Source organism: Idiotropiscis lumnitzeri, chromosome 6, assembly GCF_059441095.1.
Source record: "Idiotropiscis lumnitzeri isolate Australia: NSW breed Sydney's pygmy pipehorse chromosome 6, RoL_Ilum_1.0, whole genome shotgun sequence".
NCBI lineage: Eukaryota > Metazoa > Chordata > Actinopteri > Syngnathiformes > Syngnathidae > Idiotropiscis > Idiotropiscis lumnitzeri.
The window spans coordinates 18,235,283-18,492,798 of NC_142396.1; the positions used below are offsets into that span (position 1 = coordinate 18,235,283).

A 257,516-nucleotide genomic window follows, 5' to 3' on the forward strand; every position below is an offset into this window, starting at 1 on the left:
TTAATGTCTGTGAAGCCTCACGCACATTGATAAAGCCCTGGCAGGCACTAAGATGTGCACACACGTGCGCGAGCACGCACACATACGGATGCACCGCAGCAGGAATACACGCTGCAAGAGATACACGCGGACCGGGGGAACGGGATGGTGATGAGATAATGTAGGTTAGAAATGCGCCCCTAGCGGCCAGAATTGAGTTAAAAAGCAGCGGGCGAGCGGCGGCGCGCCACTGTGAGTCTGAAGCTTGAGTTTGGCAAGAGCCGCAGAAAAGTTAGCAGCGGGCTTGAGACGTGCAGCATCCGCGCTGAGCATCATGGCCAACAAAGCACAGCCTCCTCACCTGCACCTGGCCGAAGTCACAGCGTCCCAGTTCCTCGACATCTGGAAACATTTTGATGCCGATGGTGAGGCTGTTTTTGTCCAAGTTTTGTTATTTTGTATTTGGTGTCATTGTAGGGCTGTTAACGACGGTGAAGCAGTCAAACGCGTGAAAAATGTAAATACATTAAACCGTTATGCAGCGAAACAAGGGAAAAGTCTACATATATAACTTAAAAGAGTACAGGCTTCAAAACGAGACAGCGTTAAATGTGTTTAGTGAATCATAATTGGTCACAGCGCGTGTTCATTGCATTATTTTCTTCATTTAAAAAAATTACATTCATTCAAATCATCAATGTTGATAAGAATGACGAACGTGAAAGGGGATTATTACATAATGATCCACATGCCCGACACTCAGCGCGCAATTACTGCACACAGTCTCACGAAAACACAAAATAGCTTAGGTTAGATTTTCGTGATATGTAAATTGCAAATAATCAGTTGAGATCAAAGCAAATTATGTTGATTAGATTGTTTTTCGTTTCTATTCATATGCATCATTGTCGATGTTTTGTCATTAAGTGCAGTGTCACGTGACAACTTTATTCAGTGAAAAAAAACAGCCTCCCTACTAAAGGTTTTATTGATCCAGATTCTGTTTAGCATGGAATTATCAATGTCGTAATTTATCCATAGTACTTCAGACCGCCGAGCGTGCATGATCAAATGAGCACCGTGTGTGTACGCGTGGCGTGTGCGTGTGCGTGCGTGTGTATGTATATATATATATATATATATATATGTATATATATATATATATATATATATATATGTATATATATATATGTATATATATATATATATATATATATATATATATATATATATATATATTGATCACGTGTATGTATCTCTTATAAGCAAATATGAACAAAAAACACACATCCAGACAATGTTGATTCTTAAATTTAATGCAATCATAAACATACAAAAAAAAAAATCAATTTTATGAGCCAACAGGGTGATTGATTATCTAATGAATATCTGTACAAACACTTCAATTTTAAAGTTTAGCTTATTTTTTAACCAGTTAATGTCCTTGCAAACTCTAGCATACACCTGGACATTATTTTGCCTAAACCCATTGCACCTGCTTTACACACACACTCCCCTGCGTATTAATCCAAGGTTGTCTGTTTTGACGACGCCTGCTCATGTGCTGGAAGTTATTCCACAGAGAAATGAGGTGCTGAGCTGTACAGCCTACTTTGAACTTATGGATATCAGCATCACCGCTGTTTTGGTTTTGGAGTCCTTTCCTTTTTTTTTTATTTTTTTTTACATATTGTACTTTGCAACAAGCTACTTTGGTAGTCAAATATGTCCAGTCCATCAACACATTTGGCTGCAGTGTGTGAGTTCTTCCCTCATTACTGGGAGTGTCTTCTTGCTCAGCAGAAAGACAGGAGAGCTAATTTGTTTGCTCAGATTGAGCAAACATCACAGAGTTTGTAGCTAAAAATACACAGGAGGCGATGCATCCAGAGATGATGAAACCACGTATATTCCCATGTTGGCGCAGGATCAAATCTCTTCTGGATTGCGCCTGCGTCTTGCAGCTCCTCTGTGCTGTGTCCTTCTCATCTTTTTCTGCCGTCTTGGTCAGGTCTCTTTAATTCATTCTGTTCAAAGCTTAAAAAAAGACATCTGCACATCCTCCTGCTAATTATAGAGCATTTGCTGTCAACATTTTTTTTTGCTAAGAGGGCTGTGAAATCTTGAATATCAATCAAAATCACCTACACCGAGAACAAACATTTGAATTTGCTGGATTGAAAGTTGCCAAATGCTCTTTACATAGCCTTTCAATATGCATTTATTTGGCACTGCTCACCGTTCGTGGAGTTTCAGAATAAGAAAGTCAAGGAAAAGAAAAGCATGTTAACATGCATCTCTTGGGATGTATGACGCAGTACCCCAACGAGTGTATGTGCTTAAAGTGGGTTTTCAAACCTTTTACCTTGCTGGCTGGTGCAGACTTTAAAGGTTTTGAGTTGGGCTGTGCAAAAATCAAGTGCCTCATTCATGTGACAGGGTTTGACATTCTTCAAATCCACAGTGCTGTAAACCATCATGAATTTGATATAAATGAAACATGTGATAGATTGTAGAACATTATCTTAAAAAATTTCGGATGACTCCATTAAAAAAAATATATAAATAAAAATTGGGACCAACTGACATAATGTTAATAATCTTTTACCGTCTATGACTGCCTGCAGTCTGGAGGCTATTGGCGTCACAAAACTATGAAGGATTGTGTCTATATCTTGAAGACAATGAAATTGATTTTTTTCAGTGTCCAGGTCAGTGGCCTGATGATAAAAGTGAAGGCAGCAAAAGAAAACAGAAAACCTGAAAATTCATCTGAGTATAGTTTGCACCAGCTGACAGTCTAATAATTAACGTGCAACCTATTGTACAGTGCAGCTTCGATGAAATTGTTTAATGTAAGTCTTGGGAATGAAATGTCAATATGCAGACTTAAAGAAAAAACATGCAACTACTCCTGTGTATGTTCGGAACATTGGTCTTTTCTTTCTTTCAATTGAAGACCCCGTTTATGCATTCATAAAATCATCTTTTTTTATTGACTTCCACTTCCCTTGAATTTAATCACAATATACTTGCGCTAATTGTCTCCGAGGTCATTTCTCCCCGGAGAGCTAAATGTCAGCAAGACCTACAGGAGGGAGGCTTCTTAGCAGGGAAGCTGTCCTACTTATGGAAGCAGCAGGAGCAAGCATTTATGAGTTGTGATAACATCACTAAGAAGCACATACATGTCCCCCACCAGCCCCTCACACACACTCACAAACTCGTGCGCACGTACGCTCACGCACACACTATGCCTGTGCATAGAACAAAGCCGCTAAATGTCAGAAGAATGGAGGAGGAGAAAATGAGAGCATGAGATAAGTTTAAGGAAGAGGAAAGGAAGAAGATGGCATAATAATCTTTGTTAATGTTAAATGAGGCAGGTCTGCCTTCCGGGGGTTTATAAAAGCAGTTTGTCAAATCGTTGGAGCCATCTGTCCTGACGTTCGACGGGTTTGGTAAAATATGTTGGCTCACATTCACATACCTTGATGAGAGGAGCACCATTATTTGCCTTCTAAATGGTTGTTTTGCTGGGAGCAGCACACTCAGAATAAAATTAAGACGGAATGTATTGGTGGCTTATGCCCAAATTCAGATGTGATAGACAATAGCTTCCCCATAGCCCAAAAGATTATGTGATAGAAAATGGATTGATGGATGGACAAACTACAGCCATCATGATGAATAACATCTAAGGCACTAATCCACTGAAAAGTAAAGCAAATTATTAAGTACTCCTGAGCTCGCATAAACATTGAAATGCTTTTACCTCACAAACTTAATAAATATTTCACAGGCTTTTCATGTTCCCCTTTGCCCTTTTCACCACACCACTCACTAAAAACCTCATCGATACCCCTGGAATAAGAGAACCCAACAATGCGAGACTACACTAGAAGCTGATTTTCCATAAATAGCTTGCTAGTGTGTGCATCCATCACTTTGCATTACGTTATTTAATAGGTTAATCTATTGAGGCAGAAGGGAAAGAAGAGTGTGACTGGGAAAAGACTCACGTTTGAATCGATAGCAAGATGCACAAATGAGACTTAATGGACACTCTGGATATATCCGTGCAGAAGATGTATCTTCAAGAACGGAAATCTGTTTTTGTGAAAAACATAGTTTGGATTTGAAATCAGAATGAGTATTTAGACGATTGCTTTACAAGAGATTGTGGTCACTGCTGATGGTAGCCCGGAATCTCTGTGTCGTCGTCAATATGGAGCTCACCTTTTATGCTCAAGTCACCAAAGTGATGCCGCCGTGCTTTGTACGCCTCATACTATTAACTAAAATTAGCACCCACAGCTTGCCTCGATTTCAGTTTGGTATTTAATGTAGACGGTAAACTTGTTTTGCAACCTACACTGTGCATTAGACAAGACAAAGGTGTAAACGGGTGAGGTTCTGTTGGTCACCGCCTGTCCCCCTGGGCCCCAGCACAATGCTATTAGCTTGGCTTTTCAATTATATAAATTTGTTCGGGAGAAATCAAGAGAATGATAACAACTTTAAAACAGCCCAATGTCAAAATATTGTGGATCAATCGGCCGGAAAATGTATGTGGACAGCTCTACTGAGGCACACTTTAAGCTCTGAAAATATCACAAAAACGATTATCCTCTCCAGGGACTTACCGCAATTTCACGTCCATAAGATGCAACATATTAAAAGGTGCAGGCTACGTTACGAGTGACATTTGTGTATTTAACACATGCATACGCGCATCATATGATTGGGCGCAGGCATGGTCAAACATCCCTTAGCATGCATGCACGCTAGAACATACACTAGCATACATGCTGAAAACTCTAAATTGTCCATAGGTGTGAATGAGAGTGTGATTGGTTGTTTGTCTTTGTGGTGCCCTGTGATTGGCTGGTGACCAGTTCTGGGTGTATCCTCACCTCTGCCCAAAGACAGTTGAGACAGGCTCCAGCATGGCCGTGTCCCTCGTGAGAATAAGCGGTTCTGAAAATGGATGGATGGATGTTTATAACAGCTCATAAATCATGAGAGTGATGTAAGATATAAGAGTGATGATAATACTTAAATGTATGTTGTGTTACTGAGTTACGACCTTCAGGTTGGTCAGACTGCTGGGATTAGATGTTTGGAACAACAGTAAATACCTGACAGTGACAGGTATTTTGGGTTACCGTTTGAAAATCCGTAAAAAGTGCTTTGGGTCATTTTTGACCACACAAATGGAATAGTGTGATGCCAATACAAAAATTGCAATAAATTTGAAACTATAACATATACAAGTAGCCTCAAGTCAAAGACACCCTATTTGAGGAATACATGGAAGACTAAACGATTAAAATTTAAAATTACCCAAAGAAAAATGTGATCTGACTTATGAATATAAGTGAAAAAAAAGACAGAAATAATAATAATAATTATGCTAATAATTATCCTTCCAGCAAATTATTATTATTATTATTATTATTATTATTATTATTATTATTATTATTATTATTATTATTATTATTATTATTATTATTATTATTATTATTATTATTATTATTATTGTACAGTTATACAGTATTTACGAGTATCACATTTGTCAAAAAATGTTGGTCTGCTTACAATGGCTTTGAGTAGCAAATAGTAAATGATAGGTTTGTGTGAAACTGCCTAAAGTCGAAAGTCTCCACGTTGTTTGAATTTCACTCAATTTTTTTGTCCTCTTTCTCTAAAAGGCAATGGTTTTATCGAGGGGAAGGAGTTGGAGAATTTCTTTCGAGAGCTGGAATCCGCCCGGAGGGGGGCTGGCGTGGTGAGTTAATTAAGCACTCATGTAACACATTCTATACATTCACGTACATTTTATTTTTGACTAACGATGTATGTTATGTTTGTAGGACCCTTCAAACCCAACATTCAGAGAAAAGATGAAGGAGTTCATGCAGAAGTTTGACAAGAACAAAGATGGAAGAATTGAGATGTCAGAGGTAAGACTGGGTGCATGCTTATTATTCTGCATAGAACTTTGCACTGAAAAATTAAAATGGCATGTGCAGAGGACTCATCATGTTTTAAAAATGTTCAAGAAGAGAATGTTCAGACCATGGGTTCCCTACTTTTTTAACAATACAATACAGGACAAGACAATATAATAAAAAAACAACAGTGAAATACTTTCCTGTTTTGAAAGTTTTAGCCAGTATGCAAACCTGGGAAAACCAAAATCGGAATGGGCACACGAAAGGAGGTTAACGAAATTGTGGCAATCTTCACAATCAGAGTTTAAAAACACAAATTGGGGTGTTGAAATACAAGCGGAACGTGCACAACTGGGAAAAGAAGATGTCACAGGCGAGAGAGACATGAAGGAAAAGAGCTTACTGAAAGGGTTTGGGGTGGTTGAGGGAAGTAGCTGGCAAACCAGAGCTTGTGATGGCCTGGGCAACCCATCGAGGAGGAATGACTCAATGGTTGCCCGGTGAAAAGATGAACCAGCTGTGCCCTGAGCTGGTTAAAAATGGGTGGATTTTGCTGCTTATCGCATAATCCACAAAAGCAATATTTATCAGAATACCATATTTCGTGAAGGCGCATGGAACATTATTATTATTTGTATATTTCAATAATTTTTGGGGGTCAGGGACTTCCCATTTAAGAATGCGCAAACATTTATGTAAAATGTATCCTTTTGCAACGTTATAGTCAAAAAGGTTCACAGCTGCTATTGCTTAAGATGGTCGACTCCGCTGTCTTTTGTTCTCATGTCTTCCGTTTCTTTGTCATTCTTTCTCTGTAGCTGGCCCAGATTCTTCCCACTGAAGAAAACTTCTTGCTCTGCTTCAGACAATTTGTCAGTTCCAGTGCTGAATTCATGGCGGTAAGCATTTTTGTGGTTTAATTAATATTTATTTCATTAGTATTATCTTCTTATTCCTATTTAAGTATGTATGACAACCCGAAATATCAAAGTATCAAATCTATTTTGAAGAAATTTCATAGCAGCTAGTCAAACAAATGAATGGTAATTGAGTAAAATGTTAATCAAGCAAAAATGTATCTCTCAATGGGAGTCACTATTTGTGAGGATCTTTGCTCAGAGATCAAGAGACTTTGCCTGCAAACAGTCCTCCGACAAATCAATCATAATTCTAAATAATAAGCCCAAAGGGATAAGCGTTAACAGAGAAAAATTTACTTTATGCACCCATCAAATTGTAAAGCTCCTATTCCGGCGCTTCCGTCCTTTCATTTCACCCATCTCCCTCGTCCAAAAATAAAAAAAGAAGGCTCCATGAACAACGAGAGGTTAACAGCAGAGGTTTCATCATACATAAACATGATTGAAAGCTTATTAGATGGCTAATTTGCTATTCCCATCCACTTATTGTTAATTCTGACCTAGAAAACACACCTGATTGAAAGACATAGCTATAATTAGCCATAAAAACAGATTATCCGGGTCACCAATGTAGAGAGGGCTGTTTATTCTAAATTAAAATTTAAGATGCTTATTTTGGTTCTCAATTGCTTGTTCAAACAGCCACGCGCATTGCTTCCGTTACTTCGGTACTCTCTCTCTCTCAGCTGAACTCTCAGCTACAAGGACAATTCATGCAACAGTATTACAAGTTTCCGTTCTGCTCCGAGTGCAAATATTTGAATTTTTTACATGCGGTATTTGACTTGGTTAGAAACAAAATCCCACTTCCTTCCTTGCTTCGGCCGTCCTTTTGAAAAAAAAAAATTCTCGTCCTCTGTCCCCAAACTGGTCGTCTGTCTGTGATAGTGTACTTACTGTCAGGTTGCAGAGGTTGTAGGGTAAAACATGTAAAGAAGTAAATGCAAATTTTGGTGGCTGGACCATGTGACTGCTAAATCTCTATCAGAAAAACTCTATGCAAAACAGTCGTGTCCTGAAATCACCAATCATTCTTTAACAGTCTCTCAGTGCAAGAACAACATACTTTAATACTCTATATTTCTGGAAATATGTATTTGTAGCAAGAAATCTATTTAATAATCTCAAGTTTGGAAAAAAAACCTTTGATGTTATGTGCGGTGTGAATAATGAACGATTGTGGAAGTAGCTGTCCTCAGAGCATCCAAAGCTACATGGAATATGAACAACCTACCAAATCCCTCCTGAAGATAAGAATAAGGCAGATTTTGTCTAAGATTTGCAGCAACAAAAGAATATAGCCAATTAAGAACCAATTGCGTGCAGGGGAAAATGTGTCATTCCTCAGTGTCATTCGGAGGAAATAATGAAATGAAAGAAGGAGAGCAATGAAAGGAGAATGTCCGGAGGATACAAAAGATGGGCGACTGAAAACAGTCATAGAGGGAACTTAATGAAATGTCAGTGGGAAGCTGAGAGCCAGAGTTTGAGAACATAAAACAAGAAAGGAGGATTAATCGGTCGTTGTTGAAGGGTGTGTCGAGAAGGAAGTGAGCAAAGAGATTTTAAAGGGTTACAATGAGAAAGCAGGACCTTCTATTTTCAGGGTCATGTATAATGGATAACACCACTGCGAGCTCCTCTCTGCGGAGCCAGAGAAAGGGGGAGGACCATCCATCTTTGACAAGGACTCCTTCTTTGGACATGGACAGCTACTAGATTAAAACGTTCATTTAAATGACTGTCTTTGTCTTGCTTGTATCATTTTGTCCCTTGCTTCCTTTGTCGGTGTATTAAGGTGAATGGGAATTTTTCTTTTTCCTGTTGGAACAATGTCGCTTCACAGCATGTACTGTAACACTCTCCACTGGGGTTTAAACAGCCCTACTGTGGTCGATTAAAATGGGCGTAACTTTGATTTTATGCAAGCGCAAGTCTAGTCCAGTGTGTTTGGGGCCAAGTTGCGCGCGTCTGGGCGTTTCCACACACCGACTCGCCTCATCCAAGACTCATCTGACAGTTTGGTAACAGAAAGTAGTCTGCACTTGCCTATTTTGTAGCGCAGGTGGTCTAATGGGATCGATAACAGATGTCAGCCTGGTAAGCCGGTGGTTCGGACTTTTAGCTCAGCAGCTGGAGTTCGATCCCCAAATTGATCTTCTGTTTCTGTCAGGCACAGCATACTCTGGTGTGCGCCACGACCACCCTGAATTTGATGGAAATGAGGGAAGGATACTCGGATTGGCCAGGGAAAAGTAATTCCGTCCCCCAGTGGCACACCAACGCCCCATTTTCCGGCACGAGAATAGGGCCCAACGAGTTCAAACTTGGAAGTAAATAAAAACACCATGTATTTTTTCCCCATTTTTTTCAGGCATGGCGGCGATACGATACAGACCGCAGTGGCTACATTGAAGCCAACGAACTGAAGGTTTGAATCAGATTTAAAAAAATTACCAAACAACAGCACTTTTAATGGCGGAAAGGGCATTATACACAGATGGAACCAGAACAAAAACACATTTTATTAATTTACTAATTTTGTTTTTTGCCCTTATCATCTGAGCACAGAATTCAGACTAAATTGTTATAACAAGTGCCTCTTTTTCACTATATACATATTGCTGGTGTATGTATCATTGTACCTCCAAAATGATCACTTTTCACAAGACCCCAAAAATGACATGTTTGTTCAATCATTACCACTGCATCGTCAGCGAGCGCAAGGCATCAACGCTCTAAATCGGTCAGTAATTTGTAAAACATACTCACAGGGGCTGCTGAGCAATTGTATTGATTTGTGGAAAAAAATGTTAAAATCAGCAAATTGTGACAAAGGAGGATTAGTTTATCATTCAATTATATTTTCTTTTCCTATCAGTTTTTGTGAACCATTTTTTTCTTTGCTTTTCGTTTGCTTCTCTCACTGGTCTAAAAAAATTAACTCGTGTGTTTTGATCTGTGTTCATTTGGAATGGTTTCTGTTGTGTTAACGTCTATCTGTTAACTGGTGCACACCATTAAAAAGAGAGAAAAACACGTTATAGAAACAATCTCCTACTTGTATTTGTGTTAGTAAACTCATTATTAACCAGTTAGAATGACATTTGATGATATATATATATATATATATATATATATATATACTGTGTGTGTGTCTCTGTTGTGATTTTATTTATTTTTTTGCGTGTATATGCGTGTGACGTCGTAAGGACGTTCTCTACGCCACTTGGCCGTCACCTACGACCACAGCCTGGCCTGAAATAATGATGAGTGACGGATGATGAGTAAAGGAGTGACATGCCCACCACTGCATTTTACAAATACACACACACAAAAATTAGTCCAAAATGTTTTCTTTTTCGGCCTGAAAGAATTTTGTCACACAAAAAACCTGGCAGAAACAGGATCTGTTGATGAAGCATGTGCGTGCCGACAATGGTGGTGCATTACATGGGCAAATGAGCCCAGAGCCAAATTTTCCCCATCGTGCTCCGAGACATTGGCCCAGGAGAAGAAGGCTGGCTGGTTGCCGAAGACTGCTTCTCCGACGGCCATGAAAGCGTGTGCATCACCTGGAAAGAATCACAGAGCACTTTCTTAGGAGTTAAATTGCCATTGCATGGCATGATTCCCAATCCGGACTTTTTGTTAAATCCAATCTTCTTACGTACTCATTTACATTACGAAAACAAAGACGACTTCTAATGTGAACAGAATGCGTCCATGAAGTTACATGCATGCACCCAAAACAGGCGCAGTGTGTCTGGACGTAAAGATAGTCTCGTGTGTACGGGCTCATCTCTTTTCTCGGATTTTCCAAGTCCTCGCTTCTCTCTTGTCATTATTTTATGGTGTAGAACCGTCAAAACATTTTTATTTCCTTCATGTGACCAAATGGTCACAATGAGTTCACTTAGAAAAACATTACAAAACATAGTTGAAAATAAGGATTGTATCGATCCGATAGCTATAGCTGGTATTGCTACTCTCTCATCCCTGTAATTGTGGTTACAGAAAAATTAACTGCCATTTGGTCAACAGGCAACAGGCACCGCCTATGATAGGGTACTTACATTTTTTTTGTGATTATTTTTTTATTTTTCTGAAATTTCTGAAAGCGCCAACAGCCACTGCATGGCCACCTGTTAGTTAGGCCCTCGCCCTTGCCACAAAACTCCAGACTGTAAAAAACAATGTGTAGGCTAAAAAAAAAAAATGACATTTTAAGCATACAAGATTTCCTGTCAGCCACTGTTGAAGTCATCCTACAACAAGACATATCTAGCTAACCAGAAATAAATTACAACCAACCGTTGGTCACTTTTTTCTTATCGATTTCACATTTGGCGAACACCTAATTTTTTACAGTGTTTTCCAAGACTCGTGCCGTGAATGTGTGTTCAAATTCCAATGGCATTCGACACTTTAACCACCTGATTTTGTTCCCAGCGCTCCCCAGTCTTATTATTGTAGCTACAAAACTTATAACTGCAGTGTTTAAGTGAGTAGAAGATAGCATCAGTTATATGTCTGGCTTGTATGAGTCGCCGGCTTTGCTGAGTTACAAATTTGATAACAATTCTGACCTAGAGGTCGAAAAAACTTAAAGGCATCAGTAGCTGTCACACAACACGCTATATGCAGGCTTCATGGTCACTTACAATTGGGTCCAGATTAATTTAATCATTTTCAGGTTGATGGTTTTGAGATTTGGCCTTTATAAACTACCTCCCCGAACAGCAATTCAAGAATGAGAGCCATTATATGCAGAGCACCTCAATTTTAGTTGATCAACTCGGACCAAGTGCCACAATAGTAAATTCAATGAACGTTATTGAATTTTACAAATGAAAAATTAATCCCAAAAAAATACATGATGTAACATGATATTTCCTTATTTTGAGATTACAGCCTTGAGGTAAATCTACTTTGATAAAGAAGAACATTATGTTTGCATGAAGCCTAGATTTTTCTTTCTTTTACGGGTGAAGTCTCCAGATTAAAAGCAATCAGTGTTGTTTGTCCCATCCAACTCGTAGAAAGCATTTCCCTAAATTTTGTTAGGCAAAGTACCCTATTGAGGGAGCAAACACGGTCACCTCATGGTTACGCAAGATGGGTTTGTTGTTATGAGATCACATTTCCGAGGTGCAAATGAGGTGTAGGTCCTTCAATGCTTTTTAAAAAATCTAAATATGAGCTTGCAGGAATCAGATGTGAAAATGTGGCGGAGGTTAGGGAGCTTTAGTAATCGTATTTAAAAAAAACAAAAACTTTTGCAGTAATTGAATAGTAAATAGTAAAAATAATAATAAAAAAACTTTTATACAGAGGTCCATGTCCAATGTACTCTATTTTTTTTCCTTTGCACATTTAAACAGTTTTCTTCTCTATTATTTACTTATTTTATGTTTGCTTTTCCATATCCGTCATCATTATCATAAACCATCACATAAAAAAATCATAAAAAAACATTTAAAATGCTCTTTCCAGTCAACTGCTGCCAGTTGCAGTTTTATACTTGTCTGTAACGATTCAAGACTTAATCAAGTGGTTAGCTTGCCCTCATGGTTTCAAATATACTTTTGTGATTATAAAGGAAACAATGCAGTATAAATATTATCAACTTTATGTCAAGACTCTTCTCATGAAAAGGCTCCTTGTACACTGATTCTGCAATTATGTAATGTTTGCTTTTGTATGTGCGCTCAGGGCTTTCTGTCGGACCTCTTGAAGAAGGCGAACAGACACTACGACGAGCAGAAGCTCAACGAGTACACACAGACAATTGTAAGGCTCTTTCCCATGTGCGAATGCTCGTAGACCATTTATTATTATTTGTATTCATTTAAGGACCACAATTAAGACAAAGAACACAAACATAAAAAGTCCATTCTGACGAAAGGTGATGTTTGGAGTAAATTTTACTCTGGGGACTTCGATTTTGCGCCTGAGTGGTCTGGTCAGCTCGTGACCTGCAGGTTGTGTGTTTACAAGCCAGATGTGCTAACATCTGCCACTTCTTGGAGGCCTCAGAGGTGACCTGACCTGATTTGGTGAAGCAGGTTGCTGATCACACATGGCTTCACTTCAGTACATCACTTTCGTGCAAAACTTCTCTCAGCATCTGCATAAGAATAACCGTCAACTATAATGTCGGGAATTAGTGTGGCATTTAAAAAGTAGCTCGCCTTTTAAGAACTATGGAAGATACTCTTTGTCGATATGGACATTAATTTATAAAGTAGGCTGATGTGAAAAATCCCAACTCACCTTGAAGAAACTATTAGGTCGATCGTTTATTGGCCCTCTGCAAAGTTGTGGATGCCATTTGAAAAGTTCGGCTAAACGGCGATCTATTTTGCTATTGCTCACTATTCTATCATAGAGACTGCATTAGCCTATGAATAAGCTGCCTTTTTCATCCGCCTCCGCCTCTTCCTATCTCTGCTTGGCTTTGTAGCTCAGGATGTTTGATCTGAATGGAGATGGAAAACTGGGCCTTTCAGAGATGGCGAGGTAATGTGCAATTTCACTTCCCTCGGCCAATGTTTCGGTTGAAAGCCATTGTCAGAATCTTGATATGAATGTAAACTATTTTGTCCATTGATTAAATTTACCATTGTCCTAGACTTCTACCTGTTCAGGAGAATTTCTTGCTCAAATTCCAGGTGGGCTACAGCACATAACAATGTAAATTATTGATGACTTAGAATATTAATTTTGACTCAAGTAAAAAGAGAATTATCTTTTATTTTTAAAGGGTGTCAAGCTGACGAGTGAGCAGTTCAATGCAATCTTCACATACTACGACAAGGTAGGTTGTGAAACTAAATTTTTTAAATTGCATTGCATTCTGGAGCAGGCGATTTAAGAAGTGTCTGGAGAGAAAATTATACACAAAATAATGAATAATGCTCCGTACAGCTATACCGTAGTGGAAACCGGTAATGGCATACTTCAGCTAGGAGAAATGGCCTCGAAGATTAAAAGTATATATTTATATTGTAATTAATATTTATGTATTAATTCAACTTTAATTTTCATATATGTGCATATATATACATATATACATATATATATATATATACATACAAATGTATATATATATATATATTTTTATTTTATTTTATTTTATTTTTTTTCTGAAATTTCCACTGGTCAACATGCTACAGTCAGTATAAAATATAAAAGTATACTAAAAATTTCCACTTAGTCTCCCTCTACTGTCTGGTTTATGAAATATCGACGAATTGAGAGGATGCTGTTTGGCCCTTGCTTGTCAGTGGAAGTTGGCCTACGCACGCTGGCACAGCATTATACCACATCTGTACTTCAGTGCAATTAAGCAAAGCAATACAATAATGGGGTCACCTATACATCTGCCTTCTTCATGTACAAAATAGGTTCCAAGGTCACTTTTGACAAAAAGGGGTGACTGTTAAATGAACTCATTCACTGCCATTGACGGGTATAGAAGCCAAAATGGCAGTGAATGAGTTAAAAATGAGCCCAGTGCAAAAAGAAAAAAATCTGTCCATATGACTCAAAAGATCAACTTAATGTCCACTTAATCAAACTTGACCAATCTGAAGCCGTTATCCAACATGGCTTGTCAGACTCAAGATGGAGTGTGAATCGATGACCGCGTGTGCGTGTTTGAGGGACGAATGGTGTGAATTAGTGTCATCGGCCTGCTTCAGGAGCATCGACTGCTGCTACCAGTGGTTCTGTAACAGAGCACGGTGTGTCTGGTCAGTTCAACCCTAACAAGGCTCGCAGCGAGAGCCCCAAATTTAGTCGCATGTGCGTGATGGCATGCGATGATGGCCGAGTGCTTCACACGTTGCTCTCTGCTTAACCAGATGTCGCCTCAAAGCCAAGTAGAAAGTTCTCTTTATTCCAAGCTCGGGTACTTTTTCAGTCCAGAAAGTCCAATAAGTATCTTTGTGATGAAAGCAAGGCAGATTCATTTGATTATCTGCTATCTTAAAACTCGGACACACTTTGTTTCGTGCCAATTTTGAAAAAAAAAAAAAAAATTATTTTCGCAGCAAAATAAAATATGTCTAAGCATTTTAGTTATCTCTGTGATATTAGTAGTTTTTTCTTCGTTAAATATTTATTCAGAAGTGGGCCTTTTGTCACTGACAGAATAATAGTGAATCCTTCACTGACGAATGACCATTTTGCTGACGAATGACGGCAAAATCTGACTACTAATGGACAGAGAACTGACAGAAGTGGGCTTTTGTCCGTCTCTGGAATCGCCATTAGCCGGTTCAGGCGTAACAAACTTCTCCGTCGGCTACTGAGGCACTCCCATTTCCCTGACAACTGTCGTAAACACACGCCGCCTGTCTTGCGTGTTTGTTTGCGGGGGTGAATATACACCGAGGTTGCTTTGAGCAGATTCTATTGACTGCATGTGGTAATCCATCGCCAGAAACGCTCAGCGCTCCAGACGTCATGTGACTGATTCCCGTAAGCATTTGTTTACGCTTTCAAGCGCCAGGAGTGCTTTTTACAACTTTCGTGACAGCAGTTGGGCAGAACTACAATGGTGAGACCTTGTTATCATACAAAGGCTGAGAATGGTCCAAGTTTAGGTTAAGGGACTGGAGAGCAATAATTGTCAATTTGAAATAATGACACATTTTTGAATAAGGGGAAGGATTTTTTTTTTTAATCTGATTCATTGATTACGGTTCTACTGTTTTCCAGATTCCCGATAACTGGCTCTCAATTCCAGCTGTGCTCATTAGGACAAATAAAAGGCTTGTTTACAACTCCCAACTGGCTGCAAGACATTGTTGTTTTGTTTCACGTTTTTATTGAAAAATTGAACAGCAGGTCAACAATTTCTACATAGCTTGTAGCAATCACACCATTGTATATCATGGATATATTTAGCAGAGATAGGAGCAGGAGAAGCAGGAGAAGCAGGAGCATGGGATTACAGTGTGACAGACTGACAATTACACCAAACCCCCTTAGGATGCTCAAAATTGTTGGACCACGATTTCCCTTGCCCAGACGCGCGTCACTGGGGCCCCCCTCTGGAGCCATGCCTGGAGAAGGGGCTCGTCGGCGAGCGCCTGGTGGCCGGGCCTGCACCCATGGGGCTCGGCCGGGCACAGCCCGAAAAGGCAACGTGGGTCCCCCTTCCCATCATGGGCTCACCACTTGTGGGAGGGGCCAAAGGGGTGGGGTGCAATGTGAGTCAGGGAGCGGCAAGAGGCAGGGACCTTGGCGCTCTGATCCCCGGCTACAGAAACTAGCTCTTGGGACATGGAATGTCACCTCTCTGGCGGGGAAGGAGCCTAAGCTGGTGTGCGAGCAGAGAAATTCCGACTAGATATAGTCGGGCTCACCTCCACACACAGCTTAGGCTCTGGTACCAGTCCTCTTGAGAGGGGTTGGACACTCTTCCACTCTGGAGTTGCCCAAGGTGAGAGACGCCGAGCAGGTGTGGGCATACTTATTGCCCCCCGGCTTGGCGCCTGTACACTAGGGTTCACCCCAGTGGACGAGAGGGTAGCCTCCCTCCGCTTTAAGGTGTTGGGACAGGTGCTGACTATTGTTTGTTCTTATGCACCAAACAGCAGTTCAGAGTACCCACCCTTTTTGGAGTCTTTGGAGGGTGTGCTGGAGAGCGTTCCCCCTGGAGACTCCCTCGTTCTGCTGGGGGACTTCAATGCTCACGTGGGTAATGACAGTGAGACCTGGAAGGGCGTGATTGGGAGGAATGCCCCCCCCAATCTGAACCCGAGCGGTGTTCTGTTCCTAGACTTCTGTGCTCGTCATGGATTGTCGATAGCGAACACCATGTTCAAACATAAGGGTGTTCATATGTGCACTTGGCACCAGGACATCATTGGCCGCAGTTCGACAATCCACTCTGTAGTCGTGTCATCGGATTTGCGGCTGCATGTTTTGGACACTCGGGTGAAGAGAGGGGCTGAGCTGTCATCTGATCACCACCTGGTGGTGAGTTGGCGCCGATGGTGGGGGAAGATGTCGGTCCGACCCAGCAGACCCAAACGTATTGTGAGGGTCCGCTGGGAACGCTTGGCAGAATCCCCTGTCAGAAAGAGTTTCAACTCCCACCTCGGGCAGAACTTTGCCCACGTACCGGGGGAGGCGGGGGACATTGAGTCTGAGTGGACCATGTTTCGTGCCTCCATTGTTGAGGCATCCGATCGAAGCTGTGGACGTAAGGTGGTCGGTGCCTGTCGTGGCGGCAACCCCCAAACCCGCTGGTGGACACCGGCGGTAAGGGATGCTGTCAGGCTGAAGAAGGAGTCCTATCGGGCCTTTCTGGCCTGTGGGACTTCGGAGGCAGCTGACAGGTACCGACTGGCCAAGCGGAATACGCCTTCGGCAAGCAAAAACTCTGGCGTGGGAGGAGTTCGGTGAGGACATGGAAGACGACTTCCAGACGGCTTCGAAGAAATTCTGGTCCACCATCCGTCGTCTCAGGAGAGGGAAGCAGTGCACCACCAACACTATTTATAGTGGAGATGGGGTGCTGCTGACCTCGACTCGGGACGTTGTGAGTCGGTGGGGAGAATACTTCGAAGACCTCCTCAATTCTACCGACACGCCTTCCTTTGAGGAAGAAGAGCCTGAAGACTCCGTGGTGGACTCACCTATCTCGGGGGCTGAAGTAACCGAGGTGGTTAACAAGCTCCTCGGTGGCAAGGCGATGAGATCCGCCCGGAGTTCCTTAGGGCTCTGGATGTTGTGGGGCTGTCATGGTTGACACGCCTCTACAACATTGCGTGGACATCGGGGACAGTGCCTCAGGATTGGCAGACTGGGGTGGTGGTGCCCCTTTTTAAGAAGGGGGGCCGGAGGGTGTGCTCCAATTATAGAGGAATCACACTCCTCAGCCTCCCTAGTAAGGTCTACTCAGGGGTACTGGAGAGGAGGGTCCGTCGGGAGGTTGAATCTCAGATCCAGGAGGAGCAGTGCGGTTTTCGTCCTGACTGTGGAACAGTGGACCAGCTCTACACTCTCTACAGGGTCCTTGAGGGTGCATGGGAGTTCGCCCAACCAGTCTACAGTTTTGTTTCGCCTTGAAATAATGACGGATGGGTGGCCCGGCCACTGTTGGATGACGGACCGGCAACATTTGCTGACACGCCCACCTCTAAATTTATTAATGACAATATCTTTCAATTTATTATGAGCATGATGCTGTTACGCATTCAGTGGTGTAGGAAATAATGAATTTACTCAAGGAACAGATTTTTTTAATAGACTTAGTATGTATTTGAAAATGTAATGGAAAGCAAGGATTGTGTTTCTGCTGCCTTGTTTCAGGATGGGAACGGCTACATTGATGAGCAGGAGTTGGACGCCCTGCTACGAGACCTTTGCCTGACAAACAAGTCGGTGAGACAACAACTTATCTGCTTTTGTAGTTTTTCATTTTACAGCATTATTTCCTAAGGATTTTTTACACCATATACTCAATTCAAATAGTCATATTTTGACAGGGGAATTATTGTTATCTTTCTCTGTATTAAAATCTTGTTTCTTCATGTGTAAGTCACTTCTATCGAAGGTATCCATGACGGGCTTTGTGGGTAAGGGGTTCATAATCGCACAACGGTTGGGCAATGTTCTGAAGGTGTCCCTCACATTTCTTACGTTCTGTCAAGTCTAGCGACGGAGGCAATAAGGATGCCGGGTAGTTTTAGAACATTCAGTTTGTGGCCACAGCTCAACTGAAGCTGCCTGCCAACTTTGGATTTATTCACTGTATTGCTGCTCAATAAAGGTTTGATAAAATTAGCTTTCTGTCGACAACAAATTCCCTAATTCATCACTTGGATCAAAATATGCAAAAACATCTGTCGTTTACGTACAGACTGGACTGTGAGCGGGCAGTCTTATGAAATACAAGCCTACACGCTCTCTATTGATCACTGTTTCACACACATATCAAAGGCTGCATTTCATCGACAGCGCACCTGTGCTGCAGTGCAAATTCTGGCGTACCCTTATTTGCATATCAGCGTAAGGCTTGCTGCACTTGATTGGCAATTTAGCAGGCCCGTTTCTGCCAAACTGGTCTTTCTGGTGCAGCGAGGGTCTGTCCTCGCAGATGTGCCCAGCGGGTCAACAATCTGGTGGTCGAAAGAAAAAAATCGTGGCACAGGTAGATAAATTCTAAGCTCGCTGACATGTGTAGTTAATGTCAGATCTATTTTAGTCATCAATAAATGAACTGTGGGTATGAAACTCTCTGAATTATTGTAGATTTTCTAAATCGTCCTACTGGGTCGGAAGGAGCAACAAAGATTGGGGTGAGGGGCTGTCTCCAAGTGCCCATTTCTATGCACAGACGTCGAGACTTTGGTCAATGATTAGCGCGCTGCATTTAAAGAGAATGAGAGGAGCTGCTTTGATTGGCCATGATTGATATTGACTATGACCACTCCCACAGCGGTGCATCCCTCTCTCTTGTTGGCACACTGTGCTTGTCCGTGAAATTGCCAATGACGTACGCCAGATTTACACGGGTCACAAAACTAGAGCCCAAAGTGTTATGAGCAGGAATTCCACAGCACGCACTGGAAGGCAAATTAAGCAAGGCTTAGGTTCCAGGCGATGAATGTGGGCACTTTTCTACATGTGATGGATCCTCCATGACCACATCGCTGTGTCACACCTTGAAACGGGCCTGCCGTGGCCACTTGGTACATCGTGGAAACACAACATAGCTTTTCTAGGCAGTGTTTTAAGTAACATTTAAAAAGCGAATTTCTATCATGCTAAAACCCATTTTTATGACTTGATTTATTGGACAGTATATTACATTTGCACGCACAGACCTTCACATTTTAGGAACCTTAATCTTACATAACAATTTATTATTTTGCAAAAACCACTGATAAACATCCATTTACAATTTACGTCTTCCACGAAATACAGAGGGTAAATGGGGAGAAATCTCCTGGAAAAAACGTTTGTGCAGATTTGGAATAATATGCCGGAAAAAGATTGTAGCTTAATATTACAATTTTGAGTAAGTCGATTTTTGTGAAATACATCATATCATGGATTTTTTTTATACTGAACACGAGAAATGCCTTATGAAAAATGAACAAGCATGAGCATGCATTTTGCGCATATTCAGTATTTTGTCCATTTTTAAAATGGTCATACATTTTTTGTCACACAGCTAGTCACTAAGGTGTGCCCCAAGAATAACACTGATGAAAAATTGTTCTCCAGGATTTAAATTGTTGATATATTTTTTTATTATCTGACAGCTCACTGAGTTTGGCAAACAACCAGAGCAAAACACAATGCATAAAGGGTACACTGGGCATTGAGTCAACAAAACAGAGCATATATTGCTAAGGGCTCACACTCTAAGGTTCTATGACCTTGTGTAAACTCGCAATCAACACCCACCGCTGGAATCAATCCACCACCTGAATGATGTATTTTTTTTTTGGGCCTTTTGGCACGCTGATGGTTGACTTTATGCAACCTACGCTGTCTACCGCCTAATGAAAATATCCCTTACTACTCAGAACCTTATAAACTATTCATAGCAGGAACACACAATTGAAACTTGGCCCCAAGTTGGATTGTTTCCAACACTGCTTTTAATAAAGGTATGTCATATAGCGAGCGCGTTTTATATATTGTGATATATTGCAACAACTGGACACAATATGCTATTTTGTCATACAGTAAAGTAAAAACACAAGAATAGGTACAAAACATCAAATTGATTAGATGTGAACTTACCCTTAGTTTTGTGCATCTTTATTACAGGCGGCATTGTCATGTCATCATCTTTCGTGGACATCCCATGAGTTTAGATAAAAAATCCTCGCCTCATTTCTGCGTAATATTTGGTCGTTGCAATCTATTAGTTCACTCTTAGATGGCACTTAACTCTACATGCTGTACTTTTAATGTTATATATTTTTGAATGCAAGTTATGCTTGTTTGCTCATGACCATCCATCCTTGCATTAGCCAATCTGCTTCTCCTCACAAGGGTTGCAGGGGTGCTGGAGTCTATCCCAGCTATCTTCGAGCAGTTGGCGGGGACACCCTGAGCTGGTTGCCAGCCAATCGCAGGGCACATAAAAATGAATAACCACTCGCTCTCACAAACACACCAAGGGACAATTTAGAGTTTTCACTCCACCTACCATGCATGTCTTGGGAATGTGGGAGGAAACCGTAGCAAACTCCACACAGGAAGACTGGAAGTGAAATCAAACCCTGCACATATGAACTGTGAGGCGGACGAGCTAACCAGTCGCCCACTGTGCCGCCCTGCTCATGACTAATCATTTCATATTCAAACCACATTATTTTCTTTTTTTTTTCTTATCCCTTCCTTCCTTGGGGCATGTTAAAAATCATTCAACAAAGGCAAAAGTCCTTAAGAATATAATTTTGGGGGGTATTCTGTAAACAGTACACAAGCATATGAAGTAATTAAGTATTTTAAGATGACATATTGCTCCATCTTCTCATCAGATTGGTGATCGGTGATCAGTTTATTTAAACTCGCTGATTGGTGACTGGCTCCAAAAATCCTGAGTTTCTTCATCATCCATATCATACACACTTGTTTTTAAGTTTGTGTAGCAATCAATAGTTTATTATACATTTGCTGTAAGAGGAAACTAGAGATGATTCTAAAAGTAAATATTAAGAAATGGGTGAAATGCACCACTTTGCGCTCATTTCGTCCATACAATAATGAAGTCTTTGTTATGATCAGTCATACGTAACCTAGCAGACCCCCTCTTGTCCTCCAGGAGGCAGACTTGAAGAACCTGACAAGCTACAAGCAGAGCATCATGAGCCTGTCTGATGGAGGGAAGCTCTACCGCGGAGAGCTTGAAATCGTCCTCTGCAGGGAGCCAATTCAATGATTCCTAATCCTTTCTTATTGTATGATTCCTGTATGTCTGCTCTGCCTGAGCTGCTCTCCCAATTAAACACTCCCTTCCTGCTGCCTGGCAACAAAACACCAGGTGCATGTGCCGGACCTCCCATATTCTCCTAAAGCTACTTCCAAATAAATGACAAGCACACCATTGGCACAACATGGCTCTTCAATTGTTAAGTCCTTTTCCGCAACCTGACCTCTCAACCCTCAAGTGATCTTTTCTGAAACCTCTAGCTAGTCCTAATATTCCATTTGAAGTTGTTTGATGCCATGATATGATTTGAATTGCAATGTTTGTTTTTGTCCGATACTGTTGATTGAAAATCTCAATAAAATGTCTCAACATTAATCCATATTTATGTTTGTCAAGACAGACACTTGGTTGTTTTACAGTCAGTGTTTGTCTATGCCCTCGTTTCTTTGTCCTATTTATGACTTCTGCAGTGCCAGGGATTCAACCTTCTTTGTTCAAAATTGCATTGCACAAAAATAAATGCACAAAACAAGCACACATAACACAGTGGAGCTGTAGTTGCCTTTCCCTGGAGCAGTTGGGCAATTTAGGTGCCTGGGCAACCATATGGGGGTGTTTTACAGACATGGGCATTCCGTCCCATGGAATGGACGGAATGCCCATTTTGGGGGGCCAGACGCTGAGAGAAAGGGAGGAAGCCTACTGGTGAAAACTAAGGACGGGAGCACTTTAAGTACAAGGGTGGACTGGGATGGATGCCGATAGTTTATGGGTGCCGAGATCGCGGACGGAGGACAGGGTGGCAATATAGGGTAATGGGTCCATCTCTGGACTGTTTCACTCCTCTGCAAAATGCACACATATACTTTCAGTTAGAAATATATTTGAAATGGATGATTTGTCAAAATAAATACAATGGATTGGATGCCGTGAAATACAGACAGAGGGTAGAATTAACACAAACTAAATGAAGCATGAGATTATTTTTCATTGAAGCTTTCATATAACCACAAGCAATATTAGCAAAGATTTGCTTCAAATTTGAGGGGGTCCTCGGCTGAGATGTTACTTGAGGTGGCAGGATGTTGGATCAAATTTCTAGTAAATCTTATGTAATTGAGTTGACATGCTTTTAAAGCCTAAATTATACAGCAGGCATACAGGCTCTCGTCTCACAGTGGAGCAGAGGCAAATCCACATCAATTAATCAGAAACATTGAAATCTTTATGTGACATACAGATGCACAAGAAAAATGTCCATCGCTGGAAATGTGATGACAATTTAGCATCTGGTATGAATTATGTATTTTAATCAGTGACAATCCATTTTAACCAGATAAACCAAAATACCAAATTACATCTGTGAAATTATATTAAAAACTTAAGTGTAACTCAATAAAAGTAAAAACAACATTCTCTCATTTATGTTAATTGGTTAACCTGCATGGCACAACATCCGCGGCCAAATGCAGTGGTGCAGTTACATTACACTCCCTGAAATTTAAAGAGATCTCATTATCATAATCAGAAAGGAGAAGGGAAGCATGCTTTGTCATTTTTGCTGCAGCCAATATTTACACACAAACTGCAACTCTAATCATTGCGTTGTTTATTCACTGATGGTAAGCACCCTGTTTTTTTTGTTCTAGATTATTGTAATAGACGCATTAAGTACATGAATGAAAATGCATGCACCGATTTTGAGTACTTCTTAAATTATAACACAAAAGCACATGCAAGTCTAACCTGCGTGAAGTTGGCCCCCCATTTCTTGCAAAAATAGGGGGAAATAATTTGTAAACTCATCCATCGTCTGATGGATTTATACATCACTAATTGTGTAATGATCTGTATTTTGTTGTTTTTTTAATTTAGTACTTAGTTTCATATTTTTCCTTGTTTAGTGTGTGCCTTGTGCTCGGATTGTGTTCACCTGTGCTTGTCGTATCACTCCCTTGTGTGAATCAATCAGCTCCCTCCAACCGTTTGTGTCTTGTCCACGTGCTTATATGAGGCGCCTCATCGGTGCTCCTCATTGTCTCGTTACTTTGTTTGTATTTAGTTCCCTGATTGGTCCATTGTCGCTGTCAGTGACAGATGTTCATGTTCTCGTCTCCCTCGTAGTGATGGGCAAATGAAGCTTTTATGAAGCGCTGAACCATTTGAAGCAATCTGTTCAAAATGGTTTGAAGCTTCAAAGCTTCACTGATAACGACATCTGGTGGCGAAAAAACAGAACTGCAGTCATATACTATAGAGGCTTTTATGCAATAAAACATTAGTATCTATACACACACGGAAACAATAATTGGATACCTAGTTCTTTATAATAAAAAATCTGTTTTTGTGTATTGTGTGCAGGTCATACAGTCTTTCTACGTCCAGCGTTTCTTAGTTTTGTTAATGGTCCATTCAAGTAGTCAAGTTTTGCTTTCCGCATGTTAGAGGACCCAAATCCAGGGAAGCCAGGCAGGGAGTGTTTTTCTTAACAAAATTGCTTAATTACCAAAAGAAAACTAAAAGGCAAACAAAGAGCTAGGAAAATAAAAAATATTGAAGTTTAAAACAAGGATTAAAGTGACAAACGAATACTAGGACGCGGTATGTACAAGTGGCACAAGAAAATCATCAAATCCCGACGGCAGAAATGGGCAACTGAGATAGACACCGAAGAGCTTCCTCAGAATGGTGAATCAACTTGACAAGTTTATTCCAAACCTTTCTGAAAAGGAAAAAGCATTGAGAAGCTTGCTTTTACAAAAAAAAAAAAAACACATGTGGCACTGGGGACCTGACAGACAGAAAGCCTTTTACAATCTCAAACAGGGTGCAACAATTGTGTGAGGGTTCGCCGTACGGCGAGCAGGAGGTGGACCCAAAATGCGAGGAGACAGGGAGAAGGGTAACTTTAAGGGAATTTATTGGATCAATTCAACGAGGGCAAACAAAGGAGCGTGGGCAAACAAACGTGGCTAAACTGGACAAACTAACGAGGAACAAGGACCGTGACAAATACAGAGGGGCGAGAGCGGGCGCATGAGCGCGAGCGAGCGCGAGCGCGAGCGAGAGAGAGAGAGAGAGCGCGAGCGCGAGCGAGAGCGAGAGCGAGAGCGAGACGCGAGCGAGACGAGAGCAGGGAGCGGCCGTGACAGTCCGCGAGGGAAAGCAGGAGCACAACGGGATAGCACCACGGGATAATGACCCGACACTGGGTTGATGGCATGGGAAGCTGAAATAGTCCGGTAATCAGGGGAGCAGATGGGGATCAGGCGTGTGATTGTTAATGGGGAGCAGGTGCGTGGCTGGTGAGGGCGAGGTGCTGAGGGGAAACGCCCCGGCTCAGCTGATCAAAACAAAAACACAACAGCATGCACACAAAACAATAACAAAAATCTGTCATGCCCGACGCGGATCATGACAGTACCCCCCCCTCAAGGGACGGATTCCAGACGTCCCAAAGAAAACAATCAAAACGAAAACCAAGTCCAATAATGAGGGTGGGTGGAAGGGGGTCGGTAGGTGGGACCACCACCCCGATACGAGGCCGGTCTGGCGGATGTCCGGGGGGCCAGACCAGCGAGTCCTTTCGTGGTCCCTCGGGCGGCCGTCCGGGTGGCCAGCCCTGCAAGTACCGCCGTGGCCATTCCGGCGGACGTGCAGGTGGCCAGACCAATAAATCCAATCGTGACCCTTCAGGCGGACGTCCGGGGGGGCCCGAACGCCAGATGGAGTTTGCTGCCGAGGCCGAAACGAGGAGCGGCAGCGGGACCCCGGGAGCAGCAGAGGCAGGAGCTTGGAGCGGCGACGAGTCGTCAGACCCCGCCGGAACAGGGACGAGAAGCGGCGGCGGGTCGTCGAGCCCCGCCGAGGCAGGAACGTGGGGCGGCGGCTGGTCGTCGAGCCCCGCCGAGGCAGGAACGTGGGGCGGCGGCTGGTCGTCGGACACCGCCGAGACGGGAACTTGGAGCGGCGGCGGATCGTCGAGCCCCGCCGAAACGGGAACTTGGAGCGTCGGCTGGTCGTCTGGCGCCGCCGAAGCAGAGACGAGAAGCGGCGGCGGTTCATCGGACGCCGCCGAGAACATGACTTGGAGCGGCGGATGTTTGTCGAGAGCCGGCGGGACAGGAACTTGGAGCGGCGACGGTTCATCGGACGCCGCCGAGAACGTGACTTGGAGCGGCGACGGTTCATCGGACGCCGCCGAGAACGTGACTTGGAGCGGCGACGGTTCATCGGACGCCGCCGAGAACGTGACTTGGAGCGACGGCTGATCGTTGGACGCCGCCTAGAACGTGACTTGGAGCGACGGCGGATCGTCGAGTCCCGCCGAAACAGGAGTTTGGGGCGACGGCGGATCGTCGAGCACCGCCGAGGCAGCGACGGGAAGCGACGGTGTGTCCTCGGGCGCCGCCGGGACAGGGAATTGGGATGGCGGCGGGCCGTCTGGCGCCGCCGAGGCAGGTATTTGGAGCGGCGGCGGGCCGGGCGCAGCGGGGACAGGGACTGGTGGCGGACGCAGGACGTGCTCCGCCGGGACAGGGACTTGTGGCGGACGCAGGGCGTGCTCCGCCGGAACAGGGACTTGTGGCGGACGCAGGGCGTGCTCCGCCGGAACAGGGACTTGTGGCGGACGCAGGGCGTGCTCCGCCGGAACAGGGACTTGTGACGGACGCAGGGCGTGCACCGCCGGACCAGGGACTGGTGGCGGACGCAGGGCGTGCTCCGCCGGACCAGGGACTGGTGGCGGACGCAGGGCGTGCTCCGCCGGACCAGGGACTGGTGGCGGACGCAGGGCGTGCTCCGCCGGACCAGGGACTTGTGGCGGAGGCAGGGCGTGCTCCGCCGGAACAGGGACTTGTGGCGCTGGCGAGGCGCCGGAACGGGGTTCAGCAGCCCGCGAGGAGCCGGAACGGTGCTCAGCAGCTCTCGGGGGCCGGAACGGGCCTCAGCAGCTCGGAGGGAACCGGAACAGGGCTCAGCAGCCCGCGAGGAGCCGGAACGGGGCTCAGCAGCTCTCTGGGGGCCGGAACGGGCCTCAGCAGCTCGGGGGGAACCGGAACGGGGCTCATCAGCTGGCGGGGAGCCGGAACGGGGCTCATCAGCTGGCGGGGAGCCGGAACGGGTCTCAGCAGCTGGCGGGGAGCCGGAACGGGTCTCAGCAGCTGGCGGGGAGCCGGAACGGGTCTCAGCAGCTGGCGGGGAGCCGGAACGGGTCTCAGCAGCTGGCGGGGAGCCGGAACGGGTCTCAGCAGCTGGCGGGGAGCCGGGACGGGGCTCAGCAACTGGCGGGGAGCCGGAACGGGGCTCAGCAACTGGCGGGGAGCCGGAACGGGGCTCAGCAACTGGCGGGGAGCCGGGACGGGCCTCAGCAGCTGGCGGGGAACCGGGACGGAGCTCAGCAGCTGTCGAGGAGCCGGGACGGGGCTCAGCAGCTGGGGAGGAGCCGAGACGGGGCTCAGCAACTGGCGGGGAGCCGGGACGGGGCTCAGCAACTGGCGGGGAGCCGGAACGGGGCTCAGCAACTGGCGGGGAGCCGGGACGGGGCTCAGCAACTGGCGGGGAGCCGGGACGGGCCTCAGCAGCTGGCGGGGAACCGGGACGGAGCTCAGCAGCTGTCGAGGAGCCGAGACGGGGCTCAGCAGCTGGGGAGGAGCCGAGACGGGGCTCAGCAGCTGGCGGGGAGCCGGGACGGGGCTCAGCAGCTGGCGGGGAGCCGGGACGGGGCTCAGCAACTGGCGGGGAGCCGGGACGGGGCTCAGCAACTGGCGGGGAGCCGGGACGGGGCTCAGCAACTGGCGGGGAGCCGGGACGGGGCTCAGCAACTGGCGGGGAGCCGGGACGGGACTCAGCAGCTGGCGGGGAGGCGACGTGGGTTGGTGCAGCTGACGTGGAGGCGACGTGGGTTGCTGCAGCTGACGTGGAGGCGACGTGGGTGGCTGCAACTGACGTGGAGGCGACAGCGGGCCGGGCGCAGCAGTCGGGCCGGGCACAGCCGAGACGGGAGACCTGACCCCTTTGATCCTGCTTTCTGTCGGCCGGCTGGGCCTGCAGCGAGGAAACCTGCCTCACGCTCTCCACCAGCTTGACCTCCAGCTCCGCGATCTGAGCTGCCAGCTCCTTGATAGCCTCCCGGGGTGGTGGCTCGGCGGCGCCCTTCTCCGCTATCTAGGCCAACTGTGCTCCCAGCTCAGCGCGGCGGGAGTCCAGAAGGTAGGCGATATTTGCGAAATCGTCCTCACAATCTGGGTCGATGATCCGATGGGGTGGAATGACGGGTAGACCATCGAGGAAGTAATCTAGTAATCGTGGCTAAACTGGACAAACTAACGAGGAACAAGGACCGTGACAAATACAGAGGGGCGAGAGCGGGCGCATGAGCGCGAGCGAGACGAGAGCAGGGAGCAGGGAGCGGCCGTGACAGTCCGCGAGGGAAAGCAGGAGCACAACGGGATAGCACCACGGGATAATGACCCGACACTGGGTTGATGGCATGGGAAGCTGAAATAGTCCGGTAATCAGGGGAGCAGATGGGGATCAGGCGTGTGATTGTTAATGGGGAGCAGGTGCATGGCTGGTGAGGGCGAGGTGCTGAGGGGAAACGCCCCTGCTCAGCTGATCAAAACAAAAACACAACAGCATGCACACAAAACAATAACAAAAACCTGTCATGCCCGACGCGGATCATGACAAATTGTCTGCATCATATACACAACCGTCATATTATTGTAAGTACCGCACCGGTATTATTTTATTTAATTTTTTTCTCCTCTAGATGGCACTCTCTGCTCAACAGGTAGAAGCACAAGGTTTCATGAGTTAAGTAAAATACAAAAAAAACAACTAAGTACAGGATGGTCGCTTCTCAGGAGGCACAGCTGGTCGTCCAGTAACCGAATGGACCAGAGTTCGAATCCCGCTCTGTCCGAGTCACGTGACGATGTGGCTACATACATACTGTACTGTTGTTTCCCCACAGCAGAGTGTGAATGTGCAAGTACAGAAGTGATGTATCCATGGTGAGCGCTTTAAGTGTGTTACAGAAAATTTTATCTCATTATTATTGCTTTCAGATTTCATTTTTAAACTGGTGTGTTCCGTAGGAATATCATAACGCAGTTATCCCATGTTAATGTACAATACTTAACAATATAGTACTGTACCGTTAAAATAAATTACAGTAGTTGCCTTGTAAAATAAGTTATTTACTGGCGTCTCTGCTGCCAGTAATGTACTGCTAATAATGAAAAGCTTCATTTAAAAAGTGCATTTTCGTTTATGTTGTCTTTGATTAATATTTTCATTTGTTTGATGTAAGGGAAACGGGTAAAAATAAAAAAAGAAATCAGCCAAATACTTTCACAGCACTGCACGTACAAAGGAGTTTAAAAATGGCTTTTGGACTGTTTGGACATGTTATCTAAATTCTGGTTTGATGGGAAAGTAACTATCAGAGAAAGAAAGGTCTGGCAATCAAGTTATGTTTAGCTTCCGAAATTGTCAACAAGATCTCAACTAACTCGTTTGCCCAGAAGTGTGTGCAGGAATTTGTCGTGTCATTTGTTTGTGTTGTATGCGTTTGAAGAGCTTGAAGCAAGGGAGTGTGCCTTGTTTCAAAGAATGAGGAACAAGTGTTAAGAAGTTCTCTGCTGCTTCTTTGAGGGGAAAAAAAAGCTTAATTTGTCAAAACTACAGTTACAATGTAGTTACAGCCGAACACGATGCAGGAGCTACATCCCTAAAATCATCTTGATTTCTGTTGAATAAAGTAAGTCTTTATTTTTTTGGGGGTTTTTTTTGTAATTTATTTAGCTATGTGTTGCTATGTTATGAAAATTGTATAACTAAGGTAAACTATCTGGATTTGAACTTGCTATTTAGTTCAGAGTGTTTTCTTACTGTACTGTCCTTTTCGTGAGCTATTACAAAATAAGAAAATTAAGAACGAAGATTAACATTTTCTTTGACCAGCAGCCTAAATACCTTGTGTGGTGCTGTGATTTTTGTTGTGTCTTTTTGAGTCTAGCTGGTAATACAGAAGATATTTTTAAAAATTCAGCGGGTCTTTAAACTTGAGGAGGCATACATTTGTATGTATTTTTTTTTGTCCTTTGAATAATTTGGTTTGCTCCTTATGAAAAGTAAGCAAAGATGTCAGCCTCAATCGGTATCCGTACCGATTTGGTAAATGAATGTCACATTTCTTACTATAAGGAAGAAGATTCTTTAAGCCAATGAGCAAAGAAAGCTGTTGTCCAGACACCAACTAGATCTTCAGGAGCAAATTAGTGAGTTCACGGAGACAGTTTTGCTGGAAGTAGTATCTGAAATGTGGCAAGGAATTGCTGTTGGAAGGAAGGCAGCTCAAGACCTTGGATAGCTGCATCTCAACTAAGTTCTAATAATAATGTGCCAACTGACAGTATGTCGAGGATCACACCTAAGGCTGTCAAAGTTGCTCAACAGTATGACGAAGTGATGTCACTCAAGCTCAAGGGATGGACACCAAACGACAAAGATAAACAGACAATGAGTAAACGGACACGGAGGCTATTCTTTGAATGGAACACGGTGGACATTGATGATGACCTACTGGACAGAAAAACAGAACACAACAGCTTGTTTGACGTGTACAGCTCAGACCAGTAGTGTGAAAGAGTTTGCACAATGACATGGGTCACATAGGTTGTGAAAAATGATACATCTCGCCCGGGTGCACTTCTATTGCCCTTTTATGCAACAATCCGTTGTTATGATGTTGTGTAACAAAAAAAAGAAAAATGACCGCACATCAAACAAAAACACCCAAAGGTTCCCCAGAGAGCGCCAATGAGATGAAATCTACAGTGAAACAATCAATTCTCACGTTGAGTTAGTCTCAATTGACTACTTACACCTTGGGCCAAGTCAGGTACACGTACATCCTCGTTCTTATTTCACCTGTTTTGCACAGGAATGCCCGACAAAGAATAACTTTGAAAACAGCTGATTTTATTTCTCGTTTTAAGGGCTTAGCTTTAAAGGAGGAAGTATGCGCACAAGAAAAGACAAAACAAAAACGGAAAGGAGTACAGTACAGAGTCAGAAAATAATAATGGATAAAACACTACACACACGACAACCGCCGTCGCAAAATTCCAAGACTTATACCTCTTCAGCATTCGGCCTCAAACCTTCCAGACCAAGACACCAAAAAAACAGTACCTGCTATGTCAGTGTAAAATCCTCAAAGGTAGCAAATGTTTCGTGCAACTGCTGCCCACCAGTATGGCAGGAACTGGTCAACATTCAGAAGGATGCTGAGGAGCAAATTGACGCACCAGCTTTGCTGCAAGTGGAGGAGATGGATGGAGGCAATGGAGAACAGGACGAACTGAGAAGGTCACAGAAGAGGGCAAGGCCAGAAGTGAGACTTACTTAAGATACACTGGGACAACCATTGTTGAAGACGTAGACCTCTCCTCATCCCTAACCCTGTGCCGCCAGTCCATAGTTATGTGCCATTGCCATACCCCACTCAACTCCAACTTGAACTGGTGCACTTGAATGCATCAAGTCAGCCTAGAATGTGAAATTCTAAAATGTATTCAATGTGGGCGCGAGTAACTGCGCAAAACTTGTGCTCTGCCTATTTTTGCTCACAACTTCTACATGTGTGCTGACTTAACATAAACATATACATTGCCTCCACATGGGCTGCTATCCAGGGTAGCAATGCAGAACTGTAATTCATGAATTTTCTATGTAAGCAATGGTTATTGTCTGCATTCATCTTTGCCTCAAAGTGTGTATTTTTTAGTTATATTTGTTCAAATTTAGTTTTTTTTTTTTTGCTGATATCTCCCTAGCAATACCCCCACTCTCTTAATTATGCTGAATTTTGAGCTAAGCTACCTCAAAAATATAGAAAGAAATTTTACACATCACTTTTTTTATATGCCTTACAAAAAAGTATGCTCAAAAATCCATTTACCCGCCATTCTTTAAAAAAAATGGTGAGAACCAATAATCATTTTTATTATCGGTCAAAAGGATGGATTTGTGTTCAGAAGCCCAAATGGCCATAGAATCCACTTGCTTAAAAAGGAAAAAAAAATCAGATTTACTCATCCCTAACAGTTGTTCGATAGTTTGATGACTGCCAGATAGCATGTTCCCTGCTTGGTTGTGTGGATTTTCTGTGGCTACTCGGTCTTTCTCCGACATTTCAATAACATGCAAGTGGCTCGCTGAAGACCCACATGACTTTTAGGTGTGAATGTAAGCGTTCAGTGTTTGTCTTTTTCAAATAGGTTGGTGCTCAGTCAAGGGCGAACCTTGATAGTTCCTGCATGTCTAAAAACAAAAGAGACGTTTTTGTTTTTTTCCCCTAGAACAGAGAACATTCTCTATCGACTTGACAATTTGCATTTAGGGTAACAACTCTAGTGCGCTCAGTTAACATTAAAATTGGTCTCAAGTGTACTTTTCTGCTTCGTGTCAGATGCGGTTAACTGTTGTAAAACATTTGCTCTTTGTCTCATAATCTTGTGTTTGACTGTTTTGTAGCCCACATGGAGATAGAAAATGACGCTCCTTCCATTGAGCTATTTTACCTCTGGGAGGTTTCTGCCATCTGCTGCAGCATTGAGGTTCCCCTTCTCTGATGCAGTTAAATACAGCATCCTGAGCTTGTCAGTTGCTCTTCTTCTGGTGGCACTCGGTATCTTGGCCTGGCAGGCCATTAGATGCTACAAACGCCCATCAGCCACTCCCCCACACCTTCACGCAGGTGAGCACAAGGATTAGATTGATACCAAACATTAAATTATATTTTTTTAAAAAAAGAAGAAAAAAAACATTTGTCAAATAAAAACATTTTTTTTCACCCTAGTGAGTGGTGATTTGCTGTACACCGATGATGTTTCGAAAATAACAGAACAGCACAAAGGAATTCCGACTATCAAGGTGAGAAATCATGACAATGACAAAGGACTGTTTCATTTGATGTGAACATATTGGAATACTTGACGATGCTTAACATATGGATTACATCACCCGTCATAAAAACGAAAGGTGACCTTCCGGCTTTCTGTAGTGCTTTGATGCAGACCTTTTCAACCACATCTCAACATTTACAAAGAGGGAAGAAAGAGTTGCTTCAAATTGAAACTACCTTTTTCGAGTGCAACTTGAGATGCCTCAATAGGCCTTGTTGAGAAGTCACAAATTCACAACACAACATGCAACTAGGCCTATTTCTTATAATATTCTGAAATAAATATTACATCTTCGTCAAGAAAATACTAGGCCTTTCTATATTTGGGTTTGCTTAAGTTTTTTTTTTTTGGGGGGGGGGCACAAAACGTTTTTTATTGGTTATATTTATGGATAACAATAAAAATTATATTCCGGCACTAAAGCTAAAAGTTTGTTAGTAGAAGGCGATACTGCCTCCTTGTTCTGAACCGAAACTGAAGAGAAAGGTGAGGTAGAAATGAGCAGAGAAAGCCAGACTTGTCAAGGCAGTATTCTCCAACTTGTCAGTTAGTGTTGCAGAACATAAATAGACAAACAGACGCAGTGAATACTGTATGTAAATTGTCACACACACATTTTAGGAAATAGGAGGATAAAATATTTTCCTGGTTGTTAAATTTGACACTTTATGAATCAGTAGGCACCCCAGAAAGACAACAATAATTAAAAAAAAAGATAATTGAAATGTCAGTTTTTCCATTATCACCACTTTAAAGAGCTACTACTTTCTGGTGAATTGAGGCAAGGCAAGTTTATTCGTGTAGCACATTTCAAGTACAAGACGATTAAAAGTGATTATGTGGGATGGAGAGCATGCAAAACATTTGTATTACTCTATACGGAAAGATAGGAAATATGAATAATAAAAACAAAAGTCAAGGTTTGTTATGGGGATCGAGCCTGACCTTAAAATTATGCGACTGACATTCTACCGATTAAGCTATACAGGTGCAGGTATTTGAAGCAAGTGTTGAAGCAGTTTGTCTATTGATTTGGAATCCAAAGTTTGAAGAAAGTATTCACTTCAGTGTCAAACTGCTGTCACCAAGGATTTTCTCCTTTCGTGTGCGTTTGCCACTTGTTTTAGTAAAATTGTTAAGCCTTTAAGTTACAAGGCTGATAACAGTAATTACAAAGTATGTTTACCTGAAAAAAAAAAGGAACAGCTGAATGGAAGCTGCTAAAAAAAAAAAAAGAAAAAAAACCACACACACACACACACTGATGATGGTTTTTGCACGAGCTTGGAACTTAGGTGATTGCATTCTATGAGTCCACCCCTAGATGGCACTAGGTTCCACACACTGTCCCTTTCAAATCACATGAACACATTTCTTTTCTTTTTATTCGAGACAGGAATTGTCCATTTAATTTTGTCACGGCATGCCATTAGCTGGCGATCACTACAGCGTGTAACTCGCTTATCACCCCAAGGAAGGTGGGTTAGGCTCAAGTGACCTGGGTTCTAAATTAATGTGGCTACTGACTCTCTAAACTTACCACCCTAAGCAAGCTAGATTTCAGCACTTTTTGGAGCGGTCATCCCACATTATCCCACCGTGGGTGCCAAAAAAGACAGAGGGGATTCCACTAGACACACATCTAAAAATTGATGCTGAAAACATGTTTTAACCAGCCAGAATGCATTTTCAGAGAATAGCTCAAACTGACTTTAGTAACGTGATCACATGAAAATGGTGTCATGAGTAATGGTGGAACCAGGCACATTGTCAAATATCTAGTAATTAATTGCCTCATGCATCAGTGGCCCAACTGTTTGGTAAGTTTTTATCAGCCATCAAAATGAATTTGAACCCACATTTTTTGGGTTGCCAGGTGTTAACTTTGAACCCTGTAGGTCACCCACAACTCCACTGAGGATAAGCATTCTATAAGTACATGGATGGAATGAGTTTGTATTTTGTAATTAGGTGTGTGTGTGCGTGTGTGTGTGTGTTTGTCTCGGAGTAGCCAGAAGGAAAGATTCATTGAACGGCACAAATATTCTTTGAACGGGAATATACATGAGAATTCTGTATTAGTTTCAACAAATGTGCATACTTTGCAGGTTGAGGATGTTGACACGGACATCTTGGAATCCACAGAGGAAGTTGGAGAGGTTTGTTTCAACCTTTCTTACTTTGTCTTAATATCTCATCTCACTAGAGCACTTTAAAGTACACCTGTTGGGTTCATAGGCAGTCCTGTAAGACAAAGGTATTTGACGCTATGATGGTTCTATGTCCTGCCCTGCAAACATTAAAAAAGATCTGGGTTTAACGTATTGAAATATTGCTTTTATAACATGTTATAACAGTACAACAAGTAACATTTTCATTTATTTGATCACTGCATTTATTCAAATAATAATTATCATGAAAGGCAGCACTGGACTTCTTTAACTGTCTCACCATTCATCACATACAGAAGATTCAAGGATGGCTGCACTATTCTGTGTACTATGACGAGCAGCAGCGCCATCTTGTGGTTACTATTTTGGAGTTAGAGGGCCTTCAGCAGCAAAGACAAACCAGCGGCCTCCAGCTGTTTGTTCAACTCAAGCTTCTATGGACCGGATCAGAGATGGAGGGGCCTTACATTGATGACATGGTCGGTACTATGCATGACATTATTCATGAAATTATTATTATTATTAGTAGTAGTAGTAGTAGTAGTAGTAGTAGTAGTAGTAGTAATTGTTGCAATGGTTGCATAATTGTTTTTCTTCAATATGAAATATAAATTGGCACCTACCACCAAATCATGTGTGTTTCGTTTAAGAAATAGACATACAATTACATTAAATAATTCAATTTTTTGAATTACATGCCATGTATGTTGTATAATTTCAGTTAAGTTCAAAGTTATCCATTTTTATTTGTGATAGAGAAAATTTTCATTTGCTGATGTGAAATCATGTGGCGGGATTGGCATGGATGACTGTACCAAGTTTTACCTACCATATTTCCCAAGTTATAAAGCGCATCTGTATAAAAGCCGCCACAACTATTTTTGGAAACGGGGGAAAAAACACATACAAGCCGCACCATGTTATAAGCCGCAGTTTTCTATGTTGAAATCTTTTTTACTGGATCCACAGAACGATTTTGTACTGTGAATGCACATAAAGGTACATAAACAGATTGTTAAAACCGTGCCTTTTAACACGGCAACAACTTTGCAAATTAAAACAGAACAGACCCAAGAGAAATAAAAAATGTGATTTATTTTGCATATTTTCTGAACTATAGGCCGCCCTTACCGGTGAAAGAAAAATCATCAGAAAAGCCGCACCGTTGTATTGGTTCAATATCTTGGAAAAAAGTAGCAGCTCATAGTCAGGAAAATACGGTATTTAATATGGTGATAATATTTTTAAAATGTACACAAATTTTATTGGTTTATATATGCATTTTGAAAATGATTAGTATCCTTAATCTGGAACAAATTTGCTATTTGAAGATTTTTTGTCATTATTATGAAAGATACTGGCAACTATTAATATTTTATGGATTGGGTATGAATAATTTTGAATGCAACTTTTTTGATTGACACCTGTTAACTCAACCTCTTACAGTCTTGTACCATTTTCCTGTGTCATTTTTGTTTAAACTACATTTTCCATGTCCATGTAGTCAACAGTACCCAACTATTACTGATCCTGTTAGGTTGAAGGGACGCCACTTGCCCTACGCACAGTGTTGCAGGACTGGCAGACTCGCATTGTAAAAGGCACCAGTAACCCTTTGTTTGGAGATCAGTTCACCAGGATTCTACATGATGAAAAGGAGCTGGATCACATCGAACTCAGAATGGAGGTTCAGTACAAATACATTTCACATTGATGAAAGGATGTACCATTTCAGCTTCATGAGTACAATCGTATCGCAATACTCTGAGTGTGAGACATACATTTTAAGAAAGATTATGGCCTGTTTAACAGTTTATAGTCAGTGTAAGAACAATAATTTTAGAATCCAAAACTTGCTAGGTATGATTATGCTTATTCATGCTATAACATGTCTGACAAGTAGTGAATATGACCCACATTTAATTGTTTGTGCCAGGTCAGAGACTTTGATAAATTCTCCAGACACACAGCGTTGGGAGAAGTTCGAGCGCCTCTAAGACATCTCAATATCTCCTACCCTCTGGAGCTAAAAGGAAAGCTCAACACTCCCCAGAAGGTAAAAATAAGCCCCGCTTGAACAGACAGATCAAGGCGCAACTGTCATATACTACTTAAATTGAAACGACTGTGGAATTTGTTTTGGTATTTTTATTTATTTATATTATTTTTTTTACAAATATAACCTTCCATTGTTATCCTGTCATTGTGAATAAAATGAAAACACTATTCAGGGCACATACAGTATATATGCAATATGCAATAATTGTCCAAATTGTGCACTATTGTATTATGTAGAGCAGGCGTGGACAAACTACAGCTTGGGGGCCACATGCACATTAAATGTTTTAATCCGGCCTGCCAAACTAGAAAAAAAAAAAAATGAATAAACCTTGTAAATGTTTTATTTTCTAAATACTGTAGTGTGTCAAAGATTGATATTTTGTTGTAATGCTTGTTCATTTTAATTTCAAATTAAATTTATTTTTTTCCCCGATGAGGTGAGATTACCAAAAAAACCCAAATATTACCTTCCATTGTTGTCATTCTGAATAAAATGAAAACACTATTCAGGGTACATGCAGAATATATATTATATTTATATTTAAATAATGAAGTAAGTAGACTGAAATGAGGTGTCAAGCCAGTTGAAGAAAGTCCTTCAACACACACACACACCCCCACGCAAACCCCCTCACACACAGTGTGGTAATTGGTTATGGAACACATGTCATTGAGATCAATACCAATATATAACTATTTATAAATATAAATTTATTTATTCTCAATTACAGGATCTTATAGGAGAAGTTCTTCTGTCTCTGAAATTTCTTCCAACTTCTCAGAGGATTGAGGTGGGAGTGCTTAAGGTTCGTACAGACCGTAAGGAACTACATTTTGATGCAGGTAAGAAACAAATACGGACACGATTGTGGTGATCAGCTTTGACAAGAGAGCATAGACTAAAACAAAATGTTGACTTTCTAATGCACATTCTTTTTACAGTCCTCTATGTCAGGATAAGTGTACAGTGCAACCGGTGCAAGTTGAAGCAGCAGAAAACCTCCTCAGTTGTGCGTGGCACAGTGACTGTCTTCAATGAAGTCCTTGTTTTCTCCTTGCCAGAATATCCTGTGCAACAATTTAAAATTTTGGTCTCCGTCTTTGAGACTCACTCAAGTAAGAAATCATCCAAGCAAATGATTGGACAGTTAACTGTAAAAAAAGAAAATAATTCAGAAAATGACCACTTGGGTCTTATGCTCCGCTCAGTCCGTCAGCCCATAGCCAAGTGGCATGCTCTACTTATCTGAGTTATGCATCAAAAACATCTTCGACACCTCCTTGGATGCCTGTTTTGCTTTTTAAATTCACAAACCACTTTGAACACAATTATTGTAACTGACATCCAGTAAAGTCTTACACTCAACTTATTTTTGGAGAGATTACCGCACTGGATTTTAAAACGACCACGTTTTCCTGACACTTCTGATGTTTGCACCATGACTAAGCTGTTCTCCTGTATTAACTCTTTGCTGCCCCCTAGTGGCTCAACATATTGCTGTTATTGGTTTCATCAATAAATGATTTGACTAATCGACCTTTAAACAGTACACAATGTATTTAAATCACCTCAATGTGCACTTTTTGAGATAGATATTTTGAATGTTGTAGTTATAATTGTAACTCTTCCCAAAATATCCTTAACAGCTGTGTTATATGCTGAAAAACACTGTTAAAATTAATTCGATTTCAGACTTTACAAATGATTTTGAGTAAAACACCTTATTGACCATTTCAAGAATTTGGCAAATTTGCTTGTAATCTCTACAAACAGACTATGTCCTATTGTGGCAGAACAATGAATAGTGTTCCTTAAACAGACGGCTCTCTTGAATAAAATTACTTGTGTCGTCAATCATTGTTTGTTCCCTCTTATTTTGACATTCTGGTTCCGGTTTTGTTCTTTGACTTTGTTTGTTTGGGTGTGGTCGATTGTGCTGAGTGGAGGGTTACACCAGTCCCATCCCACTCCCGCAGAAAAAAATCCTATTTTGGAGGTCAGCTACATTAATAATAATAATAATAATAAAAAGGTTTCACCCCAATCCCTTGATTAAAATTAAAGTTGACTCCTGAAAAAAAAGTCCTCGCAAAGCTGTTCATCACTCTTAGCATTTATGCTCAAGTTCAGACTTCCACTCCTCACCAGAACATCTTGTTACACTCTTGGTACTGGTAATATCCTTTTTTCCTTGTTTTTTTTTTTTCCTTGAAATAAAACGCTAAAGACACTCCCAGTAGGTACTGTAGTGAAAATAAACTGTCAGGCACACACGCACACAAAAAAAACAAAACACTAAGCATATTTCATTTATTGTGGTATATTTCACATCATATTATATGAGTTGAAACAAACCACTGAAGAATCTCTTCATTCAGCTGTATCCTTCCCCTGTAAGAAAATATAATCCTCAAAGTTAGAAATGAATTTGATATTGCGTGAGACAATAGGCGTATACAGTACTCTACTTGTCTAGTATAGACATGAGTCATGAGAATCTTTCAGTATTCACCTTGCCAGAGTCCCGGCTTTTGGCTCTTAGTTTGTTGACCTGTGACTCAGCAATGTCAGCACGCTCCTCAGCCTCTTCCAGCTCATGCTGGACCTTCCTGCACTTGGACAGGTGAGAATTGGCCTGCTCCTCCTAGAAGTTGGAAATACATTCAAATGTACAGGCCAAATTAATTAACAGTGTGCAATATTTTTTTTAATTTATTTTGCAGGTTATTATTTTCTTATACACTCTTACCGCTTCCTCAGCCTGCCTCTTGTAGGCCTTCACCTTGAGCTGCAATTTATCAACCAGATCCTGCAATCTGATGACATTTTTCTTGTCCTCTTCAGTCTGTGAAAAGAAAATCCGGTTTGAGTTGGGGCTGGGCGATAAACCGAAAATTTACCGTTACCGAAATTTATTACAATGACCGAAATCATTTTGCCCATGTCGGTAAATTCGGTTTTTAAAAAAAAAAGAGAAGCCTTTTCTGTCTGCGGCAATGTTCATGCCCCTTTAAGACGGCTACAGCGCGTGTAGTCACGTGACTCATCCCATCTGATCAAGAAAGAAAAAAGACACGTCGTAGCTGGCGATTCAAATCCAGAAGCTTTTTCACCACCCACAACACAACCATGCTATGCTGAAAGTTCAAAGTGAGAAGCAAGGGTCGACAAGTGACAACAGCCCATTAACGGAGGCGACGCCATACGAGAGAACGTCTCAGAGGTGGACGCGATAGCCTAGCACATAGCTAAAGATTTAGCTCCTCTAGTTACAGTGGCGCGCACAGGATTCAAACGCTTCATGAAAGCCGCATTTCCCGATATGGACAACATCGGGACGGGAGCTTAGACATGTTAAGCATTTTGCATCTACATCCGACTTGTGGTCGGGTCGCAACATGGATCCCTGATTGAGCATGACTGTGCATTACATAGATGACAAGTGGCGACTGCGCACCAGAGTACCCGAGACGGCACATTTTCCCGATGATGCACACTTGTTTATTTGGCTTGCATTGACATTTTCTTTCATTTTATTTAGCATTTTTTTATTTGCCATTATTTACATCATGAGAGCATCTTGGCGCAATCTATTTGCAGAAAAAGATTTTGCAAGAGTTACCCTTTTTCTTTGTGACATTGTTCAAGTCATGCAAAGCAAGCTATTTGGAATGTTTATACAAATGATTTTTGTACTTTTATTTTTCATTGAAAGTAATGTGTACCAGTTGGTCAATAATAAAAACAGTCAATATGCATTTCCTGCATTTATTTTGATTTTAGTCCACGGGGGGAATTTATCGTGCATTTATCGTTATCGAGGCAAAATTGCTAAATTTCTCGCGATATTGATTTGAGGTCATATTGCCCAGCCCTAGTTTGAGTACATCTAATTTGAGGTACATTTCTTTGACATATGCATGCTAAACTTTATTTACCTGGTAAGTGAGCTCCTTCACCCTCCTTTCATATTTTCGGACTCCTTTAACAGCATCGGCTCCACGTCTCTGCTCTGTCTCAATCTCTGTCTCAAGCTCACGCACCTGGGGATTTTTTTTTCAAATGTAACAGCCGTGCTTTTTATTTGCTTTTCGTCTTTTGACTTAATTGTCATACCCTAGACTCAAGTTTCTGAAGCTGCTTCTTGCCACCCTTCATGGCCAGGTTCTCAGCCTCATCCAGGCGATGTTGCAAGTCTTTGACAGCAACCTCCAGGTTCTTCTTCATCCTCTCCAGATGTGCGCTGGTGTCCTGTTCCTTCTTCAGCTCCTCAGCCATCATTGCAGCCTAGAAAAAAAAATGTTTTTTGTTTGTTTTTTTTTAATAGAAAACTCTTGAGAATCAATTAAGAAAAACACAAAGTTATGAAGAGAAAACACACGTCAGTAATGGCCTTCTTGGCTTTGTCCTCTGCATTCCTGGCTTCCTGAACTGTGTCATCGACTTCACTCTGGATCTGGACAAGGTCAGACTCAAGCTTCTTCTTTGTGTTAAGAAGGCTCGTGTTCTGAGAAAGAAAGATAATTGTCAGAAAAGACATATAAAATGTTCTTGCTTTGAGTCATAAAGAATATAATTTACCTGAGAGTGCAGGAGGCCAACACGTTCGCTGGCATCTACCAGCTCCTGCTCAGCAACCTTACGGCCTCTCTCTGTTTGTTCTAGAGCAGCCCTGAGTTCCTCGATTTCAGCCACCATGAGGCCATTCCTGCGGTCCACCATAGCAGCTTGTTCCTTCAGGTCATCCTGTGCTCTGACAGCATCATCCAGGTGCAGTTGTGCATCCTATTGAAAAATCAATGTGAATAAATGGCAACACAAAGGAACGCTGATGGCAGCGCAGGTTGGTGCTCATCACATTGCAATACCTTCAGCTGTGTTTGGACAATTCTCAGTTGCTTCTGAGATTCAGCAGCCTGTCGATTGGCGTGGCTCAGCTGAATCTCCATCTCGTTCAAGTCTCCCTCCATCTTCTTTTTGATTCTCAGGGCGTCATTCCTGCTCCTGACCTCGGAATCCAAAGTGCTCTGCATGGATTCGATCACCCTCTGACTATTCCTCTTAATCTGCTCCATCTCTTCATCTTTTTCTGCCAGTTTCCTGTCAACTTCTCCCTTGATCTGGTTGAGCTCCAACTGGACACGCAGGATCTTTGACTCTTCATGTTCCAGAGTTCCCTACATAATTGAGAATAAAATATAAAATCGTTGCACTCAGATTTTAAACATTGACTTGCATCGTCTGCATGAAGTTCCATCACCTCAGCCTCTTCAAGTGCTGTCTGGATTTCAGACTTCTCTGTCTCCACCTGTTTCTTGGACTTCTCAAGCTCATGGATACTCTTTCCTGTCTCTCCAATCTGTTCAGTCAGATCAGAGATCTCCTCTACAAAGAGACAAAGAGTGTCTCAAATTAAGAAAAGGCATTCTGTCCTCCACTAAATTTTTGCATGGAGAATGTCCGTGAACTGTGAAAAACTCACGCTGCAGATTCTTGTTTTCACGCTTCATGGTCTCCAGTTGATCCAGAGCTTCCTCATAAGAGTTCTTCATCTTGAAAAGCTCAGTGCCTAGAGAGCGAGCCTCCTTCTGAGCTCCCTCAAGCTCTGCCTGACCCTCCTCAAACTTTTGCTTCCATTCCGCCAACACCTAGTTGAACAATTTATATACAAAGTGGTCAATGCATATTTATTCGTCTTTTTGTATATCATGGGAGCACTTAGTATCAGTTGTACTTTGTCAAAGTTCCTCTGCTTTTTGTCAAGGTTGGCAGCAAGCCCATTGGCCCTCTCCACATCAATCATGAGGTCTTCCACTTCACTCTGGAGTCTCTGTTTGGTCTTTTCCAGAGAAGCACACTTGGAATTCACAGCCTCAATCTGTTCCTCTGCCTCCTGGAGGCGCTGTGCCAGCTTTTTCCTGTGTTGAAAAGTTTCTCGATGAAAAATTTTCAATCCAAAAATGGATTTTACACCATTTACCTCATCTTGCAACATGTAATTACATAGTGATCGGGTTACTGCAGGTTATCAAGAATGATATGAATAAATCATCAATGTCTAATGAAAATAAAAAGCCATCTGAAATTTCAAATCATACTCACTTGGCTTCCTCAAGCTCCTCAGTGCGCTGGATGGCATCAGTTTCATACTTAGTTCTCCACTGAGCCACCTCAGAGTTGGCCTTGGACATTCCACGCTGCAGCTCAGCCTTGGCCTCCTGCTCCTCCTCAAACTGCTCCCTCAGGAGATCACAGTCATGGCGGGCTGATTGCAGTCCATGGGCAAGAGCGTTCTTGGCCTGGTAAACCAAATATATTCCATGAGCACATTTCTTTCTTGTCACAAAATTGCTGTTGAGCCTAAAATTTCCTACCTTGACCTCCTCTTCAATGTGTCTCTTCAGTTCCTCAATCTGCTGGGTAAAGGCCTGTTTACCTCTGGTCAGCTGTGAGACAAGCGCTTCCTTTTCCTCAATTTGACGGCCAAATTCACCTTGTTTGAACATCACCGTGTAGCGTTAGTGTATGCTAATTTTTCACTTTTAAAAAACCAATGGAGTTTGGATGTTCATGCGTACCATTTTCTGTCAGAAGACGGGCTTTCTGTGCACCCAGGTCATTGAGCTGACGGAGATTCTCATCGTTCTTGGTCTTCAGTTCACTAAGTTGGTCCTCAAGAGTACGGCACATCTTTTCAAGATTTCCCTAGTAGTTTGAAAATATTATTAGTAATATTAAGCCACGTTTAAAATCAGATTCATTGATTTAATGCATATTGCCTATGGACTTAAGTGTAATGTATTCACCTTTGCTTTAGCAACAGCTTCCATGTTGCTGGAGAGATCATCAATCTCCATTTTGTATTCACTCTTTTCCTTCTCAAGCTTCTGCTTGACACGCTGGAGGTTGTCAATCTGCTCACCCAATTCAGCAACACTGTCAGCCTGCTTCTTGCGCAGAGCGGCAGCAGTGGCCTCATGCTGCAAGGTGGACTCCTCAAGATCACGCCGCAGCTTCTGGAACTCAGCCTCACGCTTTTTGTTCATCTCAATCTGAGCAGCAGTGGCACCACCCGCCTCTTCCAGCCTCTCACTGATCTCCTCAAGTTCCCTGGAGAGATCAGCTCTTTGCTTCTCAACCTTGGCGCGAGCAGCACGCTCAGCCTCAATTTCCTCCTCCAGTTCCTCAATACGCGCCTAGAAGGACATGTTACTGTTTCGCTTTCAAATTCACTCTGCATTTTTAAAATTGAGCATGTAACATGGGGGCTATCTTACCTGAAGTTCTTTGATCTTCTTTTGGAGCTGGGCACCCATTGACTGTTCGTCCTCAATCTTGCTAAGAAGCTGACTAATTTCAAAGTCCTTCCTGTGAAGATTTATTCATACTTAGTCATGTCTTGCTTTGAAAGTGATGGCTAATATTCCCTAAACATGCTTAGAAGAAAGCTTTTACTTCTTAAGTTTCTCATCAGACTGCTGTTTGTCGTTCTCAAGGTCCATGATGGATTCCTGAGCTAGTTTCAGGTCACCCTCAAGCTTTCTCTTGGCCCTCTCCAGGTCCATACGCAGTTTCTTCTCTTGTTCCAGAGAACCCTCAAGCTGCAGAGGAAAATTATTTAGTCATTATGACATCTTGTTTTTCTAGTGTAAATGACTTTTCATTACTTACGTCGTCCACTTGCTGCTCAAGCTTGGTCTTGGCCTTGGTCAGGGTGTTGACCTTATCTTCCTCAGCCTGCAGGTCATCAAGAGTCTGTTGATGAGCCTCCTGAAGGGCTTTCTTCTCCTTGGTTAACTTTGCAATGCTCTCATCTTGAGAAGCCATCTCCTCAGTCAGGTTCTTCACCTACAATTGAAACAAAGAATATTAGAGTTATTATTATTAATATTAAATCGGTGTACAAAATATTCAATTTTATTTTAATTACAGGAAGTGGAATTTAATTCAATGCAATTCAGAGAAATTGAACCTCATCAAGGCCTTGCAATAATATTTTTATGAAAGAGAGAGAGAGCGAGAGAGAGAGAGAGAGCACGCACCTTGTTTTCAGTGGCATGTTTCTCCTTCTCCACTTTGGCCAAGGTAAGCTCCAGGTCATCAATATCCTTCTTGAGCTCCGAACATTCATCCTCTAGTTTTCTCTTCTTTGCAGTAAGCTCAGCATTGATTTCCTCTTCATCCTCCAACCTCTCCGTTGTCTCCTTGAGTTTGGCTTCCAATTGGATCTTACTCTTGATCAGACCCTCACATCTCTCCTCAGCATCAGACAGATTCTCTGATTCCTGTTTCACATTGACCACACACATTTAGTCATACAATACATTGGTTCCAAACCAAATCTTTCTGGAGTTGGTCACTCACAGATGCAACTTGCAGCTGCAGATCATTCTTCTCCTGAAGAAGGGACACCATCTTCTCCTCAAGTTCCTTCTTCTTGCCAAGAGCAGCAGCCAAATCGGAGGTCATCTTTTCATAGTTTTCCTTCATCTGGGCCAGCTCTTTCTCCGTTTCAGCACTCTTCAGCAGAGGCTTGATCTTGTAGTACACCTTCATCCATGGCCAATGTTTGACGTTCATGAATGACCGCACATTATACTGGATGGTAAAGATGGCTTCCCTGTGTATGGACATTTTCAGTTATGCACAGTGCTTCTTTTTTTCGGGCAAATCCTCAGTGTTTTTACAATTGGTAACATGCCTCCTCTCCATCATCTTCACAAACTCCTTCCTCATGAGGTAACCACGGCAGAGGGCCTGAGTCATGGTAACGAGCGCTGCCAGCTTCTCATCTCTCATTTCCTCAAGGGTACCCAGAAGACCTGCTTTAAAGAACACCTAACCGGATTGAAAAAAAAAAGAAATGTCACAATCTTCTTAATAAAATAAAACACACAAGTGAATGGCTAAAAATCTTGAAAAACAAATTTGATACTTTCTGATATCAAACAATTTTTAGGCAAGTGTTGTTTACCTTGGTGTGACCAAATCTGTATTGGTCATGGTCAATATCAATTGACCCGAGCAGCTTCTCAGCAGCTTTCTTGTTGTCAATGAATTGGCCTTCAGGGATGACGCTGGCATTCAGCACCTTGTACCTTTTTATTGTGAAAGTCATTTGAGCCTTCACTAGGATTGATTTATATTGCTGATACAAAAATTTATATATTACTAATGATACCTCTGCTTGAAGTCACCATAGAGGATTCTGCTGGGGAAACCTTTCCTGCAAATTCTGATACCCTCAAGCACACCATTGCACCTAAGCTGGTGAATGACCAGGAAATTCGCCATCAGCCCTAAAAGTGGAACATTGCATGGTGGTTATTTGAACCGTGCCGTACCACAACTAGAGAGAGATTACATATTAATTTCTAATGTCATACATATTAACTTTGTATGACATTCTACTAAGATTTTCGCAGCATTTTTACATTACCTGGAGTCTTTGTCTCATTAGGAATCAGGCAACGCACAAAGTGAGGATGAGTGCTCCTCAAGTTGGTCATCAGTTTGCCCAAGTTCTCCTGTGAGTATCAAATAATGAATGTTAATATCATGTAATGTTGATACAATGCAACATGTGCAATGCAAAGTCACATTCATTTTTTGTAAAATAGAGCTTACCCTAAACTGTGAAGATACAGTCTGCATAGAACCACCCTTCTTCTTGCCTCCCTTTTTGCCAGCTTCTGCTCATCATTTTGGAAGGAGATGAGGCGTTAGAATCACATTTAATATTCATGTCATTTACTAGGTCTTTGGCATCGGGCCAAAAATGTCCCATTTCTTCCACAAATCTTTACTATTGGACAGTCCACACGTGTTTGTTGCTTTTACAAAATTTTAACCAATCTAAAATGTTGAAAATGGCTTGTACTCTTTGTACATAATTATATGATTGAACAGACATGTGGTTTTGGGGGGGGTCTTGAAACGTGCTGATTTTGGAGGTTCATGGATTTTTCCCGACGCCAGCGACATTTAACGTGTGTTTTATCAGCATACCCTCAGCAGCAGCCGGTGGATAAAGGAAAGACAGGAGTTTGACTGAAGACTTCTGGTAGAGCTGAACAACAGACTCATTCAATGGGTCCTTGTTCTTGTCCAGCCAGCCACTGATGTTGTAATCCACAGTCCCAGCATAATGCACCAGGGAGAAGTGGGCCTCAGCCTTGCCCTTTGTAGGCTTTGGCTTTTCAAATGCTTTGCATTTGCCAAGATGCTGATCATAAAGCTTGTTCTTGAATGATGTATCTGTGGCCTTGGGGAACATGCACTCCTCTTCAAGGATGGAGAAGATACCCATTGGCTTGAATAAATCGAAGAAGAAGCTTATTTGAGGTGATTCATTTTCATGTCGATAACCAAATCGGCGTCTGTGAATCAAATGCATACCTTTTCAATCAGCTCGATGCAGGCAGCCAAATCCATGCCAAAGTCAATGAACTCCCAGATGATGCCCTCCTTCTTGTACTCTTCTTGTTCCAGGACGAACATGTGGTGGTTGAAGAACTGTTGCAACTTCTCATTGGTGAAGTTGATGCACAGCTGCTCCATGCTGTTGTACTGTGTGCAAATCATTTATGACACCAGTCATTTACGACTTACTACAAGGACCATTGTCCTATAAATGTGTTTGTCTTCACTTGAATGAAGCTTACATCAAAGATTTCAAAGCCGGCAATATCCAGTACACCAATGAAAAACTGCCTTGACTGTTTAGTATCCAACATCTGGTTGATACGGATGACCATCCACAAGAACATCCTCTCATAGATGGACTTGGCCAGGGCTGGCACTGAGTTCAGCACCTTAAAAAAATACATAAATCCAGAGAGTCAGTACTATATTTAGAGCTGTCACGTGTTTTTTTTTAAACATTGTTATGATTTTTTTTTTTATTTTGATCAATGTTACCTGAGGTACAGTCTGTCCCTTGGTGACAAACTCATTTCCGACTTTTACTCTGGGATAGCAGAGAGCCTTCAGCATGTCAGCGGAGTTCAGACCCAACAAGTAGGCGACCTTGTCAGCATCTGAAATGTTTTGTAGAGTACAGTTTCCTATGTCATTTGTTCAGCAGAACAAATCGGATCAGCACCAACACCCCACACCTGAACATTTTCTGAATGACAGATTTGGACCATTTCCACATACCCTCATTGCCATCGGGCTCTGCCTGCTCCTCACGCTGCTTCTGCTTGAACTTCATGTTACCATGGTGAAGGACAGCACCTGTCATTTTGTAGATGCTCATCTTCTCCTCATTAGTGAAGCCCAGAATATCAATGGCATTCTGCGTGCAAAAAAAAAAAAAAGTTGTTCATGCAAAAGGTAAGATTCAAAACAGAAACGTAGTTGTAGGAGGCTGTCAGATGTTGCGTTTAGTCACTCACATCGGTGGCATCAAGCTCTTCTTTGTCATCAATGCTGGCCACAGTGATTTGCCCCTGACTGCACATAGGGAAGTCATAAGGGTTGGTTGTGATCAGTGACATTTCTGTGGGGGAAAAAAAAGAACTGTTGTCATTGAATGTTCAAGTATGTGTCCGTTGTGTTTTTGAAATGACGACATCAATCCATACCAATCAGCTCTGGTTTATGGTTGGTCATCATCTGGTAGAAGATGTGGTAGCCTCTCTCATCGGGAAGCTGGAATGTCACTCTGGATTTCTCCAGCAGATCTGAAATAATTTTATGGAATCAGTCTCTCACACTCGTGCTGCAGCCTAAGCATTTTCATAGTGCACTTACATGTCTCAATATCAGCACTGGCCAGTTTGCCGGTTGTGCCAAAATGAATTCGGATGAATTTACCCTGTTGCAAACGTACCAGTTTTGATTCGATTCATTCATTGCTGAAATGTACAAATAACTATGTTGTAGCAATTGCACTATACTTACAAAACGAGAAGAGTTGTCATTCCTCACAGTTTTGGCATTACCGTAGGCTTCCAGAAGAGGATTGGCGGCAATAATTTGATCCTCAAGTGACCCCTGTTGTCAAATGTAGAATTAAGATTAGCAAATAAATTCAATGTAACTTCTCAAAACAAATGCTATTCTTTTCTTAGTGAACATACCTGATACTTTCCCTGTTCCTTTTTCTTATCGCCACCAACTGAGATTGTGGCAAAGTACTGAATGACACGCTTGGTGTTCACAGTCTTTCCAGCACCAGATTCTCCACTGGGGAATAGAGACAAACTAGTGAAATTTTGTTTACAAGTGTTTCCTAGTTTACAAATGAAAATATAACTCACGTGATCAAGACAGACTGGTTCTCTCTGTCTGTTCAAACAGAAGTAAGAAATCAGTGATGTAGTATTTCTACAGCTGACTGCTCAAATAGTTCAGCTTCTTATTGCTACATACCAGTAAGCATGAATTGATATGCGTTGTCAGAGACGGAGAAGATGTGGGGTGGAGCCTCCATACGCTTCTTGCCTCGATAAGCAGACACAACTTCGGTATCGTACACTGGGAGCCACTTGTAGGGGTTCACAGTGGCGCAGAACAGCCCAGAGTAGGTCTGCGAGAGATGCAAAGAATAAATGCGTTAATTGTTGGTCTTAAAGGATTGCTCTTAGCCATGTCTACAATTGTGACACTCATTGAGCAAATTGTCTTACGTAGATCATCCATGCTGCATAACGCTCTTTGAGGTTATACAGCACAGAGGCTTCATTGAGATGGGTCATCATGGCCATGTCTTCAATTTTGTCGAACTTGGGAGGGTTCATTGGAGAGACGTCATCTTCTTTAACTGTCTTCTCCTAAAAGAAGACATGAGACGCTGTGAGAACTGAGAACTGATTTTTAGCACATGGGTTTAACATAAGAAGAGAAGATTCCAACCTCCTCAGTGTCCAAGACTTTGACGGTGACTTTGCCATTCTCTTTCTTGAGGATTGTTGCCTTCAAGTAGAGCTCCTTAGGGTCGACCACATAGCAGGCTGACTTGGCATCAAATGGTTTGCTCTGAGCCTCAATTCTCTCCTTCTCTGGTTTACGGAGGTATACGGAAGCTTTGCCATAAATGGCCATTTCTGCGTCGGTACTCATGGTGGTGGTTTATGTCTGTATGTGAATTACAATTTCAGTATGATTAATTTGTATCAAATACATATACTGTTGTTAATATTTTTTGACACAATTTTAAAACAAATAATTTCTTCTGGGGCGGCACGGTGGTCGACTGGTTAGCACGATGGCACAGTGCAGAGGTCGTGGGTTCGATTCTGGCTGCAGCTTTCCTGTGTGGAGTTTGCATGTTCACCCCGCGTCTGTGTTGGTTTTCTCTATGTACTCCGGTTTCCTCCCACATTGCAAAAACATGCATGGCAGGTTGATTGAATGCTCTAAATTGTCCCTCGGTATGAGTGTGAGCTCGGATCGGTGTTCGTCTATGAGTGCCCTGCGATTGGCTGGCAACCAGTTCAGGGTGTCCCCCGCCTCCTGCCTGAAAATAGCTGGGATAGGCTGCAGCATCCACCGCGACGGTACAGATGATGGATGGATGGATAATTTCTTCTCGTAAGTCATTGTATTGGTTGTTCTTGTTCTCCATGGATTCACATTCACCAATATATTGATACTAGATCTGCACACCGTGCAATCTATATTACTCTGAGTAGTTCCATTCCATACCACTGACCCCCATGAGGGTTGCGGGTGCTGGAGCCTATCCCAGGTAACTTCAGGCGAGAGGAACGGTACCGCCTGGACTGGTTGTTCATTGCAGAGCACATTTGAACAACCATCGACAAACAACCATTCACACTCACATTTTGGCAAATTTAGAGTCTTCAATGAACCTAACTTGTGTTTTTGCAATGTGGGTGAAGCAAACACACTTGCAAAAAAATCCACACAAGCAAGGGGAGTACATGTATCGCCACACAAAATACGGATATGAACCCACGACCTCTGAGGTGTAAGACATACATTATGTGTTAACCACGTGGCCACTGTGCTGCCACTCTGAATAAGTAACTTAATATTTGTAAGATAATCCATGCAAAGTAATTGAACAGTGTTCATACCGTGTCTCCTTTAAATAGTTGATTGTTTCAATCCTGTTGAAATCAAATGACATTTTTATTACTGTTCGTTCAGAATCTATCCTGAACTATATGTATTAAAAATTTATTATGTATGTTTCAAACAAGATATATGTTTAATTGTGCCCCAGCAGAAAGCAGTTTTACGAGTACTTACCTCACACTGGGGTCTTCAGGCTCCTCGACCACATACTGACTCAGCCCCCATGGTCTCCTTTTATACCAAGGGCTGTTTGCTTTTATGGCAAGAGTTAAATAGGGAACACCAACCAAATGTGTTGTGGCGAACTTTGAAAGCCAACATTGATGGAAACAGATTTTTTCTCACCAGTTCCAATTTATATGTTGTTCAGCAATCATCTTCTTTTTTGTCATTGTTATTCATTAACATAAAATGGAGAGTATTTCTTTGTCCTTGTTCTAATTTGATATAAACTTGAAGGCACAACAAACACAATTCAACGTGTCTTTGGCGCGCAATCTTTATTTTCGTCAAGACAGCTGTGGCTGCTTGTGGTTTATGACTGTGGTATGATTCCAACAATCTGGCTTTGCCACGTTCAAGTTTATTTTCTAAATTAATGCAAACGGGAACTCTTCAAATGAGAGCAAAACAAATCAAGATTTCATTTTTTTGTGGCAGTATTTACCAATTATATTCATTTTAACATTTCACTCTGTTCACTAACATTTTGCATGACCTAAAATTGCTGAAATGTCCAATTTTCAATAATCACTTGCTGGAGAAGTTGATGTATGGATGAAATTGCTATGCACTCGTCCCAAAATCATAAGATAATTAAAAAAAAATGAATACAAAAATAAAATAAATAAACGATTAAATTAAAGCGGTTCAATCATTCTGTCAAACATACACACAGCTCCATTACATTTCTAAAGATAGTTTTAAGCCACAATATGATGGCAATTTCCACGATTTCCTCACCATGACCTATAGTCTATGTTTAATACATTTTTTACTGAATATCTTTATGTAAACACTTTTTGCGGCTCCTGAATAAAATACATCTCAATATTTTGCCCTTTACATTTATTGGTAAAATAAGGCATGAACTTCAAAACATCTCTACAATAAAACAAATCTCGTTAAAAGACATAAATTATTTTGTATTCCAATAGTGTTGCAATGCACAATGTGTGAGCATTAAGAGTTCAACTAATCATGCAGGGTCCCTACACTTAAACATTTGTCGTCCTTTGTGTGACCATGCCTTGCTTCCAACGCAGTTGTTAAATTTGGGTCAGCTGCCAAATATGGCGTGGAGCACAGCTGATGCTTACATGACTTGAAACATCTGTCATAGCACCTACATCTTGTGTATCACATTTCCATCAAGGAAAACAAATTGGGGAAAGCCCCTGTTTAAAATGTAATTTAATGCTTAATTTCAGGTAGACTAGTGCCGTTGCCATGTATCAAACTCTATCTCTAACTCTTGGCAAGGAACTATGAATAACTTTTTTAAGGAATGAAAGGAAGAAGCATGAAAAGTTGCGTTTTATTTTACTATGTATATTTTTATTGTAATTTATTTTTTACTTTAAATGTATTACTAAACAAATGGAATTGCTATTATTTGAAACGACCGTATGTGTAACGGATATGTCTCTGGTATTCACACATATCATGCTATTAACACTTAAATCTGCAGACATAGCTGCATGTCCATTTTTGGCTTCACATATAACACAGCTTGTCGCAGTTGTTGAGCAAAGGCCTTTTGAAATGTCACACACGACTGAGATGATTTTGGATGGTGAAAAACACTAAATGTTTTTACATCATATCATCACTCACAAAGTCACTTTTCAGGGGCTTGTTTAGATTTTGTATCAGAAAAGGGAAATGTATCAATTTAGGATCAGAAGAAATCATTAACATTTGGAATTTTGTTGAGTGGATCAGAAAATGGAATGAGAGGATGAAGTTTGTGTTAACCTGAGTCACTATGAGGTAGATGACACAATGCTGATTACGCTTATCAGCTTGTTTAACATTTTGCTGTATTTTTCAGTAATCCATCTTCTATTTTGTGTCGACCGTCAACATTCCTGCTTGTTGCACTTGATGGCAGACTGAAAATAACAGACTGAAAATGACCCACTTGTCCTTGCAATTGTCAGAGTGTGGCTTGTTGTCTCCTGTTTTTAATAATAATAATAATAAAAATAATGATAATAATAATAAAAATAATTTAAAAAATGGAATACAAATAATAATAATAATAATAACAATAATAATAATTCATATTTATATTGCACCTTTGTGTAAAATTAAAAATAAAAACACGTGAACAAGTTGGTTGAGCCTTGCATCGATGTTCATGGAAGCACTTCAACTGAAGCCATAAAGGAGCCATTGCTGAAGGTGAATGGCAACTGCAGCAGAATGTATGGGAGAAAGTTTTCCAGGATCCAACCCAGCGTGGTAAACGACGAAAGCAGCGGCAGCTGGTCCCACCCAGTGCCGATCTTACCGCAGGTGAAAATCAAGGCAGTTTCTCCCTTTGGCCACGGTACGGTGATGCATCCCGGTTAAAGTAAGCCTTTTTTAACCCATTCAAATATTATTTAAGAAAGCCTTCCCGCATAAACATTTCCATTCAAACACAAAACTACTAAACAGTAAACCAGCAATAAAAACAAGACTTCGTTTTGAATTTGTTTTCTGAACAATCGACTCCCTTAAAGACATTAATATGATACTCTGGCTGTCCTGCATGTCATTCATAACCCCCAAATTAATAGACTGTCTTCCTCACCTGTGTGAACACAATGACGTATAGAGCAGTAAAGTTTGTCCTCAATGTGTCCGTCCCCTCAGCATCATGGTGGGTGCGCTACCCATCACTACAGTCTCTTGTCCAATGATGCTGAAGGTGTTTGACTGCTAGCAGCAGCAGTCGAAGTACAGGCCTTAATCCAAAAGAAAATCTGTGGAAAGATCTGAAAACTGCTGTTCACAAATGCTCTCCATCTAATCTACCTGACCTGGAGTTGTTTTGCAGGGAAGAATGGGGAAAAAGGTCATTCTCTAGATGTGCAAAATTTGAAGACTCTCGACTGTAATTGCAGCAAAAAGTGCGCCATTAATATGTTTTTTTCCGTTGGTTTGGCTCATTTCTTGAAACAGAAATGACATATGCTGAATATTTTAGTCTCATATTTTACTTGGTTTCCTGAGACCAAATATAGTTGTTACAGTGAAATTTACTCCACAAAATTGACTGTGCAGTTTTTTTTCTTAGCAGAGCGCATGTTGACTGAAATAGAAAATAGACTGCAATCATTAGGGTTCGTTTTTAGTATTTTTAACTATTGAAATTGTATTTAGCGAATCAAATCGACAAGTTACAATTGTTATTATAAGACAACCTCGGGTAGACCAAACATATTTTGTCAAGTACATGTTTACAAGTTTGACCTCTGCGTTTGACCCATCCCAGCGAAAACACACTGAAGGAGGGGCTGCTTAAGCGCCTGGGGAGCAGTTGGAGGTATCGATGTCTTGCTCAAGGACACCGCAGGCGTGTGTCCAGGGATGGTCTTCAATAGGCTCCCCATGGTGGAAAATGACAATCTGAACCACTTGGCCACATTCGGGAGGGGCTACCATGCTTACAAATAGAGTGAAAGAAAAAACTTAGAGTATACGTGATGTGTCAACTGTCAAGGACAACGTGGGAATCCATCGCACTCGCACTCCTAAAAGGCTTTACGAGCACGACAGAAAAACTTACATTAGGTCTATTGAAGACTTGTCTACTGGTGACACATGTTCAATCTGTGTGTATCATATAAGACTTATTTCGCCTAATGTGACGGTCTTTTTACCGGACTCCTTCAAAAGAGCATCAAACAACTGGAGCTCATTCAGAACGCCGCATTCCTAAAGACGATACATTGGATCCCAATCAGCTGTAGATCTTTTTTTTACATTAAATAAATCACTGAATGGTTTGGGTCCGAATTACATTAAAGAAATGCTGATTGAATATAAAACAAGTAGGGCCAATTAGTGCAGCCCAAAATACTAAATAAACATCGTAACGCTGCATTGAACTATATTATGCTGCACACAAATGGAATAAGCAAACAACGGAGGTGAAGTCAGACAAATGTGTAAATGCTTTTAAATCTAGATTAAAAACTTTGCGGCCCTGCCCCCCATATGTTTGACGTAGGTCTTTTCAAATAATTTTTTCCTTTAGTTATTTTCAAAACTCATTTCTTAACTTCACTTTTACATTTTTTTTTAAGTTTTCTGTTAATGTGTTTAAATGTTGATGTTCCTTTAGTAAATTTTGTAAGCTACTATTGTTTACCTAAATGTTGTGCTTGTAAATGCTTGTAGGTAGCCTTGTGTATGAAAGGTGTTATATAAATAAAGTGGCCTTGCCACGCCATTTAATAAAGTTATTTTGAAGTAAATATATTTTCTGCAATGTAAATTTGAAATATCCGAATTAAAATTTTAATAACAGACCCGCTTTTTATTGATCAAGCAAAAAAAAAAAATTGAGAGATTAATCGATTATTAGAATAATTGTTTATTGTAATCCTGAATGTCACAACAAGGAAAAACTAGAGGGAATGACATCAATTTAACAATTTAAATAATTATTACTGGTGGCACTGGTTTATAAGTTTTCAACTGTATATGTCAGTTTCAAATCGAAGAACCCACACAACATTATTGAAACGGGCATCTAAGAATGGAATTTTCTCCTTCACAGCAAAAAAGTGTTTAAGAGCTGTTGGAACCTTTGACCATGTAAAGTCACGATCCTCCAGGAATAAACTTGCAACATAAGGAGGATGACCCGTCCAGTAAGTTGAGCACACTGTGAGACATGTTTGATTGCCTTCCCTAATAGGAAGCCAGGAATGCTGTGATGTGGGTACAAAGCAGTGGTCCAATCAGAGAAGAAGCGTCAGAGCAGAGTACAAGCCAGCTCGGGCTTAGAGTTAGATCACGTTTTAATAAACCTTCAAAATCCAGGGCCTTTTTCCACTTTGCTTCAAATGGCCTTTCTTGTAAGATTCATTCATTCATTTGCTTGAAGTTTGAACCTGGAACTCAAACATGGACAAAACACAGCCACAGAGGCGGTGGAATGGGTGAAATATATGAACGCTCTATTAAAATTCATCATTATTCATTAAATTGACACAATTACTCACAAGAAAGCTATTTTTTTTTTAAATAATGGATAACTTTAAAAAAGTAGCAGCAAACACTGGACTGGTTGCTTCTCACCTAAATTGATGACCTTAAAGACAGTGAGTCAAGTTTACAGTGAACTCATATTTAGGAACCATTCGTATTTGCCTTCTGGCTTCTGTTTGCGACAACAAGATTTCCACATTGGTACATGCACCGTCACAAGCGCAACATGCTGCGAAATGTAGCATCAGGGTAATTGGGGATATACTATTTTAATGCTAAGAAGCTTGATGTGCTTTTAAGGTCGCTGTAGTTAAAGGCGTCGAGGTGTGAGGAATGTATGGCTGTTATCATAGTTGGAGAATTTAACACATCCACATTGGTACTCCTGTTTCCATGTCATTCATGTGACCATTTGTTGTGTCTGATCTTATTTACGGATATATATATATATATATATATATATATATATGAGCAATGTGCAGATCTTTTTTTTTTTCAGATCTTTGCCCGACAGAAATGTTCCTTATAATACTACAAATGATTAGAAAGTTCTGACTCACATTATCGGAAGAATTTTTTTTTTTTATTGAAGAAAAGGTCTCCAGTAATTATTTAATTGAACACAAGGACATCAAGGAATCAAATGATAGGATATACGATATGAGAAGATGACATTTTCAGTGAGTTGTCGCGTTAATTATTACTCGAAATAGTGTCGGACAGCTGTTCAATTTGGCAACTCTATTCTGTACTTGCTAAGATTGTTAATTACTTCAGGAATTCACTTGCCCACACATGGTGCATAACTGCTACTAGCCAGTGAAGAATACATTGTGTAGGAGTTTACATGCTTTAATTAACATACTGTATGAGTGTTGAGGGCTTAAATTATTTCCATGACAAACGGTAGCTCAAGTTCTAAGGACAGAAGCAATTTCAAGGTACAAAGATTGTACTCTATTTCGATATAATATTTTGTAAACGTGAAAAGCCGGAAAACTTCTTGTGTGTACATTTCTAACTATAAGCAGAAGCTAACTTTTTAGTTCTGATGATAGTTCAAATTTCAACTTTTTAGTTCTCTATCGCTGGTGTCCCCGTACATAAAAGATCATATGATTCAGGAGAGGCCACCATTGGACAACATTACAGAGAGTGATGAAAGCAAAATTATGACAGGAGATCAACACGCGATATTAGGTGAGAATGGAAAAGCATACATCTTTCTCATACTTTTTTTTGTTTTAGTTGTCACAAGCACTATTTATGTATTTGCCATGTTTGAATGAAAAGAGACGCATTATTATAGTTGACCATCTTTTTTTCCAAACACAGCAAATGTTTATTCCTAAAGCATATGAATAGGTTGGTTTCCTTAAAATACACGTCTTGCAAGATACTGTTTTAGTCCTTGAACACCAATTGTCAGGAAAAAAAACACATTTGGGATCAAATGAAGAATGTACGGAGCCCCTCTGGTGCCACAGTATGAGAAAAAAATATTTTTTGCTAATCTGTACCCACAGTTTACTAAACTGTACCCACAGTTTACTAAACTGTACCCACAGTTTAGTAAACTGTACCCACAGTTTAGTAAACTGTACCCACAGTTTAGTAAACTGTACCCACAGTTTACTAATCTGTACCCACAGTTTACTAAACTGTACCCACAGTTTACTAAACTGTACCCACAGTTTAGCTAATCTGTACCCACAGTTTAGCTAATCTGTACCCACAGTTTACTAAACTGTACCCACAGTTTACTAAACTGTACCCACAGTTTAGCTAATCTGTACCCACAGTTTAGCTAATGAGCTAGCGTTCACGCCCATGCCATGACGTCAAACGTTTGTGGGTGTTGCTTGATAGAGCAGTACCCACGCGGTCGTATATCTCTCAAGGTAAATTCTATTAGATGTTATATTGATAGTACGAGAGTATAGTGTGTTCTGCATCGCTTAAAGACTTGTAATTCCGTGATTTATGTTCACGCCCATGCCATTCCGTCAAATGTAAGTAAGGTGTACATCGCTCTAGTTCGTGACTGTTGCTTGATAGAGCAGTATTAGCAGCGAAGGGCTACATTTAGCCTCCGTGTTTTCTATTCGTGCGTCACGTTTTAAACATTTTTCGCGCATTATTTCGCTCGCCACAAGTCACCCAATCATGACAACCGTCACCCTAGCCACGGTTTGATTTTATTGTCGTCTTTTTGGCGTATCAGCAGGCATCAGTGGTTTTAGTCGAGCCCTCGTCGGAGAAGTGTACAAACACTCACGAATCACCACAAGAGGAGACAAGTACGTCTCTGACATTCACTGTAAGTACATTGTCTAAAGTTACTTTTATTTCACGACAACAATTTGTTGTGTTTACTGCCGTGCTTGTCGTAAATTGCTTCATAACTCGCTTCTGGGCTATGTTGGGTTGCTAAATATGGCTGTATAATGAAACTGTGAAACGATGGAAACAATCATGCATTCTTATCTATTCATTTTGTCAGGATGACATGACATTTTTGTAAACGTGCAGAATCATATTTTCAAAGTACAATACTGTAGTTTTACTTTGCATCTTGTCTCTTTAATTGCCTTGAGACGATGTGTAATGCAGCAGTAGTGCCATTTTACTCCTCTGTTTCAGAAGATGGACTCGAATTTTCTAAAATTTCTCCAAGACCAGCGAAAGTTAGATGATAAAGTCATTGCCACCTTTATCGATGAGAAGGTATGTACAACAGGCAATAACATGTCATTTAACCAATGTGGGTGTTTAAGGAAAACTGCTTCGGGCATATTATATGTTGTGAGACATGGTTGATCATAAAAAGAAAATTGTAATGATTCAAATTTTTCTATTCTTAATATCAATCTCAATAATCAAGTTTAATCCACCCAAATGGATTTGCATTTCTTTGGGGCAGGTTGTAATTCTAGTAGAAGCATTTAAGTGTAAATGAAGTACACACACATTGACAAAAGTGTTGTCTGTTCATGGAAAGAGGGAAACAACATATATAACAATCATAATACATAAAAATAAAAAGGAAAAATCACCATTCATAATCGGACATTGATTTTTTTAATTGTGGTTCATTGGAATTGTTAAAAAAAAATCAAAAATTTTGAAACAGGCCTTGACAAAAATTATGGTAGAAAACACATTTTGTTGCAGAACCTTTTGAGGAAATCACGACAATCAGATTATTTATGTAATGAAATTTCAATGAGATGTGGGCAGCTCTCATTTTGTCCCTGTCTCCATATGCAAACCACGGCAGTTGTTTTACGTTTGAAGGGTCCTGTCAAATATATATATATATATATATATATATATATATATATATATATATATATATATATATATATACAGTTCGAAATGGAGTAGGAAGAATTATAAACTGTGTTCCTACCCCTTTACACCATTTCTAATTCATATTTATGAATGATGTTTAGCGTAGTGAGTACACTATTGGAGGTTCAGCCAATCATTTTTCTACGTTGCTGTTCAAAATGCGTCTTACTTTCCATGTTTTAAAATGATTGCTGGTCATGTACTTTGTGTATTTTTAAAACTTGTTTCATTACCAATGTTCTATTTTTCCTCAGATTGATTGCTATGCTGTCAATGCGATGACAGACCAGCAGCTCACAGAATATGTTCCCAAAGCTGGAGACCGAATTGCAATACGCCAATACTGCAGAAGAGAAGTAGCTGCGCTTGAAGGAACCAACACAACAATATCCAAAGCAACTGAGTCTTTGATTTCAAAAATTCAACAAAGGCGGGGTTTTGACAATGGCCGCACAGATGAGCGGGTGAAAAAAATGTCTGGCAACACTAATGCTATGAAAGAACACCGCAACTACCAAATGGGCCTATTTGAAGAGACTCAGGACCGAATTGTGCAAGTTAGAGAGAGAAGAGGAGGAGGCACAAGACATTTAAAGGCCCTGAAGAATGCAACAATGTCAGAATTAATGGAAACAGGCAAAGCACTCTTTTTTCCAAATGGAAAATCAAAACTAGGGAGGGAAAGCGATTTTGAATTTCTAATACGGGACTTCACTGAAGAGATCATTTCACCACAAACAACATTAAATGAGCAGTATGAAAAGAGAAAGGTGAAAACATTACGGCTTTATTTGTCATGCAAAAGAGTTGGTGCTGATGCCCCTGCAAAAGTGCTTGATGAGCCACATGACACCGCTTCTGTGCATTTTACTGCATTGGAGGAAACAGCCAAGGTGCCTCCATTGGACAGTGAAATGGTGGGAGCAGTAGGTGGACTGTTAGAAAATGTTATTGCTGATGAAGAAATAGTCTTCAGACATTCATTTGCTGATTATGCCACTTATGATGTCGATGACACCCTCGACGACACCATCCCCATGGAGCTGTTGGTTGAAAATCCATCCCCAGGGCAAGAATCTCATCCACTTAAAGCAAGAAAACTTAAACTGCACAGGGGAAATGTTTTCCATGAATTAAATGCAGCCTTTCAAAACGGCACTGTAACTACTGATGAGCTGCTGGTGGAGATCGAGATGTTCCAACCCAATGGAGCAATGGAAAAGGGAGAAGATAATGGTGGTGTGTTACGTGATGCCTTAAGTGAATACTGGGAAACATTCTTCAGTAAATGCACTCATGGAAGCACAATGAAGATACCAATGACACGACTCGACATGAAAGACGAATGGGTTAACATTGCCAAAGTTATGGTCCTTGGATACAACATTGTGCAATATTTTCCCATAGCATTAGCCAAGCCCTTTATTTTGTATTGTCTCGGCGTTGACCTGATGGAGAATGACCTGCTTTCGGCATTTTTAGACACAATTCCCTCTGAAGAAAAACAAGTGGCTGAACAAGCGATGATTGATTTTTTGTCTATCGCTGGATCTGAGGAGTGGATGGATTTCCTCGAAACTCACGAGGTTAAAGTTATTGGCAATAAGGGGAACGTGAAGAAGACTTTAATTGAGGTGGCGCATAAGGAACTGGTTCAAGATCCCGCCTATATTGCTGAGTGCTGGTCCAGTATATTGAAGGAACTGAAATTACCACTGGGAGGCCTGGATGAAGTATATGGTAGCCTTACCCCAACACCAAGAAGAGTAATCGCCATGTTACAGCATGAGGGCCTCGACATGAGAGAAATGCAGAGTTTTGAATTTCTGAAAAAATTCATCAGGAGTTGCAACGAACATCGGCTCAAGAAATGTCTTCGATTTTGCACTGGTAATCTTTCACATCTTTACGATTAATCCTAATTCTGTCATTTGTTTTCACTTGTCAAATTTGATATATATATATATATGTATATGTATACATATGTATATATACATGTGTGTATATATATGGATATATATATGTATATGTGTGTGTGTGTATATATGCCAAAAGAAATGTGCCCTCAGCTGACTTTGAAACACGGGGGGCAAAATTTTTGATTTGTGGGCCACAATGGGTTCTCTTGACAGAGGGGCCGGACCAGCAACACTTGGATGGAGTGTTTTGGTAACCTCACTTTATCTGAGAAAGAAAATACATATCGTATATGGAGAAAATATATGCTCTAATTTTAAATGAAAATGAATGAAAACATTGCAACAAAATACCTGTCTTAGGGTGTGTCTCCTAGTGGGGACACTTATCAGAATTACGGGGAAAATAAAACATGAACAAGGTTTATTTATTTAATTTTTTCAACTTCGGCGGACCTGATGTAAACGTTTAATAAATACACAGCTATTGAAGGCAATGATTAGAGAGCCTTCATTTGAGGTGATAGACACGAGTGTTCTAGTATAGAGTTGGTGGTGGTATGTGGTTCTAAACTAATATTTTATTTTTGTTTTCCAAAGGTGCAGATCTTTTAGTGGCTGAGAAGATCCATGTGCGATTCTTTGAGGCTGAGAACCTATTTACACGAAGACCAATGTCCCATACATGTGGCTGTGTTCTGGAGGTGGCCAACAACTATGGGTCGTACCCTGAGTTGTCTGAGGAATTTGGGAATGTACTTGATGCCAACATGTGGGTGATGGACATAATTTAGTGTCTGTTCTGCAAAATCTATTCCCATATACTCTTAGAGGGTTTGGCGGCTGTTTTGTCTGGAATTTGTTCATAATGGTATTTTATAATGTAGTTGCATGGTCTGATTCATGGGGGCCAGATTTACTGTTTTATGCCGGTATTTCATACTCTTGGACTGCAAGTCGAGTTGTTTATATTTACTGACTATTGAGTGAGTCATTGTTTGCATAGTTGATTCTTTGCAAAATTAGGAAGCAATTTTGTTGTGGTAAGACACAATTTTGTTGACTATGGTTGTTATGCAACAGCTTTAAGACGTGTGTTTTTTTTTTTGGTTTTTATAAAATTGCTCCACTGCTTGTATTGCAAGCAGATAGTTGTGTCGCTGGGGTCGACTACAATGTCTTGTTTTACACAAATTTTATAAAAATTAAATGTGCAACTGCTCCTATCTGAATTTTTTTCTCAGTTAAGACAGTGACATTCACTCAGCTCTCAGACAGACTGTATGTAGGAGACATTATTTGCTGAATTGAGTACCCAAATCTCAAGTCTACAGTTATCAAGTTGTCACCTTGTTGCTGTCTGATTTGACGGTGTGCATTTGTGTGAATTTGACCACTTCGCTTCACATAAATAGTTTCCACAAATACATTTAAGGATTGAATAGCAGTTTCAACTCAAGATACTTTGGCTACCTGAAAATGTAGAAGACAATCAATTTTACTTTTAGAATTTATTTGAATCACACACATGTATTTTAGCGAGCTTGAATGTGGCTTTTTAAATACCAATCAAAGATCTTTACATGTTGGCTCAATGCATGTCAATATGCGGAGGAGTTTGCAGCAATTTATTTATTTTACAAAACCATAAATCAGCAACAGTTAATTTGGGTAGAACCATCAAGCAAATTACAAAATATATGTACAGTATATATCAAATGAATTTCAACAATTCTCTGTACATTTCCCATGTATGTACAAGAATGGGTGCACACACAGTCACAATAAATGTACAAAAAAAAATTCTAAGTAAAATTACACATGTTGTAAAACACTTGATAAAATCCATAATGAGCAGAATGCTTCAAACTTAAAACAATTTGTCATTTAGTTATGGGAGGGCTCCATATAAACAGCAGTTGAGGTGTGGCGAGGGGGCACACACACCATTAGGGGGTAAGACAGGGCACATTGATTAATGGTGTGATACGTTATGGATTGTAAAAGGACTTTGAAGCCTTTTACACCTGGACTGCATCCATTAAAGACCTAAGAGTGTTATTAGCTCCTCTCTCAAGTTGACGTAGTTGTCCGTGGCGATATATCCATCCACTGGGACTTGGAGGTTGTTCTGTGACATTATGTGTGTACACAGAGTGAACACATCAGCATCACAAGCAACATCATTGCGGTGGATGCAGTCACCTTCACACCTCAAAAAATCCTCCTCAGTCACTTGGCACAAAAAGTCCTCTGTGCCATACAGCTCCGGGACCAAGAACATGACATCAGGCCGACCATGAGGGACACGCTCATTCTTGGATGGACGAATCAGATGGCTGTTCCACACCTCCTTGACTGCATCCAACTCATCCTGCAGGTGATACAAAAACAATTTACATAAATGTTTTAAGAAACATGTTAACTGAAAATATAAACTTTTTCGAAGACTAATCTCAGCTCATTGTGCAAACACAGATGCATTCACGTGGAAGTCACCAAAATATGAAAGTGGCATGGTGAAAGTGAAGGAAAATACTGGCATTAAGTAGTTCAAATATTATCTGATCATCCATCCATTCACTGAGGTCAAATTTATCTGTAGCGTACTTCTGTGTCTGTGTCTATATGGAGGTAGAATTAAAACAAAGTATGGTAACCATAACTGAAAAAATGCATGTTACAGTAAGGTTTGGTATGTTTGCAGTTACCACTGACCATTGGGTCCTCAACTTTTTACCAAGGTAGGCAAATCGAATGCACTGCAGTGTGAAAGCAAGGTGGACATAAATCATCTACAATGTCACGGAAAATGTCTGGATTTATTTTTTTTTGTATGGTTCTGAAAACTTTAAAAGCAAAGTTGTATTCATGAGAAGAAAATATAAAAATGCATTTATAACTTGACCATGATATGGCAAAAATTATTCAATAAAGTGCTTGTGAAGTGTTACTACTTGCCTGTATTAAACCAAGAAAGCAAAATAACATGAGGTTCTTGTCCAAGAAGTCACCATCAAAATGTCCTTCATCTTTAAGTCTGTGGAAGAGGTCCAGCCAGAATTCCACACACTCTCGACGGAGAAAGCCCCACCAACTCTCTATTCTTTGATTTGATGTGCTTCTTCCAACAACAAAGCTTTTGCCACCAGCATGCACATCAGTGTGGGTCCGACGAAGTAATTGCTGCATATCACGGATGGAACTGTTTTCTGTCCCCATGTCTGTTCTCACGATGCGCGCACATCCACCTAATTCATTAATAGTTTCAAGAAAGTAGCCACTGATGACTTTTGGATTACTGCTTGTGTGGTAAGCATTCAGCCACAGAATTCGCCTTGAAAATCCATCGATGGCTCCATTGATGCAAATGCCAAATGGCTTTAATTTGTCGTATGAGTCGACATGCCATACAAAATTTGGACCCTTGGCAAAGTATGCTCGCCTGTGCAGTCTTCTTCTCCTTCTAAATGTCGTGCCCTCCGGGTCCATTGCGGAAAGGAGCAGCCGTACATCTTCCTTTCGTACATGCAGTCCTCTGTCTTTACATTTGGTGTACATCCACCGGTAGCCATGCAACGCTCCAGAGCCCTGTAGCTCCTCTCTGATGAATTCCACAACTGTCTCTGGGTGGTCATAATGGATTCGGCGGAACAATCCATGCTTCTTAAGAATTCGTTTGAGGGACCTCAAACTCAGAACAATCCTGTGTTTGGAGCCCAGCACACATAGTATGTGTTTGTAGCTCAGGCCCAAATGAAAATAGAACTCAATGATCTGAAGTTGGTCCATGATCTCATGCGTGCATTCTGTAGGTGGAGCAAAATAGAATTATGTTTTGATTTCTGATTACATCGTGGAATAGATAGAATATGTGATCAAATTATTAATTAAAATATTAATTACATTTAAATATGTTTACATACGTTAAAAACAATAGTTGTAATATCATATTAACATAAACCTCATGGCGTGGCAGCTATTAAAGCAATACTTTTAGCTAGGAAAAACACGGGAGAAAACGGCAGTAACCACAAACTATTATCATTACACAAAAATAACCGCAGAAAAGGTACTTACAGTGTTTGAAACCCCAAAGACGTAATTGTATCCTCTTGTAATGCGACCGAGTGAGTGTCTCCTTCTCCAGCGAGGACTGGATGATTGCTTGCGCCGGGCGATTGCTTAAAAACGCAGCGAATGTTCAAAACATGACGCACGAAAAATGAAAAGAAACGCGCTGGCTAATTGTAGCCGTTCGCTGCTAAAACTGCTATATGAACTAGGAACTAGAGCAATATTACCATCATATAATATGAGGGAACGAAAGTGAAAGTAAATCACACCATGCCGATTCGACAGAACACTACACTACACTCTAATACTATCAATAAAAAAACAAATTGAATTTACCTCGACGTGTATACGACGGACCGTGAGCTCATTTGCTGAATTGTGGGTACTGCTCTATCAAGCAACACCCACAAACGTTTGACGTCATGGCATGGGCGTGAACGCTAGCTCATTAGCTAAACTGTGGGTACAGATTAGCTAAACTGTGGGTACAGTTTAGTAAACTGTGGGTACAGATTAGCTAAACTGTGGGTACAGTTTAGTAAACTGTGGGTACAGATTAGTAAACTGTGGGTACAGATTAGTAAACTGTGGGTACAGTTTAGTAAACTGTGGGTACAGATTAGCAAAAAATATTTTTTTCTCATACTGTGGCACCAGAGGGGCTCCGTAAGAATGTGTTCTTTTAACTGCCGAATATTGATGTATGACGAACGCTCACATCTCCGATCCAAAATGCGGTAATTTGTGAGGTTCCATCAGCAACATTCTACCACTCATTCAATCTGTCCAGGCACTGAAAAACAAGAAAATGCACTGCAAAACACACAATATCTATTTTCAGAATCAAAGTTTCATCTGCCCAAAGCTCTCTTTGTACAAAAACATTCGGGACTGGTTATTTTTTTGGGGCTATTTTGGCAACAACCCAAAATTGAATTTGTTTTTCTTTTTTCGAATGCTATTTTCTTTTCCCGAAAGGCCCTATGAAGCCTTAAAACACGGTGAACAACTTCAACACAACCTCAAGCCCATGCCCATCACTTGCGTGACTCTCGGGCTGTGAGGCTTCTCACTTTTCCACATGGATGTGTGACAGCCTGACACGACAGCACCAGTCAGTTTGTTTGATACTACCAAAAAAAATAAAAAAAAATAACCAAGTGATTGTGATTGTGAATATGGCATACCAAGAAATTAATTTGAGTGATGACATTTTCAGTCCGCTTTGATCAGATAGTTATCGTTGCACAAATAGCTTCATTAGACGAGTTTTCTAATTCTATCGGCTAAGATTAGCTGCTTGTTGTTGGATAGCTACAGACGTAAAGCGCTTACACTAATTCACACATTCACACAAATGAGAGCTGTTGCTAAAATGTGTCAAGTGAAGCGAGAGAAATCCACTAAATGGGACATAGAATACGTGCAATATTTCTGTATGTGTTACTGCTCCGGTTATTGTTTAAGTGCTCTCTAAATTTCAGTTAAGTTTAGTAGTAATGATCTCAAAGCAAACTCTGGAATTACAATTAAACAAGGGAGCACATAGAATTTTGGTCGATTTTTGGTCTTTGAGAAAACGTCAATAAAAGTCAATAGAAAATGTGTAGAATGAAGCTAAATATATTTCAGCAAAAATAATTTTATTATTGAACACAAAACGCCAACACAACCAAAATTCAAATGCAAAAAAAATCATGGCCACAACCCGCCAGCATAAAATTTATCTCACACAGTAGAATTAGTGATGTAGTTTTTTTTTTTTTTAAACAAAACAAACTTCAACACTCTAGTGAAACAGCAAATTGTAAAAAATATGATATATTTAGTATTATTTTAATTATATATATTTTGCCAGCACTTGATGTTGAAATAATAGAAGGACACATTTTCCAGTCATTTTCACAGGTGTTCCAAAAATTAACAGTAGTGTTTGTGCAAAAATTATCGCAAGGATGTCATTCTTATAACGCATTATATTAAAAATGTCACACTGCTTTTTTTGTTGTTGTTGTTGTTGTTCCAAACAGTATTCTGATTTGACAATATCTCCCTTCTCGAGTGCAAGAAGAGTAAAGCAGTAAGATATAATTGACCTAGCAACTATGCTCATAGTTCAGTTTACTGGATTTCCTGGGATTATAAACAGGCACGATAATAGTTTGTCAAATGATGGTATATCTTGTGTGCTTTGAAGTTTATCTCACTGGATGTGAACTGAGTGCAACATATGAGCTGTTTATTTACAAGGAGGATTAAAATTCAATGCCAGTGATAGTGGTTGTTAAAGTAGTGTGGAGCGGAGCTGCTCATGAAGAGTGTCTATTCACTCACACCTTGCTTTTCCCTTTAAGGAAAAGGATGGAAAATATATATAATATGTATAATTATGTATTGAAACAAGTAAAGTTTTGTTTTGGTTACATTCGTTCATGGTAAACAACTGTCTGTATTTTAGCCCCATTTACATGAAAATTGATTTTAAAATCACTTACTTTGCTTATACTGGTGACCAAGTGGAAGTTTAGTGAAATTTTAAGAGACACAGTGGATGGGTGATTCTCTGCATTACAGTTCTGATGGTGGGGCTTTTGAATGTGGGTTCTGGCTTTCCTGTGTTTTTTTTGGTGGTTTTTTTGCACACGTGTACGGCCTTTCTCCAGGTACTCCTGCTTTGTTCTGCACAAGAGTATCACTAGGTCGTATGGACAGAGGGTGCAAGCCCCGAGAAGACGCTGAGGATGTAAGTGAAAATAGCACGCAAGCACAAATAACTAAACAAATGGGAACCTGTATTTCAACGTGTTACACAGATTTGACAAATATACAATACTGTGTAAAAATGTTAGACCACAATTACATGCATCGTGTTAATTCAAGCAGTGTTTAATAAAGTACACAAACTATAGTACGGATGACAGTGCTTCCACATTCAAAAAACTTGCTTCTCATGACTTGAAAATGTCCTTGTGAGTGAATGTGAGTGTGAATGGTTGTTTCTCTTTTTGTGCTCCTGTGATTGGGTGGTGACCAGTCCAGGGTGTACCCTGCCTGGGTATAGTCTCCACTTCAACAACAATTCTCAGCAGGATGAAAATGGATTATTTACGAATAATAAAGTAACATGGATCAACTCTAACAAAGTGTCACTTGACCTTATTGCACATTTACGTCACTCTTGTGCATAAAGACGTGCTCATGCAAGTTATACATCATTTGCACATTTAACATGCCACTCTACTGTATTGTTTCTGTACTGCAGTTATTTTGACAAACACATTTTTTTTGCAAATCTTGGACAAGATTTCTCAGATTAAAAACTTGCCATCTATATAAAATATTGACTGATATGATGAAGAAGCGATTGTTCTTTATGTTGTACAATATTTACTGTTTATATCATAAAGCAATAGTAGCTCTTTCTCATTATAGTGGAGAAGAAATCTGCCTGATTCGTATTATAGCTGACTGAAATTTCAAAATGCTCTGTGAGCATTGTAATGTTGGAAATGAGGTAAATACTGTAGATAACCCTAAATTCCTTCTTCAACAGTAGCCTGCAATGTGCAGGACTGAAACCAGCTAATCCATTTTAAACAGATGTCGACATTTATTACGACAGTAACATTGGAAGGCTTTTTTATGAGGCCATGGGTTTGTTCAGCCAGACCCGCCGTTTGCCATACCAACATGTCACCAGCCCCTCACTGCGGATGAGACTTGATCCAAGATTTCCTCCTCCTGTTGTTGATATGTATCATCCTCACAACCTTGCATAGTGCTAAGATGTAAACGATCTTTTGGGAATGAAATGCTGAGGTCAGAACAGAGGTAATTAATATCTTTTTTTTTCCTCAACACATTTAGTCGTCCTGTTGACATGCCATAAATGCCTCACTGATGTCATTTGGTACTTTTCAAATGTTAATCATCTCCTGTCTCTGCCTGTCATTTGCAAAGCCTCCAGAAATGCAACCCTAATTCGAGAATGTATTCATTGTGTGCATTGTATGTGTCTTTCAGGCTTAATTAGTGTTGTTATTATGCTGAACAAGGCTGATAGAAAAGTTCATTCGAATTGAAATAGGCAAACAGAAGGATTTATGAGTTTAGGCTGCAGTACTCCAGATTCACCACTAGGATGTGCTATTACTACACACTTTGCAGTATTACTGTGCAATACAGTAGGCTTTGCTGTAACAGCAAGTATTTACTGTATAAGCCTTATTGGCAAAGACAGAAACCATCCACATGTGGAAATTAGATACTTCCTTCATGAATAGTTCACTCATAAAATAAAAAAATAAAAAAATTTAAAAAAGACGCTGAACGCAAAAGCACCCATGAACAATATGTTGCCTGCAACACTGTATGTTTTGGAGAGAATATTTTCTTTAAAAAGGTTATATTTGGTCCCAGTCTTAACTGAGAAAAAAATTAGACATTGAAGACAGTAAAGTATTCAGAGTCATTTTTGACTCTGTTCGAGAGAATTTGTAGGTGGGCGATGCATCAAAGTTTAGTGATCATTTCGAGGACTCTGAAATGTATCCAGCCAAAGTGAAAATAAATGTGTTGTAAATTTTCGCCACACCGAAAAGCGTATGCATATTACTGCCAATTTAAATAATAAAAAAAAAAAATCAACCCAGTACCCCGTAAAATTGGGAGAGTATTTTTTACAGGGTCACAAATTCTTTCCTCTAATTGAGTTGTATTTAAACATTTTGAGTACAATTGCCTCCCCCAGCCACTTGAGCCGGAGTAAAATGTCAGAATGGATCAAAATCTCTAGACTGGGACCGTAGTATGTTTGTAAAATGTGCTTTACAAAATTTACTGGGTGTGGAATTTAATTAATCTCCTTAGAGAAAATGTACACATTACTGGCGTCTCCAAAACAACCACTTTTGGAAAAACAAAAACAATGTTGAATCCTAGACATTTCACTGTCAAACAGAGCAAGTAATTTCAACACTCTACATTGGTCAACAATTTGTAAAAAAAAATTACCAATAGAAGCATCCATTTGTGAAAAAAATACCAACGGCGGCATCATGCTTGTTCCAAGTATTGCGTGTTAATTGAATCCCGTTGAAATATCATTTGTCTCATAAACCTCATAAAGTATGTCACTGCTCACATTTAGCTTTGTTCAACATTTGCGCTAAGATTCTCTTACTGAGATCCTCCCCCAGAAGTGCAACAAAAAATACCAAAATGCATCATGAGCCGTATTTTATTGCGGAGATTGTTCATATGACCTCTAAGGTTGGTGGCATGCAAATGGGAGGGGCCAAGGGGCTGATTACCTGAGGGCGGCATCCATTAAGTACCCCGCAAAACCTTCATCTAATGATCATTTTACATTCGTATTGATTATCATTTAAAATTAACAGTGCTCAAAAGCACTTGCGACGTCCGTCCACCAAAATGTTACCGAAACAAGGTTTCTATGGGGCCTTGACTGAGAGGTGTGCTAGAAAATATTATTTGCAATATGCAGCATTGAAATGGATGGCCCAAGGCTAGCATTTTTCACAAATCACATGCCAGCGTTTCTGAGTGAGAATGAGGCTCCCCACGCTGGCCAATAGCATGTTATTTGTTACATGTAATCTGCAAGTTTGACGCCCTCGGCTGCTGCACAAGTTTATGAGTGAGGGTCAAGACTTTCATTTTTGTCTCGCTCATTTTTCTCAGCCTGTACTATCAGGTGGAACATGTATTACTTTAAATTAGTTGAATAAAAATGTTTATTTCTGAGCCTGGGCTTGCGTTTCTTTTGTTCTGTTACATTAAACACCGTTGTTGGGACGTCTTTAATGCTGTATCTCAATGTCATAGGAAGTGCGTGTATATTTTCATTCAAAAAGAAACAAATTAATGTGAGCGACAAAATGAAAGGACTTGCCTTTACAGAAAATAATAATAATAATAATAATAATAATAATAATAATATTCCCTTTATTAGTCCCACAATGGGGAAATTCGAGATTCGAACCCAGGCCTCCTGGGGAGACTGGGTCCTGAACGTGGCGCCTTAGACCACTCGGCCATCCTGGCAGCCAATGAAATGAAGCGAGACAGGCAGGAGAACAGCTGCCCAGGGCAATACACGGTTAAGGACTAAAAGAAAACAGGGAACTAAATACAAGCAAATTTACGAGACAACAAGGAGCACCTGGACAAGACAAAAAGGGTTGGAAGGACCTGATTGATGAACACTGGGCCTTGGGTAGACAAACACAGGTGGACACAATGAACATGACGAGACACACCAAACACAAGGAAAAAACATGAAACTAAATACTAAACCAAAAACCCCAACACAGTTCATGACAAGTTCTACCTTAGAACCGTGTTGTGCAGTGGTCTATAAAGAAATTGCTTTTGAAAATTGTGGACGTTGAATGTGTAACCTCCTGAACTGGTTGCCAGTCAATCGCAGGGCACACATAACTGACGAACAACCATCTGCGCTTAAACTCTTACCTAGAGTGTGCAATCAACATACCTTGTATGTCTTTGGAATGTGGCCGGAAACAGGAGTACCCAAAGAAAACCCACACAGGCACAGGGAGAACATGCAAACTCCACACAGGAAGGTGGAAGCACGTCCGCCTCACAGTGCCGGGCTCGATTCCAGCTCCGGCCTTCCTGTGTGGAGTTTGCATGTTCTCTGCCTGCGTGGGTTTCATCTGGGTACTCTGGTTTCCTCCCACCTTCCAAAAAACATGCATGGAAGGTTGATTGAACATTCTAAATTGACCCTAGGTGTGAGTGAGAGTGGTTGTTCGTCTTTGTGTGCCCTGCAATTGACTTGCAACCAGTCCAGGTTGTACCCCGCCGACTGCCCATTGTCAACACGCCCACGACCCATGTCCTGGAGAAACAGCTCACAAAATGGATGGATGGCTCTTGCGTGTTGTTTTATGTGTGTGTGAGTGTGAGTGTGTGTGTTCATTCATATATCGTTTTCATAATTTGGGGTTACCAGAAGCAACATTTTTTTTTTAGTCCCTTTGGGCTTGGTTGTCTAGATTCGCATTGCAGTCTCGTCTTTCTTTTCATTTGTTTGATTGTTTATCTTTTTTTTTTTATTTTCGTTTTGAAATTGCAATGTTATTGTAAAACTTTTTTTTTGCTCCGTGAAAATATCCATAAACAAAAAGGAAATACTCTATTGGTGTTTATAGCCACTTTTAAAAAAGACGGGGGAAAAAGGAAAAACTTTTATTTTGACGGGTTTATTTGATTAACTTCCTGTAACACTCTGTGTAATTTCGATTAACTTGGTGCAGCTTGCAGCCACTGGTGGAAAAGAGCGTGCTTTTCCTCCAAGGATGAATTAACGTTGCAACTGCGCTTGTCAGAGTCCCGAGGATAAACATGCGAATTGGGACTCGTGTTTCAAAAATAGCTTAATTGAAGTTAAAAACGACCGTTATTTCCGTGCGCGGCAACTAAGAAATTGTCACTGTGAAAGCGCGGAGAAGTTGGACGTCATTTTTTTTATTTTTTAAACCGAGGTAAGATTTCTGGAGGTGTCGTGGTTCTCGTGCGCTGGATAAAGGAATCTAGAGAGATGTTGGATGTGAGAAAATCAGCATTTTCCTGAACAATGTTTAAATGTAAGAAAGCATGCTTATTGAGTGCATATGCACGTGGGTCGACACACTCTAAAATTCCACATTTAAGTTGAGGAATTGTTGACGCCCAATTGAACATGGTATGAATTCGAGTTTATGGAGCAATATTTATGTTGAATTGCTGATCGCCATACCCAATCCGTCCTCTTTGGCATGTTGCCGCTGCTCTTGCTCTGTCAATGAGGGCAGGTGACTTGGGTGGGAATGTGTGACTGGAGGTGCAGCTCCTCCGCAAAAAGAAGACAGCATTTGCCATCTGCATAGTACGTTGCTATATTTTATTGGACCAGAGTATTTAAATTTGAGTTCTTCTTGCATCCACAGTTAATAAGAGCATATCAATGCATGGCATCCAATTTAAATGAGAGGACATAAAAACGACGTTTTTTCAATCTTGGATGTTCATTGCTTCTATTTTCAAGTATCTTAAATGGCCAATAAAAGCCAGAATGAACTCTATATTAAATGTTATGTGTCCCTTTCAATATATTTTTTTGTCTGTATCCTGCTGTTTAAATGACAATGTTTAATATTCCCTATCATGTATTGTGTAGCAGTTAAAAACCCTCACTCTCATTCAACACAGGGGTGCAGCAGGTGTTTTCTGAAAGGTGGATTTCTCTGTGTTTCTGCTTAGTGCATCACCACGACCAGTGTGACACTACATGAGAAGAATCAAGTTGGTTATGACACATTGTGTATCTTAGCAACAAACAGCATCCTTTTGGCATGCCGTTCTGTGAACAAATCCGCCCTTATGGACACGAGCTGTCAGGTTGTCTAAAAGCCGCATCAACTAATGGGTGGAAAATGAGTTTGAAATAAAGCGACATTTTCTTATTGTTTCTTATCTTGGTTTTTCCATTTTGGAGGCTTTGGCTTGGCAATGGTGTGTTTCACAGCAGATTATGCATGGGGGTTCAGAATGTAAACAATATTGTGTTAGTTTCTAGAGGGCAACAGTGACCTCTGCCAGGGTCATGTGGCATGGCCACATCTGGTTTGTCCTTTTTCTCAGAAGGCATTTTTCCATAAACAATTTAGTCTGGGTGGACAGATGTCATAATATATTAGGGTTTTAGTGATTAGTTGTTGCTTGTATATGGAAGGTAACCTCATTGATAATCCTCTGGATTTCAGTTGAGGTATTTTGATGTGTCTAGTGATTTGGTGATGTGTCACACACATTGCCTGTATAAGGTTAGTCACAATTCAGAGATATCGCACTCACTTTCAACCAAGTCCTCATGAGTGTTATTGCCGCATCAAGAGGGTAGGCTGTTTTTATAAGACTCCCTCGCCAATGAAAACCTTTTATTGTATTTCACGTTTTTTTTTCGGAAGGACCATTGCTTCATGTTGTTGGAATAAATTATTATATTTTGTATCAGACAACTTCTTCGTGGCTCTCTATGACAAACTTATATTATTTATGAATTGTTAATTGGCCTTTCAACATGCAACAATGTGTAACAAGGGAAAGAGACATGCTTCCGCAAAGAACAAGGTTTCATCAAATCAATACATTTACATTTTTCATTGAAATCTACATAATTCATAATTGAAGAAATGTCAAATGTAATTTTAGTCAACCAGTGTTTTATATCTGTATTTTTCGTTTTAGGAACAAGACATTTCGCTCCTTGTCAATGCAGTTGATTCCTGGTTCAACTGTACAAAGTGACAGCGATTGACTTTCAAATTTTCGTTGCACAATATAAATGTATGATTATGGACACATTGCATATTGTTTCTGTCCTTTGATATAAGGCATCGTCTGACTGACTGAATGAATAACAGACCAAGGAAATATTCAATATTCAAGTGAACAAAATGTTTTTTATCAACCAAATATTCTAATCAAGTGTTGTTTATTTATTTATTTCTTTATTGGTTGACACTTTTCATTGAAGATAAAGTAATTGTTTTCTTTTAAGAGGAAGCATTTTACTAAAATTAATTAAATTAAATTGTCCATAATATGCATCAACTTTTCTTTTAATTATGTTTATGGTTATTTGCATAAATATTATTCAACATTACGTTTCACACTCTTAGTTCAAAATCAATTAATAATTGATTTTTATACACATCACTATTGACTATGGCCTCACCCACACGCAAATGACTTTCTGACTGAATGGTTTGCAAGTGTTTGCAAAGGTCACTTATGTTGATTTTTTTTTTTTTTTCATCAGGGTTTGTTCAAGGTCAGATAGACGTTTTCTAGACATTGACAAACAATTTTAATCGTCACAAACATTTTCTTCTTTGCAAGAAATTTTGAACATGTCAGAAACATTTTTTACCTTTGCAAACACTTTTGGATTATATTTTTGGACAGGATGTACCTTATATGTGCAGCCACACAACATCTAATCAATAGATTTAATCCACTAATAGTATAAAGCAGTGTCGCCCAATGTATCATTCGCGATCGACCAGTGGCCTGTGAAGGGGATGTCGGTCAATCACTGCCAACCCTCCCAGTTTTATGCTATTGATATTGCTGCCTGTCAACAGCAGTGAACGACAGACTCCCTCCTATCATCTGTTGTTAAAGTTGTCACTTGATTGACATGCAGGACAGCCAGTCATACAGCTGCCTCACCACGCATGCGGATACAAGAGTGCTAACTTTCAAAACTAGGATTTTTCATTTTGTTTCCCTGGCGATGGAAGGAGGAGCACCTGAACACCAGGTGTCCTTTGATTGCGCGTATTGTGGCTGCCGGTTGTTGTGGTGGTGGTGGTGTGTTTGGCAATGACTGGTGCGCCCGGAGAGAATGTGGAGCACTATTTTGGGACCTTTGATAAAAATATTAAGTCCAAGTAATATAACGACATTTTCTGGTGTGCGCAAGGCCCGAACTTCATCCCATGGTTGATTACATTCAGCGCAAGCCGTCAGTAAAATAAGTTAAGAAATGGACACTTGTATTGTGCAATATCGGTTCACGCAGTTAATTGTATCTATAAAAATTCAAAGTATATTTCTAAATATTGATAATTAATTAGTAAATAAAATATGCATGCATGAGCGGGCAGATATGCAACCACAAAACAAGCTTGTGAGCATTTATCGCCGAGCATGACCATCATTTAAGGGACAGTGTGTAGAATTCACTGCCATCTTGTGGTCAACTGATAGAATGCAACGACCTGCGTTCAAGGCGCGGGCATTTGAAGCATGCCATAATGTATGTTGAATTGATTGAACAAATTGGTTTTCATAATATTGAAATTAACAGGTTTTTTTTTCCCAAGGAATGAACGTTGAAAAACCAATTCAACACACTGTCCCTTTAAAATTGTGCAGCCTCTTGTCAATCTTTGCAAAACCTTTCTGAAGACAAAATGACTGATGAAACTATATATTCATTTATATAATAATTAATGAATAATTAATAAATTAGTTATCCATTCATGAGTGTCCACTTGGTGCTGACAGTAATCCCACAAATTCTCCTCTACCCTACCGCCAACAACAGATTTCAGGCAAAGAGATTTTACTTACTATAAGCCATGAGTAAATCCCTACCTCATGCATAAGATCAGACTCCTCCCCCGCAAGACTCACTCTCCATACCCTAACCAGATTTTGGAGTGTAAAAGTTTTCCACCAAGGCTCCAACTGCCAGCCAGCCCAAATTGCTTTAAATTTCCAATTGCCAGTTTAATTCAGTGGGTCTTAAAGTATGAGAGGTGGAAATTGGATAGTGGAATACATTTTTAATCTGTGCTGATATGGTTGGAAAACTCTGTGGGCTTTCTCTGAAACACAGGCGATGATGGCAAAGGTAAAAGAGAAGTGCTGTTCTCAGAACACATGGTCCATAAGTGTGAGCCCAAAACTGAACTTCTGCAAAAGCAGTAAAAAAATAAAAAGATATATGCTTTATTTTAAACCTTCCTGCAATGTGCAGTTCAATCAGCTTGAATCTAATTTTTGCATGTTGTTAGGTTGTTACATGGACACCAAATATTGAACACTCAATACCAACTAAATTTTAAATTAATTATTTTTTACACTTGAACAACTTAGCTGCCTTCATTTGAAAAAGTGTTACAAATGACCAATTATACATCGCAATTTACATCTGAATAGACGAAAACAACGGCTTCAAGTGTGGTCGCTGTTTTTGAGGATCATAATGGACACCATAAACTGATCACACTGCACTTTGCAAAATATGTCATACATGCAACTTTCAAAATCATGCTGACACATGCTCAAGAATACACAGAAAATAGTGTGTGCAACTAGCTTAAAAAGATTCATTCATGTATTTCATTATATAGTCTCTTCCAATATAACTAAACAACACGCTCGACACATAAACTACTCTAGACACAATTACTACTGTCACAAATAACATCAAATATGTTAACATCATATTTTAAAGCAAAACAATTGAAATTCCAGTTTTATGTTCTAAAGTCATTCCAGCAGATATTGCGCTTTTGATTTTATTTATTTAATACACCTGGCGGACTGCAAATGAAACAATGAGACAGTATGGAACTTAAACATTATTGTGTTGCCACTTTACTGGTAACAGCTGTTCTTTAAACTTCTGTGTTTTAACGGTATGAAGGGTACTTATTGAGTCAAGTCAAATTTATTTATGTCGCCCTTTATCGCAAGGGTTTACAAGCCTATAGTTGACAAATATCGCAACATCACGAACCACAAGTAGTCACGGCAGCTATTTTTCATTGCACCAAAAAATAATTCACACACAAACAACAGCACAAATCTGAGTTAGGTTGTTTATTTCAGATCTGCATTATGTGTAATATTGGAAACGGTCAAATCCGGTGACTGTTTTAAAAATGTTTCCTCTCAAAATATGTCATAATCTGTGGACTAGGAATAGACGATCTTTTCTTAGAATTCCCCAGAACTACTATCTTGATGGGTTCGGGTTAACATACTTACTTATTTGAGCAGACAAGCTAATCTACTAAGCCATGGATCCAGCTTCAAGCTCTAGTGGACCACACCACGGTCCCAAGAAAAATGCCGTCCCTTGATTTGATTATGAATGATTTACTTCTTTCTTCTTCTTCCGCTAATCTTCAGGGTGAAGATTTGCAAAGTCAGACCATGGCCTACACCTTGGGCTCAGCCATTGAGGGCCAAACACGTGGTGTTGGACCCCAGCACTGTGTCACACGGGTGGAGCTTTCAGTTACCGCTGCCAGTCTTCTGGACCGCGATGTCGCCTCCAAGTCTGACCCATTCTGTGTTCTCTTCCATGAAGTGGATGGGAATTGGGTAGAGGTAAGAAGGGTGCTGACAGAAAGAGGGGGAAAGAATTTTAGTATTGCCCAAGATTTTCTGAGCTAATCTCATGGTACACCAAACAAAAATACTGCAATTTACTCACAAAAGCTTGAAATCTGAGCCTGTTTATTTGAACAAAAAGCTGATACGTGTGGTTCTCAGTAAGTGTGGTCCTGGAGTCCAAAAAATAAACTTGTTCAAAAGCATATCAAAACTATATATGCTTTCAATCAAGCATATATATTCTTTCAGAGTGCTCTGAATAAATCAAGTTCACCCAGCACTTTGTTCGCAAAAGACTGTCATCTACCCATTGTGGCATATTGGAGCGCTTGGTACCTGAGCACCCAAAAAAAAAAAAAAGCCCAAATCAATCAATTTACTAATTTATCCTCCAAAAGAGCCTCCGAAATGTAGTGACAAAGCGCTGCCTTATATGGAGTATGAAGAGTGAATGGGCCGTGTGCGGTTGGCTCCTGCGCCCCAGCCACCTGGCGTCGAAATTATCAAATATGTTTGATACTCTGTGTCGATAGCCCCCACACACAAGGTCCAGCTGGCGATATACAGAGCGTGGATGGGTGCGATGTAGGCTTAACAAACCTCATCTAGTTTTTTTCTGCCGACGTATCATATTATGGTCAGCATGGGACTTGATTAAACAGTACTGAGTTGCATTAACATTTTGCCAGCTGATTGGTAACGTATTTTAAGTCGGTGCATTTTCTGGGTATAACAAGCTCTTAATTAGATGGGTTCGTTGTCATGCACAAAGAGGAAATGTCTGTGACTGCAATTTTCACTCCTCCAAAGACATTCACAAAAACGACAGCACAATTCTCAGCCAAGTTGTATATTTTATCTCTGCAATATTGTAAACAGTAAAATCCAGTGATTGATTGTAAAGGGAAGAAAATAATGACTCTTGAAGGGAGTTAGCGTTTGACCATCCGGTCGGACCGGACTTTCTAAGAACCACTGTATACTCGCATGTAATTGTTCTACCTTTCACTGGACTTTATTGATAAATGAAGATTAAAAATAATAGATTGTAATTTTCTGACAAATTAAGAGAAATTTCCAGCAACACCCTTGATGATCTCTCACGACATAGTAGGGTGCTGGGTTTTGTTTTTGTATGATTGTTTTAAAAGTTCTACTTTAAATGACAACATAAAGTGAATACAGCGCTCCCATTTTTATAAACATTGCATTATATCTTTTCATGGGACAACAACGAAGAAACTATGCTTTGCTGCAATACAGAGGAGTCCATGTTGAGCCTGTATAAGAGGTGGAATTCATTGTCTCCTCAAAATAATGCCATTAATTTCTAAACGAATGGCAACAAAAGCGTGAGCACCCCGAAGTGAAAATTTCAAAATTGTGTGAATATTTTTTTCCAGCACTGCCTGGTTGCTACTGGAATCCTCTTCCACTTCTCTTTTAAGACATCACTAAGATGGTGGTTGTTAGATACCTTGTGCTTCTCAAACCTTGGTTTGACAATGCCCCACAGATGTTTGATAGGGTTTAAGTCTTGGGACATTCTGGGGTTGTCCATCACCTCAGCTTCTTCAGCTAGGCAGTGGTTTATCGTGGCGGTATGGACAATTAAAGGGGGATCTTGTAGTTTTCAAACTGCTTGCAAGATTTGGACAAAGCCTGACTTCACTCCCCCCCTCTCGTATATGAACATGCATGAGTCTTGCGCAGTAAATAAGTCAACCTTTGCTATTGCTGCTACATTAATATCGTTACTTATTCATGAAAGTCTTGCAAAACAACAAATGTTACAGTTTTGCATGTTGTACAAACAATTATAAGTTTAAAAGTGGTGATTCGCTTACCTGTTAAGCAGGAATGTTGCTAATTCCACGTCACTCCTCCTGGCTGCTGGGTGACGGGCGACGTGCATGGCAAATGATTGACACCACCCCCTTGGTATCGTCTTATGTCTCCACAGTCTACTCTTCGGTCTGTTAGGCTATTCTTGTCCAGGCATATTGTGTTTTAGTGAAACCATTATTGAAATATTTAACTACAGGCATAAAATCAGGAAAAACATTTTCCCAAGATCATTTTAATAATCGTTAATAATTCACATAGTTTTAATATGCATGAAAATGTGTTATTTTGGAAATGCCATTGACGGATGTAGAAGTCAAAAAGTACATTCGTTTTACCTTGGCTGGCAGTGAATGAGTTAAGTCTTCAATTAACCTTACATGTTGTAGGAATGCAAGAGGAAGATCCATCCAAGTACAGGGCACATGAAAAGCATGCTAATTTGCTCGCTTAATCGGTTCAACAACATACTTTAAGAACCTCGAGGAAACAAGATCAAAAGAATTTAACACAGACTGACAAGGGGCATGGACCGAGGGGTCAAATGTGATGTTTGAAACGAGAATAAGTCAGTCTTTAGTGAGCTGCAAATTTCTGAAAAATTGTCTGAGTGAGCTGTTCTGCACTTCCACCTCACTAATTACGTGACAGTGTGGCTAATTAACATAAGCCTTCCTTAAACTCTTGGGGTTGACTTTTTCCTAAATAACAAAATAAGTATTTGGCCCATAATCACACCATAGGAAATACGTGCTTTTGGTGCTCACTTTCAAGTGGATAAAGAAACTGAATCAAATATTCGACTATTGGGAGAGAGGGCAAAGCTCCAAAATAGGTTCAGTTATTACGCCGAGTACAAGTAAACTGGGACAAGGAAGGAAATTTTGATTAAATCGAGAACAATGCAGTAAAACGACTAACATCTATTCACAGATTTCTATAGCTCTTATACTCGTAAGGGCCAAGGTAAAGTACACTCCCAAAAAAAGTTGTGTTGAATAAAAATGAAATAAATTGGATCTAGAAACATTTTATGCGTAGTTCATTTAAAAATAAATCTGGATCAAGGTGATTTTATTAAGTGTGACCACTTAAAGTAAAATTGAACAAAAACTTTTTTCAGTGTAAGCAAAGATTGGAATATACCTGCTTGCCAGATAATCACAGGCGAGATACAACAAGGGAAGATACTGGGTGAGGCTGCGCTGATGCATCATGGGATAAATTTACGCATGCTGTCATTGGTCCAACCAATGAACCAATCATGTGCCTTGTATGAGTGCCCGTGGTTATATACAAAGCCTCCGAGTCATCTCATCTCTTTGAAACAACGCATGTCTCTGCAAAATGGCTGCCAATATGGCTGAATTTAATAATTTTTAAATTTTTGATAAATACTTCCTGAAAACCCGCAAAACTCCAGCCATGAAGTGGTGAGGGATGACAGTATATGATTATTTATTTGGAAAGAGAAATCCTTCTATTGTGTTCGGGTTTCTTTTGATTTTAGTCCTTTTTTGGCCCCACTGCGCAAATAATCTTGAGGCATTATTTTTGCTGTATTCGGTCTGATGCCTCAGGTTTTCTTTTTTTGTGGTAAACTGACCAACAAGACACATTAGGTTGTGTGTTTGTCTCTGTGTGTGCCTGCTTGTGTGTAGGCGAGACCTTAGTAGTAGCTAGCTTACGGTCAGCGGGGCATGTGGCTCTGATGTGAAATTGCCATTGGTTGCTATGGTAACAGATGGAGAAACTAAATAAGCTTAGTGGCCCTGAATTGTAGTCCAAACCTTCTCTTGGCTGTTATCCACAGCGCTGAGAGTTTAGCATATGCAGCATTTCTCATCCTCTAATCCCTCCAGTTAGCTTTTGTTGTCTCCAATTTATTTTTCCAATGCCTTTTTTTCCCCCTCATTTGCCTCCCTTCTTATTGCTTCATCTATCCTTGTTCTGTGAGAGGGAGAAGTGAGACTCAGTTGAGTGCAATGGGGATATCGTGAGGTCAAGAAAAGCTAAAAGTGTGCAAACGCAAGCCAGAAAGCAAGAAATTGTGAGCGGATGACTGTGGGGTGAAGCAGAAATTTACGAGTAGACAAGTGGAACACACCAGTGGCATGCAGAAACCTTTGGATGTGCAGCTGGTCAAAGTGGAAAGGGGGCATGCGGAAAAAGATTTTCAAACGACTCTAAAAAAAAAAAAATTTTTTCAAAGCAGGATTTTTTTTTTTTAAGCGTTCCGATCTGCCCCAAATCATCAATCAGAAGTGACTATGCTGCTTGTGGACAGGTCCCACTTTCCAATTAGCTCCAAACTGGTTCAAATAGCGTCATGTCACACCGTCACTCATCTTTCCTGAGTCCTTGCTTTCCCGGCTGCTCACGAACGCTAGGCTAACCTAACTTGCACAGCACAATGTCAATGTAATTTATTGTAATCGGATAGTCAAGGAACTTCCGCCTCCCAGTGCAAAGGCTTTTGGCTCACAAGACACCTGCCAACGATTTGCTTTCAGGCTCAAATAGACACAATGGCAACACACAAGGATCCTGGAGTGAACGGCGTTTGCTTGCTGTCATGTCTTATTTTACGGTTCTGATCAATGCCCTTGATATTTTCCTGGAATGCAAAATTGTGAACGCTCTCCACTTGATCAGATCGGTGTAAATTCTAAATGTAACACCATGAGAGTGTTATGGCCTCTACACACCAATCCGACGTCGCCGACCGTCGGAAAGTCTGAGCTGTTCTTGGGGGGCATGCTTGACCGATTCAACATGTCAAATCGGGTCGAAGAGTCGAGACAAATGATCACTGTGATTGGCTGTCAGTTAGTGAATCAGTGCACAGGACAAAAAAGTGAAGTGAAGAAAGCGGACACACGGGGAAATTTGAAGCTATTCGTCAAGAACTAAATTGACTTCACTCATTTTTCCACATCTCCTCTATGGACATAACGGCTGGCTGGACAGAAAAGCACAAAGAGGAATGAATCACTCTCACTGAAGAAAGGCTCGGTTATTGGACATCGCCACGAAAGGCTACGCTGTGACTATCGCTTCTGATGGCATGGAGGGGTACTACTTCTCACACATACGCAGAAGGTCCAAAGTAGTTGGTGTCTTTGGTCATTTTCTGGTCTGATGTACCGACTTCTAGGCCAAAGCAAGTTTAATGTTCTTCCACCTTCAGGAAAAAAAAACACATAGGGTCAATAAAAAAACATTTTGAACTTGACCCACCATAATTTAATTCTTGGACTGGAAGGTTTTGCATTCCTCTCTCTCTCTCGCTCTCTCGCTGCGTCTGTGTTTTGCTTTCATTTTCCTCTCTCGCTCGTTCTCTCTATTTCTGTCTCTCTCTCTCTTCCTCCCTCTCGTTCTCTCGTGGCATGTTTTGAGTCACAGTTGAAGTAATTTCCCTTGAGATCATAAAAGCATCGAACAATCCATCATTCTACTCTAAAACTGTAACTGTATCACTGTAGAATCGAAGCAAACAGAATAACCAATTCTTTCAACAAAAAACACGTTTTTTTTTTTTGTTCATAGAATTATTTAAAGTCTTATGAATGAACAATTAAATCCTTCAGTTTTACAAATGCAAACAACATTACTGGATTTGAAAATGGATGTATTTTTATTTTTGTATCCTAGTTGCCTTTTTATTACAGCATACACTTTTGATCACACACAGTTGTCACCATTTTAAATCAAGTTTCAAAAGAGTTGTTACTGAAAAGCATTCTCACATCTTCTTGTGTTTCAGCTTGGCCGGACTGAAACAGCTGTGAATAACTTGAACCCAGTTTTTGGAGTGAAGTTCCAGGTGGACTACCACTTTGAAGAGATTCAGAAGCTTCGCTTTGCCATGTTTGATGAAGACAAGTGTGCCACGCAGCTCTATGAACACGATTTCTTGGGGGAAAAAGTTTGCACGCTTGGAGTTGTAGGGAATGATTTCACTTCATTAGCTATTACCAAAACTGTTTTGGGTAATAATGTGGCATATGTGTCTCTTACATTCTTTGCTAGATTGTGTCCAATAAGAAACTTCACCGGCCATTGATCTTGGCCAACGGGAAGCCTGCTGGTAAAGGATCCATTACTGTGAGAACCTGTACTTTGTTTTGTCTTTCCTTTTGCAACGACTATTTTGGTGACAGGATGTTTATCGGAATGTGCCTTCTGCTTATGTTATGCTGTAATGTTCGAATAGATTACAGCCCAGGAGCTGTCTGACAACAGGATCATCACTTTGACCCTGAGTGGGCGTAAACTGGACAAGAAGGTAGGTGGTTCTCCACACAGAAATGCAAACATTTTTATATTCAAAGCTTGAGGATAAGCAATTCAGAAAATGGATAGATGGATGGATAGAATAGGACCCGCACATCAGCATCTACTAATGAATGGAATGGAAAGTGAATGGTTACAGTTTAGAATCCCAGTTAAAGTTAAAGATTTCAATCCAACAAGCAGACCAAATTACAGATATTTTGAATGGTTGTTGTAGAAATTGTGTTTTCTAGAGTTGGTTGGGTTTCCTAATTTACAAAATTGTGCTGGTCGCCAGAACACCAGCCCTCCACCCATTTTCTTCCGCATATCCAAGGACATGCAGGTCACAAAGACAGCATCTTGAGCAGGGAAGGCCCAACATCCCTCTCCCCAGCCACTTTGTCCTGCTCTCAAAGGAGGAAGCCCAAGGCATTCTAAAGATCCGCCTGTTTAGCTCACGTTCCATCCTCCCCTCACTCGTGAACAACTCCCCAAAATACTCAAAGTCCACCCATTGGGCAAGGATCTCATTCTCAACCCCGGAGCCCTCTGGAGTCCCTAGACCCACCGACTTTTGCGCCCCAACACAGATCTGCTATCTATGAAAATGGAGCCCATAAACCAACATAATGTGTCCTTGTTCTTTGCAGGACTTCTTTGGGAAGTCAGACCCCTATCTGGAATTTCACAAGCTGGGAGAAGATGAAAAATGGATGCTGGTACACAGGACAGAGGTGAGTCCAATGTTTTCACCAATTTGTTAAAGTTCAATTCACATATTTCCAGTTGTGAGAGATGCGCCGCTGCAAAAGTGGCTCAGTGTTTCTGTTTCTGTTGTGGGTGCCACTTGATAATATGTCAGGTACTGTTTGATGTCATGAATTATGTTTGACTTTGTGTCACCCCAGGTTATAAAGAACACTTTAGACCCATCCTGGAAACAGTTTACTGTGCCTCTTGTTTCTCTCTGTAATGGAGATGTGGACAGAAACATTAAGGTCAGTTTCGTGTCGTACAAATTTGAAGCCGCATTTGGCTTTTTTTCTGGAACTTTCACTACACTCCAATGGCATGCCACAGAGACTACCTGGGCTTTTTATTGTGTACAACTAACCTTTAAACCTTTAGCAGAAATACAGATGTGCAATGTATTCATTGATTTTGAATGCTAGTTTTCTGTAGCCCTCTACAATGCAAATGTATCGTATGGAGGTAACTGTGTATTAAATTGAATTTCTAAATCAGCGCAACTGCAAGCTACCCACATCTGTATTGATTACATTCACTTATATATTATTTTTCTTGCATAATAACAGGTCTTGTGTTATGACTACGATAATGATGGTGGCCATGACTTCATTGGAGAATTCCAAACCACAGTGGCCAAGATGAGTGAGGCTCAAAACTCGGTGGAGGTAATATATTGTTTTGGAGATGAAATGTAAAAATATATGTCATATATTATGATGAATTTCAAAAGAAAGTTGAACATTTTGGGTCCTAGAAGCAGGTGGTGGTAGTGCAGGTCATGTGATATGATTTTGTGCAAAGTCTGGGAAAATACCCAAAGAAATAAAACCCCACCCATACACACAATTAAACTGCACTTGTGCTGGATAAGGAAATGGAACCCTTTCATTTAAACATTGGATTGAGTTAAGTTGATGTTTTTTTTTTATTAATTTTTTTTTAAAATAATTTTCTTTTTATTGATGCGCAACCTTTCCGTTTCATAAACAATCAGACCAAGTGAGAAAAAACTAAAGTGAAAAAAACCACAAGAGGGAATAAATAATAATAGTGAAATTAAATAAAAATGATTGGGAGCATATCGGAGCACTTATTAACATGAGACGTAAAACAAAGTAACGAGCACTACCGACCTTTGCTGCGTCAGCCGAAGTCAGATCTAATCGGTTTCACATGTTCTCTCCACTTGCGCCATATCCAATAGACTTTATCCAGTTCGACCCTAAGGGAGTACGTTAACTTTTCCATAGCATAAATGTCATGCACAATACTTATCCAGTCTTCTATAGTTGGTGATGGATTTTTTTACTGGCCGCTGAAAGGATATTAAAAAGATGATTTTTTTTTTTTAAGTAAGCTCATGATTATTGGTCTTACTAATTTGGAACTATTAAATTAATTCATTAGTTTATTCTCAGTGTTCAATAATACTATAGTGTACAAAATCCACAACAATCTTGTTGAATATAAAAACTAGATGTCAAGATTTTTTTAGGGTTTTCTTTTTATACAGACATGCAGTGGATTTCCTGCAATATTAAAAAGATTGATCATCAAAATGCTCTGCATTGTGTTTTTGCACTCAAGTCAACATTATTGATATATTACAAGAGATATTATCTCTAGGCCCTTTTAACAAACACAATAAACACAAATGGAAATAGACAATTGCACAAACAGACAGCTTTGGGCAAGTTACAAATGATTTTGATTTTCAAAAGCAAATGCAAAATTATCCACCTTCCTCTAAATGATAAAGTTAACTCGTATTGAAGATATTTAGCTATATGGTGTGGGCTATAAAATCAAATATTTCAACTCTATGGTGGGAGATCATTACTTTGATATATTTATTATATTATTTTTTTTTTTAACTTAACTATTGGAACTGATATTTTGTCCAGTAAATAAATCATCCCAGACTGTAAACCATAAATGAAATTATCAACCTAATCAAATTAATTTACACGCAAAAAATAGTGACATATCATGTATAATTGATCATTCTAAATCCAAAACAGATCTAAAATTCAAAGTTCAGTAAGTTGTAATTCTGTTTACTACATGGAGACAAAGGTTAAAGGTCAATTGACAAAAATCTAGAAATAATAAAGGAGTGCATCAGACTCTAATTTAATGGCTCGTATTGTGGTTTGTCCAATTTAAGGTGCCGTCGTGTGTTTTATGTACTGCAATTTATTTTGATTAAAATCTCATTTAAAAAGCATAATGACTCCATTCTTCGCAAGTTATTTGCAGCTCTTTAGTTAGGTTTATTGCTACTTGTACTTTAAGTTTATGTTATGTTCAAACGGACAACCCACCCAACGTTGCTGCGTTACGTTCGGAGAGAATCTGATTGTTTCATTTTGTAGCTTACCCAGTAAGTGAGGAGGTAAGATGCACTTCCGTTCAAAATATTTGATTAAATTAAAAAAGAAAAAAAAAAAAACGAGAGTAACGCGTTCTATTACTTGGTTACGGCCATAATGTAATGTATTACTGTACCGTGTTACTTTTGAAACACGTTACCCCAACACTCCAAAAACACAAGAGTGAAATGAAACACTACTGATCAGCAAGGCAACAAAAAAAAACATGTTTACAATTACGTGTGCGCTCCCTATGTTTCTAGTAGTTTATAAAAAAACTAAAAAAAAAAAACTCACTCCACGGCCCAGGCAAATGTGAATGCAGATGGACACGCAGTAAAGAAGCTAAATGTCAAGGGTGAAGCGCATAATATTTCCCATACAATATTATTCAGTTTAATTTGATGATTCCCTTTCATCAACCTATGTCATTTGCGGACTGTAAAAAATATTACTTGAAGTTTGCAATAAACGTCAGTGATTGAAATGTTGTATGAGTGGCTATAATACCACACGGTCACCATGCCGATCACAACAAATTGTCCGAGCCACAGAACCATAGTCTGTAGTTTGACCAGAGAGGCACACCTACAGTTTCAAAATAAAACTGGCCCTCCGCTTATATTTGTACTTTTTCTCTGATCTGTTATTAAAGCAGTCGATGGTAGCCAGAAGATCTAGAGGTGCTGCTTCCTGTCCTCAGTGAAACACACAAGACTACACTCATTAAAGTCACTCCAGTTTCACACCAACTCAAATGTTCAGCCAGCTATCTCACACAGCACATCATAACAGAAGAGTCTCCACCATCTGCCTCAATATCTGTTGTAGGCGCCCAGCTTTTGTTCTTTATCACTTTTTTTTCCCACCATTGCATCCACCATGTGTCTACATCAAGTCTCTGAGGCTTTCTGATGTTTAGGTTGCCATGACTGACTGATTTTAGCTCGGTAGATAGTTTGGGGTCCGTATTAAGGCATTCAGTGACGATGTATGAGGTCAGCAACATCTTGATCGAAGGTATGGTACCTATTCAGATATCGGATGACCGTCGAGCAAAATTCACCAATAAAATTGTGGAGATTTTTTTATTTCTTAAACGTTGCAAACAAAATCCTGTATTCTTGGAAAAGCTAATGTGTCTGCCAGCAGGAATTCTACATATACTTTGCATACTGGCGCACATCTGAGTACCATTATGCTAATTCATCACTTGCATAATACCGTAAGATTTAAATTGCAATTATACATTCAGCAGCGACAACATTATAACCGCTTCAAATTCCAGCAAAATAATAATACTCTAGTTTCCTCTCAGCGGAAGCAGACTTCAAAAAGTTCATAAACTGGATGTTACTTTAATGGTGCGTGGAAGTTGCTGAATACTTACAGCAAATGTTTGACTTGGAATGAATGTAAACAGAACAGACGGTGCCAATCCACAACCTCATTGACAATCGGGATTCCCAGTTCACATCCCAGGAATGGCAACACTTCTGTAACGCTCTTATCCTCTAGCCTGTCTTCAGGTTATCGTTCCGAGACCAATGGGCAATCGGAGAGAGACAATCAGGACCTGGTATCCACCTTTTGGTGTGTCTCGGCCCGCCCTTTTATGACTGTGCTTGGATCCTTCATGTTGTCAATTGCTTTGGGCTTTTGTGGCCTGGTGTCTTTCATTATTTAAGCTTGAGTTTCTCAGTTACATGTTATCAGAATTCCGAGTTTTCTTCCATGCCATAAGGTGTCCAGCCCTGCTCTCTCTTGTTACTTTGTATTTTTGTCGATCAAGTCTTTTTACTTTGCTACTTCCCATGCTTCTGGGTCCAAAACCTCACGTCTCAACAACAAGTCCATGCAGAATTTTTTTTTTTCAGTATTTTTCTCCAAAGCCCTGTTCTGTGGTGTCTGGTCTCCTCTGTATCTTAATTCAAAATGTGTCATTATATTAATTATTATTACTATTAATAAGTGTAGATGAGCTTTATACTAATGAATGAGTTAGGTTTCTATGCTGAATCGACACTGAACGGATGTTAACTTCCCGTTTATGCTTTCTTCGTCTGCTAATGATGCATTGTTCAGAAAATAGTGAATTCGCCATCAGATGTGTGTACGTGTCAGTGTTTATGGGCGTGTGTGCCGCAAAGCAGCCACATGACTTGTTCTCCCACTGAGCCTGTTCACACGTGCCAATGGTGTGTGTCTAAAAAGAGCTCACAAGAAAAGACAGGCTAGATGGGGGATGGAGAAGAAGAAGAGGAGCTTTTGAGATGCAAAGTCTTTTGCTGAAACTTCCAGTCACATAACAGGGCATTAACTACCTACTTTTGGTTCACTGACTTCCTCCAAGCATTTCAGTTTCATGTGTTTAAAAAAAAAAAAGATTTACAGTAAAATCTCCATCAATTGCTACTCCTGCATTCATATCGATACTTATCATGTTCATTTTGTCTCCAAATCTTTACCAGGTGGAATTTGAATGCATCAACCCAAAGAAACAAAAGAAGAAGAAGAATTATAAAAATTCTGGCGTTATTATCCTCAAATCATGTAAGGTAAGAAAGATCATTTTGGCCTATGATTTGTTCTTATCAATAAACTGCAAGAAACGTGCCATGAGCTGTACATTCAAGATATTTTGGATTAACGAGGAAGTTAAAACAAATATACACGAACAAATATAAACATGAGGGCTAGTGAGTGTTTTAAAATCAAATTAAATCTGTCATAATTCTTATTTATCCATCTAATCTCATTGACATTCGACTGACTGAATGGATTTCACGAATTTTGCGAATAGTCACACCCCAAAGAAGATAGTTATACAAAGTAGGAATAATTCTTCCTTTGCTTAAGACTGTGACTGATATCCAGAGACATCATGGTGCACCACATTCCGCTCACCATGTTGCTTGGGGTAAACAACAAACACGAATAGGAGCATGGACTTAACAGAAAAATGGCTGAGTGGATCATGACAGTGATAATAGAAACATGTCTAATATATATTTTTACAACCGGATTAACGATTATAATCTAAAACGGTGGTATCTGTTAAACGGTGTCTTGTGTCAGGAAAACATGGGTTGTACGGACATTTTCGAACAAAGATGGGCAATTCTGGTCCCAGAGTGCTGGTATCTTTCCTGTTTTCCATTTTCTCCTTGTTGCAACACACCTGATTCAAATGATCAGGATCGTTATCCACTTTCTGCAGAGCTTGCTGATTATCTGATCATTTCCATCAGGTGTGTTGCAGCAGGCAGGCATACAAAAACAACAATTATACCAGCCCTCGTGTACCGGAACTGAGCCCCCCGTCCCCCCTGTTTTCGAACAAAATGTGGGCGTAGAAAGGAATAAAATGAATGTAAAATATATTTAATTTTACATAATGTATGGTTTACTATAGTCTGTGACTGTTGTGTCTCCAGATTACAAGGGACTACACTTTCCTGGATTACATACTTGGAGGATGCCAGCTCATGTTTACTGTGAGTTTGATAGCAATATATTTGATGTATCGTGAAAATCAATCGGAGCGTCAACTGGTCATATATGAACGATGAATCAGGATCACAGAATAGACTGCAACAGAATTATTACACTGGTCAATCAGAGATGACTTTGTGTGTCCCTAATTTATTTTTGACACTGATTTTAAAAATGTCATACGTTTTGTCTAGTTCATCATGTTTTTTAGAAATTGTAATTTTTTTTTGTTTTGGTTTGTGCAATACAGATTTTACCATGCGTTGTAATTCTTAGCTATAAAAAAAAAAAACTACCTGTTGCTGAGTTTGAGATAATAGATGGTTTATATAAACCTGATCTGCTAGAGAAAAAATGGCAAAATTGGGATCAAACAAAGAAAGGGAAAAAATGAAAGAAAAAAAAAAAGATTCATATTAAAAACAATGAGTAAAAATGTGTTAACCAGTATTTTTTGCTGATTTTACAGATGGCCGCAGACTGATCTAAAGACTGTTTTAATGAACACAATAAATTATGTAAAAAATGGACATAAGGGCGAAATCCAAGGCAAAGCAAGGGACTCTTAACTCTTGAACACCCTCCTAATCTTTTGTTTTTTGTCACAGACACGCAGCTCTTTCAGGGTTGCACACATACTCCACGTATGCATTTGCATCCTACTTAATGAACCTTTTAACACACCAGTGCAAATGTAGTATATCCTACCCTCAGCACACAGCCTCTCTCCTGCCAAACTGTAAGCAATTTACAAACGTTCATCCTTCCACACAAATACGCGCATTTCTTAACTGCATTAAAGACAAGGATTAGATGCAGTGCCCATACACCTTCAATATCTTCACACCTTTCCTGTCAAATCACACCGATTTAGACAAGCTAAGGTTCATGCTGAATCTTATTCTCACATCATCATATAGTTCACACCTCATATACATGCACACATGTCACAAACATGTACAAAGAGACAAAGTCGTGCGCATGCAGATTGAGCTGTTCTGCGGTGTTCAATCAGACTTAGAATTACTCTAATCCTAATCTCCAGGAAGGAAAACTCTCCTCTCCTCAGGGCTGCGGGGCTTTAGGGAACAGCAACATTTCTCGCTAACACTCCCAACACAAAGAGGTTTGCTATTGCGCATGAGTTGTTTGGAAAAGAAGCATTTGACTTTCAGGCATGTCCTCAGTTTGATATAATTTCGGGTACAAATACTTCAAGAGATCTTTTGAGTGGATAGAAGACTCAAATGGTCGACATGCAATGAATGAAACACACAACTTGGAAAAAAAAAAATATCATTCTTATACCTGTGTCTACAATATAGTTCAGGTATTAGAACTTTTTATCATTTAGTTTTCTCCCAACATATGAGTTAATCTATATCATTTGTTTGGTGACTGATAATTTGCTCCCATTTGTTATCCGGTCTAAGCATTTTGATACAACGGGAGGATTGACATGTCCTCAATGATCATTCCATTAGTCACTTCTCAGAATTGTATTCGCCCTAAACAACATAGTTTTTTTTGCTCAATAGCATAATTGAATTTGACTAGATCGCACTTCTGTTCAGCTGTAGGGAGTAGGGATTGTAATAATAATAATAATAATTTTAGGAAAAAAAGTTATTTTTGAGAAACGCACCGGGCAATTGCAATTGATTGTTTGCTTGCCTGATGATTTTACTTTTGGGTTCCTCTGAATCACTAAAAAAAGTTTGGCTATATTTTATGAGCAAGATTATAGTAGAGCTTCTTGCAACACTTGCAAAGCTTTAATTGTATCAAAAAGAGGAAAACGTCCAACATGCTATACAACATGTTATCTGCATCACCTGCACGGCAGTCATAGTATTGTAATTTCCGGTGAGGCTCAAAATGCAATATGCTTATCAAGTGGCACGGCTCCTACATTTCCAATAAATAAGATGGCGTAATGCTAGACAACGACGTTTAAGACGCCGATTGGCAGCATGATTGCCTTCATTTCACACTCTTGAGTGCAACCAGCACTAGCAAGGCAGTGGTAGATAAAGACAGCGGAGTTAAAGCAAAAAATGGCTAGTGGAAATTCTGATTGTCTGGCAAATCTAGAGAAGAGGTCTTCAAACCTGTTCCTCCAGGTCGGCCTGTTTTCCATCTCTCCCTGCTGTAACATATCTTATTTAAATGGTCAGGATTGTTATCCAGCTTCTGAAGACCATGCTTATTATCGGATCATTTGAATCAGATGTGTTGCAGCAGGGGGAGATGCACACCTGGCAGGACAGCGGTCTTTGAGGAACAGGGTTGAGGACCCCTGCGTTAGAGAGTCACCTGCCACGTTGGCTGTTGTTCAAAGAAGTTAATTCTGAACCCTGATTACAATGTATACAAACAACTGGGTGTACATTTTGAGTGGGATTTTTCTTCTGCATATTTTGTTATATTGCATTTTTATTTATCTTTTATTCATTTCATTGCCATTTATACCTGATTTATTTATTTGGGTTACAAGGTTACGTGTAGAAGATGATTGTCATTCGTCATTTCACCTTCACCGTTTATTTATGACCAGTGGTAATTGGTTTAATAATCAAAAACAAAGACTAACACAAGCTGTAACATTGTGTGCTCCCAGGTTGGCCTTTTCCGCGGGCTTAAACTCAAAATATACGATATATAGAGAAATCTTTTTGTATTATAATGTATCATAATGATATACAATGTTAATGACATCCATTATGTCATATAGTATATAATTTCACTCCCTCACCCTTTTGGAAGATTCCATAATTAGAATACTGTGCCCCATGTTTCTATGCAATTGCTTTTAGAACGGGAGTGCCTGTCAATGTTGTATTTAGTGTATTTTGTGTGAACAATTACAAATAGCTAGGGGCTGGAAACCGGTTGGAAACAGAATGGCGTCATCTCCCACTGTCACTGAATTCACAGTTATCAAAGTAATAATGTCTAGCACCACAGATCACTGAAGGAAAATGCCAGGAAAGCTTGTGAAATGTAATGCTTTAGCAACATCAAATTAATTCCCCACATGGCATTGCTATGCACAATGGAAATAATAAAATACTCTTTTGTGTGTCTGGAAACGATCATTCGTGTACATGCTTAATCATTTAGGTTTTGTTACACTTTGAACAAACATTGCATACCTAAAGAATATCTCTTTGAGATTTATAAATGTTGTTTGTGAACCAACAAACCCGCAACAACATAAATTTGAGCAACAATCATAGACGATTAATTACTTAGGTAATATGATCGTTTAGAGTAGGTTGGGAGTTCCCTTCAGCACACAAATTGTTAGTCTTGCCTGAAGAAAAACTTGTCACTTTCAGTCTCACGATAAGGTGCATTTTTGAAGATGTGAGTATGTGCGTGTGTTTCCTTGTATTCACATGCAATGTATGTTATCACATTGTCACTCAGTTGTCGTCAGTGTTGAGAACCCCCTTGAGGTGTCAGGGCCATTCTTGGCAGTCGGTGTTAATATTTTTTATTTGTCTGTCGCTGAAATGTTTTTTTGTCCAAAACTATAGAGGATAGTTCTTTTTTTACTCATTGTCAAGACTCGATTTACACTGCATGGTTCAAGTGACGCAGTTTGAATGTTTTTGCACTCGAGTGACACATTCTCATCATGGCAACTTAGAGTAAATTTGCAAGGATTCGGATATGTTTATGCGCTTAGCAGTTTTGTGGTTTCTTTTCTCAGCGTGTCAAGGGTATTGGTTCTTCTTTGCGCTTTCTTAGTCGGTTGAAGTCATCTGTAGGGTCGGCGAGATACGTTTCATTTTTTAGTTGCGTGATGGGTACGAGTAGTTTATCAAAAATACAAACTACCCATGAAAGCTGATAACATACACAATTTTTCTAACACGTGCAGAATCAAGTTTGCTCCTGATCTTGCAAATGCTAAGAAAATCAGCCTAAAAAAATGAGTTGTTTTTCCGTAGGTTGGTATCGACTTCACGGCATCCAACGGGAACCCTCGAGAGCCTTCCTCCCTCCATTACATCAACCCACTGGGAAGCAACGAGTATCTCGCTGCAATTTTAGCTGTTGGACAAATCATACAGGACTATGACACGTGAGTATCTAATGAGGACAGCTGAGTTTTCTGTGGATCATATATATATATATATATATATATATATATATATTTTTTTTTTTACAATGGCTGTGATCAACTACGCGACGAAACACACGTCTTAAATGACTGTTTGAAATGGGTCTGGAAGTACATTTGAAACTTGAAAGCCAACATTCTCTTTGCATCATAGTGTCTCCATAACCACTCAGGTGGCAGCTCAACGTGTTTTCCCATTCATGAATTGCAACAATAACATTCTGTTCTGTAATCTTCACCCATCAATGTGGGCCACATAAAGCAATCAGGTTTTGGTTTTTGTGTTTATTTCCTAAAATCAAACTTAAATATTTCTATTTTTGTAAAGCGGCCTCCTCCTTGAGGGTGGAGGGGTTTGTGTCACCAAATGATCGTAGGTGCTAGTTTGTTGGAGGCTTTATAACCGCCCAGTGGTCAGCCATCCCCTATCCGTGCTTTGGTTGTCATGCTTATCAACCATCATTAGATCTGTGCGTAACTCATTGTGAAAGTTGTGCTGTTTTTTTTTTTAACTCTTAGATCTCTTGACTTATTGTTGGGACTCCCCAAAAAACGCAGCTAAAACTTGATGTTCCCTCAGTCGAAGCAAAAAGAAAGCTGTTGTGCGTGCAGCCAGATGTTTCGCACACTTCTTCCAATCACAATTCTAACAGCGGCCGCCTACATTTCTGATGAATGTGGCAATAAAGTTCAACAGGATGTATGAGCTGTAGAGTTTATTAGAGCGTCTCTTGAATTGAAAAATGAAAAAAAAAAAACACACAAAAACAAACATACAAAACAAAAAAACAAATGTTTGCTCCCCGCGGCTAACTCACAAAAGAAAACATGGAATGGCTAAAAGCACCATTTTTGCCAGTACAATGTCTGCTCTATTTATGTAATAAATTATCAAGTGATTTCAGTCATTATCTTTGGGAAATGTCACCATCAGCTCTTAAATTACACTCTCTTCAATATATCGGTCCAAACAAATGTTCCCTAAGTTGTACTTGGTATTTAACATGAACATTAAACTGAAGAAACAAGCGTGGTCTCTTTTTTTTTTTTTGCTGCTTTTTGCACATACTTTATAAAATGTAACTACAATGTAGTTTGGGGGCTGGAAGGCATTAATTCAATTTCCTTTCTTTTGGAATGGGAAACATTTGAATTGCAGAATGAATTAAATTCATAATTTGCGGTACCATTGTATATAATATGAAGCAATCATACATTCATTTGGGTTCACAGTAATAATTACAACACCCCTCTCGTATGATGAAGACCATTTTTGGACCCGGGTTTCCCTCGCCCAGATGTAACTTCACTGAACACAATAGCCGCTACACATTGATGCCGGCGTAACGTAGAGCTGGCTGAGGGATCGAAGGTCATAGCCATTTAGTGTTGGTTTTTGGCCTGGCCACTTACGAGCAGGGAATTCTTTCGATTCTCTCAATCAATTGTATATTATGGATCATGTGGCGCTTCCGAAAGTCTTTGTAGTTGTACGTTAAGAAACGTTGGAATGCTGGACTATTTGCTCATTCATTTGACTGGTTTTGCTTTTTTTGGCATTCTTCAACTTTCCCTGTCTTTTGTTGCCTATGTCTATTTTTTTTAACGTTTTCCTGGCCTCAAATTCAAAATTAGGTAATATTTGCAACAACAACAGATACTTTTATCCGTTTGAACAATGTGGACCTTGTCTTTAATGTGTGTTCAACTGAAAGTACGCTAAAAATGATTTGCAAATTGTTTTCTGTTTTCACTTGCTAGACACAAAACATAAAAGTGTTTAATCGGTTCTTCCGCTTCTAACAGAATACTGTATTTGTTTTACATGAGTACTTGTACTTGAGGACAGTGTGAGTACTTCACTTCAGAGTACATCTATGACAAAAAAACTACAAATGGGTTACGTGGACATACTTTATTCGTCAAGAAAATAGGTCCATTTATTTTCTGAAAAAAAATTCAATCTTAATGCGATTTTACAAAATGTGTGCTCTTTCAACCTTAGAGCTTTTTTGTTATCAATTCTTTATAGTGTGTCTTTGGAAAGCAGGTCACAAGATATCCACAGTTTTCTAAATGCTGGGTGTTGAATTTAGATTTGGAGAAAATGAAATAGGCTTAACTTTTAGTTTCTAATCTGTTGCCATGGTTTCTTCCTCAGTGACAAAATGTTTCCTGCTCTGGGATTCGGAGCTCAACTCCCACCTGACTGGAAGGTAGATGTGGTCGTTGGCTTGGTTGTACATACTGTATGTGTTTCCCATGCAGATATTTTTGCTTCATCATGATCATCATGATAGTGTAACACCAGTGTATGATAATGTGCAAACACACATACTTGCATATTCAAATCATTTTGCAATTGTCAACCCATCTGTGTTGCCATGGCACTGTGCTGATGAAAAGGACAAAGGAGAGAAGAGCTCACACGCGTACACACACACACACACACACAATGGGAGTGATACTATGTGAGAAATGGAGAGAAGTTTTGCAAAATAAAAATGTAGAATCTTTATTGTGAAATGCAATATGTCTGAGTTTGTCCTTCTTTCATTTTTAGGTTTCACATGAATTTGCAATCAACTTTAACCCCACAAACCCTTTCTGCTCGGGTATGTAATGATGCCGTTTATTCAGACATGTTCTATTTCACAACTATTTGAGTTAAGTGATATGTACACCAATAATCACATGGCTACTCACACACACACGGAATCAAAAAATTTGCTTTTTCACGAAAAATAAGTCTTATGACATTTTCAGAGAATCATTCATTTAATAATGTGTTTATTAATGCCTGTCATTTGCAATGGGATTTAATATTTTAATGCAACTAAAAAGCAAAATGATTTGACCAAAATAGGGAAAATATTTCCCTGTATGACACTTTGCATTTCCACACCATTGCAAATAACAACTAAAGCCAAATATTGTTCACTTGATATCGTTGTTTTGTCCGGATGCTTAAATAATGAATTGTAACAAAACTGTAGCTATCAGAACATAAATTCAAATGTTTTATTCCTCCCCTCCATGTTCTTGCCCCAAGGCGTGGAGGGAATTGCACAGGCTTACTCTGCGTGTCTCCCTCACATCCGTTTTTACGGGCCAACAAACTTTGCTCCAATTATCAACCACGTCGCCCGTTTTGCAGCCCAGGCCCTGCAACAAGAAAAAGCGGCGGTAAGTGACAACGCCAATATTTCAATTACGGAAATATATGCAATTTTAAAAAATTTGGACGAAATGTTCAATAGAAACTATTCCTGAAAGCAGTATGAAAAAAAAATGCAATCCTTGAAAAATAAATGCTGAATTAGACTTTGTTGGGTATAACATTGAGTACCTATCTAATTCAACACATCTTGACATACACTTAAAGGTAAGGTCAGCGAGATAAGAAATGACACCAAGATTCATCATTTTAATGCATTCTCATTCAATGCGGACACACACAAACACACAGACTGAAGGTAGATTTAAAAAAGAAATGAGTTGGTTTGAGAACAGAATGTAAAAATTGCATATGCAAAATGGAAGTCAGTACACAGGGCTCACTGCTTGTTTCTTTGACTGGGATCATTCATAAAAAAAAATAAATGAATAAAATTATAAGAAAAAGAAAAGAATATCCTAGCAAATGTTAGATATTAACAATTTTTTGTACCTAATTTTAACCTGTCAATTAGAGAACACATATATGAGTTAAAATGCCAAAATATATTATGTTGTGTGCCACAATATGTGTTTTTGAATAACTCCAGCTCTTCATCAGACTTCATCAGTTAGAATCGAAGGTAATAGAAAATGTAATGCGGTAGCCTGAACACTAGTATGTATCGATTCGATCGCACGCTTGTGTTGTTATCGGTGGGTCAAAGGCTGCCAGCAGCACACACAGCAAAACGATTGGACGACACACACACATTTTATATGACATTTGGCGACTGGCTCTTTCAAACCTAACGGCAATTCTGAATTTGCAATTACTTTTTTTTTTCAATACTCTGTTTGGGTACTCCTTGGTACTATTTATAGTCACACAAACACAGCCGTGGATGACATATCTGATCATTTGATAAAAAACAGGCATTTTGATTCGCTGTAAACACTTTTTAAATATTGTTAACATATTTGTCCTCTTACTTGTCCTTCCATTTTCTGCACCGCCCCTCACTCGGGTTGCAGGTGAGTGGTGGGATAGACCCCTTAATTGGTCGCCAGACAATCACAGAGCACATACAGGCAAATAACATTCACACCTATGGAAAATTAACCTAAGAAACTAAGGGTGTGTCGATATATTTTATTTTCGACCGATACAATACATCTGGATATTTCATTATCAGAGTAAGCTAGTCCTTTTTATGCAATAAAACATCAACGTAAACAAACCCTTCTGATAAAGTGCTTCAAACATCTGAACCAAATTCAACATTCTCTTTTTGTGGAACAAAAAAATGTAAACAAGTAAACTTGTATATTTTGATATTTAAATTAACCTGCTGCTCAGATTGTTCTGCATTAAGAATAACAGTAAACAATTTTACCAAAGGCTTATGTATTCATTTTCAAAATTATCAGATGGTCTGCCATGCAAGACACTTCTCAGCTTGCTGCACAATAAGAACTAATTCTTTGAGAGTGAGGAGATTAAATATCGAATTTTTCAACAAATGAGGCTGTAACACCTTTTTAATCTGGCACACTACCTTGTCGGGCAGCCACTGCTGATTCATTCATTTAGGCTTTTTGCTGATTGTGATGTCGATGGCCGAGATGCGTCGACAAATTGTCAAATTCCCGTGATATTTCACTTTGCATTTGCATTTATTCTGCCCTTTGACTGGCTGGCGACCAGTTCAGGGTGTAGTGCGCCTTTCGCCCGTAAGTCAGCTGGGATAGACTCCAGCACTCTACCGCGACTCTCTACAGGATAAGCGGTGTGGCTAATGACATGACATTTGTATTTCTACTCGACAAAAAGATCTCCTTTCTTGCAAAATCCAAAGTGTTTCCACAGAAACAAACACAGTGCTTCATCTTAAAAATCTCCTTCCTCGTCACCATGGTCTATGTTGCTCTGTTGGTGGCGCCAACCGGAGATGTGCACGAGCAAAAAAACAAATGCAAGTTGATTAAAAATAACATTCTAACTATAATTGAAAAAATATATATCATGAACCATAAAATGTATAGAAAATATTGCACGCACTGCATGTGTGTTAGATACATCGGTGCTGGGCAAGCTACTTGGAAAACGTGAGAATCACTTTGAATTTATTCAACACTAAACTAAAGCTACAATAAATGGGCAAAGTAGCAACATATATCTAAGCTACAGCACTTCAGTTGGCCGCTTTAAAAGCAAAACTGCATTTTAAATATTTTAAATGGTACTATTGGGGTTTTCTTTAAATGAACACTGAATTTTAAAATCATCCATCTTACTTTCACGGAAATATGAATGCATTGATAGTGGTGTGTTATTATCAAACCTAAACAATGTGCACTAAACAAACATTATAAATCATTAGTATAATAAATAGCAAAGTATCGTTTTATAATAGTATAATTACAAATATTCTGTTATTAGTAGCGATGTTGCATTTTTTTGGTGCCCGAATCCCAGTTGGAGTTACTTGATTTCCCCGGGGCTCTATTTTCATAGACAGCGCACGCGCGCTTGGGTGGAAAATCATGCGCATCTCGATTTTCGCACCGGTGTGAGGACAAGATGTGATTGGGGTGCAAGATTATAATGGGAGTCCTTCGGTGGATTGTGTGCCTTCTGATGATGTCACGCTTTAATCACATATTTCTCAAATATATTTCTTTTCTTCTCTATTTTTACCCTCGGCTGTTTGATTTGCATATTCTGATTTACTAAATAAAAAAATGAATTTAATAAAAAATAAAAAATAAATTATTAATATAATGCATGTATATAGTATGAACTATTTCTCAATAAAACATCAATGTTGGTGAATTTGATCGAGGTGCAGGCAGACAAAATTCTAATATCTGTGGTTATGTGTGATGGATGTCATCGTATTCCGTTAAGAAAGATGACAGCAGCACTCTGAACATAATGCCCATTTATAAGGATATAAATGGAATACAGAAGTGGTCCAAACTAAGCAAACAAAAATATTTCATTGCATATCAGTGGTGGTGCACACCAGGGTTATTATAGTTTGGGATTTTTCCTTTTAGTTTAGTTTTTATTTTCTTTTGACTTTTTTTTTCTAATTCAGTTAGTTTTAATTAGTTTTCAGAATAGATTTGTTCGTTTTTATTCATTAGTTTTAGTTTACTTTTTATTAGTTTTAGTTTTTGCAATGTGGTGTATTTGTCAGGTGTGATTTTTTTTTTTTTTACAGGTAACACGTATTGCTCATTAACTCAAATAAAAATAACATTTGAAAATGTCATTCCTTTACTAACAATAATGCTGAAGAAGCATTTACAAATAAAACATAACAGTTCACTTAAATTTATGCGCAATAGTCCAAGAAAAGTGCAAGTGCATGAATGCTGCAGATGAAATGCAGACCATTCTGTAAATGTTGCAAAACATAGTGGTTGTAGTCCATGCACCCCTTTTGCAATGCTATTTTTGTGACATTAAAAATTACACCAAATTAAATAATTTCAAAAGTTACCCCACTTTTAACGTGACCTATAATCCATACAACTCAATTGAAAAAAAGGAAAACTTTTTGAGCGGGGGAGTAATGACTTTGTGCAAGTGTGGAGTGTGCACGCAATCTTATAATTGGGTATACAGCCTGGTTCCAGTCTCAGCGAAAGAAAAACAGGCCCAAAGCATGATGCTGCCACCACCATGTTTCAGGTATGGTGTTGTGTTTGTGCCAAACATCCGTTTACAAAATATGGCCAAAAGGTTTAACCATGAATTCATCAGGTCATGACACGTTTCCTCTGTGTTAGGGAAATTTTATTCTGGTCGCTAATGGTGGAAATTTAAGGTAAATTTATTTATCACGGTCTACTTTTTGTAATTGTAAAAACCAGGCGATTGAACAGGAGTGAGCAGACTTAATTCACTAGACATAGTTTTCAAATTTAAGTCCACTTGCAAAGAGAGAGAGATCGTTTTTCCCAAAAATTTCATTAACAATTTTTTTTTAGATTTTAGTTTCCGTTATTTTGTTTTTGTTTACAATAATGACCTTGGTGCAAACAGCTTCTATTTAAATGAACGAACTAACCGGCAGTATATTGAAATGGCCGGATGTCACTTCGTCGTAGCCACAAATGTATTTTTAGCTCTAAAAGATACAATATGGTAATTCGATTGGATTTACATCTGCAATGTTGTGACGACATTCACCTGTGATTATGATTTTGAATCACAACCAACCTAATTGCAGACTGTTGACAACTCATAAAACAAAGTTGCAGAACCACCCACACCGTGCCATGCTAAGTGTCAAGTAGCGTACGTGGCTGGCTCAATGTGCACGTATCAATGTTTCAGTACTTCAGATAAAGAGCCAACCTGCGACAGGATCTAACCAGTGACTTTGTGCAAATACGAGTACCACAGACACACGTACACACACACACACACACACACACACACACTTGAGCTGGCATTCCAAGCAGTTTCCATGGCACAGCGTGTGAGCGACCCTGGCTCTCAGCGTGAGAACGATTCTCCAATCAGATCTGCTGTTTGTCGATTAAAGAGACACGCTTCAAAACCTTCTGGATGTGTGTTCGTCTGAGACGTCAAGTGTATCTTTGAGTTCAGTCATCGTCTGTCTTCATGACCTCTGTTCATATTAAATTGTGGGCTCATCGTACCCTCTTTTTGAGAACAAGGTCAAAGTTGGTTTATTGCTGTCACTTTAAATTACAGGGACACTTGATCTGGCTGAACATTGGCACAAATGATACCAGTACATATAATAAAAATAATAATAATAATAAATACAAATAATGGAGTGACTCCCACCACAAGAAGGGAGAAAAGGGGCCACATCCCTTACTTTTAGTGGGCAGTTTTCAAATGGTTATTTATTCACTGATTTCTCCCAAAGCAAACAGATAAAACAGAAAATGCAAGCAATCATCTTTTTCCTGATAAAATAATCCATAAATTGAGTTTATGATTGAAAATCTTGGCTTGATGATCCCTTGAAGTGTGTAAAATCCTTATATGTAATTTACATCATTTAGATCAGTGGTTCTCAAATGAGGGTACGCATACGACTCGGGGTGGTACGTGAGATTTAAAAACAAGCATGCGTGTAAAAAAAGAGCTTGATCACAACAGGTGCTTCTCTGCCTACCAAAAATGACAAAGATCCCCCATGAAGCTCAGGTGTCTTAATAAAATGAATCACTAAATGTAAAAAGCATCAAGTCAGTGCAACAATATAATATTCGGTGTTGTAATGTTCTTCTTTTTGATTATTAAATATTTAATTGATTATGAATAATTTTAACATGGTTTATATTATATATATATATTTATTAATTTATTTTATGTAAAATTAAGTTAATCTTTTTTAGAACAGATCTGTGAACAGAAAGGAGGACACCTTATGTTGATAATTTATTTGCACAAATCTTAAATGAATTTTTATTGATATATTTTCATTTCCGAACATTCCAGAGCTACCACTACAAATGGAGTAGAATAAATTACACACTAAAGGCACTGTACTGTTCCAAGTCTTTTTTTTTTTCCATCCAAAAATGCATTGTGCTGGTTCGTTCCTGGCTCAAAAAATATTTCCCATGCGGTACATCGCTGAAAAATGATTAAGAACCACTGGCTTATTAAACAAACTTATTTTGGTTGCAATCAGAATACAAAATGAAAGAAAGAAGACTCAGAATCAAGACATGATATACTCTACGTTGGTGCGTTGCTTTTTTGCCAAAGCAAAACTGCCACTACTCTGTTGTTGTATGTTGTACGTCAACTATTTATGTACAACGAGAGTAGAATGACAAAAATAGTTCAATTTTCATCCTATGAATTTGAACTTAAATGCCAGGCTCTGTCAACATGAAATTTGGTTTACAACTGGATGGCTGGTGAGGCATGCGCTCATGTTTAAAAAAAAAAAAAAAAAAAAAGTAACTAAATTTTGGTATGGTATGTAGTGCTTGATCAGCGGCGTGCAGCCCGAGGAGGCACACCATCACCTACAACATTCAGAGTAAAAAGAAACAGTACTTTTCTATTACTTTTCTGATCTGTGCTGTCCAATACTGCTCCTCATTTAATAGTCAAATATGTGGAATTTAAAAAGATTATTGGCTCGAAGTGTGAGTAAAGTGTTGAAGTAGTTGGCCAGAGCAACACATTCAGGTTATTTTTTAATCATGGGAGGAAGCACAAAGAAGGCTTGAAATGTGACAAAAACACATTTTAGTCTTGTTTAACACACGCGTGCACACAAAATAATAAAGGCAAAATATTGTATGCATGCTTTATATAATATTTGACCAAAACAAGTACTTGGATACAACGTTGATATTTCAGTCTTCTACTGACTGAAGCTTCATCCTGATTTCTCCAGGCTTTGTTTTTCTCTCATTTAATACCACCATCATTTCTTTGCAGGAACAGATGGTGCGATCTGTAGTGTGAACGGAGCCCAACTTGCTGTAATGTAGAAGCGGTTTCATTTCATTAGATTTTTCCTCTTTATGGTGTTGTGGGTTTGACTCTCATCTCTCTTACTCATATTCTCTCCGAACAATCTCGGGTATGTTCTTCGGGAAATACAATATGTCAATCTTCACAAATGTAATTGACTATGTGAACAACTTGCACAAATCTAATTGAAAGTCCGATTTTGGGTTTTCTCTTTTTCATCCCTCTGTCTGTCTGTGCAGCAATACTTCACTCTCCTCATTATAACAGACGGCGTCATCAGCGACATGGATGAGACACGTCATTCAATTGTTCAGGCGTCCAAACTGCCCATGTCCATCATCATCATCGGTGTGGGCAATGCCGACTTTGCTGCCATGGAGTTTTTAGATGGAGACGCCAGCGTGTTGAGGTCCAACACAGGCGAGGAGGCTGTTCGGGACATTGTGCAGTTTGTCCCCTTTCGAGATTTTCGGAACGTGAGTATTCAAGCCTGAGCAGTAAAACAGTTGCATGATGGAGAGAACCAGTTCCAGGCAGAGGTTTACTCAGTGGTGGGCCGTGAAGGCCTTCTCTGCTGGCCTAACATAATCAAGAAATCATGATCATATTCTTCACATTGATGTCATAATATATCTTAGTGTTGTATTTTTAGTACTTTTGAGTTTTTATCAATCAGAATTCAGCTAGCTCGTGTTGCCAGGCAGATTTCACAATACCAGTAGCACACACGATTCGTCCGAGGCTTTCAGATACAATTGTGCAGGAATCTGTTCTGTCAAAGCCAATGAACTTTCCGAGTTGATAGACGATAAGATCACGAGTTGATTACAGTGAGCCTTCTCGCTGGCCTTACGCTAAAGGTTAATGAAAGCGTTTTGTGACTGGATACTCACTCGTGAGGGGGCAGCGCTATGCGGAATCATCACCTCCGGAAGTCGTAACTGCCGACCGTTCAAAAATATATTTTTGCTTTTTTTAAACCACAATGGCCGAAGGAGGGAAAAGTGTGGATTTAATTAAAGCATCAAAATTCACCTCCAAACAGTAACATTCTGTATCTGGATTTAATCTACTCAGTGGGAAGTAAATTCATCAGTTTCAGGGATCAAATGTGCCGTCTAAAAAAATTACAAATACCACAGGAATTGTCTGCTGACAATTAACGTGTTAGGTTTACTAAAGACCAAATTGTCCGAATGTGTGAATGTGAGTGTGAATTGTTTGTCTATAATGTGCCCTATGATTGACTGCAGGGAGTCCAGGGAGCACTCTACATTTTGTCCCGTGACTTTTTGCGAGAAACGGGGTGAACCGGAACCTCGTCACCAGCATCCGTAAAACATTCAGAGTAGTCTGGGTGTATTACAGTCTGATTTAGCTACAAGCGCTCATTCTATTGTGCATTTAAACACTGCACGTAATACACTAGTACATTCAAGAGATGAGAAAACTGCCACAGTACAGTTCTATAAGAAAAAGATACGACGAATAGTCTAAATCCTGTCTTTCGCTCTCGAATCGTACATCCCATGTAAATGTTAAATCAAATAAAACCACAAATGAACTGTTATTAAACATCCCTGCTGGTAATATGTTCCCATCATAATTCTCATACATGGAAACAGTTCTGTTTAACAATCGTCAGGAATGTGTAAGTTTGCCTGTTCTCTCTCTCTCAGGCACCGAAGGAGACCCTCGCTAAGTCGGTCCTGGCAGAACTGCCTCAGCAGGTCACTCAGTACTTTAAACAGCGGAACCTTCCACCCACCAACCCAGCACCCGAGTGAGATGAGCGAGAAGACGGCTCACACTGTAAAATAGCTTTTCTGTTATCAACAGCCAGTGCAAATTGAAAGCGTGTGTGTCCGCCGTGGGCAAATACCTCATGTGGAAGACATCCTTGTCATCATTTTAAGATTTTCTGCTTTAAAAGAGAACTCAGTAGATAATCAGTATGAATCAATCAGAAGTGGTGGTTCTAAGTTTCTTAAAGTTTACAAGAACTGTGATAACCACAGGTGAAACAATGGTCATTTTCAAGGGAAGAACATTTTTATTGTTGAGGATGTCTGTGGTTTGCTTTTTGCACGTGTCCTGTGATTTATACCGTGTGATTCTTAAAACGTTGTGAAGTTCAGTCTGCTTGGCTGAAATCAGTATCAGTGGCCATACGGAGCTTTTTCACATAGCAGAAAGCTTATTTGTGGTGGACCAAGCCCACTCGCTCCTTAATTTGTAGGTAGAGGAGGCATTCTGGGGAAGCTGCTGCGGTGGCAGCTGTAGCACTAAAACACACGGCAGCTGTGGGATGCTGTTAATCAATATGGGACCATTTTTTTCCAGCTCTGTGTTACGGCTTTGGCTCATTTTGCATGTTGCCAGTCAGTTTACAACTGAACAAAGACCATAAAAAGGCATGTTTTTCCCCCCATTATGTGATACCAATCTTGTAAATACTGTATTGAAACAAGAATTTTGAGAAATCATTACTTGAGAAAAGTGAGTCAGAATGTGCACGAGCAGTTTGTAATATGCATACAGTATTAGATTGTACTGTATATTTATGATGTTGTATTATGTACCGATAAGCGACAGTAAATATTTTTATTGTATTATGCAGTGCAGACTTGTGTAATTATACAATTATTACAATGTATATTGCAGTGTCTCGGAACTAAATGTTTTGCTCGTCATTTTGTAAAGTTGTGTCGGTGTCAGCACTCAGGTTAATAAACAAAACAACTGTTCTCAATTTCAGTTTGTTCCTCATTGGATTCACAGGTGCACTGTTCACCACCGTTGTTGTCTAAAGTATGGGTGTCTAACATTATGTTTCTAAAGTTTTGCCTGTTGGTGAAGCAGATTGGCCCTTTTTAAGTGGAGGCGGGGATAAAAAAAAAAGATTATTACATGCATACATTATTACAATGTCCCCCATCATAATAAACACACGGGAACCATTTAAAACAGCTCTTTATTTCTCTTTGGAGGCTGGGCCAGGAGTAACCAGGAGACTATCTTCCCTGAATTATGTGATTTTGGGACAAATGACATGCATTCCATTATTCTCCAACAATTCCGACTGCATGGGGCCCAAAGAGGAGTGTCTCCTGCCGCATCTTAGTAGTCTGTTGCTGGTAGCTACAAAGGTGCGAGTTATGTGATATGCGAATCAAAGACAGAAGTCTTTTCCTTCCTCCTCAGCAGCCAATCACTTTTCCCACAGCCAAAAGCACAGCATGTCGTCACTGTGGCTTGGGTTGGGTGAGGTGTGAGTGTGGGGGGGGGAGGGGTCGGGACGTCGTCGGAGGAGGCAGTGCGGGATTGCTTGCTTGGCTAAACTGCATGAAACGTGATCGAGGGAGAAGTATCACGTTTGAGTGCAACAATAGCAAAAGCACAAACAGCTACACAGATTAAAATGGTGGCTTTTCATGTTATGGTTATTTTGCTCAATTTTGTCCCCTGACAGCAAAACCTCAGCTGTGGAAAACAGGAAACACTGAAAGTGTTTGTTGCAGACTGTTCTCATGACAATTTCGGGGCATTTAGTTCCGAATGTAACGCAAACGATTAGGAACCGCTCCTTTTAAAATTTCCTTGGAAAGAAAAATGCTTTTTATTGTTATTTTTAATAGGACAATGTCTTTCTGAATGTCTTAAGCAGCTGCATGTAGAACAGAGGAGATCTCCTGGGATGATCTGTTCCATAGCACAGGTCTGACATGACAATGTTGACGACAATGAACGCCTTACGGTTGGATTCAAAACTTCTACTTTTATGGAAACGCTTTTCATTTCAGTCTCAAACGGCTTACCTCAATTAGAATCTCAAATTGCAGCCAAAGATAGAATCCTGGTTGGTTCTTGCTTCTTTTTATGCTGTAAATACAAAATCCTTGTTGTGGAGAATGCCACATGTTAAAGAAGAAGGCAGCAATGTTCCAAAAGTATTTGCCAATTGCCAGAATAAATTATCAGAAGAAATGAAAGATGAAGAAATTGAAGAAGAAATTAGAAGTTGTCATGGAAACTAATGTGTGACATCATTTGTTTGCAGCCGCTTCTCACGGCAACAAACAAAGAGATCATCTCCCCGGCTACCGTGCAAGTTTTGTATGCGGCAACCATTACAACAAGTATTTACTATTTACAGCAGCAAAAGGCGCACAAACCGACCAGGATTCCACCTTTGGCCACAATACGACGGGATTTTAGTTAAGGTAAGCCATTTTAATCAAGAATATTATTTTTCTGTAGTTAGTTGTAGGGCTGCAGGGATCGAATATTTTCAATAGTATTAGGTTATTAGACTGAAAATTCTATCAAATTTTCTATTTGGATAACAATAAAACATTTTTTTTGCTTGGACAAAAAAATCCCAACAAATTTCCACGTAATAATGAACGACCAACTGGTTTTCATTTTTCATCCACATCACGGACTCGGCCGACAACAACATCCCAAATGGGAAATGTTGCAGTTTACGTGCGTGCGGCACCTCAGACTGCCCTGATTTTGATGCAAATGAGGGATTCCACAGGGATTGCCTCAGATCAGACTATTTCCATCCCACAAGGGCGCAAACACCCCGTTGCGCCCAATTCTAGCAAAATACCAAAAGGAAGAAAACTCCACTCATATGCAAAGTTAGACTTGCGCACGGAACGAAGATAGGGTCCAAAGTGTGCAGAGTCATACATCAAAAGCAAGCTCTCACTTGCCGCAACCGCTATCCTCTCAAGCTGGAGCCACCGCCGCTAAATGCTGGCAACAGGCACCATACAATACAGCGTCAATTGTCTTTTGTAGTACCCTTAAATTTCAATTGAACGTTTTTTCAGGACAATTGTGTCGTTGGCATCAATAGCAGCGCTTTCTGACGGCCCAAACAGAGTTTAGAAGTCTTGTCAAGACAGTTATTATGGGAATAACTTCAAAATTAACGAGCCCCACGACATTGATGCCCATATACTATTATTTGGTATGGTGAGATTTATTTTAAAGTTGGCCTTTTCCTGTCATGCATAGCATGAACTACTGTTGCTGCGGTTAGCTTGACTACTTCTTTTTGACAGTGTTCACAAATAAAAGCGTGCATTTTGTTTTTCAACCAAAGTACCCGAATAACTCAGCTATTAGTTTCAGCCCTAGTTGGAAACGGAAATCCCTAATCCAGTCAGAGCTCGTTCATTGCCGCCAACACAAAATGCAACAAGAGTATTATTAGTGTTTCCAGGGTGAATTGTGCAATGCCCGAGGTGGTGGAAGTATTGTGTATAAGGAGACATGCTGTTAAAATAAAGTTAAAGTGGGCAAACCAGAGTGGCTCTAACAGTCTGTCAATCTGTATATTTAGGAGACAGGACAGAATCAAAGAGTTGTTTGCAGCAAAGTGGTGGACTCCATTTTGCCTCAAGGACCGTAAAATACAACTAAACAACACTTGCACGCAATCAACAATATTCATAATGAATCTTTAATTGACCATTAATTGTGAGGCCCATCTCTAAAAGCAATGCTACTGATAGCTAGTTGCAAAATATTATAGCGCAGAATTAGGGCTGGGTATCGAATTTCAAATTTCCAAAATTGATTCAAATCAATTAGATTCTCAGTTCACTGATTGGTATTCGATTCAATTCGATCAAGGATTTCACGCTACCAATTCTACTTTTTTATGGAAGGCATTCTCAGAAGAACCAATGCTGCAAATAGTACAAACTGCTTGCAGTAACGAGGTGCATTAGTAAAAATATTTATATTTACATTAAAAAATTAAGCCAATGCAGTAACATGAATCATGCACGTTTTATTGAACATGACCTGATCAAAACAATAAATACATCGGCCTTCATGCTTGTTGGCACCGACTGCACTGCTTCCGCCGTTTTGTTTTGATACACTACTTTCTCACTATGTAGTGACAAGATCTCGCGTCATGCGTGAGGTCATGTAAATTTACGGCGAAAAAGCCGTTATTCAAAGTATTGATATATGGTTTTATGAATTGATATCGGGCTTTGAAAAGGAAAATCGATTAAAATGTAATTTTTTATCGATTTTTTTTCAACCCAGCCCTACACAGAATGCTCGGGGAAACTTCTGATGAATACTCACCACTGTATGTTGAACTGTAACCTTTCATTACGATGCACGGCTAATTTCTTTTGAGTGTACTACTCTGACCCGTGAAGCCGCTATACCTCGAAGATCAATGCAATGTTTTCTATGAATGAGTGCATGTGTTGGAATCGCATCCATAAAGTGTGTGTGAAACAGACTATCTTTTGGCTCTGCTGTGCCTCGGGTACGGCAACATGATTGCATCCACGCTACCTTCGCTGTCCGAGCTGCTTTCAGAGTCGCTGCTGCCAGAATAATCGCAGAGGCCCGGTAGGACGCCGATGCAAACCGCCGCCGAGGGTAGGTGAAGCAGAGCTGGACTGGATTTAAGGGCGGGCAACGGGTTCTTGGCCGTCAGGCCCGTGACAGTTTGTTGACTTTCAGCTCCCTCTGATCTTCGGCCTCCTCCTCCCTCCTGTTCTAAACAACACAACTTACTGTCAAGACTGAGAGCTTCAACTCAACATGGAAGTCAGAGGACAAGTAGGCGGTAACATGTGTTTAATAGTAGCATGTGGCGCATTTCTCACATGACGAGGCAATAGAAATAAAGAACATCTGATGAATGTGCAGAGTCAACAGTAGCAGCTTGCACGAGCCATGTAACACAGGTGGCATCCTACGATCACCAGGGTTTGCGTTATACTTGGAGTTCGCTTGGGCCAGTTTACAGTTAATCTCTTTATTAAAGCACAGTGACATTAAAAAGAAAATTGGCTACATTAATCGAGTGATTCCAAGGCACCCTTGTGTGCAATGAGAGTGGTGCGGTGGGAAATTCTCAGATTTCACGTTGTTTGTCGGAAAATTCTCATTCATTAATAGCGTGTTCATCTATGCCAGCAATGTATTGGGAAGGCACAACAACATGCTCTTCCGTTAGGTGGCATAAGGCACAATAAAGCTCAGCTCTTGTCGTTCACACAAAAGAATAACTCATGGCTTCCTGCTAGTATATCAGTGATCAATTAAATAGGCCCAGACTTCACTCTAAGTCAATTTGTGAGAAAATTGAGCCAAGATCATTATTTCAGTATTGATGTTTTTGAACCTTTTTTGTATGGTGGTGTGCCATGAGACTTTTCTTGTGTAAAATGGCGTCTCTTTGGTGTATCACACAAAGTCGTAAAGTCAGAGCCATTCTTGGGGCGTCTGGGACCCGTGTTTGGCCCATTCAACATGTACAATAGGATCGGGCTGTCGGATTAAATGAGCACTGTGATTGGCTGTTAGCTAGCGAATCAGTGCACTGGACACGAACGGGAAATGACGAAAGCGGAAAAACGTTGGAAATGTAAGTTACTTTGCACATCTCCGCTAGGGACATACTGGCTGGCTGGACAGAAGAGCACAAAAACGATTAATCATTCTCATTCATGAAAGACCGCCGTTTTTTGGACATCACCGTCAAAAGCTACATTTGACTATTGCTGCCAATGGCATGGAGGAGAACTAATTCACATGTATGCGCAGAAGGTCCGTAGTAGTTTGCATCTCCGTAGGCTTTTGCGGTATGTGCTTCCGGCACAAAGCCGGCGCGACAGTTGTGTGTAGAGGACTTTAATCTGAACTGATATTGAGCGACTGTAGCGACTGCTGGGCGGTATGGCTGAAAAGTGTATCACAATTTCATATCAGCTGATATCCATAATTATCTAATTTAATGTATTATTCTTTTTTTACTAATCAAAATAAGGACCTTGAGAAAAAAGACGGAATTATGTTCATTCTTTTTTTAAGTACAATATTTAACCTTAAAGAGGGCCCCCACAACTATGAAAAAAAATCTAATTAACTGGTCAAATGTGCATAATAGGGCTGGGCGAATAATAATACCTGGATATTTTTACCACTGAAATAAGAAAAATAATTACATTGATTTAAGATAAAACACAAATTTCATGATGAAAAATACCATTCTAAATATCTGGAAGTAAAAGTAATTTAAGAAACACAGTACAGTACACAGTTTTTGTATACATTGAAAATATAGTGTAAAGCAGGGCTGTGCAATTAATCGAAATTGAATTAAGATTACACGCAACGATTACAAAAATGGCATAATCACAAAACTGCAAAAAAATGATGAGAAAAAACATTTTTTTTTATATAAAAAAAATAATAATTTGAATAATCATGATTTCAATTATCACTAAAATAATTATGGTTAGTATTCTTTTCATAATCAAGGAGCCCGAGTGTAAAATGCAATTCTTGTTAACATCCATGCTCTTCAAGCAATGCACCGTAAATGCTTCTTATTTTTGAAAGCCACTATACTCCAAAGCAGTAATCGTTAATACGGTTACATTAACCTTAATTGGTTGTTTGTACAATGTAAGTGGAGCAAGCGAGTACGTTCTTAGAGTGCATGCATTACAGTTAAGCAACCGTTTTAGGACTGCAGTGCAACTGCAACAGAGTAAAAAAATTACCCTTTTTACGAATTCAAGTTACGCAACAAATTCTTGGAAAATATATGCACTCTGGTCATGTACATTTCGTGATGTGAACCGTCTCAGCATGCACGAGCGGACGGATCTGTGCTGTGCTTCTCACCCTATTTAACCATCATTGGCTCTGTGCGTAACTTGCTGCAATAATTGTTTTGCTCTGTTTTTTGTTTTTTTTAAACTTTTAATTAGACCTCAGAATGATTTAAAGGTTACAGTTCAAAACAGTACAAATCCCCACATAAACCTTGATGTCTCTTCTGCGGCAGTAAATGGTAAGCTGTCGTGTGCGCACACGCTCGCACGGATACTTTTTACTCTCCATCCGATAGTGTCTGATTGTGTTTGTATGCACAATATAATCAGAATACAAGAGTTGCTCCGAGGTAACGGCACATTCATTTGAACAACTTTAAGCCACACTTTTATTCAGCGTATGCATGCCACATGGTTGTGCATGCATGTGTACGCACACTTCTTCGCTGGTTCGGCAGACAATCGTCACAAGAAGAGTTCTTTGCCACTCAAAACGCTGCAAATTTCCTGTTAAGTGCATATAATTTGGGAACAAATCTAGCTATACTGTTGCCTCTGCCTACAAGGAAGCAGAATGCCGGGGTCAGACATTACTTGCTTCTCAGATTTTATCTAAAATATTTGCTATTGCCACTGATAATGTGTCTATCACGATACCAACTAATAATAATCAACCAGAACTCTCGACTGTAGCCTCATGCAGAGTTCCCACAAAATTGGGAGCCAGTGACACAAAGAGATATGAACACAATTTGAGGTCTCATGCTTGATGCCCACCTGTGTGTCTGTCGCCATTTCCTGTTTCTGCACTTTCCACCTTCTGCTTCTTACTGCTGTCTGATGACTGGGAAGAACTGCTTGAAGGAAGACGATACAGAAAGTTAGATGCTCAATCCTCAACAACTCTCCTACGTACAGTAAAGAGTCAATGCAGTTCTCTCGACAAAAAAATTAAAAATGAACAAACGCACGAGACAGGCAGGGTGTGTTTCTGTCTGGCGTGTCTGTTCAATTAAATATAGGTCGAAAAGAATTTACGGTTCACAGTATTTTGTTCTTATTAATGTTTTAAACAATGTTCCAACTTCAATGGAATTGGGTTTTGTAGACAAGTTTAACAAGGGCCTTTCATTTTATTGTTCTGCACCCAGATGACAGATGTAGTAATAGTAAGCATTTGTGTCTGGGCAATGTGGGCATACCTGCGTCTCTTGACAGCACCAGCCAGTAAATGAGCCTGAGACAAAAGGCTGCTCCTTTGCTCCACCACCGACTGTTTCGCTGTTGCCTTCTTCTCAGAGTCGGGGCGGCTATCAGAGGACACTTGCTTAGCTACAGCACTGTGATGGTACGGAGTTAAGAACAATGAACCTTTGTGACACCACAAGGAACAAAACGGCTGATGTCACACTGTGAGGCAGCCACATCGCGCGAGTGGATCAGCGTTAAGCTCCAAGAAATGGCACAGTTCGAAAGGGGCTAAGAACAGGACTGGGATGTGACACATATTAGGAGGCTAAAACAGGAAAAGAAGGTGCACATCCCTCCGGGGATTCACACTAGTCTACAATATGATTTCATTCCTTCATACACATTTGGGTATTGGATGTACGAGGTTTACATGAATCCTTGTGAGCTCCCCAAAGCAGCAAGATCGCTTGAAATGGCAACCTTAGTTACCACATGACGATGCAGTTTCCAGGACAACACACTTTGTGGCCATTTACAGACAAATCTTTCTGTCACACTGGTTTTCTGCTGTGGATGGAGAAGAAACTATGAAGAGAGAAGAAGGGAAATTCATAAGCCAAGAGGAATGGTCAACATGCAGGATGGTCGTATGGTACAGGACAGAAACTGCCAGTGTAAACACTTCTGTTCGGGTGCCATTTTCCCATTTTGATGCCATACTAATTTTTATACAATACCACAAAAGAAATGCTGCACGGCAAATGCACAAAAGGAGTTCTCGCCCATGCCTTCCTGCCTCCAGAAATTTAACAAAACTTTAGCAAAGCTAAATGTCCGAAATATAACCAGTCGGAGTTTGTGTGCTCATTCTCTCTCTTGTCCGCTTCAGCCTGTGTACGTGGAGAAGCGATCTGCACAATATTTTTTCATTTTAGTAGCGACGTAAATGCTAGATGCATTCCTACCATATAAGTGCCAATGCTCAGCTGGATCAAATGTCCCTTTAAGACCAACTTGCCAATATTTCCGAAGCCCCGTGTCGTCCAGAGTTGCTGAAGACCATGAATGGTGTGCATTCACTCTTCAGAGTCCATCAATGTTTTGTTGGTTCCACTATCATGACTGCGTGACGTTACCACGGGAGTCATTCGGTAAAGTCTTTATCTAAGAATTTCATTTATTTTAGGATTTGAGATGACTTATTATGTGATAACATTTTCAAAACATTGAAAGCTTGATTTAAGACAGGGTGTCCGACTGGTTAGCAAGTATCCCTTTAAGGATCGACAGGAACCATGACATACTGTATCGTCCACACAGGAAAGCAAGCAGGTAAAGGTGTCAAAAAGCCATCTCGTGGCCAGTGTGTAAACGGGCTAAAATACGACTACCAAGTTAGCCACTGTGACACTGATTAAATAAAATGCTGACATGATCAAAAGGATATTCTGTATTCCAACAGTTCCTGTTTCTCTTCATCCCTGCGTTGCTTCTCCACCAGGCTCTGTTGCCGGGAAACCTCGTCCAGGAAGCTGGTCTCATCATCGTCCAATCCCCTCACCATGTTCTCTGTCACCATGGAAACAAAGCTGCTCTTAGCACATTGCAGCAAAATCATGGCATTTTGTAGAAAAAAAAACAGCATTACGGTCCATTCAAAAATGCACTTAGGTGACCTTCATGTAAGGAAAATCACAAAAAGATGGAGAAAATACGCTTGACAAGGCTCAGAAATGTAATTCAACACATTTGCAATATTGAACTGTGTAGGCTGTAGGGAAAGAGAAACATTTTTAAATGTGTACGATAAAAAAAAACTCATTGGTTAACTTTACTTTTCACAGCATTCCTCATTTCAAATCCTATATGCATAGGTTTTACATAATGATATCATTTTCCGCCGACAAGAACCTAACACAGTATACTTTTCATTTGTTTCAATGAAACTTTGTGGCTATATTCATAATAATAATTAAAAAAAATAATCAACCTGAATTTGATTTGTCAGCATTAGTATTAGGACTTTACTTATACCACTTATTGTTAGACAAAGTACTTGCATTTGAATACTAGCGGAGTTAACAAGTCCTTTCAGTGACTTGGAACTACTAAGTAATGCCTTACTCCAAAATGTGCATAGGTTCAAGTCAATGAATACTGGTAAGCTAAGCGTTTCCAAATAACTAATATAACGCATTGTTTTTTTTTTTAAGACTATAGTTACTCTTCCAAAATTATAAAATTGTACTTTGTTTGATGTATTCACGTCTGCATGCTGGTATTGTCAATATTTCACGGAGCATCATTTGTCTTTATTTTAGGCGGTTGCACCGGCACAGAACAAATTGACAAGAGTTCAATAAACAGCACACACATCCCAGCCATGGTGCTGCTCTCACGCACAGAATTTTATTATAAAACTAATAATTAAGGAACAAAAAAAAAACAAACACAGGAGAGCAGCTGATTCCTAACACTAAACTACTCATTAAAGCCACAAAAAATAACTATAGATTAGAGAACATGGAAGAAATGGAAACCTTGGTATTTACAGCTTGAACACGTTGAAAGACATTGTGGAAGTGTTCAAATTCACAAAGCCATAAGAGGGAGCGATAGAACTGTTTTCAGCGCACTGACGATTTGTGTGTCCACAAACAGCAATGGCGGAAAGGAGTCAGAGAGATTTGTGTTTTCAAGCTGGAAGGACAGTCGCTATTTTGAGTTTGTGTCAGTTACAATCCAAAATATTACGATTCATTGCACACTCTGTGCCATCTGCAGAGGTGTCGTGGCTTCAAAACACTATCCCCCTCCAAATAAAAACACGATCGCAGCTTTACATGCACTCGAGCTTCAAGAGAGAGTCGCATCAGATTGTGTGAGTGCAGGAGGTCCCCAAATTTCAGCTTTATATTTTTTTTCCTTGCAAACAAGTAGCTCATTTCCAGTGCTGTGAAAAAGTATTTGCCCCCTTCCTGAATTCACTTTGTTTTTGCACATTTATCACTCACAAAGGTTTCATTTCATCAAACCAATTTCACTAAATATCAGACTGAAACAAAACAAGGATGTATTAAATGCAGTTTCTAGATGATGATTTTATTTCGCAAAGGGGGAAAACAATCCAAACCTATTTGGCTCTATGTGAAAAAGTAATTGCCCTCCTTTGTTAAATCATCAAGCAACTGTGACTCACCAGAGTTTTGGGAAAGCTGAGTTCAATTTTATAAGCAACACCCAACCACCACCTTTGTTGAATCATTTTAAGAATCTTGTGAAGTCGGCTACAAAATTTCGACAACAAATGCATCATGCCATCAATCAATCTGGAAAAGGGTACAAAGCCATTTCCAAGGTCAGAGCCGTTATTCACAAACGGAGAAAATTGGGAATAGTGGCAAACCTTCCCGGGAGTGGTCAACCGACGGAGATTACCTCAAGAGTGGGACGACGTTTCATTCAGGAGGTCACAAAACAAGCTAGAAAACCATACCAATGAATTGCAGGCCTTGCTAGCTTCAGTTAAGGTAAGTGTTCACGACACCACTACAAGTAAGACACTGGTCAAAAATGACATGGAAGGCTTCCTAGGCCAAAATTTGTCACACATTTGCGAAAAAGCATCCTGAAGACCATTGAGTGAAAAATTGAATTTTTTGAAGTGAGGGCATCCCGTTACATTTGGTGTAAAAATGGCACAGCATCTGATAAAAAGAACATGATGCCAACAGTAAAGCATGGTGGTGGCAGTGTGATGTTCTGGGGCTGCTTTGCTTCCTCAGGACGAGGACAACGTGCTGTGATTGTCAGAAAAATTAATTCTGGGGTTTCCCAAAAGATTCTGAAGGAGAACGTCCGGCCATCAGTTTGTGCCCTCAAACTTAAACGCAGGACAACAATCCGAAACAGCCAACAAGTCCACCCCAGAACGGCCCAAAGAGAACAAAATTCACGTTCATAAAGTTTCAATCTATTGAGATGCTGTGGTGTGATATTCAACGGATAGTTCATGCTATGAAACCCTCCAATATGGCAGTTTTGAAACTATTCTACAATGAAGAGTGATCCAAAATCCCTCCACGGTGGCCAAAGTTGGAAAAACTCACTATTATGTTGAGGGGACAATTACTTTTTCCACATAAGGCCACAAAGGTGTGTTTTATTTTCTCCCCTTGGTAAATAAAATCATCATTTAGAAACTGCATTTTATATATCCTTGGGTTGTCTCGGTGTGATATTAAAATTGGTTTGATGAAATGAAATCATTGTGAGTGATACATTTGCAAATAAAACCACAAAAACCAGGAAGGGTGGAAATATTTTTTCCAGAGCACTTTTTGTAAAGTGAATTCCAGAAAAGTGTTTTTTTAATTAAAAATAATTATGGAAAGTGATAAAGGCTGTCTGCCTTTATTCTATTTTTAATATGAACTTTATTTACTTTATTCTTAAATTAAAAAAACAAAACCAGGTGTCATTTTTATATTCAGCAGGGTTGTCTATCTGATGACAAAACCTCTTAAAAGTAACTTGTAATCTAACTTAGTTACTTTGGCAATTAAGTAATCAGTAATTAAGTAATCAGTAATGTAACTAAATTACTTTTAAAGCAAGTAATCTGGAAAGTAATTAAGTTACTTTTTTAAGGTGACTGTGGCGACACTGAGCGCTGTGCTATAGACCCTTTCCAAGTTTAGAAACAAAGGTGATGTCATCGGAATGCGCGCGCATTGTTAGTGCATTAAGGTGGCCTTTGAGAACGCATACACAAGCGGACTAACTGGAAAGGATCACGACAAACTACTTTTAAAAGCAACGGAAATGAGTCTAGCGTCACATACCTGCACATAAACCAGTCGGTACGTTTAATAACCTGCAGCCACAGGCATCTGTTTTTTACGAAACGGCCGTTTTCCTCTTGGAATTAAGAAAAAATGTAACCCTTTCCTACTTCAATTTACACACCAAACACATAATAAATCGGCATGTTGATGTTTTTTAAACAACTCAAAGTATAACAAAAAAAAAGATCTTCCCAGCCGAGCAACACGTCTATTCTTTTGCACCAATTATGCACGAGCAGCTTTTGATGACGAAGAACGGAAAGGGTTTGAAAGCTTTCACCTCTCCTCCTGATAAATTTGCAGAGCATAATTTGCAGTCGGCTTTAGAGTTGTCTACCGTGTCTACCTTGAAGTAGCACCGCAGCACCGGCAAGTATATGTGCGGCTTCTGTTGTGTGCAGCCTGGTCTCCAGAGGGCAATGTGGTGAACGCATGCAGATAATACAGTGGTGCCTTGATTTAGAAGCGACTTGAGACCAATTCATACTTTTTGTATTTGCATGTTGGCATGGTGCACATTGGGCCATGTGACGGAAATACTGACATCAACGGGTGTTATGAGGGTCTGCGCGAACACTTTTACGGTCGACTGTACACGATTTTGGTCGTTAGAGCTCTGATATTGCAATGCAGTTCATCTGCAATTCAAATTCCAAATCGAATTATTCTCCCAAAAAAAAAAATATATATATTGGCTTATTATGTTGGAACAGTCACAAGGACAAGAAGAAAAAAAACATTTAAAAACAACACGCCAATACCCACTGAATTTGAATTGCTCCTCAAATTCTTCTTGCTTTTTGTCTCTCTGCTCCTGCAGACGCTCAAAGAGAGAACGTGAGTCATACTCTTCCTCTGGGACCTCTGTGCAAGAAGAAAAAAAGTATATTTGCAGATCGAAATATTTGGAATTGATCCACAGCAGTCTTTTGTTGAAGATTCTTGTGGGGGATCTTACGCTCAGGGTCATCAGGCTTCCGTACTTTCTCCCACTCCTCCTGTCTTTTTTTCCTCTTCTCATCAAGCTCTGCTTCTGAAACAAACTTCCTGGTGAGATCAACACCTGTTCCTCCTTTTGCCATTTCAGCTCACCTATAAAGGAAGATCACATGCACGCACGCACACACACACACACACCCACACACACCCACACAACACTGAGCTTCTGGTGTGGCCTTGAACACAAATTACAGTATTTTACATAAGTAAGTACACAACAAACTATCGTATTCCAGTTTGTCAAGGGACAATATGATACGCGATATAACGTGTATTAATGTGTATCAGATCAGATTCCGATATCAGCCCAAAAAAATCTGCATTGGATTTTATTGGACTACATGCAAAATGTCCGATATTAGCACTCAGTCATTTCGAGAATCCGCTCCTGTTATTTGTATCCATATATCAACCGGCGTTATGTATTCAGGATACAAAAAACTGTAACTGTATTCCATTATTATCGCAGAAAAGACACAATCAGATTACAGGTACATTTATTAAAATGTGGATTTTTTTTCAGAATGACATTACTAATGTAAATCAATGCATTGTATTGTACACACTTGTAGATTCTCGTTACACGTTTGTGACTTCAATTCCGCATTTACAGAATCACACTACACATTTGTGACTGTGCTTACAGATACGGATTCTTTTTTTTCCACATTTGTGGATTGAAATACACATTTGTAAATGGTTTTGTTGCAATAATGGCCCCATACGCTCACCACATAATTTTTTGCAGCCCTCGAAAGCAAATGAAGCATGTCAACTACCATGATGGTGATAAATCTGCACCAAAATTTGTAAGTGTCAGATAACAACAATGAGATATTGCAAGCATTTTCTTGCCAACAAATCCCTTATGTCAGTAACTTAAACAATTGATCAAACCATTATTCCTGACTTTAGATTTCAAAACTAGTTATCCATACATTTGTGGTGCACTGTAAATGAATTTATACGTTCATACATATCATAACGGCCCTTCAAAGGAAACCCGAACTACAATGTAATGTAGCCTGCGACAAAAATGAGTTTGACACCCCTGCCCCGTTCGTCTTCCATGATGGGAGGATTCATGCAAATTCAGACAACGATACTACCACCACATCTTTTGACTGAAGGTATGAAAACACGACATGATCAGCACCTCCAAAATCCAAAAGGTTTATCACAGTCTCTTGAAACCACAGGATATATGTTTCCAGTAACTCGTACTTTTGGACGGCTTCTCTTCAGTTAATCGTTTGTGAGCTTTCTTGTGGGATATCTTCAAAAGAGGCTTCTTTCTGGCATGACAGCCAACCAAATCGACGTGCAATGTACATGTGGATGATCTGGCTGTGTGCAAGACAGGCTCAACCCAGCTGCTTCAACCTCGACAGCAATGCGAGCAGTACTCATGCGTCTGTTATATGGGCTGTCACTTGTTTAGCGCTTTTCTACCTTCGGGACTCAAAGCGCTCCACACTGTTCCATCATCTACCAACTGATAAATATTTGAAGACAATTTCTGGATACAAGTATTTAAGTAGTAGTAAATAAGAGTACGAAAACGGTTGTACAATCAAATGAAAAGGTGTAAGCAATTGTGGTAACGGAATGTGGCTTTAGTGACGTACGATAACGCCAAAGTTCATAACCTCGTTTCCATTCCACCATTTGCATAACGGTGCAACTTACAATTTTGGCTCCCCCGAGTGGACATCCATCACCGGTACACGTTAGACATTAAATCAAATGGATGAGTTCATTAGGAAAATACGAGTAAAGAAAAACATGCAGGAATCGTCACCAAAATTTAAATCAGGCAAGCGGGATTATCTCTGATATTTTGTATTCGTTTTGACTTTCAAGGCCTTATGTTCTGAGATAACAGCATTAGCAAGAAGACATTTTTCGCCAAAAGCAATGCAAATGTTTGCCGCCTCAATCTACTTCTAAGCTATCAACACCAATGAGGTACATGCCTTTCCGTGTTAACTAAAAGTGGTTATGATCACAAACTGTAAACGTCCAGCAAACTAGCTAGTTAGCTTCTTTAGCATCCAGCCAAGGTGTTTTCACGATATGCCGAAAATAAGCATGCCAAATCAAGCCTCGTTGATGCATCGTAAACCTGAGAATTATGTTAGACCTGTCACCGACCACGACAAACTATTAAGTGATTTTAAATCCATTAAACTTACCAAACAAGGGATATCGGAGATTGTCAATGACGTATGTGTGTAACTATGAAGTTGGCTCGTCGCAACCATCAGCTTGTGACTTCTGTTCCTCTGCAGTTTCGACTAATGCGCTAATCAAATTGTAATTAATAATACCGCAATAATGTATTAAATAATGTTGAATTTAAAGAAGTCATTGTAAAATGTAATGTTTTAATTAGTTTTATTTAGAACATTAGACTAATTCAGTTTTTATTTTATTTTATGTGGTATAAACATGTGCGTATATGAACTAAACACTCTGCTCATGTTACCACTGGGCCTTGCAAACCAACACTGCTGGAGTGTGGTGCCTGTCGGCAGAACTAAATGTAAATATTTTGAGTTTCCACTGAAATTGCATGTAATACTGACTCTATTTAGATCATATTCAAGGATTAAAGAAAGCTATTAAAAAGGTCTTTGAATCAAAATACACTTAGTATTTGGTGATTTTACATGAATTACAATATATTATTCAAGTAAATACTTGTCAAACAGTTAAAAATAGTTGTTGAAAATGTGATTAATTGTAATTAATTGTATATTTTTTTATTAATTAGTTAAAAACTTTGATTGCTTGACAGCACTATTAGTGCTGTCGAGTGATTATTTTTTTAACTAATTAATCACAAAAAATCCATGATTAATCATGATTAATCACATTTTTCAACTACTATTTTTTGCGAAGCTTATAAAAGATATTTACTTGAATAATATCTTAGAATTGGTGCAAAATCACCAAATATGAAGTATATTTAATTCAAAGACTGTTCTAATAGCTTTCTTGGATTCTTGAATACGATCTAAATGGAGACATCTTTGCAGACATTTATTTTCCAAACATTTCTCAAAACTGCCCACAAGTGCCACACTCCAGCAGTGTTGGTTTGCAAGGCCCAGTGGTAACTTAAACACAGTGTGTAGATGTGCTAAAGACAGTTAATATGGCACAATATTTGCAAAGTATGCTAATTATTTTTTAAGTAGATCAAACTCAGTTAACTGAGTTAAAATATTTAACAGAGTTAAATTTTTTGGGATTAATCACCTGAGTTAATGCTTTCATTTTGACAGCCCTAATATATATGTACATATTTGTGTGTGTGTGGGTGTGGGTGTGTGTGTGTGTGTGTGTATAAACATATAACAAAAACCTGCCATTTGAACATTGTGTGTAGACTTTATTTCCACTGTAGTTCTTCGCCCTCCCCTGTTACTCAGAAAAGCAAAGTGCACAAAGGCAGGGTTGTGCAACCTCTTTGAAGCAGTGGAGTTGTTTATGTCTGTCCACTCTGCTCCAACATGTTAGCGACAATCCTCCTACCTCTTTGTGTTTTCTTTATCCTCTTTAATTTCATGTGCCGGAGGCCGAAGAATTTTCCACCGGGACCCACTATCGTGCCAGTCCTGGGAAACATCTTGAGCCTGAGCTTGGAGAACCCACTGCAAGACTTTGAGCGGGTATGAAAAAAAGGAAAGCGTTAAATTGTCATTCATGGAATATATTGAATTGTATTTCATTCTACTGAGTTCCTGATTTTTTTCACCTTTACACACAAAGTATTGTATGGAATAAAATAAAAACAAGTATACAGGCTTTTTCATTTCACAGAACAATTCAAGTTTTTTCAATATGGTTGCTTCGTAAATAGACTGCTCCTATCTGTACACAGTTGAAAGCTGTACCCTTTACCACACTAATAGAAGCCAAGGCTACTCTTTGGCCTTGACCTTGAGAGTTCACTCACCAGTCATGACTAAAGAAAAACAAAATTAGGAGAGATGATAACGCTATCAAACAAAAATGTTGTCATACATAATGATCACAAATCCACAACATAGAAAACCCCAGTTGGTTAATATTTATTCAACTCTATTGGATATACATGTTTTCTTTTCAATACATTTGGCAATAATATTTATTTATCCAATACATTTAGTGACAAATATAATAAATTAAACAAGATGTGACTTGAGTCAAGTGTAATCCTAGTAAACTGAAACTGATTTCCATTACAGTTCAGGTTCACAGTTCTGTTTTGCTGTTTCAATTCAAAACCCTCCAGTTTGCATTTAAGGCCAACCTTGCACCCCCGTACCTGTCTGATCTTCTCAATGTACCCACTCCATCCTCCACCCTCTGATTTTTTTCCTCCATTCACCTGTCTGTCCTCTACGCTTTCTCAACACCATGGTGAGCAGAGCATTAAGCCGCGCTGCTCCCCAACCACCTCAACTCAGAAACTCTTTCACACAATTCAGATCGAAACTCAAAATGTACCCGTTAAAAACTGCCTCCTCAACAAAATGTCGTTTTGCCTCGCCCATTACTGTTGTAGTTGTTTTTTTAGATTTTCATTTATTTGTTAAATTCGTTTTCCCCATGTTGTTGTATTAACTGAAATGTAACATATTGTGCAGTGTCCTTGACTACCAAATAGACACCTTTAAATAAAATGTATTGCTGTTACTGGTAGAAGTAGTATATGTTTGTACAATCACAATGAATTTGTGGTTTCGCACTAGGGCAAGAGAAAAAAAATAATTTAACAAAACATATTGGGGTGGCAGCATGATGCCTTGGGGCTTCAGCAAGAACTTGGGCTTTAGGCAAGGTGGAGGGGCATGTAAACTCTTCCAAAATAGCAGTCACTGCAAACACAAAACCTTCAACCTTTTGCTCGATAACCCTAAAAACAAAAGAGTCTGAAAAAGCCCACTAGAGCAGCTGAACTATATTTGGGGTTAATCAGTGGCAGGGTGGCAGGTGCGCCGACACCCATATAACATAAATGTCAATGTGATTGTTTTTTTTTTGAGAACAGCCACATGTCAAGTTCTTTCAGCCTGCCCACTCATCTCCAACATGTTAATATTAGTTGCTATACTGTCCTGTATATTTACTAATATTCTATATTGTGTTCATGTTTTCTAAGCTTAGGAAGGCATATGGAAATGTCTACAGCCTGTACCTTGGTCCTAGACCTGCTGTTATTGTCAATGGGTTACAAGCCATGAAGGAGGCTTTAGTGTCCAAGGCGACTGACTTTGCTGGACGACCCCAAGACCTTTATGTCAATGACACAACAGACAGAAAAGGTAAAGGAAAATTATTTTTATCATTCTTAGTATTGTTATTATTAGTATTATTATTAATAGTAACAGTCGTAGTTATAGCAGTCAGAGATGGGCAATTTGTCCCTGGAACGCCCTGACGGATGCCCATTTTTGGGGCGGCGGATGCAGGAAGAGAAGTTTAAAAAGGACGGATTGAGCAAAGCCAAAATTGGGTTTTCGTCTAACCCCCAAAGTACCACGTGCATAGAATTTAAATATTTGCTCTCTGGGAAGAATGAAATCTTGTAAGATACTGTAAACGCAAGGACGGAAGCGCTTTAAAAAGATGATGACGGATGGCAACGAATAAGCCATAATGAAGACATGGCCTCGGAAAGGTGCCCAAAATGGGGGAAAGTTCACATCTATGAGAGCAGTAACACTGCCCCCTGACCCTAATTTAGAGTCAGTAACGATTAGTTAGCTGCCAGTGAGATCAAATCCACTTGTAGCTCAGTTTATTTCATACTATCAGTCTGTAACTCAGTGCCTGTTGCTCCACTTATTTCTGTAATAGGACAGTACAATAAGGGATCCGATCTTGAAGTTAAACCTTTTACTTGTTTTGAAATTAAAAACAAATGTCTCATGAACTGCCTGAGTAGTATCTCTTGACAGTTATACAGTGTTTTTAGAAAATGTTTCATGAGGGTATTTTATATTTTCTGCGTTGACCACCTCCACACCTTTTGCAGGAGTCATCCTGGCTGACTATGGTACCAGTTGGAAGGAACATCGTCGATTCGCTCTGATGACTTTGAGGAACTTTGGTCTCGGGAAGCAATCAATGGAGGATAGGATTCTGGGAGAAACTGAGTTCATCATGGCAACACTGGAAAAGTGCATTGGTATGTGGAGCAAACATTTTCACTGAACACTTGATCTGAAATAATACATTCCATTTCAATTATTTTCCAATTTTATAATGTTTCTTTCTCTGGATCTGTATTGCCAAGCTTGATTTCATGTTAAAGATTTAATATATGCATTAATTTATAATTGTTATGTTTTTTTTCAACTTTTTTATGCTAATTTACAGGCAGTACCTTGAGTCCCCAACTCATGTTCCACAATGCATCCTCTAACATCATCTGCCAGGTTCTGTTTGGTAAACGCTACGATTATAATGATGAGTTCATCAAAGTTATTGTTCAGTGTTTCACTGAGAATGCCAAGTTGGCCAATGGACCCTGGGCTATGGTGAGTCAATACTTTTTTTTTTAAATTACAATAACATTCAGAAAGAAATACAAACAGTGTAATTAAAAATAAATAACAATTTTCACAAAACCGTGAAATGATCAAACTTGCCATTCCATACTTTGTTTCCCACCTCTCTAAATGTAGATTCAATATGTTCAGACTGAGCCAATCAAACCCAATAGTCAAAAGTAAACCCCTTAGTTTGCACGCATTATCCAGGAAGCATTGAATGAGTGTGATTATTGCCACTGGATTATATATTAGCAGATGACCATTGACCATTGATTATTTTCTCATTTATTCTTATTACAGCTGTATGACTCCTTGCCTATGATTCGTAGTCTTCCATTGCCCTTCATGAAGTCTTTTGAAAATGTCAAGGTATGTTACATGGCTTTGTACAAAGTATTTCATATAAAGGATAAGGATATGTGGTTCAGAGAAAGATGGACTGATTTTTGTATTGCAATAGATCGAAAAGAGGTCATGCTAATAAATTAACTCATTTAATCCCAGCCATTTTCACTAGAGGAAACCCCTCAGTTCCAGCGTTTTTCTGGATTTGGACTGATTTTGCGAGAATATTGTGTTCTAACGCTATACAAGCACAGAGCTATGACGCAAAAAAAAAAAAAGCTAAGACGTATAAATACGTCTTTGGAAGGCGGGGACTACGTTTTTGAAAAGGTCTTATGGATTGAATGAGTTAAGGTACAATGTTGTCTTTGTTTTTTTTACAAAAAAAAATGATTATCCTTTCTACTCTTATTCTTTAGAAATGTCAAAAACTTGCAAAGGGTTTATTGGCCGAGCACAAAAGGACCAGAGTCCCTGGGGAACCGCGTGACTTTCTTGACTGCTATCTGGATGAAATGGCTAAGGTATGTGTTAAATAATGAGCATGGTGAATTCAGTCTTTTTTTTATTTTCATAAAAACATTGTTTTTCTTTTTTAGAGAAGTGGTGATGATGATTCTTCATTTTCAGAGGAACAGCTAACAATGTACGCTCTAGATCTTCACTTTGCTGGGACAGATACCACTTCCAACACCTTGTTGACTGCTTTCCTTTACCTTATGACTCATCCAGACGTACAAGGTATTTTTTGCTCCTTAATATTGATGTTTTCTCTTCCTGTCAATGCATTATACACAGTTGTGCATCTTATTTCTGAGCATTTATGCTTCTGAAAAAGTTCATTGACAGAATCAGCCCAAAATGGATAGCTTCACAATCTTGTTCGTATTCCAAAAACATGCATGGGAGGTTAATTGAACACTCTAAATTGTCCCTAGGTGTGACTGTGAGTGTGACTGGTTCTTTGTCTGCGTGTTCCCTACGATTGGAATGTGTGATGGGAAACCCCCCTCTGTTAAAAAAACGATATCAGCCGCTTATGTGCATTGACTTGGCCTTTGGAAGCAGAGGATCAATTTTCAAGTCCTGCTATGGACAAAATAAATTGCAACTCTGTTGGAGAAACCTCCATTTTAGCTAAACACTCTTCACAGCTGATGCATAAAACAGCTCAGTGAATGCATTTAATATGGTAATGCTTTTCAGGTGCGTTTAGTGAAGTGACTTCCATTTGTTTTTTTGTTGCTTTCTCTAATTGGTAGAACATTGTCAACAGGAGATTGATGAAGTGTTGAAAGGGAAGGATAAAGCATCTTTTGATGACAGAAACATTATGCCATACATGCAGGTAAATCTTCCCATAATGACCTCACTGATAAAGTATTTTATGCTGTATTAGAATTAGTATTAGAATTAGAAATCCCTTTATTGTCATTGTACTCAAGTGTGCAACGAGATTAGAGGGCTCCCCTCTCCAGTGCAATACAACAATAATACAGACAAATATATAAATTAGATAAATAAATAAGAGAGTGCAATGGAATTTAGTACTGAATAGGGTATATAAAAACATGTATGTATGTATGTGTATATGTAATCATGATGCAAATGATTTTAACTTTTCATTTAAAAAAAAATATTTTATCTTAAGCTATGGTTAGTTAAGGTCTGCTATTGTAGAAGACCAAGCAATGTAGTAGTAATAATGAAATAAAGGGCGGCACGGTGGACGACTGGTTAGCACGATGGCCTTACAATGTGGAGGGTTCGAATCCAGCTCTGGCCTTCCTGTGAGGAGTTTGCATGTTCTCCCCGTGCCTGCGTGGGTTTGCTCCGGGTACTCCGGTTTCCTCCCACATCCCAAAAACATACATGGCAGCTCGACTGAACACTCTAAATTGCCCCTAGGTATGAGTCTGAGTGCGGATGGTTGTTCGTCTTTGTGGGCCCTGCGATTGGCTGGCAACCAGTTCAGGGTGTCCCCCGCCCACTGCCCGAAGATAGCTGGGATAGGCTCCAGCGCCCCCCGTGACCCTTGTAAGGAGAAGCGGTACAGATAACGGATGGATCATGAAAAAAAGCTGGCACACAATTTGAAATAAACACAAACTTGACATCGTGCAAAAAAGATTGCCTTTAATTTAAGTCTTTTTTTTCTATGGAGCATATGTTTGAATTTACTGTATGCAGGACTGCGGTATTTCCAGACTGGACATGTTTTTCTTGTCGTCGCAGAATTGACTGAGACTCCTTGGCACTGTGACTTGTCTCGGACTCACCGTTGAATTCGCAAAATATTTATATTGACTGAAAATTAACGTAATCCTTCAAAAGAAACTTGAAATAAAGTTTTTCAGATTATCGTGATAGCCATCTGATTGGGCCTCACTTTTGGTCAACTTACTTTGTGAAAATGCATTTTTTTGAAAACATTTATTTACCTGTGAGTAACACAAGACATTTGATAAGTGGGGCAAAAATGGAGTATGTTTTAGCACAGAAATGTGTCATAAATGCAGATGAATCAAATCAAAACACCGTAAAAACAAATGCAACAATGATCTCCCCAGTGGGCATCTGATGTTAATTCAATATAAATGTATCATTGAAATCATTTAATTGATATGTTGATGTTGAATTGACATCAGATGCCAACTGGGTTCTTCTACTAAACCATACGATTGTTGTGCAAAACTTGTTTATTATGAATCCACAGAATCGAGGTGAGAATCAGAGAAACCCTGTCGCAATGACAAGTTCATGTTCATAACTTAGTTCTGAGGTTGACGCTGTTTTGTGAACGCCTCTCGCTGCTTGGTGCACTTTACTGCTCCCGGGTGCCCAATCTCGTTCCGGTTTCTCCCCTGTGGTCGACCACCTTTAATAAAGAAATCTTGCTTTTGAAATTGGTTTTGTTGTTTATCTGGACTCACGGTTAATAAAGCAAAGGGTTCCATGCCATCTAAGAAGCGTGTTGAGCATCATGGTATTTGTCAAATTTTGCGGTTGTGAAAATTGTGTTTTTCTGTCTTAAGGTTTGCTTTTGATGTCATCGGGACTTGTACATGGGCTTGGCCTTTGAGGACAGGGACTTGATTCAGACCCAGACCTTTGTGACTCTAACGTGACTTGGACTCGGATCTTTGAGACTCAAACTTGACTTGGACTCGATGAAGGTGGTCTTGACTGCATAATAATAATAATAATAATAATAATAATAATAATAATAATAATTTGTGTTGTTTTAATTATTTTATTATTTATTTATTTATTTATTTATTTTACCCACAAAATTCTATAATTAGCGGAGAATTACCACCAAAAAGATATTCCCACAAACTATGACTAGCACCTCCATAAAAATACAAAATTAAAAAAGATTTTTTTAAATATTGGGAAAAGAATCTTCTAAATCGGCAGTCCCAAGCCTTAAGTATGTAGGGTCCACTGGAATTCTTTTTTTTTTGTTTTTTTACAGGCGGTAATCCATGAAGTTCAGAGAGTAGCGAACACTGTGCCCCTGAGTGTCTTTCACTGTACAACAAAAAACACAGAGTTGATGGGATATTCTATTCCTAAGGTAAGAGGTAGGACAACACACAGGACCGTTTCGCTGAATGCAGGCCTACACTTTGGCTGAACTGTTAACAAAAGGGAAAATATGTTGAAGCACCATATTTGTTGTCAAGTGTTTGGATACATGTTAGCAGGCCACTTCATGGTATACATAGTGATGTCAGATGAAATGTACAACAAATTGAAACATTGTCATAACATTGTATGTTTTTCGTTTTGTTTCTGGTTCATTGACCAAAGTACACCTCTGTCTGTATTGTATGCCACCTGCAAAGTTTGATGAAGGCCTGACTGTCTTTGTAGCAATTTATGGAGCAAGAAGCACCTACCATATTAACTCAAAAGGGTGAACAGATAAAGTATTTTTTGTATCCCCTAATGCTTCCCATGCAGTATTTTAGAGTAATTATGGCTATAGGTGGAAATGTGTTGACTGGAGCCAGTAGTGCGCTAGATAGACGGAGAGAATACTTGGAGAAGTTTATGAATGACGACCAGGAAGTAACAGTGATTAGCAAGGGAGAAGTTATAAAGGCACTCAAAGGGATTAAAAAAACGAAAATGTAGCGGGACTGATGACATACCCATGGAGGTATGGAAGCATCTACGGGACGTGGCTGAGGAGTTTTGACGAGTTTGTTCAATACAATTTTATAGGGTGAGAAGATGCTTGAGGAATGGAAGAAAGGTGTGCTGCATGGTGCCCATTTTTAAGAACAAGGGCAATGTGCAGAGTAGTGGCAACTGTAAGGGAATAAGTTGGCGAGCCACACAATGAGAATGCTTAGTGGACTCAGGAATCAGCAACTGTGTGGTTTCATGTTTAGGAAGAGTAACATGGATGTAGGCGGTACTGTATGAGGAAGTCTGGAGTGGCAGAGAAGTATGTTACAATACTAAAGGACATATATGAGAAAAAAACAGTGGTGAGGTGAGCTGTAGGTGTGACAGAGAAGTTTGCAGACCTTGAAGGTTCCAGAGTATATTGTGATTTGCAATGAAAACAAGGAGCAGGTGGTGCAACATTTAGAAAGGTGGAGGCATGCAGGAAAGGAGAGGAATACATGAGTATATGTTTCAATGAGAGAGATGGAGGGGAAGGTGAGGCAAAGGGGATAAAGGGAGAGTTATGTGAGAGAAGATTCTCTGCCAAGATGAAGGTGAAGATTAAAAGACAGTAGTGAGGCCAACCATAATGCATGGCTTAGAGACAGCGGCAGTGAAAAGGCAACAAGAAGTAGAGCTGAAGGTGGCGGAAATGAAAGAAAAATAAGCTCATAAGAGGGACTGTCGTTTTTTTAGGGACAAATATAGAGAGAGCAGACTTAGATGGTTTGGACACATCCAAAGGAGCGATACAATAAGTGAGTATATTGGTAAAAGGATGATGCAGACGGAGCTGCCACGAAAGAGTTCTGGAGGAAAAGCTAAGAAAAGAGATGCATAAATCAGATGCAGTGTGGGAAGACATGACGATTGTTGGTGTATAAGTGGAGAAAGCAGATGATAGGCTTAGATAGAAGCGCTGTGGTGACCTCAAACACGATATGACGAAAGGAAAAGGATAAGAAGATCCTCACATTTAAATAGACACACCGCCAAAATGTTTCATAAAATCATGGTCGGTCATGAACGTGTTCATAATTTGGGCAAATCTGAGTGTTTTCTACCTGATTATGATTATTATTATTTCTAAAGTACTTCGTTTCGTTCAAATGTCAAATTTCTGTTGTCATTCATGAAAGAGACTGATTGTGTTTTTGTTTTACATCGTAAACATTTGCTTTGACTTGAAAAAAAATCAACAATTTTGCCAACTTTTTTAGATGTTATGGGTCAAACCAGTAACAGATTCTTATTTTTGTGCATTATCTTGTTTTTGAATTAATGTTTTTGCTTAAAAAGCAGTTTGGATGGATGGCCGAGTGGTCTAAGGCGCCGCGTTCAGGACCCAGTCTCCCCAGGAGGCCTGGGTTCAAATCTCGAATTTTTCTTCAAATTTCCCCATTGTGGGACTAATAAAGGACATCTTTATCTTTATCTTTATCTTTTTTCGTGTTAATCAACCAATAAGTCGTAGAAAAAAAAAAAAAATCTGTTACTTTCATTGCTTAGCCTGACAAAAGTAAAAAAAAACATTTAAAATGAATATGCTATATTTCTTACATTATTTTGATACAAAGTAAATCTTAATGTATATCCATCTATCTTTTATTCCACTTAGTCCTCACATTGTTTTGTTTCTTTTTTACCCCCCAAGGGTACAATGATCATCCCAAATTTGACTTCGGTGCTGCATGAGGACGGCCAGTGGAAATCCCCTCATAAATTCAACCCTGAAAACTTCCTCAATGACCAGGGCGAGTTTGTCAAGCCAGAAGCTTTTCTGCCTTTTTCTGCTGGTATGGAGGCACATTTTTTGCATGTTAAAACTGCTTTGGATGATTTCTCCAATATTTCCCGTTCAGGTCCTCGCATGTGTCTCGGTGAGGGTTTGGCTCGTATGGAACTCTTCCTCATCACGGTTACTCTGCTGAGAAAGTTCAAGTTCATCTGGCCTGAGGATGCAGGAGAGCCTGACTTCACCCCGGTCTATGGGGTCACGCTCACTCCCAAACCTTATCGCATGAAGATCCAACTAAGGGCAAAGAACTGAACCTGAGTGCAGACATAGAAATTAAAGCACAGTAACTATTATTTACTATTGTAACATAGATATCCTGCCTGTGCCGTGGTAACGGTAAATCCATTCTCAACACCGTTTGGGTAACTCGGACCGACTAGTCAGGACTGCAATACTGATGAGAACTCACAAATGGACTGAAGCACTGACAAATGCCCACCTCTTCCAATCAGGCCTCTCCTCACTTGCCATCTCATTCACAAAACTCCTCCTCTTAGATTTATATCCCAGATGCGAAAGTGTGTTTATCCTCATGAACAAGTGAGTATAACTTGCTTCATCAGAAACATGGTTGATGTGTTCTTTCTTGAGGTGTCAATTTAGTGGAGCAAAAGGTACCTCTTATATCTCAGGTGCTTTATATCCCGGCTTCCATATCGTGCACACATTTTGAAGATCCAGAGTTCACAAACTAGATGTTCTTATCTGTACTACGTTATCTACTTGTTACTCCGTCTGCGTAATCTGTAGATAAATTCTTCCGATATAAAGAACTGGATCACGTGTTTTGTGTGCATTGAAACTCCAATAAATGTAGCCACCTTTAAGGTCCGTTCATCCATTCTCTGAACCGCTTATCCTCATTAGGGTCATGAACATTCTGCAGCCTATCACAGCAATCATGAAGATCACTGTACACAAATCAAAATGAGAATTTTGGAATGTACATTTGCCTTGGTGGTTAACTGCTAATCACCTCCGACTAACATTGTAGAGGTTGTGGGTTTGAATCCGGCTCAAGGCTTGTCTGGAATATGCATGTTCTCCAGGTACTCCGGTTTGCTCCCACGTTCCAAAAAAAAAAAAATGCATGGCAGGTTAATTGAACACTCTAAATTGCCCTGTGATTGTGATATGTGTGAATGCATGTCTGTCTTTGTGAGCCCTGCAACCAGGTTGTACCCCGACTACTGCTGAAAGAAGACTTGCACGGCCCTCGTAAAGATAAGTGAATTAGATGATGGATGGATGGATGGATGTTTTACTATGGGTCTTGAGATGAAACTATTCTGCCGAAACATGGTTCGTGTATAAAGCGAACAATAAAACTAGCGCAGTTATTGAGTTTGTTAGTTAAAGTCCTCAGAGCTGTCAATTAGTTAGTGTCAGTCATTATTGGATGGATGGATTTCATTTGTGAAATCCTTATAATGAAGCTGGCGTAAATCTCCATTGATGCATCTATACATTTTCTTTTGCGGGGTCATTTTGTCGACTCAGACTTCCCTCGCCCCACGACTTTGTCTAGCTTTTCCAGGGGACCCTCAAAGCGCTCCCGGGATCAGCTCCTTCATCCTAACAACAGATTTATACAGTGTCCGCATCCCAGCAGCTGCTGCAGTGGTCTGTTTATTCCCCACTCCATTTTGCCCTCATTTGTGAACAAGTAACAAGTAGATACAAGTTCTCCATCTCCCATCCTGACCATGAGCCCAGATTTGGAGGTGCAATTGCTTCGCAATCCGGCGCAAACCACTACAGTTTTGCACTCGTATGTACAGAATACTGCTAATAAAGAAGATTAAAAATGCTGTTACACTGGTCTCATCCTGGCCACGCCACTGAACATTCTTTGGCGACACCTTTGTTTGTCATAAAAAAACTTCTGCGCAGTTCAGGCTCGTTTAGATGCGTGAACATTACCCAGTATAAATATACAGTGAAAAGAAAATCTATACATGATCAAATCTACAGTATAGGTTTGGTCGTTGTCAAATCCATTGACTCATTGCAGTCTATCTCCATTGCACAGATCAGAGAACTAGGTTATAGGTGTGAATTTTAAAGAAAGTCTCACCTGTTAGATTAGATTATCACTACATGCTAACATGGCGTGAGCAGTTATTCCAGCCATGAAAAAGAATGACTGCTCCCTGAGCCGTGGGTCCAAAGTAACTTTTTATTACGCTGACAATTATGTTTACTTTTCAGAATTTCTTGCTACGCTTATCTAGCTTTCTCTTTCCTTTCCTTGCTCTTGACTTCTCCTAGCTGGAATTCACAGCAGATCATGATGGCATGGACAGATATGCTACCAAGGGAGATGCCAGAGTCAAGGGGTGCAAAAGCAATGCTACATTTCTCGAGCTATGGTGGATGGGGGATTGCGGGATGGTTGATGTGGGGCTTGCTCATGGGCACCGGTAGTCAGGAAGAAGACAAACATCTCTTCAACAACAAGTTAGCATCTCTTGACTGGAGTCAGACTTGTGGAGCCATTTTTAGGAACAAAACCTGGGAATGACTTGACTTGACTTGACTTGGGACTTGTTACCTTAACGACTTGACTTAGACTTCAACTCCATGACTTGACAAGTCATCTTTTGAAATCTGCCTCTGAATGTAGTTTGATAGGAAGGAGAGCAAGAAAGAAAGAAAAAAAATGGGTTTTCTTTCATTTAAACCAACTTGGCAACCCAGTCAGTGTTGTTGTCGTTCGGGTCAAGTGGCGAGGAAGGAAGGATTATTTAATTAAACTAATGGAAACTCTGAAACTTGCAAGAGCCACAGAAAAGCAAATAAGTGGATGTCCTTGGAAAGCCTCCTGTTAGAGAAGCGCAAATTGTTGATATTGAACAGTTGGAAAAATTTTAAGTTGTGTAAATGTGTATATGTTTTATTTTTCTAAAGTTGAATAAAGAACTTTCAAAGCAATATTGGTGTATATTTTTCTTGGAGTTGCTTTTTTTTTTTTCTTTTGGATTTGGTTTCCTATATGGGAAAAAAAATCTGTCAATGTCATAAAAACACGTTAGAACCTCAAATAAGCATCATCTTATAAACTAAATATTGACCAGCAACTTAATTTTGCATTATCTTCAGGTAGTTTTGGCAGTGGCGAGCCATGCATTTTACACGTAGGCCTTTGGTGATGTCCTACTTCGTACAACTTGAATAAATACCCCCTCATAACACCATTATTTATGACATCCCGGCAGGAGAAATAATATGCAGACGCACAGTTACGCACCACTAGATGTACAACCTCGGCTCACGAGCATGCTCTTCTCTTGAAAGGTCCGTCTTGAAAATGGCCTTGCAAGTATAACTGCAATCAAATCCACACTTTTCCCTCCTTTGGTCATTGTGGGTTTCAAAAACAATATTTTACATTTTCAAACGGTCGCCGGGTAATTACGTCTGGCCTGGCCTTGCCCTGTCACAAGTTTATTAACGAGTCACACCACACGTTCGCTCCTTCAACGTGAGGCCTGCGAGAAGGCTCGCTGTAACCAAATTGTGATCGGAATGGCTATCGCAACTGTCTATCCACTCTAAGAGCCTGTTGACTCACATAGCACAGTCGGCAGCAGAGATGAATCAGAAGTTTCATACGAAAAGAACGTGCCGCTGGTATTATAAAATCCGACTGGCAACACAAGCTAGCGGAAGTCTGATTGGATAAAACCGTTCACCTAAAAATACATCCATCCATCCATCATCTGTACCGCTTCTCCTCACTAGGGTCGCGGGGGTGCTGGAGCCTATACCAGCTCGCTTTGGGCAGTAGGCGGGGGACACCCTGAACTGGTTGCCAGCCAATTGCAGGGCACACAAAGACGAACAACCATCCGCACTCACACTCATACCTAGGGGCAATTTAGAGTGTTCAATCAACCTGCCATGCATGTTTTTGGAATGTGGGAGGAAACCGGAGTACCTGGAGGAAACCCACGCAGGCACGGGGAGAACATGCAAACTCCACACAGGATGGCCGGAGCTGGGATTGAACCCACGCCCGATGCTGTCTCTCACTGTGAGGCCATCGTGCTAACCAGTCGGCCACTGTGCCGCCTAAAAATACATACAAATATTTAAAAAAACACTATTATATATATATAGATAGATAGATAGATAGATAGATAGATAGATAGATAGATAGATAGATAGATAGATAGATAGATAGAGAGAGAGAGAGAGAGAGAGTGAGAGAGAGAGAGAGAGAGAGAGAGAAAATAATCATAAATATTGTAAAGGACTATGGGCCTATTAGCGAATTTGTTTTGCAATACCGGACTTTTCTTTTGACTTCCTGTTGAGCGGAAGTTTTACTTTGAAGGAACACGGAAGTGGATAACGAATGAATGGATGGCGAGTGACAGTGCGTATCAAGACGATTCGGAAGAAAGAAAAAAAAAGGATTCCCAGACGACAAGATTGATAATTTACAGATACTTAGCAAGTGGCATTAAAGTGAATATTTGGGTTTATCTGTCGACATATTTATGTTTGTGATTCGAATATACGTTTAATTAAGATAATTAAAACTCATGGCGTCATGTTTGTTTATTTTCTAGCTCTTACGGTGAAAGAGGTTTTGTGTACGAGACAAAAGGAAACTTCGGACCACCAGTAAAGCTTCATTATTTCAACCGACGCCACAAATATGATGATTTCTTTTTTATGTTAGGCCAGCAGAGAAGGCCTTGAAGCCCCTACCACTGAGTTTTGGTGTTATAGTGCCTCTTACAGGCCAAAAGTGAGTATTACAGCTTTAAAACTATGGCTCAATTACCGTGACCTTTGTTAACAGCAATATCCAGATATAATCATGTTGACCTTTACCGAAAATTATAAACTGTCTGAAGAGACTATGTATGAAACATACCACCCACTACCTATTGAAGTTTTGAGCACATGTATCAAACACTTTTAATACTTTTGAAAACAGATGTGTCTGTTTACAAAGTCATTACATGAATGCCTTTTCAGTCCCTTTCCTGTAGAGTCAGAGCCTCTCTGTTTCTCGGTCAGAACTTGAATATTATGCAGTGTTTTCTTCACCCTGTCAACAACAACAATGAGGCACGTTCGAACATCTCAACAACACAAAAGGTCATACGACTGTACTGACATACACACAATTAGGGGATTGGAATTCGGTGGATTATCCAAGATTTAATTTGGAAGCTGATTGTTTTATTCTCTATATTGTCAGTTGAAGCGGCCTGTGTCTCTGTGTGTGTGTGTGGGGGGGGGGGTGTTTATACTAGTGTGCGTGTGCGCATGTGTGTGTTAGGGGATGGGTTTGAATGGTGTGGCTGCTGACAAGTACCTTCTGTGATGACATTCAGTTGAATGATGGTGGGGCAGAGAGAGGACAGACACATTCAAGGAATTTGAAAAAGATTTCAATATTTAAAGGATATTTGACAAACCAGTCAGGACAAGCGAAGGTAAATACAAAGCTGGACATGACATAAACTAAGTGAGTTTGTGCTTGACAGGCATGGAATCAAATAGACTGCGGCAAATTTGGGAATATCAGTAACGGATTTCCACAGGTGGATTTCTCCAACATGATTTAGTGTGGGGAACCGGCGCATATTCACACACTCTATACAGGCCTTCCGCACTCTCACACACAAACATCTAGTTTCCTGTTGTGATCGGCTGTGGAAGTGGACCGAGTCAGCATGCAGGAGTCTCCAGGTGCTTTGGGTGTAGATGGAAGCTACACCAGCAATGTTCCAGCTTTCCTCACCAAACTGTGGACTCTAGTGGAGGATCCAGACACCAATCACTTGATCTGCTGGAGTGCCGTGAGTAGCCTAAAATCATCTACTGGACACTTGTAAACAAGGCATCAATTTGCTCTGTTCAACAAATCAAGTCATGCTTTTCACATACAGTTAAAAAAACTCCCCATAATACAATGTGATACTAAAACTCAAATATAATGTGCCATTTTTGGACCACCCTCGTGAATTGGTGTCAAGTACAAAAATAAAAACCTACAATAAACCCTGAGAGATTATATTTTCACACACAAGGCATTTTTTTCATTCTAATCATAGAACAATAAAAGCACAAGCACTTGTTAATGTACGATTTATCTATATGAACAAATGTCTGTAGAAAAACAAATTTGAGCATTCATTTACAAGTTAGCTACAAGCCAGTGCAACGATTCATTAAGAAATATATTAATTCTAACAAAGAAAAGCTCATTTAGCATTCAGGGAACCTCCACAATGTATTTAGCCTTAAAATATCAAGTCACAAAGAACATTTGATTATGCTATGCCACAGAAATCATAGGGTTGGCTACTTTAATTCCCCCAATCATTGATCTTTTCTGCTAAATTGCAGGATGGAAAATTGAAACAGTAGTCATTACTGTATTTCTCAGTTTGCTCGCTGTGACCTATTTTAATCTCACCATAATAGTACCACTACTACTGCTCCTACTAATACTGATAGCCTATATATATATATATATATATATATATATATATATATATATATATATATATATATATATATATATATATATATATATATATATATATATATATATACATATATATATTTGATGACATCATGCCGAATCCACTTGCATAAAAAAATCATTACTGTTCCAGAACTGCCAAAAATGGCATTTTTGTTCAACTGTTACATTATTAAAGAGAGCAAGCTATTTTCAACACTTTAGTGAAGAATTTGCAAAAACACATGTGGACTGACCAAAAGTATAGAGTTGTGAAAAATTATGAACATTCACCAAAGTGTCACACATAGGCTTTGACCCGACGGCAGCGAATATTGGAAAAAATACAAAAAAAAAACCAAACAAAGTGGGATTTAGACAATGCCACACCAAAACAAAAAACCCTGGACCATAACTGGTCGTGAGAGTTGTTTCTGTCACGTCCGTCATTGCATTTTTACGACCCCGATCATGAACAAATCATTTTTGCTTGACAACAAAACATCAAGCTAAAAGTTTTTTTTTGTATGTTGCTTGTGGTGTCTGTCTGCTCTGCTGCTTGTCCGAAGGACAATCATTTAGTCATTTTGATAGGACCGATAGGGTGATGTTGCCTCACAGTCATGTGATCCGTTTTCATCTGACATCCTAAACATATACATGTTATGTTAATTGAAGACTCTATGGGTGTGAATGTGAATGTAAATGGTTGTATACCCAAAGTTGGACGGATGGATAGATAGATTTATTAGATGGAATACAATTTATTTCTTTTAACAAAAATGGCAATAATCGTAATTACTTTATGTCTGTTTCAGACTGGGACCAGTTTCCATGTATTTGACCAGGGTCGCTTTGCCAAGGAAGTTCTACCAAAATACTTTAAACACAATAATATGGCAAGCTTTGTCCGACAGCTCAACATGTGTGAGTCTTCTTTTATTGTCATTTCATCTTTTTTTCCCCACTCTTTTCTTCCTAATGCATTTCTGTTCTGCTTCATCCGTGTGTCTAGACGGCTTTCGAAAAGTTGTAAACATTGAGCAAAGTGGTCTGGTCAAGCCTGAGAGAGACGATACAGAGTTCCAACATTTGTACTTCCTCCAGGGACATGAACATATGCTGGAACACATAAAGAGGAAGGTATTGTATGGACATAAATTGTTCTCAGAACAAAGAATCATTTGCCCCAAAAAAAAAAAACAGTGTCACAGAAAGACCTTGTGTGCAGGTATCAATCGTGAAGAGCGAAGAGACCAAAGTTCGTCAAGAGGACCTCAGTAAACTGCTTTATGAAGTTCAGCTATTAAGAACACAGCAGGACAACATGGAGTGTCAGATGCAGGACATGAAGCAGTGAGTTGACAGCTTGCGTGTGCTCCTCATGAGCCCGGAACGTGGCTAGTAGACTAATCCAGAAAACAAAGTCAAATCATTTCTATTGCTCAATGTTTTCAGACAGACGAGACATTTCAGTCAGGAGTTATCATTCTACTGTAATGTGAGCGCTAAATGCATTGCGCGGTTAAAAATATGCATGCTTGAAAAAGCTATGTTTCAATGTTGGAGCATGTCAACCAGTACATGAACAGAGGCCTTTTTTTTTTCTCTGGAGGCTATTGTTGTTCAATTGCTGCTGTGTGTTCTTTGTGTGCTGCTGTTTCTTTGTACTCAGCATTGTTAGTTAATGAGAGCAGAGAATGTTCACCTGCTCACCTGACTGGCACACACACAAACACACACACGCACGCACACACCCACAGTGGCCACTTATGCGCATGCACGTGCATACAGTTGCGTATTCCTGTTGTAAGATCAAAATGTGTTTGAAGTCACAATTGACTAAAGTAGGTTACTTTTCATATCTCATAAGCCTGACCTATTGAGAGAAACATGAAACAGAATTGAAAAAGTGATTTTTTTTTTTTTATAATAACGCTTTGTTTAGATGGAATAAAACAAAAAATGTGCCGTACGCTAAAACAATTTGATCACTCGAAACATACCCAACAGATGACACATAAATTGTAATCATTTGCAATGTACACATATTTATTTCTTAACTTAACAGCGGTCACGCATTAACTTACAGTTTGGGTGCCATGCAACAAGAAATAGTTGGCTGAGCTGCACAGTGTACCGAATCATTACTGCAAAAAAAATATCTTTTATTAATTCAAATTAATACTCAATAAGTCCCCCTGAGCTTGTGATAAACATTTTTCCTGTACTGTTTGTAGGCAAAATGAGGTTCTGTGGCGAGAGGTGGTCTCACTGAGACAGAACCACACACAGCAACAGAAGGTCATGAACAAGGTCAGTCCATATAATCTCAATCTGAAATATTAATAGGCATTAGACTAAATGTACTTGGTTGACAATTGCGCCAGTGCTTTTTTAGTCATATAGAAAACACGCGCAGCATATTTGACATCATGTATTTATTAAGAATGTCAAATTGCTTCGACCTGCCTTAATCAACAAACATTTCCTCACATAATCAGTTATGTCTGTTAGCAATGCTGATACTTGAAAAATTGTCTCCATAAATCATCATTAATCATTAATAATTAACATAAATTTGTTGATATAAAAAATATTATTGTTGAACATTTTGTGAAATATTGCTAAAATATAGTGCAATTTTGTGACTCATTTTAGTCCATATAATTATGCAAATGCACACATTAAATGTCATTTTCCACAACTCCTATTCCTGTCAATCCAACTACATATAATTACTGTTTAACTAAATGTGCATAGCAGGTACTATGTAGACATTCTTAGGTAAAGATGTTAAACTTTAATATCCATTGTATGCGTGCGTGTGTATGTACGTGAGAGAGAGAGAGAGAGAGAGAGAAAGTGAATGAGTGAGCGAGATTGAAAGCTTCGAAAGGGTTGCTGATTCATGCTGTGCCTTTTCTTTCTTTCCCAGCTAATTCAGTTTCTGTTCAGTCAGATGCAGTCCAACACACCCAGCACTGTAAGCCTGAAGAGAAAGCTGTGAGTATGCACACAAACACACGCACGCACACCCACACGCACACCCGCACACACGGGGGGGGGGGTACCTATCAACAAAATGCAGACAAACGGGGCCATAGTGGGGCAGAAGGAAGGGCTGGCTCAGCTGACAAACTGAACCATCAAGCTGTGTGAATGGCGACAAGTGCTGAATCAGACACACACACCCACACACACAGATGGAAGGGCGAGCAGAGTGCATGACCCTGCTACAGCCAATGTATGTAAAATGCTGGTTCAGCCTTGCAGTGGGAAAGGCACGTTCTCACACAAAGGTGACAAGAGAACAGACATTTCAGGGTCAGCATGCTACCTGGCAAAGTTGCAATGATGCCTCATGCTTTACCATGAGTTGACAACATGATTTGGGAGATCACTGTTGTATCCTGTAAAAAGAATGGGGATTGATATCTACTTAAAAAAATCCGGGTAAAGTTTTTTCACTCAGAAATTTTATGTAAATCTTACAAAAAGACTTTTTGAGTACATTTTATAAGTTCATTAAATTAAAAAGTCACTTCTAAGGTTGAATCCACTTTAGGTTTTTGTCCTCACATTTCAAACACAAAATGCCACTGCTACGGTCCATTATGATATTATTGGTGTCAGGTGCTAACATGCCTCCGAAGCAACAATTTTTGGCTTCCAGAGCAATATCTCAGGTGTAGATTAGCCCTCTCCAAATCTGGAGTTTGTCGGTTCATTTTTTTCCATCTCTCCCCGCGACAATATGATTGAAATGATCAGAAGATCATCAAGGTCTGCAGAAGCTGGTTAACGATCCTGATCATTTTAATCAGGTGTGTTGCTGGAGGGAGAGATGGAAAATTATCAGGAATGAGGAACAGGATTGAAGACCAGAGTTCAAACAATTGACTTTAGCCATTTCAAACAAACAAACCTTTTGTCGTAATAGAGATTGTCAGCATACTGAAACTGCTCTGAGTCAGATGTTTAACAATAAACCCACTTTTTTGTTCAGGCCGTTGATGTTGGATGATGGCTCGATCAGTCCCACTTCCTCCAAATTCAGCCATACTAACCCAATGGAACCAATGCATGAGCCCTTCTACATCCAATCGGTGAGAGAACATTCAAATCTTACACAATGCATTTTTTGCAGCTGCCCTACATTCACTTATGGCTTAGATTCATGTGGTGGGATAAATAGCAAACTTCATAGCTCGTTAATCGGCTACCGACACATACTATGATGATGGTAATAATATTTTTGTATTAATTTGTATTCATGTATTAGTTTCCAAAGTTTTCTTCTCTCCCCGAGGGGCTAACAACTCCGTTTTATGGAATCATTTTATGTTTTCTTTAATATGCTTTTATGGCATACAAACTACCCATCAAGCAGATAAACACACACACACACAAAGGGTATGTATATTTTAGGGCCGAGCACAAATAGGTGGCGACTCAAATTGAGTTTTGTTTGGCCTTTGAAAACAAAGATTCTTTTAGATTTGAGCCAGAACAGGTAAAAGCATATTGTCGTCAAGAGGCACTCATGTCTCATTTCTCATGTGGGGAGTTCACATGCATGAAAGGCACATACACATTTCCTTCCAGCATATATGCAGAACTATTTGCATGTGTATGGAATATTTGAGCATTAGATTGAACTTTTAAGCACTCAGGCCTTTCACGTCATCGTGGCTGAAAAGGAAAGGGAGTTCATAAAATCAGATACTGGACCTGAAGGATGAAGTAGCTTAGCACTCGCTGGGATGAGGCTCGTACAACACAACGGGGATTGATTTAAAATTGGATAAAATAATATATTAGGGCTTCACGATATTGGAAAAACATGCAATATGCGATATGACTTTTGACTATGGCGGTATTGATATGTTTGCGACATTCATCATTTCTCTAAGGAAATTACAATTCTATTATCTGGTAAATGAGGTTCATTTTTTTTTCATGCGGCAAAAACAAAAAAAAAAAAAAAAAAAGAAAAACTCAATGCGTTCTTAGGTAATTAATTATAATTCCTCAAGATAATGTCCAACAATTGGGTGGCAATGGACATTTCAATTTGTATCTGTCAAATTCAGATACAAGCACACAATTCCATAAGAAAATGATTGCATGTCAAAAAAAAAGCTTGGACAAGCATGGTGTTGTTGTGTCTTCATGCTGGTTTTGTGTGACATCAGCAAGCGCAAGAAAACACTATACAGTAAAAGCACAAAAAAACAGCCGACCCTTTGGTCACTGGGCAACCTGTTACGTAAACCTGAGCCAAAGCCGGCGAACAGGACCAGTATGTGGCTGAGGTTGAGCCAGGAGCTGGCGATAGCGGGCCAAGAACAGCATGTTCGTCTTGCTCGGTGGCTCTGGCTCTGTAGATTGGGTTGCTCATTGAACGACGGTTTAGCTCTACTGTTGCTGCAGCTGTTGTTTCGCTCTCGCCCAGCACGAAATCACAACAAAACCCCGGGGATCACAGAACGAGCAGCCTCCAAAGGCTGACGTCACACACACTGCACTCATACTGCCAAGGGAATTGCAACCATTTTTTTATTCACACAAAAAGTAACTTCCATACGTTTCTGTACAGTACATAAAATAACATGCACACAATATTCTATACATGTAAGAAATCTAAACATAAAAAGAGAAAATATAAATATATATCTTGACAGCCCAAGAAATTCATGTATGGCATTATGTTAATGACTTATTTTGACCATTGAACAGTCAATTGCGCATATAATGATTTACACAATGAAATCATAATGACGTGTTTTAGAGAGCACAACCATTAGACTGAGAATCAATTTATACGTTTAGATCAGCAAGATGCATTTATTTGGAATAATGTGGTCACCATGTGCTAACTATAGGCTACCTGTATACAAACATTTGAAAAGGCAAGATATTTTTCAATTTGATGCAATCATTGAGAAAGGACATTGTGTTGTGAATTATTATTTTGAAAATGTAATTTCTCTCTCAAGAAATGAGCCAAACCAAGGGATAAAAACTGTAACAAAAGGTGATTGGATTAAAAAAAATATTTAGTGGCTTCATACAAATGTAACCAAAAGTATTTAATTTTTAGGGTTTACAATTTTATTTATTCTTCGGTTACGGTACATCCTACACTCGCCCTCGGTTTACGTAGAAGGTGGTTTGTACACACTATCTGGACAAATGTATACAATTCCTCCATCTTCTGCAAGGGCCTGTTTGCTGCAGTTGTTACGTAATATCAACACTAGATGGAAGCAGTGCTTAGTGTGAAATACATTCTTGTGTGGCCACTCGAATGTTATGACTTTGCCCGAGAACCCTCATGATCATGTTTCCCTCCTCTTTGATCACTTCTCGAGGTTTCTTACATTTTTCCCAAATGCGTTTTCTCTGAGTTCTTCCTTGATTTTCAGGGATGGGTGGTTTAGACCAATATATATCATTGATCCCTGTGAACTGTCGGCTTATAAAGTGCTTTGAGACCCTTAATGAATCTGTTCTGTAAATAAACTGGACTTGAGTGCTCTTCTTTTTCAGCCATCCAGTGATACTGCTTCGTGTTCTACCACTGGGCTAACAGGTGGACCGATCATATCGGATGTAACAGACATGTCTCAAGGCAGCATGTCTCTACAGATGCAGCCTGACGAGACCAGGTGAGTGAAGTTGATATAAGAAGCAGTATATTTGTCAACATGAACAGCTGTCATCTCACTCAACACGGCTCACACAATTTCCACAAATCCATCTGGAAGAACTTCTCAAAATCGCTGGCCTGAATACTTTTTTGAAAGGTGACTGAAGGAATTGTCTGATGCATTTAAAGTGAGATTTATTTTATCCCTAAAAGCTGCAATGTATAATTCGACCCCATATGCTCAGAGCTTCTTAGATTCATCTCACACCACTGTAGTCACAAATTGCTAGCAGTATCTTCTACCGAAACCATTTTTTAGCCCCCGATACCCATTCCAATATGAAGTGTGATAGATAGATAGATAGAAATGTGCATTTCTTATAAATCATGATGCAACATTTGGACTTGTAAAATCAGAGCAGGCCACTTTATCCTTTTTTGCCGGTCAGTCCTCTGCCCTCCAGCCGTGATCTCGGTACGGTTCCGGCCTCGAGACTCCGGCCTTATCCATAAAAATTGTCTTTCCCCATTGTGAAAGACATGCCGGCTATCAAATGTTCGACATGACCATTTTACACCACCACAACATAAAAGGATTATAATTTTATATTATTTACTGTTTTTTTTTCATGTACTTTTTGTCATATAATAAACCCTTTGTTCTAAATTTGAAGCAGACATGATGCTTACCTATTTGCATACCCAGTCAAGTTTCAGTTTACAATGCCAATCAACATTAATCTGCTAATTATGTAGAAAAACAAACTGTATCCCTTTATGGAATATCATAAAAACCCTTTTTGTTGGTCTTGCACTCATTTTGACACAATAATCACAACATTTTCCACCCAAACTTGATGTGTGCTGAGCAATATGTCCAACCGAGCATGTGTCGTTGTTTGCAGTTAGCAAGCAAAGTGCTTGCTTGAAAAGATTCAACAATGTACAGCGAGACGGGTTTATCCGGACACAAAAAGTTTAATGACGTTTTACACCATTGCACTATGCAGTCAACCAAAAACAATTTACCTTTGCTCCCAGCAGACAAAGATTGTTGTGTTGAGAGCAAAAAGCTGATTATTTATTTATTTAGCATTATTCATTTTCAGCTGAAAGTGTATGTAAGTTTTTATTACCAACACTTAAAGAATCTGTTGTGATACTTTGTCATTGACTCTAATTATAATAGATACTCGGACCACTTTGTGGGTATTTTCCCTTTTTTTATTCGCAGGGAAAAGTGTCTGATGCTGATCAAAGAAGAGCCTGTGAGTCCAGGAGTGAGAGCAGGAGTGAAAGGAGGCAGTGTTGGTGGAGGAGACACCCTGGCATTGACCTCCTCCTGTGAGGTGTGCTCCTCAGAACCTCCCGTCCTTCCTGTTGCAATGGTGCAGTCTGTTTTGGAGGGGAGAGGCTCATCCGCCTCAGTGACAGAGAGGAGGATTAAGAGAGCTGCTATGGAAAGGTACACGCTCACAACCAGTGGATGTTTGTGCGCGCACAACTTGTCACTGTGTGAATTTATGTCTGCAGAGTGGAGTGTGCTTCTGATGCAGTGGAAAATATGGATATGAGCCTGGAGGAGTTGCAGCAGCTGATACTCAGGAGTCATCAACAGAGCAACATGGATGCAGGGACCAGTACTGTCATTGATGTAAGCACTTGCATACAAACACACATGCTGCATGCTTTAATATAATGGATATAAAAAGTTGACATACTCCTGTTCAAATGTCAAGTTTTTGTGATATCAAGAAATGAGACAATGATAAATTATATTGTAACTTTTCCCACCATTATTGTAACCTATAATTTGTACATCTCAAATATTTAATTATTTTATCGTGTGAAAGTAAAAATAATCAACTGATATATTGTGCTTGCTCAATTGCCCACACCTATTCATAGCTGTGACGTGACTGTGTTCAGCATTAACCAATTTCATTCAAATTCATGTTCACACCTGTCATCATTTAAATAGCCTCTGATTAATCATGTACATGTAGGTCATTTCATGCTAAATTACCCAAATAATCTGAGATTTTTCATGAACTGTTCCAAATAGGCGTCAGTGTTAGCACAAAACCTTCAGGCTTCTGCAAGAAGGCAAAGGAAATGTCAGGAATAGCCTACTAGAATACCTGAAATGGGTCGTTCCATGCCAAATCACCCATTTGGTTTAACCAAGCAGGTTTAGATTTTGAATCTCTATTGAATTCCCTTTCCATCAATGCCAGTTTTGCGAAGGTCGACCCTGTAGTTCCTGAAAAACAAGGTTTCAAAGGAAGGGGGCCACGCCCCTTTTTGCCCTAAATGTCAACATTTAGCAGGCGGTGGCTTCCAAACTCCTTTCATACATCACTAGCAACAAGTATCAAGTTTCATTCAAATCGAAATCTTCTTTGGTTAAACCCTCTGGAACGGACCATTTCAGATGTTCTAGTAGGCTTTTACTTACCGGTACTTTTCTTTTGCCTTCTTGCAGAACCCTGAGGGTTTGTGTTAACACTGACTGCTACTTGGAACTGTTTATAATTTGCATAAACTTGACTAATGTGCCAGTTCCAGATTAATTAAAAAGAAACACTCCCAAAACATTATTCTGCCACCACTATGCTTCACAGTAGACATTTGACTTCAAAGTTATCAGTTGAGTTGGATAGGTTATAAGCCACATCATTGGGGGGAAAATTTTAAATATATTATTTGAACAGACATACGGCTGTAAACTTTTTATATCTTCTCTGTAACTCTAAAATAACTTCTGTGCTTACACTGGACGGTATTTGGCCTCTCACATGTTGCAAATGTTTCTGCCTCTTTTGCAGCCCTTCAATGTAAACCTTCCTCTGACTGAATGGAGCTTCAATGAGATGGAGTCCAACCTCAAATCAGTAAGTTACTGAATGGGAATTTTCTGAGTCTTTACTCCTTCTGCATAAAATGTTTCCCTCTAAGGGCTTTGCCCCTTTATCATTTTTATTGACTTCCCACGACTGGTTTTCCATGTCTGATTGAGAATTCAAATTGGTCCCATTGCGGTGCATGTGTCTGTTGCTTCACAGTATGTGTTCCAAAACCAAGAACCTGAGGCTTTTCCAGCATCTACTTGTGAGAAACAATGATCAGTTTGTGCAGTGAGTGGTCCCTTTTTGACACGGAAGGTAATAATGTTGCCGTATAATCTCATTATGAAATTGACTGTAATCCAGAGTTGAGAAACATTTTTGCGCAGATATTTTTTGTAAAAAATTAATAAATAAATAAATAAATATTTTTCCTGGCTCTGCATCCTCCTATCAATCTGCACTCTGGCCCACATTTCTTGTTGAAACCACTTAAGACCGTGACGTCACACATCGTCACATGAGCTTGGCAGAGTTGTTGACTCGTTGTGTTAAAATGTTTAAATTAGGCATGAGGTTGTGATTGGAAAGAATCTGGCAATACCAACTTTTTTAAAATATATATATATATAAATATATATATGTATATATATATATATATATATATATATATATCTACATATATATATATATATATATATATATATATATATATATATATAAATATATATATGTATATATATATATATATATCTACATATATATATATATATATATATATATATATATATATATATATATATATATACATATATATATATATTAATATTAATTCAAGTATTCCTCATGCCCATTTAAACTTTTTAACACGAGTCAACTCTGCCAAGCTCATGTGACTATGTGTGACGCCACGGTCTTAAATTGTTTCAACAAGAAATGTGGGCCAGAGTGCAGATTGATAGGAGGATGCAGAGCCAGGAAAAAAGTCACAGCAACACAACAGCGTAGCTTGATTGCTATTATTATGTTTTCATAAAGCATGGTGTGACTACTTTTTAACTAATGCCATTGTGTAATGATACATTTTCACTAAACTGAAGGACGAATTTAGTCATGCAGGTCAAAATCAGTCAAATTGGCAATTAAACTGAAAATTATTAATAAAATATCAGCGTTACCTTACTATTGATACTTAAAAGTTGCCAGGAACTTAAATAGCTTCTGTTTCTCATAAGAAGCCATTATCACTTCTGATCATTCTGGTCTGAATATGAACATTCAGGACTCGTTCTCTTAAATGTTTCAAACTGTCGCTGTGAGTGCATGGTCATTTCCGATGTTAATTCAGTGGACCATTTTTTTATGTTTTTTTTTTTTTGCGTGTTTGTATTTTTGTTTTTATGTACACCTTACAAAAATAGCAAAAAAATCTGAAATCTGGGTTAATCACACAACAATATCCCGAACTACTAAATGATCTTATTAATTATAAATATATTTCATCCTTGAAGTGACAACTATTTCCTGTAGTATCTCTTGCCTTGCTTTGTGTGGCCTTAATAATCATACTTCTCTCCATAGGCCACAGACATGCATGAATTTGATCCTGGCCAGGAGATTTCATTTTATTTGCCTTCTTCGTATGAGTATTTTTGTCTTTTTCTTTAATGGATTGCTTCAAATATATCAAGACTCTTTTACCAGCTGGGGGCACACAGTGCATGCTAGGCTTGAGCACTTTAGTCTTTCTGTGAGAGGCAAGTCCTACATATGACTTATTCCTCTTAGGATCAAATTATTACAAATGTACACAAGTGAACATTTTTTATTTAAAACAAAATATTGTCATTATCTGAGTGTGTGCAAACAGGGTGTGAGAGTGTCCATGTATTTTTTTCTGTCAGATATGATTTTTTTGTCTGGGAAAAACAAAATGTAGATGCAATCAAAAATTATTTTGTGTGTTGATCTTAGTGAAAGGCAAGTTGTCCTTAGTAAAATAGAAGAATCTTCAGTGAATATATGGAATCAAGCCACTCTAAAATCCATTCAGAAACCATTTGAAGTCTCAGTAAGACATACTGTAGTGGGTTCAATATCTAACCCATGTATTGTACATGTGTAGGCCAGACAGATAGCTAGGGTTATTTTGTCTAATTTACATGTTGGGTTTCAAGGACGATAACTTTCCAATTTGACTGATATAACAACACCACTGCATTTTTGCACAAACTACATATAGTATGATGAAATATTTTGTTGTTTGTTAATTAATCTGCTTGGTTTAAGTAGACTTGGACCATTATGAGAACAAGCAAACATATCAAACATTTAGACCAGGGGTGGGCAAACTTTTTGATTGGCGGGCCACAATGGGTTCTAAGATTTGACAGAGGGGGCCGGACCAGGAGCAGATGGATGGAGTGTTTGGGTAACCTCACCTCATCGGAGAAAAAATTTAATTAAAAATAAAAGGTGAACAAAAGCATTAAAACAATATATATGTCTGTGAAAATCCACAATATTTAGAAAATAAAACATTAACAAAGTTTATTCATTTCATTTTTTTCAAATTTGGCGGGCCGGATTAAAACGTTTAATGGGCCGCATGTGGCCCCCGGGCCATAGTTTGCCGACACCTGATTTAGACACTGCCTTTCCTAGTTTCCAAATTTCCTCTTGTGTTTTAATATGGGTTCAGTGAGGTGGTTTCGTGAGGATTTCATCATTTATACATCGATACATTGAAGAAGTGTAGATTTATTCTTTGGAATTAAAAAAAAGAATCCCAATTTACTCATATGTGATGTCATTCAGTTCAAAACACCAACACTGCATAGACTGATATTTGATAGTTTTACTTTAGCGCTAGTCTATTTGAGGGGAAGTTCTTGGAAAAATGATATGAATTGTGCAATACTGTACAGAATGCAATATGTGGATGACCATAGGAATGTAGGAAAGAGCAACTGTGAGTGGTGAAGTGGAACACACCAAAGTAAGATGCACAGCAGAAGGAGAATGACTGCTTGTCTAAAACCCGTCAAGGCAGGCGTAACGTGACCTGGAGGAGGATTTCATTTGGCATATTGTTGTGGATGACAACAAGGGTAGCAATTTACTTTCAAATTTGATGAAAATGTAACTGATGGAACTTTCACTCTTCTACATAATAGCATGCCTCATAATTGGTCCTGACGCAAGTAAAATGGAAACACACTGTAGTACACAAATTATCCACAACAAAAGAAGAAAAAAAACATATGCCTTCTGCTTTGAGAACTCGACATATTTGTGAAGTAGACCCTCCTTCCCTGTGTATGTTAGCTTTGGTGTAAGATGTGGAATTGCACTAAAAATCCAGTTGTATATCTGAAAGTGTACAGCTCATTTAAGACAGCATTTATTTTCCTGTTCCTCGCAACAAATTGATTGTTTTACAGGAGTGCCTAGACACATTCAGCTGCTGTTGGGTTCATTATTTATCCTTTTTTCATTTTTAATAATTTGCACTGGAAATCAATGGATGTGTGTTAAGATGCATGCTGCTAAGTATTTGTAGCAAACCAAGTGAAAATATGACTGCTGTAAAAGAAAAAGCCTGGCATCCCCAAAAAGCATTGTTACTCTATGAAACAAAAACAGAATCCGATCTGTCATCTCTCATCATAGGCCTTGTAACATTTTTGAATAGATGACTCCCCAAAATATTGAATGACTACCGTTAAACAGATTTGAGTGTTTCAATGCTTTTAAAGTGGGCCACCATCAGTTGCAAATGTGAATGTGTTCAATAGATTTCATAAAAAGACTAAAGTGCATTGTTACACAAGGTCAAATAATAAATAAAAGAAAAGAAATGTTTGAAGGAGACATTGTCATGGCATTGGTGTTTTTTTCACCGTATCTTGTTATCATATTCAGTTCATACATAAATAATTTTTGATGCATGCTTGTTTTAATTAAACATTTTTAACAATCCTGTATGGATTTAACATGTTCTTGCCTTAGTGTGTGTGTGGGTTTTCTGCAGACACTCCAGTTTGTTCCCACATATCAGAATCCGAATCAGAATGCCCTTTATTGTCATTGTACTCAGTTTACAACAAGATTGGAGAGCTCCACTCTCCAGTGCAATATAACAAATAATTGTATTAAATATATCAATGGAATTAATTAAAGATTAAATAATTAAATACAAAATAAATATGAAATAAAAAAAAAATACAACTCATTATGTTGCGGTTCTACAAGGTAAGGGTAGTTGTGTGCGAGAGTTCAGCATGGAGATGGACAATCCACTCCATCTACATCAAACTCACATGCCACGACCTCTACATCGAGGCCAAAGAAATCAATCACCAAACTGGGCAAACTTTTGATGCGGCACCAAGTAAAACATGACAGTCACGCATATAGTAAGTAGAAAACAAATTAATTTTCCAGTGGTAATAAAATGCAAATATTTTGCATTCATGAAAGTATCATCACCAGCAAGCTTATTGCACCCAAGATGGAAAATATGTCAAAAGGGTTTGAATTTATGCTCAACTTTGCTTTTATCTATCAACATAAATAAAAAAGTACCATACTGCAATACTTGTAAGTCAGTCACATTTTTATGATTCCTAGATAAGTGTTGTTATTGTGATTTTTTTTTTAAGGAACAATATTTTATTGAGTTCTTCAAAATTGCCCAAGACAAGCACACATGTGGCACGTCATATTTAATGTTAAGAGGTCTACATTGAAAATAAACATCATCAGTACATTGTAAAATAAAACAAAGCAGTGTATCAGAAACACATTAAATTAGAATACTGCAATTAACAATAGCTCATAGAAAATAATAGGGCTTGGGCTATTACATGTGCCTCCATTTTTTGCCAGATCTGGGTGACATGTACAACCAGGGCTGCTTGCAAAAAAAAAAAAAAAATGTAACCAAATAAAAACTTGATGCTGCTGCCAGGCCTATTGTTGTTGCAAAATATCACGAGTTTTTGAGCAAATTTATACCCCAGAAGTATTGTTTTTTTCGTGGCGAATGGAGCGTTGCCATGGCAACAAGTTTTTGTGAAAAATCGTGAAGGCCAAAACTGTCACTTTTTATAGGACTTCGCCAAACGTACCAGGATTGGTTTTTAGTTTCTCAATCTAGGTGGCGCTACAGAACCATTTTGCTGTCATTGTTTATGACGACTTTAAAATATCAAATTTCGTTACATCATTATACCCACGATGCTTATATCTTTGAAGGCACACACGCAAATGAAAGACAGAGAGTTGAGTGATTATTGTAAGGTTCATTTAATTAATTAACGGCATCTGAATTTTACTGCCTGCAGTACATTCAGCCGCCGCTAGGTGATCATAGGGATATTTTTTTTTGTTTGTTGTGTTTGTTTTTTCATTTAATTTAAAAGTCTTAGCCGAAAAACACTGGAAAATCAGTCATAAGTTAGAAGGCTGCTAGATTTGAATAGTTTGAGGGTGTTTTTTTAATTTTAGAGGTCAACTTTTATTTAGGCACACACAGAGCACACAAAGCAGTTTTATTAGGTGAGCAATTATTCTTTATATCAACATGGGAATTGGGAGGATTACGACACTGAACTAAGTGTGGCGAAAAGAGTACCAAAGAATGAGAATATAATGGAGCAAAATAAAATAAAAAAAAATTAAAAATGGATGATCTGGCACAAAATACTGGTGTTCTCTTGAATGTTCTCCCTGTGCTTGTGTGAGTTTTCTCCAGGAACTCCAGTTTCCTCCCACATTGCAAAAACATGTATTGTAGGTTGATTGAACACTCTAAATTGCCCCTCGGTGTGATTGTGAGCGCGGATGGTTGTTTGGCTTTGTGTGCCCTGCCATTGGCTGGCAACCAGTTCAGGGTGTCCCACGCCTACTGCCCGACGTCAACAGGGATAGGCTCCAGCACACCTGCGAGCCTTGTGAGGTGGATGGATGGATGGATGTTGAACGGCAATGCCAACTAAAACTTGCACGGGAATCCAGACAGGTATCAGCATCACGTCTACCTCGAATTTACAGTCAAAGGTAAACCCACTGCACATCAATAAGAAAAATAATTACCTGGTTTAAAGTGATCCGAGCAAGTCCTTGTATCATTTGATGGTGAAAAGTCGTCACGTCGAAGATTTGATATCCATCATGATCATATTCTTTCATACAACAGATTCATCCAAACCCCCCGATGTGCAATCACTGCCGGTGTCAGAAATGATGATTTCTTATCTCTAATCGAGCAAGTGTAGACACCATAAACTGTCCAGGTGTTCCCTGTTGCTGTGACTTGTGAATATAAAAAGGACTTTGCAACTATTTTGCCTCTTTTATCTCACTCACTCGACTGAGTTCCCTCCCGCTTGCCCTCTAACATGGACTCCTTTGCACCCAGTGCACAAACGGGACGGCAATGTGAAAGAGTCTATAACCCCTAAAAATGTGGGCAGGTGGAATTCTGTCATAACATCAGCGAAAGATTTTTGCATATTCCCAGCATATGAATCACCAAGTACCAAAATACAGACGTCTGTATATAAATTTCGGATCCATAATCAAGTCAGTTTTGCACTAAAATTGTGGAATATATTCCAAGTGTATGTTGGAGTTCATCTGTTTTAGGAAATCTCCACAATCTGGAATTTACAGGTCACAATGGGTCACACCTCTTTGATAGTTGCACGAGTTTTCATTGGTTACCCGGGTGGCTGTGTCTGAAAGCCAAGACGGAACAATTGCCACACCTTGAAAGTGCGTATGAAATGTGCATAAGGAGTTTACTTGAGCACGAATATGCCCCAAAATGCCTTGTTATTGGAATGTATTCATATTTTGGTGCCAGCTGCACCAGCAATTCATCTGCCAGTCATCACATCTCCACAGCAATAAAAAATACAATAAAATAAAATAAAAAAAAAAAACAGAAGAAGAGCCAAAAGAAACATGCATTCACATTTTATTGCCCAACAGTGGCAATACCTGCAAAGGGAGAATGAAAGAGAGAGCACACTCAAGGGCAGTCATCATCATTACCCATCGTGCCAGGAACATTTTTTCTTTCAAGTAGTTGTCTCTGTTATTTTTCTAAAAGCAACACAACAAAAGACATTTTGCTAAGGAACAAATACTTTTCAGCTTCTTTTCTGGCATGATGAACAGCTAAGAGCACATTTGAAAGATGGGTTTGTGTGAAAAGACTGGCTTTTTGATGTGAGATAGTTGCAATGATGATGTGACTGCTGTAGCAAAGCTGAAACTTCTGCATTTTTAATGAAACAACTATCTTTTTATAGACCTCCAAGGGATGTGAATATGCAAACCAGCTGGCAGTGAAATCAGTTATTGACGTCAAACTAGTGTGAGGCTCATATCTGACGTTTCTGGTTTCCGAAAACGGGCATGCCATAAATGCCATTCGGTGTTTTGGGATATCTCAAGTGGCTAAACCTTTCATCTACATCCTCTTCTATGACTTCAATCGTTAGTTGAATGTTGTTTATTCAATATGATTGTATGTTTTAAAGTATCCATTAGTTTGCCTCTATTTTCCATCCATTCATTATCCGTTCCGTTTCTCTTCACAAGGGTCGCAGGTGGTGCTGGAGCCAATCCCAGCTATCTTCGGGCAGGAGGCGGGGTACAGGCAAAACTGGTTGCCCGCCAATCGGCAGAGCACGCATAGATGATCAAAAGTATAACATAACATATAACATGGGAAAAGACATTTTACACTTCACAAGGCATTATGGGTACAGCTGCAGTGAAAGTGATATATAAAAAAACAGAGCTGGGCAGTCCGGGGCCGACAATTTTTATGAATAAGGCCGAAAGGACGAGGCCGGAACGGTACCAAGATCGCAGCTTGAGGGCGGCAAAAAAAGATCAACATCACTGGAAAGATATGACACACATATCGTGTGCTGCCGAGTACTCAAATACGAATCATTAAATTCCGCCCAGTGTACCCTCTAAACAGCAGACTTGAGTAACTGTGCACTGCTCTCACTCTCTCAGCACACAGAATTTGAAAGCAGCATACAAGAAACAAATCCAACCTGAGCCGTACATATTGTATTTTCATATTCTCCTTGCATAAAAAAAGCTAATTTGCCACATGGTTGATGGCGCTGGAAGGAAAAAAGTGCCAAAAAAGACTGAAATGCAAGGTGAGCACCCATGTCGTGTAATCCTTGCCACAAGAAGCTTGCGCTCCGCCCATCCATCCATCCAACCATTATCTGTACCGCTTCTCGTCACAAGGGTCGCTGGGGGGTGCTGGAGCCTATCCCAGCTATCTTTGGACAGTAGGCGGGGGACACCCATCTCCACTCACACTTATACCTAGGAGCAATTTAGAGTGTCCAATCAACCTGCCATGCGTGTTTTTGGAATGTGGGAGGAAACCGGAGTACCCGGAGAAAACACACGCAGGCGCGGGGAGAACATGCAAATTCCACACAGGAAGGCCGAAGCCGGAATCAATCCCACGACCTCTGCAATGTGAGGCCATCATGCGAACCAGTCGTCCACTGAGCTGCCCTCCGCTGAAGCCAACCTTACAATAATTTTAACAAGTCTTGGTTCCTAAACAGTTTCTTTATAGTGATATTAATGGACCTTACTAACATAATAACTCACATCAATGTACCTAGCTGACCCTGTGCAGAGCAACGTCTCTGAAAACTGTTGAAAACGAGCACAAATTGTTGCAGCTGGTGTTTGACACCACAACATAAGCAAATGTTGCCTTGTCCAGTGTTCCCACTGTCCGATCACTGCAATAAAACAATTTTTATCTCTTTCGAAAAGACTTTTGCACGTCTCAGCGAGTATTTTGTCCCAATCGTCATTCGCAAGCTGCTGCAGTTGTCTCAGGTTTGAAGTGCCTTCAACAGACAACTTGTTTCCACAGATATTCAATAGCTATTTAGATTGTATTGTACACTGCACACATTCAAGACACCCAGTGCCAGATGTTGCAAAACATCCCCAGAACATAACGAGGGCCTCCTCCATGTTTCACAGTAGACACAGTATTCTTTTCTTGGTGTGCTTCATTTTATGTCTGCGAACATAGAGCAGATGTGCCTTGTTAAAAAGTTACAATTTTGACTTGTTTGTCCATCGGGCATGCTCTCACATGTTTGAGGTTGTCAATATGCAGTTTGTCAAATTCCAGTCTTGCGTTTTTATTATTAATCTTCAACAAGGGTGTCTCCCTTGGCCATCTTCCATGAAGTGTGTTACTAGTTTCAGTGACACACTTCACAATGGCTGAAAATATGAGGGGAAAAATATGAAAACTTGAGGATTCGACTTGCCTTATGGATGGTCAGTGCTTGGTGTAATTTCCGATGAGTCATGCAGGCTTAATTTCCTCTTGCTCTTGATAGCTAAAAAGGTTTTCATAACAACGTATGTTCAGTAACACAACTTTCACATATAATCACAACGCTTGAAAATATTTTTCAGCCAAAACAAATTGTTTTTGCAATTACTAGGAAGACATCAACAAATTCATACCAACTATATGTAATCTGATTTTCGACGAAACTTTATCTCATATTTGACGTGAAAGTTGGTCAAGGTAAGAAAATCAAGTAAAGGGGATGCTCAAAACCTATTTAGAATTTACCCAAAAAATTTTCATTATTATTATTATTATTATTATTATTATTATTATTACTATTATCATCATCTAATCTACACTAGTTGTCCTCAGCCATTTTTCCACCATGGACCGGTTCATAAAAGTCCCTAAATTTTGCGGACCGCCAACAGGGATGAGCGTTCACCATCGTCCGTGGTCATACTCATTTTGCTAGCTTGTGGGTTTAATAATAGTGTAACGTGACCAAGGTAATTAGCATCTTGGCATACGATAAGAGTACGATGTAATGAAGAGAAGCCGTTCACTTTTAAAATTGAAATATTTTTTTAACCTCGAATATTAAATAGTTTGTTTTGGGTTTTTTTTTGTTTTGTTTTGGTTTTTTCTGTGCGACCCACCCCACCCCAGTCCAAAGTGTCGGTGCGTTTTTTGGGGACCACTGATCTACATAACAAATTAATGTTTCTGTATTTTATTTATGTGGATTATTGAATAACCCAGGCTTGATGTCACATATTTTACACTTTGAGATATTTCTTGGAATCAAGTACATTATATTTAAACAAAATGCATACCGAATGACTGTCCAAAGTCTGTCCTGCATATTTTGTATTCAGGTCATTTTCACATTTTGTGTCAGTGCAGAGTTACAAGCCAACAAGTAGAGAGTGTGAACATGTGACATGTTGCCCCATCATCGGGTAAACTGTCTCACTATATGGGGTAAGATGTCCCGCTGCCTTTTGCAACTAATGAAAAAGGACGGAATTATTGCTGTTCTTCTTTTCTGTTTTCACTTGAAAGTGAATATTAAATCAGATGAAGAAAATTCATCATTGACCTTGAAAATCTTTTTGAACATAGCCATTGAACTAACTTTAATAGAAAACATAATGCCCCATACACTGGATTAAAGTCCTCCGGACCTGATGCCACATAGGCCATGTCTCTCTGCCTCAAATGTCTGTTTGAGCTTTCTGGAAGTAAAAATTCAAGATTAAATTGAAAATCCAAAATTAAATCATTGGTTAATCATGAAAAGTAAACCAATCCTGAAATCAATTTATAAACGCTCAAACAAACTTCCTCACTAGTCAGACTCATCATCCGACGATTCTGGAATATGTTTACCGATTTTCCGGGTGTGCATTTTTCATTGGCCCAGTCTTTGCATGTCATGTGACATCTAATCCCAATATGACTGAGACATGTTGACACAAACTACCAGCTTTTCTAATACTAGCTCTAGTTTCACGTAAATCTAACACAGAACAATGACTGAGGTATGAAAATATGCCTGAATCTCCAATCTAACAAGTCCACATGTATCACTGCTAGAAATTTTATCTGGAAGTCGCTTGCTTCAAAAATGGTTGTTAAGAGGTGCTCATCTCAGCTCACAATGTGCAACAGTCTTCTCAAGCAAATGACTCATGACCAAATATAGCGGGTATTCAAATTTTTATTTGCGCCCTCTGGTGGAGAAGATGATGGCAACGTGTGACAACAAGCCGCGGTCTCCCCAACACAACAATTCACGTCATCTTTTGACGAACTGAACATAATTGTTGTGAAGCTGAGATTCAAACCCGAAACCTGTGAAGTCATCATTCTTTGACAGCGCTGCCCATGAATTTGATTCCATACTTGACTTGGATCAATTAGTGGTACCCAGATTTCAAAATGAACGCGGTGAAACTGCTTAGCTGTTATGCTGCACACAAATAAGATGCCAATAGAAGTAGTCAGCCTCGGGTAAAAATGCTTTTAAATCCAGGTTCAAAATGTTGCTTTTTTTCCCCCTTTGCGGTATAGGCGGCATGGTAGATGACTGGTTAGCACGATGGCCTCATAGTGCAGAGGTCATGGGTTCGATTCTGGCTCTGGCCTTCCTGTGTGGTGTTTGAATGTTGTCCCTGTCCCTGTGCCTGTGTGGGTTTTCTCCTGGTACTGTGGTTTCCTCTCACATTCCTTAAACTTGCATGGTAGGTTGATTGGATATGTTAAATTGGCCCTGAGAGTGTGACTGGTCGTTTAGTTTGTGTTCCCTACGATTGGCTGGCAACCAGTTCAGGATGTACCCTGCCTACTGCCCGAAGACAGCTGGCATAGGCTCCAGCGCCTCGGCGACCCTCTTGAGGAGGAGCGGAACATATAACGGATTGATTAAGATTCGTGAAACACTTTTTAATCAAGTTTTATTTCAATTATTTCAGAAAGCTTCTTTTATTGCTTTATTTTACTTTGAAAAATATATTTTCTAAGTTTTCTGTATTTGCCTAAATTGTGTCAATGTATGTTCTGATAATTTTTGCAAGCTACTTTTGTTTTCTCAGCTACAGAATGTCGTTAACGGGGTTTGTAAATGCTTGTTTATGTCATTTCTTTGTTTGTGTGGAGCACATTGAGTTGCCTCATATATGAAACGTGTATCTAAATGAATGCCTTACCTTGCCATTGGCAAATACACCGCGTCCCCATCTAATATCACTTCGTGTTATACCCTCAATTGTGGATTAGCTGGCAACATTAACTTCTCACTGCGCCACTAAACCGCGCCAGTGAGAGAACCCAAGAGCGCTGCCCTTCCATACGTCCCTCTCCCCAATCTACACCCCCCTCTCTCTTCTGACGTCAGCAACCTGCAAGTGAACGAATGAAGTAACGAAGCACTGACTGAGCCCCAACGAGAGATACCGGGAGGCTGTCGCTTTGCACACACAGTGAGTCCCTGTCACCAGAGGAAAGGAAAGGAGGAAGGTCGACGCAAACAATGCGAGCAATCCAGTAACGGAGTGGAGACGAACAGAAGCGGACGTGTTTTAGAAGTGTGAAAACAATCCCCTCCCAAAAAAAGACCGACGGACAAACGGATCCATTGCAGTCCACGTTTGAGAGACTAATAGGTGCGGAGGCTTCGTACTGTTGTTCCGTGGACCAAAACGAGTGGAGCCGAGGTTTAAATGTTTTAACAGTGCCACCGCCGCTTTGAGAGCGCCAGAAAGAGGGATCTGACCAGAAAGAGAACGACAGAGGGTCCGAAAAGAGCCAAACCGGGATTTGCAACCAGTTTCTAGCCTTTTAAATTGCATTTGTTTCCGTGGGTGCCGTTACCGGCAACGCTATCAAGCTGTGTTCTTTAGCCATGGGATGTACTTTGAGCGCAGAGGAGAGGGCTGCTCTGGACCGGAGCAAAGCCATCGAGAAGAACCTCAAGGAAGACGGGCTCACCGCGGCCAAAGATGTCAAGCTGTTGCTGCTCGGTAAGAGAACCCCCCCCCCCCGTTACCCCGTCGTCGGTTCAACACCCACTGCCGAGGCTTCCGCATTGAACTACGACGTGGGTGTGAGGGTGGGCGTCATTAAAGGTTGACAGAACAGAAACCGATCTACGGATCAAATCCCTTTTAATTCAGACAGAATGTCAACTAAAAGGGAAATGATGTCTTCGATTTAGTGTTTGAGTGTATCTGAGCACACCCTAATTTTATATTTTACATCACGCGCCTATTAAACTCGGGCCTCCGTACACGTACATGAGAGATGGTGGTCCCAGCAAAGTCGGTTTAATTGTAGATTGATCCATTGATTGGCATCTTAATTATTCATGGCGGCCAGGTTTACGGGGATGAAAAGGATGTTTGGGAGGAATGGGTGCGTCCTCCTTCTGCCATCTCCACCCAGCTTGTTCACTGAAGAGGATGAGTCTCCCTCTCTCTCTCTCTCTCTCTTTCTCTCTCTCTCTCTCTCTCTCTCTCCCTCTACCCCACCCACACCCTCCCCTTTTCCACTCTCTCCATCTTGCGCTCTCACACATGCATGCACAAAGGTGCTCAAATCCACCCATTGCCATTTACATTGTCTTTTCTCTCATCCCCGCAGGGGCTGGAGAGTCAGGGAAAAGCACCATCGTCAAACAGATGAAGTAAGTCTCAATTAAGCATGGTCTAATAAATCTACAGTGTATAAGAGCACAGTGCTTCTCTCACCCTGGAACAGATCATGGACACCAACATGTACTGCAGAAATTGAACTATGATCTCTCCTTATGAAATGTTTTCTTGCCTAGTTTTTGACTCTGTAATGCGCACATTAACATTAACCCTTGAATGTATAGCAAGTGTTGGAGTCGGGGATTGGCTAATTTGACTAAATCATAGCACTGGACGATTATGGGATTATGGAAAATGTAATCACAATTATTATGATTGAGATTGAGATTGGATAATGGATGGAGGGATGGATGAAATCAGGATTATTATGATTGTTCACTGATTTCAAAATGTTGTTTTCTTTCAACTACTAAAACTCTACTACTCAAAACTATCTTCATCATGCAGATACACACATTGAAAACTTACTCTAAAAAAATACAACAAAAAACAAAAACAGCAAATTCACACAATGTCCACGGTGGGGTGAGGCGTTGTGTGGGATTCAATTCTAAACTGGTCATTAAAACATTTATACACATTATGGAGACAATATAAGAAACATTTATAAAAAAGTATTTCATTTAGTATTTATAAATACATTAGGGTGGCAGTTGGGATGGCACCCTATGCCACCCTCTAAAACTGCCTATGGTAAGATAATAAATAAGAGTATGCTACAATAATAGCAATTTGGAAAAAACAAAAGAAGATATTTGAGTAGTGTCACTTTACCTGTACATACGTGTTTCCTCAGTGTTTGTGTGTGAATATTCGTTACCGCTGACTCGATGCTAAGTGCCCGTAGCATTTGAATGGGATCCTTGATTGAATTTAGCATTAGCATTAATGATGTTTAAAAACAAATCACGTTTGGTATTCAAATCTACAAGGTGTGTAATACTTTTTTGTGGTGTTTTTAGTTTTGCAGTAAATTCCAACTTGGTGTCATTGAACAGCTTAAAGCACGCTCGGGGACAGCAGAATCACATACGCTGCACCCTTGCTACTCAAGCAAAATGGCGCATTCAACATACTTTAATGTCGGGAATTTGTGAACGCACCGGCCATTCTGCACATTAATTGTTGTTTTCCGATTAGAACGTTTTAAAGATGGATTGCAGCTAAAATTGATATCATCATTTAAATTTCAATTAAATGTCCAGCCCTACTAAGTTGTCCTAAAAAAATAAAAATATTGATCACATCTTATCTTCTGTGTTCCTTCCCAGTTGCATTCAAATAATTGATAAACATCCACTTATCTATGAATCCCAAAAGTAAAAAAATATAGTGGATCAACAAAAGGCAAACACCCGGAAGATGCCTAAACTTTTGCGAAAAATGCGACTCTCAAGTTACACAAAACTAAAGACTTTTAAACCCCAGTTATGCTTCTCTTCTCATTTGTGCTTCGATCTAAGCTTTAAAGGTCCCACTCACCAAACGAAAGGGAAATTGAAAGTTGAAAAGTGGCTTGTTCTTTTTGACAATGCAATTTTCAAGGCTCAACAAATATACAGTTTTTTTGGGAGGGGGTTCTTGAAAAGTCATACGTTTTGGACATGCGAGGATTGTGCCCGACGCCAGGGATAGAACTATTGTAGTTACATATATACTTGCAACAAACTACTACACATTAGTCTATACTGTTACTACTCTGTCACAGATGTTGTTAGTGGTCCACAAGCTTGACTTCCATGTAGGTAGCAAATATTGTTGGAGAGAGCGGACATGCTAGCGTAAATGGTTGTCTCTCTCCATTCGACCTGTTGATGTCTGATGGCTTTAATTATCGCTTGCCAGATTCAGGATAAGTAGTATACCATAGAAAATGGATGCATGCCAATTTTATTGGTGCAACTTGAACAGTCGAGTCATAACACTGGTTCATCTGGGCGTGATTGATCTTTCAACCAGCCAAACAGGATGACACACCTGAATTCAATACAGCCATCGCTCCTTTCTACCCAGTGCAAATCCGGCGTGAGGTGTCAAAAAAATCTACGTGGAATAAATAAATCTATGTGGCGTCGGGATAGGCCTTGTTTTGATGTTTTTGCAGAGTTCGCACGTGGGAGAATTGTGGCGTATATCTAAAAGGGTGTTTTGCGCCGTTGGGGGCGTGAACACAGCCAACTTCATCCGCCGCCAATTGAAACGTCTCCTCTCATTCCCTTTAAACAACAGCGCTGATAGTCATTGATATTGTGGAGGAAGAAACTGATTTGCTCTAGTCCTGCGGCAGGTCGAGGCGTGCAAATTATGTTCATGAGGAATTGCAAGCAGACCTCCATGGGCAGATGAAGCAAAGTTGTCCAGCGAGATCGCCTTCCAACCTGATTGTTTGCGTCTGTGTGTGACCCGTCTCGTACACCTCGTACCTCCTTGCACCCCATTGATGTTCTACTAACAGTGGAATGGTTTTTAAAATATACTGTATAATAATGTTGGCTATAGTAATGCATTTAATGACATTTATTTTTTTATGATTCAAAGTGTTCGATGATGATGTTGATGTTGTCAAATTCATGTGTGAAATACAATACAATAGAACTTTATGTATATAGCGCATTTCACATGATGACATCCACCACACGTGAGCGCAGCTCAGAATCTGTCTGCCTCTGCCCGACCAAGTTCACCAAAATGGCGTTAGACAAATGATCTACCTTGCACCAATAGTCAAAAGTGGTTCCATCAGGCTCAATGATTACACGACTTTGTGCCTGCAGCGGCTCATGTCAAAGGAAATGGTCCCACAATGTCCACCATGGCACTGAGCGGTCCGCTAAATTCCCAAACATGCTAAACATGATTTGCAGCAGCACAAAAATCAAGATGTGCCAGATTGTGCGCTCAAGCGAAACTGCGCCATTTACAAATATAGAGCCCAAACTTTGTTTATGTTTTAACAGCGGTATACAAGTACTGTATGACATAGTGGAATTTATTCTTTGACAAAATATTAATGTTACTTTAAAACTGCTTGCATTTGTAAAAATGGTTTTAGATGCTCACAGTTTAACCTGGGAGTTTATTATTTATAGTTCCATCATTTGGGTAAAATCGTACATCTACCAGAGGCCGAGAATAGATTGTTTGACCTCATAAGTTTCACTTGATTGCTTGCTTCTTTTTTTTCAAAGAACATGAGACACAATTTAAGTTTTTTTTTTCTCCAATGATGTGATGTTGATGTTCACATAAAACAGGTTTGAATCAGGTGTTTTTGGAGTAGGGAGAGATCTAAAACGGGCTGCATATGCCGCTCCAGGAACCGGAGTACCCTACGCCTGCTATAACTAATCCTCCAATATATCGTGCCCACGGTATTTAGCTGTTTTTTTTTTCCCTGTGTCAGCCGCCCACGTTGCTTTATTAAGCTTTTGATGCATGCCTTACCATACATGCACTTTTCCATAAACAGGGTTAAAATGATCCCGATTAGAATAAATGCTTTATGCTGTAAATCTGAAGAAATTATAAAATTTGTGTTCTGCCCTGGCCAGATGACTCATCTGTGTCCTACTGGTATTGTTTATGTGGGTCGATTTATTTGTCAACCTACATTTCTAATTGGCCTGACAACTCCCGGTGGACAATAGTTCTCTAAGTTCTCTTCTTCTGAGATGTCATATCCCATCCCAATAGGCTCTACCTCTATCAGTATAATTTTTACAGCAAGTTCTCACGGGATCCTAGCTGTCATAATGCTCTAGATGGCCACTTGAACGATTTTTTGTTAGGCACAATATATGGACGAAGGCAATACTATGAATCTTTTTGTTCCATACGTGCCCATGGGACACATGCGTGGACAGCCATACATATAAGTCAAATATTTGCACTCAGAACAGAATAAAATATTGAAATGCTCTTGCATGTACTGGCCCTTCAACTGAGCGAGAGAGCGAGTGAGTGGAAGAAGAACACGGAAGCGATACACGCGGCTGTGTGAAGAAGCATGTGAGAGCCCAAAATAAGCAAATGGTTGCGTTTAATTTTAACAAAGAGATGAAGTGCAAAACACCAATCTCTACAGAGCTCATCTGTGAATTTGCCTCATGTGACAATACGAGTTACATATCTTTTTATTGCAGGGTAAAAACCATTTGTTTATAATATAGATTATTAAATAGCCTATTTAATAATGTGGAGACCCGCGGCTATTTGTCTGAAGCGGCTAATGTATGTACAAATCAATTTTAATGGCTAACTTTAGCTATTGTGGCTTTTAATTGCGTGTCTTTTCTAGTTCCGAAATAATGGGAATTGAATGTGAATATGAAATTAGCCAATGAGTTTTAAATCATGTTTAAGTATGAATGAATTATGAAACCTCTGCCCTTAGCTTCTTTCCCGTGGCGTCAACATGCATGGCCGCTTTTTTTTTTTTTTTTTTTTTTTTTGAGCTCGGGCAGACAGACGAATGCATGTATGGAAGTGCTTTATAAGGACAAAGACGGATGATTATTTTCATGATGGTGGGGTCATGACAAACGTGTGCCCAGGTCGTGGACAGATGACGGAGGACGGACCGGAAAAATTGTTTAAAGTGTGGCTCAACAATATATGTATACCTGACATTGACAGTTGTGAAAAATCAAAGGTTTTTTTAGGCTTAACCTGTGAAATTCCAGAGAAAGTCTTTGATGTGATTTTGACCCCATGTTTAGAAAAGTGTGGCACCATTGTGGCAAATTGTTTTCTTCTTGCTGGGGGTGGTAACAGAAAACAATTCAGAAGCACTGTGATAGAGGAATACATGGAAGATTAAACGATGAAAATATAAAATTACAAGCAGAATTTAAAAAAACTTGAGAGTAATTTTTGACCCGTCTTTTTCATCTAAGGGTTAACATCCAGTCGTCATGTGCCCCCAACCCTCCAACAAACCCAACCCCCTTCCCCAATCACGAGTGTTATCACTTTACAGACAGTTCATCGTGACATATGAACATATATCACATGAATACATGATTCAGTGGCTCCAGATGAGTCTGTTTCTCAGCTGTTAATGGCCATTCTAGCAGTGCAGCACGTTCCGCACGCTGACAAACTCCCAGTAGATTCATTGGAGTGTACAGTTTATACTTTGCAATATGGACTATTCTTCAACATATTGATCCATTGGCTTGTTATAAATCACTGAAGCAAATTAGTGGTTATCTGAATAGATACATTTCGTTCATAGTATCGTATTCTCAATTTGCACCCATCATGTGCGCATGTTGAAATCGGATTTTATAATGATTGTCGTGCTAGTGAAGGAGCCAGTTTTATGACAGCCAACTCATTTCCATCTCCTTCTGCAGCCTTCTACTCATTGAAGGGACATGATGCTGTGTTGCTCGGAGGGAACATTTTAAAACTGAAATAGTGAATAGCAGAACCAGAGTGTTCATGTCCGCTCAACAACAAAGCCTCATTTCTGACATAATGGAGAGGAAAGTGGACAACACTCTGATGTGTTGTATATCCTCTTTACATTTCACTACAGAGAGTCTCAGTGATTTCCAGTATTGCATTTGATTCAAATGCTTTGACTGCATTTTCTCTTGAACATCTGGGGTGCACCTGAGTGGCCTCATGTGGGTGTCTGCATGTGTGAGTGTGTGTATGTGTTTTGTTCGGAGGGGGCTACAGGGAGATTATTTGATTTGATTTCGCTTGAGATTTTTTGTCTCTATTTAGCGGCACTGTATGTTACAGCTGCATGTGAGCTCAGGGAGAGAAAATAAGTAGTACGTTACAATGCTGTACTAATTCGGCCATAATACTATTATTGATACTTTTGATGGTTTTGTTAGAATCAGACCAAATGTCGTACTTTTGTTCAAGGTAAAAACCTTTCTGCCAGCACAGGTTATGTCCCTTTGAAAACATATGGACTCTCGGGTTAATTCAGTCAGTTAGTGATGACAAGTCACCAAAACTTGTGACAAAGCAGCGACAATATCTCTGCCAAGGAACACAAATGAAATATGATTGAGTATTGTTGATCATGTTTAAAGAGGGAGATTTAACAAGGTAGTGAACTAAAGCCATTGCATTGCCAGTGCAAACATGATAATGATTGAATTATATGTGTGTGGACACGCATATTCCTTGATTATGATATTTGTATTATCTTGACCAGCATCATAAGAGACAGCTGCGTGTGTTTGTTTGTGCGTGAGTTTGTGTGTGTGCGTGCGTGCATGTGTGTGTGAGTTGCTGGGGACACCATCTGTTGTAAGTGGCCTGCATGTTCATGTGTGTAAATGTTACCTGATTGGACAACTGACCACTCCCATCAATAATGTGTTTTTAAATATCACAATATTATAACAATGGGATACGGTTGAGAAACTGTACATCATTTTAAATGTGTACCGCTTTTTTTGTATTGAGTTAGGTTCTTAAAGACTCTGGTGGCATAGGCGACCTTGCCGGTCACCAAGGGCGCTATCCACTGGAGGGGGCACTAAATTGTTGTTAAAAAAAAGCTCTTTATACTTAGTTCATATGCCATGTGTTCCCAGTTTACATTCAAACAAATTTTTACTAATAATTTTAAAACGAAGACAACTAAATTGAAATTATTGTTTTAAAATTGAAATTACGGGATGAGAAGCAAGGTGAATTAATTTGAAATTTGCGATCTGGTTCCGGCCTTCCTGTGTGGTCGGAATAGTGTAAATCACCCCAAAATAAAAAATAGGATTATGATTATGAGCCCGGAAGCTGACCAGCATCCTGCCCTCCAATTCGAACCACACAGCCCAACTAATGTATGCGGTGCATTTAAAAATACCCCGTCTCAAGTCATCGGGGATAAGCTTCTGGGAACCTGACAAACAGTACATGGTTCGTGGATTTTCACATGGCCGTACCTTCTTCAATTATTAACTGTACTGTACTCTGATTATAAAACAATAGAATGTGTTGGAATGGGATGTGCAAGGGTAACTGAAGTTCACAGTTATTTTGCAGTTCGCAGTTGTTCTGCAGCTCACAGGCTGAAAACCAACATTCTGAAGTCATGCAGAGATCAGGGGGAGCCAGTGCTTTATCACACTTCCAGCATCCCATTTATACAAAAGGCACTCACAGGACTCAGAGTACCTGCAGATATTTTTCTGCACTTTGAACTCAAGCACTTCTAGACAACCATGTCAGCAAAATGTCAATGCAGTGATTTAAGAGGTTTGGACTGAATACCACAAACAAACATGTATAGTGTACTTTTGGAATTGAAAAGAAATAATTTTCTCCATGAGAAATTGCTGAAAATCTCATAACAGTTTACTTCCCACTTCTGTATATTTTCTATTTAATATCATGTTGTCATTTTTTTGTACAATTGTATTGTTACATAACTCCATCCATCCATCATCTGCACCGCTTTTGGAATGTAGGAGGAAACCCACGCAGGTACGGGGAGAACATACAAACTCCACACAGAAAGGCCGGAGCCGAAATCGAACCCACGACATCTGCTCTGTGTCTCAATGGGAGGCCATCATGCTAACCAGTCGCTCACCGTGTCGCCTTGTTTCAAAAATATTTGGTCTAATTTGATATGCCCTTCCTTTTGCCATTATACAACAGAGAAAGCTTTCAAACTAACTTTTCTCATAAATATTAACATGTTGACATTTGAAATTTTCACATTTGTTTGTTTGTAAATGGAAAATGAAATTGGAAATTTGACCAAAATGTTTAACAAACTCTTGAAGTGAATTGCATTTTTATTTCTTCATTTTTTTGAATAACAACAGGGCAGCACTGTGGCCGACTGGTTAGCACAATGGCCTCACGGTGAAACACAGCGGAGGTCGTGGGGTTTGATCGTGGCTCCGGCCATCCTGTGTGGAGTTTGCATGTTCTCCCAGTGCCTGCGTGGGGTTCACCAGGTACTCCGGTTTCCTCCCACATCCCAAAAACATGCATGGCAGGTTGATTGGACCCTTTAAATTGTCCCTAGGTACGAGTGTGAGCTTGGATGGTTGTTCGTCTCTGTGTACCCTGCGATTGACTGGCAACCAGTTCAGTGTGTCCCCCGCCTATTGCCCGAAGATAGCTGGGATAGGCTCCAGCACCCCTCGCGACCCTTGTGAGAAGAAGCGGTACAGATAATGGATGGATGGATAAATCACAATATTGACATTAAAGGGAAGGACACAAGAATGAGTATAAAGGTACTTTACACAAGTTTTAGTTGTTTACTTTTTACATCTTAAAGGGGAAGTCAAGTAAATAATAGATATAACATTTGATGCACCCGTACATGGCTAAACACAGTTAATTGATATTGCCTTCGTGTAATATGAATTAAGCACAAAAATCCACCCTTTTTTGTCCGTCTCAGGGGGCGGCATTTTGCCTTGCATTGCCAAATGCGAATGTCACATGACCAAACACAAACAACTTTGAGTTAGACTGCTACATGACTACTACATGAATGAACTAACAATTGGTCTCTTGTGACTGAGGCTACTATGCAGTCTTCTAATGTCTGACTGATAACGTCTGTTGTTGGTTTTTGTGTTGTTGTTTTTTTTTCTTTTTGTTTCACACCAGGAGCTCTTATTGGGATAATGAGTCTCCCAAAGACTTAACTTCACTGTTAGCATTGATCATTCGGGGTACAGAAGGTTCTTGGGTCATGAGCAAGTTCCGTTCCAACTGTCGACGTAACCAGAATTTCTACGTAAATTGAAATTAACCTTTTATTAACCCCTAAATCTTTAAATAAATATCCAAATAAATGTTTTATACTCCATATTATTACAATTAGATTAAAATAAAAACTAATATACTGTGGGTCCATGATGTGAAAAAAGGTTATTGCGCAAGCATTCACATTATATTAGAAGTGTGACCTCAGTCTGTCTGGTGTGTGAACATATGCCTCCCCGAAGTGACGCACATGCGCAAAACAAGAGACAATGTCACTCATGACGTAGTGTTCACGGAAGTAAATGTTGTCCGGCGTGTCATATCATTTCTACAGTGAAGCGATTTGATAGGAGGTAGAAATACAGTTTTTGGGGGTATTGATGAGGCGAGGCTTTTCGATCTTATTTCATGGAAACATCACTAAAGATGACTTCATGTCATTGCCATGAGTAAAGAATGAACCGATCTATATTCACCAAAAATGTCCACGTTATGCTTTATGTTCCAAGTGGGATTAAAGTCAACTATAAAGTCAATACTGATACTCCTGTATATCATATCAGTATGATGAATTGTGACCACCAGAGGTACAGTTTACATTTTTGCAATGAATTTTGACCAAGTGGGCTTTGCTTTCATTTCATTGCTGATGGTTCTGACAACATGATCTTTGACTGGCACTTGAAGATTTAGTGAAAACGTACAATAGCATTTTTAATTCTTAATGGGCATGTAGCGCTTCTTCCAGACATACTGGTACTACCGTACGCCATACACTGTGGCATTTCCGCCATTGCGACAGCAAATAAAATGCTGCAAAACGATCAATGTATTCAAGTTATGCAACCTTCGAGAGTGGTAATGTAATATGGCTGCTGGTGTCTTCATTTAACTGGCATTGTTAGTCTTTTCATATGTACTATAAGTCTGTGTCTTTAACTCACCCCTTGGGCACTGTGATGTAATTTTCAGTCGACAGCAAGTGGCAGTACAAGGCAAAATGGCAGCTAAAACGGCAGCATTTTATTGCTTTATTCATATTCCATAAATACAATATTAATCAGAATATCTCATTTAGGCTAATATGAATCCATAGAAGATTTTATTGTAAAGAACATTTTTGACTTGACCTCCCCTTTAAATTTACTTTCCAATTTGTATGTGCTGACACGATTAGAGGTGATTGGCCAAAGGGAGAACAAACCCTTACGGCTGCGATGCTTCCCAGAGGCTTCTCCCACTGTGAAGGATGTGAAGTTGTGTGTGTGTGGTTTCTCTAGAACAGGCGATAATTAGGTCTGGGCCTCAGAAGAGGAGAATAAAAGAGGGGTTGGGGGGAAGTTGGAGAAAAAATGGGGCTGTGTTTTGTGCTGAAAGGATGGGGGGGGTATAGAAGACAAGAGGAAGAGAGGGGATGGATGAGGGAGACTGGTAAAGAGTTTGAATGCCTGCTGTCCAGAATGAGTGAGAAGAGCAAGTTTGTACAGAAAGGCTCCCGGTTCCAGGGACAGGGACAAGAAAACAGTTTGCAGTTGGAGAGATGAAGTTGCAAGAGGTCTTGGGAAAGATCACTTGGGCCAAAAAAACAATGGAGGGGAGAATTGTTCAGGCACCAAACTAAAGCAACTGGAGACAGAGATTTATTCTTATGCAAAAAAATCATCTAGACTATAAAATAAAACGAAGAGATGGCAGATGTAGTAGCGGGTGGCAAAAGCCTCTTTTGAACAAGAGGAATAAAGGATGGCGAGTACAACTTCATTTGTCAGAATCAGAATCAGAAATCCCTTTATTGTCATTGTACTCAAGTGTGCAACGAGATTAGAGAGCTCCCCCCATCGTGCGAGGCCACGCCTTCACTGGACTCTGCTCCCATCTGATAATTATTAGCTTCCTGGGCTATGGAACAGCTCAAACACAAAGAAACCATAATGTGGTGGTGGTCGGAAATGGAGGAGAGGCAAGGGGAGGGGTTTATGTTGGCACCAACTGTTGTGCATCTAACTGGTCATCTGAAGCAGTCTGTCAGCCAGATAGGCATACTTCATTAGTTAAATATAGCCGGAGGGGTGCTCATCACCGGAATGATTTGATTGGCTGCCAGAGTGAGCTGTGAAATAACAGCTTGTTATCTATGTGTACGTGTGTTGCTTGTATGTACGTGTCCAAGACTTTCTCGCGTCTGTGATTAAATTTGAAAAATGAGCCAAAATAAACAATGTATGATTCTGTTGGGATTATGAATGAAGCTTCATGGAAATCAATCATCAATTTGTAGGTTTGCAGTTGTTTATTTCTTTCCATTTACACACTGCAGCCCCCTTAAGCACACCTCATATAATTTACTATGGTTGTAGACCTTGTTGTATATTTGAAGTGATATCTTTGGTTCTCTCCTGTTGTTTTCTTATTGTGTGCAAAGCTTCTTTTTGCTCCAAGTTGTGATTTTCTTTCAGCCGTTTTTTTTATTTCTGTCTTTTCTGGCTGAATGAGACCAGCTTAGTGTTATTTTGTTTGCTTGTGTGTTTGCCAGTGTGCACCAGATCTATACACAAACAAGATTGCATGTCTGCATTTCTGCCCATGTTTGTATTTTTGTGCAACAGTTGATAGCCATGTGATTGTGGTCTTTTTGAGCTACTGCCTTGGACCCATTTGCCTGATTCAATATCAGTCACGCTGTGAGACAATGTCGTCTTTTTATAGTGATGGTGGTCAGCTGACAGAAGTGGCTATGTGGTTTGTGCCCAGAAGAGGATTTGTGTGCTTGCTGGTTTCTCTATTTGCAAGTCTTGTTGCAGGGATGAAGTACACTCACCAAACATATCAATGCAACTCTTTTGTTTTTGATTTTACAGTATGTGAAATGAAAACGTGTCCAATTTAATGTATGCAAAGAGAGTGTATTAGTGAACGCTTAACCTGAATCATGATAATAAATGCCTGCCTGTCAGGAGAGAAAAATAAAGATGCCGATGAGTTAATGTACTGATCAAAAAGTAATAAAATTAGAAACTTAATCTTTACATGAGACATTTCAAGTGGGACCAGAGAACCCATCTTGAATTTAACTGAAGCATTCATCTTTGACTTCATGTATAAAAAAATGGAAGCAAGAATCAAACTTGTTTAGTTTAGTCCAATATAAGTTTAGCCTGTACAGTTCCAAATGTGTGAAGAAATCTTCCCTTCAAATTACTCTTGATGCCGTATAAAAGTTCAAATGTTTTTTGTATTTAATGATGTAGTCCAGGGCAACACTTAAAGTCAAGTCTTGATATTCCGAAGGAACATTGAGAAGTCTTTTTAAATATTTCTTACAGCCCTCTCGCCTTGAATTGCACTCCGTTACGTCATCTGTGTGTCTTCAGGTCTCATTTTAGCATTCATATCCAGAAAGCCATGTAAGCGTTCAACGTTTCATCAGTAGGATTGCTTACAAAAAAGTGCTGGACTGTAATTTGTAGAAATTAGTTGACTGAATGGATTTTTTGATTACTTGATAAAGCTCCAAATTATTATTCACAGACACAACCAGCAATCCATTTTCTATCCTGAGTGTCCTTTTCTGGGGGAGCTGAGTGAAATTCAGCTATTTATGGTGAAAACCAGACAACACCCAGGACTGATTAGTCATTCGCACAGTTTCTCTAAAAGCCTGAGGATTGACCCCCACAGCTGTTCCATAACTATTTTAATTTGACCAATGTACGAGTAGCTGTCTATGAGTTTGAGTTTCTGAGTAATCTGCACAAGTTATGGATTCCAATGGTCAAAAAAGTGTAATGATGATCAGTTAATAGTCAGTCTTTAGTCTACATTTTAGGTGTTCACAAAAGGATCTTATACACTGACTCCAAAATTATCATTTAAATTCTATAGTTTGATTACAACATGCGTTGCACATTTTCTTTTTATATTATATATGATAGAGCTGTCTTGGGTTGCCATTATAAACCTTTATTAGAAACCTTTAAAGTAAGTAACTAACTGACTTTCACTCAGGGGAAGACAGATGAACTGAATAATTATAGTTTGAACTTGCATCTGGGACAACTGGGATAAAATATGACATCATGTCTGCTTCCTTATAACTGCCTCTCTGGATACTAATTTTATTTATTTATTTTCACATTTAAGGGAACATATTCATATTTATGTTTCTCCTTCCTTGTAAAATATCGTAGTGGCACTGTACTTCCTAACAGAAATGCATTCACGACTTGAGAATATTTATGCAGGCTTGACATCAAATCACTGCCAACGCAAAATGGCAAACATTTTCAAAAACAAACAAACAAAGAAAAAAACTGTAGTATCTGCAAAAACATTTTTTTTTCATCTGTTGTGAAGACATGTTTGTCTCATACTCTGGTTGTTTTGAACTATCAGTTCATGAAACAGTTATGGAAGACTGGTCTGACTCTCTGTATCTGGCCCTCTAATATTTGCCAGGTTGAACATCTACGTGTCAGAGATGAGAGACTTGAGTCACGTGACTTGACTCGAGTCACTCACTATTTTAAGGACTTGCGACTTGCTTCCCAAAACTTGGGATGACTCTACTTGGAACTTACTTACTGACTCGACTTAGACTTGAACTACATATATGTATATATATATATATATATATATATATATATATATATATATATATATATATATATATATTTATATATATGTGTGTGTGTGTGTGTTAAAAGTGCCCAAACAAACAGTAAGAAAAAAGACTTAACTTGAAAAAGTAGCGCTGACAACAGCCACACCATAACGGTGAACGTGACAAGGACAATGAAAAATACAATGTATATTCCGATAAGTTTTTGTTAAATGTCACTGGACATTTGGTTAAACAGATGAATGGGTGACCACCCAAACCTATAACATTCTCTACCCGCCCCCACACTAAACCTTCAGAAATATGGAGTTAAAAATAGTTTTAGGGTGTTCAATGAAGCACAGAGGTGTGTTTGTGAAAGTACAGTATGTGGTGTCCAGATGTTATTGCTTGACCTTAATGTGTGATTCCAGTGAGTAACACCAGATTACAAAGTGACTCAGGCATGCATTTCAAATAACGCATGTTAGTGTATTTGAGACTATCAGGGCCGAGGGCCGCATCAATGACAGTATTATTTATAGCGTCTTTTATAATAATGCTCTTCTACCATGCTCTATCTTTTGCCCATAAACATTAATTCTCTCCCTCAGACACACATGAAATGTGTTAGTAACACTGTCCAGAAGTGTTGGCAGGAGTTGATCAGAATGCACTTTGTCACAAAGGGCTCTGTCGGCAAAGGCTGCAAACAGAGAGGATGTGCAACATAGTGATAAAGAAGCAACCTCAAAGAGGTTTCTGGTTGTATTAGGACAAACAAAGGTGTCAAGTGACAATGCAGAACAGAACCAAGATAAGGACCTCATTGCACAGAGCTTTGAGTGTGGGTGTGTGTGTGTAGGCACGAGGAAAGAATCGAGGGGATAATGGGAAATATGGCACACTTTTGCAGCTGAGGTTCCAGAATAGCCAAGCTTGGTCCCGGCTTTGCTTGGCCTGGCCTCCTTTGCTTTGCCATTACAACAGTCACTAATCAATTGGGGCGGGATCCACTAAATTGGGTGGACCTCCACTCCTTTTTTTACTTAACCAAAATAATGAAAAGTGGTGTAATGTGCAATGTTTTTTGCCGTAAATGCATATTTGCGGATATGGTGCTGATGCTTGAATGGGTGTGTGCATGATTAGGTTAATGTGAGACTCTATAAAAGTGATTTGGACACCATGATTGTGTAGAAAGCACGAGAAAAAGTTCAGTCCATTTACCTTTTGAACAGAATCAGTTCTGCAGCCCTTGTCATTCCGTCCAACCTTGCTACCTTCAACTTCATGCGGTCACAAGTTGCAATGATAGGATATGTCGCAACACCAGCAAAAATATAAAGAGCAACGATATTTAATGAATTGACACACACTTAGCTTCATGATCAGTTGCTTCTGCACCGAATGTTTACAGCAATTCTTTTTAGAACAAAACATGCATACTCCAATATTTCTACCCAAACTATTTTCACTCATTATTGCAGTGGTGGCTTATCATTCGAGGGCGCCTGTGTGATGCTCTCCCGCCTAGCTCAACTTGAAAGAGATATTCAAATTTTGACACCGTTTCACAGTCTCCTCATTACACCGGCGTGTACGGTAAATACCGTTTCTAATTTTAGACTTGTGCCAACCACCTCGAGTCTTTCTGGAATCTAAACCCAATCAATCTACGGTTATCTTTTGACCAAATTTGATTGTGCTTTTACTGAATAATATAAAAAATGTATAAAAAATAACAAAAAAATAATAATAATAAAACATCCACTTTTATTATAATAGTAAATGGTAAATGGTGTGAACTTTTATCGTGCTTTACCTACACTGTCAAAAAAAAAAAAAACTTCCTTTAACCTCCAGGATTCTTTGCCGTATACTGACAAACAGCAGAACACAGTATGGTCTTCCAACCATCCATTAATTTTCCAAAGCATTTATCCTTTTGGACAAATCTATTTGCTTGTTGTCAAGATGCTATCTTTTGCTAAGATAACCTGAGTATTTTGTCTTCTCTCCGGGATAGAAAATAACCCAACTCCCTTTGTATGCCAGCAGACTAATAAACTGTTGAACTGGGCTTTAGTGACTTCTTTAAGTGTTGAATTTAATGCGAATAATAATTTCCGACTGCTCCGGGGTCGCGAGCTCTAAGGTTGCCACTGGTCTGACTTCACATGACGCAAATTAATTGAATTATTTAGCAATTTTGATGCTGATTGGTTTGTTAAAAACTACAGAAATGCAGTTATGCTACAAGCCACGTGCCATTTTATAATGTGCCATTTCAACATGGAAGCCACTCTGAATGAAAGCTCTATCTATCAATATCTATGCTACCTGAAAAGTATGTATTTGCTCCCTATCTTCCCATGCCTACAAAATTCAATACAATAACTTTATTCTGGTGGTAGTAGTTTACAGTACTTTATGTTTGCACAGCAAACAAAATGTTGGAGGTGTGAAATGCCTTATGGTTCTTTTTGGTCTTGTAAAAATTTGTGCTGTCAAGCGATTAAATTTTTTAACTATTTAATCCCCCCCAAAAAAACGTAATTAATTTTGATTAATCGCATTTTTTCTACTACTATTTTTTGTGAGGCTTTTAACAGGTATTTACTTGAATAATATATTGTAATTAATGTAAAATCACCAAATATGAATTGTGTGATGCTCCAATACGATCTAAACTGAGTCATCTTAAGAAGAATTTTTTTAGAAACAATTCTCAAAACTTACATAGTACATTTAGTTGTTAGCCCAACACTCCAGCAGTGTTGGTTTGCAAGGCCCGGTGGTAACATAAGCAAGGTGTTTTGTTCTGAGATCATGTGCAAAAGATATACAGCTAATTTGGAATTGGGCTTTCCATGTTCTGCAAATTTATGTTTGAAAAAAATAAAACTGTGTTAACTGAGTTAAAATTTTTAATCGCGTTAATTTAAAAAAAAAAAAAAAGTATCTTGAGTTAACGCTTTAATTTTGACAGCCCTAGTAAAAATATGGGTTATATTAAGTATATGAAGTGGCACTCCTGAGCAAAATAGGTAAATGTCTTTTATGTGTCGATTTATCCGCTGCCCAAAGGATAACTTGCGTGAGGTTGAGAGACACCCTTAGAATATCATGGTGTAATATCTTGGTTAAATTGCCCATATGTCAGCCTGTCTGTCCATCTGTCGGGCTCGGTGTGAAATTAAACTATGTTTCAGGTCAGTGTACAGATTATGTCAAGTCAAAGGGAAGCTGTACACACACACATTGACACTCACACATGCAGCTCTTTGCTGACAGAAGGGCTTGGAGAGTGGGTAATGAGAAAAGGTCCTCATGCATGAAAACTCACATCAGCAGGCCAGATTCTCACGCACACACACATTTGCACACAACATTTAAGACATTGCTTCCTAGCAGTGGTCTGTCTTTTTCATTCGAGGGAATGTTAAGATTATATTAAAACCTTGTTTTATGATGTAACGTTCTGATACAACTATCAGTCAGTATCTACACAATAGTTTATATTTTATTCTGTTTTGTAACTACCATTGACACAACAGAATAACTTAAAAAAATCTGACTGGTTCAACAATGCTGCTAAATACAAGCCTAAATTTTGTTTCTGACCGCTTAATCCTGTCCAGAATCAATACTTTTGATAAAAGATGGTTTAATGTTTTGCAGTGTTGGCTATTGTACCACACATAATTATTAAAAGTCATTGTTAGTAAAATTGTACATAACTGCGTCAATTGGCCCTCTCGCTTTAAGATAATTTCCTAACTGAGAGGATACACTGCAAAGATTGCTCTCAAAATTAAGATCACAAATATATGTATAGTATATTACAAAGGCAAATGGTTTTACACAAATGACAAAAGGATAATTTTTTTCATGCTCTTTCTCCTTGCAACTGTCTGCCAGGAAAACACTTTTTTGACTGTATGACCTTGTCTTCCTGGAAGGGAACGACTGCATGACATTTAAAACAACAGACCAAGCCGCTGCTGCTGCTGTGGTTAAATGTCATCTTCCTCCTCGCTGTTCTTTAATTGTTTTTAGCCACTCATGTTGCTGTAACCTATCCTTATTGATGGTACATGATTATATTCATGACCCTATCCCCTTATATGAGCCCAACGCACACCATCCATCTCTAAATCCATACTGTTAATATTGTATTCTTAATTTTATCCAATCAAAAAAGGTGCATTACATCAACAGTATGTTCCTCCCACTGACTAATTTGTTGGTTTGTTGGTGTTTAGGATCATCCACGAAGACGGTTTCTCTGGCGATGATGTAAAGCAGTACAAGCCTGTTGTTTACAGCAACACCATCCAATCTCTGGCGGCCATTGTCCGTGCCATGGATACACTGGGCCTTGAGTATGGGGACAAAGAGAGGAAGGTGAGTCCTGGCTCTTAAAATGCACTTTGCGTCAACATAGAGTATGCTGTATATAATTGTGTGCCTAATTATGCAACGATGACTTCAAAATTGACATCTAATGTTGTACATATTGCCAAGCAACGATAAGCGGAATAAAGCTAAATGAATAAATTGATCAGTCCATGGCCTAGTGCAAGGGCTGAAGGACATTTTTGGCAGAGTTAAACTCTTTAAAGCAATATAGTTCTTTCATCAGGTTACAGTCATGAACAGAAATGGAAAACAGCCCTTTCAAAGCCACAAAATGAAAATCCTGGATTGCTGACAAAAACATGCGCTGTCTCACAAATCACTATTTTCTTACTTACTTCCCAACTTAAATAATTTATAAACTTCGACTCTATTTGGATTGTGTATCTATTTCTTGCGTAGGTTTGCTTTTTGTACTGTGGCTTCCTTCCACATCTAAAATGTGTGCTTCTTCTATTTGACAACTCCAAATTACACTTCGCATTATTGTGAATGCAATTCTAGTCACTGAAATTTTGACTGATTTATAACTGGGATTGGTTCATTTGACTATTTTCTTGTCCTGATCATGACAATATTCCATATTTATCATGTCTTGGACAATACTACGGTGGCAATTGTCAAAAGATTTTTAAGGCAGCCAAAAAAGGTGACCAGTCCTATGTAGTATGAGATGTCGAGGTTGCACAGAATTGTCACTGTAAACATAACGTTCGTATGTATCCTAACCGTGTGCAGTATCGTGTGGGTATTTGGTGTTTCGGGGTCCCGATTTCCTTACGACATCTGTTTTGGACTCTTCCATACTGAAGATATGTACAGAGCAGAGTGTTATCTATGCATGAGAACATATTGTTCTGTGAAATATGTCTGCTTACCACAAGGAGAACAAATGTTCTCCTAAGTGACTTTTTATTTGGTTTCTATTGAATTAGATTCAATCATCTCCTCACATGCAGCAGTCTAGCAGACAGGAGAGTACATTTCCAGTTCAGTCACTACTCGCCACAGGCTCACAGCTACCACATGATTCAAGGTCTCTTGCAGATAAACAGTCTTTATCTGTTACTTGTTGATGCATTTGCAAATGTGACCAATAAACGTTGCGTTGCCATTTTACCTCCCTAAACACTCAGCTTTGATTATCAGCTGGAGGACGTGAAATGTTAGTTTTGTTATAATGCCCTTTTCAGACATGTTTTTGCTTGAAGCAGAAGAGGCAGATTAAATTATTTGCCTCATTGTTTAAAAGTGTGTGTGGCTTGGCACAGTGGCAAGTTGAAAATGACATGTAAATGTCAAAGATGGGAACTTTGGCCTATTTTGCCGGTCCGTCCTCCGTCCTCCTTCAGCGACTTGGGCACCTTTTCGTCTGCGTCCTTATTCTTAAAAATAACCGTCCACGTCCATCTTCATCCTTTTCAAACGCTTCCGTCCATTTCATCTGTCCAGCACAGCTAAAAAAACCCCTTCCGTGCATGGTGACGCCGTGCGAGTGAAGGTAACGGCAGAGGTTCCATAATTCATACATAAAGTGTCATGGTTTGTCTTTGTTGTTTTTGGTTTTGGACTTTAGTTCCATGTTTTTTCTTGTGTTCCTTTGCTTGTCTCTAGTTAAGCTTATTGTGTCCACCTGGGCTTGTTGTTCCCCTCAGTAATGTTAGCCAATCAGCTCCCTCCACCTCTTTGTTTCTTGTGGTGTTCCTGTTTGTCCCTTCAGTTTGTTTGTATTTAGTTCCTTTTCAGTCCTTGTTGGTTCATTGTTTTCTATTTCTATTTCCCTTTGGCCATGCATCGTATTTTTTTAATTTGGTTTGTACTTGTATTTTTTATCTTATGGAAATTTTGATCACAAAAAGATTTGCATTGATAAATCTATTGTACATTTATTTATTTTTATGTTATGTTCTGGCACAAACAAAAAACTGCTAAAAAGACAAAAATGAAGTTAAACAGTCAACATTATTCGTCCAAGTTTTTTTTTTTTTGGTGAAATTACAAAAGGTTTGCAACAATGACAAAATGCAGATGTTGGAATAAAAGCATATTTCAATTTGAAAATAGGTGATTAATTTTGTTAAGAAAAAAAAATCAAATAAAAAAATCAAATAAAAAAAAATCGAATCATGGCTTGAGTGAATCGTTATCCCTGCAGAGGGCATAGTTAATTATATGACTACCATCAAATGGTGGTTTGTTTATTACCAAGGTGACAAATGCAGTAACCTATATAATAGCCGTTACACGTATTGCTCATATAGTTGGTGCATATTACACAGTAATATCACAATCAAGTAGTAAAAAATAGAACGTGATCTGTTAATTGACAGTAATCAAATGAAAGATGGCCTGGCTGAAATATTTTGAAGCAGTTAAAATAAGGTGCACGACTACAAATTCTGCTATTGCTTTATATCCATTAATACCAAATCTCATATTTTTCAATCATCATATATGGGTTATTTTGGGGACTTGGTTATTGAGTGTTCATCCCCTTTTAATGCTGAATCTGTCAATGCCACCATGATTCACCTAATGAATGCCAAAAACTACTGTGAAGCCCCAGCCAAAAGTCCATCATTCCAATTAAGTTAGTCCTGCCGCTAAATCCACGATCACACAATTTCAGTATATGATACACTACTTGAGGATTATGAGTGTAATCCACAGAAAAGCATCAATTCCGTGACCAAGGGAGCAATGGATAAAGGTTAATTGGAGTTGTAATTTCTACTAACACACAATACAACTGGCTTACAAAAATGGACTGATTTTAAGGCCCCAAATGAAGATATTAAAAAAAGAAAGAAAAAGGGGAAGGTTTAATAGTTTCTGAATGTGGGAGTGTATCAGTTTTACATGGCAAAGCGAGCGAGCCATGTCTCCCTCTGGCAATATATGATTATATTCTATGAGGCAATATGCTTTGTCAGTGCTCTCCAACACTTGTTGCCGATTAGGCACCCTTGTGATTTGAATGCTAAGACATTTTGGCATGAGAGTAATTCAGGAATATTTTTTTGCCACCCGTGTGTTGTTCCTTTTTTTTTTTTTTTTTTTTTTTTTTAAACCTGATCGTATCTGCCCATGTTTTGTCTGTTAAAATATATGCTTCATTGTTTTTGATTTTGCATACATAATTTATTACTCACTAAAAGATAATGGTTAAACAATTAAATCAATCAATCTATCAAAGTTTGTTTTGGTAGGTGGAGGAACATTTAACAAGAGAAGGCCAATCCTATATGTAATATAAACCTCCTTACATTCTTGTGTCTCACACACACAAAATTGCACTCTGGTACATCCCTGAGTCATTGTCTCTAACCTTTATGAAAGGCACAGACTATTTCTAATTGCAATGAGATCTTTGATACTAAGCAATGGAGATTAAAATTACAGCACACTTATTGATTTTTGACTAACTATCGACCTTTGTGTGTGCATACGTACGGTTTTATAATACGAGCTAGTGTTGCATTTCCTTATAGAGGTGAAGTGTAGAACATAGAGAAAGATAGGTCATCTTGCCAAATAGGGCTCGATATCCTGATCTGTCTTTGTTGATTTGGTTATGATTTGATCTTATTTTGTCTTCCTTGTGTTCTTTTTTTTCGTCTCTCTCTGTAGGTTAATGTGGCCACCTGTGCTTGTCATCACGGTCACTTCTATTTAAAATTTTATAACCTGTATTTAAAAGCATTTGATCTCGGGGCTAATTTCATTTCTGTTGGCAGCTTATTCTCTTTGAGTGCAGCATAACAGGTAAATATAGCTTCACCTTGTTTACTTAGAATTCTAAGCTCCACTAATTGACACAAGTCTGCAGATCGCAATGCCATCCTGGTCTTGTAGTCAATCAGCATTCCTTTAATGTATTCAGGACTCAAACCATTCAGTGATTTATAGACCAGTAGCAGAATTCATCTATTAGAATCTATTCACAGCAAATTGGGAGCCAGAGCCCATAAGACTGGAGTAATATGTTCTGATCTGCTTTGTTTTGGTCAGGTGTTTGATGCTCTTTTGAGGGAGTCCAGTAAGAAGACCTTTACAATAATTAAGTCTACTGGAGATAAAAGCATGAATAAGTTTATGCTGGTTTGTTTGGCGCATGAATCTCTTCAGTCTGGATATTAGATTTTAATTTTACTTTGATTTGATATGATTGGTGAAAGTTAAGCACAAGTCTATCAGCTCTCCAAGATATGAAACTTGATCTTTGGCTTCTATAGTCAGTGACTCCATGTCTTTTCTAACAGCAACCCGTTCCGTCCGTTTGTCCCAGATAGACCCCCATTTTTGGGACGGAGTACTGAAAATGGGGTTTAAGCCATCCCTTCAATTATCTCTCACTGGGTCAAATACCACATGTATAGAATTAAAATATTGGCATTGGTTGTGTGTACTAGCCCTTTAACTGAGAGTTCAACTGAGTGAGAGAGAGAGTGGGCAAAAGCATGGAAGCGATATGCGCAGCTGTGTGAAGACACAATTGAGAGGCAGAATAAGCATCTTAAATTGCATTTAATTTGGGGATGAAGTGCAATAAATACAGCCATCTCTTCAGTGCGACCCTGGTCCAAGATCATCTGTGGATTTGCCTTGTGTGACAACAAGAGTCTGAAAAATGTTCTGTTATGCTCTCTAACTATAACTGCATTTGAAGTTTGGGGGGTAAAAAGTGTCTCCCAGTGTTAATAATGCAGTAATAACACAATCTAATTATTAATAATATCATATTAATAACGAGGAGTCCCTAGGCTATTTGTCGGAAGTGGCTAATGTATGTACAAATCTGTTTTTAGGGCTAAATCAAGCTATTGTGTCTTTTAATCCAGTTTGTTTTGGAGTCCTTAAATTATGGTAAGTGGATGTGAATAGGAAATTGGCAGCTCATGAGCTTTAAATAATGTTTATGGATTATGAAATCTTTGTCGTTTGCCTCCCAACACTTTTTTTTTTAATGCAAGGACAGAATGTGATTTAAAAGGAAGCAGGACGGACGGGTACAGAGGAAGTTTATTTTATGAATAACGATTGAGGGACAGGAAGGGTAACCAGGTGGCGGACGGATGACGGACCAGCAAAATAGGGTAATAATGCGCCCTTCACTGAATCTAGCTGTATGTCATTTGCCAACACTGGCTTTCTGAAGCATTCGACACAAAGGAGACATATCTTCGCTTTTCTGTGAAACCAATGAGTTGGAATTCAGATATTTCCCAAACAAAATACAGGCAATCTGTAACATTTGGCAGCTCTGCATAAGCATAGAGAAGCACAGGACTATTGTAAATGACTTGGCAAAATTAAGATACCAAATCCTGATTGTTTCATTTATTGTCTGGATGCTTTAATCTGGATAATGAAGCTAGAGTGATATATCATCCTCAATTATGGAGACCCATTTTTAATTCAGCCTGTGCCAACCTCTTCTGATAACACCCCAAATCTGGTCCCTGGCCTTAGCTAGTTGCTATGGCAACCCGATGTTTTGCCTTGCTTGCAACACATTCCGCAAGGCTGTGTCCAAGGGCAGTGTGACACACACACGCTCACACACACACATACTGCTCTCCCATCACACCAAACACATACACAATGATAGAATGTTTGAAATAGACTTTGGATTTCTCAAAAACTGAGGTTAAAAAGGAAGCCGTTTTCTTTTGCAGGTGGTATTGAGCTTTTGATTTGACTTAGTGTGTCAACAACACTATGTATATGTTGGATTGAGACGTAACACTATAAGTTAATTTACAAATTTGACATGAAATTGTATTAAAAGCAAAACAATTAAATACAAGACCTTCCTATTTTATCATTTAATTTCAGGCGCAATGCAAATGCAATGTTGGCTTTAGGGGAAGTCAACCCTTTGATTTTTTTTCAAGAATACACTCTATGTATAAGCAACAGTCAAAATGTGGTATTCTGATTCACATTGTTTTGCTGGAAAAACAGTTGAACATAATAATTAATCTACATTAGGAGGGTGCCATGTTGGACATCGATCGATCGATATCGTCACGGATGCTTTTCATGTTGCTTCTGGTACATGCATAACGTCACGTGACTAAACCCGGAAACCAAGTTAGCAGTCATTCGGTTAGCCGCGATGGATTTTTGCAAGTGCTAGCCGCCTTTTACCAAAGCTGAAAATCTGTAGCAGCCAGAGGAAGAAAGCGACAGTTAGGTGGGAATTGAACACCTGGCTTGGTGCCAGTGTGGTCCTTGCACAATAACGCTTTCCTCTGTGGAGAGAGTGTGTTGCAAGGATGGGGACATTATCCAAAAAACTTTGTTGAGAGCTGATGCGTCTTGCATCTTCCTATATACGAGTAAAGTTGCGATGCTGAACTCATGTCTTAAAAGCATTGTATATTATATTGAGCTCACATCATACGTGTTATACGGATATAATTTTTTTCAATGCTACGTTGGATTTATATAGTTTCTCTCAAGGCACCAACACCAACAAAATATAGAAGTGGGGTTACATTTTGAGAGCAGGAGTCGCCACGGTAGATGTAAATTATTACGTTACGTAAATCATTTCACTTTGCTACATTTAACTATACTGAAATTCAATACTAATCTGTCATTGCTAAATTATATTTACTCACTCTTAATTGTAAATAAAGCTACATAATCAATTGCTGAATATTCAGTCATGAATTATGTTTTGCCCGCCTTGTCTAGTCTGCATTCGTTGTCGGTGGTCAAAAATAGTCGTAACAGCTTGTGCATAAGTGTTTTTCATCGAAGTTTTTAACTCAGTCCGTTGGCTTGCCATACCTGCGCTGTGTCAAAACACCAAGGTTTGATCTTCACAGACAACCTTGGTTGTGTGACGGTTCGGGTCGGGGAGGAGGGCGTGGCAGTTCTGTTGGTTACAGGTTCACGATCCACCCAGCCAGGCTCTCCTCCGGAGAAAGTGGGCGTCGGCTCCGGCGCACCTGCAGCTCGTTGCCGGCAATCAGCGCCGGCTTAAGAACCAGCCACGCCAGGAGTCCGACGCCGGATTATCTTGTCACCTCACGTGGTACTGGCTCATGTCTCGTCTTGTTTCCCGTTCGCCTGACTCGCCTTGCTCTTGTGCTTGCTTGACCCCTGCTCTGCCGTCTCCCCCCTCTAGCCGACCTGAACCCGTCTGGTCCCGCTCCGCACGCCAGCGCCTCCGAGATCCCGCCCGGCAAACATCCCGCCAGCGCTCTCCGCTCCGCCGTGCTTCGCGCTACCACGCCAGCCCGACTTCGCCTCCCGACGCGTCTCGCTCGACCGCACCCTCGTCCGCGCCACCCGGCACTTCCCCGTCGGCTTCCTTCGACGTCGTCCTGGACGACGCCTGCCTTGTGGTGAACTCTCTCCAGCTCGCATCCCCACTCCAGCCCTCAATAAACCCTGTTTCCCACTCACCTGTCGCTTCCGGGTCCTCCTTCCTTCCCACACGGTTCGTAGAACCGCGACAGAATAATCCGGCCAAGTTAATGGACCCCGCGACCACGGACCCCCTGGGCGAAGCGCTTGCCCACCAGGGCAGCGTGCTCGAGCGCCATGATCGAATGCTGCAGGAAGTTCCGGGCTCCCTCCAGGCCATCCAACACCAGCTCTCGCACCTCTCTAACCAGGTGGGTTCACTCGCTCCCCCCTCCAACCTCCCCAGGGACGCGACCCTGGCCCCCCCGGCCGCCGCATTGCATTATGCGGGCGGTCGAGAGCCCCACGTTCCTACTCCCGAACCCTACTCCGGGGACTTGGGCTCGTGTAGCCAATTCTTACTCAGCACTTCCCTGGTTTTCGACCTCCAGCCCCACAGTTACGCTACCGAGCGGGCCAGGATCGCCTATACCATCAACTTGCTTCGCGGCCGCGCCGCCAAGTGGGCAACCGCATTGTGGGAGGCGGCGTCTCCTGCGATGTCTACTTACGCGGATTTCAGCCAGGAGTTACGCCGTGTCTTCGACCACCCGGTGCAGGGGCGCGAGGCGTCCCGCCGGCTCCTCTCCCTCCGACAGGGTTCCCGCTCCGCGGCCGATTTCTCGGTGGAATTCCGCATCCTGGCCCACGAGAGCCGTTGGAACGAGCCGGCTCTCCGCGAGGCGTTTCTCAACGGGTTGACCGACGCCCTCAAGGACGAGCTGGCGATCCGAGACGAAACCACGACGCTCGAAGAACTAATCGCCCTGGCCATCAAGGTGGACCATCGGTTGCGGGACCGGCAGGCTGATCGTTTCCGACGCCCCGCCAGAGTCGCCGCCCGGGCAGCCATTCCCCGACCCGAGGTTCGCTCGCCATCGCCGGTTCAGCTATCCCCCGGCGCGGAGGAACCGATGCAGGTAGGAAGAACTACTCTGGACCCTCTGGAGCGCCAGCGCCGTCGGTCCCATCAGCTCTGCCTGTATTGCGGCCTCCCCGGCCACTTCTTGATCCACTGTCCCAGTAACCCAAAAGAGCAGGCTCGTCGCTGAGGGAGAGCCCAACGCCGAGCCTGCTGGTCTCCGCTTCTGGCTCTTCTTCCCGGATGTCCATCTCCGCCCGGCTGCTGGGTCCACACACCCCCCGCTCGGTCACCGCGCTGGTCGACTCGGGGGCCGACGGCAGCTTCTTGGACCTGACCCTTGCCCGCCAGCTCGGCATCACCATGGAACCCATTCTGTCTCCCCGAAGAGTGGTCGCGCTGGACGGACATCTCATCGCCCGGGTCTCCCAACAGACCGCTCCCCTGACCCTCATCGTCTCTGGAAATCACCGGGAGTCCATCAGATTTTTTCTGATTCACTCTCCCCAGGTCCCCCTGGTCTTAGGGTTCCCCTGGCTCCAGACCCACAATCCCACCATCGATTGGAGGAGGTGCGTGCTGACAGGATGGAGTGAGTTCTGCCACTCCCACTGCCTGCGTTCAGCGGATCCGCCCCCTTCCTCTACGCTTCCCCCCCCCCCCTCCCCCTGACGTCTCCTCCGTTCCCCCGGACTACCACGACCTGGCGCAGGTCTTCAACAAGGACCTTGCCCGTACCCTCCCCCCCCATCGTCCGTACGACTGCGCCATCGACCTCCTCCCGGGGGCCCCCCTGCCCAACACCCGGCTATACAACATCTCCAGGCCAGAGAAGGAGGCCATGGAGACGTACATCCGGGAGTCACTTGCGACCGGTCTCATCCGCCCCTCGTCTTCTCCTCTGGGCGCGGGCTTCTTTTTCGTAAAAAAGAAGGACGCCTCGCTCCGCCCCTGCATTGACTTCAAACCATTAAACCAAATAACGGTCAAAAACAAGTCTTCGCTCCCCCTCATCGACCCGTCGTTCGAACCCCTATGTGAGGCCCAGATTTTCTCAAAGTTGGATTTACGAAATGCGTACCACCTGGTCCGCATCAGGGAGGGGGACGAGTGGAAGACGGCATTCAACACACCATTGGGGCACTTCGAGTATCTGGTGATGCCTTTCGGACTTACCAACGCCCCCGCCATCTTCCAGACCCTCATGACGGACGTCTTCCGCGACATGCTCAACCGGTTCGTATTTCATATACCTCGACGACATCCTCATATTCTCCCGCTCTCTCGCAGATCACCGCCGGCATGTCCGACTGGTCCTCCAGCGCCTCCTGGAGAACCGCCTCTACGTGAAGCCCGAGAAATGCGAGTTCCACGTCCCTTCGGTGCCCTTCCTTGGCTATATCATCGCCAGGGGGCAACTTCGCCCCGACCCGGCCAAGATCCAGGCCGTGGCGGAGTGGCCCCAGCCCACCACCCGGAAGGAGCTGCAACGTTTTCTCGGATTCGCAAATTTCTACCGCCGTTTCATCCGGGACTACAGTAAGGTCGCCAGTCCACTCACCGCGCTTACGTCCACAGCCACCACATTCCAGTGGACCCCGGCGGCCGCCCAGGCCTTCACCCACCTGAAGAAGGCCTTCACCAGCGCCCCCGTACTCCGGCACCCAGACCCCGCCCTCCAGTTCATCGTGGAGGTGGACGCCTCCGACACCGGGGCGGGGGCCGTCCTCTCCCAGCGGGATCCCGGCACCCAGGTAGTCCATCCGTGTGCCTTCTTTTCCAGGCGCCTATCCCCCGCCGAGCGAAACTACGACGTGGGCAATCGAGAACTCCTCGCGGTGGTATGGGCTCTCCAGGAGTGGCGGCACTGGCTCGAGGGCACCTCGACCCCTTTTTTGGTCTGGACCGACCACAAAAACCTGGCATACCTGCAGTCCGCCAAGAGACTCAACCCCCGCCAGGCACGCTGGAACTTGTTCTTGAGCCGTTTCAATTTTACCCTCTCCTTCCGCCCCGGCTCGAACAATGGGAAGGCGGACGCCCTCTCACGTCAGTTCTCGCCCCCTGCCAGCCCTGACGCTCCGGAGCCCATTCTTCCCTCGGCCTGTCTACTGGGGGCGGCCACCTGGGACATCGAGCAGGTCGTCCGCAACGCTCAGGAGCAGCAACCAGACCCGCGCCCAGTCCCTTCCGACCGCTTGTTCGTTCCCGACACCGTGCGGTCACAGGTACTGCAATGGGGGCACGCATCCACACTCACCTGCCACCCGGGGGTGGCACGCACTCTCCGCTTCCTCCAGCAGCGTTTCTGGTGGCCCCGGATGGCTAAGGATACCCGGGAATTCGTGCGAGCCTGCTCCGTCTGCGCCCGCGGAAAGGCCTCCCACGCGGTCCCCGCCGGCCTCCTCCAGCCCCTGCCGATTCCAAGCCGTCCATGGTCGCACATCGCCCTGGACTTTGTTACCGGTCTCCCTCCGTCCAACGGACACACAGTCATCCTCACCCTGGTCGACAGGTTTTCCAAAAGCGTCCACTACGTCCCCCTGCCCAAGCTGCCCACCGCGCTTGAGACCGCCAAACTCGTCACCCAACACGTTTTCCGACCCCACGGCATCCCGGAGGACATCGTGTCCGACCGGGGCCCCCAGTTCGCTTCACAAGTTTGGCAGGAATTCTGCAAGGCAGTCGGGGCCACCGCCAGTCTCTCCTCGGGCTACCACCCCCAATCCAACGGCCAGACGGAGCGGGCCAACCAGGACCTGGAAGCCGCCCTCCGATGCGTGGTGGCCCGCAACCCGGACTCCTGGAGCGACGCACTACCCTGGGTCGAGTACGCCCATAACTCCCTCTCCACCACGGCCACAGGTATGTCTCCCTTCATGGTCTGTTTCGGTTACCAACCACCTCTCTTCAAGGACCAGGAGCATACCGTGGCCATTCCTTCCGTGGAGGAGCACCTCCGCCGGATCCGGGGGGTGTGGGCCGAAGCGAGGGCCGCCCTCATCCGAACAGCCCAGAGGACCAAGCGACTGGCTGATCGCCGTCGGTCCCCAGCCCCGGACTACGTGCCTGGCCAAATGGTGTGGCTCTCCTCACGCGATCTTCCCCTACAAGTCGAGTCTCGTAAGCTGGCTCCTCGCTTTATCGGTCCCTTTCCCGTCGAAAGAATCATCAACCCATGCTCTGTTCGACTCAAACTTCCCGACTCCCTGAAGATTCACCCCACATTCCATGTCTCCCTCCTCAAACCGGTATCCTCCAGCCCTCTGAGCCCTCCGGCGGCACCCCCCCCACCCCCCATGATAATAGACGACCACCCGGCTTACACGGTGGCAAAAGTCCTGGACGTTCGGCGCCGGGGCCGGGGCTACCAGTACCTGGTGGACTGGGAGGGTTACGGTCCGGAGGAGCGCTCCTGGATCTCCCGAAAACTGTTTTTGACCGACGCCCCCATCAGGGAGTTTTACGCACTTCACCCGGACAAGCCGGGTAGGACGCCAGGAGGCGTCCGTTAGGGGGGGGGTACTGTGACGGTTCGGGTCGGGGAGGAGGGCGTGGCAGTTCTGTTGGTTACAGGTTCACGATCCACCCAGCCAGGCTCTCCTCCGGAGAAAGTGGGCGTCGGCTCCGGCGCACCTGCAGCTCGTTGCCGGCAATCAGCGCCGGCTTAAGAACCAGCCACGCCAGGAGTCCGACGCCGGATTATCTTGTCACCTCACGTGGTACTGGCTCATGTCTCGTCTTGTTTCCCGTTCGCCTGACTCGCCTTGCTCTTGTGCTTGCTTGACCCCTGCTCTGCCGTCTCCCCCCTCTAGCCGACCTGAACCCGTCTGGTCCCGCTCCGCACGCCAGCGCCTCCGAGATCCCGCCCGGCAAACATCCCGCCAGCGCTCTCCGCTCCGCCGTGCTTCGCGCTACCACGCCAGCCCGACTTCGCCTCCCGACGCGTCTCGCTCGACCGCACCCTCGTCCGCGCCACCCGGCACTTGCCCGTCGGCTTCCTTCGACGTCGTCCTGGACGACGCCTGCCTTGTGGTGAACTCTCTCCAGCTCGCATCCCCACTCCAGCCCTCAATAAACCCTGTTTCCCACTCACCTGTCGCTTCCGGGTCCTCCTTCCTTCCCACACGGTTCGTAGAACCGCGACAGGTTGTCCATAGAGTGCCGGCTCCTGCTGCTTTTGCGGAATTTTCAAAGCAATTGGAATCTGAATAAAAATATATTTTTTTCTAAATATTTCCCACTGTTGTGAGTGCACCCAAAAGCCTGGCATGTCAGCATTTTTGCGGGACTGCAATATGCTGACACATTTGTTGATACGGGGCGGGATATACTTGCATACTACACACTTAGTAAACTCAAGTACCCACTGATAAGTAAATATGCCAGTTTTAAGTAAAACTGGATGTTTTTACATTCTAGGTTGACTTCCCCTTTAACTTACGAAGCTAGGACACAGGTGCACGTATGTGCATGCAAGCATGCAGACAATGGTACCACAAAAACACTTTGAGTCTCAATGGAATTGTGAAGGGAGGGATGGCGAGAATAAATAGAAGGGGAGGCAGGATGGAGTGGTGCATTGAAGGGATAGGCAGTGGATGTAAAGTGAAAAAAGAAAGGAAAAAAGAGGTGGAGAACTGGCGGGCAGGTGGATGCTCGGTTTCCTCATGGGATAGTTTGCGTGCGCCTTCATGTGTTGCAGTTGCACACTGTGAGTATATGAACAACGCCCTTGTGATTGCCATTTTCCCTCTGCTCATTATAGAATGGAGCAATCTGCGCATGGAAACACACCTGTCTTGTCTAAAGTTTAGTTGACTAACACAGGTGTCCTTCACTTTGCTATTCCATATATATTCTATATATGTATTCTCTCTCTCTCTCTCTCTTAACTTTTTTTTTTAATTTTATTTATTGATTTTTTTTTTTTTTGGGACAAGAAAGAATAGTGATTAGGTATATGTTTGCATCACACCAAAGACTGGCCAATAGTTTAGAGATGTGGAGAATTTGTTCAGGTTTGGCCCACGAGCTTTGAATTATTAATTGTATTTAAGAGAGCGCGTTTCATCGGCAAACAGTCGACACTACCTTAGTCTGTGAAACCTGCTCCATTTTGGTTTCCATGTGATCTATTTACTGTGCATTTGTGGACTTGAGGTAAACAAAATAACAGTGTCTTGGTAGCAGAGTGAACACGTCGCCACTTTTTAAGCAGCTCATGCAGACTCAATTTCTTCCAGAAACTGTAAACTTCCAGTCATGATGATTGTAAGCTCAGTTAAATGGCAGTGTGGTGTCATTGAGGGCATCCACAAAAAAACTGGCTCTTCAAATTTGCAAAGTTAGAAATATGACTCATTGTGGTGAGCCCCTGATGGGAAGTAGAACATTTAACATAAAATGTAAATGCTATATCATGTGCTTAGTAATTTACTTGACTTTTTTTTTTTTTTTTTGCAGAAGTAATTTCATTTTTCTAAAGGAAGGCTTTGAGAGCAGAGTTAAAGAGCACCCCGCTAGAGATGCATCTTATGGCATCCAAGGCAGGTGGACATAAATAGGCTCCATTCCACCCGCAACCCCGTTGAGAATAAGCCATGTCAAAAATGGATGCCTGGATTTGGTTTGAAGTAGTCCAGTACATTCCTGCAGTACTGACCTGAGCTCTCTTTTTGCTCTCGCACCTCTCGTTATTTTCAGCTTCCTCTCTGTCACTTCCCCTTTCCGCCACACTGATCAAAGCATCAATCTGTTCATCACCCACTTCCGCATCTCTTTGTTACTTTATTCTTCACGCTTCTCATATTCTCGGACTTCACAGTCTCTACCTTCCTATTTATATACTGACTTTGATTTTTCCGTGATATTTTTCATCTATTCTTCCCTGCGCTACAAATATATTTGGTTATTTTCATGACGATGTTCCATCTTGAAACGCTTCTTTAAAATGAATGCGAAATATTAAAGCAGTTTTGTGTGTTGAGGGTAAATATAGTAAACCAAGGAAATGCAGCTTCATGAATGTGCGCGAGAACGAACCGTATCCTAGCAACAGAAAGAACTGTGATCCCACACCTGAGCTTTCCTGATTTTGGCTGGTTTGTATGTTGGAGATAACATGCTTCTTCAGGGTTCAAGATTTCACCAAGATATCATAATGTATCTGTGTTTACTCATTTAGATCATGCGCAACATGACAATTATTAATCAGAGAAGGTTTTTTTTTTTACTCGACTAGAATGCAGAACACTCTACTATAGGCTGCTTCGGAAACACTGGATTGGTTTGATTGCTTATTTCACAGCCTTTCTTTGGCCGTACTGACAACTGTGGATCTCTACATGGAGCCGGATGCATTTGCTCTTTCTGCCTTCTTGTTTGTGGATGTGGATAGGAATACACTGGTGTGTTTCTGCCAGGCATTGAGATAATCTGGCAGCAGAACACACTGGGACAGATTCCAGTATCCACTGACCTGGATAGGGTGAATAGTTTCGAAAATAGGATGAATACCTGACATCATGAAGTTCCTCGAATACTTATGCATGACATTTAGACTCAGGTTAAGGGTTGTATGCCTGCAGCTTGGAAGCACAATGACTCATTGCTTTGCCCCGTTTCCTCAAAGGAAGAAGGGAAAAGCGTTCTCATCTCGATTCAGACCTTTCTAGGAACGATAGTTGTCTTGTTTTCTACCTGTTGGCAGTTAGTCAATTTAGGCAGGCAGTTTAGGATCAATTCCAACTTACAGCCCCCAGAATTGCACTTTGATTGACTGCCATCCAGGATGTCGGACTCTTTGCCCCCAAGTCACCTCCCACGACCTTGTACAGGATAAGCAGAATAGAAAATGATTGAATTGATGACTGCAGCCTACTGTGCTGTCCTTGGCGGCATGGTGCTATCACATTGTTCTCCGGGTTTGTTCGAGTCCTTTGACCAGATTGACCAGACTGAAATCCCACAACAATTACTCGGTACACAGACATCCCTGGAATTTGTAAAAGCCCTCTGAGCCTTTTGGAGAAGAAAATTGTTGAACATTGATCATGAAGTTTTTATGTTTTTGTGATTTGGAAAATATTTTAGATTATTACTATTACAAACCTTTCCAATACAACTGAATTGATTGATAATTTGTATTTGATGGCAATTAGTAGCGTGTCAAATCTTTTGGCTTGATACTTTTTTTTCCCCAAAACAGTACAACAGGTCGGTGTGTGTGTGTAGGTGTATGCATGCGTGCATGCGTGTGTGTGCTTGAATAAGCCTGTTTATGTCAAAATACACAAGTTCATAAAGACTCTGAGCCTTTTGGAGAGCAATCACTGTGAAAGCATGCATAACTCAGGCTGCACAGTTTGCCCTTAAACCCTCTGAAACCTCCCTCACACACACGCACACACACAATCACTGTCTCGTTTACTTCCCTTACTGTGTTTACCAGACTGGCACTGCCAGAGTCATATGACTGGCACATGGCCCTGCCAAATCACTGTGCTAAGAACAGGACCATGATGCCTTGCTCTTGTTGCCCCAAGGCCGCTGAATGTCAGCACTGGTGTGCCAAGCACCGCCTTCTACGAAAAACACCACGTCTATAGTCAGGGATTCACAGAATTTCTGGATAAACTGAGACTCTTGTAAGCCTCAGAGATCAACACAAGGCTTTTGTGTTCAGCAAAATCAACTAATAAGGCGAATGTGGTTTTATTGGGGCAGAAAAATATGTCATTGAGGAAAAAAGTTAGGTGATAAACGAGGCTGATTCAGGTTAAAGTGGCTTTTGTGGAGTGTGATTTAAAAAAAAAGTACCTTGATGTTATGTTTTATAAAACAGTCATAATGACTTCACTGTAGTAGATGATTAATATGAAAAAACACACACATGCCAGTGCAAAGCTCAATGTGCATGTCTGCCAATGTGACAGGCAGGTCTCCGCCAATCAGAGTGACAAATTGGTGGCAGAAAGTGGACATTTGAGATGGTTTTCAGATGTACACTATTTCATTTAGAAATAAATTCATGAGCAATGAACTTTGCCCGTGTGCACCTCAAGGGAATGAGAAGAGCCGCTTTGACTGGCCTTGACTGAGGCTGTGGCCACTCCCACAGCAGCGCAGACCTTGTTCAGATGATGCTGGTCTGCACTCATCTGTGAAATTATAAGGTCTCATCCGTCTCTGCGCGGGGTTACGCCAGGCACGAGATTCATCGGTCATGAAAATAAATATCAGTTTTGAAAATGTGTTTTTTGAGAGGATACAGGCTTTGATCATCATGAGTGTTCCCACAAATGTGTGACAAACGATTTACGCCTTCTCTCTCCGATTAGTTGTTTTTCATCGGGTGCTGTGGTTTCTTCTACATCAAATTATCAGTGAACTTCTGTCATTTGCCAGCGATGGACCCAACCCAGTCTGTCAGTCCATCCCTCCTTCATTCTTGCACTATTACTGCTCCTCTTTGTGCTTTTCGTCTCCAAAATGTCACTAGTCTCACTTTTTTGAGTTTGTGGCAGTCCGTGGGATGGACACAAATCACTCGGCAATCCGCCAGCGAAAACGGGAGTCCATCAGTGACGAACTAAGAGGCCTTCCGTCAACACTGACGGATAGGTGTAAATGCCCACCTCTTCGAATTAAAGGTTTCAGATCATATCTATCATTTAGTACTGTCAAATCATAATGATTGTTTTAACAAATATGGCATCAAATGTTATTTTATTATTATAAACTCCCGATTAAATTGGCGCCCAAAACAGCAATGTGTTTGCATGGATCGAGTGGTATTTTCTCCAGAGTGGTGTGCCAATTACCTCAGGGCTGGCGAATTTGGGCGCTGACTGACTGAAAACAGGCTGTAATCTCTTGAGAGAATTACATGTGAAAATATTTCCCTCAGGTGTAATGATGGAGATGTGTAACAGAATTTCGGAAGGAGGAGGGATACATGGGAGATTAAGTCCTCAGCGTCCAGCCTCTTGCTAAATCATTGCATGTTTCTCTATGTTTAATTCTTTTCTGTGTGCAAATAGTCAAGCCAATGTAGGAAAAGATTATTTCCTTTATTTGAAGACTCAGTTGGGAGACCAACGCAAAACAGACACAGGAGCCGTGTAAAAGGAGAATTTTGCCTTCACTAGGATGGCACTCAGTGGAGCACAGCTCACGTCTGCTAACTTCCATCTGTCCATCAATTTTCAATACCGATTTTGCTCACTAGAGTTGTGGGTGAGCTGGAGTTGATCCCAGCTGACATTTGGTGAGAGGCGGCGTACACCCTTGATCAGCCGCATCTGCCAAATTAACCTTCCTGATTTAGATCCGAATCAGTATGCTCGATGGTGCTCACAGACAGACACAAATCAATTTGTCCTTCTGTCATAGCAAAGCTTCACACCTGATTACATCCACTTGTCATCTGCCAGCTCAAGTACAGTTGTGTTTAAGTGTTGCAAATTATAGATGTACACATTCTGACCTTTGCATATTTGTGTTGTGTGTAGTTGCCGGTAAGTAGTACAGGAAAATCTTGTTAATTATACCTCTCTTAAAATAGACACTAATGTAATTGCAGCATATTTGTGTGGCTGCTTGGCGGGTTCTGCTTTGGAAGAAAATTATGCTTTGAACCTTATCTAGGCGCTGGGGTGTGGTATACATACAGTTGATAGCAACATGTTGAGACACGCCCCTTCATCCTTTAATTAATCAATCAGGGGTGGGCTCAACGCCTTAGTTCTTAATGAAAACGAATGAAGTAGCGAGCACATCTTTTCTAGACTATTCTTCAAATTAACAGTTTGGGGGAGGTCGTAATTTATTCCATCATCAGCATGTCTGAGTAACGGAGCGAGATCCACGGTTGTGTGTCTTTTCATGTGAAACAAAATGAGAGCCCCAGCCTTAACCACCACAAACACTTTTATGAGGACTGCACACGCGTTCTGTATCGTTCCACTGGTTTGCTCCATATAGGGAACAGTAAGTCGTGTATACAAAGGCTGAGGTTTGTTCACTTCCCTCCTGTAAAAGCGTTAGCCACATGCTCCACAATCCTGTCAGAGCTACTGACCTACCCATCACAACAGCACACTAACTCAACTGTAAATATGTTGACGGACATTGGCTTTGTTGCACTCACCAAGTATTAGCCCAGTTGCGCTACAAGTGTACACGCACAGTCTTTAAGTCTCAACCTCAAAGCCGTAGCCGACAGTACAACGTCAGCTGCCATAATCAGTGAACAACAAACTAAAGAAAAAATCAAGTGAAAACTGAGTCGCCTGTATATGTCGAGGAGTGAGACAAAGAAAGTCAGGCTTTTCTAGACTGAATATCACTTTGACAAATTGCACTAATACAAAAAGTGTTCAGCTGTCTTGCTTTTTTCACCTTCTGTTCTTCTTCCTGTTTTTTTCTTGTGTTCTATTTTTCCTTCCTTGTGACGTAGATATTTCCCCGTGCGCACATGCGGTATTCAAACAGCAAGGCCAGTTATTGGTGTGCTCCGTGAATGTGTGTTTAGTGTTCTTGCCGTGGCCTGTAGATCTAAATTATGAAGGGCATTTGAATCTATATTTGATGACTACCTCTTATTTAGTCACCAGGCATTTGGCAGAGTACAGCGGTTGATGTTGCGCAGGCGTGCATGTGTGTTGGTGTCGGTCTGTACATGAGTGTGTATGGATGTGTGTCCATGTCTATCCCCGTCAGTTTTGCTTGAATGTGTCTTCCAAGTTTTTTTTTTTTTCAATAGGAACAGAGAGGTTCCATCGACAGTATAACTTGAATTGTGACTGTGTATTTCTTTGTCGGGAGGTCAGCATTGTGAATAAGGAGCTCTTTTCTTTGGGAAGAGAAAAATGTCCTTTGCAAGATGACTGCTTCAAAGCGCATGACAAAGAGTTGGTTCGCAGGACATCAACTAACAACCGAGCCACAAGGAGATAGTCACATTTTTGGTGACTTATTTGATTCATTTTTGTATTGTCATACAATGAACAAAAGCCTGAATAAATTAGTAGAGACAATTTGATATTTGTATGACAAGAAAGGAGCCCAGTGTAAGGCAATCACATCGACCAAATTGCAGTGCATGTTGTCAAAGACCTGGCAGAGATATAAAAACTTGAAGACTTTGGAACTGAGGATATTCTTGATCTGCATCCAAGTCGCATATATGAAATACCAAACACGGTTTCCAGTGCAGGGAAGGGTCATTATAGCACATGAAAGAGACAAAATCCAAAAATTTACTTTCCTTGCTATAAAGGTTTCTGCTACAACTAAACACCATACACCAACAGTACATGTGTGGTGTAGATTTGTTTTTGTTTTTTTGCGAATGAAAAACAATTGATTAAAATCTTGGTTTGTAGTCCCCAAAAAAAAAAAAAAAAATGAGAGATGTTATTTTAAGGTCATATCACAAAGCCCCATCGTCAAAAAACAAAATGGCCACATTGCAAATAATGCCAAGACAGAATCATTTGAATAAAAAAATAGTGTGGTGCAATTTCAACTTCCAGTAGCGTTAACAGTTTTCTTTTTTTGATGGCTTCAGCGCATGTTTAGTAACTATTGCCTTTTTTGCAAAACCCTTCATACAAATAAGAAAACCTATCACAAAATTTAAAGAAAATTCTCATTCTCTTGCAAAAGCAAATAAGTCTTGTCTCACACTTCAATTTGATTTTATTTTTGTATCAATATTAGTAACACACAGATGGGTAGAATGAAACCCACATCTGGATTTTACATTCTCTCTGCATGTGTCAGGTTGAGCTGGCTACACAGAGCTCCACATTTCAAATATTTTTATTCAAGTTGTTTCATGTATTTACTGTAAACATCAAAACAAGCATAAAGCATTTTTGTCCATGTCAAAACACACACAAAAAAACCTCTAATTTCCCTAAGAGATGAGAGAAAGCGAAAACCCGTCGCTGATGTCCTCAGTAATCGTATATATCTTATTCTGCTTCCTCCTTCACCTCCACATCACTGTTAGAGTTAAAGCATTTAGAAAAAAAACTTCCATCAATATCCGCTACATCAGGGGGTAGTGAACTCTGGTTGCTGGAGATCCATTTCCTGCCCGTTTTAGACCTCTCCCTATTCCAAACGCACCTGATTCAAATAATGAGGATCCTTTCAGGCTACCACAGGTCTTGATGACGTGCTGATCATATGAATCAGCAGTTTTTGGAGTAGTGAGAGATATAAAACGGGCAGGAAATGACACTCCAGGAACCAGAGTTCCCGACAACGGCCTTGCACAATCCTCTTTTGAGGTGAACGACGGTTCACAAAAAAAAAAAAATATTGTCATGAAAAACTGGAGAAAACTTGTGACTCCAACATGCTCCATCAAAGGTGTGTATGCGAGTGTGTCTGTGTGTGTGTGTGTGTAGCCTATATACATGTTTGTGTTTTTGTGTTTGTGGCAGTTTTGTGGCATTTAAACGCCAATCAATGCCCTGCTGACTATGGCTGCTGAAGGTTAACAGATAACCATCAGCATGACACTCATTCACTCTTTTTCCTTGCCCTTCCCTGTTGCTGTCATCGGTGGATCGAACTGTGCTGTATTTCAAGCAGCATCATGACCTAGAGTTGACACTATAGTATATGTCCACCCATCTTTGTACAAGTCTACTTTGTGTGTTTTTTCAGCATCCCTCTTTTGCAAAAAATCTGTATAAGTATCATCTCTATTTTTCGCCACACGCATACGCGTACACATGCTTCTTCTGTATCATGTGATTAAAATTATAAGGGACGCTCAAATTGATCAAATTGAGCAAATTTAGGTAGGATGAAGTTTCCATATAGTTGCAATATTCATATGACATGTTTGTATTCCATTCTATATAATATTTATAATGCCTCCATAATTCTTGCAGGAATTCAATCAAATGCAAGATTTCATGCACAGAAAGAAAATACATTCATTATGCAAGATTTGCATAATCTTGAAGCGATTGTGCAGCCAGTATCGCAATAACTGCTGATAATGTGTGTGTGTGTGTGTGTGTGTGCGCGTGCGGCTCAGCGCAAATGTTTCATTTACGTCGAAGCAGTTATCACAAAGCAATGCAATGTCATTGCTTCTCAGCATTCACTTGTGCCCGCATTTGTATGAAAGCAAAAAAAATTAAGCGCTGCCGGTGCTTCAGCCTGCTGTTGCTACGGTAACAGGAACACCTGGGAAGAAGGATGGAAGGGGAGGGACATGTGCTGGAGAGAAAATGAAGGGCAGATATTGAAAATATAAAAGAGGGGGACAAAAGAATATCAATGATACAGCAACACAATGATGCGACGAGTGCTCCATTCGGAGAAGGTTTTTGCTTTTGCTGTCAAATTTTGGATAGGAATATACGTCCCCTTCTCTCTACTCTTGGGTGTCCCTCTGCTTCATTTGTCTTTAATTATTAACTTCATAAAAAGCTGCATCACTCTGTTCATAAATAATTTAGACTCAAATGGAAGGTCCGCTGTGAAGGTTGTGCAAGCAGGGTGGTTTCGTGTAGAAAGCTTGTATATTCCCGCTTGGAATGAATGCATCCATCTTCCTGTCCAGTTCTTCTTCCTTCTGTGCTGGCTTTTACATTGATGAGCTCACTTGACCTACATCTGTCCATTTTATATTAACGTTATTCATGTTCTTTTTGAAATCACTCTAAACAGTTCAATCTTCTTCTGTGTGTTCTGTCCTTTTGCAGCGTTTATCTTATCGCCGTGTCTGTTTGCAGATATTTATTCTTAGTCTGATCATATGAAGACACGCTGACATTGTGTCTGAATTTGTTTTTTATTCAGTGATGTCTTTAAAAGAGGTTTTCGTTCGGGACACCCACTGCTAACGGCGAAATTCTAAGAAAACAATGTACAATGTTCACTCTTGTTGGTGCTTTTTTTCCCCTCTTCATCATTTGGTAAATAAAACGTGGTGCTTCCGTGCGGCAACAAGAACAACTCAAATTAGACATATACACGCGCACGCATGTTATGATGAAATTACTTCAAAGTAACACTTAAGTAACAGTTTGGCCCATTTTTCACTCAAAAACTCTTTGTATTTTTGATATTATTAGTGTGTATTTACAATTTTATCAATTTGTTTTGGAGAAACGAGTAAATAACTAACTACTCCCAAAATACCCCCTTTTGCTCAGAAATATAGCCTCTGCCTGCTCCCTCTTTGCATGCGTTGATGGGAGTCAGTGGAAGAACCTGAAATTGAATGAATTTATGTCTCTTCTTGTGTCCACTTCAACCTCTGAAAATATCACAATTAGCCTCTCCATGGCTTACTTAAGAGAGAATAAGGAAATGAGCATCGTACATGCAATTTCTATTGCCAGATTTGCTATATTTGATGAAATGTATTTGATTAGTCCCCAAGATTCTTAGCAGCTTACCGCAAACCGAATTTTTCGTAGGTCATGATTTTTTTAAATTTCATTCTAAAATGGTTAGCTTGAGTTTTTTCCAAGTCTTCCTTGCGTAGCACCTCCTCTTGAAGGACAGAAGCCAGCGTTCACCGCACTAACCGAGTGTATGAGTGGCACACGTTCATGACGAGCAGCTTTTTGTCCAGCTGTTCAGAAGCCAATCTCTAGCAATTTCAATTTCTGTATGACCGGCCGAATGCTTACTGCTGCCCCTACAGCGGCAATGATGGGAGCCAGTTTGATCTAAAACATCTTCTTTTGCAACCATTTCTTTTGGCGCCTGTGGATGGACTTGACCTGCAGTATGAACAGACAGACAAATTTGGCAGAGTGCACAAATTGTCTTTCTCCATTGCTTTCCCCATTTTCAGTTTTCGATTTTGGCCAAGAATTTCATTTTGATGTGTCCGTACTTAATATGCTGGTGTCGTTTCCAACTTGTTGCGATTGGCTGGCGCGCCGTCAAGGATGGACCCTGCTTCTGGCCCAAAGTCAGATGGGATAGGTTCCAGCTCACCCGCAACGCCAATGAGGAAAATGGATGGCTGGATAGTTTCAACCTCTTGGGGACAAGAGTGTATCTTAAAGATCCCAATCTGCAGGATGATGTTGTTTGATTGCTTGTAATTCATCCTCAAATCCCTTTTCTGCAAGTGTTGCAAAGTGCTGCTTCTATTGATCAGCTGGTGGAGAAAGGCTGTTTTGTGAGCATTTGTGTGTGTGTGTGCGTGTGTGTGAGCTGGCAATGACATAACATAGGCCCCGACATGTCTGGACTTTTAATGGAAAGCTTGTTGGAGCCTTTTTTTCCCTTCCAATTTTCATCTACTTCCTGCTTTCTGACACTCATCCTCACTCGTTCTCAACATTTCAACACCGTACCCCATTTTAATTTGCATCGAAGGTTAGCTCCAAATTTGTCCAAGTACAACAACATCCAGCAGTATCTTGAGGAAACTCAAGAGACGCTGAGTTAGTGGATGGCACCATTCATACAGAAGTCAAATCAAACATTTACGGAGGCAAGGAAATAATGATTAAAAACAAGATTGATTCAAAAGATGAAAATTAAGATAAACCCCAACACTGATACATTGTTAAATTCTTGCTGTGCGTTGGTGTTACCTTGAATATGATTGTGCACATTTCCAGTTCAAGTTGTGCACACCTTTACTGATAACTGAATGTGGACTAAGTGTTAATGGTGATTTTTTTTCCCTCTCGATTTGCTCAGAAAAAATTCTGGGCTAACAATAATTGCTCTGGTTTGTGGTCTGAGACTTGCTATTGTGAAAGGACATGTGATCGTATGGTGCAAGTGCAGGTCATCATAAGTAGACCACACACATAGGGAGCATTCTCCCCTTTGCGCTTGAGTCAATTCCTTGTATGCCTTTCATACACTCTTTCAAGTGGCGATTCTCCCGTCTAGGCTTCTTACACACCCACCACATGTAACATGGAAATATGTGCTCAACCACAGAAGACGTGTGATTCTGTGAAGTCTGAGCTGTGAAATGACTCAAAACGTGCAATATGATGTTTTGCCTTTGAGCGACGCTGTACCTGAGCACAGCCTCTGTAGTGCAGAGACCAAAAGACGATTAAGTCCACGGTAGAATGCGAGCACTGACGGAATTGTCAGCATCACGCCCAGATATCGCTGCACCCTCAGTGCATAGATTGCATGAAAGTGACATACTTAAGTCAACGGGAGAATTCACACAGTCCTAAAAGTGCGCGCAAGCACACCTTTTATGACTTAAGAACACGGAAAAATATGCCCCTTCAAGAGCAATAATTTCCTGTCATTTGTGAAGTCTTTTGCATTGTAAGAATCCGTTTTAAAGATAGTTTTCGGTAAATTTGACAATGATGTATTTTTGATGAGTGTATAGTACACAGTATTTAGTATTACGATTTAATATTATTATATCTTCAATTCATCTCTGTACAAGCTGTTCCCGCTCATAAGGTTTATTGCAGTCAATTCTGAGCCAAAGTACTGTATAGCCAATAAACACTGAAGTACCAGTAGCATTTTTTTCTCAAGAGGGTGACACACACTGTAGGAAACGCTGCAGGATGCAGAGCCAGATTTAATGACTGCGTACTTTGTTGTGTTCTTTGTGAGCCTAGTGCTATATGGCGAATCTTGTATGAATCCTGTCATGCATATGATAATATGCCTCAGCGGTCGTGTGTGTGTGTGTGTGTATGTATACGCGCTTCTCCCTGTCCATAGCTGCTCTACTTTGCAAGCTGACAGTTCTCAGGGAGAGAAGAGCAGAGCAGCTTGAATAGACTAGTAACAGGCTGAGTGGCTCAGAGACAAGGGGAAGCGTGAGTGCGTGTGCATGTGTGTGTTCCAAAAGCATCGCGTCAGCCAGGCTGTAAGAGTGTATCTGCTGCTTTCTAGGCCCACTGTAAAGATTCTGCCCAAGGCCAAGCAAAAACAGAAACATCCTCACACAGATAGAGACAGATACATAAAATGCATGTTTGCCATGGTCGAGTGAATTTTAGAGCCAGACAAGTCCCGGCACTTTCGACACGTACACCCACATCGTCATGCTATCCATTACTTGCATTGGCTTTTGAGAATTTTGTGAATGAGAATCTCCCAGGTAACCTACAGTAAAAAAACAAAAAAAACAGCAACAACTATACGCACTGAAAACCCTTTAATTTTCTCAAAAATTGTAGTGCGGTGCGGTGCACCCAATGTATGTATGGATGTCGGCTTTTCAGTTCGTCGCCTTTCATTCAAATTCCTTCCTAAGTAAAAATAATGAGTGAGTGCATTGATGAATTGCACGGCGAACAAAAGCAAGACATGCAGCACGACCCGATAATTCATGTCTGGTCTGAACCTAGCATGATAGCGCTGAAGCGATCAACTCAACATACAATACAATTAGAATAAACTATTAATGCTTCACACATCATATGTATGAAAATTTACCTATTCATTGCGCCTAATAATTTGTACGCTTAATGATCCGTAGAATTAGTTTGCAAGTAAATTGAGACCAGATTGCTACTATTTCATTATTCTTACTATTTGTGTCATTTTCTGTTGAGATGTACTGTAAAATGGGTGCCCTGGCGCAATAAAAGCTGGGAAAACATTGCTCTATGCAATAACACGATTTGTATAACTGAGTCACTTCTGCAAGTAAGATGAGCTGATACAAGATTTTTAAAGCAAATTATGCAAATGAGTAGTACCGTAGTCAAAAATTTACGTAGCATGATAGTAAGATGAAACCTGCTGTCAGCTCAACAGCAATATGCAGAACATGGTTGTTTTGTTTTATTCGCGGAATGAGAGAATCGGTCTTACTTTAGATTTTCCTAGCTGTGTATTGTGTATATGGTGATTTTTATTGTGAGAGAATGAGTTGTGTCGGATTTAAGTAAGTTAATTCCTCTCTCCTCTCATTGTGTCTGTGCATTCCGTTTTCCATAAAAAAATAATAATAATAATAATTAATTAATTAAAAAAAACTCCAGGTCACTATCATGTTACCATAGCAACCAGACTCAACAGCCGCACTCATGGAACGTTCATGACACGTAATCACTTACCTCTGATTTTGGTTGGATAATACTTTGGCAATGATAATCTGTTTATGAATAGATTATTATGAACTGATTCCCAGTCTTGACTTTTGTAGCATCATTCTATTTTCACCATCTCCTTTTTTTGTCCCTGCTGCTCTGTATTACTGCATCTCATCCCGCTCTCCTTCTGTATTGCTCAGCAAACTCAGGGTTTGTGTTACATCAGCATAATACTTTAGCCGTTGCATGGATGCATGAGCCTAACCATGTGTGCATTGCTTACTAGGAACTGCTTATTGTAAAGCTGTGATTTATTATCTACCAACGGCTAAAAATAAAATAAACTATTATCATCCAGACACATGCAAAAAAGGGCACTACCCTTACCCGTGTTTTTGAACCAGAATTGAACCAGGCCTGCAACCTTACATTAAATGTGATGCTCCATGAATACACATTATTTTCAGAAAAACAGCTAAAAAAAATAAAAAATAAAGCTATTGTGCAACTGACCAATACGGCATTGTATTGTATGATTCATCATCCAGTAAGGTGATCTTTCTTAGGTTCAAAGTTTTAGTCCATAATGAAGTGTCCATAGTGAAGTATAATTTTATAAAAGCAACATGGTGGCCATGGCACCCCTTGTTACTCTCTGGCCACCCCCTGGCCATCAGCACACCTTGAGAAAATCTTGATGTCTGTGATCTTTTTTCTGCCATTTTCATATGGTTGCAGTATTCAAGGAGACCTTAATACTCAGCCAAGTTTTTTTTTTTTATTATCTGTATATTTAAAGAATAAATGTGCAATTGATGTGAATGAAAACCTGGTTTTATGTTAAAAGTCAACACAGGACATTTAATTCTTGGAGTCAATTTCAATGAAAATCATTACATTCATACCATAGCAAAAATTGTTCAACTTCCATTCACAGTCATGGTTTCATGAACTAAAATGCACACACATTCCTTGTCTTTCATAGACACTCATAATACAAGCAGGAACAAAGCCAAGTAAAAAGCAACATTTAGAATTGTGAAGAATTATGAGATTCCTGTGCCATTGTGCTTTTTACATATGATTTGAAAGAATGAGCCACAAAGAAAATTAGTCCACAAAAACAAAGTGTTGTGTCACCTTGGCCACCTCACTGAAAAATTTCTGACTACACCCTGCACAGAGGAAGATGCAGCACTACCTGCTTGCATGCTTGTGAGAAGTTTCAACCAACTCACACGAAGCATTTTCCTCACAACTTCACCCAAATCGAACATACCTTGAGTTTCACTGCTATTTTTCAAGCCGCATTACATAACCAATGAGCTTCAGGAATGACTTCAGTCAAGAATCAGGCCTGTTTCATTTCTACTTTATAACGCCTGTTCTTGCTCCTTGTAACTAGGGTTAAGATTTCCTGTTTAAAGTTTTACTTCAGATGGGAAAATCTTGCGTCAAAGCATTAGCCTGAGCTGTCAACAATGTTTTGAATTGAATTTTGCAGAACAGCGCAGTCAACCAGCGCATACAGCTACAAAAGCTCCCTTTTGAACTGCCTTGACACCAAATCCCAGCTGCAAAATCGACTCAGAATTTATATTTTTTACGCCTTCAGACAGAACTCCATGAAACAGAACATAGTTGTGTCTTTAATCACACGGCCGCTGCGGTTTCACATAGTCAGATAATTATGTGTATAATGTGGTGACAATTTTAGCACCATGAGCTGAAGCCCATCAACCAAGCTTGGAACCAACCATAAAAGATTTTGAGAGACAGTTCGTCTTTCAGGTTCAACGTCAGTCTCCTCAAACCTCACAAACGTTCTTCTTCATGGCTGTTAGTATCTACAAACAAACATATACTTTATATTGTATAAAATCTTAGAAGGCTGCTGTTACAGCTGCATGGCGAAAAGCACATTTTCTTGTCACTCTCTCTAGATGCAATGTCCTGGTGTAGACTACTTCTTTTCCCACTACAATGTTGGTGACAGTGGGTGGTTGTGTCCCATGTGTATATACTGTACCATTGCCCTACTAAATTTACCTGCTTGTAGTCTCAAACATAGGATTTATCTTTATGCTTGACCAAATAAAGATTTGGAAATCCATGCAGCAATGTTGGCCGAGCTGGGCTGTGCTATGTTTGGTTTGAACTTAATAACCCCTCTGCTTTTCCAAATTCAACAAAGCAACATCCTTCGGTTGTTTTATGTGGGCTTACATATTTTTAGCCGTGTGTGTGTGTGTGGGGGTGTGTGTTTCTGAGTGTAGATTCTGCTAAGAAAGACAGGGTGATAACTGGCTGGTGCTTCTAAGTTTAGATGGCATAGGAGAAGAAAGATACACTAAATGATAAAGTGCTTCGGGAGATTTGTACAAATAAAGCGGTTAGAAACTTCAAGAAAGAGCGGAAGCTCTGTGCACAAAGAAAAACAGCTAACAAAGGAAAAATGGAGAGAACTTAAATATGATAAAATGTTACTCTAAAAGTTGGTATTTTTTATGTTCTGCTCATTCTATGCTTGTATCTTAAGCCTCTTTCAGCTGACCTAGTGATGGCTGAGCACACCCTGTACTGGTAGCGTGTCAACCACAGGACAGACACAACGACAGACCAACATTCATTCACACTTAAGGATAAATAGATTCTCCATTTAACCGAACAGTGGACTGTGTGAGAAAGATGGCGCGACCAGAGAGGACCCACACATAAAAGGCAGCAGTGCAGACAGAGAAAAGAAAAGGAGAGATTGTTGCCACGATTCCGCCATCTATCCATCTAAATGGTTTCTATACCGCTTATCTGCGCCAGTTGACTAACTTGGATTGATAAAAGTCATAAGATACAGCGAGTAGTTGGCTTTGACTGAGGTTGTTTTTATTGGTATTTATTGTTTCCACTGTAAATTTGAATGGATGACAAAAAACACAGTTTTAATTATGGACAAAATATGTGTAAATGTTTTTTAATTGAACCAATGTATCATTGTATCTTAATATATTTCATTTTTCACAATACTTTTTTCCATGCACGTACAGTACAAAAGACCCAGCCTTCAATGACTAAGGGTTTACACAATCGTAGAATAACCACAACCACATCCCCCCCAATGTGCAAAAGGGCACTCGTGCATAAAAATTACCATTCAAGGGCGGCGCAAAATTGGTGAACAGCAAACCAACATTATGTGCAAAAACTCATTTTGTGCGTTTTTGTTACAAAAAAATTAACACACTCAACATGTCATTATTATTCAGGTGCTATATTTGTCTTGCATGTCGTTCCAAAAAATTCCCCAAAATTATTTGGTCTACTCCCACTGTAGTACAGGGCAGTATAAGAACCGCTGCAAGCGCAACAAGTCTGCCATCTAATGGTGATATTGCAACTTTAAACTATGCAGTGAAAGTCCACTTTTGGCTGTGAATAGGGACCGGGTTGGCCCACAAATGACAAAAATCGGATGCAATTGACAGCCATTGAAATGGATTGGAAATTATTTGTTTTGCTCAACCCCAAAAATGCTTCAAAAAATGCTGATAAACCAATTTCCCACCAAAAAATTGGTTTCTCGATCACTGCACAACTCCTATCTGTTGCTTCTACATTTTGATTCAGTTTTGAACACCCAGCAGCTGACCACTGACTATAATTCGTGTTGAAGTCACTGCCAACATCATATGTGCAGTAAGGCTTTACTTACCTACTTATTACCTGTAAATGGACCAAATACTAGCTACCAAGAAAATATTATCTGCAACCCTTAACATTACAAAAACATGCTTCTCCTGTCTTCATTATCCACACTTTAGATGAGGACAGTCAGATTAATTTGTTTGCCATCATCAAGTGTACTTTTAATGATTCGCTTATATATACCCTGCGAAGGTGTCGCTTCACACACAATGGTTCCTTCCTCTGTGGGTGGGTGTGGTTGCAGGACACCCTGCTAGTGTGCTAACGGAAACCCCAATGGCGCAAAGCCTGGACCACACACACACACACACACACACCAGCACGTTCGTTTGACACGTGTGTGTCAATGCATCTGCAGGGCAGGCCATAGGAGGGCTGAACAACAATTAAATATTTAATCACTTCCAGCATTCAGCAGTTTGTTCCAACATTAGGAGGGCGTATGGGAGACCACAAGAGACAATGGGAGAGTATTTGTGCCTCTGTATCTAGTATTGATACACAATTTCAAGCAAACAGAACAATCACCAAACCTTTGGAAACATTGTTTATATTTCATGTGATTAGGATTGACATGTAGATGGAAGGATGGAAAAGATGATATCGGTGAAGAAGAAGGAGAGTGCTGCAGAATAGACAGAAAGGCCACAAGAGAGGGCGAAACACAGACAAGATTGCATTCTTGGGAGATGAGAATGTCACCATGGCAACTGCATCTGAGAGTCACATGATGCGGAGGAGTGAGAGAGTGAGGGATAAGGATAGTTGTGAGAGTGAAAAAGAGAGGTGAAGTGAGAGGGTGGGGCGCGCTAGCACGCAGCAGAGGAAGGGGATATCGTTCGTGTGGATTTGTTTTTTGTTTTTTGGGCTGGCTATAGGATGACAGTCAAAAGTAGAGGTGAGATGACAGAAAGTCAGGTTGATGGTAAAGTGCGATGAAAGCGATGATTGAAAGAGCAAACGCTTTCCAAAAATAGAAAGAACGGTGGGGGGCCGGCATGGGAGGGGAGGAGAGGAACAGACTCGTGATGGAGGACACCCAGCAGTTTTTTTTTTTCTCATAGATATCCGCTTGGTATTGCTTTTACGTTACATTACATACAGACGCGACCTTGAGATGTGTTCATCAAATAGAAAAAAAAACTACAGAGACAAAATTGAAGTATAGTGTACATTATATGTTTTTGAAATCAACAACTGTGACCTTTTTCCAGCATGACCCTTGGCATTGGACAGTGCTTTGTTGGTTTTATAGATCACCATTTATCCATTAAGTGTAAATGTGAGTATGATATTGTGTAACAATAATAATAATAATAATAATAATAATAATAATAATAATAATAATGGTTGTTAACTTATTTTTACACTTGTATGACAGTTACAGATGTTAGTTTGACTCTGGCAGGTTATTTCTATTTCTTTGTTGTTTTATTTTGGAAAAACATTTTCATAATACCAAGAAATTGGAGCTTGATTTGAAAGCTTTGTGTTTAATCTGAGAGTGAGGTTTCTCTGCAAAACTTAAATACGTTTGTGCTTATGTCATGAGTCATGTTATGAAAACAAACAGCTGCAATTACTACTTCTTGTAAAATTCCTTGTGATTCACTGACTGGCACTCTGTCCTTTTCTTAGTTGCCTAGGTTCAGCAAAATCCATCATGTTTCAAATGGACACAATTTATGCTCAATAGAATCTAGGAAGCGTGTAAAAGAGTTGCTTTGTTTTAAATCTCTCACAGGCCATATAGAATGACGTGTCGGGTGGCAATCAGCCGACTGGCTTTTAGTGTGACTTGCATGAAATGTTGGTGAAACAAAAGCATGTGGACTGCTTAACCATATAGCAAATCTTTTTTTCGGTCTTTTTGGACTGAAAGGAATCCAAACCTAAAATTAGTGTACCACGAACTGTGACCCCAGCAGAATAAATCACTACATTTGTCAGACTGGGACTGCTTTGGGATGAAAGAATTACTCAAGACTTTTTTTTTGTTTTTTTACAAGTTACTGTCTTGGGAATTATATTGACAATTTATATTAGTACTGGCTCCACAAGGCGAACTAGTGGTTTGCACGTCTACCTCACAGTTATAAGGTTTGGGATTTGATTCCTGGCCTCGAACAATGTAAGAGGCATCACTCCCCAAACAACCCCCCAACATTCAGATCCTGTTCTCTGTCTCCTACTTAGATGAACACTACAGCATTATATATATTTTTATATATATATATATATATATATATATATATATATATATATATATATATATATATATATATATTCGAACATTGTGCCATATTAGCTGTACATCTTTAGCACATCATCTCAGAAAAAAAAGCACCCTGCTTACCACTCGGCCTTGCAAACCAGCACTGCTGGAGTGTGGTGTTTGTGGACTGTTTTGAGAAATGCCTGTAAAGATGACTCATATGACATCATATTCAAGGATCAAAGAAAGCTATTAGATCCGTCTTTGATTTAAAATACAATTCATATTTGGTGATTTTACATTAAATACAAAATATTTTCCAAGTAAACACCTGTTAACGCTTCACAAAAATAGTGGTAGAAAAAATTTGATTAATCGCAATTAATTAATTCATAATTAATTCATAATGTATATATATATATATGTATATATATATATATATATATATATATATGATAAACATTGTTAAAAATTATCTTGCCCCCTGGAAATTAATCAATAATTTCAGAGTTCATCAGCTTGTTTAAACTGCTTGTTTAAATATTTAAACCGAATAATTGTAACTAAAAAATGAATTGTTTGTTGTCATTTTTTAATGTTGTCAATTACACTTGTTCATAAAGTGGTCTGCATGGTTGGTTACGTACAGATTTATATTTGCCCCTAACTTTGAAATTGAGAGGAATTCTAAGAGAAATGGATGCAAAACAGACGGTTGCGCATAGGGAAAAAAAGCCCAATACCATCACATCACATCCACACGATGCACTCACATTCACACGACTGACCCTGTTCAATATGATCTGTGTAGATGGTACCCTTTGACTGCTCAATGCTTCTAAGTGTGTCTGTGGCCCTCTGCCCAGCACTTTTAAGTGTCCAAATAGAAAACAGACCAGGTTTCACTTTGCACTGAACCTCATGCGCACACATCCACGTCCACATCCACATGCGCTCTCACACACACACACGCACGCACACACCCTCTCTCAATATCAGGCACTGTGTGGTTATGAGGAGAGTGTTGGGAGCATCAATCACCAGGAGGAAGCTGAAGCTCAGCTTTAACTTGCACTGAAAAAAAACATTTTTATGAAATCAAATCCAGTCCAGTGGGATAGATGCCGAGTAGAGGCAGCCAGAAGCTTTACAGTATATCGAATGAGGGCATGTTCATGGTGCCATGGTGCCGCAGCAGCTGCCAGAAGCGACAGTAGATTTGGTTAAAGATTGACATTCCAAGTGCTCCTCATTCAACCACATTATCACTTGTAAAAGTGTACAACATACTCCCCATCATAAATCTGAAAATCATTCCGGTTATTTCAGACATATGTGTGTGTTTTTGTCTTTATTAAATTTGTGCAAGTCCTGGTATGACACCGTCTTCAAACGTTTATAAATCAATGTAGTATTTACCATTCAAATTAAAGGAAATGCAATTAATCTATTACAGCCCCAAAATTAAGTCATGCTTACTTTTTTATCAGTGAGTGGTGAAAAATAAATAATAACACAGTATAAGGATAAGTGAAATCACACTGTTATAAAGAAATGTAGCATTTAAAAAAACTCTTTGTTGCTGATTAACTTTATCAGAGGAAGGGAAAAGGGCAAGAGGACTACAGTTCCTGATTGAAAAAGTCTTGTTCCATAATTACATGGAGAAAATCTGATTACTTTATGTCTATTTCTTTTCTAAATCATTGATTGACTTGGGCATACCAATTCGGGGAAACTTTACTTTTATCTTTATAAAAACAAATCAGAAAGTCGGATATCCCATTAGAATTCAAAAGATTAATTTGCTATTCTTTTTTTATTGCCTCACTTTTGCTATCACCAGCGAGTGCTTTCTCATTTGTCTGTCTAATAAAATTCACAACAACAGCACACAGCCTTACAAATCGCCAAAACAACACCACAAATCTTTCTGCTCCTGTATTACAAACACTTATCCAATAACACTTCCTTTTTCCAACTTCCCTTTTCGAAGGAGACATTCTGACTGGTTAGCGCAAAAGTTCAACGTGTTGTCGATGCTCGACACGAGCTTGCGCATTTATTTATTCAATGCTGCCACTTCTGACATCTGTGATTGGCTGAATGGATTGTACGAAGATGGAGCTTCCGCCTTGCGACAACATGCGGGGCGGCTATTTTATATGGTGACACTGACATTAACCGGTTGTTCTCTTAATCAAAAAGATGCTATGTTGTAATCTGTAATCTGTAACTATCCCAACTGGTGTTTTATGTCACGCACGACCTCACCGTGATCAGCAAAGAATCAGTGTGTGAGTGTGCGTGTCCTCCCAGCCTACATATGTAGTAGCTCTGCCGGTGCATCTGCTCGGCTCCACATTTGCTCATTTTCATATAAATCAGCCACGGAGAGTTCAAACCTTTTGATATGTTCAAGTGGTCATAGGTAGGGATGTCCACATGAATTTGAATGTGTTTGTAATCGGTCCCTTCCGTCACTCCCAACGAGACATGGAGAGAGCGCATATCAGAGCCCCAACAAGCTCCAACATATTTTCAATATTCAGTTTCCGTGTTGCCATGGTGAAAGCAGATCTACTTTTATTTTCAGTGGACCAACCTGGACACGTCCCTAAATGCGTTGGCACTATCTTGGATGCTTTTTACTGAGTTGTGTTCAATGTTTAGGCAAACATGTTAAAATGACCAGGCGGTGTTTATGTCAAGATATTCTGTTGTGATACAGATGAGGTATGTTCCATGTTTTGAATCTACATTCATTCGCTTGGTTTCTTTACCTTCTGACCATGTCGCTGTCGAAGTTTAGGCAGAAGACACTTGAATACAAATGTCTTTGTTGTTTGTGGAGATTATCTTGAATGATACAACAATATAATTTAAACAGACTAGGAGCAATTTTTTAAGGTGTCCAGTATTTCACTTTCATTTTCATTTTCATTTCACAACAAAGAATGAGACATCACGACAATCATTATTCTTTACTGTTGCTTTGGGATGTCAGTTTGGCAAAATTGCTGTAGCCCTTACCATGAATGCTGGATGCAGTGGATGTGAGAGGCAGAATGATGATGATAATGACGATGATGATCATGACTGTCTATTCAATGTCTCAATAGAGGTGTGTGTGTGTGTGTACTACAAACCGGTGAGTCAATTCCACAACTACAGTGCTCATACTTTTGGGGGTTGAATTTTGTTTATATCCATACGGCAGTGGCTGAAGTGTATCAAGTACCGTACAGTTGCATAAAACAAAAGTATCGCCAACTGAGCGAGGGGCGAAGTGAAGTGGCAATCGAAATGCAGCATATTAGACCTGAAAGAAATGTGAAGAAAGCGGAAAGCTAACGTAAGGGGCTTGCAATCTGAAGGAAAAAAATGACACAAGAAATTAGAACAAACAGCGATGCATGCAGATGGCTGTCACAGTGATAGCAAAGATGTTGTTCATGATTGAGTGAAGATAAAGGAATAAAGGTGGATTGTGAGTTAGACACTGGGAGGTGAGGGGTTTTTATTTATATAGCAGAGGAAACAAGAGGGTGAGGTACAAGCAGTGAGTATAATTAGAACAGAACTGGTTTTTCAGCAGTAATGACAAGGCAAGACTGCACAGAAGAAACTTTTCAATTTTTAATAAGCATTGTCTTACATCAAAGATGTACTTCAACTTTAAAAATTCGAGAGGCCACTGAGGAAGAAAAGGGGGAGGCGGCTTGTTTGTTTTTGTTGTGGCCACGTCAAAAAGGTCGGTAGAAATTTGACAAAGACTAAACCTGCTATAATTACGAAGAGACAACTGATGACATCCCATTGTGACCTGTCCTTCAAGAGACCAAAGAAATTTTGGCAGGATACAGCGCAAAGTTCATAGCGCGAAAGTTAAATTATTAAACTTCCTAAAAGAACATTGGCCCTCATTCACAAACAGGAACAAGTTTTTGTTCTATTGTACTTCCAAAGACGAACGCTTTTCATGACCGTACTTTTTTGAAGACCTTGTACAAATTGATTTGGCATAAACCATCATTGTAACAAATGTTTGTGGGCATTTTTATGAAATACCACATCAGCTAATTGCACTAAAGGAGACTGCTACCGAAAAACACAGAAATTTACTCAGAAATTCTTGTGGTAATAATCACCAACACAGCAGAAATCTTTTGAGTTTTACAGTTACATCGGAACCTGACATATTCAACACCCACCAAGTCTCCTATTAGTTGGCTTTTTCTCCAATAGATTATCAGTACTTACTTATTTTACTCTAACTTATTCTACTGAAAGAGGTAGTCTGTTTTAGACCAACTGTGACATTTTGACAAAATTTATGTTGAGTAATGCTGGCACACTCTGATCTTGTGGTGAGTCTTTTACATGACATTGTTTCCTCTCTCCTTTGTCTCTCTTTAGGCGGATGCCAAGATGGTGTGTGACGTAGTTAGTCGTATGGAGGACACAGAGCCTTACTCCAGCGAGCTGCTTTCCTCCATGATGCGTCTCTGGTCCGACTCGGGGATCCAAGAATGTTTCAGCCGGGCTCGGGAGTACCAGCTCAACGATTCAGCGCAGTAGTACGTCCGTGTGTGTGTGGGGGTGTGTGTGTGTGTGCGTGTGTCTAGACGTTTGTGCTCTTGCATCATTTCCAAAAGTCTGCGTTGTTTCATTCACCTTCTCCATCCCACATAATGAGTTTGCTGTCTGCACATTAATTTTGGGGAAAATAATAATAATAATACATCAGTTAACTGCTCCTCTGTTCCTCTCTGTGACTGAAAATGAAATCTCGGATTTCCCCCCCCCCCAAAAATATGTACTTTTTTGCCTTTACTACTAAAGAAAACATGAAGCACAGATGACATTAAAATGTCAAAATACGTTTTGCATTTATGTGATGAAAGACTTACCCGAAGTGACCCTATTTCCCTCCTGGAAAACTTCTGTTCAACTTTTTTTTTTTTTTTAAAGATAAACACACGCACACACTTCAACACAATAAATATCACATTTTGGCAGATTTGCAGGACCTGGAGTCTGTGCTTGTTCTCTATAATTTTTAGGCAGTGAAGACTGCTGCTCGCTTGAAGCATGTCTTGCTGCATGTAACACGCCCAACACACACACACACTGAAAACCCTCTTAGATGGCTCTCATGACACTAGGCTAGAAATGTATTTCTTGGTCAGGATAAAGAGCCTTGAAAAGTTCCACTCATGGCTTTGCCACCACTGAAGTGGAACAGTGGTCCAGGTCCGGACATTGTCCGTCTGACGGTCCATCTGGCGTAGGTTGCTAGTTCAGTCTGTATTTCATCTGTCTCTGGCTGTTCAGAGTTTGTTCCACAACTTCTCTTGTAGTGTTTTTTCCTCTTGGGGTCTGGCTGAGGCCTTTTCTCTTCTTTGTCCAACCTGCACAACTGGACCGGGCAATGCAAAGATTTTGTCAGTGGGGAAAAACTGTAATTCATTGATGGCTTTTTTTTGTTGTTGTTGTTTTTAACGTGGCCCACCTTGTCTGGGTCAATGTAGGTTGTGCAGAACCTTGGGTCCATCAGAGAGGTCATGTCCAAGAGTTCATCCTTTACAGGGTCAGTTTATTCTCTATTGAGGAATCCCAATATGACTCACGGACCCAAATGCAGGAAAGCGGGGAGGCGAGAACGGCGCACACACAAACGTATTTAATTAAAGGAACAAAAAGACAAAACGAGAGAGAAGGGTGGATCATAAACTAAGTAATCAGGAGTTCCAAAACAACAACGATCAAAGAACCCAAACTCACACAAGGGAAAAAAGGACTAGTTGTGCAAACAGCAACTTGACATGACTTGGACAGAGAATACTTGACATTCACAATGAACTGATGAGGGCTGAAAGAAAGCAGGGAACTAAATACAGACACGTTGGACAAGAGACAAAGGATTGCAGGGATCTTATTGGCTAACACAAGGGACCGGTGGACCCAACAACCGACCGAGACAGACATATACAAATAGAACATAGGGAAAACATGAAACCAAATACTAAATCCAAATCAAAATCAACCTAGACAGGTCATGCATGACTAATGTTCATTTTTATTGCTTTAGTAAGCTTAGTGTCGTCTTCCTCAGATAGCAAAAAATGGTTTTAAACAAGAGGATAAGAGGTTCAATGTCGGAGACCGCCGACAGCACATTAGCTGAAGCCTTGAAGTGGTTTGGTTGCCTTGTTTATTGATTTACTGGTCTTGCCAAGATGGTGGCTTTTCATATCAAACACTATGGAAGAATCCTTAACACCATTCTCCATTTTATGAGAAGAATGTATCACTTAGCCATCACTATTAGTTAATTAATCATTAATAAGATAAAACACATACTGGTCTAAGTGTAAAAAAATGGTTTTCTATCTCAAAACTTTTTCAACCTAATTATGAAACAAGCAGGTGAGGTTAGAAACTACGGAAGCTCCTGGTTGTGAAAATCTGTGCGGCAGCCACATTGAGTTTTAAAGTTTTAAATTTTCTCCAGCAAAAAAATTAACACATGAATTAATAAAAAGAAATCGATATGTAGTCTCGTCCAGGCCTCGCTAAAACATTGTCCATCTGATAAAATCATTTTCTTTTTGAATACAATTTCAAGTACAAATAAAAAGTAACCCAAATAAAAAGCAAAAGCAGCGCGCACTCAAACACACACCACCCATTATTTATAATTTCCTCAATGTGATCATACACAAGCTATTACTGCACACAGTCAATTACCATTACCAGTAGCGGGACTGATTTATGCTGAGTGCTTGTGTGTGGGTGGAGATGGAGACAGCCGGAGAAAGGACAACAAATGAAGCGGGGGAGGGGAGCCTTTTACATTAAGTGCCATGTTTGTGCATGTAGTCCTTGTTCAACTGTGCACCATAGATCCTGTGAAATTACATGCTGTGACGTGAAGGAAAAAATGGACTGAGCATGATGGAGGGAGTATTTCTTCTATCGTGTCATGAGCAGAGAGCAGTAAACAGAAGATTCCAACCATAATGTGACTGACGCAGCATATAGAGTACTCATCCTTTTAATTGGATTCCTGACAGTTTGGACTGTTTCACATAGTTGTTGATTTATGAGGGGGGAAATGACTTGTGATATCTGTGCTGATGGAAAAAATGTGAAAATCATCACTCTGACACAGTTGAGTGAGTAAGAAAATAAGACATCAGCCAAGTTCATGAACTTTCTTTGCTCTTTGGCTGAGCTAAAGGGCAGAGCTTTCTTGGCTCATAGCAAAGTGTGTGGCATTTACGTCGACTTGGGCTAGCTAATTCTGATTGTGTAACTATTTCTGGGAAGTTAATCCAACCAAAGAACCATAAGTAGTCAAATAGACGAGTTTTGTTTTTCCAGTATTTCTTGCTTGGGGCAATATGGCAGACAAGTGGTTTGACACATCTGCCTTTAAGTTATGAGGTTTGGGGTAAATACATGTTATAACACATATATTATCATTACATCACCATACAAAACTTTATTGTGCTCATGATTTATTTGTTCTACTTTGGAAACAGAGCCCAATCCCTTTACGATCATGAGGTGCTCAAGCTCAACCGTGTACTGTTAAGCACAAAGCAATGCCTCATGTCCCAGTGACCCCTTCATTTGAAGGTTTGCTCGTGTGGAAAATGACAAGCTGACAACAAAGTAATGATTGACTATACAGTTTTAACTGGAGTCACTGACGGTGTAGTGGTGGACTTGCCTGATGTTGGTGCAAAACGCATGAGTTCAATACCCACTCAGTCACAGAGTGTGAATCACTATCAGCCTTGTAATTGACCAGGGAGGGTGCACTTTCCTTTGCCTAAAGTCGGCAAAATATGCTCTAGGTCCCCATGATTGTAAACAGGAGGAGCAGTATGGAAAATGACGACGGGAGAGTTTCAAGTAGCTGAGAAATACCAACGCCGCTCTCTAGGAGAGGGCTGGTGAGCCCCACTTCCTGCTGCGGGAAGCTTTCACCTTGCAGCAGCTCCTCTCCATTTGGGATGCCATCCAATAAATCCTCAAAATGCATCCTATTCCTTTCATTGCTCAAGTTTGAGGGTCTTATTCTTAGATGCTCTTGAGTGCCCTCTCCTGGCCAAAAATGGTCCAGCAGGCGCTTTTGTGCCATATCATTGACATTTGAAGCCTCGCGGGAACATAATGTGCCGTATATTCTGTTTACAGAGAGGGGCGACTATGCCTACAAAGAAGATCCATAAATGATCAGACCAGGCAAATCTCTGGAACGAAGGTCACTCGATGAAATCAATGAACAAGAATCTGGAGGTTAAAACAAAGCAAGTGTGTGGGGCACATAAAAAAGTACAGACAATAGGCAAGAGCACATAATAAGAGATGCCAGAGATGTGAAGCAAAACAGACTTGATATGAAAACCTGCACCTGATGAAGCCAAGTCTAATAATACTCACATGTGAAAGTCACTTAGTCAAATCGCGAGATCATTTACAGCATTTGTTTCATCATGGACAATGTAGCAGTTCCATGTGGCCAGAGATCATTTGAAACAACATCTGCATTTGTGTGAGCATGCTTGCATCATCTATGTGTGCACACATGCACACCAGTCGTGTGTGCTAAATGTCACATAAAAGATTGATGGCTGCTTCCTGTTGTGTTCCGGCCTGTGGAGTCGCTGTATGTGTGCGTGTGTGTGTGTGTGTGTGAGTCTATCCAAACACAGGTTAGTTCTCTTCTGTCGACCTCCGCTGCATCCTCCATGCTTTAAACAATGTTTCCAGTTCCCAAAGGTTTCGGCGAATAGAAAGGTTCTGCTTTAACTTCTAAATGGTGTGCATACCGGAAATGTGGAATGTATGTTAGGTTGCACTGTCGAAAGCAGAAAGTTGTATTCTGAGAGCGCTGCCTGAAGCCTCCTCTGCCCCTTTCTGAAACGGTTGCATGTTGACCTATTTACCACAATGCACATATGTGTATATGTGTCGTATAGCATCATTTCTCTATATAGTCTTGATGGAGTGAGATAAGAATGCAGACCGCAGGAGCTCTTGAAAGTGAAGTGTCTTATTTAACTAACAATCATCCTTTGCAATTTGAATTAGAGTCACTTAATTTATTATTCTCATTACTTACACCATCAAAACATTTTGATAACCGAATCCATCGTACTTATCCTCCCATTCATCCAGTGTTCATTTATTGCATTCATTGTTGTTATGCAGAAGACGGTTGGGTCACAGCCTTGTGCATATAATCTTCCGCATCCCAAAGACTCTCAGCGGGGTTAAGGCTTCCTTCAATGTGTGGAACTCATTTCTCACTTGTGAGGAGAATTGAAGTGAAGTCAATAGAACCGTCCTTGCTCCATTTGTAAATATGATCATGGTGTTAACAGTCTAAGACGGTATGATATGGCTATTCTTGCAGATCAATTTGAGCTGATTCAGCAATCTAATAATAATAATAATAATAATAATATTGCCTTTATTAGTCCCACAATGGGGAAATTCGAGATTCGAACGCAGGCCTCGTGGGGAGACTGGGTCCTGAACGCGGCGCCTTAGACCACTCGGCCATCCTATTTGGTTTCTTTGATTGATGTAAAATCAATCATCAGGTTCTTCTGAAGATGTTTTATAATGCAAAATCAAACTGAATTAGAATTATTCAATTAATAGATGGAATAATTCATTTGAAAAACATTCAATAGTGACGCCAGAAGTTCTTTTCAACTCAAGCATGGAGGATTGTGCTGTTCATTACCTTTAGAATCTATCGGATCCTTGCTGCTTCTCTTGCCAACTACGTAATTCTTTTGTGCATATAGTGGAACAACACTTACCATCATGTTTATCAGATCGAAGAAGGGATGCCAAGGAAACAAGATTCCCCGTGACTGACATTTTGTGAAAGAAAATAATAATACAATGTGTTCCAATTAATACTTTCATGTCGGTTGCATCTCTTATATCTGGATCATTATGTATTGTTAACAAAAAGTGCAATCATGCAAATAAATGTGCTGTATGATATACAGTGTTGGTAAAATTCAGTGTAGAAGGCCACAATTTGTATCTGTTTATAATTGTGCGTCGCCAATCAAACTGACAGTGTTGATAAGAGACAGGCACGACTGTCATATCAAAATTAATGATGAGATGAGATTCAAATGGATTCAGGTGAAACCATTATTTAAGATGTTTTTTCATCTAATGCGGTGTTGGAGGCGATTACAAATGGATTATCTCATCTGTAGCATAAAAGGATGAAACAAAATAACACGTTCATTTAGGTATTTTCCCATGCATTTGGTAATAATGTAGAACACTATTTCCGGTATATTATTATTATTATTATTATTATTATTATTATTATTACTAGTAGTAGTAGTATTACTTATAGAATACTGTAAATCAAAGGTGTTAAATTCAAGGCTCGGGGGCCAGATCCGGCCAGACACATTATTTAATGTGGCCCACGAAATGAATTCATGCGTGTCAATTTTCATGATCCCTTGCTAAAATCTTTACCACAACATTTCTAATGTTGAGATTTTTCAATCTTTTTTGCAAACCTTTTTGCAGTAATTCTACTATGACTATTACCTTTGTCTTTTCATTTCAAAAGTAGTAATCCAATGTGCTGTGTATAGTTTATAATATGATGAGATGATAAAACATTTATTTGGTTTCAACTTTCAGGGAAGCTGTAACTACAAAGTGCCTTGCATAAAAAAAAATGATGATCGATATTGCTTTTCAATATATACACAGTACGTGGTACACACATGACTTTGACACAAAGGGTCAATCGCTGCTCAGTGAACCTGGGTGTGAATGTGAGCATAAATGGTTTTCTGTCTCTGTATATGCCCTGTGATTTACTGGCGACCAATCTGAGGTGTAGCCATCCGTCCGCCCTGTCAGCAGTCTTAAGGCCTCTCCACACCAATCCAACGTCGGCCAACTGTCGCGTCAGCCTACAAATCGGCACTGATTCCCTGCTAACAGCCAATCATGGTGCTCATTTAACCCGACAGCCCGACCCGATTGTGCATGTTGAATCGGCCGAACACGCCCGCCAGTCGCCCTCAACAACGGCTCAGAATTTACGACGTGCCGTGCTCCACCAAATGGACGTGTACCGACTTTCCGATAGCGGATTGATGTGTTGAGGTCTTCAGGCTTCAGCCCCCCCGCTTGATTGCATGGCTCTCACCTGCATATCGAGCCGATCTTTCTGCCTCCCTCTTCCCCTTTGACCCCATTAGAGGGTGCATTCTTAAAACTGCCTCCATACTCACCAACAGAACTGTAAGATGTTGAAAACAAGAGCTCTGTATCGTGTATTCAAGAACAGAATATTTTGAGGATGATGATTCCAGTTTGGCACATACACGTACACACACACGTAAATCATTATCACTTCACAGCAAAGCATTTCATCTGGCTGCCTGTTGATTGAAATTGCATTGCCATGTGTGACACCTTCGGAGGACATATCGCACTGTCCTCCCACGCCGAAGGTCATAAATTCCAGTTTGCTTGAGGACGCAACTTCAAACCACACATTTTATCCATCTTGGACACACTTTGAGGTGCAGTACATGAATAACTACCTTTTTAAATGAAATGTTGAAGGAGCTGTTCCAACCAGCACCATTTATTGTATTTCTTTATATTGGAGAATAAATTGTGCAGAGCACGGTGGAGATGCTAAATTGCTGTCTGAAAAAGCAATGGATATGTGTTTCTAGTTATCTTTATCTTCAAACATGACAAACAAGGAGCAGAGTTGAGAAGTACCGGGTTATATATTCCGTGTGTGTCACACCAGATGTTTGCGTGTTATGTTAACAAACATTTTATTGTCCTTCATCAGTTAGGCTATTTTAGGGGAAAACTAAGTGTGCTCTTAATTAGTGATATGAGTCAGCGTGGGTTCAAAATGAAATCTCCATCCCATCTCAAAGGAATATTAACATTTATGGCATTCCCCCATATTGTCTGATATTATCATCATGCTTCAATGCATATAATCCAACCATTATTCCTGTCCATGTAATCAATCGACCTGAAACTCGCTGTGTGTGTGTGCATGCGTGGATTTGTGTGTACGTGTGTGTATGTGCACGCATGAATCACCGATTCTCCATCCTTTATCTTGTTCTTTCATTCTTAGCGAGGTAGGTCAGCATCCATCAAATGCTGCTGAAGACACAGCGTCATTTTGAAACACATTTATAGACTTCTTACACAAGATGCATGCAGATGGCTTTATTCCCTTGTTGTCGTCGCAACTCGTCCATCTTCCTGCGTAACTATCTGTCAGCTCAGAGCAATGACACCGTAAATATTTCTGAATTGGAAACTCCAGAGGCGAAGAACTTCATCTGTCAGCAATGACAATTTGTAGGAAGAATGGGATGGATTTTATTGATACCGATGCTATTACATTATTCATATCGTTGTATTATATCATGGTATTTATTACCTTTCTGAAGTATTGAACAGAATTTCACGGCAGAAAACATCAGACCGCCAAGTAGTTAATTTTTCATTGTTTGGATGGTGAGGTTTTGTGCTCTACCGCTATAGTTGAGTTACAAAAGTATGTTATTGCAGCTGAATAATTGCCACCACATTAAACATTAATTATTGCAGTACCATTTAACCATCCACAGATTCTCAGTAGCGGATGTCTTCGTGTAAGCGCAGTCATTCCGTAGTTTGATTTCGTTCTCTTCTCGTCATGTAATATTTTTGCGTCCCTGAATCTGAGCCTTTGGATTAGTGAAATATTGCTTTTGTGAATATTTCAGTGTGTTTTGTAAAACTAATTTTCATATTTGTGATAACTATCTTATTTCAATACACGGTTAAGTAGATAAAGACTGCTCGTTAACAATATGTATGTCCTTTATTGTGCAGCTACCTAGACAGCCTAGATCGGATCGGTGCTGCCGACTACCAGCCAACAGAGCAGGACATTCTGAGGACCCGGGTGAAGACTACAGGCATTGTGGAGACACACTTTACCTTCAAAAACCTCCACTTCAGGTATGAATACAATTGACTTGAATCGTGACTCAATGCACACACAAACAGAGCGACTTTATGGCATATTCCCTGCAACTCTGCTAATACTGCCGTTAAATGTCTTGATTGTAATAGTAGCCTCTAAAAATAATATACCGCTTTCATTTTCAAATTCAGTTTGCCTATTTCTTACATGTGTGCATCTACGGGTACTCTCGGTGTGCAGAATATATCCAGAAGCCGCACACATTGCACAATCGAATGCTCAAATGCATGGGAGAAACTTGAAGACTTGCTGAGTCCACTCTTTAATGATCAAAACTTTCAGATCAAACTTAAATTACTTTCCTCATTGATTTGTCACATAAGGAACATCTTGATAAAAAATTTTATTGACTATGTTCAAGGCAGGCGGGAGACAAATCTATATTTTTAAATTCTCACGAATGAAAAATTTCCGACTGAACTGAACACAGCATAGTGTATAAACAAATATATTTGCTTACACAATTTTCTAAAATCCTTGAGAAATGATTTGTGATCAGATGAGAGAGCTTTACTGAAAAAACATAATATCTTAAGCAATAATCAGTACAGTTTTAAAACAACCAGTCAACAGGATTAGCGTTCATGAAATTCATGGACGAAGTAACCACTGCCAGTTGAAAAACTGGGGCCAGATATGTTGAAGTGGTCATTGGTAGGGATGTCCACACAAATGTTGGTGCCAATTGATCAGCGTTTTAGGATATTCATTATAATCAATGAAAGTACAATGATATCCAATGGAGAGTTTGTGATCGGTCAATTGAGTGACTTCCACAGAAACATGGAGAGAGTGGGGGGGGGCGTGGCCACATTCCCTCATTAAGAGTTTTCAAGTCGTCACTTATTTCGCCACAATTAATGTCCTAAGAAGAAAATGAAAACTAATTTCAGTTTCCTGATCAAAAAATAAATATAAACTGAGCTTGTTAGGCTAGATAATTCCTTTAAGAAAAGACAATCCAGAAAATTTGGACAGAATCAAATTCAGGACTAAAATAAAAGATCTGTTTCTGTAAGTGGTGTGAAAGTATGGAACAATCTTGAGAAAGCTCTGAAAGTATGTCAAATCCAAATTGAGCATTAAAACCTTTGGAAACACTCACTATGTAATACAACTGTTGTATCAGATCTGATTAATTAAAGGCAGCTGTTTCGAATGTTGTGGCCACAAAGTGTACTTCAACATAGCACAGGCTAATATGGGATGAATGTGCTCTCTGTTTACACCTATTACACAAATTGTTGTTAGATTGAAACGCTCACTTGGAATATGAACTTTTAACTCATTTACTGCCGTTGACGTCAAGGATCCATTTTATTTACTCGGCTGGTCGTTAATGAGTTAATATTTAAGCAATAAAATTAATTGAATCCTGTACTGAGCATGTTCTGTTGAGATGCTTAAATAGTTCCGACTCAGTTGCTATTACGTGGCACTATCCCGCTGAATGGGCAGCCTCTGGATTACTGGACTGATCTGGAACCCATCAGCCTTTCTATCATTCCACTCATGTGATATACAACCTGCTTGCATTCACTTCCTCTCATGGAGGACACTTACAACTGGACTTGAAGCATAAAATAAATGGGAGTGATCCTTCCCGAATTAGACTTCAGGTAATATACTGCCTTATACAGCTCACATTCCATTATTGTCTCAAGATTCAGAAGCGAGACAGGAATGTGAAATATCTTAAGTGGAACTTGAGTGTTACAGTCGATGCTGAATGGCTCAAGCTGAGGTGGTGGAGTGGTTTGACAAAGAGAATAGCCGGAATTCTCTATTAGACGTTCCCTATAAGTTATCAGAATTACTTTCACAGTTATGCTGCACATTAAAGTGTGAGGTTCCACTTGACTCTAACTAAACCAGTTTAAAAAAAAATGAAAAAAGAGCCATAAGTATGGCAGCCAACTGTTATAGGTTTTTTCAAAACCAAGCAAAGCCTCGGTTAATTAGATTTGTTGAATTTAAAATAATGCCTTGCTTAAAATAGACATCTCCTTTTCCCCCCTCATCAGTCAAAAAATACCAAGTACCACACAAAAAACAACTAAAAACAAAAAAAGGAGCAAGTGCCTGCTATTGCTTTAGGAGCAAAATTATAATCTTATATCTCACTCGAGCTGTTCAAGGACGTGCTTCGATCGTACGTGAACGTCATGACACTTAAATTGTGAAAAATTGGTTCAGATTCCAATTGCGCTGCTATATTGATGCGAGCCAAATATAAAAGGAAGCAAAAATAGAAAGTGCCAATCTGAAGGAGTTACACATACACGACAATCATGAGCCATGTGTCATATCTAGTCAATTTCAGGACAAACAAGCAATCTCACTCGCATTCACAATTTCAGCCACTTTTGAGTCTTCAATTCACCTAACATACAAGCTGGGAGCATCTGGGGATAAAATGTGCAAACACGGGGAGATCATGCAAACTCCACACATTAAGATTCAAAACTCGGCCCTCAGAACGGTGGGGCAAACGAAGAGCTATTACAACGTGCTGCTTCAATTAAATAATAACATGTGTTAATCCTATCTCAATTTGCATAAACATGGTCTTCTATGAGGTTAATTAAATAAAATCCCCTTTCCAGTATTTGATTGAATCCGGCGTATAGCAAAGCTGTCAGATCTTTCTATTATGAAAAGTGACCATTACCTGAGCCTGATGATGTTTTTAAGGCTTGTCTGTAAACATGGAAATGATCTGTACTTTCCATCTGTCAGGCTGTTTGATGTTGGAGGTCAGAGGTCAGAGAGGAAGAAGTGGATCCATTGTTTTGAGGATGTCACTGCCATCATTTTCTGCGTCGCGCTCAGTGGATATGACCAGGTGTTGCACGAGGACGAGACCACGGTAAGGATACTTGCTCACCTAATTGTCTTGCTTTTCTTACTGATTTACACTACAGGGTTCAAGTGACCCAGTCACATTTTTTTTCTGAGATGTGGTCCACTTGACACTATACTTAGAGTATATGTTCAGAGCCGAGTGGGACCACAAAAATGTTTGTGTTGGTGGGGGAGATTTGAATTGAATATATGACAGTGCAACTGCAGTAAAATCCAACAGATGGGATCCATCCTGCCATTGAGCGGACTTGATTGAAATGCATTTATCAATGACCTATACACAGCAACTACGCAAACAAAACACCGATTACGGCACAGCACAGTAGTCTAAGTCAATATGTCATCACTACCTTGTGTAAACCACTTATGTCCAATTTTGTATTTTTCTTTAAACATTAATGGGATGTCTGTAATGCAGATACCCCATTTACGTAAAAATGAAAAAAAATGAACCTAAGTGTTTTTTACTGGACAGCGACGATATGTAGGTCAAACTAACTGAGATGTGATGTCAGATATCTTTGCATAAGCCCTGTGATTCAGTGGCAACCATTCCAGGGTGCACGCCGCCTCAAGTCAGATCGGAGAGGCTCTAGGAATCTCAACACAACTTTATTTATTGAACACTTTAAATCAACATCCACAGCTCCCTACAAAAAGCTGCACAATACATAAAGTAAAAGTCAGACATAATACAACCGAGACAGTTAAATAAATAAATTAATAACATCAAAAAGGGTTTTGAGGCCTGCATTACACTTCCATCAATAATCGGTAAATGGTGACTCAAGACTAACAACCACAAGGGGGTGCACAATGTTGTGTAAAAATATCGATATTGCGATATTGCCCCATGCAAAATGCAATCGCAGAAGATCAAAGAATCAAAGACATGTAAGTACCGTATTTTCCGGACTATGAGCCGCTACTTTTTTCCAAGATTTTGAAGCGTGCGGCTAATACACGGGTGCGGCTTTTCTGTGGATTTTTCTTTCAGCGGTAGGGGCGCTCTGTAGTGCAGAAAACATGCGAAATAAATCTTGAATGTTTTTTTCTCTTGGGTCTGTTCCGTTTTGATTAGCAAGTTGTTGCCGTGTTAAAAGGCACTGTTTTAACAAACTGTTTATGTAACTTTGTGTTTTCACAGTACAAAATCGTTCAGTACATGCAGTGAAAAACTAATTTTTTTCAACATAGAAAACTGCGGCTTATACCCTGGTGCGGTTTGCATATTGTGTTTTTTTTTTGTTTGTTTGTTTTTGTTTTTTCTGGGCATTGCTGCGGTTTATAGTCCGGGAAATTCGGTAGTTTCTTATCGATTATATGCTTTTATCTGAATTGGACCAGTCAGACACAAACTTGTAAAAAATGTTGAACATTACCTATCGTAATTGAAATAATTATCTCAGAATAGCTTGCTTATTTTGCTGCAATGAAAAAAAATGTCATTTGTTCATTATATAATAAAAATGACTTTTTTGGGGGGTTACATTTCATCGCTCTATTCAACTACCATATTGCATATTACATTTTTTTTTCCAATATTGTGCCGTCCTTTCATGACTTTGTGACTTTGGTGATGTTTTTAAAAGCGAAATCCCATGGACCTTTTTATTATATCTTATTTTGTATATTGTGTATTTGTCATTATATGATTAGGCAAGAAATTGTAATGAAATCAATCTTTTCAGACTCCAGTCAAGGTTATATTCAAAGTAGCTTGAATAGTTTGTTATACAAAACACTTGAAAACTGTGCTCTACCTCTGAGGCCCAAAAATCAGAGTATGTACTGCATTTAAATCACATTGACATACTGAAATGGATTTCTTGATACATTATTTATCTGCTTGACAAGCTAGAATGTAGCAGCTAAGATCAGGCCAATAACTATTGGATGATGACAACCACAATGGATTACTGTTTAAGAATTGAAGACAATTTATGAGTACATCCCAGTTGGATACTGGTTTACACGTGTTCCTCATTGTGGTTTAAATCACGATTAGAACATCTGTGTGTGGAATTTGCATGTTTTTCCCATGTTTGTGCACATTTTCCGCAGTTAACTGTATCCATATGTCCACTACTCACAAAAAGTTTGGGATATCCAAGTGAACTCAGCACCTTGTTAGAGAACAGCAAGTTGTACCAAAAGTACAGAAACACTGAATAGTTGGACATGTGCATTCAAAAGTTTCAAAAAAGTCAAATTAAGTTCAGCGGTAAAAGTTCTGTTACTTTTTAGGTTTGCCTGTGGTTCAACGGCAAATACTCCACACTTATTGACTAAAGTTTGAGGGTATAGACTACAGTTACACACAACCCTAATGAGGACACGCGGTATAAAAAATTTTAATCTGAAGCTATAGAGGCCCCCTTGCGTGCGACAGCAGAGTATAAACACACATTAAAGCCTTTAATAGTACACATTTAAATTAAGGCTGTCAAAATTAAAGCGTTAACTCAGGTGATTAATCCAAAATTTTTTAACTCGGTTAACTCCGTTTGATACTTAAAAAATAATTTACATACATGTCAATATTGTGCCATCTTAACTGTACATCATTAGCACGTCTCAGAACAAAACACTGTGTTTAACCAACACTGCTGGAGTGTGGCGCTTGTGGGCAGTTTTGAGACATGTTTCGAAGAAAAATGCCTGTAAAGATGTCTCCATTTGAGTATATTTAAGAAAGTTATTAGAACAGTCTTTGAATTAAATGTACGTCATATTTGGTGATTTTGCATCAATTCCAAGATATTAGTTAAGTAAATATCTGTTACAAGCGTCGCAAAATATATTAGTTGAAAAATGTGATTAATCGCAATTAATCATGAATGTTTTTGTGAAAATACAAAGAATACCAGAAGAAGCAATAATTCGCATATTTATTAAATAGAACACACATGCCAGGCCTACATTTCACGATGAATTGTATTTTGATGTCTGCAACTCAAAAAGGAAAGTTTGGCAAACATTTGAAGTAACGCAGCATCTCAAGTCTAAATTTCAAGTACAGTAACGCAGAACAGGAAAGTAAAATTAAGTCTAACTTTTGAATAAAAAAACAAAACAAGTAGATGCAGATTTCAAGTTTAATTCGTTTACCGTTGAGTGATGTGCAGCTGCACTGAGGCCTTTCTTTCACACCGAAAGGTTGCAAAATGCTTGCGAATTCTGGTCATCGGGTTCATTGGATGTTTGGTCTTAGGATATGATGTCTTTGCTTTGGAAGTGCTGCTTAATGTCATAAAGCCAACATCTCGCAACACATGTGACACAACAGCTTTGATCTGTCTGCTGGAAGAATAGAAAAGTACAAGTCGGTCCATTCATTTTGAAAAACTCTCTTTTCTGAGTATGCTTTGATTACTCCACAACTGTGCAGTCTGTGACAGCGGCGCATGTGGAAAAAAAAAAAAAAAAAAAAAACTGCATGTGAGGACCGGCCATTTGGGAGATGTCCCGAATTACCCCATTGCCAGCCCGCCCCGGGATGAATATAATATACTGTAACTGTATTTCAACATTTTTTGCTTTTTTGATGCCATGGCATGCTTATGCCCGAGCATGTAAAAATGGTTCCTATGTTATTGTTTGGTGCATGTAAATGTGGACAGAGGGGAAGATTGACGACATACTGTAGTGCGCTTGAGAAGCTGATGTCATGTGACCTAAAACAAAGAGTCTCATTTGAATATGATGCATGCTGGTCGATATTTATAGGCTTGAAGTGTATCCTCTGAGAATTGGTGCTCGGTCGCTGCTCTATTTACGCAGATGTCTTCGTGCCTCTTTGTGAGTTGGGAGCGCCGCAGAGTCTCCCCTACTGTGATGATGTGTCAGCTGTGCAGATGTCAACCGCTGTGCTATTTTTAACACGACTGTGATCATGTTTGATGGATGACAATGTGCGGGCGATCTGCCACAATATTCGCAAAGGTCCCTACCATCCTCCAACGTAAGATCAGGCGCTAACTTCTTGTCAGAATCACAATGAAATCAGAATCAGAATGCACTTTATTGTTATTATACTCTGTGTACAACGGGATTTGAGAGCGCAAATATTCCAGTAATGGAAAAACAACCACACAGGGACGATTTGTTTCAATTCCCAGTAAACTCACCTCTGCAGCTCCGTCTGCAGTGCTGCACCACCGATGCTTTAATTAAGCATGTGCTTCCCCATGAGACTGACGTATGGCACGGTCTGCTTTAATGAGACAGTGTGCTGCTGATCAAAGAGGTGTAATTATTAAAGAACAAACACTCGTGTGAATTTATCACGACAACATGAGGAAATGAAGTGGGAAGCTCTGCTCTACTTTCTTATTGACCAGACACATCCATCACATGCATCGTATTTCGGGAGTAAAGAAAGGAACAAAGCAATTCCCCAGTGGGATAAACACAACATCACCAAACTAGGAGAGTCAAAGATATTTGAGGTCCCACGAACGTGATCTTTTACTTTAACTTGGTTTCTTTTTTGAAGTACATCCAAAGTAGGATCTCTGTAGTCGCAGAAAGAAGTTGCTCTTCTCCTTTGGGTGAAGCACAGCATATGAAAGGGAAGATGACTGTTTCACTTCCCCACAGTGCAAAGTTGTGCTGCTAACATTTAGAGCAGCCCTATCCTGTGGAATGGGAGCATTTATAAATAGTTGTAAAAATGTATCTACATTTGCAGGATAGTGTTTCAAAAGAAAATCAATCAACTGGAGCTAAAACAACAGAAATGTGCTTTGATGCATGCAATCGATCCGCCCTTCAATTTTCTATACCATTTGTCCCCATTAAGGTCGTTGGTTAACTAAAGCCTATTCCGACTGACTTTTGGCAAGCGATGCTGGTTGCTGCCGCGCAAAGAAATGCGTTTAAAATGTCTTTGCTCTAAATGCATATTATTTAAGAATTTAACTGTATTCAATTTTAGTATTCCGAATGCTCGGTGTTGTCACGTTCAAAATTGAAAGAATTACGAAGTGAGCCAATATTAACCCCTACACGCATCATTTTGATAGTTTTCTGACCATTTGTAATTTAGATTGACCACATTATTCCTCCTTTTGCATTCACTTGCAACAAATAAGTACAGTACACTGGCGATGGATTTTTTTTTTCCTCCCAGAGTAAAACGGGGACTTGGCCCGAGACAAGGGGAGTCTGAGAGAGTAATTTATGAATATGTTTTATAGTATCAAGTGAAATGCTCTAAACTGAGGCTACACAGATTTCTGCCGGGGTTCTGGTACTTTTTCACCTTGCCATGGTGTAGCGCCATCATTGGGGGTACCGTGATATTTTTATACTTACATTTTGTTGGCATCAATCTGTAAAAGGCTTAAAAATAGATTTGACATTTTCCATTTTGGAAAAAAGGTTTCAATTATTTTGCTCTGGGTTGGATGTGCGATATGTTTATAGTCCGCCTTTGGACACACACGCACACACACCCCAATTTTCTTCTCTTGGTTCTCTTGTTGCTGTTTGAAGACAACTTTCTCACTTTTATGAGCAGGCACACACATTCACAGGCATTCTTGCTGTCCTTCGATGTGACAGCTGCTTTGGGGCGAACTGGTTTCCTGCCTCTTTTCACTGTTCGATGTATACGTGGGGTGTGTGCGTGTGTGTGTGTGAGCGAGTGTGTGGATAACGCTGTGTTCCGGGGAAGTGTGTCCCTTGTATTTTCGCTTCCTGCTTTAATCTCCACCTCGCAGCATCTTTGGTACCTTCCACTTCACCTGTCACTCTCACCCTTGGCTGTCCTGTCTAAGCAATCAGCAGTCAGATGTTCCACAGATGCTCCGCCCACCAACAGGTATGAGCCTTTTGGAAAAGCAAATGAGCTTAGCATTATTTCCTTGCATTTGTGCGTTTATTGCATGCTCTTTGTCCACTGCCCTTGACCTGCCCGCATACACATAAAGTTTTTAATTCATGACAATGAAATGCTCTTTATTATTTGTGTCTTCCAATTACATGAAATATTTGAATGAGTTGTTTTTATTTTACCTGTTGATAAATAGTTATTATAGCTCAGTATTTTAATTCATTTTTTCCCTTTTGCTAATTTAACAGTTTCTCGAATTTAGAACTATGCCATGTTATTATTCTAGCATGTATTTAACCAATTTAATCAAACATTGGGCATTTTCATTCAACTCATTTTCAAATGTGCTGCCATCATAGAAAAAAAAACCCAGAAGTGGTGAGCTACGGCCTCATACAATTACACTGGGCAGTGACTCAAGGATAAAACGCTAACAATGCATGGCTTTGATTATCACACGTTAATTACATAATCACGTAATTTACTTTGCACTGTTTTCCTGTTTTTTTTGTGTTTGTTCCACCTGCATGCACATATTGTCATTTTCTGGACATTTTGGATTTGTTTGCCTTTCTACATGAAAAGTCCATTTAAATAGTGTTTAATGTCTCTGCAGAATCGCATGCACGAGTCTCTGAAGATGTTTGATTCCATCAGTAACAGCAAGTGGTTTGAAGACACCTCCATCATCCTCTTCCTGAACAAAAAGGACATTTTTGAGCACAAGATCACCAAATCGCCACTGTCCATCTGCTTCCCTGAGTACACCGGTACGTCCACATAGGGCAGCAAAAATATTTCCGTTTTAGGGTCCGCTTCCATGTCATTTTAAACTAAGTCTATTTCTCACTTTGAATGACATACTTGAATTACAATGTTGTATCTGATTCATCAGTTCCTAAATCTATTCAATTAAAACTGCAGGCGTGTTATCAAGTCATCATTCACTACGGTTTGTGTTGCAGTTCTGCTCTGAGACGCAACACTGACTTATTAATTCCAAAATATAAACACATAAAACACAACAGTCACAGCACCATCAAAACGGGAAGCAGTTTACATCCCAAGCCAACTTCTGTATTTGCCCCGGCTTAAATGTCACTGTCCAGACGCAATACCAATACATTCTCAGTATTCAAACATATATTTCTCAATATAAATTGCTTTGCATTGTATAACTACTATGCCATTGAGATCAGTGTGATACATATTACTTGTATAACTAGAGCACAATGCCAAATTAACAATTAATTAATTATTTACATACAGATGCACGCATCGTTGCACCCCCAATATATGACTATATGTTTTACTCAACACTGGCTGTGAATGCCTGTGATGAATAGAGAGCAGCTGACAGGCTCATGTTGAAGAGATGCAACGGGAGAGAAGACAATCGGGAAAACAATAGAAAGTGAGAAAGATTGAGAGCATGTGGGTAATTGGGAAAACGTCAAAAGCAAGATTGTGGGAATGCAGAGTCGAAAGGGCCGCGAACAGCACGACTGTGAGAAAGGCAAGATTAAAATTCCAATCAGTCCCGTTTGCTGTCTTCATCTCTGTGCATGTTCTGATGGTGTTGCAATTGAAGCAGACAGACACGGCACGGTGCTGCCAATGACTGAGAGCCAGATATGTTTGTGACACTTGGCCCGCAGATGACTCCGCTCACCACCATCTGACTCAATCTAACAGCATTTTAACAAGTGAAAAGCTGCAAATCCAGCCCTTGCCTTAGTGAGAGTCACGGTCGATTATGGATGCGGACCACAGGGCATGCAGTAGATTTGTGAAATGAATCAATACGTGCTGTGAATTACCGTTGCTACCTTTGAGCTCTCGTTCATTTGCAGTAGTCCAAGACCGTGGTGCCCAAAATAACACATACTTGTGGTCTAATTTTAGAATTGAACCGCTCCTTTTGTATTTGGTGCAGGCATCATACGAGCATATAAGTAGAATGCAACAGGCGGATTGTGTTTTTCAGCAAATAGTGCTGAGAGAATTTGTTTTTTAAAAAAAAAAAAAAGGACAGCCTGAAAAAGCTTTCACCACTCCAACGGTTATAAAAATGCCATTATGACATTTTTGTCTTCTCTGTCTCCACAGGGCCAAACACATATGTGGACGGAATCGCCTTTATTACGTCTCAGTTCAACAGCATGAACAAGTCATCAAATAAGGAGGTTTACTCCCATGTGACCTGCGCAACAGACACTGACAACATGCAGTTTGTCTTTAACGCTGCCACCGATGTCATCATCGCTGACAGCCTCCGTCGCTCCGGCCTAGCCTGATGATGACATGACCTCGAGGTCACCTCATATTAAGCGGGTTCTGGGTTCAATCCAAATACACGAATGCCATCAAATTGGCTCTGGGTGTGAATGTGAGTGTGATCAATAGCATGGCAGCCTGCGTGGATGGAACCTTAAGGTTGCTTGTGATATCATCAGCTTGCCTCATGATGTTCTCACACTCGCAGATATTGCTTCAAATTGAGTCTGAATAGATTAGAGAAACTTGTTGGCTGTACGATTCAGCGATTGCTTGAGTATTTTGTGCTTTGTTAAATCTTGTAGCCTTTTTCCATGTCCCTGCTATGAATGGATAATCAGCAGCATGCACATTGCAATAACCCAGGCGTGGCTCTACATACACTATCTGACATTTATTCCATTTTTCCTCTCTATTTTTCTATATATGTTTTGTACTGGATAAAAAACAACTTTATTGTTGCACATGATACTTACGGGAGCCATTATATTCTTGCATGGGCCGTCATAAAACCAGTTAAGAGTAAAGCCTGAGATGCTGTGTCCTAACTCAACCTGACACTTCTCAGAGAGCGCTCCAGTGGAACAATTGGCTTTATTGGGCTTCTTCTGCCATATTGTGTGCTGATGCATATGGGTTGTTTTTTTTTTTTATCCTTATTGTCTGCCACGGCACCCCAATAAGTCAACCCTCAGGTTGGAGCTCTGCTACTGATGCTTCATTCCCAGCCTGTTGAAAAACATCTGTGACATATTCAGTTAAAGAGACCACAATACTTGACAGTAAGACACATGCATCACTTACAGCATAGTTTATCTTTAATCCCCTCTTAATTTTACAATTAAAATTATCATACAGAAAATAAAGTAGCCATGGGTGCGAGAGGGAAAATAAGCCTGCATGCTTAGATCCAAATTTCTATTTTTAGAACCAGGTAGATGATGCCTACCACTTTCGTTTATGGCGCGTCCCAATTAGAGACACCGAGCTGTCTCAGGCTGTTCATCAACCTGCTCTGTGTTTGTGTTTGTGCTCATGAGTTCTGAGTGTGTGTAGATTATATAGAGACGGACATGGACATGTGTGTGCGTTTGTATGCGTGTATATGTTTTGTGAAAGTTTTGTGTATGAGACACCATGAGCCCACGTGTGGGGTCAATATGAATGGATGAATGACCCAGAAGCCGCTTGGCCATCCCTTTGCACACACTGGCTGTCGATACACAAAGCCATGAACTCAGCAGTGTGGTTTCAAAATGTCACAACAGCGTTTCTGATATCAAAAAAATCAATCAGGAAATTAAATACTTTCATTTCATGCACAATGCATAAGTCGGACTATGCTCTAGCACTTGCAAGAATAATGCAGTCAAGCCACTGCTTTTGAAATGTGAGCAGGAATTGCAATTTGTTTGTGTGCATGCAGCTCCTCCACATTTTCTCTGTTGTATTTGTGTCGTCAGGTGTTGGCTTCAAGTTTTTGTTCAGTGGTTCAATTTGTGTAGCTGCGCATCCCTTGTTTTCCCATTCTATGATTCAAATCTCGATGTTAAATCTTTAGATTGAGTCAGTAAAAAATGTGTGGTGACATTTTTATTTCCCAGTGCTTTAACGTTGTCTCGCATCTTGCTTTATGTTTGTATGAAACTTAACCACATCACTACCGTGACGTAGTAAAGGCCTACAAATACTACACAATTTTGCTTTATCATCACAGTACGGCTTATATTTATAGACGGAATTTGTTATTTATCGACATATGTTTGAAAAATCATGGGGGGGAAAAAAACTGAAAAAATCCAAAATAATGAGAAAAAAAGGAAAAACATCCACGAATATTCAAACCTTCTGATCTGCGAATATGCAGTGGTCGACGTTAGTTTTAAGTTGTAATATCACCAATCACCACCTGATGGCAGACATGTCTGAGTTGCGCTTACACTTGGTCTTTTACTACAATGCGAGTAGACCTAATTAATTTTTTGGGTGAATTTGGAATGCAGGACTAACATAGTATTTTGCACGTATTCCCCACGTGTTTTCCCTGTGCTTGTATGAGTGTTCATTAGATAATCCTAACAAAGACTCTGAGTTTCTGTTGGTTTGAATGAGAATGGTTGTCCAGTTCTATGTGCCAGTCCTATGATTGACTGATAATCAGTTCCGGGCCTCTTGACTAAAACCAGATGAGATTGCTTCCCAAGAGTCTCAACAGGAGAAGTGGGACAGACGATGTAGGGATGAAAGGAGAGATATGACATTTTGCACTCGGGCTCTTGCTTCTTAGTCCTTCACAATTGTTCAAATTAGCACTTCAGAGGCAAGTACACTCCAGCAGGATGAGTATTTACTAGTAGTCATCCTTGTTCTTGTTGCTCTCCTGCTCTCTCTCGCTCCCTTGTGATGTCATTTGTTGACATTGGATTGGAAATGAAATGATAATAAAATACCTCTTGAGTAACTTGATGTGTGATTTTTTTTTTTTGCTGAAAAACATGACAATTGCAGAAAGTCTTCCTTGAACCCCCCCAAGTTAAACTAACTAGCTGTTATTTATTTTTTTGCTTCATTCAAAAAGATGAGCAAAGCTTGTATTCCTGACTCTCCCTACAGATTTTGACTTTGTGTACATTTCTAGTGTGGAAAATTCGGAACCTTCTCATCCCTTCCCACTCTCCTTCCACAGAATCGCATGCATGAGTCTCTGATGCTGTTTGACTCAATCTGCAACAACAAATTCTTCATCGATACCTCCATCATCCTCTTCCTCAACAAGAAAGATTTGTTTGCTGAGAAGATCAAGAAGTCGGCGCTCAGCATCTGTTTCCCTGAGTACACAGGTAAGCGTCCTTTCTGCCAAATGCATGTTAATAGATGATGCCAAAACATCTTGGGAGCAACCAACATTTATGTGCGCAAAATCGAACTAAGAAACGATTATTACTTGTCTAATCTTGGGGAAAAAAGCAACATACATGTTTTGTGCAATTTTTTTAGTCCATTCAAAGTGTTAGAAAAGTTATGAGAACTGATTTTGAGCAAACACTAGCTTGTCCTTGGTTCGTTGTAAAAAAAAAATAAAAATAAATTTCACTTTTGTACTTAAAAATGTCGTTACTTGTTTAATTCTAGGGTAAAGGAGTCAATCAGTAGCACCAATACCAGAGCTGTATTTCAAAGTTGGGCTGCTTGATCTTAAAAAAAATACATATTAATCAGGATTATTTTAGTAATAGTTGAAATCACGATTATCCAAAAAATAATTTTGGGAGGAAACAAACCCCCAAAAATGTTTGATTGTAACCATATTAAGAGAAACTAAATTATTTGTAACACTATAATTTTGAGTATGGTTTCCTTGTATAAAGAAACTGTGCCTTGGGGTTTACTTGCTCTATGCTTAAAATAAATAAATAAATAAATTAAATGCCATAGAACTGTTGTTGCATTTAAATAAACAATTTCAACACTCAAATTTAGAACTCAAGTATACTAATTATAGTGTTAGACATTGTAAAATGAGTACTGTTTTAACAATGTTATATATACTGTATTACAATATTGTACATGATAATAGTTTTTTTTATGGGTTAGGGTCATGCCAATTTTATAATCATTGAGTGTAATAATCGTAATCCTAAGTGAATTTCAATTAATTGTACACCCCTAGTACGGAGTGCATGTTCTTTTAACCACCTCTGGTGACTAACGCTAAGTTTTGCTGTAAAATTCATGCCGGTTCGGCTAAAACGTGACGTCCTGCTTGGAAGACTTGGATCTTTTCCATTCGTATTCACAACCTTGCCGAATGATGATTTGTTCTATTTCATATACAGTCGTAGTTTGCTAAAATTAAATTCATCCAATGTTTGCACTTTTAAGAGATATATATTTGTAAAAATGAGCAATAAGTCAATCTTAGCACTGTTTAGATGGTTAGGCTTCAAATTTGCTTTTGTTATTTCAAGTGGGAGTTTGAATGACAACACAAGTTTGCTTTTACACTAAATAATTGTTTATATAACGTGTTCAGTCTAATAGTGATTTGTTCAAATCATTTATTTTACATTAATGTCATTGTTACAAGACAGTCCATTATTTTAAAACCAAAAATCAGTGTCAACATTGTGACGGTTGCTGATTCTGGAACAAACTTGCAGCCCTACTTTTATGTAACATATAAATGACTTACCACAATCTTTTCTGCCATTGCATTTTCCCTTCTTTTTGCATGCCATGATCGACAAGGTTGCATCATTTTGACATGCTACAAATGCATTTTCAACAAGCCTGCTAGCCGTGGGCTCTCTGTGGCCCAGAGTGTGTTTGCAATTGCTTTTCAGGCTAGTGTCATTGATATAGACCAATGTCAGCCGTCTCTCAGCGGTGGGGCCAACCTGCCAACACTGCTTGACACACAACCAACTGGAGACAGGAGATGAGAGGAAGGGAACGTCCGTTGCAAGCAGATTGCAAAATACTGAAAGTAGGGAAAGACTGCAGGTGGTTGCTGTGACATTTTAACAAATGCAGAGTATTAATTTATCCTTCCTTCCATTCATGGCCGGAGAGCACTTGGAGACTATATTCTACTCGTAATGTCCTTGTTTGATACCTCAACCCCTGCACCTGCTCTCCATAGATGTGCTTCGTCTGACAATAATAATAATAATGCATTCAATAAATTTACTTCTGATGTCATTTAAAAGGTATGATGCACCCAGTGGTTATATTTATGAATGAAATGCGATGGCATCCATCATAGGAGTGCTGAATCCAAAATCGCATTACACAGCCTGCACCAGTACTTAAAAGGGATTCCAGCAGGTGTGAAGTTTAGTCAACCTTTAGCCACCAAATCTTTCGGCTGTGATGGACGCATGTCAAAGAAAACGCTCTCAGTACGCCGGAACGCCGACCGTGGCACTGTGTGGTCTGCCAAGTTCCCAAACACTCTAAACAAGGTTTGCACCGGCACGAAAATCAAGATGTGTACGATTTTATTGCAGCGGTGCCTTTAGTGGTTTGAAATAGTATTTCTTGGAATGTACAATCAATTCAAAATTAAAAACAGGTGACTCATTTACCTGCCAAACAGAACTGTAGCAAATTCCGTGTTGGTTCTGAATCATCTCACCTGCCTGTGACCCCTCCACCTCGGAAAGGTGTTTGCTCTTGTTTTGGCTCGCGATTTGTCCAATTCTTTCCTCTTAAATTTAATATTTCATTTAAAGTAAGTACGTTTTCCACGTTAGCTTCTGCAAAGCTTCTGATGCCCCAGGATACAAGTTAGCGTAAGGGCGTGGGGGTGTGCGAATAAATTCATGGCAAAATTCTCTGATTGGTTGATTTTCCTTTTCCTTTTTTTTTGTCTCCCCCACAGGACCAAACACCTACGAGGATGCGGCAGCTTATATCCAAGCACAGTTTGAAAGCAAGAATCGCTCCCCAAATAAGGAAATCTACTGTCACATGACCTGCGCCACAGATACAGGGAACATCCAGGTGGTGTTTGATGCCGTGACCGATATCATCATCGCCAACAACCTCCGAGGATGTGGCTTGTACTAAGTACCCCAATGTAACACCCCCACCCACCCGTTCCTTCCTTTCTCCTACCTGTCCTGTTCCACTCCAACCTCCTACTCAACCCGCTTCCTCTGTGGAAATGATTACGGTAATGATGCTGATTATTTAAAATAAAAATAAAAAAAATAAAAAAACAAGGAGATGAATAAAAATGCAACTAGGTACATGATGAGGATAATTAAAGAAAATATTAGGCATACATATATAAATATATATATTATATATATTATATATAATGTTTTTAGTTTCTTGTCCCTTGCTCTGGCTTCTCCCCCAATGTTCTCTGGCCTGCTGCCAAACAAACAAAACATATGTGTTTTCCAAGGAAACACAGAACTCTGCAGCCTTGAAACCTTCTTGAACAAAGTTAATGAAAGTCTCTGTTCTAATCTTATTTTCTTTTCCAGTAGTGTCTTTTGTTGCTAACGAAACGTTTTTTTTTTTATTACCTTGGATATGGATTGCCTTTTTTTTTTTTGATTTTGTCTATATTTATTACATCAGCCTGTACACAGACTTGTATTCACATTTTGTCTCACCTGACACATTTGTTGTATATTCTTTTGTTTCAGTAGTCATTTTGAATAAATATGTGAAAATGTCTATCACTTAAAAAATATCAAACAGGTCAGCCAATCAGAACCGCTGGAAAACACTCAAGACCTGCTGAAACTGTCAAACACCAGTTCATTTGACATTTGTCTTTTGTTTACATTAGCAGAGACACGTTGGCGACCTTAGTTGGACATTTTCTTTTCAAATTGTACGACTTTACTGTTCCACAAGGAGTCCTGGCATGGACAGAAAGTGTTTCCTAAGCTGGCTTTAGCCTGACAGCCAATGGGAAGCAGTGCCAGGTGACACATGCAGGTACTGTACTGTAGATAGCAATGCCTTTAGAAACGAGTACACGTTATAACTACCTTTCTCACTATTATAACCGCTACTAATATTCTCGGTGTAAACAAGTTCGGTCCTGGTTTGAAAATGGTTGATTAATTTATTAATTTATTTATTGATGATCATATCCTATCCCAGGCACACGGTACTGTATCTATCGGTCTCTCCTTCTCTACATTTTACAGTATACACCGTCATGCCTTTCCATCTTTCACTTCCATTCATGCATGGCACCCTTGGCGTTTGGCTATTATTGGAGCTGGTCCTGGCGTGGGGGGAGTGAGGTTGTCATAAGAGGTCAAAGGTCCTCTCTCCCTCCTTGCTCCCGTAAAAGCCCTTGACCCGTATAGCATGATATTACGCTAGACTTTGTATAAACTGACCAGGTACTCCAAAACTGGACAGGAAAAAGATCCACATACATAATGTTCATATTTTTTAAAAAGTCATTAAAAATGGAAAAACAAATAAAAGCACTTTGAAAAAAAAAATTTATAAAAATAAATCTAATGGCAAGATAAAAGCAGCAATTTAACAAGAGAGATAGCTGTGAATGTTCTCATTTATCCAGGTCATTTCATTCTAAAGGCTGTTCTGGTTGTCTTAGATTTAACACAGGCGTCAAACTCTGAAAACAATCCTGTTCATTTGAAACGGGTCTAATGGAGGAGGGAAACATCTAAAACGTCCAGGGTAATGGCCCTCGAGGACCAAAGTTTGACACCTGTGTCTTCGAAGACGTCTGTTACAGTCACGTTTGGCTTTCAGGGTAATAGATAAACACTGTAGTTGTGTTTCCACTCCAACAATCAGGCTAAAGCTGTATATGAACCCCGTTGATGAAGAGATGAGAGACAAAATGTCTTGGAAGACAAATAGAACAGTCCACTTGCAATCGATTCAATGCCCGGAGAAGGAGAGAGATGGTTTGTTCTTGGATGCAACTAATTTAGGTTTTAAAAGTTGAGTATTGATGGACAACGCTGTCGGAAAGACACAATCGTAGATTCTTGGAATTCTTGCAGTAACATCAATGTCAAACTGTTTAAAAAAACTTTAGGATTAAAAAAAATTAATAAATGATACCAATGGAACCGCAGAAATGAACATGAGTATTACATAACGGTCATCATGATCCTGTAATATTCTACAATATTTCCTGTGCTTTGTAGCTACAGAACTTTTTTTCTCTCTATATATAACCCTTTTGTAAAATAAAATATGTTTTGCAATTGGTTCCAGCTAGACAGCAAGCTGATTTGGAGCCGCAGTGTTCTGAAAAAAAAAAAGAAAAAATGTGTTGTAATGCTTTGAACTGTGCCCCATCTCCCTCTCTCTTGTTACTGTTTTGCTGTTTCCCTGCATTAGAACGCGTGTCCTCACTTTAAGCCCGTCTCAGAACGATTAAATTATATTATAACAATCTCTATTTTTTATTATTTCCGAAAAAAAATGAACGATTCTTTTGGGGGGGAAGCGCATATGCTGCGTCCGCTTGTTAGTGGTGCCGCATGTTCTCACATTGCTGTGTAAACGTCCTCGTTTCCCTCCTCATCTGTAAACAATTAGTTTGACACACCTTTCAGGTCTACGATGAAAAGCACAGTTCGCAAATCACACACACACGTGCACACACACACACACTGCTCAGACTAAATACGAAAATATCAAAATTTCTTACCTACTCATGTCTACATGTTAGCCTTCATCGATCGATCTATGTCGCCTTGTCTCTTGATTTCAAGTTTTGAAAAGAGAAAGCAAATGTGTATAATGACATAATATACCTGTTTTTTTGGTATTCTGTTCTTGATACCGTCATTTGTTTTGTTTTTTTATACTTTCTGTCCTCAGATAGGTGAATGCTTTTTTTTCTGTGCAGCTTTTTCTCTCTCCCTCCTCTTTAGTGAATGGTTGTTATTTCATGTGGGATGTCCGTGATGGAAAAATCAATCGAATGTAGTGTTTACATTAAAAGCCACTGTTTTCATGACTACAAAAAAAACTCACTGATTTGTCTTTTATGTATAAAACTCGCTCAAGGCTTGGCTGTTGTCATCTCACAGTACACGGCGCACAAATGTATTGGGACAGCTGGCAATGTAGGTATATAAAGGAAATAAAACTGCAAGTAAGTATTGAGTTGAGAACCCATTTGCAGCTGCAACTGGTTCCCAAAGGTGTGTGATGGGGTTGAGGTCAGGACTCAAGTCTGTCCACGCCAAACTCATCCACTGATGAGTTCAATTATGACACAGTAAAAAATTCTGCATTTCTTTCACAAAATGAAATTTGTTCAAATACACCAAAGATCAAGAATGATACTTCACATTTACAGTTACACATCATATTTCTTTTCTTTATAAAATTAGCCTGTTGGCGAAGGCAGTCATAGCACACCCTGCCCATGTACTGTTGAGCCAAAGGCAAGAACGGATTTTCTCACAATGATCGGGCAAGCAAGCAAGCGGCTTGTGGAAGTACAACCGGAGTGTGGGGTGGAGAAAAGCAATTCGCAGTCACAACAATAAAAGCATTCTTGCTCATGGAGGCAAAATGTCATGCAGAATGGAGCCCTAGATGGATGGCCATGTTTGCAAGAAAATGTACATCGGGGCTCCATTTTCATAGAGAAGTTGCGTGCAAGTGCAGCAGAGGGTGCGCCATTGGGGATGCGCCGGCAGAGTGCTGATTCAATCAAATCTAAGCTTACACCTGTTCAGAGCACGTTAAGTGCCTGCGCAGGATAGACACCTGGTCAAATGCAATTTTGGTGAATTGGAGCACCTTGCAGGCAGACAAGCTCTATGGACATGGGGGAAGCCTGACGTACTTCATTCATAAATACCTGATTTGTGCTGAATCCTTGAAATCTAAGCTATGGGGGTCCAAGCGGCCACCTCCTAGCGCAGATGTCATCTGTCCATGTCGAAACTGCAGTGGGTGTCCAGTGCACCACATTTGGAGGGGATGAGAATTTCTGTTTTGATTGTACATGATTGAAGTTGGCTTTGACCACTCCCACAGTGGCGTATACCTCCCTCTGTTTTGCTGAACTGCGCTCCTCTGCAAAATTAGCAACATTGGGTCTAACCTGCCTCTGCATGAAGTTTCACCAGCATTTACGCTCGTCACAAAAATAGAGTCTATTATGTTCATGTTATTTTGTTGCTGCATTCGGTTAGGATCATGCAATTTTTAGAGTACATTTAGGGTAAATCTCTTTTATTGGAAATTTTGGAAATATGTTCCCATGCTATAGAACGAGAAGTTGTGAATATTTTACTTTGTACTCCCTAGTCACTGCATAATGTATACTATAATGTGAGGGAGGTCAGCAGCACAACCATTTGTGAACCGAAACCCTTCAAAATAGAAATTAACATTGGCACCATGTCTGAAACAGGATTGAGTATCATGCCATGTCCCGTTAATGAAACACTGCTGCTCATTAATTGTATTTTAATGAGCTCTCGCTGTTTTCCACAGGGTGTCTTACAGCAGGCAGTACAAACCTGCTGCAATGACAGCGGGACGATCATTTATCGTGCCAGTGATTTGGGGAAATATTTGAAATAATGAAAGTCAGTGGTGGAGTGGTTCTCATGTATCCCCCTAGTCCTTTCCAGTCCTGCCTAAAGGCCATATCTCTCATTGGGTTCGAGCGTTTACGAGTGTTGCCAAAGGTACAGAATGCGTGTTCACAAATGGGTTTGTTCAACGTAACAAATGTTTGCTAAAGGTTTTCATAGGTTGTTCATGTAGTATTCTTGTTAAGTACACCCCTCCCGTCCCATTTGTTACAGTATTTTTGATATTCTCTGGATAATAATATCGTATGGCCATAAGGCTAAACATTATTATTGTTAAGGTTTGCATTACAATTGTTAAGGTTTAATATTACTATTCCAGCTTTGTGTCTTTTCCAATCTCGCGGGAGTTTCGGAAATTCCGTTGTGGCTTTTGTAATTAATGTTGCAGCTTTTGCAGTTGTGCCAAGGTTCGGTATTGTTGTGTGGCCGAGTTTGCAAATGTTGTGACCTTTCTCGACCACCGTACGGAAGGACTCAAACCCAGATGCTCTTGGTTGAGAGTCGGATTTGTGCCGCCTTTAATAATCATTAGCAGTAGTCGGAAGCCATTCTGAAAATGGTCGGATGGATGGATGTTCGGTTCCTTCAGACTTCTGGACTTCCTGAACTCTTTTTCTGGTTGCCCGTCTCCGCTTTTTCCGATGGGTGAGGTGCTCTATCTAGTGGCTGAACATGGACACAGCACCACCACGCCCATTTTATTTTTGTCTGCATGTTTGTCATGCCCTACAACATTCACGTTTTGTCAAATGTTCTTGCGCGTGTGAATGAGGTGACCTCGCCATGCCCTCTCTGAAGCCCCCAAACAGAAACAAAACCAGAAAAAAATAAGGTCAATAAACCAAAACATTTTTATAAAACAGAGTGCATTTTATTCTGAATGCATTTTAAGGGGAAATCTGCAAAACAAACAGATCTGATACATGGATAAGCTAAACATGAAGTCATACTCACACTAACTGTATTCTGCCTTTCTGCACTCTGCTGCATGCTTGTTCTTTTTTTTTTTTTTTTTGACAGTACCATGTCCATCTTGTTCTCATTATCATTTTGCGATCGCTCATTCCCCTCTTAATCCTCCCAGTACTGGACGAAGGGAGAGGCTGGTGGCACTGTATTAACCAGGCAGATAGTTAGCTGAAAGACAAAATAAAAAACGTTTGTGCAGTTACTAACTCACACGCATACAAATGCACGCACACGCACACGCACACACGCGCATACACGAAACAAATGGATATTTATAGTACTCCAGCACCAACCCTTTTGTTGCTAGGATACCAGCCAGTTCAGAATTCTCAGACACTCCACTTTAGTTTGTTTATAAAAAATGAACACGCATTTTGTGATGAACCGATGTCATGGCCATGCACACACACACACACACATGCTCACTGGGTATATGTGCGTGTGTGTGGGGGGGGGGGTGCAGCATCTCGGGATCACCAAACTATTGACATAATTTTTATACTGGTCTGTGGTTGCTACAGCAACTGCTTTTGGCTTCAAAAACAGCTTCCCCTTAAAACTGAACAGAGGGTGGTAGTGTGTAAACATGTTTTGTTTGGGGAACAACTTTGCTCACACGTAATAAACTGTGAGCATAGCAACAACAGCTTAAAGCTTTAATTGGTACATTTTAGAGGAATAATTCTCCAGATGAAGATTGCTGGCGCACATAATAGTACAACAGAGTGTATTTGCCAAGGCTGAGTCAGACTTTTGCGCAAATAGTTTTATTGTTATCCGTTGGATGGTTCAATGATCTGAGCGTGAAATAATGAGGGGAACATACAAATGTTTTTGCACACACTTCAACTATTAGTAAAGGTTAAAAAAAATGCATTTGTTTTGTCAACCTGACCACATTGATGTGAGGGACAGTTTCTACATTCAACTTTGACAGAGAATGAGAGAGCAAATGGCAATGAATGGTATTGTGAAGCCACACGCCAACACAAAACAGGGATCATCCAAAGTCTGTTTTTAAAACACGACATGGTGGATAGATGGAAGTTCCCATTAAAAGGAGGAGCCACTCAGAAATGAAATGAAGTCATCATTTTACATCACTTAAGCCAAGTAAATATTATTGGCTGTGTGGAAGTCGGCGCCCAACGATGCGCAAAGCGTATGTATTTCATGAGGAGTGACTGCAAATGTCAAACTTTTAACGAGAATCAATCAGCGTGTTTGAGCGTACGTGCTCAGGAAAATGCGTCATCGTTTGGTTCAACAGTGGTAAATGAACCAATTTTAGTCATCACTAACAATATACTTTTTATCCTGGTCAAAAAATCTACATATTTTCCAGTATTTGTATTAAAATGTTTCATTTCCATTTTCGTTACGTCATATTTGTCAGTTTAATTTCACTCTGTTGGGCGAGAGAGCTGTGCTCTAGCGCCCTCTAACGACGAGCCCCAACTGCTGCAGCAGCATTCTGTTTTTGTGTCATAAAAAAAAAAAAATGTCTGTGACACCCCAGAATGTTATTTCTCCATGAGAATGCCAGAGGGTCTCCTTTACAGTACCTCAGTATGCGCAATGAATAATAACTCCAGGAAATCTCATCTGATTTACTCTTGCTATTTCAATTGAATTAATGACATTTTTGACTTTGTGTTTAATTTGTTTGGTACTAATGATTATATACTTTGCTGTGACATACTTCGTTTTATTTAAATTCAAGGATAATTCATAAGAGTCAATCCATTTTTTATATATATTTAATTATTTTTTTCATGGCATTCAGCAGCCGCTCGAACTTTTCTCCAGAGCAGTACAAAGTTGTGTCATCAGAAAATACAACTTTTTTTTTTTTAAAGTTTGGAAACGCAGCAAATGCCATTGTGGGACCCCGTGAGTAATCTTCAAGTTGTTTGATTTTAAATTGTTATTTTGAACATACTGAATCCTGTTCACTAGATCAGTGGTTCTCAACCTTTTTTCAGTGATGTACCCCCTGTGAAATATTTTTTCAGTCAAGTACCCTTGAACCAGCACAAAAAAAAGAGAGTAAACATGCGATCAGTGTCAGATTTATTCAACTTTAGACCCTTTCAAACTTTATTTGTATTGTCCCAATAAAAATAATCAACCAAGTGTCATCTTTAGGATCATAGAAGAGATCTGTTATCAGGACTTCAGCGATAATGAATGGCTTCTTGTCTTGAGCTACGAGCAGCGACCCCACAAATGAGACTTTGGCTCCATATCTTGAGATGATCTGATTTCCTCTTGTTACCAACGTGACGTCCATTTTTCGTCTCAAGATGGCGCTGCGGATGCGCTGGCTTCATGCAACTCTTTGCCAAGTATTATCCCCACAGAAAAAAATCCACAATGCCTATCATTATTATATACCTATTATAATCCCATCCATTCATCATCTGTACCGCTTCTCCTCACGAGGGTCGGGGGGTGCTGGAACCTATCCCAGCTATCTTCGGGCAGTAGGCGGAGGACACCCTGATCTGGTTGCCTGCCAAACGCAGGGCATGCAAAGACAAACAACCACAACCATTCGCGCTCACACTCATACCTAGGGGCAATTTAGAGTGTCCAATCAACCTGCCATGCATGTTTTTTGGAATGTGGGAGGAAACCGAAGTGCCCGGATGAAACCCACGCAGGCACAGGGAGAACATGCAAACTCCACACAGGATGGCCGGAGGCGGAATCGAACCCACAACCTCCATATTGTGAGGCCATCGTGCCGCCCCTATTACAATCCCGATACATTTAATTAGTTCAATAATTATTCAGATTTTAGCATCTTTGTTGGTCTTATTTCAAATCTGCCGGACCCCCTGGAGTTCCTTCAACTACCCGTGGTACGCGTAACCCCATTTGAGAAACACTGGTCTAGGCTGATTGTGCACTGTTGGTAAGGAAAACATTTACGTGTGTCCGCGTGGGTGTGTGTGTTTCAATGTGAGTAGGTGTGTGCGTGTGTGCATGCGTGTGTGTGTGGGGGTGTGTGGGCGTGGGCGTGTGCGTGTGTGTGTGTGTGTGTGTGTGTGTGTGTTATGGAGGTGAGGACGGGGGGGGGGGGGTGGGGGGGGGGGGGATTTTGGGGATTTTAATTCTTGAAATTTATAAAAAGCAGACAGACAGCCAAATATACAGACAGACAGACTGGCTGACCAAACATTGAAACCGATACACTAAATGACTAGCCCATGCGCCATTCCAAATTTGTCTGTCAGCCACGGGATCCCACCATCTGACACCAAGAATAAACATACACACATCCAGACGGCTCCCCTGCTCTATAACGATGTGTCCATGTTTTTGAGTGTGGATGATGTCAACGGTAAGTGATCGATGTCGTCCAAGTAAAGAGATCCAGTCTCTGAATGACTACATGTGCAGCTTTTTTGTTAATAAAGATTGCATTTAAAAAGCTACTTCTTTGAGTCAGTTTTGCTTGTCGTACTTTTCACAACTTGAATAGAAAGAATTTCTGAGTTTGCCATTTCATGAGGAGGAAATGAGAAATGTTGGCGTCAAAGGCCTTCTAAGTGGGAGACAAGCAACAGCAATATGGTGGAAGTACGGCATTGTCTCTATCTTTGATATATTTTGGGCTCATTAATTATTTACTTGCCACTTTAGTGCAGCAATAGCAGAAATAGTTGTACAGGCAACTCAGGCGGCATTTTTCAGTTTCGCTTCAGCTGACAGTTACAGACAGCGAAGAGCCTTGCAAACACAGAATATCAGAGCAGATGACACCCAGGTAGCATAAAAGAAAATGAGAACACACGCGCTCTGCCTCAAAGAACTGATTCAAGAACGGCATCCCCGTCTGTATACACACATTATCCCGAGTCAGCTCCATGCCACCGGAGCATCATTAGCTTTTCTGTGTTATTGATGCATTTTAAATATTTATTAGACCATTTCCAGGGCCGCAGCATAATCCTCAACAGAAAACAAAGGCCAAATATTGCTGTATGTGTCCTTGAATTATAATGACAAGAACAACAAACACAACATATAGGCACAGATTTTATGTTTAATGTACAACGGCCAAAGCCAAGAGAACACTGTCACTTGTAAAATAAATGACGTACAGCTTGGAGACCTCGGAGACTGAGCACGGCCATGTGTCGCAAAGCCAATGAAAAATACACAATACATTTACACAAACTGGCCACAGAACTATGACCACTTAGCACAATGTAATGACAACATTAATAAAAATTCATTACAATGCTAATAATCTTTTTTTTTAAAAAAAGTCAAAGTGAAATTGATTTAACGCAATGCGCTTTGTTGAGAGTTTACGTTCCAGTGATGTAGAACTGCACTTTTGACTTTCTAATTGAGGTCACCAAAGTTTTGGAATCTTAGAATCAATGTTCGAATTTGGGGGATTTGGTGCCACCAGTTGGAATTAGTTATTTAGTGTGAGACCTAGCATCTGGATTCTCATCTTGCTTGAGGTGAGAGTGATTTTTGACTGATACGGGAGCGCAGTGTGTTGCAATAATCTAACCTGAAGAAAATATGGACATGAATCATTCTTTCAAGGTCTATGTTCTCCCCGTGCTTGCGTGGGTTTCCTCCGGGTACTCCGGTTTCCTCCCACATTCCAAAACATGCATGGCAGGTCGATTGAACACTCTAAATTGTCCCCAGTTATGAGTGTGAGCGCGGATGGTTGTTCGTCTTTGTGTGCCCTGCAATTGGCTGGCGACCAGTTCAGGGTGTCCCCCGCCTACTGCCCGAAGATAGCTGGGATAGGCTCCAGCACCCCCCGCGACCCTAGTGAGGAGAAGCGGTGTAGATGATGGATGGATGGATGTTCAATTTTATAAAGAAAGAAATGGTTTTGGGATATAGAGTCTCAGTCTTGCAGGTAATAATTGAATCAACATGAATTTTATTATATGGCCAGTGCTTACGCTACCAAGTCATATTGTTTTCACAACTATGGGAATAGGCATATTCTTTTTATGGGACCCAAAATCCCTGGCAGGGCCCCTGGTAAGGTTAAGGTGGCACTCTAGTTTTTACTACTTCCTACTCCCATTCAAATATGTGATATATGTATGTGTAAAATACTCCCAATGTGTCGACCACTGTCTCTTTCTCTTGTAGCTCTGATTTGATGATTAGTTCTGTTTGTGTGTGGTTTTTTTTTTTGGGTGGTTGTTTTGCTTGTACTTTGAATAACATTTTTTCTTTTTATTTTTTCCATGTTCGAAATTAATCAAATTAAAATCTCTAAATTGTCCCTATGTGGGATGGTGAGTGTGAATGTTTGTCTGTGTGTGCCCCGCGATGGGCTGACAACCTGTCCATGGTGTACCTTGCCAACAGCCCGAAGACAGCTGGCATAGGCTCCAGCATGCCCACGACCCTTGAGAGGAGAAGCGTAACAGATAATGGACGGATGGATGTATTTTGAAATATTTATTGGTTATTCCCCTCCATGTAGCTTATGACTCATACAAACCAAAAAAAAGCACACCATATTCAAATAATGATCATATTAAACACGGGAAAATAAATCTATTATTTTAAAACCACATGAGTCACAATTAGTTTTATTGAACCGTCCTCCCGGCTCAAGTTTCTGTCTCTCATGATGCCATCTGACATCCTACTTTAGACAATCATAGTTACAACAGTTGTTAGAGCCAATCTGCTTTTGCTGTATCTGCAAAGCACAAATCATTGCAGGCAATTTGGAATTGAGATCGGATTGCTGTTTCTTGGTCGTTACGCTGAGCCGAAAGGGAGCCAAAGGAGAGCTGCTCCTCATCCATATCAAGAGTGACCAGGTGAGGTGACTCCCCCAGGCATGTGGAACCCTTGGAGTTCTTGAGAAAAACTTCGGACAACCATGGTGGAACAACGTCTGGCCTTAGAACGGTCTCCGTCCAATGGATTTAGAGCCGAGAGGTTCAAGGCGAGTCATTGAGATTCACTCCTGATGTAGAAACATTTAGCGAGTGACTCTGAAGTCTGGGCACACACTCCTTCCTCCGTCAACCTGGAGCCAGATAAGCAGATGAAAACGTGGATGTACAGTACAGTACAGATGAGGATGGACTGATTGATTTGATTAGTTGTCATTATTACTCACTGTGAATGTAAACAGGCCAATCACCCAGAATCCAAATGACAACATAACTCTTTTGTAACATCTGTCATCATCTTTTATAAACACACACATAGCCTGCTAATTTACAAACACGGTCTGATACAGCAGTCCAGGTGTTTATTTTTTTATACATTTGTAAACAAATGACCCCACTTTACCTTACTAATTGTTGGGGAACCCTGCATTTTGACTTGGCTATAGCAAATATCAATAGGGTATGTTAAGCAAATTAGATTTTTATTTATTTATTCAACCTTGCGTTTTATTTTTAAAGCCAGGGTGATTGGCTTACTTGTAGCGCATCTGTGCAGGATGAGCAGCAAACGAGCCCTTTTCAGGCGATTCAGGCCTCAGGCTGGAGCAGATGCTCCTAATAGTTCTATGAAAACAAAGACTGCTTTTTATGCCACTCGTGTCATTGATTCCGAGTGATTCTTTCAATCACTTGATCACGCTGACAGACAAAGCCGACTACTTTACTGCCTTAAAGTGGCCATTTGTGCCCATTTTTGCTGCAGGCCAAACAGTGCATGAGTGATTCAACAACTCTGTCTGGTGATGCAGTAAAAGGTTCATCAATTAGTCAGATAATCCGCGGTTGCCATAGTGAACAATTCTGATGCGAATGCAGTCGAGTCTCATATTCACACAGTTGACTGGACACAACTCACTTTGGTGCACTTTCATGTAAATTGCTGTGCAAAAAAATTCTAAATCTTAGCTCAGTTGACTTTGGACTTTTCGGTTTTGGTGCAGCTAAAATGTCTTTGGGATTCACTGAACATCCTACAGTTCAAGCTACAAACTGCCAAGACACATACCTGTCATTCAACAGGTAATTTACTTAACGGGCTCGATATTCATGGACAGCACAGCTTCACTCAAGCATATAAACTGGCACGTCTTGATTTTCGTGCTTTAAATGAGCTATTGAGGGTGGGGCAGGAGGCCGGGGGTTTGTCACACCCGTATACGGTCTGGTTGTGAGGCAGCCTCCAAGTGCCCGAAGCATAAACGTATATTGCATGCGTTGATCTGCTGCATGGACACCGGTAAATCAGTTTTTTATTTTTTCGTGCCAACAACTGTGCGCCTCCTGTTTAAAGAGAATGCTTCAATGAGTGGCGAAACAAGTCGGCTGTGTTCACGACCACAATGGCGCAAAACGCCCTTTTCAAGTGTCACTCTGCGCCGGCTTGCATGGGTTTTGAGAAAATATCAAAACTTAGTTAAGGCCGCACCTGTGCTGATTTACACCATGCCTTGCACCAGACTTGGAATGGGTACAAAGACAGAGCTCAAAGTGTTTAGAAGCCATTCCGCCCAAACTGGTGTCGTTGGCTTGTTGGAACACTCTCAAATTAATCTTGAATTTCTGTCTTTTTTTTTTAACTGTAAATCTGATAATACACGTAGTGAACTTCTCCAAATGTGTATATACATTTACATTTACATTCTCATGAAACGTTATCATTTTATGTCACTGTTTTATTGTACTGAAACCTCTCATTTGAGTAACCGGACTGAATGTAGCAGAAGTGAGCTTGAGCACAGAGCAAACCCAAAGCCACTTGCCATGTATGCTAATAGCACATCAACTATAAGGTCATTACAGGGATTCAACAAATAGTGCATTTCTAAAATAAACAAATAACAGCTTTGCTTTTGCACTCCCGCAAAAAATGTCCACAGAATTGTCCCAACCTCGGGCATCTCATTCTCCTCCTTAAAGCACAAGTATCAAACTACAGTCCTGAAGGGCTGCATGTCCTGCATGTTTTCCATCCATCCTGTCCGCAACACACCTGATTCAAATGAGCAGCAGTTGTGTTGCAGCCGGGAGAAATTGAAAGCATGCAGGATAGCGAACCTCCGGGACTGGAGTTTGACACCATATCTAAAGGTATACTTTGCATTATGAGTAGCACTGGTATGTTAAAAACTATCAAATTTTATCAAGGTTTTCAATTTTTACTTCATGGCAAAGTCCAAATTTAGAAGCTGGTAAAGTCATGAAATGCTATTCTTCCGGTGCTCAAGGTAGTTTAAATTATATGTAATCAATACGTAATCAGATAAAAGTGCAGGACGATTTGCTTGAGAAAAAAAATATTTTATGTTAATTCTTTCATTAATTTGTACTTTTCATTTCTTGAGGGTACAAATGGCACAGTTTTGGTGTGACTCATGTTGACACTTGTTTCTTCTTCCATAGATATACTGTGCTCTACGAACTAATTTTTCTGACCTTATTATTTAGATCTGGGGTCACCAACTCCGGGGCCCTTATCTATCCTGCATGTTTTAGATGTCTCATTCCTCCAACACACCTCATTCAAACGATAAGCTCATCAGCAAGCCTGATAACAGTACTTATCATTTGAATCAGGTGTGTTGGAGGAGGGAAACCTCTAAAACATGCAGGAAAGGGAAAGTTGTTGTCCCCCTGTTTAGATTTTAGCACAGCGATGCGGCTGTCATAGTGGCCCAATTTTTCCTCTCTTGGTTGCTAAATGAGGGCTTCAGCTAAGTGTAAGAGGTCTGAAATTTAGAAATATTTTTGAAAATATAAAATAAAATGCAGAAGTGGCATATGTGGGACTAAGCAGATTTCTGACGGGGTTCTAGCACCCTTTCGCCTCAGTGTAGCACTGTCCCTGGGATGCAGATAAGAACAAAGGACTTCCGCATGGCTTTTTTAAAAATAGCATTGCTTAGTCTACTGAATCATCATAGGAACACCAAGGTCTGAGCGCGTTATGAACATTTGCACAAGAAACATAGAAGTCGTGTTGACCCAATGTAAAATTATATTCTAAATCTCTGTTTTGACATATGAACAGACATTTGAAAATGGACGGTTTCACTCTGCTTTGGGGAGCCTTTGAATAGTGTCCCTGCTTCGTTCGCCTCTCACATATGGATCGCATAAAGTTGTGGTTTGGGACCGCACGCATGCGCAGTGGCACGCCGAGCAGCGTGAGTAGTTGTATTATTGTGAATGGGGGTGGTGGGGATGTGGGGGCGGCTGGTATTTTGGGTGTTCAGTCACAAGAGCAAGAGCGACTCCGCGGAGCCAGGAAGTAGACTGTGTTAGATGCCTTCACGGCCATGTGGAAATTTGAATTGCCGCAATGACAATAAAAGATGTTCCTTTCTTTTGGAGATTTGCTATTTTTGGAAT

The 257,516-nt window shown here is 40.1% G+C and overlaps 10 protein-coding genes across 26 annotated transcripts; 7 read left to right on the forward strand and 3 right to left on the reverse strand.

Annotated features, from left to right (window-relative positions):
- The first annotated feature begins 205 nt into the window (after positions 1-205).
- On the forward strand, positions 206-22,151 carry calb2a (calbindin 2a). Its single transcript, XM_088299386.1, has 11 exons — positions 206-404; positions 5,694-5,770; positions 5,856-5,945; positions 6,755-6,835; positions 9,231-9,287; positions 12,572-12,649; positions 13,323-13,378; positions 13,491-13,530; positions 13,623-13,676; positions 18,188-18,259; positions 21,663-22,151. The coding sequence occupies exons 1-11, from the start codon at positions 314-316 to the stop codon at positions 21,777-21,779; spliced, it is 813 nt and encodes a 270-aa protein (XP_088155512.1). The 5' UTR covers positions 206-313; the 3' UTR covers positions 21,780-22,151.
- Positions 22,152-29,348: 7,197 nt separating this feature from the next.
- On the forward strand, positions 29,349-38,833 carry syt19 (synaptotagmin XIX). 2 transcript variants are annotated; one of them, XM_088299620.1, is made up of 9 exons: positions 29,349-29,535; positions 32,316-32,538; positions 32,641-32,714; positions 34,855-34,905; positions 35,214-35,396; positions 36,455-36,604; positions 36,854-36,973; positions 37,710-37,821; positions 37,921-38,833. In XM_088299620.1, exons 2-9 carry the CDS (start codon positions 32,334-32,336, stop codon positions 38,226-38,228), a joined length of 1,203 nt encoding a protein of 400 aa, XP_088155746.1. In that variant the 5' UTR covers positions 29,349-29,535; positions 32,316-32,333; the 3' UTR covers positions 38,229-38,833. The 2 variants fall into 2 exon arrangements, with proteins under 2 accessions (XP_088155746.1, XP_088155747.1); XM_088299621.1 differs by lacking the exon at positions 29,349-29,535 and adding an exon at positions 29,823-29,857.
- Positions 38,834-39,275: 442 nt separating this feature from the next.
- LOC148335483 (myosin heavy chain, fast skeletal muscle-like) lies at positions 39,276-51,232 on the reverse strand. Its single transcript, XM_088299182.1, has 41 exons — positions 51,203-51,232; positions 51,028-51,060; positions 49,841-50,062; positions 49,615-49,758; positions 49,358-49,514; positions 49,246-49,273; positions 49,066-49,171; positions 48,887-48,979; positions 48,737-48,800; positions 48,568-48,666; positions 48,379-48,482; positions 48,140-48,278; positions 47,900-48,018; positions 47,644-47,793; positions 47,378-47,548; positions 46,988-47,291; positions 46,607-46,671; positions 46,419-46,506; positions 46,161-46,278; positions 45,954-46,077; positions 45,681-45,817; positions 45,344-45,599; positions 45,022-45,264; positions 44,651-44,827; positions 44,435-44,580; positions 44,257-44,347; positions 43,786-44,175; positions 43,558-43,684; positions 43,354-43,472; positions 43,082-43,278; positions 42,714-42,897; positions 42,462-42,627; positions 42,240-42,364; positions 41,848-42,156; positions 41,561-41,764; positions 41,361-41,486; positions 41,096-41,266; positions 40,918-41,022; positions 39,729-39,824; positions 39,492-39,623; positions 39,276-39,370 (listed from the first exon to the last, which is right to left on the reverse strand). The coding sequence occupies exons 3-41, from the start codon at positions 50,045-50,047 to the stop codon at positions 39,350-39,352; spliced, it is 5,802 nt and encodes a 1,933-aa protein (XP_088155308.1). The 5' UTR covers positions 50,048-50,062; positions 51,028-51,060; positions 51,203-51,232; the 3' UTR covers positions 39,276-39,349.
- Positions 51,233-58,027: 6,795 nt separating this feature from the next.
- On the forward strand, positions 58,028-62,873 carry LOC148335484 (uncharacterized). 4 transcript variants are annotated; one of them, XM_088299402.1, is made up of 5 exons: positions 58,028-58,248; positions 58,461-58,556; positions 58,880-58,963; positions 59,845-61,480; positions 62,107-62,873. In XM_088299402.1, exons 3-5 carry the CDS (start codon positions 58,883-58,885, stop codon positions 62,298-62,300), a joined length of 1,911 nt encoding a protein of 636 aa, XP_088155528.1. In that variant the 5' UTR covers positions 58,028-58,248; positions 58,461-58,556; positions 58,880-58,882; the 3' UTR covers positions 62,301-62,873. The 4 variants fall into 4 exon arrangements, with proteins under 4 accessions (XP_088155528.1, XP_088155531.1, XP_088155527.1 ...); XM_088299405.1 differs by having other exon boundaries at positions 58,464-58,556; XM_088299401.1 differs by having other exon boundaries at positions 58,075-58,137; positions 58,464-58,556.
- Positions 62,874-63,364: 491 nt separating this feature from the next.
- On the reverse strand, positions 63,365-65,968 carry LOC148335485 (uncharacterized). Of its 2 annotated transcripts, XM_088299406.1 has the most exons (3): positions 65,587-65,968; positions 64,468-65,315; positions 63,365-63,880 (listed from the first exon to the last, which is right to left on the reverse strand). In XM_088299406.1, exons 2-3 carry the CDS (start codon positions 65,296-65,298, stop codon positions 63,548-63,550), a joined length of 1,164 nt encoding a protein of 387 aa, XP_088155532.1. In that variant the 5' UTR covers positions 65,299-65,315; positions 65,587-65,968; the 3' UTR covers positions 63,365-63,547. The 2 variants fall into 2 exon arrangements, with proteins under 2 accessions (XP_088155532.1, XP_088155533.1); XM_088299407.1 differs by having other exon boundaries at positions 64,468-65,968.
- Positions 65,969-72,876: 6,908 nt separating this feature from the next.
- On the forward strand, positions 72,877-107,798 carry cpne2 (copine II). 2 transcript variants are annotated; one of them, XM_088299058.1, is made up of 16 exons: positions 72,877-73,115; positions 78,322-78,522; positions 84,140-84,319; positions 84,406-84,480; positions 84,590-84,661; positions 85,302-85,385; positions 85,560-85,649; positions 85,968-86,066; positions 90,245-90,331; positions 91,211-91,270; positions 95,228-95,361; positions 97,562-97,616; positions 97,964-98,015; positions 98,453-98,586; positions 105,286-105,522; positions 106,726-107,798. In XM_088299058.1, exons 2-16 carry the CDS (start codon positions 78,346-78,348, stop codon positions 106,831-106,833), a joined length of 1,644 nt encoding a protein of 547 aa, XP_088155184.1. In that variant the 5' UTR covers positions 72,877-73,115; positions 78,322-78,345; the 3' UTR covers positions 106,834-107,798. The 2 variants fall into 2 exon arrangements, with proteins under 2 accessions (XP_088155184.1, XP_088155186.1); XM_088299060.1 differs by having other exon boundaries at positions 73,098-73,217.
- Positions 97,301-123,024, reverse strand: psme3ip1 (proteasome activator subunit 3 interacting protein 1). Of its 5 annotated transcripts, none has more exons than XM_088299068.1 (8): positions 122,894-123,024; positions 120,658-120,791; positions 120,465-120,563; positions 116,299-116,421; positions 114,864-115,002; positions 114,439-114,518; positions 111,386-111,592; positions 97,301-98,565 (listed from the first exon to the last, which is right to left on the reverse strand). In XM_088299068.1, the coding sequence occupies exons 2-8, from the start codon at positions 120,779-120,781 to the stop codon at positions 98,534-98,536; spliced, it is 804 nt and encodes a 267-aa protein (XP_088155194.1). In that variant the 5' UTR covers positions 120,782-120,791; positions 122,894-123,024; the 3' UTR covers positions 97,301-98,533. The 5 variants fall into 5 exon arrangements, with proteins under 5 accessions (XP_088155194.1, XP_088155195.1, XP_088155193.1 ...); XM_088299069.1 differs by lacking the exon at positions 97,301-98,565 and adding an exon at positions 108,004-108,387; XM_088299067.1 differs by lacking the exon at positions 97,301-98,565 and having other exon boundaries at positions 110,839-111,592; positions 114,439-114,515.
- Positions 122,414-134,398, forward strand: LOC148335488 (cytochrome P450 2D14-like). 4 transcript variants are annotated; one of them, XM_088299062.1, is made up of 12 exons: positions 122,414-122,666; positions 124,282-124,375; positions 125,851-126,013; positions 126,727-126,879; positions 127,071-127,231; positions 127,547-127,615; positions 128,011-128,115; positions 128,191-128,332; positions 128,854-128,939; positions 131,070-131,171; positions 133,428-133,569; positions 133,636-134,398. In XM_088299062.1, exons 1-12 carry the CDS (start codon positions 122,662-122,664, stop codon positions 133,821-133,823), a joined length of 1,410 nt encoding a protein of 469 aa, XP_088155188.1. In that variant the 5' UTR covers positions 122,414-122,661; the 3' UTR covers positions 133,824-134,398. The 4 variants fall into 4 exon arrangements, with proteins under 4 accessions (XP_088155188.1, XP_088155187.1, XP_088155189.1 ...); XM_088299061.1 differs by lacking the exon at positions 122,414-122,666 and having other exon boundaries at positions 123,805-124,375; XM_088299064.1 differs by lacking the exon at positions 122,414-122,666 and having other exon boundaries at positions 124,312-124,375; positions 125,856-126,013.
- Positions 134,399-138,945: 4,547 nt separating this feature from the next.
- Positions 138,946-153,351, forward strand: hsf4 (heat shock transcription factor 4). Of its 2 annotated transcripts, XM_088298655.1 has the most exons (13): positions 138,946-139,393; positions 140,880-140,988; positions 141,077-141,204; positions 141,293-141,417; positions 142,302-142,377; positions 143,000-143,067; positions 144,071-144,170; positions 146,617-146,735; positions 147,951-148,181; positions 148,250-148,370; positions 149,545-149,610; positions 149,782-149,880; positions 151,144-153,351. In XM_088298655.1, the coding sequence occupies exons 1-12, from the start codon at positions 139,268-139,270 to the stop codon at positions 149,839-149,841; spliced, it is 1,329 nt and encodes a 442-aa protein (XP_088154781.1). In that variant the 5' UTR covers positions 138,946-139,267; the 3' UTR covers positions 149,842-149,880; positions 151,144-153,351. The 2 variants fall into 2 exon arrangements, with proteins under 2 accessions (XP_088154781.1, XP_088154779.1); XM_088298653.1 differs by lacking the exon at positions 149,782-149,880.
- Positions 153,352-161,835: 8,484 nt separating this feature from the next.
- Positions 161,836-243,322, forward strand: LOC148335490 (guanine nucleotide-binding protein G(o) subunit alpha). Of its 3 annotated transcripts, none has more exons than XM_088299644.1 (8): positions 161,836-162,465; positions 163,085-163,127; positions 180,667-180,808; positions 217,479-217,639; positions 225,996-226,124; positions 228,889-229,018; positions 235,470-235,623; positions 236,963-237,727. In XM_088299644.1, the coding sequence occupies exons 1-8, from the start codon at positions 162,348-162,350 to the stop codon at positions 237,148-237,150; spliced, it is 1,065 nt and encodes a 354-aa protein (XP_088155770.1). In that variant the 5' UTR covers positions 161,836-162,347; the 3' UTR covers positions 237,151-237,727. The 3 variants fall into 3 exon arrangements, with proteins under 3 accessions (XP_088155770.1, XP_088155771.1, XP_088155769.1); XM_088299645.1 differs by lacking the exon at positions 236,963-237,727 and adding an exon at positions 242,514-243,322 and having other exon boundaries at positions 161,837-162,465; XM_088299643.1 differs by lacking the exons at positions 235,470-235,623; positions 236,963-237,727 and adding exons at positions 239,817-239,970; positions 242,514-243,322 and having other exon boundaries at positions 161,843-162,465.
- Positions 243,323-257,516: the final 14,194 nt, after the last annotated feature.

Excerpts from the sequence above, each read along its gene's own strand:
- calb2a (XM_088299386.1), top strand. The coding sequence starts at position 314 with ATGGCCAACAAAGCACAGCCTCCTCACCTGCACCTGGCCGAAGTCACA. Across the intron at positions 5,771-5,855 it reads CCCGGAGGGGGGCTGGCGTG|GACCCTTCAAACCCAACATT; the intron begins GTGAGTTAATTA and ends TTATGTTTGTAG. Across the intron at positions 13,677-18,187 it reads TCTTCACATACTACGACAAG|GATGGGAACGGCTACATTGA; the intron begins GTAGGTTGTGAA and ends GCCTTGTTTCAG.
- syt19 (XM_088299620.1), top strand. The coding sequence starts at position 32,334 with ATGACGCTCCTTCCATTGAGCTATTTTACCTCTGGGAGGTTTCTGCCA. Across the intron at positions 34,906-35,213 it reads CCACAGAGGAAGTTGGAGAG|AAGATTCAAGGATGGCTGCA; the intron begins GTTTGTTTCAAC and ends CATCACATACAG. Across the intron at positions 37,822-37,920 it reads GGAACTACATTTTGATGCAG|TCCTCTATGTCAGGATAAGT; the intron begins GTAAGAAACAAA and ends TTCTTTTTACAG.
- LOC148335483 (XM_088299182.1), bottom strand. The coding sequence starts at position 50,047 with ATGAGTACCGACGCAGAAATGGCCATTTATGGCAAAGCTTCCGTATAC. Across the intron at positions 49,274-49,357 it reads ATATCAATTCATGCTTACTG|ACAGAGAGAACCAGTCTGTC; the intron begins GTATGTAGCAAT and ends CTGTTTGAACAG. Across the intron at positions 46,507-46,606 it reads CTGTATCTTCACAGTTTAGG|GAGAACTTGGGCAAACTGAT; the intron begins GTAAGCTCTATT and ends TGATACTCACAG.
- LOC148335484 (XM_088299402.1), top strand. The coding sequence starts at position 58,883 with ATGGACTCGAATTTTCTAAAATTTCTCCAAGACCAGCGAAAGTTAGAT. Across the intron at positions 58,964-59,844 it reads CCACCTTTATCGATGAGAAG|ATTGATTGCTATGCTGTCAA; the intron begins GTATGTACAACA and ends ATTTTTCCTCAG. Across the intron at positions 61,481-62,106 it reads ATGTCTTCGATTTTGCACTG|GTGCAGATCTTTTAGTGGCT; the intron begins GTAATCTTTCAC and ends TGTTTTCCAAAG.
- LOC148335485 (XM_088299406.1), bottom strand. The coding sequence starts at position 65,298 with ATGGACCAACTTCAGATCATTGAGTTCTATTTTCATTTGGGCCTGAGC. Across the intron at positions 63,881-64,467 it reads GCTTTCTTGGTTTAATACAG|GATGAGTTGGATGCAGTCAA; the intron begins GCAAGTAGTAAC and ends TATCACCTGCAG.
- cpne2 (XM_088299058.1), top strand. The coding sequence starts at position 78,346 with ATGGCCTACACCTTGGGCTCAGCCATTGAGGGCCAAACACGTGGTGTT. Across the intron at positions 97,617-97,963 it reads AACTCCCACCTGACTGGAAG|GTTTCACATGAATTTGCAAT; the intron begins GTAGATGTGGTC and ends TTTCATTTTTAG. Across the intron at positions 105,523-106,725 it reads CCTTTCGAGATTTTCGGAAC|GCACCGAAGGAGACCCTCGC; the intron begins GTGAGTATTCAA and ends TCTCTCTCTCAG.
- psme3ip1 (XM_088299065.1), bottom strand. The coding sequence starts at position 120,781 with ATGGCAAAAGGAGGAACAGGTGTTGATCTCACCAGGAAGTTTGTTTCA. Across the intron at positions 116,422-120,464 it reads TGAGGAGCAATTCAAATTCA|AGAACATGGTGAGGGGATTG; the intron begins GTGGGTATTGGC and ends CCATGGTGACAG. Across the intron at positions 115,003-116,298 it reads GGAACTGTTGGAATACAGAA|GTGCTGTAGCTAAGCAAGTG; the intron begins TATCCTTTTGAT and ends CGTACCATCACA.
- LOC148335488 (XM_088299061.1), top strand. The coding sequence starts at position 124,217 with ATGTTAGCGACAATCCTCCTACCTCTTTGTGTTTTCTTTATCCTCTTT. Across the intron at positions 126,014-126,726 it reads TGACACAACAGACAGAAAAG|GAGTCATCCTGGCTGACTAT; the intron begins GTAAAGGAAAAT and ends CACCTTTTGCAG. Across the intron at positions 131,172-133,427 it reads TGGGATATTCTATTCCTAAG|GGTACAATGATCATCCCAAA; the intron begins GTAAGAGGTAGG and ends TTACCCCCCAAG.
- hsf4 (XM_088298653.1), top strand. The coding sequence starts at position 139,268 with ATGCAGGAGTCTCCAGGTGCTTTGGGTGTAGATGGAAGCTACACCAGC. Across the intron at positions 141,205-141,292 it reads TGGAACACATAAAGAGGAAG|GTATCAATCGTGAAGAGCGA; the intron begins GTATTGTATGGA and ends CCTTGTGTGCAG. Across the intron at positions 148,371-149,544 it reads GGACCAGTACTGTCATTGAT|CCCTTCAATGTAAACCTTCC; the intron begins GTAAGCACTTGC and ends CCTCTTTTGCAG.
- LOC148335490 (XM_088299644.1), top strand. The coding sequence starts at position 162,348 with ATGGGATGTACTTTGAGCGCAGAGGAGAGGGCTGCTCTGGACCGGAGC. Across the intron at positions 162,466-163,084 it reads TGTCAAGCTGTTGCTGCTCG|GGGCTGGAGAGTCAGGGAAA; the intron begins GTAAGAGAACCC and ends TCATCCCCGCAG. Across the intron at positions 163,128-180,666 it reads ACCATCGTCAAACAGATGAA|GATCATCCACGAAGACGGTT; the intron begins GTAAGTCTCAAT and ends GTTGGTGTTTAG.